The sequence below is a fragment of the Macrosteles quadrilineatus genome, unplaced genomic scaffold, assembly GCF_028750875.1.
Source record: "Macrosteles quadrilineatus isolate MER2022 unplaced genomic scaffold, UCM_ALF_1.0 Scaffold_7__1_contigs__length_78375512, whole genome shotgun sequence".
In the NCBI taxonomy this organism is placed as follows: domain Eukaryota; kingdom Metazoa; phylum Arthropoda; class Insecta; order Hemiptera; family Cicadellidae; genus Macrosteles; species Macrosteles quadrilineatus.
The window spans coordinates 41,581,126-41,809,971 of NW_026542600.1; the positions used below are offsets into that span (position 1 = coordinate 41,581,126).

Consider the following 228,846-nt stretch of genomic DNA (forward strand, 5'->3'; position numbering starts at 1 on the left):
AGTTCGTTCGCTACGCTCACTCACCTTTAGGTTAGAGCTCAACCAAAATTAGCTGTAGTCATAAATTAAGAAAAAAATAATAGTGCTGCACCCTGTTGGTAAACCTATTAGCTTTGTAATGCTATTGAACATCACAGAATCAAATTGTTTAATTGAATTAGCTGTTAAGATTCTTTAATTCCATTTAAATATGAGTACTCATAAGGTTAACATGGGGAACTCCAGAGCCACTGGGGCGGAGCCCTTTTGGATCTGCATCAAACTTCACACAAACCATGATTTTACATACCATAACAGACATCTGTGCAAAGAATTAGCTTTATACCTCGCATTTCCGGGTAAAAACCTGAATTGACTGGGCTATCAGTAGAATTTTCAATATCAGTAATTGAATTACCGAAGTTTTAAGATTGATATCATCAGCATATATGCTTAATATACTGGCTGACTCAGTCAATACATTTGGGAGGTTTTTAATGTAGCATATAAATAAAATAGGTCCTAAAATAGAACCCTGAGGGACCCCTAGATGCATTTGTAGTAAATCTGATTTTGTCTTCTGTATCCAATTGGTTTTTAGCAAATTTCCCATATAGGGAATAAGCTATTACCATAGGTTTAATGGTAAGACCTAGACCCGGGACCGGTTTACTTTTTCGTTTTGAGGTCCCCAGAGACCAAAAACACCATCGTTCAAATTCATATATATATATATATGTGTCCGTTAGCGCGACAACTTGAGCAAAATGATCCGATTTTGATGAAATTTGGTACAAACGTGTAAACCTACGTTTATTCGAACAAGTTCGCGAACCAGCATAATCGGACCATGGGAACAGTGGTTTATGGGGGGTTTTATGGGGTAAAAATGGGGTTTTCCCATTTTTGACCCTAAAAACAAAAAATTTTGCAATTTCTTTCTCAACCATTTTGTAGAGCTTAAAAAAAAGAAATAATTTATTATATTGAAGCGCTGTTGTATGCCTAACGGTCACGGAGAAAATAAAAAAAACTGTAATTTAAAATTCCCATGTTATTCTTGTGGAGAAAATGAAAACTGTTGTAGTTTACTTGTTTATGGATATATATTGATAAAATTTGGCAAATTTATTTATTTCATCCTATACTATTGACATATGGTCAAAAAACGCTTTTTACCTTCCCCGTAGCAGCAAACCTAAGCACTTGTTAAATCTAATGTTATTTAAATTGGGAATAAATATGTCTTATTTATGGAAATATTTTAGTAAAAATGTAATCAGACAAGTTAAGTTGAAATTCGCTTAGTCTGCAGGTTTGCTGCGACGGGGGTATTGATAAATAAGAGAGTTCTACAAATTGATAGCGATTCTCCAAATATGAAATAAACCATTTATGTGCAACACCCTTAATGCCCATTATCTTAAGCTTGTTTAGCAATACCATATGATCTATGATGTAACCGTCTTATGATAAAACATATAACTTAATTAATTTTTAAACTGATAAGAAATATGCTAGGCTAGTTTGAGAATGTTTTGAAGGGTTATTTGGGATAATGTGTCACACTCATTAAGTTATGTTTCAAATTGTAAATGTTCACTGTAATGTTAAATGGATATTTTATAAGTTAGTGTGTAAAATCCATACAATTTTCTTTACTTTTATGGGTTTATAAATATTGTTCAATAACTTAAATTCTTGATTCAAACAGTTTATTCTACTAATAAATTATTTACACATTAAACGGCCATTTAAATAAAAAAAATTATATAACTATGACTTTATTTGTTGTAAATGATTTATCTACTTCTTTCAATTGCTGTATAGTAACCGTTACCTAAAGTAAGTGTCCATTTCCATTTTTTATGTTTGCACCACCAGTGTTGGGAAGTAGCGTGCTACAAGTAGCGACGCTACAGTAGCGCGCTACTTTTTTTGTAGCGTTAGCTGTAGCTATGCTACTTTTAAGATTTTGTAGCTTTAGCTGTAGCTAGCTACATTTTTAAAGTAGTTGTAGCGGAGTTTTAGCTACTTTTCTCGCTACATTAACATTGTTTGAGATAGTGATTTTTATCATAACCTCAACCTTACGTGGACGTGAAACCTTTCAAACTGAGATTTTCAAAAAAATTAGACTGGCTTCATACACAGCTGGTTGCAGCCGTTTCATTCCCTATACAACGTTGTGTGGACATGGAGGCCATTAAATGAGCGTTATCCACATTTTTGCCTCTCATTTCCTTAATTTACTACTCTATGATTACTGTCAGATAAAATAAAATCGCTAGATGCAGACGACTTTTAAACGTTACCGGTGACAAGAGAAGCTATTGAATGCTTGCAAGTGATTGTCAGGGAAATTAGTAATCAATTTAGTTTCTTTATTATATCGATAGTGTTTCAACTTGGGTTTTAATGGAAACCAACACTAAACCTTAAAATAATGAGAAAGCTGGTCTATCAACCTTTGCTTCAGCTGTTGATTGTGGTTCATCACCACAAGCCCTTCATTGGTTAGATTACGAAGATTTTTCAAAGGTTTACTAAATTTACAAAGAGGAGATTACCTGATGTGATTTAAGATATGCCTAGACTAAATGATAATTGTAACGAAAAAATCTCCATATAACATGAAACTTACATTGAACAAATAGCATAATTTGCTCCTACTAACAGCTCTTGTATAGGACCATTGACTATACACCTATAGTCAATGATAGGACTATTCCTAGGCTATGCTATGGTTTAAGACAAATACCAAGTTCCAAGTTCAATTATTAGGAATATATCTGTTTAGTCCTTGCAAGAACAAGCCTACCATAGCCAGCTTGTTACATAGCCAAGTAGGCCTACATGTTATTTTTACTTGACAAATTTCAACATGTTTAAATTAAAAGCCGATTTCAGGATAAGTTGCTGAATACTGTTTTCTGTACCAACTATAGGTTGAAGCACAATTTTCCCTATGCATAATGACAATAAAGGACGATTTCTTGACATTGAAAAGTGTTATTCATAGAACAAGTAACTTATCACAATGGTTAAAAGTTATAGCAAAGTCGTTTTTAACATTAAAAGTAAAGAAAGGCAATATACTCCAATTTCAGTAGGTTAGGCTCTGTAACACAAACAAATTTTTAAATAATCGTTTTACAGTTTTATTGGTCTTAATTGTTTATATAAGACATCTATAAATGAATCTATATTAGAGAAATAAAATGAGGTTTTAAAATATAGTTTGGTTGTATGTCCTTTGAACTTAATGAAATTTACATATAAGATGCTTTAAAATAATGCAATATTTAAAAATAAGTACTAAATATGTTGGGAAACACAACTATTTGGTTTTGTTGTTGTAATGTTAGGTATATAATGCCAACAAATTAAATACAATCTAGGAATAATTTGTTTTCCAAGTAATGTTAGATACAATCATTGACTATACCTGTAGGTATATATAGTCAATGATACAATACTGACATTTTTTGTTTAAATGTTTGTTCAATAAAAATGAAGTTGCAATTAATTTTACATTTACCTAATATGCATGAAAAAAAGTAACGTCTTTGGAAAAGTAGCTAAAATTGAAGCTGTAGCTACATTTCATTGTAGCGTAGTTGTAGCTAGCTACTTTTTCGGATCTGTAGCTGTAGCTAAGCTACTTTTTTGGAAATGTAGCAGTAGTTGTAGCTAGCTACATTTTTAAAGTAGCTTTCCCAACACTGTGCACCACCTTACATGAGTAGAGAGTAAATGTGTAATTAAATAAGTTGGGATTTAAGGGGAAAAAACAGAAAACAGAAAAAAAAACTGAGTCGATAAAATCTACTAAGTTAGTTGGGCACTTCAATCAATCAATAATTTAGAATATACAGGGTGAACGATATAAGTGTACCAGCTGTTTTATCCGAAAACTATAAGAGATATCAAAAAAAGTGAAATGGTAAGTGCCTTGGATTTTTTATTTTAAAAATTGTAGTCAAGTCGAAAAAAAATTCTAGCCGCCATTTTTCCAATATGGCCGCCAACTTGGATTTTTCTTATGGAACACCCTGTATTTTATGATGTATTCCGGTAGAAAATGTAATTTTAAGACAATTTTACTGCTGTGTGTTTTTCATAAACCTAACCGTTTCAAAGATAATAGTGGTTAGTTTTTAAATTTCGGCACGAGAAAGAGTATCAATAAAGGCCTAAGCAAGCATGCCAGCTGTTTTATTCAAAAACTATTCGAAATTTCACAACTTTAACCATTATTATCTTTGCAACGGTTAGGTTTATGAAAAAAAAACACAAGAGTAAAACTGTCTTAAAATAACATTTTCTACCGGAATACATCATAAAATACAGGGTGTTCCATAAGAAAAATCCAAGTTGGCAGTCATATTAGAAAAATGGTGGCTAAAATATTTTTTTCGACTAGACTACAATTTTTAAAATAAAAAAGCCAAGGCACTTACCATTTAACTTTTTTTGATATCTCTTATAGTTTTCGGATAAAACAGCTGGCACACTTATTAATGCACATAATAAACTGGCTATTAGGCATAGTAGGATCTAAAGGAGAAACAATAAAAAAAACACAAAGTTTATTACAACAAATTATAATATTTGAAACCTGACATTGTGGTACAACCAAACAAGTAGGAACTATGAAACAACTTTATTAATGAAAAAAAAAAAAAAAAATCAAGCAACTAGAGTTCCTCAAACAACTTAACAAGTAGGAACTATGAAACAACTTCATTAATGAAAAAAATTGAGCAACTAGAGTTCTTAAAACAAACAATTCATTAATAAGTCTTTTTCCATTTCATCTATTTTGTCAGTAAGGTAAGCCTGCTGTTTTTTTATGAACCCTGCCCTAAAGCCACCTTTACAAAGACATAACATTTCAATAAATTTCTTTGGTTTAACTTACACCACATATAATGAGATCAATTGTTTGTACTGTAGTTAAATATAATTATAGCTAAATAACTATTAAGTCTCGTAGAAGTCACATACAATGTGTTTTTAAAGCATACAGAACACAATCTCATAAAGAGATTCAAGGCAATGTTTATATTCCTAATATACTCCACGGTCCTCTGTCAATCTGGAATATTCTTGAAGCTAGAAGTTGTCTTCTAAAACAATAACAAAAACATTAAAATAATATTTTCTTGCCACCCTGTCAAATTGAACAAATAACCAGCAGTGAAATATTCAAGTAGTAAACTTATGCAAATTTGGTGAAATACTCAAGAAGTAGACTTATGCAACTTATGCAAATTTAGTTACAAACTCAAGTAGTTAACTTATGCAAATTTGGTGAAATACTCAAGCCGTAAACTTATGCAAATTTAGTGAAATACTCAAGCAGTAAACTTATGCAAATTTTGTGAAATGCTCAAGTAGTAAACTTATGCAAATTTAGTGAAATACTCAAGTAGTACACTTATGCAAATTAGGTAGGTCCTAAGTATGTAACATAATAACATGGGAATCTACATATCATTTTGATAGTTCAAATATTGATCATTAATATATGACAACTAGGATTAAGCAAGAGCAATTAACTGAAAGCAGTATTGAGATAAACCAAAAATATCTTACACCAAATTACCCAGTTAAGGTCTTCGTCTTTTACTCCTTAATCCCTCACAACCTAAGGCCATCGATATATAAACACAATGGATCGCGCGCTGAGTAGCAGCTGTGCGGTCCGGCTACAGACAGCTCCCCCCACCACTTTCCGGGCATACCTGCAGCGCCATCATTTAATGCAATGTTATTTTACACTTGAATAACACCTACATCACATGTGATTGCATCGTTTAGCATTCGTTATCTATATTTTACAGTATTAACTAGTGATGGGCGGATCCAAGAAAATGTCGGTACCGGATCCGGATCCAGATATACACTGTCATAAGGGCGGGTAAAAAAAATGTAATTAACAGGAATGCCAATTTAAATCATACTATTTAAAATTAAATTGGTAATGTTTAAAGATTAATACATCTTATATACAGAGTAATCTCCAGTTGAGCTCATAATCCCTCATTATTCAAAATCATAAAATAAAACTTTGTCCTAAGTTTGCACGACCACCAAAAGGGTATCTGTGTATATTTACTATAGTTCGATCTTGAGTATGCTATATCGTGGTTTTTGCATGCAGCATCCAATTTATTTATGCGTGAATCACCTCTTGTTAATCTCTTCCTTAAATTTGTTCCAGGTCCACAGTACTGATTGATGGGTATGTGAAGTTCTACAGGTAAAATACCCTGTGTCTGTGTACAAGAAGACTGTATTGTGTTATAGCTTAGAAAAATATTAGATGGGGGAGTCTTGACTTTTTTATTCACCCTGTATGGACACAGATAATCTTCTTGTACACAGACAAAGGGTATTTTACCTGTAGAGTTTCACATACATGGATATCAGTACTGTGGACCTGGAACGAATAACATAGATGTATAAGCAAGGGGTGATCCAGGCATACAAGACCGATGTTTTCCCGATTTTATTACTAACACAAAGCTGTCTGTATCTATGTACAAGACCGATTAACCGGATAACACAATGGTAAACATGATTACCAGTGTAAACATTATTACCGGTTATTAATACCGGTTTGGTAAACATTATTACCGGTGGAAGTGCATTGCCCAGCTATCATTACAGTACCCCTGGAACAAAATTCGGTGGTAAAAATTATTACCGGTGGAAGAAGCATATGCCCGCCTATCATTACTGTGGTCCAGGAACAAAATTCGGCGGTTAAAAATATTACTGGTGGAAGTGCATATGCCCAGCTATCATTACTGTGGACTTGGAACTAAATTCGGTGGTAAAAATGATTACTGGTTGAAGTGCATATGCCCGGCTATCATAACTGTGGACCTAGACCTAAATTCGGCAGTAAACATTATCACCGGTTGAAATGCATATGCCCGGTTATCATTACTGTGGACCTGGAACTAAATTCGGCGGTTAAAATTATTACCGGTTGAAGTGCATATGCCCTGTTATCATTACTGTGGACCTGGTACTAAATTCGGCGGTAAAAATTATTACCGGTTGAAGTGCATCTGCCCGGTTATCATTACTGTGGACCTGGAACTAAATTCGGCGGTAAAAATTATTACCGGTTGAAGTGCATATGCCCGGTTATCATTACTGTGGACCTGGAACTAAATTCGGCGGTAAAAGTTATTACCGGTGGAAGTGCATATGCCCGGTTATTTATTACTGTGGACCTGGAACAAAATTAAAAAAACCGCTATATACAGTACTGTGTATTTGCTCGACTCTCGATGGTCCGGATTTTTCGTAATCCGGACCGGACGCCCGCCACTTTAGTCCGGATGAGCGTACATGGATACAGACAGCTTTGTGTTGGTAAAAAATCGGGGAAAACTGGTCTTGTACATGGATACAGACAGCTTTATGTTAGCAAAAAAATCGGGGAAAAATCGGAAAAAATCGGATCCATCAAAACCGGATCCAGCCCAAGATCCGGAATTTTTTGGATCCGATCCGGTGCCGGTTCCAGCTCGGATCCGGCGGATCCGGTTGTCCGATATCCGGATCCGACCATCACTAGTATTAACTGTTTATTGTGTAAGTTTAATTGATTTTGTTTGTTGAAAAATAATAAATATATTTTGATAAGAACTCCAATATTGAAAAACAGTTTTGGAACAGTTTTGCTTACTAAATTATAAGAACAGAGGAAATAGGAACAATTAAAGACAAGAGTAGGCCTATATATTTATAATTTAATTTGTACACTCAATTTATGAAAATACATTTCTTAATAAAACAATATCATAAAGAAACAACACAACTACATAAGGACACGCGTTCAAAACATCATACGTTGCTAAACAAAGGATGTTTTGTTAATTTCTGCCTATAATGCCAATCTTTGCATTTACATATGCTAAGGTTTATTTGTTTGCTTTGCTAGAACAAATTTAATTTGCACATAAATTCGAGAAAATATCTTGCTTAACAAAACGATATCATATACACAGTAAGTAAACAGCCAATCTCCGGGAATTGGTTCTATGGGTCAAAATAAAGAGAAAATCAAGAATAAAATTTTTTTTCAAATCACTTCGTTAACCAGATATCCACCATTTTGTATTTTGTACATAAACATTTTTATTTATGAAATTTTCAACCGATCTTTATAAAACTTGGTATGTAGGTTAAGATAGAAAAGACCAATACTAGGAAAAAATCATCTTGATTAAACTTAAAATTTCAAAATGGCGGCCATTTTAATTGTTTGAACTTAAATTGCTCAAAAACGGCTGTTATGAAAAGAAATGTCAAGAACACTTCTATTTTGCATTTTTTATTCCGTATCAAACAATACAAAGTTCAAAAAGATCGAATAAGAAATAGCTGAAATATTACGAAAGGTATTTAGTTGTAAAATGGGACCTGGTTAACGAAGCGATTTTGGAAAAAATGTTATTCTTGATTTTCTTTTTATTTTGACCCATAGAACTATTTCCCGGAGTTTGGCTGTTTACTTGCGGGACAACCTGTATATACACCAAAACTACAAAATCACTCACCTACAAAACATCAAACGTTGCTAAACAAAACAAGTTTTGTTAACTTTTGCCTAATCTCTACCTTTGCATTTACAGCTGCTAAGGTTGCTTCTTTTGCTTTGCTAAAACGAAGTATCTTAAAAAACAAGTTTCCTATGGATTTTGCCCATTTAATTTCGTGGTTATCCTCCCCAAACTCCACGTTAGATATGTGGAAAACAACAGCTCCAAAAAAATGGTTTTGAGAAAACTTATAGCCTATGTTAAGATGTAGCCTACTAAAAAATTTAAGTCATCTAATAATCTGCTGGTTATAATTCTTATGGAACATATATTAGTCATAAACCCTAGAGCAAAGGGTTATCTAGGATGCTGGAAAATTGAAACATTTTCAATTTTCAAAGTCTGTAAGTATTCTATGCACTCGTTCAACATTTCTCAATCACGTATGAGATTTTCTTTCGTACGAAATTGAACTATTCTTACTTCTTCTGCTTGTGTAATTGAATGCAGAACACGATTCTAGCATGATCAAAGTACATCACGTCGAAGAAATACTACTACGAAAAAATAAAACCACGCACTTCCGCTGTACAACTATACTGACAGTAGTGGCAGTGCACGTGGTTGCCCGGACTGTGGTGGGGGGTGTCTGACAGCGCCGGACCGCGTTTCGGCTCAAGCAACACATGCAGCGCGCGATCCATGTTTGTTATATATCGATGCCTAAGGCTTCAGTCATAATTGGCTACCTTGTTGCCGGAACGAAGAAATATGTAACAATCAATTAAATGAATGGCCACACTATGCTACCCGCGGTCAGTAGCTACTGGTGGTAGAAAAACAAATGCATCCGGGAGCGTTTTTGGTCGCGGCAACAAATACCATGTCATGTTACAGCACCGGCCACACTCGTCGATAAGTCACTTCTTAACATACTCAGTTCCTGCACTATTTTCATTTATATATTTTTCAGTTTGGGTCTGGCAGTTGTAAAATATCTCTTAAGGATTAATTATATTTTCTTCTAGTCTTCTGATGCAATAAGAATCCAAAAAGCTTGTTTATTTTTCAAAATGTCACATGTTTTCAAAGTAATTAGCTTACATAAGCTATACTCATCTGAAAATACTATATACAATTTACAATTTGAAAATAAATTATCCCTTAGCAAAATAGTTTAGGTGTGATAAAAACAATTTTTCAGGGAATTCACTCTATACCAGCGGATCATTTTCCTTTTAGATATTCAATAAATAGCAACAGAAAGAACTAGACTGTGATTAGACGATTTAGACATCTACAACTGGTTGATTTGACCATACTACAAATATTTTGATTACACCCCACAAATTCATAGAAAAAATCTAGCCCATCATGAAGATCATTTATGTTAGGAATATGTATGCCATGCCTACATTCTAGTCTGAAAATATAATATTTTTTGGTTCACTGGGTTCGTCATTCCAAACAAATGGACTCTCAAGGGAAAGGTCTAGATGTATCCCCTCAATACTTGCTCTTTTATCTCCCTTACATTATCAGTAGGTCTAACATTAGGTACTTCTGCATTATAATTATCCACTTGATGAGTGGTGAAATCTACTTCCATATACCAGTCATCTAGATCAGCTGAACTAGGCCTATGGGTAGCAGTGTCTTTCATTTGAAGTTAGATGGCCATTGGACTCTGTTTCAAAAACAAATTAATCTTTTACAAATTAATCCCCCCGAACTTACTCTTTCTATAGTTTCATTGATAGTATCTGTATTAGGAGAAATAACATCACTAAATTCATGACTGTGAATGTTAAACAACTATGCGGTAGGCCTTGGTAACACCCTGTTTGAGTATTGAATTTCACAGTCAGGATCGGATTTTTGGTCTTTCCGAAACTGTTCAAGTGTCACAAGGTCCACAAATTCACGATTATCAATAAATCTATCAATTTCACCCGACCGCAAGCCATAACTTCGCGACATCACGATGTAAGCAAAACCTCAAAACTTGCACTAGTTTGCTTGCGTTTGATTTATTTTCTAAATATCAGGGTTCCCAAAAGATAGAACGAAGTTGTAGTGTACCTAATGCAGTTTATCGTAGCAACATTAAGTGACCCAATACGTGCTGCTATCTATCGGAAAAAGCCGAAACTGCTAGCACTGTCGCGTGTAAGAGTAGAGTTGACAAAGTATTGTGTAGCATCCGTGCGGCCGGACGAGAACGACTCGTTGAAGTAGGCCAATGGATTACGTATGGAGGTTAGGGCATATATGGGTAAAAACTTGAAAACAGGACAATTGCTGTCCCCAGCTATTTATACCTCTCCCGCCATCCACTCCTGCTCCAAATAGTTTTAAAATGATTTAAACCTTCCTTTGAATAAAAATGTTTGTTTCCCGATTTTAATACTATGTAGTAAAATAAAGTTTGTTTGAAAAGTTCCAAAATAGGTATATTTATCGCAAAAACGCTGTCCCCTAGGTTAGAAGTTGGATACATAAGCTTATATTTTCAGTAATATTAAGGCGCACATTGTAAATATTTGGTTTGAATTAATTTATATTGTTAAAATATTTACAAAAATTACCAAACAGGCTTTTTAATGAAATTATACTGACAATAATGTTGAATGTAATGCTGGGTTCGGGGGGCGGAACCAGTTCTCGCCAGGTCTTTCAACCCTATCGACTCCGGGCGGATCGATATTTCGGCCTCTCTCAGTTCGTTGTTGACTGTGGGTGAAGTAGGTTAGACATGATGTGATTGCCAGGCTTTTCAGTTTACACGTAAAGTCTTTATTTAAAATCTGTTTTGTAAGCGTTAAGTTTTTGCGTAATGATCGGTACAGATAATAACTGTTACAATAAGGTAAATAACTTATAAGGTAAATAACTTCTTTAAAACCAAGAAAATATAAGTCAAAAGCATACTAAAGCAAACTTATGGCCATCAAAGGGAACCATGGCATCTATGTTCCATTTTAGTAAATGACGAGTCACAAAATCTGAGGATCTGATGTGTGACCTAGATTACTTTTGGTAAATTGTGTGACCCAAATTACTTCTCTTATGAGTTTTCAATGTCGAGAATTAATTTTCCGGTAACCCACTATATATTTGAAAATTACTTCTGTTTACTTTCTTTACTTTACCTATTCTGATGATGGGCAAATTATATACAACAAAAATTATATACAACAATGTGGGCGGTGAGAATTTTTGGCTCCGAGATTTGAGAGAAAATTACGAACCTCGCCTAGTGTAATGTGACCGGTTATTAGCAGACGATAATTTAACGAAAAGGTGGCATTTATAATAAAGGATAACACAAGTTTAGTTTAATACATAGAAGTTCCCCATTTATGCGTTTGAGTCACTGTGTAATGTCAGTCACGTTACCTGCATTACGTGTAATGTCAGTCACGTGATCTACATTACTTGTAATTTGGTTCTTTATTGAAATGGTGTGTCACATGGTGTTTGTTGGCATAAAAATAAAATCACTAACTTTAAAGGTAATTTTTAAGTTAAAAATTATACTTTTCAGTATATTGTTTGAAGAAAAAAATATTGCAGCCCATAATTTTGTGAGTTAGATCAAGAATACTTAAAGATCCTGAAATCAATACACCAATTTTTTAAAGTTTTTTTTTGTTTTTTAATATCTTGTATATTTATAGCAATCACATTTCTCACACTTTTGTATTATTGGGTATCTAAAAAGCTATTGAAATCATAATTTGCATAATTCATTGTAGATATCCTTGTCAAAACTTAGGATTGTTTGTGTGACCCAGATTACACAAAAACCAGAGGTCGAATTTCTCTTCTAGCAATAATGTTATTAATTAATTTTAGAGCCAATAAGATCAGTTTTATGAACTACAAAGGCTGAACATTAGAAAAAAATTGACTTAATTACTATTGGTGAGTATTAATTTTCTCAGATATAGGGGAAAGCAATTGTTTCAAGTTTTTACCCATATTATAACCTAATATTTCTTTGCACAACTTAAGCGCACTTTGAAGCACAACTTACAGTTTCAAAAACGTGTACTATCTATGCTTATTTGGTAGAAATTTTTTATTAAAAAAAGAAATAAGTGAATTAAGGGGGAAACCCCAAAATCAAATAAGCGAGACCAAAAATAAATTTCAAAAATCTGAACCGACAAAATCAGCAAGAGACTTTTAGCAACGAGGTCACAAGTCACAAGAAAAAGTTGCAGCGACTAGGTCACGGGGATAAAGTCACAGCGACTAGTTCACGGGGATAAAGTTGCTAAGTGTGGCCCTAGCCTTAACGTTTGCTACATTGTTTTGCCACTAGCCTCCTTCTACTGTATATTAAAACCTTTGTTTTAAATAGTGCTTTCCTTCAGGTCATGATGTGTCAAGTGAGCAATGTTGTCAAGCATATTGTTGACACTGATAAAGATTAAGCTTTGTTAAAGTACTTAGAGATTACCCTACACTCTTATTTAAAAAGCATCAAGGAAGCTGTAGAGACTACTGTAGCATCTGCAACAAGTCTTACTAAGCTACATACTAAGAAGAAATTGGTAGGAAAATAAAATGCTAACCTTAATTCAGTCTCTGCTTTGGGATTCGATGAAATGCAGAGATAAAATCAGCGATTTCTCTTCTATCGACTAAGTGTTCAAAAGCAGTTCTTACAGAGTCGTAGCTGTAACAAAATTTAAAAATAGTTAAGATTGTTTTATTGCACTAGAAATACACAGATTTAGCAACAAAACAAGAGCAGAAATCTTATTATAATTTACTATAGTCAAATGTTCGTTTTCAAATAAAATCCAACACAAGGGCATCTAACTGAAAGCAAACTTAAAAATGTAATGTAGAAAATAGTTATTTTCCTACAGTTACCTAACAATGTACATGTTCTCTCACTGATTTGAGAAAGCAAAGTGGCCAATTCGCTCATCAGTGAGACAATGTTAACATTGTCTCACTCTAATTACTTTGTCTCACTCCAGATTTGCAACGTGAAGGCACGAAATAGTGAGCGCGTAACATGCAGGCAACGTCGTATGCGCGCGAAATACGTTGGCAGCACTGGCTCTAAATCAGCTGGTCAGCTGTTGTACTGTTGTATTTGTCACTTCACATTAAATGTTATATTAAAAGTTCACTTCTGTGTAAAAATAGGTTATGTTTCTTCACAAATTTATTTGTTTTATGGTAACTGTAGGAAAAGTATAATGTGCAACTCGAGTTCAAAGTACAATTGCCTCACTCGAGTAACCATTCCTCACTCGCCTACGGCTCGTGAGTAAGGATTTCTCTCGAGTGAGTCAATTGCTCACTTTTCTCACTAGTTGCACAAATAACTATTGTGCAACTAGTGAGCAAAGTGAGCAATTGACTCACTCGAGAGAAATATTTACTCACGAACCGTAGGCGAGTGAGGAATGGTTTTTCCAGTGAGGAAATTGCACTTTGCACTCGAGTTGCACATTATATTTTCCCTACAGTTACCATAAAACAAATAAATTGGTAAAGAAACGTAACATATTTTTACACAGAAGTGAACTTTAAATATGACATTTTAATGATACAACAGTACAACAGCTAACCAGCTGAGTGTTTGAGTTTACAGCCAGTGCTGCCAACGTATTTCGCGCGCATACGACCTTGTCTGCATGTTACACGCTCACTATTTTGTGCCTTCACGTTGCAAATCTGGAGTGAGACAAAGTAATTAGAGTGAGACAATGTTAAAATTGTCTCACTGATGAGCGAATTAGCCACTTTGCTTTCTCAAATCAGTGAGAGAACATGTACATTGTTAGGTAACTGTAGGAAAATTAATTCAAAACAAATTATTGATTTGTAAGAAACTATTTATTACTTACATTTTGACATACAAAAACATAAAACCAAAATAGTTAATAGTGTAATCTGAATGTTTAGCCTTATGAAAGAACCTTTTGACAATGTTTGCATAAATTTAAGTTCTCACAAACCGCCACCAAAAAATGATTAAATTTTTTTTTAAGTCAACATATTTGAGTGTAACATGTTAGAATCCATTACGAATAGTTTTTGATTTGGGTTATTTACTTATCAAGTGTACAAAGCCTGTGTATATAGGACAATACTTCAGCTTTTTACTCAAATTATCTTTAGTACTTCACGATACAATAATTTTAACACCATCTTGTGCGTGCATTTGCCCACACTCAGGGGTTGCCACGGACTGTGGGGCCTTACACACGTCCCCATTGCTAAACCTTCAGATTTTCATGTTTCAGAAGGAGAGGATAATTTTTTATTGAACAATTTGGGACCTCATAATTTGGTGTCGTGCATGTTGTACTTGAGGGGCCCTAGCTTGTTGCCCATACGCTAGCGCTCGGCTGAATCTAGTGGCGTCCATGGGAACTATTGGCCCAGCCAAAAATATTCCGCCACGCTGAACGTGGGATCGGGATTTTAGAGTTCGTGCGTTTCTTCGTGAAGCCTGGGTGTGTGGGGCTGTAGTGGCAAGTGGGGAGCCAAGCGCGAAAGGGGAAGTTGACGTTGTCTTCTTGTTCTGCTACTAGTCTGACTAAAGACATTTTCTCGGTACTTTTTGGAGTTCGGACCACGGTGCAGAGGCGGTTCAGGTTGCTCGCGCGAGTTGTGTGATCATATTAATGTAGGCTAATTAAGGTAACAAATTTTCAATAAATATCTAATTTTTTACCTCATTAAGAGTAATATGAAAATGTTTAAGAACAGAGAATAGCATATTTTAATTTTATACAATTCTCTATATTAAAATTTAGAGTTGGCTTTTTTTAATACTCCAAAAATTACTCTTGAATGAGCCAGAGATTTTTCGTGTACAAAAACAAGTACAAATAATCCATTACTATTATACGAAACTATGGCTTACATACCTAGTCATAGTCAAGTATAATAAACTTGTATTTTGTCCTAAACAAATTGTATTTTCCCACCACTGTATACTTAAAAATAAACAAATTAAGTTTTAAGATAATCAAACTGACATCCAAAATTTTTTTGAAAAAGAGTGTATCCGCCCGCGATGTTGCTCGGACAGGGTGAGAGCGCAGACTGATTTTCGGTGTACCCCCACCCCTACAAAACCGGTTAAGAGCCACTCTAACCACCTACCCTCAGGCTTCACCAGGAATCAATACTACCGGAAGTCCACTTCCCGTCTTCTTTTTATTTTCTACCAACTACACTTAACGTTATTATTGAATTATTTCTGATGCTAAAATATATCTAGCTGTCTCGCAAAGCCTTCATGGATTCATGGTTCAATTTTCTGTTAGTCAACGTACATAATCAGTTTGTTTAATCGCAAACTAGGTTTGCGAAAATAAATTCAAGCGTGTTAACGGGGCTTTGGGGAACAACGTGAGCACGGGTTTTTGGTCCCTGAGGTCCGCGGTGTAAATCCCTGTAATCACGGTTAATTATTTTTAGCTTGTTAATGCCTAAAACACTTTCGAGGTGGATACAATGTCCTAATATGTAAATGTAGGACAAAAAAATTTAAAATAGAAAAATAATAATATGCTATTATTTATCTAATATTACCAATTCGTAATACAGGTAACTGTCCTTGATTGTGGTGTAAAATTGTTAATTTTGTATAACTAATAATAATGGATCTAACAAGTGGGAGCGAGCTGGTTTAGTTGTAGAACTCAAGGCTTCGATCCCGAGTATTTAGGTTCAAATCCCAGCAATCACCAATTGAGTTTATTACCTAGGTGATAAAACAATATGCTTAATGTTACTTATCTAGTTTTATTAATTCAAGATGAACTAGGGTAAATTAATTGTCACTAAAAGCGTATTCAATAACTTTTGTTGTATTATAACTAATGTTAACACGTTCGCTGCGGGCCATCAAATGGCAGGCGTAGCCTCAACGCGGCGCAGCCCGCAGCGTCGAACAAACCCGATTGCCGGGTGTTTGGCTCTCATATTTCGGTATGAGGAATAGCAAATAACGTGCGGTGATGTCCTGTTTTATAACAAGAGTCGACGTAGTTCGCTAAACACTCACATATAGCAGCACTGCTTGGAACGTAGCCGGTCCGATCGTATTGCCAATTGGAGGGAAAAAGACGGGACAACAAGTTGAGTTTTAAGTTTACCAGACGGGGATTTAATGGGGAAATTTTACTACCAACCTACAACACAACAAAAAGCAAGTCACCCACTACACGCTAACGTGAATTTGGTCTGCCTTCGACCGACGCTAGAGCAAAAACGATGATATACGAAAGGCATTGCGGAGCGTTTCCGATCGGTTACGGCAGCGTCTGAACAGCGCTCGGCCCGTATCCGATCGGATACGCCCGCAGTGAACGTGTTAATGGATTTAACAAATGGGAGCGTATTGGTCTAGTCCTAGGAGTAGATTGTGGGGCGGTATCGATGTTTTGGGTTTAAATCCCCCCAATTACTTACTAACCGACCCTATCCAATTTGTAAAAGTATTAAAAACTCATTAAGCTAAAATTACAAATCTGTGATTAAGTCCTTGTGACTAGTGGTAACATAAAATGGTTGATTTTATTAGAACTAAAATAAACATATTTAACAAGTGGGAGTGGGACCAAGCTGGTTTAGTTGTAGATAGTAAGGTCTCGGTCACGAGGTTTTGGGTTCAAATTCCGCCAATCACCACTGTTCTTTATCTAGGTGATATGAATACTATAGGTTAAGTTATTCTTCTAATACTACCAATTCGTGAAAAATTATAATACTGCAACTGCCACTATTAGGGCTGTAAATAATTGTTTGTTTTATTATAACTAATTTTTATGGTTTTAACAAATATAAGCGAGTTGGTCTATAACTAGAGGTAGAGCGCGAGGCCTCTCGGTGTGTTGGGTTCAAATCCAGCTAATCATTAGTACACTTTAGGCCTATTCAATACATAAAAATATTTAAGTTTTTAAGCAAATACATTATTACTAATTTGTGATGAAGTAGAACAGTGCTCTTATCATAACGGTATATGTTATGGATTTTATAATAACTAATTTTAATAAAAATAAAGAAAGGAGATAATGTGGTATAGCAGTAGAGTGAGGGACTTCGGTCCCGGAGGTCAAAGGCTCAAATCCTGCCAAACACTAATGCACTTTTTAGTGATAATGCCCCAATTCTCTAGGCCTAGGATGAGATGTAATGTGTTAACAGTTCTGAGTAATAGAGCCTGTCGTTCTAGGGAATGATAAACAATAAAAAGAACTAACATAAATATGTCATTCAGAAGTGGATAATACAGCGTTATTTGTAATGCCAGACGCTGGAAGTGAAGTAACATGGTTCAATCCTACCAGACCTTGATAACAATGTGTCTGATACCTACCCACTTTTAACTTTGCGTCAGCGTTTGGAACCCACTTTTGGTTATAGAAAGTGGGTATTAATTTAAAGTGGTTCGATAATTGTCTACAATGGATAACATTGGCACAGTTGACAGATCTTTCCAATGAGACTCATGCCAGGGATTTTATTTTACATCGATCACTTCAGACTAGTGTTTTTTGAAATAGCATAATTTGTCATCGTTTTCCGGAAAAATGGCGCTTTTCCAGCCGTATCTCCATTAATATCCATCGGATCTTGAAAATTCTTGCATATTATTTTTCAGCTCACTCTACCAATTAATTTGAGTACCCTCATGACCCATTTCCGCAAAAATATAGTTTTTCCAGGGAAATTGTGCTTTTCCGACGAAAATGACAATAATTTTTTAATTCACGACGTTATTTAGCATAAGAATAGTGAACAAAATATAAATTTAGCGAGACGTCTGTGATTGATATAAGTACCGTCAATTTTAGTTGGTGAGGAAACTTTAACTTCGGAATCACATGACGTCGTTTGGGTCACTGACCCAATAGTGCCGTGCTTTGTGTTATGTGTAGGGGTCTGCGGTGCACCGAAAAAGTCGGTACGGTACGGTACAAGCTTAATTACCATCATCGGTTCGGTACAGCATTTTACACGGTACAAATTCGGTTCAATAAATTACTTTCAGTTTACTATCGTAGTCAACGGCAGTTGGTTCCGAGCACATAAAAGTCTTATCAGATGTTTGTTTACAATCTTCATAGTTTATTACTAGCGTGATGATGCAATAAAAAACCCATTAGCAGTCCCAAATCCATTAACATTTTATCACGACAATAATTGTTGTATTGAAGTACTTCCAAGAACTGTTGAGTTTTATCACTTTTATTTCTTTACGACTTTCCCCAATTCTGTTTTATCATAAAAATAATAGTTTTATGATGACTGTTAAATGTTATCTCTAACTTAATCAGTATTTTCACTACTGCCATAAAACTGTTTATGGCTACATATTAAACTTGTAACAAATCTACAATCTTATTTTATAAATTAAATATTTGTTATGGATATTTTATCTTAACATAAAAATACAATATTGCACAATCGTGATATTTTAGGCCATTGACCTTTATTATGCATCCGGTATTGCTGTTTCAGAAGAGAAGCACGTTGATAAATTATAAATTGATATTCCTGTAGTTAAAAAGAATTATTTTATAAACCTATAAAACAAAATCATAAAATCTTACATAAAGATAACAATAACGGAAATTGTAAAAAGGGTATAAAGATAACAACGTCATTCTTTCTCTTTGTTCTTCTATTTCTTGGGTTTCCCTTCATCACGCATTCAACAAGTTGCCATGGTTACTAATCACCCATGTCGTTATCAGCTTTTGTGATGTAGCGCACAGCAGGGGGTAAAAGCTTTGGGTTCCCCACTGAGTGCAGCCGAGCGGCACTAATGAGGGTCGGACCTTCTTGGGGGTGAACAATAGACGGCTTATCAGACCCTCCCCTCCCCCGTGGTCTGGAGAAAGCATGTAAACAAACTATTGCACAAGCGTGCTGACTTGACATTGAGCTGCTTCAACTATAATTTTGTCAAATGAACTGTGATGTTTCAAAATCAAAAACAATAATTTGGGACCATACTGCTTAACAATAATGGACTGCAATTATTGTTGAACATACAATCCATTTTTAACAAACTAAGATTATACGATTCAAATACAATTATAAAAATTATCTTGGTATTTTACTTGGGGTAATGAAGTTATGTAGGCTAGTGTAATTCTCGATTCATCAAGGTTCTACTGAATTATGTTTGGCAGTGAATAAGTGTAGAATGCAATTTATAAATTCAGGGATACACACCTTTTACACAGTTATAAAGTCTAATTGCCCAACATCAAATCTTACTCTGTGATAATCCAAATTTTAGTTTCAGAAAAAAACTTTGCAAGAATTGTATCCATCTTATAACTTAACTAGTTTTGAAGCTGATAAAAAAAATGGTCTTTGCCATTACTTCATCATAACCTCCAGTTTTTCATTGTCATCTGCTGTGAACAGCTGGCAAAACTACACTGTCTTCTACTGAATGCTTTTATATGTTAAAAAAAAAAAAAAAAACAACTAGACATTGTGTTGGTTGGAAATAATTTATCAGTTTTGTGAAATTATCTTGTCAATAAATGTTTCAAACATGTTAATTCATAAAAACTCTCATCCTATTTTTAAACTACTTTATCATGGCTATTCAAAGTATCTCAGAGTAAAATAGGTAAAGCCTTTATCTCAACTGTGATTTTTCTTGACACAATCCTCGTAGTAGTAAAAGGTTTTGTTTTAATAATATGTGGTACAGTAATTGTTGTTAGAAAACCATGAATGTAGGATACTATCCATTTTCATAGTAATGTCTATGTATTAAAGTTAAAAATAATGGTTTGGATACAGTTCTGAGAAGAAAACCGCAAAAATACGGGTAGCCGCGTACCGTACCGATTTTGTACCGAGAACCGAGGTACAAAATATTGTACCGTACCGACCTTAAATTTTCTGTACCGCAGACCCCTAGTTATGTGTTACTGCGTCCAGAAGTTCAATTCTGACTTTGTCCGTTGTTTTTGTTAAGTTACTATCTTAATGTGGACAAGGAGATTTTCAGTATTCCATTTTGATACCGATAATTATTTTTCAAACAAGTCTAGTACAAAATTACGTTTTTCTAGATTTTTGGCAATATTTACAGCCGATGCGGGACCGAACGTACAATACTATTATTTAAAAATCAAATCCTTAGTGTCTTGCAGATGGCATTTTCAACTATTAGCCTACATATTAAAAATCTAGTGTCAAAATAATAAAAAAATTGTAATTTGAGTTTTTCATTTTTGTTCAAACTTTAGAGCACATGCGCGACTGGAAGATGAAGACTATTTTATATTTTTACCCTGTTTCGGTCTTACAATCTAGCAACTTTTCCAAGGTATTACAATTAAAAAAAATTATTGATTTTATTCAACAAGTTGCCATGGTTCAACAAGCATTATTTATCAGCCTAGCTTTTGTGTCAAAGCACTCAGCAGGAGCAGAAGATTGCTAGCGCAAGCGTGACGTCAACTTGGGCTATCGATTGATATTTATCTTTTTTTGCTTCCATTTTAATTTCGTAAAAAAAAAACTATGATATTTCAAAAACAATAATTTGGGAGCCTACTGCATATCAATTATGGACTGAAATAGTTGAACGTACAATTCCATGCCAAACTAGGATTACAAGTTAAATATAACTAAACAAATTTACTTGGTAGCTATTTCACGTGGGATAGTGAGGTTAATTTAATTTTCGGTACATCAAGTTCTACTGAATTATGTTTGGTGCTTCTACTTACACTGCTTGTACATCTCTAGGTGACAGTGACTTGAGGAAGGGTTTCAGCATCTTGAAGATAAAATAGTGAGTCTCGCTTCGAATTCGCGACAGCCCGTGGGAGATGAATACAAAGACAATGCTTTGTACGCATCTTGGAGGCTTTCCTTTTGAAATCACTTGGATGACTCCTTTGGCCAATGACTGTAAAAAAAAATTAATAAAAACCTCCGGTTTTCAATTCAGTAACATAATTTGGCTCATAAAAGTAGTCTGAGACTATTTTTAATGACAACGCTTAGTCCTATAATCATAGAAGAGGTTTTCAAGCTAAGGGGTGGAGATTAAACATTAAACATGTTTTTTTTTATATATTAGTTAAGACAGATGGAGGCTTAACAACAAATAACAAAACATATATGGAATGGAGTTAAAAAAAATTTAAAAACGTCAGTTTTAGATGTTTTTAATTTGAAGTGAATTTGTAACTTATAGTGGAATTGATTTTGTTTAGTGGAAGTTTAATAGAAAGTAAAATAAACATATTTATTCAGTTTGTGATTTTGATTGTCCAATTTTCAATCTAGTGGCAGAAACATGACGACTACAGTTTGAAGTTGATTTTATAAAATAACCTAGAAAGTGGTAAGTTTAGTAAAGGCCAATAGGCTACACCCGGCTAAAGTGAAATCTGTTTTAATTTGAAATAAAATGAATAAATTAATAAATTAGTTAATGTATTTAATTTAAAATTTAAGAGTTTAATGTGGGATTTTATTTTAAGACAATAGGCCTAGGCCTACTACATTTTTGTTTGATATTTTTTGTCTGTCAGGTACGGACGAGTGACTTATATCATTCTTATAAAAAAAATTAATGAGTGAAGAGGATAGCCATAGTACGCATAATCTTCAAACTTAAGGCAGCACACCATTCCAAGTGATTATTTTTAAGTACATTATTGCATATTTATGGTTTTAACTTAAGATACACATAGTTACATTAAGTTATCTGTTTTGTAAATAAATTTCTTTTTACAAATTATGTTTCTTTACTGAATTGAAATTATTCTTAAAATAATTAGTTACCTAAGTTGAGTATCATGTTTGGTTGGAGTCAAGTGTGTAGCATAAAATATACCCCCGCCGCAGCAAACCTGCAGACTAAGCGAATTTCCATTTGCCTGATTGGATTTACACTCAAATGTCTCCTTAAAAATATCACGTTCATTCCTTATTTAAATATAGTGAGTTTAACGAGTACTTAGGTTTTCTGCAACAGGGAGGGTAAAAGTCTTTTTTTCGTCACCTATGTAAAATGTTAATAGTTTAATGAGAAATAAATGCATTTTCCGAATTTGATCAAAATATGTTCATAAACAAGCAAACTACAACAGTTGCTTATCCTCCATAACAATAACATTGGAATTTTAATTTTAGAGTTTTTTGGAAATTTCTCCTTAACTATTGGGCATAGGCCTACAACAACGCTTCAATATACAAAATTATTTATTTGTTTAAAGCTCTACAAAATAGTTTGGAGGGAAATTATAAAATTTTGTGTTTTTAGGGTAAAAAATGGGAAAAATCTATTTTTATCCCATAAACCCTCATTACCATAGTCAATATACCTTTACGCTTAGTGTAAACGCATTTACGCACACAGGTAGCCAGCCTGTAGTGTGAGACTCCTGAATTTATCAGACTACTCACTAAAAAAACCCCTCTGTTATGCTGGACACAGACCTGGAATTGTTTGTCACATTACTTCTTCAAGTCAGACCAACGTGTGACCTAAGCCCACATGGCTCGCACCGTTTCTGGCATTATTTATTTTTTTTTTACCTACACCGCATCCCGGTCGAGGTCGAGCTTCTTTACGCGGAGAACACCCTGGATGTAAAGTGACACACAGGTCCAATTGTCCTCACCCTCCATCATCATCGGTATGACCGTGTCCACCGACAGCAGTCCTACGAACTGTTGAGCCTCCAGGCGGGGCCTTTCGCAATGCTGACAGTGGAAGAAAGTGTGTTCCACGTCATCGGGAATGCCTGGGCAGTATATGCAATTGGGTGACACGGCTTTGCCCATCCTGAACAAGTACGACCGGAAAAAGCCGTGACCTGTCAGAAATTGGGTGAGGTAGAAGTTCACCTCTCCGCACCGCCGATTAACCCAAGGTTGGATCTGTTGTATCAGTCGCCTGGTCCAGAGCCCCCTTGTCTCCTTTTCCCAGCTCTCCTGCCAAAGCTGGAAGGTCCGGGTGCGTTCCTCAATTCATGCCTGGTCCTCCCCACGGCGCTGATAAATTGCCTTCCTCTCCGCCGCCAAAAGTTTGACGGGGATGACTCCAGCAACCACCAGGACGGCGGGTTCAGACACTGTTCGATAGGCAGATGCTACCCTTAGTGCTGCCTGACGCTGCACTCGGGTGAGCCGCATCCTATATATCTCCTTATTGAGAGCGTCTGCCCAGACTTCCGCACCGTACAGGAGCACGGACTGGACCGCAGACATCAACAGCATTCTGCGACTGGACTGCGGACCTCTGACATTGGCCATTAACCGACTAAGGGAAGAAACCATTTTAGCAGCCTTGTCCGCCATACGGGTGATCTGGTCTCGCCAGCTGAGCTTTCTGCCCACCATGACCCCAAGGTACTTTGCGGCACAAGTCGTTTGGTCTTCAACGTTCCCCACCAAGGTGGGGAGATTTATGAGAAACGCACTGGGCGGTGTCATTACTGTCCCCGTACCCAGTGCGTTGCTCATCATGAACGTTGGTGGGGCCATCTTAAAATGCCCTTACCTACCTGTGTACCATTCCGTCACTCATAATGTTCTTGCCATACATTTCACTAATCCAGTCGGCGGTAGTCTCAATTGGCGGCACCATTTTGAATGCTCAAAACCGGATGTAAACACGGCCGATTTTTCTCCAATTTCCGGCTAGGTCTTACCAATAGATGCCCATACACAGTGCAAATGTCGAAAATACCAATCGCAGTGCTGGAACGGAGAAATTTAAAAACGGTACTTACTTAAATAACATACCTCGTATTAAAATACAAGTTTCATTACAAACACATTAATTACTACAGGACTCGTAAGGATCCATTTAATACCACAGTGACTTTTTAGTTTGCCATTTATTATTAAAATGGTAAATTATAATGAATCTAAAGTGAATGAAAACTGTTTACCTCGTGGCTGGTTAAGAGAAGAACAAATTCGAAAAAATGGACTCAGTAAAGGGAAAACTGATATCTACATTAGGTCCCCTGGAGGTAAAGTTTTTCGCTCAAAAGAAGAATTAAAAAACTATATCACAGAAAAGAAACAAACTAAAAATACTAAGTGAAAAAAACCAGTATTCTTGTGTACGATCCCGACAAGATATGATAAGAGCCTACACCCCAAAGAAAACCAAGAAATAAAAATAGCAAATAGCTATATAAGAGAACTTGTTTTAAGAGTCAAAAAAGTAGTTTTAATTAACCTTAACCATCTGAAGAGGATTCGTTATACTACTCACGGATTACATCTAAACACTCTTGGTACAACTGAAATAGCCCAAATATTTCTGAAAGCCATTACTAGGTGGAAAACCCAAGATATGGAATACCAGTACAAATCATTTCAACCCCCTATCAGAATAATTGAAACAAATATGAAGAATGAAATCAATAATTGTAAAAATCAAGAAAAAACTGTGTTTGCTCATTGCATATCAGGTGATTTTGAAGCTGATAGGCAAATGACCGCGGGAGTAGCAGTGACTTTTAAGCAGCAGTTTGGGAAACCCCTTCCATCTGACCAAGTTACAAACCACCTTGCATACCAACAAGTCCCAGATGAAGCCGGAGTCTATGCACTTATCACCAAGGATAAATACAACAGCAAACCTTCAGTTCCTGACTACAACACAGCATTCCAGGACTTGATCAGCGACTTCAAGCAAAGAGGTTTTGAAAAATTGATTTGCTATGTCATGGGGTGTGTTCGTGATAAAATATCCATAGAAGTCTTTACATCTAACATTATTAACTTTTGCCATCTTACTGGAGCCTCTGTGGATATTGTAACTTATCACCAAAAGTCATCTCGTTCTCTTTGGAATGGTCTTGAGTATGATGAGTTAAATGCTAACTTGAAGCTCAGCATTTTATCTAAATATCTAAAAGACCAAGCAGCACTTGAACCTCTATGTTCCGATCAACCTCTGACCAGCTCGTCTCAGCCTATGCCAACACCACAGACCACTCAGGATGTACAGGAGGTCACCAATCCACTCACCGACAACCAGCAGATGTCGAGCAGAAGGGAGGAAGTACATGTGTCTAGTGAAAGTGTGAAAAATCATGGGCATTATAGTGAAGTTTGCACCCCAACCTTAACATTAAGTTTAAACTAAGTAATTGTGACAACGAAAATGTTTCAGCATGTAAAAATAACTTTGCAGATATTAATGTAAATGTTACACATCAAGTCCTTGATAATCAAGATTATTCTTTTGCAAATCATAATCTTAAGCAGCTTGCTAAATATAACAATCATGTTTCTACAAACAAAACTAACCATAATAATTATAAATCAGATATTGCAAAGAAAAAACCTGCATTGAATCTCGACCTCTGAAAATTCTGCATCAAAATGTTCAACACCTCTCATCTCGCCTTAATATATTAAAGATAAATTTGGAAGAAATTCAGCCAGATTTAGTAGCACTATCAGAACATAAAATGGTTGAATCAGAAATCTTATCTCTTAACATTGTAAACTATAACAAATGCTCTTACTTTTCAAGAAAAAATTCAATGGGAGGAGGGGTGCTAATATTAGTAAGCAAAGCTATGAAAAGTAAAAGTATAAAAATAAAAGCAATCCAGGATCTTATAGAGGAAAAAGAATTTGAGTGTTGTTTATCTTTAATCACTGAAAATCAATTTTCTTTTATTTTAGTATGTTTATATAGATCTCCAATTCACTGTCTAACTGAAATATTTTTAGAAAAATTTGATTTGATGTGTAGCATATTGAGTAGTAAATTTAAAAATATTGTCATAGCTGGAGACTTTAATATTAATGTTCTAAACAAAGATAAAACATATAATTTATTTAAGAATATCTTAAAATCACATAAAGTAGACTTTCCCACAAGAATAACATCCGAATCAGAAACTGCTATAGATCATTTCATTACTAATATTGAATGCAAAAAAAACCATAGCATATGGTATTTTAAAATGTATTTCTGACCATGATGGCCAATTGTTCGAGGTATATGGAATAAAAAGTAAAATTAAGAGTATAAATAAAGTGTTTAGGAGGAGCTTTTCTGAGACTAATATAAATTCATTTTTAACACTATTAGCTAAAGAAGATTGGTCTGAAGTATATCAAGCCACTGTAGAAACTAAGTATGATGTTTTTCTTTCGATCTTTGTACATGCCTTTGAAACTAGTTTCCCTAAAATGTTCCAAGTAGAAAAAACTACTACTTCTAATTCATGGATTTCCAATGACATTAAAATGAAGAAAGAAAATTTAGTGAACTTAGAAAAACAATATAGAACACTAAAGTCTGAGCCTCTAAAAAATAAAATCAAACAATTAAAAAAAGAATTAAAAATTCAGCTGTTAGACAATAAAAAACAATACTTCAATGACAAAATAACAAAATCCACAAATAAATCCAAATCAATTTGGAAAATTATTAATTCTGAAGTAAATAGTAAGACTAAGCCTGGTAAAAATTTGAAAATTTTGTTCAACGACAAAATCGAATCAAACCCAACTTATATATATATATATCCTTAACAACTTTTTTATTAATGTGGTTGATGACCTTGTTCTTCCAAACATTAATAAAAATACTACAAGTATTGAATCTAACCTTAGAAAACCACCCCAACCAACCTGCAGCTTCAAATTTAGAGAAGTTGATGAAAGGCTAATAGAAAATATAGTTAAGTCTTTAGGGAATGTTTGTTTGGTGATTAATATGTAATGTCAAGTGTCAAAACATTGTCTTCACTTCAGTCGATGTTCATTATCTGACCGTGACAGGTGTTAATTTTTTGTACGTTTCTTAGTTGTCTTGTCGTTATATATATTTTAGTGATAGTTAAATATTTTAAATACATAAGTTATTAAGGTGAACAGTTTTAATTAAGTAGGAGTAGATTAATAATATTTGTTTGCAATGGCGGGCGAGTGTGACAAGTGACCATTTTAACAAGTTGAAAAAATGAAAAGGGTGGAAAGGCGTTAAAATGTTTATTGTGTTTTACCCAAAACAAAAATAATTAAAGCATCTGTCACAAGTGCTTCGAGATAAGTGGAGAAAAAGGATGATGGTCTCGTTTTTAACTTGAAGTGGAATAGGCCTATATATTTTTTAATGAATATAATTTTTATTTTTTAGTACAGTTATAGTGTATTTCTCAATGTGTTTCCCATGCTCTTTTAAACTTTATCTTGCCACAAATAGGTTACTTTTACTTATGTTTGTGTATCGAAAGTAATGTTTATGTCAGGAAAGGTGAGATGATCACTATTTGTTTTTGTCTTTTGAACTGTTGAAAACAGAGCGATGAAAAGTTTTTGTATCACCTTTGTCGGGGAAATAAATATGTGCACCTCTGCATTTACATAGAGGTAGCAATCCCTTGTAAATGACCCTATGCTTCTGGAAAGGCCTAGAAACAAGCAGAGTGTCAGCAAATTCGAGACACAGGTACACATAGTCTCAAGTTTCTGCCTGTAGTCATTTAACCAGTTAAGTAAAGTCATAACATACAGGACCGAAAGGTTTAGGAACTGCTGCATTATAGAATTGTATTTATCACCTTCTATATACTGATACTCACCTCTGGATTAAGATCGTGGTGGATGATATTCCAGATCAAACCATCAATTACAAACTTGGAGAACGATTTCTCCTTATCATGCATCGTCCAGAAGAATGTCTGCAATATTTCATTGTAATTTTGTTTCTGAAATAGATTGAGTGAATTAGTATTTAACGTAGCATTTTTTAATGATTTATAAGCTATTGTACTAAACATAACCAGCTGTCTTTGTCTACACCCGAAAAGATCCTCAAAGAACAAAATATACTCAGTTTTTTTGTGTCTTCTGTGTCATCTATGGCCTATCGTTACTTCTTCTAAGATAAGCTAGCTGCAGCACTGACCAAACTGCCGAACCTCATCACTATAATTATAACTACCCCTAACAATATCTTTACTGTTGCAATCAACTTCCCAACATACTCCAAAACCTTCTGATAAACTGGGTATTGCTAGTCATTACACCTCATATCACATGCAACCAATAAAAAATGTGACAGCGACAGGGTTAAGAAGGGTGAAGATGGAAAATTCATCTTGTGAGACATGTCAGATTTCACACATGCAAAAGAAATTGTTCTGCTAAAGAACCTATGCTATATTTAGATTTAATCCATAAATCTTGCGTTTTTTTTTTTTTTATATTGAAGAGTTTAAAATATAAAAAAATTAAGTAAAAACTTACACAATTGAAGTAAACAAAGAAGACCAGAATTGTCAATGAGTACTTGTAGTCGATCATCTGCGACATGACAACTGAGCAGAACAGTTCCAAGCATTGTTTTGTGTCCTGCAACTCGTTGTCGTCTGGACAAAAAGGACAAAACATTTAGATCCATTATACAACCCATTGATTAATTAGTCTATGGTAATAAATTATGCAAACCATTTTAAAATCAAATAAGTTATTATTTAATCCTTTATGATATGTTTTTTATATATACATTGTTATAATACTTAAATTGTTACATTGTCAGTATTAATAGGGATGGACGGGTCCCAAAATTTCGGGGAAAAAATTTTCCCGATTTTCGGGACGGGATTACATTTGATTCGGGAATTTTTCGGAACGGGATTTAATCCTACCTTCGGTGATTTTGCCGCTTTGCGGGTGACAATGACGCTGCTATCGCGAAAGATGTTCATGATAGTTCGGCAAAAGTAGGAGGCGAAGTCATTTCGACGATCGCGCCGTGACCACAAGTCAGTCATACCGACGATCACGCAGTCACTGCGAGTGATACTGACAATCATACTGTGACTGCGAGTAATACTGACGATGATGACATGACCGCGAGTCATACAGACGATCATGTCCTGACTGCGAGTCATACCGACGATCATGCCGTGACCGCGAGTCATACCGATGATCACGCCATGACCGAAAGTCATTTCGACCTGTAAATGTTTACCCATTTGTTTGTTTTTATAGATCAGTGCCACAAATGGTAAAAATTGATTTTGTTTGTATTTTTTGGCTACTGCAATACTCAAGACCTTCTTTTTATGCACAGGAAAAAACCCTGTCCCGCTCCGTCCCGAAAATCAGGAAGGAAATAAAAATTCCGTCCTGTCCCGTCCCGAACTAAAAATTCAATCCCGTCCATCCCTATTAAATATCTATATGCACATTTATTCAATTTTTCAAATCCATATTGTTTTCCAAAATAAACTTATCACACACTTTTTAAATAAGTTCTATATTTCGGCATAAGCCTTCTTCAGGAACTAACAAACAATAACAAATATAAGTGTTTACCACTCTGAATCAGATGGTTTTAGCAAAAATCCAAAATACATATAATTTATAAAGAAGTAAAAAAGAAAATGTTGATAGAAAGAAAGAAAGAAAATATGTTTTATATACTATCTCAAATTTAGACCGGAAGGTGTTTCAGATTTAAGTATTAATTGATGAGCTTGCACAAGCTGTCTTAATTTTAAGTCTGATGCCTCTTTTGCCAATTTTCTTATTCCTTTCAATGAATAACATTGTTGAAAATTTTGAGAATGCTCTCTCGCATGAATAGCCACAGGTTTTTGTTTATCAGGATGGTTTACATCATATCTGTGGCCATTCATACAAACTCTAAGAGCATTTGTGGTTTTGCCAATGTAGTCTTTAGGACAAATTTGCAGGAAATTTGGTAAACTACATTAGTAGAATCACAAGTGATGTCACAAGTGATGAACTATTGAAGGTGTAGGACGGGATAAACTTGAATGAGTTTGTGAACCAGCATGATCGGACCATGGGAACAGGGAGTTTTATGGGGTAAGTTATTAAATTATTGACGGTATTTATGTTGTAAGATCTTTTAGTTTGGCTGCTAGTGGAAGATTTTGATGGTAAGGTTAATTTGCAAGTGGCACATCGTGGTTTGTTGCATGGATTACAGCTTGAACGTTTTGCTGATGGTTGGGAAGTGGGAGGTAGTTTGGGTTTTGAAAGAATGTCTTTCAAGTTAGGAGCTTTTTTGTATATTAGTCTTGGGGGTTTGGAAAACAAATTATGGGTTTAAGAGGTGAATTTGAAAGAATATTATGTGCCACTCTTAAAACATTATTAACTTTGTTATTTATTAACTTTGTGCAACAAATTATCATTTCTTTCAAAACCCAAACTACCTCCCACTTCCCAACCATCAGCAAAACGTTCGGGGCAAAGCATGTAATATTTATTGCCATCGCGGCAACATTCGTTACACAATAGTTTTCAACGATCACAATTTTCAACTAGGGATGCAAAACAAAAAAATCAGCGATTTTGGGCAGATTTTACGTCAATTAATTAATCATTTAATTATCTCAGTTTTCAACAAAATTCACAAATTCGTTCCCTGTCATCAAAATTCACGTAAAATTCCCGGTTTCAAGGTCGTATGGACACCTTGTCACACCTTCAAACGCCGTACTATAGTAAACGCCGTAACTTGTAGTATAGTGTATTGGACCAAAATGACTCACCTAGTTTTACCATAGACCTATTTACTGTATAGTGGAAATAATGGTGGAGCCACTCTGCTGTCAATAAATCCAATGGTGGAAGGTGAATCTCGGGAAAAGCGGCTACAAACTTGTTGTATGGAGATAGCAGAGTCACTAGTCTGCATATGATAGAGTAGGCCTGGAACAAGGGTAAATTTCAAGTTCAACATGTGAATTTTAATGTTTGTACAAAACATTGTAAATATAAACATTACATTTTCTCTAACACAAATAGTAAGTAAATATGGAACGTACTTAGTAAGGAATATTCATAATTTCACTTTTTTTCTTGGTACTTAGAACTACCATGAACTACCAACTGTGTAAATAAGTCATAAGTATTGTTGTAAATAAAGACAAGAGTAACCAAAATGTGACTTTTATTCATAATAAAAATCAGCCATACTCGGAGGCAGTTCAAAAGGGGGGGGGGGGAAACAGGGGCTAAAGCCCACCCCTATTGGACCCTGGAAGAATAAATTTAAACAAACATAAATTTTGTCCTTAAAACACACAATGTTCATACAACACACAAATCATACATACAGTTTTTAATAAAGTAATTAAGCGATGGCAGGATTAGTTCCACATAGATACACTTTGTGTGGCAAAAGTGAATCCCGTTTCAATGAGGTGTTGTAGAGTTTTTAGGTTCAGCTGAACCTAAAAACGTGTTGTATAGTGTTTGAAAGACTAATTATTTATATGCTTTATAGTGACTGTAGGAAAAATATAATGTGTAACACGAGTGAAAAAGGCCTTTGCTGCACTCGAGATCATTCCGCACTCGCCTGCGGCTTGTGCGTAAACATTGCTCTCGTGTGCAGCAAAGTGCCACTTTGCCCACTAGTTACACAAATAACTATTGAAGGTGTAGGACGGGATAAACTTGAATGAGTTTGTGAACCAGCATGATCGGACCATGGGAACAGGGAGTTTTATGGGGTAAAAATTGGTTTATCTAATTTTTTGACCCTCTTAACACAAAATATTCCAATATCTCTCCAGGCCTTTTTAAAGAGTAAAAAAAACAAACAAATAATTTAGTATATCAAAGTGTTTTTAGCGAATTTCCCATGGAATAAGCTATTACCGTAGTACTCATGGTAAGACCTGGACCCGAGACCAATTTATTTTTTCGTTTTGAGGTCACTAGAGGCCAAAAACACCATCCGTTCAGATTCATATATATATATATAAACACTTTAACACTTATATATATATATATATATGTGTGTGTGTCCGTTAGCACGATAACTCAAGCAAAAATTATCCGATTTTGATTAAATTTGGTACAAACGTGTAATCCTACATTTATTCGAACGAGTTCGCAAACCAGCATTATCGGACTATGGGATCGGGGGTTTATGTGGTGTAAAAATAGGATTTTCCCATTTTTGACCACAAAAAAAACACAAAATTTTACAATTTCTTTCCAAACCATTTTGTAGAGCTTAAGTACTCGTTAAACTAATTCTATTTAAATAGGGAATAAATATGATATTTTTAAGGAGTTTTAAAGTGTAAATTCTATCAGGCTAATGGAAATTTGCTTAGTCTGCAGGTTTGCTACGGCAGGGGTATTGTACAATTATTGGTTACGGAGAAAATAAAAAAAATGTGTTATTTTAAAATTCCCATGTTATTCTTATGGAGAATATTGTAAAATGTTGTAGTTCGCTTTTTTATGGATATATTTTGATCAAACTTGGTAAATTTATTTATTTTATACTAAGTTATTAATATTTTACTAAAAACACACTTTTTTACCCTCCCTGTAGCAGCAAGCCCAGGTACTCATAAAACCTAATGGTAATTAAATACATTGAATTAAAAATCAATTCAGGCAAATGGAAATTCACTTAGTCGGCAGGTTTGTTACGGCGGGGGTATTTAATTTAAGCCATACCTAAAATATACAGCAAAAAGAGTTATTAAATTAGTTGGTTTGAATTTATAATTTTAAATTTAGAAAGCCCAGGTAATTAATTTTGCTTATCCACTTAAACCAAACCCTTTTTTGGTGAATTTCTTCATAGGTACAAAGCTATTACTGTAGGTCTTATGATAAGACTGTAGATTAAATTTACAAGTAGATTTGTCTTTTTTATGGATCAGCTTAAGACAATGTCAATGCTAGTACTAACTGGTTTTGTAACGACCCAAAACCCGTCAAGGGGTAAAAACCCGATTTTTAAAAGTTTCATCTTAAATATTATAATTTTCTACGTTCGGGGTAAGCCGCGCCCGCGTTGTCAGCGGCATCGTAGGGGCAAGGGTCCTACGTCATCGTAGAGGGGATAGTTAGTTACCTACCCCGCCGCCAGGGGCGATGGCGAAGAATGACCAGAAGAGCAGACCTTATGGTCAGTAGGTCAGTTCTCAGTTGTCCACCCGCTACCGAACCGTCAGTACGCCAGCTGTTTGGAGATAAATCCAACAGTCCTAACTTACGAAATTCTGGTCAATTAAAGATTTCCCCCGTTCCTGGTAGAATTCTAAGGCATCAGGTTAGTGTGCTACCGAATTTATTTTGTTTAATCTCATTTTAGAGAAGTTTTATTATTTTTACTTTATTGTGCCGCAGTCGCACGCACCCCGCACGCTTTTTCACGTACGAGCACACTACCTTTTGTCTTAAACCAGCTTCGGAAATCATTTAAGTTGCCAAAACGGTTTACGTACGACTTATTCTGTTACCCCGAACCGTCTTACTTAAATTTGATTTATGAAACCCCGTATCGACTCTGGTGTTCGACCGAGTCTAATTTTCCCGACACGTTTACTTTGGTGATTACCAAGTATATCGACCGAATCACGTTTTAGTTAAGTTTCTAATTAATTAGGTCATCCGCATTCTCCATCATTTATTCAAAATTCTAAATTTAGCTTCACATATTTTTCGAGTGGCTATGATGAGCACTAGTTAAAGGTAAGCTTAACATTGTAAGCATTATTGTTGTAATTAATATTCTGAGCCAATAAACTCGAAACGATTATTAATTAACGAACACGTTAGAGCCCTGGACTATCTCATTGTAGGCTAAGCTATCTGGACAAATTTAAGGTGTGACAGAATTTCAGGTGAGACGACAATTACGTACTTTAAAAATCTAATTTTGTCTCTCAACCCGAAATTTCGTCATAGTTTATGTAGGAGCGTGTTTTTTTTTTTTTTTTATTTGATTCTTCTTATTTTAATTAACAATTAATTTTTCAGATGGCTAAACCAAACAATAGTAATAACTTAAAAAAAAAACCAACAGTTAAGAATTTTTTTAAACCTTGTTAACCTGAACTTTCAGACTTTTCATTAACATTCATGGTCAGATTAGACATACTGATGTCAGCTGTGGGCAAGACAATGTTTAGGCAGAGCAGTATGGGAAATAATATCATCAAATTTTACTAGTTGTTATAGCATAGTATTTTATTATTTTATTTCAGTGTACAGGATATTCATTAGTTAATTTTTTAGTGGTGACCTCATTGGTTTAAACTTTGTACCAAGTGGTACCTTAAGAACCCATTAGCACACAAGAATATTATTTTAGAACTGTCCTTGATATGTATTACAACTTTTTTTACAGCCCTATTGTTTATATTCAGCTTGTATTACCCATTCCCTTTAAAAACATGAAACACCAACAAATGTTTTAAAATCCATATTTAAAAATGAATTATACTTTAACCCTTGAGGTCAAATTTTTTCCCCATTCTTCGCTAAGTATAGTTTGCCATTAGAGCAGTCGGGAAAATGGCGGGCGGCGTCCTATACTCGCCATTCGACCGCAAAGGGTTAAGACAGCATAACTTAAACACATTCGCCTTAATTCAAACAAGTAGAATAGATTCTGCAGATTTCAAGAGCTCTAAGCCAGGATTTTTGATAAAGAGGCTTACCTTTATTACAGTCGATGGAGCTTAACTTACTCAATAGACAGAACAACACGGGAAGATAACTTAAATGAAAATTCTTCCTTTCAAAACCTCTACTAATACCAACCATATGAGCTAGTTAACATTACAAAAAGAGAATAGTAGGCTAATAAAAAAATCCAAGAGTGCTTACAGTTGCCTTCAATGTCTGCTTTGTGTCATGGAGGAGGTCCTTCATGATTTTTAACAGCATCACAGATTGTTTCTTGATTAGATCAAGTACCCTTTCCTTGGAATCTGTGTTTTTTTCCTCAATCAAACTTTTCACCTCCCACTGTATTGTATACAAACATATTGTTGCTGTAGGTGTAATAATGGCCTGTAATCATTTGAAATTATATGTATGTAAGCTAAGATTAAATGTCAGATTGAGAAAATATGACCAATGAATTTAAAAGTAATGCTAATCTTCCAACCTTATATGGGTTTTAAAGCTTTGATTAAACAATAGATAAAAAATGCCAAAATAAAATCTAATTAAAGTTTCTGAGTAGTGAGGAATAGTGTTTAGATGAGTTGGTGGCTCAGTCACACTTTGGCTACGAAGCAGCCATATCATGGGTTTGGATGCTAGTGCCTTAAAATGTATAAATAAAACCAAAAACAGTTTACAGCAGTAGGTAGCCAAGTTGTACATTTGCAAGTTGCAATTTCTAATAAAATTTTTTTAACTACATTAAAAAAAAACAATCTTTTTCAAGTTAAAGAAATATTGATTTATTAAAATATAATGTAATATAATCAAATTATTCAGGATTTCTGCTCACAATAAACAGGCTTTTCAGACAGCAAACTACAAAAAATATGTTATCTTACAAATAAATTAATACATAAAAAATAAAGTTTTATAAGTTTGACTTCTGTAAAATATTGTCAAATCAAACAATTATCACTAGTCACGGGCGCAGCTCAGTCGAAACAAAGGGGCGCCACGCAACAATAGCCAGACGCCGTCTCGAAGGGTTGTTTGTGACCACGCTTCACTATTAGGATTACCCGAACACACCAGTAACAGACAATAGACCCATGTCAACGGACTACTCAATAGAATCTTTGACATCCACCAGAAGCTTCCACGGCGATCTGTAAACAGCTTTGTCTGGGGTACTAGGATTCTCCAGAAGGTTCGTCACCAAATCTATATAAGGGACCGTCTTTCGGCTCACGCCAGTCTGAGTCTAGTCAGAGATCAGTGCAGTGACCGCACGCCGGTGTGAGTGACCAGTGTTGGTGACAGTAACAGTGACAGTAAAGGTGTAGTGACAGAAATAGTGATAGCTCCTGTAGAGGTTAGCTGTAAGGAGAGCATTGTAAATTAGAATAATCTCGTAATTAGCTAGGCTTAGGTAGGGTTAGTTAGGTGTTAGGGGATTGTAATTACTATACATAAAGAATATTAGTGTTAGTAAATAGCTATTATAAAATCACCAAGTTTTTATTGTAACAAACCTGTAAGCCGGCCACAAATATCACCTTGGTTAAACAATTGCACTTTAAGTTAAACACAATAATATTAACTAAAAATCTACATCATGGTGTCTACTAAACATGGTTTGAAAAATTCAAGGAGTTTTCCAAGAGAATTCAAGACAAATTCCTGAATTTTAAGAGCTATAATCGGAACCTGCTTAACTAATCGCAACCCGCTTATTATCAATGATTATTATTATTTAAAACAAAACTTTTCCAAAGAATGATATTTTATACAACATAATAAAACAGTATAACTGGTAGGTAAGGCGACACCAGTTATCATCTCCCGCGATCGTGGGAATACCGGTGAGCATATCTTGCAGTCTCGTCAACAACGGCAACCGATCGCGACATAACAGGTTCGCATATTTTATGATTTCAGCGACACCAATAATCGTTTCCCGTAGATATGTGCGAGTACTCGAGATTTCGAGTTCGAGTTAAGTACAACCTTGAAACTCAAGCTTATCTTTGAACTCGGCGGTTTCGAGCCGAGTCTGGTTTAATTTTGTAAAAAATCAATATTTGTTAAAATGTAACTTGTGTTTACATAAAATGATGGATGATTTTATTAACAGACTTATAATTATATAAGTTATAATTTATTATAACTTATTTCCCATAAACAACACAGACAATATTTATTTATTTAGAAAACCTTATTTATGACCTTATTTATTTAGATTCTGCAGTAATACAAATATTTCTACCGTGTAGAAATAAGCAAGAGGTAGTTGTCCTAACATATTTTTATAGCTGTCACTACAGAATAGGTCAACTCAAAGCAGTCGCTGGTGACTGACTGGCAATGGCATAATGACTTGACACAGAATGACATGATCAGTAGTGATTTTGTTTTAAAGTACTGTTTCACGATATAAAATTCCACCACTGAACTGTTACGTAAGCAATAAATTTATGTTTAAAAAAGTCAGAATAGAAACACTATAAGGGTCGCCATAGATCTTGACCGATGAATCGGCACTACTAGCCATCCTAAAAGTTTTCAACAAGCTATCGTCGGACCAGTGGGAAGGGTCGGGTCATAAACCCGCCTATTGTCCACCACTAGGGCGGCTCGACACTCATTAGTGCCGCTCGGTCGCACTCAGTAAGGAATCTGATACCATAAAATAATTCTCTTAAGGAATAAAAATAGTTGAGAATAATTGTGATATTGAGACACCTTGAAATTTCCAGTCTTTTTATGTAAAATTTGGAGTAAATCGGCCAATTATCACTTATTAATTTTTTCCAAAAGGGGTGTTGCCGAGTTAAGTCAAAATTTACAACAAATGAATTTAAAGACGATAAAACTATTATTTTCAATTGTTTTTAATCCTCGATTGAATTTTTATTCCTTGATTCGATTGACTAAGACGTCGTGCTGACTACGGCTCAGAGAAGCGTGAAGCATATACGATTGTAAGGTTTTATAACGATTAAAATTATTTATCATGAATAAATTTATATTAATTATGCCATTTTTATGTTTATATATTTATCGGATTTGGATGTTATAAAGTGATCACTGCCCCAAAGCTAACATAAATTGTTTGAAATTGGTATTGTAATATATCCAAATATTATACAGAAAAATCGGTTTAAATGTTATTTTTGGAATTTATATAGGTGTGTTCGAGCCCGATTTAGTGCAACTCAATTACTAGTACGTACAGTAATATCTCATTATGAAAAACGGTTATGGCGTGAAAAAATTAACAAGTACAATAACAATGTTCATAACATCAATATGGTCATTACTTACAACAATTTCCGGACTTCAAATTTACAAAGTCCGGACTGTTAAGTTAAAGTGTATAAACCCAGAGGTTGGGGCACATTCCCAAAATAGTACAGGTAAAATAATACAAAAACACTCCATATAAACAACAAAATTTGTACATTCATGAAATTTCACATGTGAGTTACTAATAATATGAGAAAAAATTAAAATCCGATGAGTCCCCAAAATTTTGGGCGTCCTAAGGCCCTTTTTGGGGCCTATTTGTTCCGAAGGGCCCTTGTTCCCGAATAATTTTGTTTTTACGTTTAAGGTCGAGTGAAGGGTGGTTTTCGATGGTTGTAGTTATTTTAAATCGATTGGGACTAGTTTTAAGTGTATTAAGCCACTCCATACAGGGTGTTTCGAAATATTATTACTTTTTACGATATTTAAACATTTATTCATAAAGTGATAAAATTAGTTACCTCCATGCTATATATAAAAGGGGATTATTGAAAATAACTGTAATTCTTTACTATATAAGAGGGAAGGATCACAAGATGTAAGAGAAAATATTAAACACCCCCGTCACAGCAAACCTGCAGACTAAGCGAATTTTCATTTGCCCGATTTTCAATTAAATCTAAAATAGCATTGAGTTTAATGAATACTTAGGTTTGCTGCTACAAGGAGGCTAATTAAGCGTGTTTATAGTAAAATATTAATAGCCTAGTATAAAACAAATAAATTTGACAAGTTTTATAAAGGCATACCTATAAACAAACAAACAAAATCATTTTACACTATTCTCCTTAAAAATGACATGGAATTTTAAATTTACAATTTTTGAATTTTATTCGTAACCAATACACTTACAAAACACGTTAATATACTTAATTATTTGTTTTCTTTAAGATCTTTAAAATGCTCTAGAGAAAAATTGGGAAACTTTGTCTTTTGAGGGTCAAAGATTACAAATTTTTACCACATAAAACCCTGTACCATGGACCGATTATGCCAGTTTCGTTAAAATTGAACCAAAATTACTCGAGTTATCATGTTTACGGACACGTATATAACATGGTATATATGTATATAAACACATACATAATATATTGAGTGGATGGTGCTTCAGGCTTCTGGGGGCATCGAAATGAAAACGTAAATCGGTTTCGGGTCTATGTTTTACCATAAGACCTTCGGTAATAGCTTATCTCCTATATGGGATGTTCGCTAAAAGGGAATGGATTAAGTTTTACACTATAACATAATAACATAGGTTACTAAGCAAAAATTTCAACTTTTAAGGTGGTGTGAATAATCTTTCAACGTGTTTTTATGCAAATCTATTAAGACCAATTTCAAATTGATATGTATTTTTCTTAGGTAGTTATTTAGGTAATATTTTTACATAAAAAAAAAAATTAAAACAATTGTATTTGTATAAAACCTTACATTACAATGAAGTACTTAAACTAAAGCTATTTTCTACAATTTCCGTAGTATCTTTCTTTACAATTCCATCATCACAATAATTATTCTCAGACGACTCATTTACAATTTTATTATTCTTAGCAACTTGTCCCTCTTTATTGATTTTGTCCAAGTTGGTGTTCAAGCAGAATTCCCCTTTACAAATCTAAAACCTTGCATATTGCAGGCAACAGGCAGCACCAATCTTAAAGCACGAACAATGTGGTGCAAAAACACCTTTCATACATACTGACGTTTGCAGATTGTATCTTAAGTTCCTCAAACTTGGTTAGGACGACCAGGACAGCACTAAGACATCAGAGCAGCATTGCCGGTACAAGCATTTTTGTTCTGAACAATGGGAACGAGGTTTATGGGGTAAAAATTGGGTTTTCTTATTAACTTTACCCTCAAAACACAAAGTTTCCCAATTTTTCTCTAGAACATTTTAAATAGCTTAAAAACAAATAATTTAGTATATTAACGTGTTTTTGTATGGTTATTAGTTACGGATAAAAATACTAAAATTGTAAATTTAAAATTCCCATGTTATTCTTATGTAGAATAGTGTAAAATGATTTTGTTTTTTTGCTAATAGATATATTTTGATCAAACTTGTCAAATTTATTTGTTTTATACTAGGCTATTAATATTTTACTATAAACACACTTTATTAGCCTCCTTGTAGCAGCAAACCTAAGTATTCATTAAATGCAATGCTATTTTAGATTTAATTGAAAATCGGGCAAATGAAAATTTGCTTAGTCTGCAGGTTTGCTGTGACGGGGGTATTTAATATTTTCTCTTACTCCTTGTGATCCTTGCCTCTTATATAATAAAGAATTACAGTTATTTTCAATAATCCCCTTTTATATAGAACATGGAGGTAACTAATTTTATTACTTTATGAATAAATGCTTTAATATCGTAAAAAGTAATAATATTTCAAAACACCCTGTATGGTGTGGTTTAATACACTTAAAACTACTCCCAATCGATTTAAAATAACTAAAACCATCGAAAACCACACTTCACTCGACCTTAGACGTAAAAACAAAATTATTCAGGAACAAGGACCCTTCGGAACAAAAAGGGCCCCAAGAAGGGTCTTAGGACGCCCAAAATTTTGGGGACTCATCGGATTTTAATTTTTTCTAATATTATTAGTAACTCACAGGCGAAATTTCATGAATGTACAAATTTTGTTGTTTATAAAACCCTATTTTATCTGTACTAAAAAGGTGACATGAGTCATAAACAAGCATCTGGCAACAAACACATTTCTTGGTAAATGAAAGAGAAAGTAAGCCTTCTGCAATGTGTTTCCCTCTTACAAGCCCCAAAGCGCGACAATAAAAAGGTTTTACAAAAATATAAGTTCATTTCAAATCACTAAACTAATAATTCGTTTTTCTTTAGACACCATGTTTCTAGTTCATACAATCGATTGATAGTCCAATTTATTTTAAGCGGGAGTTTTCATCACAAGATAACAAAGTTAAAAAGGTTTACACAATTTACGAGAAAATATATCATAACAACGTTATATTTCTGAAACTTGACAAAACAAAAATTGTTGTAAATCACCTCAATATTCTTTGATTTATATGTATGTATATATATTGTAGTAATCGTATGGTTTTTAAATAACTCAAAAATTTTTAAACCACAGATTTTAAAAATTTTTTTTGGGATATAAATTTAACAAACTGTGTAAAAATTTGAAACTTTGAAATATAACATTTGATAATACTTTCTTAAATTTGATAGGGTTCTCGTCAAAATTAAACAAGCCGAAGGTATGGGTGTGATACTGTACCGTAAACTTGAGTCTGCACTATTTTTGCACGGGCAGTAGTTGTAGGAAACCAATGTTTTCAGGAAAGTATCCGCACTCCTCCCCGCGCCCATCCCAACGTTCGCCAATCCATCTGTCAAGATCTGTGGCGACCCTTATAGAAGAAAGAAAGGCAAAACAATAGAAGGGAGGGAGGGGTTGTGCAATGACCTCGAAATGAGCAGCATGACAACAGTGAGTGGAGTAGAGGGTTGGGGGGGAAGGGTGAGACCTTTGAGCTATATTTAGACTAGACTTTCACCACTTCCCAAATGGCTGGGTAGGGAGGGGGATTACAATAGCAGGTTTTTTCCTTGCCTGGTTTGACTTTTGTCTTTTTGCTTAGGAGATTTGAATCATCAAAAATGTAATTTGAATTGACCACAATTAATTAGCATTGATAATACAATCTGCATGGGACCAGGATAAATATTATTTGAATTAGAGTTAATGCCATGTTTTGCATTTTTACATCAAAATACAACATTGCACAATCATGATGTTTTAGGTTATTGACCTTAAAAAAGCATGATAATTATAAATTTATCGTCGCCAATAGCTTACAAACAAGGTTTAAACTCATTGACGGCGCTTCAATGGCGGTTGTGTAAAGTGTAAAGTAAAAAATCACAACTGTAGTGGGTGGTAGTAGCAAAGGTTTACAGTTGATGGACGATGCTAAACTCGCTTTTCCAATGTGTCACTTTCTGTTCCTACTCACCGTGTGATGCAATGGCTGGACCATACAGCCAACAGGGCCATAGCCTATCTCTTGAGTACTTACGCTTACCCAATTATTCATAACAACCTTTTCGACGACAATCCTTGATACCGGTACTTTTCCCTAGAATACAAGGCCTCCCTACTGAAAGAAATAAAATTACAAACGTCCAAAGACCTAGCATTGTGGGATTTTTGTCACATTTCCCTCTAATGTTAATAGATATACCAATCATTGTTTAGAGAATACATAATTTATTAAATAACAAAAAGTTGTTTGTATAAGGTAGTTTTTTTTTCAAACTGACACCAATAAGTTTATATTAAATGTTGTTTACGAATAAAACGTATCAACACATCACTGTAATTTACAAATTAGTGTTATCATTGGTGTTGCACCTTATTTATACAGTCGTATTCAATTTAATTGATGTCTTAACTGTATAAGTTTTGCTTTTTCTGTCTGAATTCCAAAATGTTAGTTAAAGCTAAGTAAATGATAACTCATTTAAGTAAAACATTTGTTCAGCAAAACATCATGAATTGTTTACGATTTACGATGTTTATGTATCAATAGTTAGTGGCCTATTTTGGTAATTTTTTGTTATGATAAAATTTGATGATATTGACAAAGATTTTAAATACTAATTTTATATGTACTTTGTTATGCTTAAAACGTAGCAAATTCCCTAATTAAGTTCTGTATTTTTGTGTGAATGTCTGTAGGTAACGCACTAATGTCCTTATTTCTCAGTGTCACGAAAAGGACAAGAACTTGATAATGAAAATGTCAACCCGAATAAATTGTTAAATGGTGAGGTTGAGGTAGTACTTTAAATACTTTTAACCATTGTGGAAAGTAACTTTCAACTATAGGCCTACCTTAGGGCTATGCCTCATAGATCTAGGCCTATAAAGCTTTTTTTTAGTTTAATCATTGGATTTAACATATGGATCAACACGATCCGGGTGACATTTAATTGCGAAGCATTTGTTTTAGCTTGAAACTGTCAGATACTGTATTTGCGAAGGTTTATATATAATAGTTTTGCCAGCATATCTGAAAATATGCAAACCAACTGCTGTTCTCAATATAAGAAGGTTTCAACTGACTACTATAAGATCCCCGTGCGTAGAACGGGCACACAGCTAGTCATACATAAAGATGATAATAGCACTCCTAAAAAGGATATAAAGATAACAACATAAAAACATCATTATACTTTCTCTTCATTCTTCCATCCACCACGCATTCAACAAGTTGCCATGGTTACTATAATCACCCCATTCCCATTAGAGACTTCTACGCATTACTCATAATCAGCTGAGCTATTATCATCAGTTATTGATAACAACAGATTTTTTTCTTATTGTAGTTATTAGAGAGTTAACAACATAGACTAAGCAAAGTAATTTTATCTATGGTAATAAACAACAAATGTTTCTGTTACTAAAGCTTACAAATATTTCAAAATAATTAAGTGCTAGCACTTCGCCTTCTATAAATTTGATTACAAATTCTTTAGCTTACAATAAGTAGGCTTATCAGTTTGGCTTGGCCTAAATCTAGGTTACATTATAGTTTGTTTTCCTTCTTGACAACTTACATTAATGTGGTTAATGTGCATGGAATACAATTGATGATAGTGAATTAGGCCTAAGTCTAGGTTTCATTAGATTTCTTTTCTATAACTACTATTGTATGGGCCTATTACATTATTCAGTTACAATGTTCAATCTACAATTGTTTTATTTAACAGTAAGGTAGGCTACTTGTAGGCCTTTTTAAGTACTTTATTTTGAACATACATTTTCAGTATTTTGACAGAACGTTTGTTTATTAAACGTTATACCTGCATTGTAATTGCGACCTTAATAACTAATAGATACAAGTATTAAGCAATTTTTTAGCCAAGTATTATGCAATATTACTTAACAATAGGGATTAATGTAATTAATCTTTGGATGAATAAATATGTGCTCACCTACGTATTTTTCACAGAAGTATATGTTCATTTATGAGCTCTTTTCAAATTCAAATAATTTATTGTTGTTTTAAAATTATTTTCTTTGTTACTGCACAAGTATTAATAATTAATTTTTTTATAATCGTACTTCAGCTTGTAACAAGGTTGTTTTACAAGTTACATGCTCTAGGCCTAAGGAGTTACTTAAACATACACATCCTTAGATTTTTTTGTTTTAAACTCGACTCGAACTCAACTCGACCTGAAAAACCTGTGCTCGCACATCTCTAGTTTCCCGCGATCGCGGCAACACCCGTGTGCATATTTTGTGGTTGTAGCGACACCAATAATTGTTTTTTGCGATCGCGGCAACACCCGTGTGCATATTTTGTGGTTTTAGCGACACCGATAATCATCTCCCGCGATCGCGGCAACACCTGTGAGGATATCTTGCGGTTTCGGCGACACCGATAATTGTCTCTCGCGATCGCGGCAAAACCCGTGACCATATCTTGCGGTTTCGGCGACACCGACAACCGTCTCCCGCGATCGCGGCAATACCCGTGAGAATATCTTGCGGTTTCGGCGACACTGATAATCGTTTCCTGCGATCGCGGCAACAAAAGCGGTAGTGTTTCGGTTAGCTGACGATTCCGATGACCGGGCCCCGGATGTTTGGGTGGATTCCTGGAGTTTTCCAGGACATTTCAAGGTACGATTAAATTCCCGGAGGTTTTCCGGTTTTCCTGGAGAATAGACACCATGTACATCAATGGTTAAAACTAGGGATGGACGAGATTGGATTTTTAATTCGAGACGAGACGAGACGAGATTTTTTATTTCTCATAAAATTTCGAGACGAGATCGAGACGGGATTTCCCTTCTCATACACAACGGGAAATGCACGTTCAAAATTTTTACCTGATTTTGTAACATTGTTAGATGACTGTTTAAATACAAAAATAATGATAATAGGCAAGAATATTTACAATATTTTACTAAAAAACATCAGCATAACATTTTTTTATTAATCACGCCTAACTTATTAAAAATGCCTAGACGATTAGGAAACATAGTGATATCAGTTAGGATAGAGTTCAACTTATCCTAAAATAAAATAAATCATAAAATAAAAGCAATATTAATTTTTATAAAATAGTTACTTGTTTTGACTTTTTATAGTAATAAAACATTCCTCACACTGCTTACACTTAACAAAACTTCTCAAATGTTATTAAAGTAATATTATTAAAATAATTAAAGTAATATTTACATTAAAAGAATTTATTAAATAAAAACGCCTTCGCAAAGGAAACGCAACTACAACACGCTCCTGTATTGCGGGTATTGCATTGACTTTCTGCAGGCGTTTTTAATTTTTTTTTTTTTTTATTCTCGTCTCGACAAAATTCTCGGCCAAAAAGAAATCTCGTCTCGTGTAACGAGAATTAAAATTTCCCGAAATTTCGAGACTTGACCATCCCTAGTTAAAACCAAAACATCCGTGGAAAAGATTCAGCGCGATAAGGTGAGTGTGTTCACTCCCATAAGCTGCAATGGCCCGTGACTAAGATAAGATAAGGTAAGACATAACCAAATAAACAGTAAATCATTACTACAAAACAATCCTAACAATCCTACCAAAACTGACTTTTTATATGATTTCTCGGTTTAAACTCGACAAACCAACCCATCCCTAATAAAAAGTTAATATTCATGATAATTTTCAATGTTTGATTTTTTAAACATATTCTCACCTCTGTGTGATTTTCCATACCAAGCTTTAAGGCGCTGAACGCATGGTAAACAAGTACAGTGTCACTGACATCGAAAAACTTGGCAAGGTAGACATTTGTTTTGATTACTTTTGTCTGTTTCAGCTGCATAGTTTCTAGTAGGTACTGAAACATTTGAGGTGACCATAAAACCATTGTTCTTAACACCTAAATTTGCTGTGGAAATCTACTTTTTTTTCAATGAGGTAACTTTTAATATTTTTTCTGGTTTTAATTGGATCCCTGTTTGATAATGAATAATAACAAAACAGTTACAACAAATATCCATCAACCATCTAAAATTATTTTAAGCGATCGGTGGAAAAGTTTTTAGGCTGCACATTCTTGCAGTGGCGGATTCAGAGAGGGGCTATAGTCCTCCCCCCCTTGGGTATCCAATTTACACTTAGATAAAATGGGTAATCTTCACTGAGAAGAATAAAAACTTATCTCAGGTCATCCATGACAGAAGACTGATTGAACGGGATTGCCCTGGCTCATATTCATAAGGAAAGGGAAATCGATGTAGATAAAGTCTTAGACTACATAATTTTAGTCAGTCAAAAACAAGACAAAAGTGTTTGTCAAATTGGGATAACTCAAAAACCGTTGGGTTTAGAGAAAGATGATAAATACAAAAAATGTGTATTTTTAGATGACCTACATTTTGTATATTTAGCTTTTTCCTGTATCTCTAATAATAAAGTCACTATAGCGAAAAATACAGAAATATGCCGCCATTTTCCAACATGGCGGCCGTAGCACAGCTTCAATTTTAGGGGACTTTTAGTATGTTCAAAAGGAAGGTACACCCAACATCTGTACCAAATTCCCCGGTTGTGCTAATTTTTTTTGGGTCAAAACATATTTTTATTGTACTATTAATTTGGGGAATGATGATGACCAATGATTTACTGAATAAATGATAAAATCCTATGGTCTGAGCCCAGCCAATTAATAAATTAAACTGAACCCTGAACACACCTGACTGGTAGCAGATCCGAGGCTTATAAGGTGTAGTTTTACCCCCCCCCCCCTCGGAAATAACACCTTACAGCACAATAACATGGGATTATATCAAAAGCTTTGTACTAATATTGTGGTTGTGATCAACATTGATTACTTGTTTTCAATTGTTTACAGAGTCTATTGTTTGTAACTTACCTCCTCTATTAATTCTCTACACGAGTCCCTCAATTTGTAGGTGGCATCAAACAAAGCCAATTTCATCCCAGGAATCTCATTTTCAAATTCTTCTGTCTTCAAGATGTAATTGTAAAGACATAAAAGAGTTTTGTGAACAGCTGCCTGTGCGGGGGAACTGTGTAGATTATGTCTTATGTTTAGCAGGACACAAAACCATGATTTGACTGCCTGAAAATATGAGAACCAACTAGAATGAGCTGATTATTCTAAATATAACCTTTATACTAAATTCAATTATCAGCCAGTGGTAAGAGTCATAATGTACATTATTTAATATTTTGTAAATTAACCACTGTTATAAACTTCACACGAGAACATGTGAATTGGCCTATATTCCAAAATTAATTAAACATTCAAAATTAATTACAGTTCTGATTATAGTAGACCCTCAGTAATCCGGCAGATATAGGATACTGCCGGATTAGTGAAAATGTAGGATTACTGGAATGTCCTCAATAACAACATGTCTGCGAAGATCGTGCGATCGGAAACCACACTACCATAGTTCAATCATGCTGATTTGTGAACTTTTTACCGAATTTTTATCAAAATCAGATGATTTTCACTTGAGTTATTGTGCTGACAGATATACAGGATGACTTTTAAATGAGTTCCCCCCTACTTCTTTCTACATTTCTTAAGATATCAACTCCGGACCATGTCAGATCAATGTAGAATAGTAAGTACTTAATTTTGACTGAGTATACATTTTTGGCCACCATCTTGGATCCGCCATTTTGGATAGAAAAATTTATTTTCAAATTTAAAGGTGGGGTTGTGACCCAACGTTTCAAACTAGATTTTTACGCTGAATACAATGTTCCAATCAGTTTTTCAAAATCTTAATCCGTTAAAAAGTTATAACTTTAAAACGACAAGCGATATCACAACACAAGCAAAGTTGGCATACATTACTGGTAAGAGTAAGCTAGATTTTTGTGTACATGGAGATCGGATGTTACCTATGGGGGATGGAACGCTAGGAGTCGGGATAAAATCTTAAATCTAAGCATAGGTTGATATGCACATCAAATTAAAGGGCTTTGATAGTAAAATACAATGCTACAAATCCAAACTCAAACGAACAACCGAGTCAAAAATGACAGCTGTTTGATGATTCATTTAATTATCAATTCTATTAGCTGTTCAATGATTAATTTAATTTGCAATGCTATTATACACTAACTCCTTAGGGGGTGCCTGCTAGAAAACGGAAGAAAATCTTAAAAGAAAGCGAAGGTCAATATGCATATCAAATTAAAGGTCTTTTTTAGTAGAAGGCATTGTAGCCGCAAATTTGAGCTCAAAAATACATGAGTAAAAAATGGCAGCCATTTAAAAAAGATTCAAAATGTCAAATTCAAGAAATATTTGAACGGCTGTAATTTTTTACTCGGTTGTCTGTTTGAGATGCGGTTTGCAGCATTGTTTTTAGTTCAACAGGAACTTTAATTTGATTTACATGTCAACCTACGTTTACCTTTAAGATTCAATTTAAATGAATAAAATTATATGTTTACCATGACAGTTCCTTTTATCCAAGTTAAGTTCCAATTGAAGTACTGAGGGATTGTGACTAGTTTTAAGAGAGCTATGGGTTCATCTTTATACTTGTCCCATAGCTGAATCAAGGAGGGTCCTATGGCTTCCCTTAGATAATCTAGTTCTTTTGGAGATTCAGGATCTCTCTTTGGAGTCTCGACCTAGCAAAAAAAAAAATAAATACATTTACAAAAAAAGAATACACAGTATTATATTGGACCACAAATTGTTAAGGTGAAGTGTTGTAATCATTTTCAACGAGTGGACAGCCATCCTAGAGTTAAAAATTTAGCATAATGAATTACAATAATATGTGCTATTATTATTTTATAATATTTAATGGACACATTCAACGGATTAAACTTAACCTCTTTACCTCCACGGACCAATCAAATTAGTTCTGCAATATTTTGTAAAGACCGCCAAAATTCAATCTCATCGGTCTCTAGCTGTTATGTGAAGTTCGCTCAGGCCAATGTGAAAACGGCACATGCCGATATGATCGGCTCTGCCGAATTTTCAATTGCGCTGTTGTTTTTGCGTACAGTAACTACATATTGATATTAAGGTTAAGAACCATGCATTTAATGAAAAAAGTTAGTTAAATGCAACTTACATCACACATTACGAATACGTTACATTTACACTATTTACAACGTAATATCTTTATTATAGTACTTCATCGTCAAAACGATTACGTAAGCTGTGGCAGCAGTCGCTGACATGTTGTCAGACGCGCTAAAAATGACACAAATAGGCTAAGTATATTCTCTACAAATGTACATCTTGCAGTGAGCACAGAAGATTTTCCAAAATGTTAATTTAGGAAGTTTTCACAAAATTCCACAACGACCTACAATGTTTGGTGCTGGTCGTCTGGACACTGGTGGTGCCTCTTTCAACAGGGCTTACCCTCTCACTTGAAGGATTTTCTTGATGGCTTGATGGTCTCTTTACAGTATTTTGGTACCTGTTGAATCACTGTTCTTAAATTAAGATAGTCAACCCAGAGAGCAAAAGCTAAAAAAACTCTCTTCGGAACAATCTTCTCTATCATCAGGTTCCCATCGAAGAAGTATCTCGTGATCTGGGACTCCAAACTCTTGCAGATCGCAGATTCTCCGCTGACGTTGTACTGCTGTCAAAGATCCTTAACGGCATGATCGACTGTCCCAATATGCTGAGCCGGATCCTGTTCAGGACCCCTTCAGCCACTCTCTCCAGAGACCTGTTCGCTAGGCAGCAAAATCGTACCAACTATGCAGCAAACGACACGATGTACCGGCTTCAGAGATCTGGCAATAGCGTCGCTGACGTCGTTGACTTTTTTGTGGACAGTATACCAGTGCTCAAGAGGAAGATCGCAAGTCTGCATGAGTTAGCTGTCTAGGAGTTGCTACTGTGGAGGGAAGACACTTCGCTCTGCATACTTACCTGTCAAGCTGTTTTAATTGTAAATATTTGTATACAACATTTAATGTATCTATCTCTATGCCAACATCATTCTAAACTGCATGTAGCCCATAGGGACCATTGTAATCCCCTTATCTGCCCTTTAATAAATATTGCTATATAAAAAAAATATATATTAAAAAAGCTAAAGAAAATGGTAGAAGGGGACCCCACAATTCACAAGCACAAAATCAATCATCAACTTCACGCAAAAAAATCATTTGTCATTTTTGTAATTGCCATCAATAGGTACCTCACGTTTTTATTGTGGTTCGTACATCACGCATGTTCATCATTGTCTTGAATTAATTCATATTTTGTTCAAAACTGTAAAAATGGAGTGTTCCGTTGAAATGTAAAATAAAATATAATAAATCCTTCCTCGTTATTGAGATAATTCAAGATAACATTGGCGTCTATTGGCCCAATATTTAGTAAGGAAAACACATGGTTGGGGCGCATAATTGACTGATTCTTGAATCAGGCTTGAATTCCCCAGTCTCATTAGAGTTAATGGTGAAAAATGTAAAAATACACCAACACAATTAGGCACATCGGTGTTAGCGACCGATTTAATATTGACACACGTTTGGGCGCTTCGCTGGTAATGACTAACCTTCCACTGTTTTTGTTACTGTGACGGGTAGATTGAAACTAACCCCTCCCCACCACTGCCATTTAATAGCTCAACCCTATCCTGAGTAGTATCTGGGAGGGGGTGTCCCAGTCCGCTTCCATTTCCCAGTAATATCCAAAATAATACGTTTCGGTCTTTTCCACCGACGTGCGCCCTCTGGAGGGTTAAAAACACCAACATCTTCTCCAACTCATTCATGACCTAATCTGTTTACTTTGGATACTGGGTCTAAAATTATTTTCATATCATTTCATATAATTATAAATGCAACAAAAGATTAGTCAACAGGAGCCAATCAAAGTAAAAAAGTAGGGATGGACGAGATTGGATTTTTAGTTCGAGACGAGACGAGACGAGATTTTTTATTTCTCATAAAATTTCGAGACGAGATCGAGACGGGATTTCCCTTCTCATACACAACGGGAAATGCACGTTCAAAATTTTTACCTGATTTTGTAACATTGTTAGGATGACTGTTTAAATACAAAAATAATGATAATAGGCAAGAATATTTACAATCTTTTATTAAAAAACATCAGCATAACATTTTTTTATTAATCACGCCTAACTTATTAAAAATGCCTACGATTAGAAAACATGATATCAGTTAGGATAGAGTTCAACTTATCCTAAAATAAAATAAATCATAAAATAAAAGCAATATTAATTTTTATAAAATAGTTACTTGTTTTGACTTTTTATAGTACAGTCATAAAACATTCCTCACACTGCTTACACTTAACAAAACTTCGCAAATGTTATTAAAGTAATATTATTATAATAATTAAAGTAATATTTACATTTAAAGAATTAATTAAATAAGAACGCCTTCGCAAAGGAAACGCAACTACAACACGCTCCTGTATTGCGGGTATTGCATTGACTTTCTGCAGGCGTTTTTAATTTTTTTTTTTTTTTTTTTTTTTTTTATTCTCGTCTCAATAAAAATCTCGGCCAAAAAGAAATCTCGTCTCGTGTAACGAGATTTAAAATTTCCCGAAAATTTCCCGAAATTTCGAGACTTGACCATCCCTATAAAAAAGTCAATAGAAGTAGCCTACCGGTAGATAAATTATTTTAATACAAATCAAGTCATATAGCCATATAGTGATAGGGTAGTTTATTTTGTGGATAATTTATTAGTAGAATAAACTTTTTGAATCAGCAAGTAAAATTACTTTGTTAGGAAACCCATGAAATAAAAACAAATGTAGGCCTATATATTTTACTCGCCAACTTATGATAAATTAAATTAAAGCCAACATATAAAATTTGAAATATATCATAATGAGGATGACACAATAGCCCAAATACCCCCTCAACACATTCCTGAATTAGCCTAGCATATTTCTCATCAGTTCCAAAATTAATCATGTGTTTATTGTAGGCGAGAGTTAAGAAGTCCTCTGAGCCCTGGCCTATTGTAAAAATGCAGGCGCTTGCTACTCGACGTCTAGGCGCGCCAGCGGGTTAACTCGTGTTCCACGCGGCAGTCAGGGCTTACATCCACTGCGTTAAAACCAAAAGAGCACCTGCAAATACCGCGCGGCAACATACAAACATTGCTGCACATCACTCTGGCTCAGAGGACTTCTTAACTCTCGCCTACAGTATTATAAGATGAATACACCTATAACAAAGCTTTCTCTAAAAATAAAGGACGATCAAAATGAAAAATATGATTTGGAATAAGATTAAGATTATTGTCTTTTCAGTTTAAAAATCAACATTATATAAGCCATTAGTTTATCTTAGGGTTCAATTAAATTGTCTTAGTGTATTTTACAGCTCTTCCAAAGAATCAAAAGACCCAGACCTGGACCTGATTATTTAGAATGCCTGTGTAAATAAAACCTGAGTAAAAACAATGAGGTTCGTCACTATCATCATTCTGGTTCATTAGTCTTGGATAAGTAAAACACTATCAAAAACATATTTAAACCAAAACAATCAGCAATATAAGACAAAGGTACAGAAAATGTACTGACATGATTTAGGCTAAGCCTACTAGCTTGGTATAGTATAAAAGCCTGCATAACAATAAAAATTCAAAAAAAACCATGCTTGGGTATAGTCAAGGCAGTAGGCAATGTCCAGCAGTACAAAATACTGTGTGAGTCATCATAGTCCAGGATATATAGATTTTGACTAGGGAAAAATTAAAGTCCCGATTTTTTTCATGGGTGGCTTTACTTTAGTCTAATGAACAAAAATGAAGAGTTCCTCAATTATTGTGTGTGCGCGAATTTCACAATCTTCGTAAAATGTTCTAACGGCATAGAGCAAATTTCTCCTACAGGAAATAAGCTATTACTCACTTAAAAATGGTATAATTCTGATGAAATTTAGTACGAACCATTAATGTAGCATGTCAGACTTAAAGTTTGAAAACGAGCCAGATCGCTTAATCCGAAGGGGTGTTTTGGAGGGATTTTGTACCCCAAAAATGGGCGTTTCGAGAAGTTTAACATTAAAGTTTGACATTAATTAACATTTAAAGTTTGAAAGATTCAAATTTTAGTTTTTACTATTGAATACAGCTTTAAAAAACACACAAATTGGTATTTTGATCATTTCTTTACGCAAATTGGTTACCGAGATACGGTATTGTAAGTGCTAAAGACAGTACATTGTCTAATGTTATTCTTATGGTGGAATATAAAAGTTGTACACCTCGCTTATTTGTGAACGTATACTGATGGAACTTGGTATACGGCTTCTTCTCGTTGTGGTCTATTGATATTTTCTCTAACAACATTTTTTCTCCAAACTTGGTCCTGTGGCAGCAAACCTGCGTACTCAGCCCCTATGTTATTCTTATGGAGAATAATTAAAGGCTATGTCTCCCTTTGTGAATATAAATTAATACAACTCTTTATATTGTTTCACCTAGTTGAGTTCTATTAATTTAATATTTGCATAAAAACTCATATTTTGTATTCCTTGTTGCGGCAAACCTTTGTACTCAGTTCCCATGTTTTGTTTATTGAGAATAATTCATATGCTATACAGTACACATTATGTATATTATATGTACATATATTTCTTGTTTATGAATGCGTTTTTAAGAAACTTGATAGGTTGCTTTATGTGCTAATGTCAGGTGTTTCACGGGAACCCTGACAGGAAATGGTTCCTTGGATCAAAACTAGAAAAAAAACTTCCTATATGTCCTTAACTCACTCGTTTACTATTCATACGTAAAAATAGGTTTTTTTAGGTTTTTAGTGTATCTGTTTTATTTTGACCTCTAGGCTATATTGAAAAATTAACAAGATATTTAGATAAAACTTGCATTGATAGAGAGAAAATTAAATTTCAAAGGGATTTCATTACTATTTTGGGCAAACATGTTGGTTGTGACTATTAAGAATAATATATTTTTAAACAAATCTTGATTTAAAACTATTTTTGGTTTTTGACAGCTCTTCATGTAGTAACCATTCAAGCTTTTGGCTTGCAACCTTACCAAAAGTTGTAGAATTTAACAGAGAACAAGGAAATGTGAATTTATCTATTTCAGGTACCTTTTATTGGGATATTTTTTTTCAAAATCTAAAATATTCTAAAATATAAAAAACTAATTTAATAAAGCGAAATAAACGAAATTGCATATTTAGCTTATTTTTTTACACACCTATATAAAGGTTGGTATATGGGTTCTCCTAGTTGAAAAGTATTGCACAATGGCCTAAAACTTTCTTCTTTTTCATTTTATGATTGAAAACAAGCATACCGACTTTCCTATGTTAACCTTAAGGAGAGGATGGGAGTAAGCAGGCTTTTTGCAATAGAAATGTAAAACTAGAGATTTTAGGCCATAATCATGTAGTATTCAACTAAAAGAAGGGATATACTAAGTTTTAATAAGATGTGTTCAGAAATAAATGAGCTATTGTATTTTATTTTTTCTCCATAAGGTTCACATAGGAAAGTGGGTACTGGTATGCCTTTTTTTTTTTAAATTAAAAATGAAAAAGCAGGAAATTTTAGGCCATTATGCAATACTTCTCAACTAGGAGAACCCATATAACAACTTTTATTAGGATGTGTTAAAAAATAAGCCAAATATTCAATTTTTTTTATTTAGTATAATTAAATTAATTTTTGATATTTTAAAATATTTTAGATTTTTACAAAACTATCCCAATAAAAGGTATACTTCAATTCTCCGTTTAACTCTACAGCTTTTGGTAAAGTTGCAATCCAAAAGCTTGAATGGTTACCACATGAAGAGCTGTCAAAAACGAAAAAGAATTTTTAATCAAGATTTTAGTAAAAATATTTTATTTTTAAACTTATTTTTATCAGTCACAACCAACATGATTGCACAAAGTAATGAAATCTCTTTGAAATGTAATATTCTATCTATCAACGCAAGTTTTATCAAAATATCTTGTCAATTTTTTAATCTAGAGGGTAAAATGTTCTACAGATAGACTAAAAACCTAAAAAAACCAATTTTTACGTATACAGTAGACTTCCTCTTATCCGGACTCCTCGGGACCGAGGCCAGTCCGGATAACGGGTTTTCCGGTTAAACCGACGTCCCCAAAAACTCATTAAAACGGACTGTTTACTGTGATATTCGACTTAAATTTAGGAGAGCATTGTATTTAGACACGTGATCACTGGTCTCAAATCTTTCCCACGAGAACAGTCGTTTCAGTACTGCCTACTTCCTGCCGATCTAGTCTGGTTAAACCAATGTGCTGATAAAAATTGACCGGTTAAACAGATGTCATTTCCGCCGAGTGTAGTCCGGTTAATCCGATGTCCGGTTAAAAGGTATCCGGATAAGAGAGAGTCTACTGTAACTAGAAAACTAGTGAGCTTAGGACAAATGCTTATAGGACATATTTTTCAGTTTTGACCCCAGGAACCATTTCCTGAAGTTTGTCAGGGTTCTGGTGAAACAATCTGTATAATGAAATGAACTATGAGGCCTCCTGCAAAAAAAACCTAAAATTAGGAATTAAGTAAAAAACTAGCCTACATTGTGAACTATGCACATTCTGTGTGTGCTATGTTAGGTTTACATACTGTATTACATGTATTCATGCAATAATTTATGATTAACTATTTTATAGGGGTGGGCGAGTAGTGATTTTTCAATTCGAGTCGAGTCGAGTCGAGTATTTGAGTAAAAACTCGAGTATCGAGTCGAGTCGAGTAGTTGCGCGTTAAGTAGGCCTAGGCCCAGGGTTTAAGCTGCGGTAGTATTTTTAGCATCTTGCTTTTCACAACTTAAAAATGCTAAGTTTAACTTACATTGTTTTGCAGGCTAGGTCTATGGCAAATTTTCTACAAATAAAATTTAAATATGTAACGTTCAAACAAATGTAATATTAGCCTACTGGAATTTTTTGTTTTAAATGCCTAAGTTATTGAATAATATTTTTTCTACAGTTAAGTTAGCCTAACTTAGTTTTTGTCTTTGCAGAGAGTTTGCAGCATTTTGCTGAAACAAATTTCATCCTAGCCTAAACCCTGCCTAGGCCTAAATAGGTAGTTTAAGTACTTAAACCAAATTTTCTAAGTTATATGGTTACTAATTATTAGCACCTCCTACCTTAGGCCTAATACAAAATTTGGCCTAGACTACTTGTTGGTTGCAGCATTAAATTATTTAAGCCTACACATCACTTGTTCTTGTGTGTTTTATTTTTCCTTGCCTTTAATTCCTCCTCACTAACATGATAATCAACCTAAATAACTAACTTAATAAGGTAACTTTAAGAATTAATTTCTATTCAAATAAGAAACAGAATTTATAAAAATGAATTTATTTATAAAACAGAAAACTAATATCAAACTACATATTGTATCACAAGTTAAAAACATCAATATGCAATTAGGTATTTAAAAATAATCACTATTGGATAAGCACTTCATCTCTCTTAAGTTTGAAGGTTATGGGTACTAGGGCTATCCTCTTCACTCAGTATACATTTATAAAAATGATCAAGTCACTGTCTCTGACAGACTGAAAATATCAAACAAAAACATAGTAGGCCTATTATCTCGAAATAAAATCCCACATTAAACACTTAATTTAAAATAAAACACATTTCACTGTAGCCCGGTATAGCCTATTTGGCCTTTCTTTATAATATAAACTCACATTTTCTAGGTTAAGTTACAATTCAAACTGTCGTTGTCATGTTTCTGCCACCAGATTGAAAATTGCACAATCAAAATCACAAACAGAATATGTTTATTTTACTTTCTATTAAACTTGCACTAACAAAATCCATTTTATTTTAAGTTACAAATTCACTTGAAAGTAAAAACATTCAAAACTGACAATTGACATAACTTCAATCACTCCAATCCATTGTTTTGTTGTTACGCCAGCCCAGCTGTCACCATATCTGCTCTCTCTCTCTCTGCTCTCTCTCCTCTCTAGTCAGTCTGCTCATTCTGCTTCTGCTTTGTTTTCCCATCAAACAGCTGTTTTGCAGGGCTGACGTTGCCATATTTATCATTACACCATTATGGTGAATGTCGGTAAAATTATCACAAAATTGCTAGCTATAGCTTTTATTTCGTAAAAAAATTTATAGTTTGACTAATTTTAATCATGTTTATGTAAACTGATTAGAAAATAAATTATACTTATAGTTTGTTTACGCCAATACCACAGTTGTAAAAGTACAACAATTATCGTCCATCTGGCAACACTGAGTTTAAAGTGGAACTGATCTTTTCTTTCTTTCTGCCAAGACCCAATGAGATTGCGTCATTCAGATGCATCGATGTTCCTTGTAGTAACTTATCGGTTTGTAAAACTAAACACCAATACCGATTAATGTGAAAAAATATTATGCTACAACAGGTTATTTTTATTTGTTGTATTTCTATATTTTGGTATAAAATATTTTGTTATTTCTATATTTTGGTTTAAAATATTTTTATGGCAGTTCAAACTAAATCTGATACTGTACTTTATAATATCTTCAAGAATCGTCTGCCATTGTTATACTAGTCTCGAGAATCCCTTGTTGACTATCGACTATTGCAATTCGATAGATTCATTCAATGCTTTATTTCAACTTACTGTATCGTTATCGAGACGTATTGTTGACTGTTGTAGGATAGTGAAAGTCTGTTTCTGTTAGTAGTCCTCTTGCTAGCTCTGCTGAATGACGATGGGTGTTTGTTGAACATTTGGTTTACGCTGGTCTAACCTATATGAGGTTAGATAGTTGTTTTTGTAGGAATGGGGATTAAATAAAGCATCAACACAAAACAAAATATAATTTATTAAATATGGGTGTAGAAAATCGTGAAGTGGCAATATTTATAACTACTCGACTCGACTTTTCGAGTAGTAATTACTACTCGACTCGATGTCGAGTATTTGAAAAAACTCGAGTAATTACTCGAAGGTCGAGTACTCGCCCACCCCTACTATTTTATGACTTTTCTATTGAATTAGTCTACTAGTAAGAAAGAATAAAAATTTCTTATCCAGATTTTTGAAATCATTTTATAATTATTTTAATTTAACCAGCAGATTGGCAAATCCGCACACACCATCAATGGGGAACTTTCTGTACTTGCTTTTATACCTAATAAAATGTAGTAATGGAATAAAAAATCTGGCTTTAATTATTTCCTAATTTGATGATATTTTTAGCTTTATTTCCTGGACTATCAGAAGATATTTAATAACCATCATAAAACTATTATTTATATTATAAAACCAGTTTGGAATTCATAATTACACTAGTAATAAATAATGGAAGTCGTAAAGGAATAGAAGAATGAGTAACAATTCAAGGGATAAAAACTTGTATTGAGCTTAACTATTGACTATGGATTCTTGGAAGTACTTGACTTGATAAAATTATTATTGTTGTGATATGTAGGTTTGGGACTGCTAATGAGGTTTTTATTGCACCATTAGCCGTAAACAAACATTAGATAAACCTTTTATGCCCACCTAAACCCTTTTTATGTAAAATCTGTTTTTTTTCTAAAACCAGTAAAACTGACAAACGACCCAACCCTAATAATAAATAATTTATTTTATAACTCACCGTTTCATTAGTTTTGATGGTTTCTTCGTTGGTTTTGGTCGTTGGTGCTGGTGGGTACTCCTCCAGAGCATTGTGGTTGCCAGCTAAGAAGTTGACGTAGTCCATTACCTCTACAAATATGATGCTAGGTGTGGCCCCATATTTTTCCGTTGTCCTATCATCTTCCAGTATGACCTTCTTCCAAGATGACCAGGAGGTGAGAATTTTTTGACTGGGGTTATACATACGTCTGACTATAACTTGTATGGTCTTCAATTTATTGACATCGGCCATATTACTCCTCTCCATCTGCCTCTGATATAATTGGGAAAAAAAAATTAATAGGGGTCAGCATAATAAAGAGATGAGGTAAACTAACGAGCACAAGTAGTCCTCACTACACGGATATACTCAAATTCAATTCATGGTAACTGCAAAACTTAGCAGGTCATATTATCTAAATAACATGAATAAAAAGCTAAAATTCTGTCACCAGCGGGATTAGTTTGTAAATAGTCCTTCCCAGTTTCAATGCAACTATCCCAGTTGAATTGATCATACAAGGTGGAAAAAAAGACCCGGGACGGTTGAATATTTCAAAAAGTAATAAAGATAGAGCTCCAAAACTTGGTACACAGTTACTGGGCATTAACAGAATTTTAACACATTATTTAGTTATGCGCTACCTCCTCAGGGGAGCGGCCCGCTAAGAGTCAGAAGAAAATCTTAAATGTAAGCACAGGTTGATATGCACATCAAATTAAAGGTCTTTATTATTATAATACAATGCTGCAAACCAGAACTCAAACGAACAACCAAGTCTAAAATGACAACTATTTAAAGATTCATTAAATTTGCATTGCTATTATACGCTACCTCCTCAGGGGGGCTAGGAGTCTGAAGAAAATCATAAATGTATGCATAGGTCGATATGCACATCAAATTAAAGATCTTAATTATTACAATACAATGCCAAAAATTTAAGCTGAAAAGAACAACTAAGAAAAAATGGCAGCCGTTAAAATATTCAAAATTGCAGATTCAAGATACAGTACTCTCGCTCATCCAGATCAGCCTTGTCCGGACTCCCCCACTAGTCCGGATCGGCAATCGTGATTTTTTTTTAGCGGCACAGTACAGTATAAGTCCGATTATCCGAGCTAAACAGGACCGAGACTACATCGGATGATGACAAACTCGGATAACACAGCGGTAAAAATTATCACCCGTGGAACTGCATTTGCACGGCTATCAATATTGTGGACCTCAATATTCTTATCAGATAGAATAATATCGTTGCCAATGTTTCCAGCACCCACTTTAGTACCTCCTTTGCGTTACACAATAACTTGAGATGAATAAAATTAAGAGATTAGGTACTTGAGATTATTACCCTTGATCATGACAAAAAAAAAATCCATAGTAAAAACTTGTAGAAATCTTGGCCAAGAAAACATCAATTTGTTTAGATTAAAACTGAAAGATGAGAATTGTATGGAAATTTACATGTCTCCTATTGTATATAAGTACTCTAAGTCCCATCAGAATTTTTTTTATTATTTTAATGAGTAAAACACTTAATGGGACTTATTTTAATGGGTAACACTTATTACTGTTAGAACAGGATCCAAAAAGAATTGCTGGATGAATACTAGGTTAAGAGAAGAGAAAGAAACTATTGTTAGGCTAAGTAAGTGTGCAAGAAATCAAGATAAAGAGTGCAAAGAGCTTAAAATCCGCCAAAGAAAATTTAAATTTGATCTTTTCAAAACAAAAAAAGAATATTATAACAAAATTAAACGTTCATCAAACATTTCAAAAACAACATTGTAAATTATTAACAAGGAAGTCTTTAACGGCAAAAAACAAAAAGAACAGGAAAATATGTCATTAAAAGTTAACAATAAGATAGTTAACAATCCAAAAGAAATAACAAATCATTTAAACTTATTTTTTACAAAATTCTCAACGTTACATACAAAGTTTTGTAATACTACATCAGACACCTCTTCAAAAAATATATGGCATACAAAATTGTATTTCAAACCAGTAACTGATACCGAAATAATAACTATTATACAATCTTTAAAAAATAAAACAACATCTGGCTATGACGATTTATCAGTAAAAATGTTAAAAGAGGTGAAAGAGGGGAAGATTAAATTCATTTTAATGCACCTAATTAACTCATCATTTTGTAACAGGAATTTTTCCAAATGAGCTTAAAATTGCTAGAGTGGTACCCGTTTATAAGAAAAACTCTAAGAAAGATATTTCAAACTACAGGCCAGTGTCAATTCTCCCGGCAATATCAAAGGTATATGAGAAGGCAGTGTACAACAGGTTGAACAGTTTCTTGAACCAGTATGATCTAATTGATAATGAACAACATGGTTTCCGTGCTGGTAGATCGACAGTTACATCAGCGGTTAGTTTCATTGAAGCCGTGATAAATTCACTAGATAAGGGTTTAAATTCAGCTGGCATCTTCATGGACATGTCCCAGGCATTTGATAATGTAGACCACCATCAATTAATAGCTAAACCTCTTTTATCAAAAAAGCTAAACCTCTTTTAGCTAGTCCTCTTTTATTAATATTTACCTTAAAAATCTTCCAAATTCTCTAAAAGACCCAGGTAGTAAGATAAGTATATATGCAGATGATATTAATCTTAACACAACTGGGAAATCCCGAACTGATTTAGAAATGTCTGCTAAATCAGAATTAAAAAGTCTGAATTAGTTTTTAAAAGACCATAATTTAGTACTTAGTCATAGTCAAGAATCTTTATTCATAGTACAGTCTAACCTTGATATAACGAACCTCGATATAACGAATTCCTTGATATAACGAATTTCTTTTAATCCCCTAGAACTCTCCATAAGACACAATGTATATTTTACCTCTATATAACGAACAAACCATAACAACGACCTTGATTTAACAAATTTTTCGTGTTTTCGGCTAAAATAAGACACCTCAATACAACGAATTTATCGTTGTCAGAACCTCTACATTGCTAATTTAACCTCTGCATAACGAATTGTCTACGTCTTTCCCTCGATATAACAAATCCCCCACCCAATTATTGTTTTGGGAAAATCTGTTTCTTTATCAAATGAAATGGAAAGGTCACGTCATCGCTTGCGCTAACATTCGTCTGCTCCGTTTTACATCTTTGTCTGATGTCGCTGCGCGCGCTATGTTGCAACTGAGAACTGATTTCATTCACTGAGGACTGATGACGACGTAATGTGTAGTAAGCTGTGATTGGGCGATATGGGAAAACGATGGTGAATTGTACAATTTTTGGATAAAGAAAAAACCTAAGAAAGAATATAAAAACTGAAACCAAAGAGAAAGAATATTTATTTTAACATTAATATTTATTTTTAACAGTTATTTTAACATTCCTTTTACAGGTGTTTTTATTATCCTTAAGTTGGCTATGATTATACACTTTTATAATGACTTATCTAATAATTTATTGTTTTCAATACGATTTGTTTTGTTTCAACTAGCAACACCAATGCTATAGTTAATGATTACTGTATTATTGAATTTCCTCTGTTGTGATAAATCAGTACTGTACTGTAAGTAGCCTACCGGCCATCGCGAGCAGTAGCTTACAAAACTTTTTACTGTTTTGTTTTGTTCTTTACATGGTTTATGACTACACAATACAGTGTTTGGCTAGGTTTTAGGAGGGTTAGAACAAGCTGTGATTTTAAACTTATAAGTTTTTAACCTGTACCAAGGTCAATGCCATTGTCATGATTGCGCAATATTCAAGATCCCTCCCCTTTATTATGCCGGACAATTTAGGTTCTACTGTACAATGTAAACACTGTACTGTAAAGTATTGTAGCCTATGCTACCTTAATTGTATTTTAATGAGGTCAAATCCCGACCTATATTGACCGACGCTGGTCCTGAACCTCGACTTAGCGAAATTCCTGCAAACCTAACCTCTATATAACGAACCTCGTTTTAACGAAATCCTTGATATAACGAATATTCAATTCGGTCCCTTCAGATTCGTTATACTGAGGTTGGACTGTATACATAGTTATACATGAATAGTGTCAAATAAGTTCAAACAAATGCTTAAAACTATGATAACGCCATTTTCAATTCGTCTAAAGAGTACAAGGACAGGTCCATTAAATATTCCTTGAGACGTTTTTTAGAAATGTTGGGTTTTTGTTCTGTTTTAATTTTCAAAGGAATAAATTTTAAAAATTCATGTCCTGCATTGACAGTCTTTTTTTTAAGAGCTCTAATTTGCGTTTTCCAATTACAAAATTATTTTTGTTACGTGTAATGTAGTTATGATTATTTTCTTTAATTGGTGGATTAAAATTTTTGTTTTGACAAACATAATACATTCAAGAACATACAAACCATAAACAGTGAGGATCCTTAAACGTTTAAAGTGTTCTTTTGCAGAATCATCTTTGTTCATTTTTAACATAGCTCTGATTGATTGCTTCTGTATTGTCAAAATTTTGTCTAGATTCGAATTTGAGGTGGCTCCATATACACATATGCCATAAGATTTATTGGATTGAATATGGGAAAAATAAATCATTTTTAAAACTTCAATACTGCATAGTTTTGACATTTTTCTAATCGCACAAAGACCAGAATTTATTTTATTGATAACAAGTTTACAATGTTTGTCCCAAGACAAGTTGCTGTCCAATGTCAGGCTAAGGAACCTTATGGCTTCTGTTATTTCAATTGGTTGGTTATTTACTTCAATATTAGGATTGGAATTGTTTTTGTTTTGTTTTGTTTTGAATGTGACACATTTGGTTTTACTTTCATTTAATTTTAAATTGTGATTATTCAAAAAATCCTCAATACAAGCTATTTCTATTGTGGATAGCAACTCTTATAACACTTAAAACATATATTTACGCTTATACTGTTACTCACAAGACGGTTTTGAAGCGGTTAACGAAGTTAACTTCGTTAACCGCTTCAAAAACCACATATCTGCATGGAGGAACAACAAACCGGAAAGATCAAATGTCGCACAACACCTGTTACAAAATGGGCACTCACTAGGAAAAATGGAGGATAGTCTAGATATTTTAAAGAATTGTAAGAAAGGATATGTAATGAATGCTTGGGAAGAATTGTATACTTATAAGGAAAAATGTAAAGATAGAAATAAGTTGATTAATGAACAAATACATTTTGATTCCAGTTGTACTTATAAAAATGTATTGGCCGGTGCTTCCGGTAGCCAATAGGGTATAAGTAGGGACGCCATTCAAGATTCTTGTCATTCGCCTATTGGGTCTGATGATGATTGGAGTGTCCAATCGAAATCGATCACCACTTACCACCTTTTTTGTATATTTACCATCTTGTGAGTAACAGTATAAGCGTAAATATATGTTTTAAGTGTTATAAGACGTTTCTTTTATTTACTTTCCGTAAATTTAATAACACGTACAATGCTGATCAAGAAGTTAGATAGCAACTCAACATCTTCTGCAGTTTTCCCAGATACTTTAAGATTAGAGTCATCTGCATAAAGATACAAACCTGTACACGGGGCAAAATTTAGACACTTTTTAAAAGTTTTTTAAGTAACAAATGAAAAGTAAAGGTCCCAGGACCGATCCTTGAGGTACACTAGATCTTATTGTGCCCATATTTGAACTGGATTTTGATTTATAATTGTCTAAGTGATGTGAGTTATTTCAACAAACTGTTGTCTATTTGATAAGTATGATTTAAACCAATTAAGAGAGCTATACCTGATTCCAATTTTTTCTAATTTAAAAAGTAATAGTTCATGATTAACGCTATCAAACACCTTCGATAAATCCATGAACACTCCCAACACGTGCTCACCCTTGTCAATTGACTCAATGACTGATTCGACAAAGCTAACAATCGCTGTAATAGTGGACTTATCTTTCCTAAATCCGTGTTGGATGTCTTCTAGGATTGAATTTTCTTCTAAGAACGCAGTTAATTGATTAGAAACAATTTTCTCGTAAATTTTAAATATTGGTGATAGCAAAGATATTGGTCGGTAATTACCAATATCTGTAGCCTCATTAGATTTAGGAATTGGTATTACTTTAGCAATTTTTAAATTGTCTGGAAAGATGCCACTAACAAAAGAGGAGTTGATTAAATGAGAGAGAATTTTACTTAGCTGCTTTCTTACAAATTTTATGACTGACATTGGAATCCCGTCGTGGCTGGTGGATAGTTTGATTTTAAAAGAATTTATAATTTTTTCAATTTCATCTTTATTAGTGTCACGAAAATAGAATTGATTTTGAATATTGACACAGGTTGAGCCGGTCGGAGATAGTTGTTCACGGATATCTCTGGAAGTCTGTTGGCTACAAGAAGGGGACACATTAATAGGCCTGTCCTTCACAACATTGATAAAATAAGAATTGAATAAATAGTCAGGTGGCTTAGTGTATTTACCGTTACCTGGCGGATAAAAGCATCAAATTTGGTATGAAGGTACCTTAGGATACGAATAAATTTTAGCCTAGGAGCCCTTTTGAAATTTTACATATTTCCATACACGGCACCAAAATCCAAAATGGCCGACAAATACGACAAAAAATTCCTTTTAAACAATCCTTTTCACTGTTAACTCTAAATTATAACTTTAATACAACCAAGACTACACAAAACAAACCGAAGATATACTAAATTATATGTATCTTATGTGTGTGTGGGTGCGCGCGTGTGTGAGTATTTTATGTAACAAAACCTGTACTGGACATTGCGCAAAAATGGTAAATAAAAACCAATTGACTGTAAATTTGGTGTGGACTTAGTTAGTATCATACGTCAACGTTTAGATCTATTTGCATCTATTTTTAACTATATATTTTTACATTTATATTTTAATTATTTTTATATTCTTTATCTATTTTTTATATTTTAAATATATTTTCTGAAATTCCTGTAGGTCACTTTATTGGTCTTCCAATTTCCAATGTAATTCTTATGTAATAAAGTTTTATTTTGAAAACACATTTACTAAATGACATTTTTATTTTGGTATTTACTTAATCATACGTTTATGATCACACATCACATATCACACATCGGTCCCATTTAACATCAATGTTTAGTTATCCTGGAAAAAATCGAGTAATTTAGTCTATGATAAACACTACACCCTTGACATGGGAATTCACTTTGATTACGAAGGATTTTTGCAGTCATATTTTTTCTATTGTATACCTATTAGTTAATATTACATTTTGGAATCTGATTAAGAAAAAGCTTGATATTTGATCCTATTCTTTAATACCAGCTATGTATGTCTGATGTAAGCTTGATGAAATTTCATGGGAGGTTGGGGTATGTGCAATTCAACCCCAAGAAAAGAGCCCGGTTCAACATCAAGTTTTAGAGTCAAGCAGTGGATACTGCTCAAAATTTAAAATATACACAGGGGCTGAAGTCAAACAAGATGAAACAGTGGAAGAAGGGGGTGGAGACACTGCCAAGGAGGATAAACTTTTGGTGAGCGAGGCCATAGTCATTGAAATGGTCAAGGAATGTTCTGGTAATGGTCATACTCTGACAATTGACAACTGGTATTCCTCACCTCTCCTCAACTATACATTGAAACGGATTGGTTTTAATGTGATTTGGACGGTGAGCTCGTGGAGGACAAATAAATATAGCTGAAAGTTTCAGAAGTATAAAACTTGATGTCGATAATTAGGAAGTTGCGTTTAGCCATGACATGATGGCGCTTAGATGGCAGGACAAGAAAGAAGTGTGTCTCTTGTCCACTTTCCACAATAAAGGGGACAAGAAAACAACTGGACAGAGTCAGCGGAGACGTGATAACAAAGCCTGAACCTGTCTTCTATTACAATAGCTCGATGGACGGTATCGTCCGAGACCAACAGCTCGCTTCTTTTTCTACCATGAGGAGATATGCCAAAAGGTTTGAGAAGATTTTTTTTTATATATTGGACATTGCTCTCTTCAACTCTTATGATGTTTTTAAAAAACTCACTAAGAAGAAGATAGGATTTGCTGAGTTAAAAATAAATTTACAGAGCAAGTGTTCCAGACTAGACAACTACCAGCCTACAAACGAATAGGGCGGCCATCAACGTCTGAATCCCCTCTATGGCTTCAAGCAGCTTGGGGTATTCTCCCAAGACAAATCCCACCTAATGAAGAGAAGCAAACCCATCAAGACGGTGTAAAGTTTGTAGTGCACAAGGGAAGCGTAGTGACAGTCGGTGGGAGTGCGAAATTTGCCTTGTTGCGCTTCACCTACCCGAATGTTTCAAGACATATCCTACTAAGTTGAACTTTGACTGATATCTTGGTGAGTCTATGACATGTCAATCAGTATTTTAAGGTAGAAAAGTAGAATTAACCTTTTATAGTAAAAAAATTAAAAAAAGGCAAAAAAATTATTTTTTAATTTTTGTTTTGTTTTGTTTTAGGTGATGTTAAAAAATAAAAATACTTTTAACCAATAAAACGTGTTTTTAAAAATCTACATTCAATTCTGATTAGGAAAATAAGATAATGTCGATATTGTAGCACAACGGATTGAGTTATCAAATGATTATTAAATGACGTAATTAATAATAACATTAATGACGTAATTATTAAATTAAATGACGTAAGTTATTTAATTATTAGAAAAATAACAGCATTTGATATAAAAATACAAAATTCTGTGTGGAGATAAAAATATTGTAAATTGTGTAAAAATACACAGAAATAATTCATTTTTTTGGCCCAGTTAGGTGTAAAAATAAGTTTAAGCGAAGGGGTTAATCTTTAGGCCTTCAATGTTGCATATTAAGAAAATAATATAGTGATGGGCGGATCCAAGAAAATGTCGGTACCGGATCCGGATCTTGAAAAATTCGGATCCGGATCTTCGGATCTTCGGATCCGGATCCAGATACACACTGACATAAGGGCGAGTAAAACAAAAACGTAATTAACACCAACCAATTTAATCCCAATTTAAATCATACTTTTATTATTTTTTATCACGAAGCATCGGGTGAGATTAAAATACTAACGGGATATTTTTGAGACGAAATTATAGGCCGTTAGCTTATCACCCAGGTACAAAATTAAAAACTAGAGGTGTGAAGATATCCGAAAAATCGGGTCGGATTCAGTTCGGAAAGATACATGCCATTGCCATATATGTTGTTTATTTGTATCAAGAGACTAACACTGAAACATGGCCTTGCCATATAAGTTATTTGCACCAAGAGACAAACACTAAGACATGACCTTGCCATATAAGTTATTTGAATTAAGAGACAAACACTGAGACATGGCCTTGCCATATAAGTTATTTGCATCAAAAGACAAACACTGAGTCATAACCTTGACATATAAGTTATTTGAATTAAGAGACAAACACTGAGTCATGGCCTTGCCATATAAGTTATTTGCATCAAAAGACAAACACTGAGACATGGCCTTGCCATATAAGTTATTTGCATCAAGAGACAAACGCTGAGACATGGCCTTGCCATATAAGTTATTTGCATCAAGAGGCAAACACTGAAACATGGCCTTGCCATACAAGTTATTTGCATCTAGATACAAACATCGAGACATGGCCTTGCCATATAAGTTGTTTGCATCAAGAGGCAAACACTGAAACATGGCCTTGCCATACAAGTTATTTGCATCTAGATACAAACATCGAGACATGGCCTTGCCATATAAGTTGTTTGCATCAAGAGACAAACATTCGGGGAAAAAACGGTCTTGTACATGGATACAGACAGCTTTGTGTTAGTAAAAGAATCAGGAAAAAATCGGGGTTGTACAGTGATACAGACAGCTTTGTGCTAGTAGAAACATTCGGGGTTGTAGAGTGATACAGACAGCTTTTTGTGTTAGTAAAAAATCGGAGTTGTACAGTGATACAGACAGCTTTGTGTTAGTAAAGAAATCGGTGTTGTACAGTGATACAGACAGCTTTGTGTTTAGTAATCAAATCGGTGTTGTACAGTGATACAGACAGCTTTGTGTTGGTAAAAACTCGGTGTTGCATAGTGATACAGACAGCTTTTTGTCTTAGTAAAAAATCTTTGTTGAACATTAATACAGACAGCCTTGTGTTGGTAAAAATCGGGGTTGTACAGTGATACAGACAGCTTTGTGTTGGTAAAAAAATCGGGGTTGTACAGTGATACAGACAGCTTTGTGTTTAGTAATCAAATCGGGGTTGTACAGTGATACAGACAGCTTTGTGTTGGTAAAAATCGGGGTTGTACAGTGATACAGACAGCTTTGTGTTGGTAAAAAAATCGGGGTTGTACAGTGATACAGACAGCTTTGTGTTTAGTAAACAAATCGGGGTTGTACAGTGATACAGACAGCTTTGTGTTAGTAAAAACATTGGGGGTTGTAGAGTGATACAGACAGCTTTTTGTGTTAGTAAAAAATCGGGGTCGTACATTGATACAGACAGCTTTGTGTTTAGTAATCAAATCGGTTTTGTACAGTGATACAGACAGCTTTGTGTTGGTAAAAATCGGGGTTGTACAGTGATACAGACAGCTTTGTGTTGGTAAAAAAATCGGGGTTGTACAGTGATACAGACAGCTTTGTGTTTAGTAATCAAATCGGTGTTGTACAGTGATACAGACAGCTTTGTGTTGGTAAAAAGTCGGGGTTGCACAATGATACAGACAGCTTTTTGTCTTAGTAAAAAATCGGGGTTGTACAGTGATACAGACAGCTTTGTATTTAGTAATCAAATCGGTTTTGTACAGTGATACAGACAGCTTTTTGTCTTAGTAAAAAATCGGGGTTGTACAGTGATACAGACAGCTTTGTGTTAGTTAAAAAAATCGGTGTTGTACAGTGATACAGACAGCTTTGTGTTTAGTAAACAAATCGGGGTTGTACAGTGATACAGACAGCTTTGTGCTAGTAAAAACATTCGGGGTTGTAGAGAGATACAGACAGCTTTGTGTCAGTAAAAAAATCGGTGTTGTACAGTGATACAGACAGCTTTGTGTTGGTAAAAAAATCGGGGTTGTACAGTGATACAGACAGCTTTGTGTTAGGAAAAAATTTTTAAAAATCGGATCCATCAAAACCGGATCCAGCCCAAGATCCGGGATTTTTTGGATCCGATCCGGTGCCGGTTCTAGCTCGGATCCGGCGGATCCGGTAGTCCGATATCCGGATCCGACCATCACTAAAATAATACTTCAATTACCGATTGCAATGTTATGTTTGCCATATCAATTGCATTGTTGTGTTTAATGTCAAAAGTAAAACACAAATGAACTTGCTGTAATTAGCTTCTAACTAATGTGATAACGTTCATTTACACAGAAAGTAAATCAAAATACTTCTAATACACTTGAAACATACATTAACACTTCATTCACCTATTGAGTTTATTGATAATTAAATTGTCCAATTGAAATAAATCACAGCTTATACCATATTTCTTATATATATTTTTTGTCCTATAAGTAAACAGTTTCAAGAGTTATTAGAGTAATTTGATTTATTTTCCGAAAATTAAAACTACTCAAAATCATAAAAAGATAAATATTAGGGGTGTGCAAAGCAGCAAAAATTTTTCGATTTGAAACAACGATTTGATTCAAAAGATTTTCGATTTGATTCGATGCAACTCGATTTGAAGCAATACGGTATTTTTCTATTCATAATTGTCAATTGAGTGGATTAACAATAATTAAAATTTACCACATTTGTGTAATACAAATTTTTGTTGATGTGGTATTAGGCCTATCCATATTTAACATATGAATTTTAGGTGAAAAATATTTATTTTCAATCATATATCAAAATAACCTGTATTGCTGGAAACGTCAGTGAGCTGCTTTACTTGCCTATTTCATAATTTTTACTTGGAATTGGCTCAACTGCAAGAAAAAAGAAAATAATTTTTTTTACCAAGACATTCATTCTCATTTTAATAACTGTTGAAATAACTAAATAGGTAGCTAAATTACAACAAATTTGAATGGAACTTAATATAAAAAGACCATAAAAAATTCAATTAACAGACCCTCCCCTCCCCTCTTACACCACTGTTGCTTCAATTGCTGACAAAATGCAAGTGACGAAACAAGGAAGGGAGACAAAAAAATATATTTCTTTATTCAATAACACAAAACTGTTACAGATCATTTTCAAAGAAATTAATTCATTGTAATTTGTGAGTTGTAAATATTGTATTGGATCTTAGAAATATCTTTTTTGAAACCCCATTTAACTTGAGAAAACATTCATTTTACTGATGATAACTTTCATAAAATTATAAAACATTTAGGCCTAACCTCTTTGTTGACTTATTTGCTGATGCCGAACCAGACGATCACTAGTGTTGTTACTGAATGACAAAATCTTTAAGAATAATCTTTAATAAGAATAAATCTTTAAGGACAATAAGAAAATAAAAGAACAAGATACAGATCCGTACACTAGATCAGATATTTATTTTGTTTATAATTTTTTTATGTAAACTGCTGAAATATATTTTTAACTAGTTATGGAATAAACAATAGATAATTAAACTGGTACCTCTCGATAAATAGTCTTTTTTTTACTTTGTTTTCTTTGCACTGTTGTGAGAATGATTTTGGAGTAGCCTATCTTGTTTTGGCTAGGTTTACAGTAGTAAAACATGTCTCACACTACTTACATCAAGACAGAAAACAAAACCTCTCATCATTTGCAATGTAAAAACAAAAAAACCACCACTGAATCGAATCACAATTCGATGCATCGAATCAAATCGAAATTTCGATGCATCGCACACCCCTAAATAAATATAATAGGTTTTGCGATCCTATTAATCCTGGGATTAAACGACAGCAATCCTGGGACTTCTAGGTATCGAAAACTGACCGGGCAGGATCCTGGGATTGAGAACTCAAAATGAGATTGATATGTGTAGCTTCCTCTTAACGCAACTAGCCCGCGGGTGATGAAGACTCTTCAGGGATATTATTTGAAAGTACGGTAATTCGCTCTTTTAAGTGTTTAATCTGTTTGGCAACATCTCACAAAAAAAAGGGGAAAAAATACTGAGGTGGACTCTAAAAGGAGTGTGATAATGATACTTTCTAATAAAGGGACTAGACTAAATGTCTGGAAATAAATCCTGAGAATTGTTAAACTACCTCGTAGCAACTTAGTGGTTTAGCAAAAGGAAATTCATTACATGCACTTGAACCTTTTACCAGAAATATTTTTTGACTTTACTCACCAAGGTTTCTTCTATGAACATACAAAAACAATCAAGGTAGTCCTCATTTGACTGAGTTCTGCACATCATTTTTTCATGCACGTACTCAGCTACTCTACGGCTTAGAACTTGATCAGTTGATAGAAGGAGTAAGTAGATGAAGCCTGGAGAGAAGTTAAGACTTTCTAAAAGGATCGGGTCTCTCCTAAAAATTATAAATAAATATCAAAATTATACATTTAATACACAATATTCCTATATAAATAAGATTTATACCTACTTGCATTGAACTGAAATAGTAATTATTGTTTTAATTAGGATGGGCCAATTCCGATTCTCAAAACCTTCAATACAAATGGTAACGAAGAATCACCGATCCTAGATACTTTGCTTCATTGTACTCGATACCAATACTGAAAAAGGAGGTTAATTATGATGCAAAACTTTACTGACTTTGGAGGTTGTAACACATCAATTTGGAATACCTACTCTGAAGTTAGCACATAAAAATAATTTCAAGTTCATTAGCTCACATTCACAATCGTTTTATTATCCAAAATTGTGTGCCTTTAAATTTCACAACAAATGACATGTTCAACTGACAACTAGTAGAACAAAAGCAGAACACTAGTTGATTGACAGGTTATCTTCCTTCAAAATAGCACTTGCCGCCATGTTGTCAGATTGGCCAGATGGTACTAGCATTGAATATATAAATATTATAGGCCTACATACAAATGTTATGTAGTCAATGTTACTACTATTACTCGTGTTTTTATGTAGTCAATGGTACTTTTATAACTCGTGTTTTGTAACTCGTGGTAGGCTTTATATACATTTCATATGCAGCTTGATCACTTGCTGATCATAGTGTATCATTGACTATAAACACACTTCGTGACTATACAGGGTGTCTCACGAGAGGTGTCTCAAATTGATTACGGAAAAACGGCTTAACGTACAAGGATGAAATAAAATTATTTCCCGCTAAATCGACCCCAAGGAATAACGTAAAAATATTTTTAACTTTTTCCCAATACAGGGTGTGCCAAAAACTGAGGGTCACTAGTTCGAATCTCGGAATTTTCGAATGTAAACATATGTCATGACTCATGTTATACATCATTTTAAAGGTATTTGATAGACAAACATTTTGGCGAAAACGGAAATAAGTTTCAAAATGGTGGCAGTTTTTTTTGGAAAAATCTATATTTTTTTAATACTCTGTGTTTCCTATACCAATGCATGTATCCCTTCTCCGGTTGAATTTTCTTACTCGTTATGAAATTAACTTTACTTTGATATGCTACAAGTAACGGTTTTTTGAAATCATAAAAATTCCAAAAAATATTTTTTTCAAAATTTGCAAATGCTCATTTTTCAAAAATTTGAAATAGCAACATATGTCAAGTGGCACATCATTTTATAGGTTTTTCAATTCCTAACAACTTTGTAATTTACACTTACTTCGTATCTCTTTTAGTTTTTGCGTAAATAACAAAAAACCTAATTTTCCTATATCAAATGCATGTAATTTGGGTTTGACGTGGTTTAACACTTCATCAAATTGGGCCTTTAGTGTTAAACCCAAATAACATGCATTTGATATTGGAAAATTAGGTTTTTTGTTATTTACGCAAAAACTAAAAGAGATACAAAGTAAGTGTAAATTACAAAGTTGTTAAGAATTAAAAAACCTATAAAATGATGTGCCACTTGACATATGTTGCTATTGAAAAATGAGCATTTGCAAATTTTCAAAAATAAACTTTTTTAGAATTTTTATGATTTCAAAAAACCATTACTTGTAGCATATCAAAGTAAAGCTTATTTCATAACGAGTAAGAAAATTCAACCGGAGAAGGGATAAATGCATTGGTATAGGAAACACAGAGTATTAAAAAAATATAGATTTTTCCAAAAATAACTGCCGCCATTTTGAAACGGAAAAAGATAACTTATTTCTGTTTTCGCCAAAATGTTTGTCTATCAAATACCTTTAAAATGATGTACAACATGACATATGTTTACATTTGAAAATTCCGAGATTCAAACTAGTGACCCTCAGTTTTTGACACACCCTGCATTGGGAAAAAGTTAAAAATATTTTAACGTTATTCCTTGGGGTGGATTTAGCAGGAAATAATTTTATTTCATCCTTGTACGTTAAAACGTTTTTCCGTAATCAATTTGAGACACCTCTCGTGAGACACCCTGTATAAACTATATAGTCAATGAAAGGGTCATAGACCCTTTAACCCTATAGGTGTTGCCCACCCGATATCGGACGGGTTTTATGGTGTGTACGAGTTTCGTCCGCCCGAAATTGGGCGAGTGTGCAGATGTTTAGATTTGTTTATTATTTTCATAAATGCATGAGCAATACCTTTGCTTACTTATATTAAACTGTTCAGCTAAATCGTTAATTCGTGTTCACTAACAGAGATGGCCGTTTAGCAGTCTACTTTTATTATAATTAGGCCTACTCAAATATAAATATAGGAAAAGCTGGGTGACTAAAGGTATCAAGCACTATTGCCAAAACTGTTCAAGATGTTAATTTTCATTTGTATTACAAAAATTATGAAAAATATTTAAAGCTCTTGAGATAAGGCCAGAAAAATGTTTAATTGTAAAGTTAAAGTTAAGGTAAGGGCAAAGTGGTGTGGAATTTTGTAAAGTTTGAACTTCCTGATTTTCGGATTCAGATAGTTTGAAGTTCAAGTAATTAATAAATGTAATATGTTAAAAAGTTATAATTTGAATTTTGATATACAAAAAACTACTGCGCAATTGTGATATCGTGAGTCATTAATCTTGATTCAGTTATTAAACATGAAGTTTAAATTCACAGCTTACTCAAACTTAAAAAAAACCTTATATCTTGGTGCAAACAAAGTTATATAGCAAGGCAATGTCTCAGTGTATACCTTGTATGTTAATAAAAACAATTTTTATGGCAAAGCATTGTCTCAGTGAAAATGTCATTTGTTGATGCAAGCAATTTATATGGCAAGGCAACTTTTTGACTGTGACTTTGGCAATGTCTCAGTGTACCTTGTATGTTGATGGAAACAATTTACATTAGGGGTCTGCGGGTCAGTCAATTTTTCAGGTCGGGTCAGCGAAAGGCTTGAGAGACCGGGTCAGGTCAGAGATTTGTTCGGGCCAAGATTGGATCGGGCCAAAAAAAAGAAAGAATAATAACTTATTTACAAAGAAACACTCTTGTATTATATAATTATTATTATCAATTAGTTAAGATGGGGACGCCACTATGTGCGTATTTTAACCCAAATATGAGTGAAGGATGAGTGTAGGATGAGTGGCGCGATCTTGTAGTCTTGTTAGTGACTAAGGCCGACATATTCCTTAGACACAGCTGTTAATTAATAGCCCATACAGCTAATGGCAACTAAGGGACCTACAGTTTATAGTGGAATCCGAACCACATTTTTCCTTGTAATTTACAAATTGGTCTAATTATCAGGATAGTACTGCGGATAGTCGTAGTACTCACTAGCGCGGACGTTAATCCACACCAGGGAGCATCGCATCCACAGTGCATCCCTATAAATATCCACAATTCGTGACCTCCTAGTAGCTGGATTACAGGACGACGCCACCCGTCCCAGTCTTATATATCATATAATATATCATATATATATCACTGCAGAGGAATTAAAATGTTCAAATGAAAATTAAATATTAAGTTTGCTCATGACGTTTAAGAATAAAGAAAAGAAATATCTGATATAGTGTACAGATCTGTATGTTGTTCTTTCATTTTCCTATTGTCCTTTTTGTCATTCAGTAATAACGCTACTTCTGATTGTCTGGTTTGGAATCAGCAAGTAAGTCAACAAAGAGGTTAGGCCTAAATATTTTTATAATTTTTGGATAGTTTTAAAACAGTAATATGACTTCTTTCTTAAGTTAGATAGGGGTTTCAAAAAACACATTTCTAAGATCAAATACACTATTTACAAGACATAAACTACCATGAATTAATTTCATTGAAAATAATCTGTAACAGTTTTATGTTTTTGAATATTTAAATATATATTTTTGTCTCTACTTCCTTGTTTCCTTACACAATTTTATCAGCAATTGGAGCCCTGGGTGGTGTAAGAGGGGAGGGGAGGGTCTATGACCTTGAATGCCCAGGGCCTGGCTGGTGAGAGTGATTTATGGTTTTTTGTTTACATCCCACTACCCTTCCTTCCAAGAAAAAGACTCTGTAGTTTCAAAAACATTGACTTGTGTTACGAAATACCTAGGGCACTTGTGTCTCTGCTTATGTTGCCAAGTTGGCATTTAATTTTCCTTTCTCTTGATTTAAATATTATCTTTTATAAGTTAATAAATAGTTCCTTTTTGGGTACTTAATTAATTGTGATATTGTTTGACTTGAGTTAATAGAATTTTAATTCTTTTTATTTTATTAGTTATCAAAATCAGTTGTGTTTCGATTTTAATCTCTTGCAGTATGTCTTATCTATCTATACTACTGTATGACACAATACAGGACAGAATTACAGGCCCGAACTGACCCAAACCCAAAAAGTCTGACCCGCAAACCCCTAACTTATAATCTTATAATCGTGATATAAGTTTAAAATTTCAAAATACATAATCTATCCGGAAAAGTCGGATATGTAACAGATAGTTAGGGATATCAAATTTGAACCAAACCTGACCCTGATTTCTCGGATACCCGCACAAAAATGCTTAATTTCTTATTACAACCTTTCAATACATGTCTTAAACACTAATATTTGTAACAGATAATACAGTACTGACTTCTCGATCATAGCAGTGACAGTCAATGCAGATATTGCCACCTGTGTACTTTCGTCAGTAATTCGTTTAGGTATTGCTTTCAGAATAACCTCTATAAATGGTTGTATGGTTGGACACCTGAAGAAATCATCAATTCCGATCAGTTTTCCACAGCACTGAAAATAAATTATTTTTAGAGTAATTGAAACAGGCCTATAAATAACAGACCATTACTAAAACAAACTATAAATAAAAAGGAAATAAAGCTTTCCTTGTTTAAAGTTCATCTTTAGTAATGGTGAGTTCATTATGGGGTATGGTATTCAAAAAATCAAAACCCCACCATCAACCCCTATTTGCACAAGATGATGAAATTCAAAATCATGTTAAAAAGTGTGTGACATCACCCTGGTCTTGTGTACTGAAGGGTTTTTGAAAATTTACAGCCATGAAAAAAAAAATATGTTATATAAAGTTCCTGTTAAACAGGGTGTCCACCAGGCCAACCAGAAAAACTGCATAAGTAAAATATAATTCCAGCTAAATCAGGTCGTACTTATCATACTAAACGTTTCAACGTGTTTTGCGCCACTCCTGCAATGCTGTTTTAGCGCTAAAACAGCTCGGTTTTTTTAATTATTGGAAAGAAATTTCTCGGTTAAAGAAACAATATTTACGATTACTGTATTATTGCCTGACACAAGCATTCAACTTTTATATGTTACTGATTAAATAAACCGAAAATTCAAAACTGTCTTTATGTACTTTCATATAGTATGTAATTTTGGAGTTATGGGTTGTTTTTCAAGTGGCCTACAGAAATAATTAATGCAGAAATTACAAAAATTTCACTTAGACAATTTAAGTTTTAAACCCTTCTAAACACAATAAATAAATACCACGTTTGAGGTAAATCAAGATATTACAAAAATATAAAAATAAAACTTTCTAGAAGTGTGCCATTTTGAAATTTTTGGTCAAGCCAAACTCTAGGTTATATCGTGATCATTTAACACTGTTGTAGAGACACAATTATTGTTTTCTGCGATAACTGAAAAATCCTGAATATCTCACTCAGTAACAAAAACATCACTACAGTAGACCCCCTCTTAACCGACCTCGTATTAACCGATAATCAGATTATCCGCCTTCGATTGTAAGATAATACAGTTTGTTTCAACCGACCTTGCTTTGAGAGCAGTTCGGTTTAACCGCCGCTTTCTAGGAATCTCGGCATTTCCGCTCCCACGCTGGGTGATGAGAACTGAACCATAGCTTATCTCCACAGGATATGACTAACAATAAGTTATTTTGTATTGATAAAAAAAATATAGCATAGCCTATTGTCAGTTTGTTATCATCGTTCAGCTCGAGCACATCTGATCTGATTTGTTATCTGTGCGGCAAATGTATAGCATCATAAAGTGCATTACGATTTTGAGAACTGATTATCTTATCGCTGGAGTGAACAAACAACGCAACTTATAGGGAGGGAGGGGAAGGGGGTAACAACTCCAAGGTCAAGATAGTTTTTGTGCCTCGAGCCTCCATTGAGAGGCTATAAATAAACATCCTGTCTTGTAACAAAATGGTTGCTTGTATCTTTAATTTTGACTAAAGGTTCTGTACTGTATTACTATGGATTTGGAAAGGATCAATTAATACATACAGTACTAAAGTTATTAAAATAGGAATTTTATTGACTCTTGCCTAGTATTATAATATATTCCACTGAAAGTAGGCCTGTTTGACTTAACGGTGTTTTGTGTTTATTTGTGACTTATATAAATACGAAAAAGGAGATAAGAGTAGTTTATTTTATAAATAATGCAAGTATGACTTAAAAATAATGATTATATAATTCCAAATGAATAGCACTTCATTATGTTATGATTTTAGGGATTGCCCATTTCAAACGACCTTTTGAGTTATCCGACCTAGGTCCAGTCCCATTAGGGTCGGTTAAGAGGGGGTTCACTGTACTGTCTTCCGTGGTTGTGACAAAATCCTGATATTGTTTAGCGGTAACGGAAACATTATAATCGACTCCCGCGATCACATTAAAGTTATTATCATCTTCTTCGATCGTAGCTTAATTCAAATAATTTTCTGCGATCTTCATCCTCAAGCAATATTTTATGGACATCATAATTTTTTTTTTAAGAGGTTGGCGGCCTCTTTTAACCTTGCATTTGCCCGTCCACATATACTAAGCGCCCGTGCGTGGATCGTTTGCAGCAAAGCAAGGAGTGAGCCGGTACAGTACAAAGGTGAACTGTACTGATAAAATGTTATCGGCAGTGACCAGGATCTGAACCCACGACATCGCTGCCTTGGGCCCGAAGTCCGCGACGCTACCGACTGAGCCACCGACTCACTCACGATAATAGTTTACCGCGGTCACAGAAACGTCTTCGTCTGCATGCACGATCGTGGCAAAATCACTAACATATCTGGACTGTTTGGGCATCATCATCGTCTCCCACGGTCACGGAAACGTCATCGTCGTCATGCGCGGTCACGGAAAAGTCATCTTTATGCGCGATCGCGACAAATTGAAAATTCCCAGTAAAATACTTAATTCACACATAATTCCCAGTTCAAACAAATCACGCATAGTTACCGGTTTGCCCGGACACCCTGTTAAATTAACGTCTAAAATATTTAAATTTGGCGTATCAAAGTTGGATTTGCAGCATTAATTTCCTTTTTTAATCTCTTTAAAATGATGTGCTACTTGATAGAGGTTGCCATTTAAAATTTTAAGTTATTCCCAGCAATCCCTATTTGGGGGTGGGGGTGAATTTCAATATACCACCAAAAAGTAATTTACATTACCCTAGTAACTTTGTTACTTTGTTTTTAATCTATGTAAATGATCTGCCAAATATAACAAAAATGAAACTTTTCCAATATGCAGATGACACGATGCTTTTTTATAGGGGACCCACTGTTGACTTCCTGCAGACTAGCATAGACAGAGAATTCTCTGCTCTAGGTAACTGGTTCCGGGCAAATGGTCTGGTCCTAAATGTGGAAAAAACACAAATCATCAACTTTTCGGCTAACTACAGAGAAGATGATTAAAATCACATTATCCTTTCAAATCACAAATTATCTCCACAACAAAATGTAAACTTCCTCGGTTTAATTTTGTGAGTCGGTGGCTCAGTAGGTAGCGTCATGGACTTCGGGCCCAAGGCAGCGATGTCATGGGTTCGGATCCTGGTCACTGCCACTTAAATTTATCAGTACAGGTCACCTTCGTACTGTACCGGCTCACCTCTTGCTTTGCTGGATACGTTCCATGCACAGATCTGTATTCTATGTGAACGTGCAAATGCAAGGTTAAAAGAGGTCGCCAACCTCTTAAAAAAAATTTTTTGAATTAAATTCTTAACTGGGCACCATAAATTGAAAACGTAAGTAAAAAATTAGTACTTTTAGCATTTTTTCAAAAAGAATAACCTCACAGGTAACGAATCTAGAAACCCAGCTAATAATATATCATGCACATTTCTCATCATTAATGACATGTGGTATCTTAATCTGGGGTAACTCTCCTTATTCAAAAAATATTTTAAGATTACAAAAAAAGTAGTACAAATTATTAGCAAAGTTCCCACCAGAACCCCTAGTAAAAAAACTGTTTCAAAACTTTCAAGTTCTAACTTTACAATCACCATATTTTGGAAATAGCATGCTGGGTCTATAGAAACCTCTCCACTTTTAGGGAGACCCAAACTCAACATAATTAAAATAGCAAAAAATACTCCTGCCGCACCAAACCTCCAACTAAGCAAATTTCAATAAACACAGCTGGATTTCTACTAAAATATTCCCTAAAAATTGTCAGATTTATTTCCTAACGCAAATTCGTTTGTGTTTTTACGTCAGTGGCATTTTTTACGTTTTGAGAAGGAACAGTCCAAACCTTGGTTTTGTTACTATCTAACGTCGAAAGTTTAGTGAGTATTTGCCGCTATAAAGAAGATATTGAGGTGTGTTTTTTTATTGAAATGTTGATAGCTTATAATGAAATAAACAAATTTACCAAATTTGAATAAAGTAAATCCATAAACAAGCAAACTACAACAGTTTATTTATTCTCTAAAAGAATAACATGGAAATTTTAAATTTACAATTTTTTTACTATTTCCGTAACCATTGGGCATAGCCAAGGCCGCACTAGATATACAGGCCGTATATCCGGAAAGGGGGGAGGAGAGGCACAGGGGTCTTTTAACGACTAGGAGGGAGCAGCACCGGCCAAGGAGCAGCTAACCTAGACAAGGGGATTGGAGAGGGTCCCACTACCGAGAGAGGAGGGGTAGGAGCGACCCCTCAGACAGGAAACAGGAATGAAGTCCTGAATCATACAGGCCAACCTCCTCCATGCCAAAGGTGCTTCAGCAGTCATGGGCAGGAGGTTTACCACCGAAGGGCTTGACATTGCCCTCCTTCAAGAATCCTGGGTAAGAAGAGGAACGATTCAAGGACTTCCAACCCAGGTGGGTAAGCTGGTATATGATAGGGGATCTGCTAGCCCTAGGGCCTCCAGATGAAGCCTAACAACGTTTGCTTAGCTGTTTCAGAGTTCAACAGCCGTGACTTGGTGACAATACAAGCTGACTTCAACTCCACAGCAGGGAGGCAAAAGGCTTTAATAGCCTCAGCCTACTTCCCCAACCCAGGAGAAACTTGTCCTCCGGGGGCAGTATTGCAGTTGGTGAGTATGCTAGGAGCAAGAGGATGCCCCTAATCCTCCGCTGTGACGCAAATGCTCACCACACCATCTGGGGGAGTTCTGACACCAATGAAAGAGGTAAGGATCTCCTGGAATTTATATTTAAGGTTGACTTACAAATAGAAAATATAGGTAATGTACCAACCTTCAGAAATAGAATAAGAGAGGAAATCTTGGACCTCACTTTGTTGTTAAGCCTTGGTCACCTGGAAACGAAGGGATGGCACGTCTCTGACGAAGCCTCTCTATCTGACCACTGCCACTTTAGGTTTGACTTAATAGCAAGTATCAAAAGAACTTTGACATACAGGGCTCCTAAAACAACTGACTGGGTGGGATCCGAGGGAATCCCTGAAGGATGAAGTTGAAGATAAGGTGACCCAACTCGTGACCATTGACGGCCTTGACATGAAGGCAGAACTGATAAACAGGTCAATGCTAAAAGCCTACGAGGAAAACTGTCCTCTCAAAACCAAAAGGACAACAAGAAACGAGCCCTGGTGGAATGAGAGGCTAGGCAAGATGAGATGTAAACTCCGGAAACTCTTTAACACCACAAAAAGAAAGAGGGATTGGGCTAACTACTCAAGAGCCCTAACAGAGTACAACTCAGAGATAAGGAAAAGCAAAAGGAAGACTTGGAGGCAGTTCTGTGAGGGGATTCAAAAGCTACCAGAATCAGCCAGACTGCAAAAAGCCCTTCAGAGAGATGTGCCTAGTCCTCTTGGCACATTAATACGGGAGGATGGGAGTCACACAATAGGCATGGAGGAGACTCTTAAAAGTCCTCATGAACACTCACTTCCCAGGGAACACCCTGTTAGGCAATTCAACAGGACAGCACTTGATACCCTGGAATAGGAAATCGCTCAGGGAAATTACAATGGCGAGATTTTCATGCAAGCTGTTCAAGCCGGTCGTGAAGTGGGCTATCGAATCTTTTAGCCCTTTCAAGTCCCCAGGGGGGACGGAATATTCCCAGCTCTCATCCAAGAAGGATTAGAGGTCCTTATAAATCATATGATAGCTTTGTTCAGGGGCAGCATTGCCCTAGGATACATCCCAATCTGTTGGAGGAATTCAAGGGTGGCTTTTCTACTGCTGAAAAAAGGTAGAGACCAGGCCCAGCCTAAGTTCTACAGACCAATTTGCCTGTCGTCTTTCATGCTAAAGACTATGGAAAAAGTGATAAACCGCCACATTAGGGATGCATACTTAGTTATCAACCCCCTAAGGGCGAGCCAACATGCGTTCATGAAGGGCAAATCAACAACGACGGCCCTAAGCACCCTAGTGGCAAAGATCGAGGAAACCCTAGAACACCAGGAAATTCTGGCAGGGGTCTTCATGGACATACAGGGTGCCTTTGACAACGTGAGTTACAAATCTATAGAGGCTGCAGTCAGAAGCAGGGGCATCTCCCCCGACGTAGCAGCTTGGATAAACGCCCTGCTCAAGAGCAGAGCTATCATAGCTCGACAGGGATGCCCTCAAGGAGGAGTTATCTCGCCCTTGTTGTGGGCTCTTGTGGTGGACGATCTATTGAGAGAGGCATTCAGGAGAGATATGGACCTCCAAGCCTTTGCAGACGACCTAGTGCTGGCTGTCAGAGGAAAACACGCGACCACAGTAAACAACCTCACCCAAACAGCCGTGAGCTTCATTGAGGGGTGGTGCTCCAAAGAGGGCCTCACAATTAACCCTGACAAAACAGAGATAATCTCTTTCACTAGAAGGAGAACAAATCTAACACACCCCAAAATTCAGGGGAAAAGAGTGAAACTTGTGAAGGAAACAAAATACCTTGGAGTTTACCTGGAGCAGGCATTTTGACTATGTACTTGCAAAAGGCACAGGCGCATTTGGAGCCTGCAGAAGAACTTTTGGCAAGAAATAGGGACTAAGTCCCAAACTTATACATTGGACTTATGAACCTATAGTCAAACCAATGGTTACATACGCAGCCTTAGTGTGGTGGCCTAAGGCAGAGCATCCTTGCGCAGGGCCATGCTAATCTTCTCTGTATAGTTCCAATTTTAGTATATGTACTGCCGAAGCAAGTACCACAAGGGTCATGTGTGACACAGTCACGAACAGTAAAAGGGTGTAAAAACACCCTCAAAAAGTTAGCAGAGCGAAACCAAGTCAAATTGTCTTGGGTTCCTGGACATTCGGGGCATGAGGGGAACGAAAAAGCCGATACATTGGCCAGGAAGGGTGCGGAAGACCAACTGTCAGGACCAGAACCCTACTGTGGTACCCCCATAAGCTCAGGAGTAGCCAACGTCCAAGACTGGGTTAAGGCTCAAAAGGCTCTGGCCTGGATGAACCACCCAGGTATGAGGACGTCTAAATTACTAATTGACCCCACTGATAAAGGCTGGAAAGGCTTGCTGAGCCTTAAGAAAGGGGACATAAGTCTACTAGTAGGAGTGTTAACAGGGCACGGTCCTATTAGGAAACTACATCTCAGGACCATAGGGAGGTCACAGACAGACCTCTGCAGGTTCTGCGAGAACGAGGTAGAAACCTCAGAACACTTATGGCTGGACTGTCGCTGGACTGTCCAGCGTTGGCCCATAGAAGGCTTACATCTCTGGGGAGGTTATTTCTGGAACCAACAGAGATAAGGAAGCTGGGTGTCTTTCAGCTCCTGGGCTACTTGAGAAGTCTAGGGCTGTCAGAATGAATTAAAGGGTGCTACAAAAGCAGGGCCGGACTTACCTATGGGCGAAGGGGGCGAACGGCCCCGATAGGGGCCACCTTTGTACAGTAGTTTTTATCATTAACTTCGAAAATTGATCAGACACTTACTAAATGGCCTTCTTTTGTAACAGCTTTATTTTCATTTTCGCTATCCTATGTTCAAGGCTATTGTTAGGTGCATTTTAAGGCATTACTAGGAATGAAATTCTTGACCCTAAGGGACTTTTTCTCAGAGTTGCACTGGCCCCACGCTTAGGCCTGGTTTACACAAGCATATGTGCTAGGCTGTGACGGACAAGTTTCAGTTTCAATGAAGCCGCTCGCCCGAACGTAGCCTACGGCCGCGGCGAATGAGTTGAAGGGGGTCCCGCGCTTGGGGCAAAAATACAATAAATATGAAAACTCTTGTCCCAACGTAGAACGTAACTTGTAAAATTGTGTTGTTTTAAATGGAGATTCACTGGAGTTCAAATACTTTAAAAAATAAAAAATATTGTTCCGTTTATGTTTTATTAAATGTTTTTCTTTTCTTTTACCTCTAAGTATATACCAATCAGGATTTTAAGGGGTAGAAGTATATTATCCGTTCAATTTAAAGGTTTTGTAAAATAATGATTAATTAAGTTATGCGTCAAAATTTTGATCTCCAATTTAGTCGTTGGAGTCAAAACACAGCCACCTCTAATACAAGGCCGCGGCGAGCGAAAAGTGGCAACGTTGCATCCGTGTCTTGATGCGCGGCCGTCTTACCATTTCAGTGAATGGAGGAGTCGCGTACTCTACGTACATAATCACGTTTCTACTACCCTTAATAATTAGTAATGATATTGAACTTGTTACTACAGCATGCTAAATAGATGTGATGTGCTTGGATGCAAGAATAATTACGAAAGCTCAATTAAAAATGAATAATACATACAGTATTCTAAGATTCTAAGTGATGCGCCGCGTATGAAACAATGGCTTCCTGCTATTCTTCGGTCAAATTAGACATCTTTAAACAATTCTCGTTTTTGTATAAAAAATGTTCACGAATATGAACTTAGATTTGTAAAAAAATGTAAGAATAAGACAATTATTCGTGTAAATATAGACGCGAGAAGCGAGTTGTAGGTATAATATTGCCGTACTATTTCCTTATTTATTTGTCTATTTTATCGATCAAAGTTGTTGTTAAGTGAATAAAATAACTTATATAACTAGCACTTTGAAGAAATAAACCGGCGTTTCTGTTAAGTAGGCCTACTAGTATAAAATATGTACTACACCATCTAACAATAAAAGCATCATAGTCTCCGACTCCAGTCTGAATGTTGATGTGATAAAACAATTCTATTAATATTGAGGAAAGCCATATGGAGGCCTATCTTTTGAAATCATTTACAAAATTAAATACATTTCCTTGGTAATAATTATTAAAAGAAAATAAATTATTTAGTCAGTATGCCTTCAGAATGAATACTTCAAATTTTGTTGTCGCTAACTTATGGTTTCCTCAGGTAGACTAAAAAATAATATTTCTATTGAAAATTGATAATTAATATTATTTGAACAAATTGTTAGATGTTAGTTTCTACAAATCCCAAAGTCTCTACAAATATTGAAGTGGCAATAAGTTAGTCCTTCTGTATTACCATTCTTGGTATAGTAGCTATTTTGTAAAGTTTAAGTCCAGTCTGTCTAGTAGTTTTTACTATGATGAATAACACACATACAGACACCATGAGATTGTTATAAAATATAGTATAGATTATCAAATTAACAAAGGAAATATGTAAAGTCCATCTATTTCCACATTCATCGTACTTACACGATATATGCGACCAAAATCATTTCGTTTGTATATTTTTAGTTTTAGACATATTGTGGTATGTTGCAATTTTTCACAAAATAAAAACCTTGATTCTAATTTGTCTATTTTACCATACCCTAAATCCAATAAAATATAATTTAAATACTTTCATTCATTGATACAGAGCAGCAATACTCTCATTGATGTTTATAACCTAGCACGAGTGCCGGACGCAGGCGGCGCGTGAGTGCGGCGTTGCCAGTTCGAACGTCGCGGCCTTGTATTAGAGGTGGCTGTGGTCAAAATCATATAGCACCAGTAAGATTTTTAAAATCTATGTAGACACTTTAAAACAACTAGAATCATCTGATGTTAACAAAAAATTACATTTATTGGGGTCTGATGTTAACAAAAAATTACATTTATTGGGATTGGGCGAGCGTTGTCGACTGAAATCGTAAATAAGCGAATAAGCAGAAGCAGCTGCAACAATAAATGATAATGAGCTGATAAGGGATCCTGTCTAGTCCTCTCTGTCTCACGCACGCGCATACACAAACATAAAATGCCTTATCGCCTATCCAAAACAATTTAAATCACTTTACTCCCATAGTTTGTCCTTTGAGACTAGAGGTCACGTCAAGTTGGTTGAAATTGTCTTACGTTGATTCAATGCTATGTTTGTGTTGTATTAATCGATATTGGATTCATTTAAACATCTTTCAGTTTCTCATATAAATAGTTAGCTTGTGAGTGTTTATTAGACATTGCAACTAATCCAAATATATTATGGTAGCCTACCATGCTACCATATCAAATATGCCGTCACTGGTACTACAAAGCAATACATTTTTATTTTTGTGTATAAAATTAAAATATGCTGAATATAAAAATATGTTAAAATAGTTATATTTTAAGAACAATTTTTTATATAGAACTTATTGCTTATTTGGCCTTAAATTGCTCTATTTGAAGCCTAAATTTAGAAATTTTCCCCGGGGGGGACCCCCCAATCTCACTGGAGGACAACCCCCCCCACCCCCGAACTGAAATCCTAGGGCCCTATTGGAAAATTTGCCCGGGGCCCCTATAGTCCTAAGTCCGGCCCTGTACAAAAGGTCTCCTGGCCGAAGTAGCTAGGGGTAGGCAATACCCCAACCCCGAAAAAAAAGGCAGAGCAGATGGCAGCTGGCAGGAAACTGCAAAGGCTAGCGTGCTTGGGGATCTGCGGGACCATGAAATCCTGCCCCACAGCTGCAATGGAGGCAATACTCGACATGCTCCCACTAGGGCTGGAAGTCAAGAAATGTGCAGCCATATCTGCCCTAAAAATGAGAAGCAGAGGCGAGCTGAATCTACAGAGGCAGTCTGGTCACCTGTCCATCCTAAGGGGCTTCCCAAGTATGGACATGGAACTAAGCATACCAGACCTCATAACAAAGGAATACGACTTTGAGATTCCTTACCAAGTGGCTATAGGAGGAAGAGATAACTGGCAACAGTGTAACTTCAACTTTGATAGAGCATGCTTGGTTTACTACACCGATGGAAGTCGAAAGGATGAGAGATCAGGGTTGGGAGTGTATAGCAACAAAACCAACATATCCCTGGCCTTAGGCAGAAAAACAGTATTTCAATCAGAGGTCCTGGCGATTGAGTGCTGTGCTAATAACATTCTAGGCAAGAATCTGAGCAAGGGGAAAATCCTTAATCTCTCTGACAGCCAAGCAGCATTGAAGGCGCTGGGGTCATGTGTGATAGAGTCACGAACAGTAAAAGGGTGTAAATACACCCTCAAAATGCTAGCAGAGCGGAACCAAATCAAACTGTCTTGGGTCCCTGGACATTCGGGGCATGAAGGGGACAAAAGAGCTGATGCATTGGCCAGGAAGGGTGCGGAAGACCAACTGTAAGGACCAGACCTACTACAGGGGTACCTACTGTGGTACCCCTATAAGCTTAGAAGTTTAGCTAAAGTCCGAGACTGGGTCAAGGCTCAAAAGGCTTTGGCCTGGAGGAACTACCCGGGAATGAGGATGTCTAAAACACTAATCGACCCCACTATAAAGGGCTGGAAAGGCGTGGAGCCTTAAAGCCCCGTGTACACGTAGCTAGTTTACTAGCAGCTAGTATTCGCTGCTAGCACTAGCTGGGCACACTAGCGCGAAAATTCCCATATACACGTGGCTAGTTATTAGCGCTTATTATTAGTGCTAGTCATGTAGGAGTGAAGTGTTCATTGGTCGCAATAGTCATTTCAGTTTAGCACAAAATGTCTTCTGTTCCCTTAAATCAAAATGTTTTGAGACAAATTTTAAGAATTGGTGTACAAGAATTGTGTGAACATGAACTTAATAAAAAGAGACGATCTGTGTGGGTTCGAAAGTGGATTAGGAGGCGAGAACTTCTTGGTGCGTCCAATACTCTTTTAAGAGAACTGCCATTGGAAGACCCTACAGAGTACTTTAAGTTTTTAAAAATGAATGCTTTAAAGTTTGAAGAACTGTTGGAACTAATCACTCCACTGATTAAGAAAAATGATACTGTTAGCAGAAGTGCAAATGCCCCGCTAGTACCGCGCTAGTTCGCTTGCGCTAGTGGTCACGTGACCACCCCCTCCACTTATTAGCGCTAGTAATATCAAACATGTTCAAAACGACTAGCAGCGAGTAAAATGCTAGCGCGCTAGTATATTTTTACGCTAGTAGACCGTTTACATGGAGCGAATTTACTAGCGCTAATCAACTAGCTGCTAGTACTAGCCTCGTGTACACGGGGCTTAAGAAGGGGGACATTAGTCTACTAGTAGGAGTGTTAACAGGGCACAGTCCTATCAGGAAACATCTCAGGACTATAGGTAGGTCACATACAGACCAATGCAGGTTCTGCGAGAACAGCTAGTGACATTTCGGGGACATTTGGGGCTTTATCTACAAAATTCATTGACGTCGAACTAAGTAAATTTTTGCGAGTTCATTGTTTATTTGCTGTTGAGGTAAAAAATATTAAGTATAGTAAGACAATTTTGTAAGTCACAAACAACTAGGCTTAATATAAATTCAGGATTTTAATGTTATATAACTAATTTTCAAATGCCTAACAACAAACATAATTTACGAGTCCACCATGGGATTTATGATTGAATTCAACCACAGATTAAAACTTAGACATTTAATCCAACACACAACTACACAGTTACTGTTGGAAGGATTTTTAGTATTTAACAAACACAAACTTTCAACGTCTTCTTACTTCTCTCAGAACTAACAGTTGCCTTGCACAAAACGTAGGTAGAACAACTACAACATTCAAACAAAACCTCTACACAGTGTCTTCACACGCAGAAAACAAAAATTCCACTTACAGAGTTGTAAAAATCCCCGTCCATCCCGATTTACTGTCTGTCATGAAAAATCCCGTTTTATCCCTCATGATCTATTACGGTCTGTCCAGGGTGATTGGTTTTATGTAACATGTCTAAATATATCCTAAAACCTGTCAATAATGCTGTGGTAGAATATTTTAAGCAATTGGTGTTAGTTTTTATCTGGAAAGGGGTATAAAAAGAATCTAATTGTAAGAGCCGATAGTCTCGTTTTATCCCGCATCCCGTTTCAATCCCGCTAACTGGTCTAAAAAGTCCTGTTTTGGGGATAAAAATCCCAATGCAAACGTAAATAGCAGCACCGCGCAGCCGTGTACTAGCCAGCAAAATGGCGGCAGTGGGCAGATATTACAACACTGAGACTGAACATATAGAGAAAACAATCTTCTTTAAATTGTGGTAATGTTATTATATCAGTTTCAACTTTCAATACGTTTGAATCCATTAATATATTTTCATAGTCGCTTTTCCTTCGATAAAACGAAGAATCACGCCTAAATAAACTTATATCTTACTGGTTTTCTACCACAAAAATAGGCATGAAAAGTAATTGAGTTAAGCTTTGTTTATCAAAAAATTATAGTTTTACACACGATTACTAGAAAAATACCGGTATGGATCATAAACATAAACAAATGACGTTGTTGGCCCGAATCCTATACTAATAGGGGTGTGCGATGCATTGAAAATGCATTGAAATTTCAATTTGATTCGATGCATCAAATCGCGATTCGATTCAGCATGCATCGAAATCACGATGTATCGAAAAAGACCGATGAATCGATTAAGTCCCGATGCAACGATTACGTCCCGAAGCATATTTAAAACTAATTTAGGACTCCAAAATGAGTTTTAGATAGGGAAGTGTCAATTATCGCTACCACCGATACTCGGACATTGCCGATACTAGGAATATCGGTATCAAGAATCGATTGCCAAACGTCGATTTCGCCCGATTCCGCCAATACCGACACCCGACAGGGATGGATAGATATTTTATTTTAACATTTATTTATTTGATATCTATTAGTTTTGTAATCACGCTAACAACTTTAGTAACCAACTTAGCACACTATTTAGTTCAAAACAGCTAAATTTTAGCTTCAGCTGTTCTCTCTGCAGGCAGATGATATTGCACAACACAATACAATCTATATTTCAAGATGTCAGACAGTCAGAATTCAGTCTCAGACAACCGGTGTGCGAGTCTCCTCAACACGAAGTTATACTAAAAAATGTCTGTATCAATAAGTCAGACCTTTAAATGTATTATTTTTATTTTTAGAACGAAATAAATAAGAATTCATTGTCCTACTTCTGGATATTGCTTTATATTAATTAAATTATTATTGTTACCTTACAATATCCGTTTGGTGTTGGTAGATAGACAACTACATGTCGCCGCCGGCCCGACCAAACGCGTGCACGCACCGTGACTGTACAGAAATAAATGTAATGTGTTTTTCTACGTGTGTTCAGTGTTTTATGTTTTAAATTAATGACGAATCTGAGAAGAGGATAACCTGAGGATGTGGCAGTCGCCACGAAACATGTATTTGTCTATCTACCAACACCAAACGGATATTGTAAGGTAACAATAATAATTTAATTGAAATAAATAACCTAAACTTGTCTAAATGTTCAGTTTCATCCCTGCATTACGAATCATTAGAAAAATTCGATTCAATTACAACATCGTCGAAGTCAGAGGGTTAGGCTTGCACTTGCCTATTGCACCAAAAACTAAAAAGTAGATCCATATTATATCTGTACTATCTACCTAGTTTAAGAGTTTAAGTGAAGTTTTAAGTGCTACTACAACATAAGTATTGATTGAAAAACACCATACGCATAGTCCATGTCGATTTTTTAATATTATAATGAATGGTAAATGTTGACTATCTAAGATAAATCAAAGTATGTAACAAGAGTTCTCATTGGTCGAGAGGCCACGCTGCACTGTCATGTCAGCCAATCGACGTTCGTGTTTCAATGGAGCAAGTGACGATTGCTTTGATGTCGTTATTTGTGTGTGAGTCTATTATTGTGGGAAGGGTTTAGATAAGATACATTGATAAATATCAAGAACCGTTATGTAGGACCTGTTTGTTTATAAAGAGTATAAAATTAGGTTAAAGTTTAAAACTGTGTGATTTTCTTTTGTCTTGCAAAGACCTAGATTTGATGTTCAATTATGTCAGTTAACTAAATCTTGACATATGGCTTAAATATTTTTATTAAACATCAATTTTTCTGATTATATATCAATATGAATATTTTGGCTCAAAACATCAATTGTTCCAATCGATCGTTGTAGCATAGACTAACCAACACAAGGGAGTAGGATATGTTTTATCTATGGTTGTAGTTACGTGTCGTACCTGGCTGGTTCACAGTGAATCCACTCTGCCCAGCCTTATTCTTGGTATCATCAGGAACATAAACACATTTGTTACTATTTAAAACTATGGAATGTTTGTTAAAAGCACACGAAGAAACACATTTTGCTGCACAGTGCACACAATTCTTTTACACTGTAGGCTGTTATTTTTTTTTAGAAAAAATTGTTGCATTGTTGAACATTAACTTATTGAAATTAATTGTATCAAACGTGCAGTCTTTTCTCTTTTATCAAGGAGATTTAAGTCCCAAACAAAACATAACCTTTCTTTTCTTGAAGGCTAAATTAAAAGATATCTTTACATATAAAAGTAAAGAAATAAAAAAAAAACTGACAAATGGCTGATAAAATTCTGATAAGCCCATTTATAAATTAGAGTAAAATTTATCAGATCTATGGTTTAGTCATTGAATTCAAACATTTATTTTAAAATTAACACTCAGAAACTTTTGTTTAGTAGAATTATGCAAGCGACTGAGGGTGAGGGAGGGCATGTGAACCAGACTTTACAAAGGGCAAGTCTGCCATTCTGACAAACTTTCTCTTTTCATACCCCTTGTCCCGTTAGACAGGGGAGGGGGTGCTTCACTTCACACTAAACACCCGCAGTTCGCCATCCCAGTAGAGTTGAGTTGTTGTGGTAGTGACGTAATTCTGTTGTCTGCTCTTCACAGCTCACTCATCAGCTGCTTACGTGAAATTATAATTGATACCTCATTTTTGTTGATAGTCATTAAAAAAATGTTGGTCTCCTCACCCTGTTCAAGGGGAAAAGTTAAGAAATAAAATGTTTGTAAAATGTGGTTTGTTTTATTATTCTGTATTGAAAAGATATCGTAATTTATTAATGTGTTTTCAGCTAGACTTAGTGACTTATTTTCATAGTTTAACAAATGTTAAAGATATAAATAGTGAGAAAATGACATTATATATTATTTAAGTTCTAATTAATAACTATTATCTTTTTGGTAGGCCTCACTTATCTCTTTTAACTTTTTAGTTTACACACACTATTATTAATTTCAATCTTTATTTTTAATTTCAGATCTATTTATTCATAGCATGCAATAATGTATCAAATAGACAGTAATCACTGGTTATCAACATTTTTGGTTCGTGCTGATTTAAGAATGAACCAGAAGTATTGAAAGCCAATAAATATAAATGTGAAAATTAAGTAACAATACTACATCATAAAATAAACTCTATTTTATTTAATACAGGTCAATAATAATAAACTTAACGATTGCTTTATTGATATATAGGCTTATTCTAATTGTTAGTGAAGGGTGAATTTCCTTAGGCCAACCATAAAATTAGCAGTGTCTATTAATGAGGTTAGGTCAGCAACTATCCTCTTGTTCATAATTTTATTTAGTACAATTTTTACTTTAAATTTTTTAAGGTAAAGGATCCATTACAGAAACACATGTTGTATTTAATTTTTAAAGAAAATCATGCCGTGCTGCATCGAATCGAATCGCATTGATTCGAATCGAAATTCTTTGAATCGCATCGAGTCGAAAAAAAATATGCTGCATCGCACACCTCTATATACTAATATCATTGAACTGATGTTTTGGCAGTTCCATTTAAGCAATGTTAAATAATGTTTATGTTCGGGCCAAAAACGTTATTTGTTTATACTAATTTTTTTTTTTTTTTTTTTTTTGTGATGTGTCTGATGATGCCAGCATAGCTGGCGAAAGGCCTCATAAAAATTAAAAATTCAGATATATTGGCGAAGTTATTATTTCAAACTAGTATTAATTCCAATATAAACAGTTCTTCTTGAAGGTTATTTGTTTATGTTTATGATCCATACCGGTATTTTTCTAGTAATCGTGATTTTACAGTTACATAAAACTAATGCACAGATGTAAGTGTTTGTTTTTAAATATAAAAAAAAAATCAAGTGTCTGGAACCGATTTTTTATATGAGTTATTTAACTTGGTTTACGTACATGGAATTGAGGTTACGGCTATGATGGGTACCTAGTAAGTTAGCGTTATTTGCACGATATTTTCGTGCCGGTAAGACGCAGGCTGGTTGCCTGACTAAGAGACATTGCAACAATAATTGTTATGACACTGGTAAGTTACGGCATAGATAAAAGGATTAGACAGCGTCTACTCCTTTTATCTATGGTTACGGTAATACCATTATTGTATGATATTTTCGTGCCGGCAAAATACAGGCCGGTTGCCTGACACCATATGAGACATTGCAAAATTTGTCTTGATACTTGAACTGGCACAATAATTTTGTGTCGGCAAGACTTTGGCCGGTTGCCTGAATAGCTAACTGTATTAATAAAACTTCGAAGTTCGCATTATGCATCACGATCCTACATTTGGCAAGCTTACTCTAGATGAACTGTTGGGTGTGATAATAAATATTTTTAATACATGGCAAGTTTTGTCCAAAGATTGGGTTTCATCCCAAAAATAAATGAAAATGTGTAGGTCAACATTAATTTAGGTGACATTTCAAGCAAATTCCGTGACAATAGGGGACATCGGTGACACATTACTAAAATCCATGACTTTTCCGGGACTACGGTGACATACCACTAAAATCCGTGACTTTTCCGGGACTTCGGTGACATCCGTGACAGGTAGACACCCTGTACAATAGTTGGGAATACGGCCGACTAGAGCATTGAATGGCATCCATCATTAAGGATTTCCAAGACTTTCAATGACCAGATTTTTTTTCCATGACTATCCCTGACTTTCCAGAATGTCGACACCCTGCGAACATCTCCCTCGGTCAAGGAAACGTCATCGTTGTCTTCCGCGATCACGAAAAATATCATGAAAATCTTAGGCGGCTATGTAGACGTCATCATCGTATCCCGGGTTTGTGCAAACGTCATTGTGTATCCATGATCGTGGCAAAATCATGAACATCACTCAACACTGTGTAGATGTCATAATCGTCTTCTGCTATAGCAACAAAGTCATGATCATCTCCTGCAGCAGTGTAGCCATCATCATCAACTCCCACGGTCAATGAAAACGTCATCATAATCTCCCGCAATTGCAACAAAGTCATGAACATCTCTTGCAGCAGTGTAGACATCACCATTGTCTCCCGCGGTCACGGAAACGTCATCGTCGTCTTGCACGATCGGGGCAATATCGGTAATGTTCTGGCCATATCGGTGACGAGTTTCGGTACTAACTTTTCACAATGAATTCTCGGTTCCGGTTCTTTTGCCAAGAACCAGCATTTAGCGTGAGGTACCGACCCATCACTAATGTTAAGTTTATATACCTACCCCTTTTCGTCTTGAAAGACGATTTATTTTGTGAATTCAAGAGTTTTGTTTGAACTATTATTCATGATTTTGAAAATTCAAAGTCCAATGGAACAATTTATACATGATTCACACACTTTTTCAGTCATACAAATTCATGGATATTTCATGCTCTTCATGGGCGTTGACAACCCTGAATATTATTAGTTTAGGATTGTAATGAGAGTTGATAATGATAATAGTAGTGATGGGCGGATCCAAGAAAATGTCGGTACCGGATCCGGATCTTGAAAAAATCGGATCCAAATACAAATACGTCATTTTCTTTTTTCAAGTGTGGGTTTTTTAAGTAAAATAATTCATATGGCTAGGCAATGTCAAAGACTAACTGTGTCCATATAAAAACACTTAATATGTGTCATTATTGAAAACAAAGTCATCACAATTCTACGTTGCGCGATTATTATCTAATTATCGATCGTAATTTTGAGGAGATACGAAAGAGACAAACTACCACCTGGCACCTATCGACACGCATTATGAAATATAAAAACTTTTTATATTAAAAGATTAAGCTGATAAAACCAATCGTCATTACATTATTGTGACATTATTATTGTGTTATTATTTGTGTTGTATGATTATTGTGAACATTATTGTGAATATAATGGAGTCTTTCTAACACAGCTATTCGTATCGTAATCTACAACACAGTGCGAGTGCGTGATTGGCTAGTCGCTATGACGACACACGGTTGCCGTGACAACCTTCAGTGCGCACTGAGTACTGCGCCTTGTGTGGGAGGGAAGATTATACCAACAAACTATTTCAGGAATTCCATTTTGGGACGGATGAAAGATAAGTAAGAAACAAAAAGTGGTCACGTGTAGTGTGTAAAATGTAGGGTGTAAAATGTAGTGGGCAAGACAATAAGGCTATAAACGAGTATTGTCGCGTCGTTGTTCCTTGTTTGTTTACTTTTTCAGATTCCCTATCAAACGCCCCTATCTGCTATCTCTCTCTCTCCCCCCTCTCTCTCTAACGATGTACTGATTAAACAGATTGTGGTTGACGACTTTTCTACTTATAAGTTTCCCTGCGGTTATTTTAGTTCAATCGATCCCACAACCTTTCTATTGCTTATCAAAATAATTCATTAATCTGTTTTGTATTTTATTTCCTTTAAACCAACCCCTATTTACCATCTGTATTTTATAGAATAAAATGTTTGTTTATAAAGTTTGACTGGCCACACAATTTTGTACCTATTTTATTTTGTATAAAGTAACAGTTACTTTGATGATTAATTACATCAATAAGTGCTGCGTGCTGTAATAAATGGTTTTTATTATCAAAATAGTTAATTCTGCAAAAAGAAAAATAGTGAATGCATTCATAACCCTGTTGTCAAAAAAGCAACGCGGGTGTAAGGGTTTATTGTTTCTGAGGCTAGGGTGTTTCAAGGACAAAGTGCTGGGCCTCCCGGCTCAGGGGGGGAGGGGTGGTGGTGAGACTGAGAGAGAAGAGGGGGAGGAAACTGGTTTTGGCTATTTATTGATTAGTTCACTGACCCTTCTAGACAACAAAATTGAGTGACAGTGTTAAATCACTGTTCTGTATTTCATTTCTTGTTTACTTTGTGTGTTATTCTATTAATTTTAGTGTTTTGGTCTATTTCCTCCTAGTCCCTTGCAAATTGTATTATCAATGCTAAATAATTGTGGTAAATTCAAATTATATTTTTGATTTTTCAAATCTCCTACACAAAAAGATAAAAGACAAACCAGGCAAGGAAAAACCAGCTATTGTAATCCCCGTACCCAGCCATTTGGGAAGTGTGAAAGTCGTCTAAATATAGCTCTAAGGCTCACCCTTCCCTTCCCCCCCCTCCCCCCCAACCCCTTACTCAATGTTGCTCGAGGTCATTGCACAACTCCTCCCTTCCCTTCTATTGTTTTGCCTTTATAGTGTTTCTAATCTGACTTTTATAAACATAAATTTATTGCTTACAACAGTTCAGTAGTGGAATTTTCTATTGTGAAACAGTAGCCCTACTTAAAAACAAAATCACTACCGATCATGTCATTCTATTCTGTGTCAAGTCAGTATACCATTGCCAGTCAGTCCCCGGCAACTGCTTTGAGTTGACCTATTCTGTCGTGACAGCACTGACAGCTAAATAGGTTAGGACAACTACCTCTTGCTTATTTCTATATTTGTATTACTGTAGAATCTACAGTAATACAAATTATTCATCATTTTATGTAAACACAAGTTACATTTCAACAAATATTGATTATTTACAATTTTAAACCAAACTGGCGAGTTCAAAGATAAGCCCGAATTTCAAGGCCGTACTCTACTGGAACTCGAAATCTCGAATACTCGTCCGTTTTATGTTAATAGTATAAAAAAAATCGGATCCATTAAAACCGGATCCAGCCCAAGATCCGATTTTTTGTGTATCCGATCGGTAGGGGTGTGCGAATAGTGATTTTCAACCTCGAGCCGAGCCGAGCTTTTTAAAAAATATTCGAGCTCGAGCTTTTTCGAGCCGAGCTTTTCCTAGCGTCACCTTATCTAAATTAACTTTTTGTTTTAAGAAAGTGCATAATAATAATAATGTTCAGTCAATTTTTAAATAAACACAATGTTATTTTAATATGTTTAAAAACATTGAGAATTGTCAAGACATCAAATAGTAGATAATCACGATAAGAACTGAACTGAACTAAATTAAGATGCAAGAAATAAAAGGATATCGATTGAAGGCCTGACGAGATATGCAGTGCAGACGGAGACAATCAGATTGTCTTTCATAACAGAACAGCAACGCGACCTTGAATGACCGACAAAACAACTAGCAAGTCGATTACATATGTATATTGTAACTACTATGAATATTTAATTCTATTTTGATAAATAAATAGAAAATAAATTTAAAAACACGTGATTATTCTTGTTGTTTTCCATGCACAAAATATTTTTGTTTTATGAATCGTATTAATAAAAAAAGAACATAGTTGGTTTGGATCCAAAAAGGTGGAGAGACAAGTAAAAAGTAAACTTATATATTAAAAAAAATATAATTGACATATAGAGGAAATAGACCAAAACACTAAAATTAATAGAATAACACACAAAGTAAACAAGAAATGAAATAAAGAACACGATGATTTAACACTGTCACTCAATTTTGTTATCTAGAAGGGTCGGCGAGCTAATCAATAAATAGCCAAAACCAGTTTCCTCCCCTTCACACAGTCTCAACGCCCCCCTCCTCCCCTTAAGCCGGGAGGCCCAACACTTTGTCCTTGAAACACCCTTGCGTCTGAAACAATAAACCCTTACACCCTCGCTGCTGTTTTGACAACAGGTTTATGAATGTGATCACTATTTTTCATTTTCCAGAATTAACTATAAATTATTATTATTTGCAAGTTACAAATAGGAAACTACATCACATTATGGTATTCCAATGACCCATGTATTATCAAAAATTAATAATTCATTACCTATTTTGATAATAAAAAGCATTCATTACAGCACGCACCACTTATTGATATATATATATAATCATCAAAGTAACTGTTACTTTATACAAAATAAAATAGGTACAAATTTGTGTGGCCAGTCAAACTTTATAAACAAACATTTTATTCTATAAAATACAGATGGTAAATAGGGGTTGGTTTAAAGGAAATAAAATACAAAACAGATTAATTCATTATTTTGATAAACATTAGAAAGGTTATGGGATTGATTGAACTAAAATAACCGCAGGGAAACTTATAAGTAGAAAAGTCGTCAACCACAATCTGTTTAATCAGTACATTGTTAGAGAGGGACAGCAGAGAGAGAGAATGAAAGGGAGATAGCAGATAGGGGCGTTTGATAAGGAATCTGAAAAAGTAAACAAACAAGGAACAATGACACGACGATACAATACACGTTTACAGCCTTATTGTGTCACCCACTACATTTGCACACGTGACCACTTTTTGTTTCTTCCTTATCTTTCATCCGTCCCAAAATAGAATTCCTGAAATAGTTTGTTGGTATAATCTCCCCTCCTACACAAGGCGCAGTGCTCAGTGCACACTGTAGGTTGTCACGGCAACCGTGAACGTCATAGTGACGGGCCAATCACGCACTCGCACTGCGTTGTATATTAGGATACGAATAGCTGTGTTAGAAAGACAACACGATTGTGGTAGTTTGTCTCTTTCCTCAAAATTACGATCGATAATCATTGCGTCTTGACTGAGCCGAGGTTCGTGCTTATCAAACCTCGGAGCATGAACAACGTAGAATTGTGATAACATTGTTTTCAATTACGACCCAAATTAAGTGTTTTTTTTTAGTTTTGACTTAGTATTAAAAGCTCGGCTCGAACTTCAAGCTTTTTCAAAATGCCTCGAGCCGAGCCGAATAATGAAAAGCTCGACCAAAAAGCTCAAAGATTCGAGTACTCGCACACCCCTACCGATCGGGCGTCGGTTCTAGCTCAGATCCGGTGGATCCGGTAGTCCGATATCCGGATCCGACCATCACTAGATAATAGTTATAATAGGTAAATGCATAGTAAAAATAATTTTAACGAATATGATTTAAACTACTAAATACCTCAACTACATATTTCCTGATAAACGGGCTGTGGTCTGCCAAACTCCAAGAAAAAGGACACAGAATTTCAGAATTCTGGAACTTGGGTGCTCCTGTCATTATCAAACGGAAATAAAGTTGACAAGCAGTTTTCCGTATGGTCAAGTTTGAATCTCTGCAAAAAAAAAATATATATATTTAAGGTTTACTTACTTGAGCTGAAAAGTACAAAGAGACTACACTTTATTAACATTATGCTTGCTGTTAGTTTTCTTGAAAATATCAAGAAGATTGCTGAGCGAGGAACTCTTAAACAAAGAATTTACTATAGCCTATCACTACAGAAATTGAGCCATAAACTTATGAATACAAATCATTAGACTTGATAAAGAAATTTTTGGAAGCAAATCTACTTTAGCAGTTTCAATTTAATTAAAAATAATTTAACAATAAAAACAGACTGTTCTTAATATTATAATACCCCTTAAAAATATAAGAAATCTACAAGCTGCTCCTAATTCCTTACAACCTGGTTACAACTGTTATCTTGCTTTTTGTGTGTGTGTTTTTTTTATAGATTGTAGCTAAATTTCAAATCATAATGACACCAATAATTATACTTAAATCAATCAAAAATTGTGCACTGTGAATTTGAATATAAGTTAATGGCCTTGAATTGAATGTTGTGTGTTCAATTATATTCAAAAAACTGTGTGATGGGTTGGTTAAAGATATCAGTTCGGTTTGCTTCTATTTTAAATTGATTGTCAGGTTTTCTTTAATTAGTTATTTAAATAGAATTCTTCTCTCTAATTTTGTAAAAAGGCAGTACACATGCTTAAAATTGTAACTTACATGAGCTTTTTATGGAGTGGAGGTCATTATATTTCAAAACAAGATTTAGTTAAATAATATACACTAGAACCTCAATTTAAAATTCAAGGATACAATCATACTCATACAACACAATATAATACTCACAAATAATAATAATGATATTAGGTGATAATGTTGTTGAAAAACTTAAATATACGATAGGCAGAGTTGGGGAAGCTACTTTTAAAATGTAGCTAGCTACAACTACTGCTACAATGAAATGTAGCTGTAGCTACGGTAGACGTTACTTTTATTCCACGCACATTAGGTTAATGTAAAGTTAGCTGCTACAAACAGCTTAGTACTAACATTCTTGCTCAAATAAGGGTGGCCCCAATGCTCTCTCAGTACCCTTCGCTGTCTTCGGTATTAATTATAGCTAATAACGTCTTCTAAATCTAAGTCTGACGTAGTAAGCGCATTTAAGACCTTAAAACAACGTAAACTGCACTAAATTGACACTCCACTGATTGCACAAAAGACGCAACTGTAGTTGTAAAACAGTCACACCGTGTGCGGACAGAAGCTTTGTTTCAGTTGCAAACTGGTTTCAGATGCAACTGGTTTGCAACAGTTGTTGTAAAACAGTCACACCGTGTGCGCTGGGCCTAAATGTTGATAACGACATTGCTATTTATTTTTAATGTTAAAAACAACATTGCTATAACTTTTAACCATATTGATAAGTTACTAGTTCTGTGAATAACAATTTTCAATGTCAAGAAATTGTCCTTTTTCGTTATGCATAGAGCAAATTGTGCTTCAACAAACATTGTTGCAGAAAACAGTATTCAGCAACTTATCCTGAAATCGGCTTTTTAATTTAAACAAGTTGGTTATAGTAGGCTTGTTCTTACAAGGACTAAACGGATATATGCATATTAATTGAACTTGGTATTTCCATTAATGCAATAGCATAGCCTAGGAATAGTCCTTGACAAGAGCTTTTAGCAGGAGCAAACTATGCTATTTTTTTCAATGCAAGTTTCATGTTATATGGAGATTTTTTTGTCACAATAATTATGTAGTCGAGGCATATATTAAATCAGGTAATTTCCTATTCGTTAATTCAGTAAACCTTAGAGAAATCTTTGTAATCCAACCAAGAAAGGGCTTGTAATGATGAACCAAAATCAACAGCTGAAGCAAAGGTTGATAGACCAGCTTTCTCATTATTTTAAGGTTTTGTGTTGGTTTCCATTAAAACCCAAGTTGAAACTATCGATAAAATAAAGAAACTAAATTGATTACTAATTTCCCTGTCAATTACTTGCAAGCATTGCAATAGATATTGTATATATTGAATGGACCAGTAGTATACAGCCTGGTAACCAAACCAAATTACTATGGTAAACCCTCAATTCAAGAATATGACAGTGCTTTCAGGCAATTGACAGACGATTTTACAAAAAGAGAACTAAAGACATTAGTTTGTTCCCCGATGGGATGCGTGAGGGACTCAATCAAAATAGACCATTTCATCAACAACCTCTTTGAATTCCAACGTGCTACAGATGCCACAATTTATATTGTGTGTTATAATCAAATATCGGCTCGGGTTTTGAGGAATGGACTCTCTCACCCTGACTTTGTTAGTGCTCTGAGAAGAACGGTGAAGGAGTACGATGAAGTGGACTGCTCAACAAATACTACAGAGCTCATGCCTCGAGATTCTTACAACCAACATCTCACAAGTAGTAGTCCTCCTGTAGAAGTCGTTTTGACGACTGACAACGATGCAAGTATTACAGTAGACGCAGGAGGAACTGATATCACTTTTGGGTAGGGGTCTGCGGGTCCCCGATTTTTTCGGGTCGGGTCGGGCCAGCGGAAGGCCCAAGAGACCGGGTCGGGTCAGAGATTTGTTCGGGCCAAGATCGGGTCGGGCCAAAAAAAAATAATTATTAGGCTATTTTTAAAGTTATAATAAGTAATTTTCAAAGAAACACTCTTATATACATTATTACAGAGGAATTAAAATGTTAAAATTAGAATTAAATATTAAGTTTGCTCACGTTTAAGAACAAAGACACAACAGAGCAATTATTGCCTTACTGTCACTAGCCAGAGCCAGTCGTCTACTGACTGACAAAACAAAAGCCGTGACGCAACAGTGCAAAGAAAACGAAGTCAAAAGAATGACTATTTATCCAGAGGTACCAGTTTAATTATTTATTGTTTATTCCATACCTAGTTTAAATTATATTTTAGTATTTTATTTACATAATAAATTATAAACAAAAGAAATATCTGATATAGTGTACAGATCTGTATCTTGTTCTTTTATTTTCCTATTGTCCTTTTTGTCATTCAGTAACAAAACAAAACAACACTTCTGATCGTCTGGTTCGGCATTTTATGGTCACCATTTAATTTTTTTTTTTTAAGTATCAAGTATCAACAAGTCTACAAAGAGGTTAGGCCTAAATATTTTATAATTTTATGAAAGTTTTCATCAGTAAAATTATTTTTTTCTTAAGTTGGATTGAGTTTCAAAAAACATATTTCTAAGATCCAATACAATATTTACAAGACACAAACTACCATGAATTAATTTCTTTGGAAATTATCTGTAACAGTTTTATATTTTTGAATAAAGAAAATATATCTTTTTGTCTCTACTTCCTTGTTTTGTTACTTGTATTTTGTCAGCAATTGGAACAACCGGGTGGCGTAATAGGGGCGGGGGAGGGGGAGGGTCTATGACCTTGAGTGTCCCCGGGGCCTGGCTCGGGTTGTGTAAGATGGGAGGGGAGGGGAGGGGGAGGGTCTGTAACCTTGAGTGTCCCCGGGCCCGGCTGTGAGAGTGATTCATGGTTTTTTGTTTACATTGACATTCTACTACCCTTCCTTCTGAGAAAAAGACCCTACAGTTTCAAAAACATTGACTTACAGTATAAAAACATTGAGTTGTGTTGCTAATTAGGGCACTATAATGTCTCTGCTGTCTGCTTATGTTGCCAAATTAGCATTTAACTTTCTTTTCTCTTGATTTAATATAATTTTCTATATATTAAGAGTTCCTTTTCGGGTACCTAATAATTGTGATATTGTTTGACTTGAGTTTATGGATTTTTAATTCTTTTCATTTATTAGCTAAAATCAGTTGTTTTAGGATTTTAATCTCTTGCAATACCTATAACTGTGCCTATAACTGTGTATCTATAACTGTGTATGACATGATATGCAATTTTTACAGTCTTTACTATAACTATACCATAAACAATGTATGTGTGTTATTTATTGTTTTAGAGTTTTATAGTAAATTAGTTTACACAATATCTTTTCTTCAATGAGTTCTCCACTTGTCATGTTGCTTATTACTATTTTAGGCCCTATAAAAAATAATTCCTATGTAAAGCTGTAGGCATACTAATGCCAATAATAGATAATTCTTTATTTATGATGATGTAACTAATAATGCTATTGTAAGTGTGAGAGGAGGTTAGGAGGCAGGGAATGAATGATTCATATTGCATGGTGGAAACATAGAATTTTTATTTTCTTCTTGCTTGCAGTCTTGAAGCCACAGGCCCTAAACTTGTGATAAGGTTAATTGATTTGTTTATGATCCATTTATATTAAGTTCCATTACAAACTTGTTGTAATATAGCTGTTTAGATATCTCAACAGTTATGAAAATGGGAAAGAATGGCTTGATAAAAAAAAATATTTTCTTCTTTCTTGCAGTTGAGGCAACTCCTAAGCTGTAAATAAGTTATGAACATGAAATAATATACATAAATACAATCTTTTTCCATATGTTATTTTCAAGTAATATTATAAACACAGATAGGAGTTAAAAAAAGAAAAAAAATCCGGTAATTAATAATTTTTGGCCCGACCCGATTTTGGCCCGAAACCCGAGGACCAAAATTATTGGCCCGACCCGACCCGACCCGAACCAAAAAAGTCTGACCCGCAGACCCCTACTTTTGGGTAGCGCAGCCAGCCAGAACATCCTCACCAGACTGATCCACGTATACGCTCATATGGTGCCGAAGTGCAACCTACTGGCAACACAAGTCAGGGGGCACAACATCAATCAGCCACTGTACACAACCAAAACACCAGCAGCCTCCCTTCAACCATGCCAGCATTTTCGTCCCACAGCGGGCTTCAGTGCAGCGAGACAAGCCAGCAGCAGTTTAGTGATTGTGTTGTGGAAAAGCAGAGCATAGTGCAAAGTGAAGTGATCAAGGGAAATGAACTTAATACACAAACAGCAGATGTGAACCCTTTAAGCTCAACTTTAAACTCTCAAAAAATTACATCTCAGAGTCCCGGTTAGATAAAACAACCTAAATCTCGGAAATCTAAAGATTTTTCATCAAAATATTCAAAATTTAATAACTCGAATTGAACAATTGGAAGTATCATTAACAGAGATAGATCCTGATATAATTGTTTTAACAGAACATAACATGAATAACTATGATATGGAAAGATTTAACCTTGATAACTACAAAAAAATAGCTCATTATTCTCGCACCACAACAACTGGAGGAGGTGTTTTAATCTTATCAAAGGAGAGCATAAAGGGGAAACCACTGCTCTTAAAAATGGGAGAAGAGCTTTGCCAAGATAAATTGTTGGAGTTTTGTTGTGTTAAATTTAAAGTAGATAATTTCCACTTTTTGCTGGTAGGAATTTATAGAACCCCACAGTTTGAAAACTCAGAGTTTTTAAACCGACTAAATAAACTAATTAATAATCTAGTAATAAAAGAAAAAAAATTGGATTATAATTGGGGACTTTAATATTGACACTCTTAAAGATTCACCAGAGCTAAAAGAGTTAAAAAGTATTCTCCTGAGATGTGGTATGAATTATATAATAGATTTTCCCACAAGAGTCACAAATACCTCAAAAACTTGCATAGATAATATTTTAACTAACATTAATAAGGATCAAATTAAAACTGAGGATATTGTAACAGCCTTATCAGATCATGACGGTCAACTCATGGAACTACTCACATGTCCTAAAAAGATAGATAATACTACTCTAAATTACTGAGGTAGAAATTTTTCTGTAGACATTATGAAACTGTTCAAATCATTATTGGTAAAAGAAAATTGGTTAACTTTTTTTAATTCAAATATAGAGAGTAAATATGACACGTTCCACAATATTTTTCAAAATATTACTTTAATTTATCTTTTCCAAAGGTCAGGAAAAAAATTTACAATCACCAAAACAGCAAAAATTGGATTACAGAGAACCTAAAAAAGAACAAAAATGATCTCATTGAATTAAACAACCTAGTTAGAGAATCTGGGTCAAAGGTTCTTAAAACTCAATTAAAAAAAAAAAAAACGCAGCAATATAAATTAAATGTCATGAGTGCAAAACGTAATTATTATAGTTATAAAGTTAAAAACTCTGAAAATATAAGTAAAACTGTGTGGGAAATTATTAATAAGGAGACAAGAAAAACTCCAGCCAACTAACAACAAAATCATGTTTTAAAACTAGGTAGACCTAATTGTGAAATCTCAAACCCATTGCATGTTGCCAATAGTTTTAATAACTTTTTTGTCAGTATAATTGAAAATATGTTAGATGATAGATCAAATCAAGCTGTTGGTTCTATGAAGGAAAGTAATAAACAGATCCCAACTTTCAGGTGTCCGGCAATTGACGAAAGTGATATAAATAAAATAATCGACGCTCTAAAAAATAAATGGTCCAGTGGCTTTGACGAAGTTCCAATAAAGATTATTAAATATGCTAAGGAGTCCCTATTAAAACCCTTAAAGCATATAATAAATTCTTCCTTTATTTCAGGCATTTTTCCAAAACAACTTAAAATCTCTAAGGTCATACCGGTGTACAAAAAGGGTTAAGAATCGGATATTCAAAATTATAGACCAATTTCTATTCTTCCATATATATCAAAAATTTTTGAAAAAGCGATGCAATTAAATCTCATAAGACACCTAGAACTATATGATCTTTTTAATCACGAACAACATGGCTTTCGGAAAAATAAATCCACTACCACTGCTTTAATAAGTTTTGTTGAATCAATCATAGAGTCATTAGATAAGCAAGAGAAAGTTACCGGAATTTTTATGGACTTATCCAAAGCTTTTGACAGTATTTCCCACCCAAAAATGATTGACAAACTTAATAGCCTAGGAATCAGGAATTCATATTTAAAATGGTTTGAATCATACCTAACTGATAGAGTACAATATGTAGAAGTATCAAGAACTGAGAAAAATCAAGTTATTAAATTTCAGTCAACATTAGAAAAAGTTAAATATGGAGTACCCCAAGGGTCAATACTTGGACCATTATTATTTATCTGCTAAATAAGTGATATGCCGAATTGCCTAAGTAAATGAAACTCTATCAAAAATCAGCTCTGTTTGTACGCCGATGATTCAAACCTTATAATGTCTGCAAAAACTGGTATAGAATTAGAAATTCACTCCTTTGTGGAGTTAGCAAAAATTAAAGATTTCTTTATCACTCACGATTTAGTTTTGAACACTCAAAAGACTAACTGCATATCATTTTGCACTAAACAAAGACAAATTAAAGAAGAAATAAATATTTACATAGATAATGAGGAAATTATGCAAGTTGAAAATACTAAATTTCTTGGCCTTATCATTGATAGAAATCTGTTGGGATCTGCATGTGGATAGTGTCTTAAAGAAAATTAACTCAGGAATCTATGCCATCAGAAGACTGTATTATCTCTGCGATACGAATGTGTTAAAAAGTGTTTATTTTGCCAATTTCAATCCCATGTTTCTTATGGGATCTGTGTCTACGGTGGAACATCCGCTCAAAATTTGACAAAGATACTAATAGGACAGAAAAGAGCATTAAGGGCCATATTAAACTTTAAGAACAATGAATCTGTCAAAACTTACTTTACTTAATTTGAAATGTTGACTGTTTACAGCTTATACATTTTAGAATGCATAATGTTTGTAAAAATAATATAAATAGTTTTATTACCAATAAAGATATCCACAGCTATAATATTAGGAATAAAAATAAAGTAGTATTACCAAATCATAAATTAGAATTGTTCAAAAGAAAAACTTCATACAACGGTATCAGATTCCTAAATCACATACCAGATCACATAAGAAGCATGCAGGATGATAGAGGTTTCAAAGTGAAATTGAAAGAATTTTTGATACAGAGGGCACTTTATTCATTTGATGACTTTTTTAAGTTTAGAACAGATAATAGATTTTAAAATTCAGAAAACAGCAACCTGGAGTAGTGTGATCAATACTGTCCTAATAATAATTTTGATTGTAGCCTACCTATTCATGTAATTATTTTTGTTAATTGTTTGACACTATTCATGAAAACATGTATTTACAAATATGAATAAAGATCTTTTGATTTGATATTATGAATAAGATATTGATTTTAATGTAAACTGACTCAGTAATGTTACCCCACAAAATCCTAAATAACAAAATATTTTAGTGATACAAGAAATTAAATATTACATTTGACTTATCCTACATCTCTCATGAACATCAAAATTTTGTTTAATGTCAGCTAAAATTGTAAATAAAGTATTTACCTTTGAGAACTCCACAAAAATTTCAAAAATGTGTCAAAGGTCCTTTCAAGTTTTTGATTGGTCACCAGTGGTTCTTCCCATTCGGGAAGTGGATCTCTAGGCAAGTGTAATGTATATTGGTTCAAAAGTAATCCTCCTGAAATATACAACAAATTTGTGATAAATAGTTTTGTAAACAGTAGGTACCTATAAGTTTAAATTAAATTATAATGTTAGTAAAAGTTTCAAATATGTTTGGACTGTGACCACTACCAGGGGGTGCAAGCCTGAGGTAAAATGTTTCACTGGTCGCTGATGCTGTTTTTTCTAAATATATTCCCTTCTCTCTCTCTCTCTCTCTCTCTCTCTCTCTCTCTCTCTCTCTCTCTACTTCCATATACATTCTATCCTTTCTTTCTATATTGCAATGACGTAAGTTCAGTTCTTAATTATCCATTCGTAATTGGTTTTAATAAAATTATAGTTATTAATCTGGACGTTCCAAACCATGATGGTACCAAGTCACACAATTTTTTAATCCAAAGGAATCATTCTATAGTTGTTGACGCAAGTGCTAAATCCCTCATTTTAATGCAATTCGCTAATACAAGAAGGGGTTCCTTTATGTGTGCAGTCTTGAAAATCAAATAACAAAAAAAAATATATTAAAATTGTGGTTCTGGCATTAACCCTCCGAGTGGCCACAGGTAGTTTCCATAGTGGCCAAGCAAAGTTGTCATATTTGAAGACATTTTCGGTATTTGTTTACTTTAGGAGCTTCTAACGAATTTTGAAAAAAATTATTTTATATCATTATTTAGCCTATTTTGAACACTTTCCTTTTCGCACAAACGCCTATTTCACCATGAAAATTGTGTTTGAAAATTGCCAAAAAAGTGCTAAAGATTGGGTTTTTTTTATATATAATTTTAATTTGTTTTTTTATTACTTTAGGATATTTTAAACACTTTTCCCAAATATAATTACAATCTAATCTAATCTAACCTAACCTAACCTTGGTTTAACAAAAATCTGTCATTTTCGGCATATTGCTAACCTAAGCATGGGTTAGGCTAGATTAAGTAAGGTTATGTTAGGTTAGGTAAGATTATCATACTTAAATACAGGACGATGTCGAAGTAGGACAACGTTAAACGTGGACTACGATAAAAACAGACACCGCCTCAATCAGACAACGATGAACCTGGACACTTTCAAATGTGTCCAAGTTTAACGTTGCACGCAAACGACGAACCTGGACACATTTTTAAGTTGTCCAGGGGTGGCGTTTCACGACACGACGAAACTGGGCACATTGAAAAGGTGTCCCAGTTTAACGCTGCGCGCAAACGACGAACCCGGACACCCTTAGTTTTTGAACAGACTGTACACCAGGCTCATCAAATTCTCAGTCTCGCTTGGTAGGTAAACTCTGAATGAGCTTCCTAATACAGAAATGCCGTGAATACACCTTATTGTTAAAAGGCTTCTTTCTAACCCACTGTTACTAATACACTGTGTTGTAGTGACTCATAGTCCGCTTGCACATTATAAATTCAGAAATTTAATTGCATGTTTATTTGGTCGTTGTTAATGTTTGCTGGACATTAATCAAAAATTAAAGCTTATGGGGCCTGGATACACCGTGTCCCAAATGAATGGATCAAATCTACTGCTTAATACATGTGTTGCTAAAGATCTTAGCAAAGGCTCATTTTAAAGCTGTCATATTTAAGTGATTTTAGTGCCCTTCAATAGTAATTAGCTGTCCATCGTTTTTGGCACGTTTGAATGTTCAAAACATACATTTGCAATATGGAGCTGCAGCTGAAAGCAAAATTTGTTAATGGTTTATAGAAACAAAATTAGGTTGTCCATGTTGATCTTCGTCAATGATAATGTAGTCTCCATGTTACTACCTTTGACTTTAGATATAAAGTCAATGGTACTACCCATTGTCGCCAGTACGATTACATGTTTCAGTCATTTTTATAGCGATAAAATTTTGTTTACATTACTTAAGAACTGCCTGATTTTCTGCATTACCTCTCTGTCACAATTTTGTTTCAATTGGCATTAATTTGGTTAGCTTCTGTTATAACGTCAGTTATAATTACCTGAAAAAATGCAGAATTGAAAGGCCTAATATTAGTCCAGGAGCTGAGGGGGGTTGAGCATGCATGAAAGTAGTACGCAATGTTATTGCTGATTATTGTAATATGGACTGTGGTGATCAAAATTACGTATGTCGCCTATTTCAAAAGTGGTCGATAAGGTGGGGGGGCAAACATGGCGGTTTGCGCTATGCGTTAAAACGCTGATATTTCGAAAGCAGTAAAAGATAGAACATCGGTTAAAACGTAATTGTAATTCTAAAAATGTGGACTACAATAATGGTTATTGAGTCCGAGGTCGTATCTCTATAAATAAACAAGTTATTGTATAAAATATGTAAAAATGGACTTTTCGTGTAGTTTTTTTACCGAAAGTAGAATTAATTTGTGAGTGTCGCAAAGAAGTAATATAAAATATCTTTGCTGATAGTTAATATGGACTGTGGTGATAAAAAATACGCATGTCGCCTTCTTTTCAGGTGGTCGAGAACTTGGGGGGAGGGGGGCAAAGATAACGGAACGCGCTATGCACTGAAACGACTGTAGCTCGATAACGGTACGAGATAGGACATCGGTTAAAACGTAGTTTTAATCAAAAAAATATGGCCAATAGAAAAGGTTATTGCGTAAAAAGTTGTATCTTAACTAATAAAAAAGTTATAACAATAATAAGTTTAACAAAATCTACATTATACAGCTATTTTCTTCAAAAATCATATGAATTGTTGATAAAAAATAGTGTAATTACTTAATTACTCGGCTAAATATTAACTAGATGCATTTTCTTATAAGAAAAAAAAATATTATTACGAATACATGTGGTTTAAAATGTAAAAACGCCTTGGGGTTCGTCCGAAAGGTTGCGTCATAATTGCTGTGCAGTACTGCTGATATCGGCACAACTGTTAATCCCCCAAAAGTTAATTGACTTTTAACCCAGTGATATCAGGGTTGTGAAAGTATTTGTACAGTTCAAGACTACTGACATTTATTGTGTTTTATTTATACAAATAACATTCTTTTATAACTTTTAATAGTTATTTAAATATTTTAAATTTCAATACGTTTTATTTTAAGTTGCTTACGTTTTTTTTTTTTTTAATTGTGTGTGGTTGGTTTTTATGTAAGTTTGTTCTTAGTGACTAGTGGATTAGGCAATTTTAAAGTAAAATTTCACCAACTTACAAAAGTTAGGTACCTATTTCAATTCAACAAATAATATGAACAACCAGTGTAATTGTTATGGACAGAATGAAGAGATTTACCGTATTTTTTATTATAAGGTATTTACTTTTGTAGTTATGTTTTTTATTTCATATAACTGTATTTAATAAGAATCTGTTACATATTCATATTGTAATAAACCTATAACATTATAATAAAAATTTGATTTGTAGTGGTAATCTGTATTATGCATTTGATTGCGGCGAAACCCCAAGTATTATACGTACAGTAGAACTCCAATTATCCGAACTCCAATTAACCGAATCTCCAATTATCCAAATCGCTTATTTCAACAATTTTAAAAATGTAAAGCTACAGTGATAAGTTTTGCAAAATATCAAAGAATTTTTATTAAACACATTTAGCCAATTTTGTACTTTGATGGAGCACTATTGACTTAATAAACGTGTATAGAACACTTGTACTATGAGCATTGTAAACTGTAAAAATGTTCTGATTTAAATTATTATTAATTAAAAGTTCACTTAGTACCGAAAATGAGGATTTCTAATAAGAAAATGCCTCTAGTTAATATTTAGCTGAGTAATTAAGTAATTACACTATTTTTTATCAACAATTCATATGATTTTTGAAGAAAATAGCTGTATAATGTAGATTTTGTTAAACTTATTATTGTTATAACTTTTTTATTAGTTAAGATACAACTTTTTACCCAATAACTTTTTCTATTGGCCGTATTTTTTTTATTAAAACTACGTTTTAACCGATGTCCTATCTCGTACCATTATCGAGCTACAGTTGTTTCAATGCATAGCGCGTTCCGCCATCTTTGCCCCCCTCCCACCAAGTTCTCGACCACCTGAAAAGATGGCGACATGCATATTTTTTTATCACCACAGTCCATATTACAACTATCAGCAAAGATATTTGATATTACTTCTTTGATATTTGATATTACTACTACTACTGCGACACTCACAAATTAATTCTACTTTCGGTAAAAAAAACTACACGAAAAGTCCATTTTTACATATTTTATACAATAACTTGTTTATTTATAAAGATACGACCTCGGACTCAATAGCCATTATTGTAGTCACCAACACATTTTTAGAATTACAATTACGTTTTAACCGATGTTCTATCTTTTACCGTTTTCGAAATACCAGCGTTTTAACGCAAAGCGCAAACCGCCATGTTTGCCCCCTCCCCCCCACCTTATCGACCACTTTTGAAATAGGCGACATACGTAATTTTGATCACCACAGTCCATATTACAATAATCAGCAATAACATTGCATATTACTTACATGCATGCTCAACCCCCCTCAGCTCCTGGACTATATTGTTCAGATGGTGTTTTGTTTCCCTTGAATGTGAATAATGTGAATCCTTTAATGACATTTTTATTAAGGTTTCTTGGATGTAGTCAAATTATTTTTAAATCCCTTGACTTTGATGAAAACATATACCGTAGGTCTATTTAATGTCCTTGCCATAACAGTTTAATTCGGCATCAAGAGGGGTTGCCTTTGCCAATCATCATAAACAATATTTTACATCATAAACATGGGTCGCCGGAGCCTCCTTTTCCGGTTGTCTGTCTGTATGTGATTTTCACATATGAATCCATAGCTTTCGAACTCTTTAAGCGATTGACTTGAAACTTGGTACGTAAATAGTGACAGGTAAGGCTAATCTTTGCAAAAAGTATCAAATTTATAAGTTTTACCAATCCGAAATGGTGGCAATTTAAAATTTTCTTTCTTAAATAACTCGAAAACCATTGATTTTACAAAAGAAATTACAAGAATAACTTTTTTAAGGCAATTTAATAACAAATCGATTGACACCTTATTTTTTAAGATTGGACTATTAAATAACTTCTTGATCAGCATTGTACGTGTTATTAAATTTACGGAAAGTAAATAAAAGAAACGTCTTATAACACTTAAAACGTAATATTTACGCTTATAAGTTACTGTTACTCACAAGACGGTAAGTATACAAAAAAGAGATGGTAAGTGGTGATCGATTTTGATTGGACACTCCCAGACCCAATAGGCGAATCTAATAATTCATAAATTCATTCGCCTATTGGGTCTTCATTCACCACTTACCATCTTTTTTGTATATTTACCGTCTTGTGAGTAACAGTATAAGCGTAAATATATGTTTTAAGTGTTATAAGACGTTTCTTTTATTTACTTTCCGTGGACTATTAACTAAGATATGGCAGCTTTAGTGATTGATACGGGACCACTAGAGGTTAGTTGCAGTTTTGCAGTGCATATCGAGGCATGCGGCCAAAGTCTGCCACAACAATGCAACAGTCTCCGTCCGCTTTGCAAGTTATTTTTAAGCGATTTTAGATTATTTCAAACAATAAAAAAATATTACATAACCCCAAAAGTATCTTTTTTATACCAACCTATCTATCATAAATATGGCTTAGAAGTTGCAAACCTTTTTACTATCTTTAAAATTAACACAACAGTCTTTGAAATATATTCAAAGTATGTATTTTGTTCATGCTGTTTATATTACGTTGAATAAACATATTAGTTCATTCACTAATTTATCATACATGAAGGAAATTCTAAAAGATCTAGCATTTGGCATTTACTTGTGTAAATTTATATTCATAAACTCTAACTTTTTCCTAATTGCCTAGTTTCCTATTTATTTCAGTTTAATAAGCCTATATTGATGAATTCACTAAATTCTGTTAGTAGTAGGAACTATTCCATAAACTTGTACACCCATATGTTTTTCCATATAAAGAACTGTTCGGTTTTCTTATCTGCACTGATACTCACCAATAATACAGGCTGCATAGCGAGCCAGTGGCCAAACTGAATACGCAAATAACTCTAGCGCTACATGCATCTTGTATGCTAGATATTTATCCGATAGGGGTCCATATCCCAAGGCAGCTTGTACAAACTCAATGAAATTCTTCATGTATCCATTGTTCAAAATAAAGCGCTTGCTCAAGTGTTCATTAACCTGAAAAAAATAACTCTTTTGAATCAACAAGTTGAATGTACAACACAGACATTTGTCTTGAAACATTAATAAAGCTAAGTTTTGGTGATTGCTGGAGTTATCCCTGTCAAACTCTTGGCAGCGATGGGAAGGAAGGCAATCTACCAGAGACAAGGCTACATCGGAAAGGACGCTGCAAGAACGGAAGATCGCTCCCGCACTTTTTAGATGTGGCAAGAAAGCTGGGAAAGGGAGACTCGAGGACGTTGGGACTGCCAGACTCATCAGACAGGTCCAACCGTGGGTGGAACGGCGGCACGGTGAGGTTGACTATTACCTCACGCAGTTCTTGTCAGGTCACGGCTATTTTCAGTTGTACCTGCACTTGATGGCCAAAACTAATTCACCTGACTGCATTTACTGCCCATGCATTCCCGTGAGACCTTGCTGAAGAGTAAGGACAACTGGGACTGCCACCTGTGTGCATAAATGCATTTTCCTATCTCTCCATAAAAAAAAAAAAAAAAAACTAGGGCTTGTCACGCCCGGCAGTCACCAACTTGCTGTTGCAGAGTGAAATATCCTTGCTTGTCGCAGCCAACGTGCACCATCAACTGAGCTTATGTGATCATTGGCACTATTGAACTAAACTATAAACACAATGAAAATAAAAAATGGCAATACCGTTAAAAAATTGTGTAATTTAATGGTTAAAATATACTAAAATGACAAAGAATGACTTTATTTGTGAATTGTATTGCAAATCAGTATTGAAGAAACCACTGACATGCATTCAAAGTACATTCAAAGTAAAGGCGTGCATTTTTCTGGAGATTAAAAGGAAGGAAGAAAAAGGCCCACAGTTGCTGCTGAATTATACTCAAGCACTTATTTCATCACTTATCACTCACTTGTTTTGAGTATGCATTTTTTTAATTTTCAGATTCTTAATTCAAACTGAGGATTTTCTAAAGAAGGTCTAGGCTGATTACTGTTTCCAAACAATAGGCAAAAAGTAACAACAATAAAAATTAATGGTGATTTGAGTCAACTGTTTTTTTTTTTTTTTTTTTAACATTAGTTAGGCTTACTCACTGAGTCTGCTAATAAAAACGTTAGTTTGAAATACACACTACATATTTATACACCATTACACCAATATTAATTAATCGGAGACTAAGAAAATGTTAGTTAGGCCTACCGAATCATCAAAAGCTTCTTGTAACTCCTTTGTGATGCAAGGTTTGTTGTCAGGATGCTTGCCCTTCTTATCAAATGTCTTCAGATTTTCCAATGTTACGTCAATTGTTGCACCAACAGTATGGATGAAAAGTTCTATCATAGATCTGTAAGCTTCTTGTTTTGAGTTAATGAAGGTCTCACACCACACATCGGCCAAAGTCTGAAATAAAATAATGTTATTAATAGATTGATATCAAATTTACAACTAACAATAGGATCCTCAAGCATACAGAAGTATTGAGTAATTAGATGTACAGTACACACAAACGTGTATGAGATTGGACAGCATTTTAAGCAGCAGTAATGACAAGAAAAACAGTAGAGACAGTTGAGGGATTTCAAACTCAACTTTGCATACTGTAGTTAATTTTATGAAATCAACTTGTAGCTTAGTATTAACAGGCACGGTGACATGTAGAATTTCATCATCACACCATCTGACAAGATAATATTTTTTATTTTAACTGAACGTAAACATTGTGGATTTATTTTTGTTACCATGGATTAAAATCAATTTTTAGCCCCTGAGCCACGGCCTCCTTTAACTACAGGCTGCGGCCAGCGAGAATTGTCAACGTCGCACCGAGCAGTAACTCCCGGCCGTTTCACCATTACGGTAGTACGGAACTAGTGGTCACGGTTGAAATATACTGCATTTTTACACCCTTACAATTGAGGTAAAATTTTGAAATTTGGTACAGCGCTTGGGAATAAACTCTTCATGCCAATGGTATGGCTTTGAAAATTAAAATTTCATTTGGTAGTATATAAAAATATTTTTAAAATTAACACATTAGAAAACGTTTGGAAAAGTATAGTGAAAAAGTTAGTCGCCTACTAAAATTGTTGTTTGTTGGTCAGAGAAGTTTTGTCTGTGAGAAAGCTGTAGATAATTGAATATACTTTACTGTTTGTATTTAACTTTTCTTTCTATCATGCTTAGTTTTGTTATAATTTTGGGTTGAACAGAGCGTCCAAAACTCAGTTTTATGTCGCAGCGCGGCGAGTAGCGCTGCCCGCAAAGTGTATTGTAGTATCACGTATCTATTAATTTATGCCAACTGAATTATTTCAAGCAAGTTGATATGCCTTTTATTTATCCTAAAGAGAATATTACTTTTGTATGAAACATTGCTTTAATATAGGTACATACATTCCCAACCAGTACAGAAGTTATAACTGAAAGCTCTACCTGTGTTCCTTATATTTCCCCGTAATAAGTAATATTATTACAGCCAACAGCACAGCATTGAATGCATTTTGAAGACAGCTTAACTATTTACTACAATCCAACCATTAAGTTTACACGTACAATTATCAATTATCAATTATCAATCATACACGGTGCACACTGCACGACTTAATGTCTTCATAATTAAATACGGTAGCCTAAAACAGAAATGCCATTTTCCTTTTCATTTTAATAATTTTGCAGTAGTTTACTATGAATTTTAATGTAGTATTAGGAGAAATAAAAATATTACTTCATTCATTAATTTATTGCGCTACCTACCATTAATAACTAACCCATTGATAATATTCTTGCAACAGACAATCGGAAGGCGGAGCTAGCGGAACTTTTAGCTTAGCGCTCATCAACCAATAGAGGCGTGGCGACCACCATCTTGATAGAATTAGGTGGAATTAGCAAATAACTAAAATTAGCGACAACATGTATAATTAGCGTGCAGTTGTTCTTCTGTGTTGGCTGGTTTTTACACGAAAGTAAAAAAAGACAAAAATAATAGCCACTGTAACCATAGAAAGATGTCAATCCTCTCTTGAATAAAGAAATGTTATTTATTGCTTTTGTTAATTTTTACTTTGTATAGTAAACACCATCATTCTAATTGATAAAACAATAGCTTACATAGAAGCTGTAACTAAATAACATTGTAAATAGGATTTAAACTTTAGTGTTTAACGAATAATAAATCATAGAGTAAATACGTAGAAAAGACGGAAGAAAACTACAATTAGGCCTAATACTTATACGTTCAATGTACCGTAAAAGGTCTTAATAAATATTGTATTATATTCTTGTATTGCCACGAAAGTCTCGTATAAATCTTTTCTTCTTTTCCTAACATCAGTGTTGTCAGATATAAATCATCTAAATTAATAGATAATTTGCTTGCTTTGTTACAATCCTCCGCGGCGCGAGCGTGGGTGTTCAGTGGTGTAGCGTAGCAGTAGCTACATCCAGCCATCCGATGCTGTGTTGCCACTTCGAACGCCGCGGCCTGTAGTTATAGGAGGCCGTGCCTGAGCTGTGGCTGTGATAGTATTAAATACCCCCGCCGCAGCAAACCTGCATACTAAGCGAATTTCAACTTGTCTGATTACATATTTACTCAAATATTTCCATAAATTAGACATATTTATCCCCAATTTAAATAACATTAGATTTAACGAGTGCTTAGGTTTGCTGCTACGGGGAAGGTAAACAGTGATTTTGACCAAACGTCAATAGTATAGGATGAAAAAAATAAATTTGCCAAATTTGATCAACATATATCCATAAACAAGTAAACTACAACAGTTTTCATTTTCTTCATAAGAATAGCATGGAAATTTTCACTTTTTTGAATTTTCTCCGTAACCATTTAGGCATACAACAATGCTTCAATATACTAAATTATTTCTTTTTTAAGCTCTACAAAATGGATGGGAAAGAAATTCTAAAATTGTATGGTCAAAAATGGAAAAAACTTATTTTTACCCCATAAAACACCCCATATACCCTCGTTCCCATGGTCCGATCTTGCTGGTTCGCGAACTCGTTCAAATAAATGTAGGTTTTTATACAAAATTTCATCAAAATCGGATAATTTTTGTTAGAGTTATTGTGCTAACGGTGTGAGGTGTTTATGTCAGGTAGGGGCACCTATCCTAAACTTACTTCCGATTTGCTCGGATAGCTCGAGTAGTCCAGGGTCTCGCTAACGGTCTTCGTCGCTCGCTCACTGCTCCTCGGTCCTCCTGAATTTACTGTTGCGTCGATCTGCTAGTACACAAGTACACACTGTGTACATCGGCACGCCGACGCACCGAACACGAATTACTATCAATGAATACACAAACTATAGTTACTACTATAACTTGGTATCAGCACAGAGACGCACTGACAAAAACCAAGTCGCAGCTAACTACTAGGGGCCGATAGATAAATAGGCGAAGATTAGGAAATAAAATAGAGAGCCAGCTCCTAGGCTTAACGAGGAATCACTTCTCAAAATAAAACTAAAATAATCTTCTCGTAATCAAAAGAAAACGACGCTAACTCGCGATAAGTAAATAATGAAATAAAATAAAACGTAGAAGGCTTAAATGCCAATTCTTCTTGGCTTTAAGGAAAATAAATAAAAACTCTTGATCTGAAATAAAACAAAACCGCTTAGGATGCCTAAAATAAGGCGTAGGCTACTGCGACACTACACTTGCAGCGTCAGTCGATAAACTACCATAAACGGCCTAGAATAGCCTAATAAATAACGTAATTTCCCTCTCCAAAGTGGATACGAGGAGGGATACAACGTATACGCTAGCTATATACAGTGTACTTACGTAACACAATACTTCCAGATTCGCATCGAGGTTTCGCACGCCTTCGATACTTTATTAGGTTCGCTCGCACAGCCTAAGGAGGGTTGGTGTGCGCGAACCTATCGCTCGCCGCCGACTGCCCCAAGAAATGTCCACTGTCCGGCGGTCTAGGCTCCTCCCCACCACCGCTACGGCAGCGCTTCAAGGTGGCAGCGGCCGAGTCTCAAACTATGTAAGACACTGACCAAGCGGGTCATTGTTGCCGTCGTGACAAATCGCCACGCTCGAATCGTTCGTGTATATTAAATAAAGATTTACCCCTAACACAATTTGACCATTACAACGGACACACAAATATATATATATGATTGAACGGATGGTATTTTGGCCTCTGGGGACCTCAAAATGAAATAGTAAATCGGTCCCGGGTCCAGGTTTTACCATGAGACCTATGGTAATAGCTTATTACCTATATGGGAAATTCGCTAAAATAGGTATTTACCTTCGTCTACTGCTCTAACTGTTGTAACTTGAGTTACGGCCGTTTCGGCATTATAATGCTCTCGTCAAACATTCAGCTGATTGTGTGTCTGTCAACTACACAATCAGAAACGTTTAATTTATTAATTGTCATATTGTTGGTCTTGAACGCTACTTCGATACCATGTTTCTTCAATTCTTTCGTGATTATGTACTGAATGGAATGTGAGTAAAATAAATCCACAATGTGTTCATTATGTTTCCATTCAGTTAAAATAATAAATATTATCTTGTCAGATGGTGTGATGATGAAATTCTACATGTCACTAACAAACCTGTTAATACCAAGCTACAAGTTGATTTCATAAAATTAACTACAGTATGCAAAGTTGACTTTGAAATCCCTCAACTGTCTCTACTGTTTACTAAAATACTACTGCTTAAAATGCTGTCCAATCTCATAGTGATCTTGTATATGGCCTCCCTCATGGAACAAGGCTCATAATTGGACTCATTTCATTTCAATCAACCGCATATATATGCTAACTAGTTTTTCCGAGACTTAGACGGTCATTGATGTATACCATAATAGACCGTCATCCATGCTGCAGTTACCATAGGTTCTGGCGCACACCGCTGGGAGCGCCGTGTAGTTACGGCGTACGCGCTTCCACGGATAAAACATAGTCCCTTAGTAGATTTCCCATCCTTATGGAACAGCTAAAGCCAATTTTATTTTTATTTCTGTCCGGTTTTCTTTAGATGTTGTGTTTTTGTTTCTATTATTTTAGGGTTAGTTTCTTATTATTTGTGTCTCATTGTTTGGTTGTATAGCTAGTGGACGAGTTATTGTTTATTATTAGATAGTTTTATTTGATTAATCTAGGTTTTAAGTTACTGAAATAACAAGAAAAAAAATATAAACAAAACACGACATCTAGATAAAACCGGACAGAAATAACAATAAAATTGGCTTCAGCTGTTCCATAATGATGGAAAATCTACTATGTGTATTGACTATGTTTTATCTTTGGCGCTACGTAACTACATGCACTCCCAGCGGTGTGCACCAGAACCTATGGTAACCGCAGCATGGCTGACAGTATGTATTTAATAATTTTTGTCTATGATACCATCATATAAAAATTATTAGTTCTTAATAGGCCTTTGCAGGGACGGTGGATGAATTCTGTTTGCCTCCTGTGGCTGCCATAAACCATGCTGTGTGTGTGCCATCCTGTGGGCTGTAGGTTGGAAACCTCTGCTCTACACGAAAGTTATAATTAAATTTGGGGATTACCATGCTTCAAGGGTCCAAGGTCTGGGTCTTACCGTGCCACCTAAGGTAACAGGGAAATTCGCTAATGATCCAATTTTTTGGATTTTTTAAAAATCAATATCTGGTAATAACGAGTAAACTTACGATCATTCAAACGGTAAATAACTATTTATTTATCAATAATAATCTTAATTAGACAATTCCTATACAAACTTATCAGGGTGGATAGTGAAATCACGTTGAAAAATTCCCTGACAATTCCATGATTTTTTTTTAACTTTCCCTGATCGACAAATTCAAAATTGTAATTTTAATACTAACTAATTCATCAAAAGGACTAATCTTTATCTGAAGAATATCTTATGAAATATGATTATATGAAAAACATACATAAAATCTATACTATAGATACAGGCTAGCTTATATTCAAACTTTGCAACTTACCTTAACTGAGTTTGATTGGATGATACACAGTTTATAACAAAATTTATTTTGTACAAAAACACAAAATTTATTTGTACAGACATAACATATTTCTTAGTTTTCACCCACACGTCACACATTCTCTCACCAGATCAACCTTTCCTAACAATTATTAAAATTATTTTAAACCTTTTACAATTTTCCCTGACTCATGACAAAATTCCCTGACTTTTCCAGATATTTAATATTCCCTGACATTTCCAGGTTTTCCAGGTCACTAGCCACTCTGTTATATAACAACCAACCAATTTTAAGGGGGCTTTTATGGGGTAAAAATTGCTTTTTCCCATTTTCAACCCCAAAATAAAAAATTTTGCTATTTATCTCAATAACTATTCTGTAGAGCTTTAAAAATAAATAAATTAGTATACTAGATGTTATATGTCTAACAGTTACTGAGGAAATTCCAAAAAACTGCAGGCCTACTGTACATTCAAAATTCGTATTATATTCTTATGGAGAATAAATTCAGTTTTTTAATCGAACTTGGCAAAATTTGTTGTATGCTATTAACATTTCAACAAAAACACATATAATAACATTAGTGCCCTGCAGCAGCAAACCTAATTAACATTCTCATTAAGATTAATATTATTGAATGAACGAAGTGAATTCTCATACTGGTGTGAAATGCATCTTTATGTTGATCGAAATCTCGAGAATGCCTAAAGTTATAAACTTGATGTGTTGCACAAAGATTCTATACCACTTTATCTTGCGACCATTAGTTGTTGAAAAATATTTGTTCCGTAATTATTATAAAATCTTAAAAAAACATTTTTAGTTTTGTCCCATAAGATTAACATTATGAGCTACCTTCTTCTTCTTTTTATTTGTTTACATTTTACGACCTACAATTTTGTCGTTTACTTGAGACAAAGAGAACGACTACTCTTTCATCCATAGAGTAACAGTCAAACCGTATTCACATTATAACTCTACAATTTCTAGGATAATAATGTATTTACGAAAATACTGGTAGGAGTTAATAAATTATCTACTAAAATGTATCGCAATTGATTGGAAAATAAATGTTTACATGTTTATTCTACAAGCTACGTTTCTTCAGTAGGCAATGCTATATAATAAGTACGACGCGACGGTAAACGATGCCGTGGGTGAAAGTCTACTAACTTATTGTTTCCTAACTTGCTAAAAGTTAAGTGTTATCTTTGACTAATTAATATTAGATAAGATTTCACTATCTAATAATCAATGGTTTTAGTTATTTTCGTTCTGGTTGTTCTAAATTAAATTTCAGTAAGGCCTCGCGTCGGTGGCTTTATCTATTCAGTCACAGTCATTCAAATGTTGCCCCAAAATATTTAGATAAGTTACTGTACTTTCATATTACTGTATAATGATATAACAAAAGTACTAAGACTTTTTTTATCAAATAAGGTTTTTTTTCATTTAATATATCTTTTTTTCATCGGTCGTCTGCAGTTCACTCGCTAACTAAGACAGAATCAGAAATGCTGCTTAAATTAAGTTTAGTCTTAGAACATACTCCTCAAGGTTTAGTGCATTCTGCTATTGATAATAAGACGGCAACCTAAGTAGGTTTTAAAAGTTTGTGAATAAAATCCTATCCATTTAAATTACGTAGGTAAGTAATGCAATCAAACTGCATTTTAGATTCAACTCAAACCTCATCCACTAAACTAAGTTAAGGTTAACCTAGAACAAGTAGACTTAAGACTCTGATGAAGAGCGGATGAAACTCAGCCAATGGACACAAGAATAGGCAATAGGAAGGAGCTTTCCCGACTTTGGTCGGAATAAGTGACAAATTTTAAGTGAGTTAAATATTGAACTCTCAGTCGACTATAATGTGTCAACTGAGCTTATGGACCCTTCATCAAGTATTGAACACTAAATACTGTAGGTCAATAAGTGGGAACCTACTGCTTCAAAGAGCTAACTTAGCCCACTTATAATAATGCTGCTAAGGGCCCATAACAAAAGGACTACGCAGATAACCAAGAAGTGAAGATCAAGACGTACGGTACGAGCAGACATAAAATTGGGCTCACAGGTCTTCATCGATTGTACCAAGGCAGTGGAAGAATGGTGAGACAGACAATCAGAATGCTGAGGTAGATAATCTTAACTTCAAAATATAGCCTAAACAGTATAAACTTTTGAAGGAAGGCGGTGAAGCGAGGAAGTGCTGTGTCATGTAAAGTTGTTTTGTGTAAAGTATGTCTGTTACATTAATTGCCTAGACAGCCGTGTTGCCTAGCCTAGGTATGGCCTGTCAAGTGTTTTGTTAAAAATCTGTGTCTAATGATGTCACAGTACTATGTTTATTTGTTCATACAACAATCTGTGTTTAATGTGTTTTTCACTGTCAAAGAATGTAGGCCTACGGTAGAAAGTTTAAACTAAAAAAGGTAGGCCTTAATATAAACCTAACTTACCTAAATAGACCTAAAAAAGTAATGTATCCTATAACTTTCTTTTAGCTACTTATCTGTGTCCTTATTAGGCCTATACTTAGATTAAGTTACCCATCTTCAGGGGAACAGTTTCGCAGAGAACCTAGCCTACGATAATTTATCAGATGAAATATTTTTGTTAAACTTAATATACCCTATGCGATAACTTATCGTAATCGGTTCACTTTTAGGCGATACAACTTACCGTACCTATTTATCATGTAGGCCAAGGCCTATTTCAATATTGAACAATTTATGCCTAAGATCTTTTTTTAAGGAGACTCTTTACACTGTGTAGCCTACTTTTTAGTTTATAATAGGCCTAATAACAAAGGTAACATTTCTAAAAAATCAACATGAATCTTTTGTGTATGATTTGTTAAAGAGAAAAATTTTTAAATACATAAGTTAGGCTACGGTAAGTTAACTTTGATCTTTTTCATGAGTTTATAAAAATTTAGGCTATTTTTCTTACCTATGTTACCTACTGGGTAAGTTACAGTTCCGCAGAGAACCAACAATAACTTAATTATTTTATCAGATGAATAACTACTTATCGGTTTGATTTTAACTTAACTTAATATCGTAGGCCTAGGCCTATTGAATTTAAGTTCATCATACATTTGCCATATGATATAAATAAAAAATAACGTTTAAAAAATCCCACTTCCCAGAGCCATAGGTACACCTACCGAGGTAACCAAACATTAAAGAAGCATTTTATTGTTTTATCCTTGGTTGTTTTGCTATGAGGTAGGCCTAGGCCTATTTGTTTTTTTTCTTTTGGGTACACTTCCATATCTGTTGGCACAAACAACCGAATGAGTAATATCGATCGATATATCGAATTAAACAATCGAATAATTAATATTACTCATTCGGTTGTTTGTGCCAAAGATATGAAACTGTACCCTTTCTTTTTAATAGGCCTAACTTATTATTTATTTTTGGTCAATTGTAAGTTAGTCCTAGACAGTAGTTTAGCCTAATTTCTTAAATAGGTATGAACAAAAACCGTACCAACCATAAATCAATTTGATGTTTAGCGACATACATTGGAAAAAAAGAATTCTTTTTAATCGAAAAATTGAATCGGATAAATATTGATATGCATTGTTAAGACTAAATGTATTTAACTTACTCATCCGATAAAATATTTGGCAATTATTTAGTATGTCTACATTGAGAAATGATGTAATTTTTAGATGTTTCCTTACAGTATTTTTCACGCTGATTCCAAAAATGCAATCCGTTTTTGTCGGAAAGATTCCTAAGTGGATGTAAAACGAAGGCTAAAATTACGAATCTAAGGTTCATTTCGCGGTTCGGATGGTAATATGGCGTGGTCTGGACGGGTTCGAATGTGGGCTGAGGACTGTGTGAGCAAAGCAAACAGCTGTTTATACTTGACTCAATGCGGAATTAAATCAATTTGTTTTGAAACTAAATAATCAGCTCTTAGTTAGGCATGTGGGGAAGGTAGGTTGGGTTTTATGTGAATTTGTGACAGTATTAAGTGTTTTGAAGTTAGGTTCGATTAGGAAGGTAAAGTTTAGGTTATAACGAACCGGCTCATTAATTTATGCTACCTCCAGACTGTCTTTGCACAATTGAAATAGTGATTGAAACACAATGAAATAACAATATAAAAAATGCTTGCAAATAAAACAAATTGAAATATTTATCTTGTTATTTTTACCTTAAATTCAATTTCCATAGGTAGGCCTACAGTACTTTATTTGTTTCTATATACAGGCTTCTATTCTTCTGGTAACATGGTCCTACAGGTTAAAATACCTTAATAATAACATTGTTATGCATTTTAAATAGTAACATTGTTTTGCATCTTTCCTTAAGAAGGAGTTCCAGATTACTTAAAAAAAAAAGATTTTTATAAAATAAAAAAGAATATAAGATGTTTTAACACTAAAACCTAATGAACTATGCATTAAAAATTCAATAAAAATTAAAAAGTTCAAAAATTGTTAGTAAAAGTTTTGAACATGCCCGATCGGGATTTGAACCAGGGACTCTAGCATTGAACTCCGATCACTTAGCCACTACACCACGGCCACTTCTAATCACGTATTGTAACGAAAGCCATTACGAATACGAGAATCTAGGTCTCGTAATTGTAAGATAACATTTCCCAAAAATTGTCTTGCTCGGTAGAACTTTTACCAAACGAAATTCGACTGACTACAACAGTTCCTACAGATTTAATCATTTATTGATCTCATAGGCCTATCTATCAATGAAGTGAAAAATTGGAATATTTTAAAGAAAATGTCAAGAGGGGTTCACCAGTTAATTAATAATAAAAAAAAGTAAGCCATAGATAAGTTAGGCCTACACACAATGTTATCGTAGGCTAACTTAAGTACTTTAATACTTTTTTTTAATGGCCCTTTACTTATGCTAAAACAAATGGTTGGCAACCATATGACACAAAAACAACATTGATTGTGAAAGGCCTACAATAAACAACACTCTACAAACTAAACAAATTAAAACTATTTTTTACTCAAGGGTTATTTTAGTTAAAGTTTTTTCATTTTCTCTGTCAGTGGTTACTATCTTTTTTAGGCTTGGATTTTATGAGAATAAAGTGTGGATAACATAAAATGTTAGTTTGTCTCTTAAAACACAAATTTTACCAATTTCATATTCCATATCTGGTCAGATCTGGATGCCAGATACGATCAGATCTGTGATGCCAGATCTGAACTAATTCCATATCTGGTTAGATATGGGTGCCAGATCTGGAATATGTCCAGATATGTCATCCCAGATCTGGGACCAGTCCACTTTCCCATAAGGGTTACTAACACCATTTTATGGCATCAAACTATTGAATATTATTCATAAGAATTCTGAATTAACCACAGTACTCAAATTGCCATTCGCGATAGACCTAGGGTACTCTTGCATTACTTGTTCTAGCTTTTATAGTTAACATTATTAATTCAATTTATGATAGGGCCAGGGGCCATCACATAAGGTTTAAAATCTTGTAAATTTTATGTTTTTTTTTTTACTTTTATGGTTGATATAGGGGATATAGTCTTACTGTTATTCAGTGCTCGATTTGGGGGGAATGCAGTGGAACGGAGTTCCGGTACCTCTCTTTCAGAAAGATAAAAATATTTGCATAAATAGTTACCTACATAAATAGATATTCATTACATTTAATTTGACTTCAGTTAAAAAAGGTAGCCTTAAAAAAAACTTGAAATGAATGATGAACGGTTTGCTGAATATAAGAAAGAATGGTATAAATATTAATAATTCTCTCAATGCACCGTAACAACGTGGTTACAACGAGGTTTTTACCAAAAAGTTTGCCGAAATCTTAAAAATTTGAATTCAGGGGATTTTGTGGGTAATCAAGACTTGATTCCGGCTAATTCCGGGGATTACCACCGGATTTTGCGGGTAAAATGAGCAAGTTGTGTTGGCAACGCTGGTCATCACTGCCACTGTCGCCGCACAAACTTGCGGCGGGCCGCAGAGGCAGGGTTAAAGGGGCACTAAAGACTAAAGACAGATTATATATGGTAGCCTACATGGAATTGTCTTCGTTCATTCTCATACGCGACTTCGGAGCGTACTCCTAGTTTATATAGAAAAATAAATCTGACAATTTAAGAGAATATTTTAGTGAAAATTCAATCAGGCAAATTGAAATTCGTTTGGTCTGCAGGTTTGCCACAGAGGTTTATTTTTATTATTTTTGCCTTATTTCATTTTGCTACATTATGCTGTGATTTACGTAAAATTCATTTAGGTCGTAGTATGGTTTGTTTAGCAAATATTGTTTTAGTTTTTTCAAGAAAGTTTTATCATTGTGGATTAGTTTTAAATTCTCTGGTAACATATTAAATAACTTTGACCCTATTATTTGAGGATTTTTACTAGTTTTGGTAAGTCTGTGTTGCTGAACATTATAGTTAAGTTTCAAGTTTCTTAAATTAAGTTTGTGGCAATCATTTCTGACTTTTGGGGGGTTGAGTTTTAAAAATTTGATGGTTTCCAGAATGTAGAGGGATGGTAGGGTAAGGATTTCATTGGATATGAAGAATGGTTTGCAAAGTTCGTCATATTGAAGCTGTTCTATTGTTCTTATGGCCCTCTTTTGTATTGTAAGCAGTTTTTGTATGAGATGGTCTGCAGCAGAACCCCATGCTATGATGCCGAATCTTAAATGGCTTTTAAATAATGCAAAATATGTGATTTTTGCAGTTTTTTTGTCTGTTATAGAGCATATTCTTCTTATTGCGAATGTTGCTAACAGCTTATTTTCTAGGTGTTCAATATGCTTTTGCCAGGATTAGTTTTCATCCAAAATGACTCCTTAGAATTTTGTTTCTGATACAGTTGTGATTGATGTTGAGCTTGTAGTCTGAGGGTTAGTCTGTTTTTTTGTTAAGAAGTTTATATTGACTGTTTTAGTTTTATTTATCTTGAGGTTCAGTGAGGAACATACTTCTGAAGCTAGTTGTAAGGTTTCTTCTGTTTCACTATTAGGTATTGTAGATACTGGGTAGAGAATAGTCGTATCATCCGCAAACATAAAGCAAGTTTTATCTGTTGACATATAGTCTGGGAAGTTGTTGATATAGATGATAAAATACAAAGGTCCCAGGACTGAGCCCTGTGGGATTCCTCGTTCGGTGAGTTTTGTAGATGATTTAATTTTTGTTTCGATGTTGTTTTTATAGTGAATTACTTCAACTTGTTGGTTTCGGTCTGCAAAATAGTTTTTGATCCAGTTTAGGGCTTTCCCTGTAATATTTAATTGCTCTAGCTTATTTATTAGAATATTGTGGTCCAAACTGTCAAAAGCTTTTTGCAAATCTAAAAAAATTGCAGAGACATGTTGTTTGGTTTCCCAGAAGGAGGTGATTCGCAAAGTTTGTTGAGGGCGGTGTCGATGGACTTATTCTTCCTGAAGCCGTGTTGTTGTTGTGAGAGTATTTCTAGTTTATTTAAATGTTCCATAATTCGAAAGTAGATAATCTTCTCAAGGTATTTGGATAGTGTTGGTAATACTGATATGGGTCTGTAGTTTTCCATACAAGTGTTGTCGCCTTTCTTGTGTTTAGGGTAGACTGTAGCCAATTTCATTCTGTTCGGTACTATTGCTTGGTCTATTGAAGAGTTGATGATGTGGAGTAGAGGAAAAGCAATTTTTTGTTGACAATGTTTGATGATTTTATTTGAGATTTCATCAAATCCAGAGGATGTTTTTGTGGTAGTTGAAAAAATATTTGTTTTAGTTCATCCATTGTTACTGGTTTGAAGGTTGATAACTCATAGTTTCCTGTGTTTTTGTTTGTTGCCGGTTGATTGAGAGTAGGTTCGTTTTGGTTTTCTAAAGTATTTTTTCCCTGAGAGATAAAGTAGTTATTGAGGGTGTTGCTAATCAAAACTGGATCGTCTGAGAGAGTATTATCTATTTGTAAAGAGAGTGTTCTATGATTTTCATCAGGTTTGCTTGTCGTTTCTCTATTTATTACATTCCATATTTCGTTCATTTGGTTGCCAGAGTTTTTTATTCGATTTGTAGTGTGATTTGATTTTTTCTTTTTTATTTCACTATCGTAAATTTTCTTTAATTTGGTGTATGTGTTTTTATCTTTGTCTAGTCCGGTTAAGTTATTTTTATTTTGAGCTATGTTTAGGCTATCTTTAAGTTTTTTTAGTTTTTCATCCCAGAATCGGTTTGGGCATTTTGTTTTAATACTCCTCAAAGTTTTAGGCATTATTTCATCCATGTTCATTCTGATCGTCTGGATAAAAGCGTTATATTTGTTTTCAACAGAGTCGGTGTTAAATACGTCTTCCCAGGTTTCCTCTCCTAGCTTTTGTTTGAGTAAGTCAAGATTTTGTGTGGTTATAGGCCTGAGCATTCTTTTCAGAGCCCCAGTTTTGAGGGGTGAGAAGTTGTTGATTAACAGGGTTGGTACTAAATTTAGAAAATAAAATTCCCTTACTTTTCCAGGTTTTCCAGACTGATATTATACTTTTTCCAGGTATACCGTTTTAAGTCGATATCGACCAATCAAAACCAAGAAATATTAGAAAAATTTTTAATATTTAACTTATTTCATCACTCCCTAATTCAAAAATTGTTTCAAACTATACCAGGTGTCCAAAAAGTCCCGGGTCGGTTGAATATTTTTAGAAATATTTCAAATAAAGCTACAAAAGTTTCACAGATTTACTGGACATAAAAATCTATTTTATCACATATTCAGTGATCCGCTACTTCCTCAGGCGGACGACCCGCTAGAAGTCAGAAGAAAATCCCTAACGTAAGCATAGGTTGATATGCATACCATATAAAAGGTCTTTAGAGTACAGAACCGCAAACCCGACCTCAAACGGATGACCGATTAAAAAATGACAGCCATTCAAAGATTTCTAGAATCTGCCATTTTGAATCTTTAAAGTGTTGCCATTTTTTACCCAGATGTTATTTTGAGCTCAAATTTGCAGCTAGTGATGTGGGCCTTATTGCAGTGGGAGGGAACTTATAAAATGGAAATATTGCCAGGAATATTTCTTTGGCTCAAAACCGGAAAGATTCCAAAATTTTTGGAATTTATGAAAATTGTATAAATTTGAACGTTTTTAACATTAACTTATTGAAAGTTAAAGAACATTAAAACTATGTCACCTAAGTATATTCATACATTTTAATCTAAGAGTTGTCATTCCATGCATCAATTTCCTGTATACACAAATTAGAATTTTTGAAACTCAATGGATTTTAATTCTTAGAACTATTATAAAAAACTTGAGGTATTTATAAACAAAATATATTTTTTAGAACTCATGTTTAAACAAACATCCTTTGGTCAAACATAATCATAACAATATATATATTAAATACATAGATTTTTAAATTATATTTTTAATTGAATTACATTTTTTTAATTTAAAAAATCCCCTGTTTCAGCTTTAAAATTTAGCATTGTAAAGGAGTTAGGCCCACAACTTTCAACATTGCCAAACTAGAACTAGGCCTAGTACATTAAAGTTTTAACAAACAAAAGGGGAATTAAAGCTAATAATTACTTAATTATTTGAATTTTATAACATTGAAAACCAAAAGATTTTTTTCTAACAAAGAGGTTAAGCAAACAAAAGTTTGCCAGATGAGTAGGCCTAAACATTAAGCTATATTTGATCTGCAACTAAAAATAGGAGTGTTCGAATATAAAAAAAGTATGATAAAAATTGATCATAACCACAGTTTAGTTCTTAAGAGTAATTTAATTGGAATAAGCTGAAATGGGGAAATATGGTTCTTACTAGGTAAGAGGGAATTTTTTCCCTCTAACACTTATATGATATCTTCGCTTTCTGTATAATTATATATTCCGTATTCCGCCTGATAATTTTATCCTCATCCTCTATACCTCCCCAAAGAAACTTACTCTTGAGAATAAGCCTTACGCTTGACTTTCTAAATGCATCTGCTGAGCACAATCACAAACAAAACCTATGGCATCAAGTAGCTCGATAGGGACAAGGAAACTGCCTCTCATATTAGTGTGCAGCATCAATAGTGTGAGATGGATCGATCCAAAAGCAAATTTTTTCTCTCAATGCGGTGATGCAGTTTTTAAGGGTTGAAGGGCCCTTAAAACCTTTTGGTTTTTAATACGTAGTCTTAATTTGATATGTTAAATTAACAGTTTTATTAATTTTTTTTATTTTATCTACTGGGTATTTACTAGGTTATTTTTCTGATTTGAGTATTAAATCAATTATAATATTTTTTGAACATAAGAGTGTTTGAGTTTTGTTTAATCATACAACTACCACAATGACCTATTAATTTCAGCAATTAATTTAGCTTATAAAATGATAAATTAGCAGTTATTTATTTCAATTACAATTTTGAACTAAAATATATTTAAGTTTTTGAGGTTGATTTAACCATATAATCACGGCTTTTACCTCTTAAACAGAGTATAAACCTACCTTGCTAGTTAATCATAAATTGTATTGAGAAGCGCTCAAGAATAAAGGCATTTTGATTTGATTTGATTTGATTCCTGGGAATTAATGAATTTTGGGAATATTGCCGGCAATATTCCCTGGGAATAGTGGGAATGTTTCCTTGATTTTAAATTCCCGAGAATTTTACATCACTATTTGCAGCATTGTATTCTACATATAGCCTAAAGACCTTTAATTTGATGTGAATTGACCTATGCTTACGTTTGATTTTCTTCCGACTTCTAGCGGCCCCTGAGGAGGTAGCATATAATAGCATTGCAAATTAAATGAATCTTTGGACAGATGTCATTTTTGACTCAGGTGTCCGTTTGAGTTTGTGTTTGTAGCATTGTATTTTACTAACAAAGACCTTTAATTTTATGTGAATATCAACCTATGCTTACATTTAAGATTTTCTTCTGACTCCTAGCGGGCCGTACCCCTGAGGAAGTAGCGGATCACTCAACATGAAATAAAACAGATTTTTACGTCCAGTAACTTTGTGCAAAGTTTTAAAGCTCTATTTTAAATAACTTATTTCAAAAATATTTAACCAACCCAGGAATTTTTGGACACCCTATACATATCAATTCCTCCCCCGTACCGATAACTAACTATCGATATAAAAATGTGCATCAGTGCTTATGTCGTTCTTTTTACCATAAGTCATCACCCAGATAAAAACATGTTTAGAGCAAAATGTAGCATAGGCTATCTGTAAAAAGTTAGTTTTTCAGGAGAAATTCCAGAATTCCCTGACTTTTCCAGACCAACCAAATTCCCTGACTTTTCCAGGTTTTCCCTGACCGTACCAACCCTGATTAAGCATGATATTATTTCATGATCGGAGATGGTGTTTTGATGAGTTTTAGCTAACATAAAGTTTGGTTCTATGTTTGCTGCACAGATATCTAAGCGGTTTTGTGAAGTTGGGGTTATTCTTGTATAGGCGGTTTTTATCAAATTTATTTTGTGTGATTTTAGAAGATTTTTAAGTTGTACTACTTCACTATCATTTTCGTTTTGGAGTTTGAAGTTTACATCTCCTAGGATGATTATGTGTTTCCTTTTACTTGAAAAACGTTGTAAAAAGCTGTCGGTAATTTCAAAAAATTCATACGGGTTGTGGTTTGGTGATCTATAGAGACCTATTATTAAAAGGCTTTGTTTTGTCTTTTTAAGTTCTATGGCTGCTATCTCTGCTGTTAATTCTTGGCTAAGTTCAGATGTGGGTATAGGAGTAATTGCTTTTGAGGCTATGTTGTTTTTTACATATGGCTATACCACTCCATAATTAATAACTAGTGGTTGTCCTGTGGTCGAAACTCGACCAAAAATAATTAATGTACTGACTTCTCTATTTTCTCCCCACACTGTAAATAAAACATGCGATTGGAATTTCTTCCATTTGTTTTGATTTTCTGTTTACTTTTTGTTGTTATTTCGTCACCATCATAGCAACCCATATGGTCCATGTTAATTTTTTGAAGTTTTCAAATTAATTTTTTGTGCTTATTTGTTAGCCTATTTTAATTTTTAGAGGCATTCTGCACATCTACAGGTAAATATCTTTCCAACAGTATGCGTAGATTTTCCCTGCGATGCACACGACCTGAGAAAAAAGGTTTCAAAGAAACATGCTTGCCTATTAATATATAGATAGATACCTACAATTATATGGAAAATTTATGATATAACTTACCCGGGTATTACAACCTTCAATTGCCAGCAATTCTTTCAACAACGGCACAATTAATTGTGGATATCGGCTTTCTGAAAATGATTATATAAAAATAAGACAAGGTGATTGCATATTGATAAAATCAATTAAGTAAGTTAATAATCAACAGTTTTTAATAAAGGTGCAAGGCCTAACTATTTGTTTTTCACTGTTTTTTCACCTGTTTTTCACACTAGGCCAAATAGGCCTAATATTTTAAGGTGAATAGAGAGAAAACATTAGGAAATTGGATGATGGAAAGGTGGAATGATGGATGGCTGGACTTAAACTTGTGGCCATTATAGAAGCGGTGCAATGGCAAGAACTTATGACAACTAATCTACAGAAATGTTGACGTCACGGCTGACACCCCTTTCTCTGAATGGTTGCTTCAACTTCGGTAGTCTTGTCTTCTCTGTGTAGAACATATACATTGGTTTGTGATATAGCCCAGTTTCAAGAACAGTTTTAATCAATTACCTTTTTGGTTTTTGTTGCCATGAAGTTCTTCTAGTTTTTTTTATGTCTGATGCGCATTTCGCCACATCCCCCGATTCCCTTACCATCCTGAACAGTACCCAGTCAAAACCACAGCCAAAATACAGGAAAGCTACCAAATCCATGTTACCGAATCTGGACCTGATAGCCTACTTAACATAAAAAAGGACTTCAATAATTCCACAATTTTTAAGACCATGTACGAAATAGAAACTAACTGATTTGGCAACCCCGCAGATATTAGACAATGTCGCAGATACAACAATTCTGGGAAATCCACACCCCAACCCGTCCAGCCCCCAGACACTGTCTCTGTCAGTCTAACAACGTTCCCGGCACAAGCAAACTTCCTGCGCTCGCAACACACGCCCACCGCACCGAGAGTGCAAACGCTACGATGTGAACCGGTACAGTGACTATCGTGTATATATATTAGAATGTAAGTGTAGGATAGTAAACTCTGAAGTGATGCTACAACATGTGGTGAAATGCGCATCAGACATAAAAAAACTACAAGAACTTCATGGCAACAAAAACCAAAAATGTAATATACTTTGGAAAGACCTGAATAATTAGCCTACCTATTAATCCTTGAGCGGGCGGTTGTGGAGTTTTCCACGCGCACTTGTAGTTTTTGTTAAAATAATTATGCAAAATAGGTGTCTTGTCCGGCTCCATACTTCATGCACTTCATCCCGGGAATGACCCTAAGCTATTTTTACCCCCAAATTCCTCCTCATTTTGTTGTTGGTTGCAATTCAGTGACCCGGTGTCAGTTTGTGGAGGTTTTCATTGCAGAGGCCCTATCGCGTAAATCCTTAGCACGGAGTTCATTTCCTCATGCACTCTTCTGTGTTAGTGGTGATGGTTTTAGTTGTGTCTGTTAGTGAAGTAGACTATATAACTATTTGGTGATGCCTTTTTATATTTGACTGATGCCACTATGGATGTATTAGAAAAGGAGAAAATGTGAGTATTGCTTGATAGTGTCAAAAGGGAAGAAAGAATAGAAGAAATACAACCAAAACGAGATTTTGATCAGGGTATTACTCATTTAAATTTTATGTAGCCTACTCATTTGTGTACTGTACTTTAATTTATATTACATATATTTTTTGTTAAAACCCTTTAGAGACCGACCATATGACTGGCTGCGTAGGAAGAAATAGAAAAAATGATAACTTTTGAATAGCAGCCCTTGTTAACATTTCTGGCATGCTGTTGTTAATTTTTTTCCTTTTTGGATTTTTAATTTTTTTTAGATAGGTAACTGTTGATTTAAACTGCTGGTATATCGGAAGTTTGTATTTTTAGCAAAAAAAAAAACCAACTTCTGAAAAATCGGAAGTGGACTCCTAAGGGTTAATACAGGGTGAGGCGATGAGAACGCTACAATTTGTTTTACCTGTCACATGTTAATTGTTGCAACAATGAATGATCAGCTGTGCTTAAAACATCAATTAAACTATGCCATTTTAGTAAATATTATGCCTGAGGCTATTAACACTGAGATTTTGATGTGGAAACCTATTTATAAAATAGTGGTTCTTGTGCAAAAACTCACGAGATTGTTTGGACCGTATTCCATCCTTGGTCAACATGGCACTGTTCCAGATTGGAAAACAATGTTGAACTGGGTAAAATTATTTAGGATAATCGCTTAAACAAAAAAAAATATTCGGTGGGTGCCGCAAAATTTTTTGCAAATGTTAAAATAATATGAGGCCCAGTAACTCAAAGTCCGAAGAGAATTGCCAGGAAGCTTTTGTTGTTGAAAGCTTTACGTTGGCTAATTTTTTTGGGAGGGGGGGGGGGGGGGGGGGTTGTTCTAATAAGCTACTTGACGTTTTAGGTTTTTCAAAGTCACCCCACAGATTTGTTTGAACCGAATCTAAGGATAGTCCAAAAACTATAGTGATTCCTGAAGAAGTGCTGGAGGAGTATTTGATGGAGTTTCAAGTGGCTAAAAAGGAATGTCAAGTAGGACAATGAAGTCACTTGTAGGATTTTGTTCTCAAGAAATGGAAAAATGACTTTGTTAAGTTAAAATGGCAAAAGATAAGCTGTGTTTTGGTGTGCTATTTATATCCATAGGGTGAATATTATTGAGTTTGTACTGTTTATAAATTGGGGCATTTTCATTGCCCCACCCTGTATATAGTATTAATTAATTCAATTGTTTAGTACACATAACCGAACTTCACAATTGATGTTTTATTATTTATATTTGTTTATATCATATTATTATGTTGTTTATTAAATATACATGTAAAATTTGTCAAACTGTGTGTATATTATATACATACGAAAATATAAACATGTTTAAATGTATTATTTTATTTATAATTAATATCAAATATATTTTGTTTGCATGTATTTAATTGTATTACTAGAAAACCTAACTCCACAAGCGCCCTCTCTCAGAACACCGACAGTGATACCTTAGCCTATTTGAAATAATGTTATTAACAATGAAATTAGGTTCCTGATCATGTTATCAAAATTTACATACAATATTGTGTTATAAAAACAAGTAAAATGGGTAAAATTTGTTCTATTCAGTGTTGCGGAATTAAACTCTGCATGCGCCCGATCTTGTTATACTGGTGAAGCGCCTGCTTAAGGGTTAAGAGTAGACGTCCTAACGGGACCGCGTCTCGTTGTCCCGCCGTCTAGTTGTACCTACGTCTACTTGTACCTCGAGGCCTAGGGACAACTAGTCGTAGGTACAACTAGACGTAGGTACAAGTAGACGGTGGCACACCCGACTAGTTGTACCTGCAGATTTTTAGGAGGTACAACTAGACATAGGTACAAGTAGACGTAGGTACAACTAGACGTGTATCCCACCGACAAGTAGTATCACCTAGCTTGTACGGATGCGACCAGTTGTCCCTACGACTAGTGGTCCCTACGACTAGTGGTCCCTACGTCTAGTTTTACCTACGTCTAGTTGTACCTACGACTAGTTGTACCTACGCGTATTTTGCGTCCTTATATAGTCTAGTTGTATCTATCCTTCAATTCATTACCCTGTTTAATTGATTACTGCACGAGTACTTTTTAATAAAATACCCTTAATTAAATCAGAAACTGCAGTGTTCCGAGTCAATTGAGTATGATGGGGCGATGTCTACTTGTACCGGCGTCTAGTTGTACCTGCTGCATTTTGGTGACAGGCGTCTAGTTGTACCTCGTCCAAAGCTGTAGGTACAACTTGACGATGGTGCGGACGTCTAGTTGTACCTACGTCTAGTTGTCTTTACGTCTAGTTGTACCTCTTAAAAATCTACAGGTACAACTAGTCGGGTACGCCACCGTCTACTTGTACCTCATACGTCTGCGTCTACTTGTACCTACGACTACTTGTACCTACGACTACTTGTACCTACGACTAGTTGTACCTACGCCTACTTGTACCTACGTCTAGTTGTACCTACGGCTAGTTGTATCTCCCCTTCAACTTGTCACCAGTTTAAGGGATTTATTTTATTTCTTTAAAAATCGTACAATCTTACAACAATTTTTTATAAACAACTTGCTACAAAAGCCAGGAAAATTTGGCTTGTCTGCAGCTCATTGAGAAACCCCTGTTCTTGATAACAATGTACTTGTGTCCCTTATCCATATTACACTTTGGTTTTCCTTATTTCTTGTCAAGATCTGCTATCATTGTTTTTTCCACTTAAACTCTACCTTTCTATAGAAAACTAACATTAACTAGCTTAAACAACAACTTTAAACAATTATCTTAAATAAATAAATTCAGAGTTTACACAAACAAGTAATTGAGTATAATGAAGTGTTTTTGTATGGTATTAGTCACGGAGAATATTACAACAAGTTCAAATTAAAAATTTATATGTTATTCTTATGGATATTACGTAAACTGGCGTAGTTTGGTTGTTGATGCATATACTTTGACAAATTAGTTTATTTCACACTTAACTACTAACTTTTCTCAAAAACACATCTTAATTACCTTCTACGTTGTTTTAGTCAAAGCTTCTACGCAAACGTAAATAAAGCTCAGTATTGAAATACCATTGAAATGCCAGGATTGATAACTATAATAGTGGTAGTTAATTGTGTTACAAGACTATGACAAATTGCTAATTATTGAGTCAACTCGGTCCCCACGCACAGGCTTCGCATATGTGGGCCCTGTCGATTTTCAGAAATTACGTTAATTCTGTATCTATTATTCTTTTGTAATGAATTGCTTTTGATTTTATTTATTTGGTTAAATTTTACTATGGTATTTTGCCGGACAAACTTCATTAAGCATATAGCACGGGTCGAGGTTAATTTAACTACTTGTAATTAACCTAATTCATTCAACGATAGTTTGCCGGAAAACTATTTTACTAATCTATAATATTAAAAGGAAATAGGATTTTTTTATTTCACGATTCTGAATTAACCACTTGACGGATTTTTATGATGTTTGTGTTGAAAGAAAGATCATTTTGAGAACTAGGGAATGTCGAAGCCATAATTTTAATTTAGGGTTTCAGTTTTTTAGAAATTAAGTTTTAATTTTTTTAAAGTCTAGCAGCCGACGCTAGCAATTTAAAGTATTTTCAATGATGGTTTAACTAACAGCTGGTTTATAACTGTCATTGAAATGTTTATGTTACGAGTTGTTTGGGGTCCGCGGAATTGGCTAACTCTGGAACTCGCTAACCCCATGTTAAACGCCCTATCTTCAAATTTGGTTGATGAGAGGAACTCGCTAACTTGTTCGGTTTCGGAATTGGCTAACTCCGGAACCCGCTAACCCGCTCTAGAGCCGGGTTAGCGAATTCCGTCCACGTACGGAAGTCGCTAACTCGGTCCCTCGGCGGAACTCGCTATCTCCCAATCAGAAGCCTCGCGGGCCGTCCAATGGGAGCCAAGCACGAAGATTTTTGGTCAGTGTTGCCGAAAGTGTAGTACCTATATCGTATCGGTACCATAATGTCGTATCCTACGAATAATTAGGAGTAAGAGCAACGTTGTCGATAAAATAAATATATTTAGAAGTATGTTTAATATTATTCTTATGATTATTAGGGTGGAAAATGCATTATAGTCTTACCATAAACTAACCAACACGAGTAAAATTTACATCCCATTGTAAACTTTGAAGCTAGTTTTTCGTGTCTAGTTCATGTCCGGTGACAATGATCGCTAGTGTCGACGAAATTGTGTTTCTATTATTTTATAGTTAACTTCATTATTTTTCTTTACTGTTCGTTTATATAACTAGTGGACGTGTTTTTAATTGTGATTAAAACGTTTCATTTGGTTAAACGAGGTTTTAAAGGGCTGAAAACAATAAACAATTGTAAACAAAACACGACCTCTAAAGACAGTGCACCGGACAGAACTAACAATACAACTGTCTTCAGCTGATCCATAAGGATGAGAAATGTACTAATATAAGGGAGTATGTTTTATTTGTTGTTTTCTTACTTAAATAGTAGTTTATTGGGATGCAAAAATATAATACTGTAGGCCTACATGTAATTTGGATCTTTTACATGTTATGAAATATCTATTTTCGTAGTCCGCCAAATCGCCATTTGTTTCTTTTATTCACATAAATACCATTTTGTGAATTTCTGCTAAAAAAATTATTAAGTTAGTATTTTATATACTGGGCTTGTAACCTTGAATCATAAAATTGAATCATAAATCATGATAAAATTTACATGTTAAACACCATTACAGAAATACATTGTAGTGGTAATGTATTTTTAAATAGAGCTATTGAATTTAAATAAATATTGATCAATGCATTATAAAGTGGTAGGCCTAATGTATTAATAGATTGCAATAAAAATTAGTCTATGCATACATACTACTTGTAAATTTCTGTTATCGTAGGCTATTAGTGTATAACCCGGGTCATCCTCTTAATTTTGTTTAATTAATATTAATTTTACGTCTTTCAGTAGGCCTACTTTTTAAACAAAATCCTACTTTTTTTAAGTCTTGAGTGTTTACGGTTCTAAATGGACCGAGGCGTTCTTGTTTGTTACCATTTTTATGAATGGTGGCAATAGCTAAAATTACCTGATCTTATTCAAAAACAAAGCTATTGTCTATTGAGCAGTTTAGTACCGGGGAACGGAGAACCGAGCAATGGCTTGGTATAGTTTATTTCGATTGTAAAAGCAATATAATGAAACCCCACACTCAAATCAGGAAAATCCGTCAAGTCGTTGATTAAGAATCGTGAATTAAAATAACCCTGTCACGTTTTATTATATGAATATTATATCTTCTCCTATTATTTACTAGTAATGCTTAGGTGTACAACCTAAAAACTGTTTTAAAACATGTAACATTATTACTAAAAATTCAACACATTTTATAATTAGGCAACTATTTACTATTAGGCCTACAATGCTTTGGTTTAAACTATTAGGCCTAGATTTAGGCCTACAGCTATTCTATAAATTGATATGAAACTTAGTCTATGTCATATTTGTACACGTAAGTTGGAAGATTCAACGACGAAAATTTAATTTTAAATCTATGAATTAGGTTTGAAAGTTACGGTGGTTGATGACTGTATTAAATAATGGTTTTGGTTTATTACGACATTACGATTAAATTTGTTTTCCGTGTTTGAGAACTTTCGTGTATTTTAGCTGAATTTCGTAGAGGTTTAATTATTTAGTACCAATTAAACTGAATTTTTAATATTTTTCATATTCTATTATTTTCTTTTATAAGTATGGCATTTATATTAAAGATCGAAACCATAAACATTTAATTGGCCATTGTACAGTTGAATAAAAAAAAAACACTTTTTCATGATTTTGTTATTGTCTTTGAATTACTTTGGGCTAGTTATCTGTTAAAAGTAGAATTGATAACAAAAAACCATAACATTTACTGTAACTTCATTGTCACTGACATTTTGAAATACGGCAGTCTACGATTATTTCGTTGTACAAGGTTGGCAATGCTCCGTGCAGTGGGCGCGGCCGGGTTAGCGACTTCCAGAGTTAGCGAATTCCGCCGCGAGACAAAATCGAGTTAGCGGGTTCCGGAGTTAGCGAATTCCTGACTGAGACGGTTAGCCAGTTCCAGAGTTAGCCAGTTCCGACACACGACCGAGTTAGCGAGTTCCAGAGTTAGCCAATTCCTACGTCTCGTTGTTTGTTTACAAAAATATTGTTCGTTGGTGTTTGCCTATATACTATTTCACTTTAACACGTTAGCTGCCGAGGCCTATTTCCAAATTTACGGCGTAATGCCAACTTTTACTGTTATTTATATTTCGATATTTCTACTTGAATTGTGTTTATATTACACTAATACAACAAGATATACTTTAGAACTGTTAAAATAAATGTAAAAAAAAATGTGACCGATCGGGTCGGCAGTGATTTTTTTCAACGAATATTTATTGAAAAAAATGGCTGCCGGCCCGATCGGTCCCACGTTTATACCGGCGTATATTTCGTTTAGAGGTTGGCAGCGCGTCAGCTGTTCCCGCGCAAAGGCTCTTGGTCCATTTTTTCGCTGATCTGCAATGTTCCCGCCATCAGTTTCGCGCCTTTATGTCAGTCTGCTGAGTCTAGGCCTACCTCGAGCTGTCTTCCTAAGGTAATGAGCAGAAACCGTTTCCAATTGCTTTTGAGATTCTGGCATTTTAACGACAATTTGAACATGGAGCGAGATGGCCGACTAGGTAAAATATCTCCTCTGATCAAAATCCTGAACAAATCCTTCAAGACTAACAAAACTCCTGGCGAAGATGTGGTTATCGATGAGAGTATGATCCCTTTCAGAGGAAGACTTCTATTTCGCCAATACCTTCCAAATAAAACCCACAAGTACGGCATTAAGGTATTTAAAATATGCGACACTGCTGGCTACACGTACAAGATGAAAGTTTACATGGGTGCTGGGACAGGAACTGAAGATAACCTGACATTAGCAGCATCAGTTGTAATGGACCTCATGAGAGATTATTTGGACCGAGGGCATACACTGTATGTTGATAATTTTTACACCTCCGTTGATCTTGCCCACATGCTTCTAGCAAGGAATACTCACCTTGTTGGAAGTGTTATCAGCAACAGGGCCTGGTTCCCTCATAAAAAAAACCATTGGCACCAATTCCGATGACCCCTTGAAGAAGGGTGAAATGAGATGTCTTGAGTACCCAAGTGGTATCGTTTACACCAAATGGTTTGATAAGAGGGAAGTGAGAATGATGTCAACCAAACATCCTCCTGACTATGTTGATACAGGGAAAAAAACCAGGCAGGGCGAACCCATTCTCAAACCTCTTGTCATCGTCGAGTACAACAAGGCGAAGATGGGGATTGATGTCAGTGATCAGATGTCGTCGTACAGCACAGCCATTAGAAAATCTATGCGATGGTACCATAAGGTCGCAGAAGAGTTCCTACTGGGTACAGCGGTCGTCAATGCGTGGCTCGCCTACAAGGATGCAGCCGGGGTCAACTCTCAGAGTAAGAATAAGCATCTCTACTCCATTACGACCTTCAGGGAAAAGATTGTGTACGCACTACTAGAGTTGCATGATGGACAAATCGAGCCAGTGAAACATGTTGGACATCACCACTTGTCTGAAACAGTGATATTTGTAGGCGAGGGTAAGAACAAAAGGAGAGCCCGGAAGAATTGTAAAGTGTGCTATGCAAGAGCTTCACGAACTGGAGACCGAAAAATAACAAAGAACCTCAAGAAGATCACTACATTTTGTGAATCGTGTCCTGGGAAACCATTTCTTTGTAAAGATTGTTTCAAAAACTTACATAAATAGGCAAGGTCCTTGTGAACTCTGGTAGTTATTCTGTACGATTGTATTTTTCACATTTAGTGCTTTGTTTTCTCCCATGTACGTGACTTGAAATGTTATTTGAAATGTAAATGTTAGCTGTCATTTCAACAAAAATTACGTAATTTCTTTCATTTCAAATATGTAGTTTTAGCATAACCATATAACGTGTTGTGAAATTAAAAACTATCTTGTCAATATACGGTTTAATCTCTATTACATTCCTAACAAGTTTATTACCATTAGATTCAAGTTTTATTAATATTTCAGCACTAACAATAATGTTAAAGTTTTAAAAAAAATGTGCCGACCCGATCGGTCGGCAAAATATAGCCTATTGGTAGTCGATGTATAAGTAAAATAAAAAAATGTTGTGACAACAATTAACATTCTATAACATTATTAGTATTGTTTTCTCAGATTAGAACTATTTAAAAAGTTCCCCACAACCACTGATGAAAGTCACGGATCAATTTACTTAAGTCATGTAAAATCCCGCTGCCGACCCGATTGGGTCGGCTGATGTTTCTACCAAGATGAGCTACGCCGACCCGATCGGGTCGGCGTGGCAGCTAACGTGTTAAAATGTAGGTAGTTTTCCGTGAAGGATCTGCGTTATCAGGAAATGTGTTCTTTTGAACTAAACATCTCAAACACTTGCGTTTAATCAAGTTTTGTCGTAAATGCATTCTGTGCAAGTATTTAGTTTATGCATTGCAAATTTCAACTGATATTTGGGAAATATTTTTTCAGCAGTTTATCGCTTAATTGTTTAAGATATAAGTGGTTTACGTGTTGATACTTCTTTTTCTGTATGTTTGAATGTGAGTAAGTCGGCATACTAAAATTTTTGTTAGTAATGAAAGCGTCAATCGGTGTAGTAGGTCTCTATAAAACTGCCAAATAAACTGCAGCAGAAACCAAAGTCGACTCATACCATACCAACCATCCCCGTAGTACTGAAGATTCAGAAACTTTGGGCACTGACCAAAGAACCGAAAAACCTTAATGCTGGGTTAGATAATAAAGTGCAGAGAAAATATGCAGACCAGTTCAAGATAACGGCCCGGAGGTCGAAATAAAAAAGAACAGAGAGCTAAGAGAAATGTGTTAACACCCAAATATAGGGATGCTTTCCAGAAGTAGGTAAAGTTTGGATGGACAGGCTCTGCATAAACTTTTAAAAAGTATATTCCAAGGAGTACCACACGATAGACGGGAAATATCAAGTTATGAAATGCATTCTCAGACTGGGATCTAAATTTTGAAGAGGCAGGTAATAGAAGAGAATCCTCATAAAAGTTTCAGTGGTCACGGAAGTAAGATAAGGTACGGTAAGTACATAAGTAGTACAGTATGCAATTAGAGGTGGCATGTAGCTACTCTACTCAAAACCAGTGTGAATCGGTCGCCAATCTCACATCAAGATTTTTCAAATCGACACAAATGCTGTTTTATGGTAAAATTATCGGATTTGAAATGCATATCGCCATATTTTAGGTCTATATTCGAATGGAATAAATAGACGGTTACGTTACATTTGTTTATAAGGTGATCTTCCCCATTAAAACTGCCAGAATTTGTGTCTATGCGTGTAAACTAGATGTTCTGAATTATTCCGTTTTAGTTGACAACCCGATTCCCGTACGTAGGACGGGCCACCAGCTCGTATTTGTTTAAAGTTTTTTACAGAATACACTTACATTTATTTATACATGATATAGGTACTGTTGTATTTAGTATGTTCTTTTAGTCATATGATTTATTTGTGTTTAAATATCTTTTGTTGACAGATGATTTTTGTAAACATGTTTTGGTAAACATTAGTTTAGTTGGAAATAGAGTTTGTTGAAACAAGATGTGTGTTTAATATTCTTGTATTAGAAATAGAACATGGTGGCAGCTTAGTGGATTTTTATCGAACTGAAAGTCTAAAACCACGCATAATGTCAAGTAAGGGCAGAAAAAAACGAAATACTCGGAGGCAAAGGTATGAGGATAACGGTGAGGACAACACCCAAAGTGAACTCAACTACGTTTCAGAAAGGGACTCTAGAAAGACTAAAGAAGAGTCACGAGGTTTTGCATTGGGACATACGAACCGAGAAAATGATGCAGCTATGTATACTCCTACTCCGATGGTCAATATCATGTTACCAACTCCAGAAACGTTCTCTTTTACTCTGAATGAGTGGCATTCCTGGAGGAATCGCTTTCAAAGGTACAGACGGGGTTGCGGTCTGGATAGCACTTCCGACGCTCGGCAAATCGATGTACTTTTGTTTGTAATGGGTAGTAGAAGTGAAGATATTTTCGATTCGTTTTCACCAAAACCTAATACTTATGACGAGGCTCTTAGGGCCTTTGATGAATACTTTGTGCCAAGACGGAATATAATTTATGAGAGATCAAAATTTTTGAGACACAAGCAAGGGAGTGATCCATCTGAAAAATTTATAACAGATTTGCATGGCCTTGCGAAAACGTGTGCATGGGGTGAACTAAATGATGAGATGATGCTTCTCGTCCTCATTATTGGTATGCAAGATGAGGGTCTGAGTGATAGACTCCAGCTGGAATCTCAATTGACTCTGGAGAAAGCAATTAATACCTTGCGCCAACATGAGGAGCTAGAACGCCAAAAACGTGAACTTGCCAATACTAATGTTTTTTTGGTAAATAAAACGTCAGTTCAAAACGGTAAACCGAATCGGACAGAAGGAGTTTGTGACCAGAAATACATCGAGGATGCAGAAAATACAAAGAAGTGCAGGAAATGTGGTTATGATTGGCACGGATCACTGGACGAATGTCCTGCTAGGAAAGCCAAATGTGACAAATGTTCCGAGATTGGACATTTTTTTCGATGCTGTCCCTACCGCGAAAAGTGGATGAGAAAAAACAAAAACGTTGTTAAAGAAATCGAACAGCAAGTTTCAGACTGTGGAGATCTACAGGTTCCTGGGATTTTCATCGGGAATATAGAAAACAATGACAGAGCCTGGGCCCAGGAGGTAAAAGCAAGCTGTGGAAACCAAGTGTTAGGGCTTATAAAATTTAAACTTGACACAGCCGCTGATGTAACCATGATTCCAGTATGAGTTCTTGGTGATTTTATTAAGACTCTGCCTCTAGGAAAGTGCAAATCCCCTGTGTACAGTGCAAAGAAGAAAGAACGAATCAATATTTTGGGAACTTTAAGGCTGAAGCTTGAACATAAGGGTGTATCAATTTATGATCATGCGTATATTTCTGAGGAGATCACTGTTCCACTTCTTAGCAGACGTTCCTGTGAAGAGCTGAACCTGGTGAAGAGGATCTTTTCTGTAGATTCATCAGATATTGACTGGGTTACTGAGTACCCTAATTTATTTCAAGGATTGGGAAATATGAAAGGAGAGTACAAGATAGAAATGAAGGAGAATGCAGTTCCTTATGCTATATCTACCCCCAGGGTTGTACCAATACCTTTAAAAAGCAAGGTGAAAGAGCAGTTAGAGAATATGCTTGAAAAAGGAGTGATTGTCCCAGTTGAACACGCGACTGATTGGTGCGCACCAATGGTAGTTTGCGCAAAAAAGAGAGGTGGGGTTACGATCTGCGTGGACCTATCCAAACTCAACAACAGTGTGAAACGTCGGTTTTATCCTATTCCAAAGATTGAACTTTCATTGTCCCAGATCGCGGGAGCCAAGTACTTCAGCAAGATCGATGCGAATTCCGGTTTCTGGCAACTGAACCTTGCAGAGGAGTCTCAAGATTACACAACATTTATCACCCCTTTTGGGAGGTATAAATTCTGTAAGGTACCTTTTGGAATTACATCTGCTCATGAAGAGTTTCAGCGCCGTATGTCAAAAGCTTTAGAAGGGGCAAAGAACTGTTTAGTGCACATTGATGACTGTTTGATATGGGGAAGAACGAAAGAGGAACACGACGAGTGTCTTAGAGCCGTTCTAGAGAGAGTGCAAGCTAATGGAATCACTTTGAATAAGCAGAAGTCTGAGTTCTGCAAGAAGACTGTGACATTTTTGGGGTTTGTGCTGTCTAAGGAAGGAATCAAGCCTGATCCAAGCAAGGTACAAGCAGTTGTGGACTTACCAGCCCCAAGTAATGCTAATGAAGTCCAGAGATTCATGGGCATGATCACTTTTCTGGCTAAATTTATTCCGAACTGCAGTGAGATTTTAGAGCCAATTACGAGCTTCTTAAAGACTAAAAACGATTTCTTTTGGGGACCAACTCAGGAAAAAGCTTTTGTCACAGTGAAACAGATTTTATCATCAGAGCCATGTTTAACTGTTTACGATCCGGAAAAGCCCTCGATTCTTTCTTGTGATGCTTCAAAAAAAGGTTTTGGAGCGGTTTTACTACAAGTTGAAGGAGAAAACAAGAAACCTGTGGCATATATATCTCGGACTCTAATGCCTGTTGAAGAAAACTACAGTAACATTGAGAGAGAAGCGCTTGCGTGCACTTGGGCAAGTGACCGTTTAAAATGTTTCCTGATGGGTAAAATGTACACAATTGAGAGCGACCACAAACTGCTTGTCTCAATTTTCAAAAGACAAAATTTGGACGAGCTCTCACCGAGGCTACAGCGATTCCGAATGCGTATGATGAGATACGATTATCGCATGACCTGGACCCCAAGAAAAGACCTTGCCATAGCAGATCTGCTATCGAGATGTCCTATTCCGGCTAATGAAGATGGCGAATTGACAGAAGAAGTTAAGATGCAATTTGATAAACGACATGGAACGAGGGGTTTAAGTGAATTAGAAGAGGGAAGCATGGTATGGATCACAGATCTACGTAGACATGGTAAAGTAGTCAGGAAATTGAACGAACCACGTTCCTGCCTTGTGGACATTGACAAGAAAACCATTCGACGAAACCAGAAGTTCTTAGTTCCTGCACCATACTACGGAGAAGATTGCATTCTTTCAAACTGTTCATCTACGGTCCTTAATTGTCCATCTAACTCACTACGGAAGGTCCATCAAGATACCGAGGCGGTACCGAGCTTCATGAAGATGTAGACATCTTGAGGCGGGATGTTGTATTAAGTATGTTCTTTTAGTCATATGATTTATTTGTGTTTAAATATCTTTTGTTGACAGATGATTTTTGTAAACATGTTTTGGTAAACATTAGTTTAGTTGGAAATAGAGTTTGTTGAAACAAGATGTGTGTTTAATATTCTTGTATTAGAAATAGAACAGGTACTTACAACAAAACTTGTAAGATAGTAGGACAACAACGTAAACTTAAAGATAGGAGCGAGTGTATGCAATTCCAAGATAGAGTTTAGTATTCACCGATCCTATGATAATTTAAGAGTACCTAGGGCCGAAAATGACTTTTTTGTCAGCTCGGGATCATTTTTAAGTTCAAGACGAAGATGAAATCGGCCCGTGGTACGATTGCTATTTTTCACCAAACTATACAAAACTGAGAAAATATATCAATAATATAGGCAAGCATGCTTCTTTACAACCTTTTTATCGGCTCGTGAACATCAAAGAGAAAATATCCACATATCGGTGGAAATGTATTTTCCTGTCGATCTACAGAATGCCTTTATAAATTAAAATAGGCTAAAAAGACATAAAAAATAATTACAAATTTTTAAAAACTAACATGGGTTTAACGGGTTGCTATGCTGGTGACGAAATAACAGCTAATTATGAAAATAAAATCAAAACAAATGGAAAATATTCCAATCACATGTATTATTTACAGCGTATGTTAAATAGAGAAGTATGTACATTGCATAGTTTTTGTCGAGTTTTCAACCGCTGGACCTCAACTTCATTGTACACTTCATTCTTCATTGTTCAATGGGAAATCCATTGTAAACTATAAGAGATGCACACTAATCAATGCAATACTTTAAGGTTATGTGAAAAAGTATTTAAAGGAATCAGCAAAAATAGTAATACATAATTGCTAGACAGCGGTCTATTGCGATTCATTAAGGATATATACTGCTTGTATATTTGTTTTAATTAAATAAGCGATTTTCTGTACTAGGGCTGGAATAGTTATTTGTGTAACTAGTGGTGAAAGTGGCACTTTGCTGCACACGAGAGCAATGTTTACGCACGAGCCGCAGGCGAGTGCGGAATGATCTCGAGTGCAGCAAAGGCCTTTTTCACTCGTGTTACACATTATATTTTTCCTACAGTCACTATAAAGTATATAAATAATTAGTCTTTCAAACACCATACAACACGTTTTTAGGTTCAGCTGGCAACACAAATGGTGCCCTAGAGAAAGTAGTACCCGCGGTCCGTATCACTCCGCTATTTTTCCTCGGCAAGAAATGTGCTCCGTGTTTTGAGAATATAGTTCCGTATGTTTTTGTAATTTGAAGTGGTTTCCGCGCCTAAAATAAATGCTTTAAAGGTATTTTCTTGTTTATTAAGATCGTAGGAATGTTTTAAAAACGTTTAAAAGAAAAGTCCAGAAAGTTCAGAAATACCGAAACTATAAACACGAAATGACAGGTTAAATCGTAGTTATAATAGTCAATCAGCTGCTCATAGTATTATTATCTTTAAGTGTTGCCAACCTATTTCCAAGCGTACACGGATTATGTGCATAATAGAACCACGCTGTTTTGTGTTGTTTCGTTGGAATCCTGATGTGCGGCAAAGTATAAACCGTACGGCAAAGTATAAACCGTACGGCAAAGTATAAATATGCAGCAATTAGCAGCTTTCTGTACTATAAACAGTACAAGGAAGCCAACTTTGTCGGGTGACTGTAGGAAAAATTTTAATTACAACTATAGCTGCCATTTCGACCCTGGACAACAATGCGTAGCTTTCAGCCTCCAATTAACGTCTGTAAAACTACTAAAACATCATAGTGCGGTAAAAAATATTTGCTAATCATACTCAAATAACTCGGAACACTGCAGTTCCTGATTTAATTAAGGGTATTATTAAAAAGTACTCGTGCAGTAATATGGTAACGAATTGATGGACAGATACAACTAGACTATAAGGAAGCAAAATACGCGTAGGTACAACTAGTCGTAGGTACAACTAGTCGTAGGTACAACTAGACGTAGGGACTACTAGACGGAGGGACCACTAGTTGTAGGGACTACTAGTCTTAGGGACAACTGGTCGCATCCGTACAAGCTAGGTGATACTACTTGTCGGTGGGATACACGTCTAGTTGTACCTACGTCTACTTGTACCTATGTCTAGTTGTACCTCCTAAAAATCTGCAGGTACAACTAGTCGGGTGTGCCACCGTCTACTTGTACCTACGTCTAGTTGTACCTACGACTAGTTGTCCCTAGGCCTCGAGGTACAAGTAGACGTAGGTACAACTAGACGGCGGGACAACGAGACGCGGTCCCAGTATGATTGGCAAATATTTTTCCCCGCACTACGATGTTTTAGTAGTTTTACAGACGTTAATTGGAGGCTGAAAGCTACGCATTGCTGTCCAGGGTCAAAATGGTAGCTATAGTTGTAATTAAATTTTTCCAGCCCTAGTACCAAAAACCGCTTATTTACTTAAAACATTTATATATATTATTAAATATACAAGCAGTATATCCTTAATGAATTGCAATAGACCGCTGCCTAGCAATTATGTATTACTATTTTTGCTGATACCTTTATAAATATTTTTTCACATAACCTTAAAGCATTTGCATTGATTAGTGTGCATTTCTTATACAGGGTGAGGCAATGAGAACGCTACAATTTGTTTTACCTGTCACATGTTAATTGTTGCAACAATGAATGATCAGCTGTGCTTAAAACATCAATTAAACTATGCCATTTTAGTAAATATTATGCCTGAGGCTATTAACACTGAGATTTTGATGTGGAAACCTATTTATAAAATAGGGTGAAGTGGGGTAAGTGTACGCACGGGGCAAGTGGACGCGTTGACTATAAATAAGCCATAACTGGGAAAAAAAATTTTTAATTCATCTTTTTATATGATTTGAAATGTGGTCTTTCAGATTCTGAAGTCAGAAATCAGCATTTATAATTATTTATAGGCCTACATGAAAATTAAGTTTTAAAACACCTTTGCATTTCTACTTACTACAAAAGTACCGCCTTCAAATTTTGAAAAATCATATAAAATCAAAAAATAGAAATAGAAATTTTAAAATTGGTACACTGATACAGTTTTGTAAGAGGAATCCAAAAATGTGGTTTATGTACCTCTAAAATGTATTGTTAAAAAAAAATAGGGGGGCGTACACTTTCCCCGGGCCGAACAGTGGTTGGGGTAAGTGTACTTTCAGCCCCGGGGTAAGTGTACATAGCCCTAAATGCAATGACAAAAAATGCATTCGATGACATCGGGCCTGTCGTTAGGTTTATAAGAAAAAAAGGTGACAACATGTTTTACTGGCCTGAAAAAGAAGACTGTTCAGTCATTCCTGAAGAGGATGTGCTCAAAATGGTACCAGAACCTACACCAGGCAGAAGGGGGAGTTAATATTTGACGCTTCTCTCTTTTCTGTCAACGTTCAATAAAAAAAATTAAAAAAAAAACTAGCTGTAAATATGTAAATAATAAGTATTTTCAAAGCAAGTGAACAGTTCCTTAAATATAGTGTTAGTGAAATAGTCATGTGGCCTAATATGAACTGCTTAAGAATTATTTGGCGGAATAAAAAAAAAGTCATTTACAGTGCAGAATTCACCTCCAGGAAAGAATTATATACGCATATTTAAAATTGTGTTTTTTAGATTCTAACTAGCCTACCATTATTTGTGAGATATTAAATAAGTTTTTTACAGCATTTAATTCATTTAAAATAATTTATTAACACACTAATAATAATAATTGTAAATGTACCAATTAGCCGTTTCACGAAAATTGTATGCGGAGTTTCACAAAAAAGTTCATAACTCCTGAACAGTTGGAGCTAATTTAACAAATAAAAAACCATTTTAATCAGCAGATTCTAAGCTATGCTCCACTTGCCCCAGATTCCACCTAATGTGAGTTAATAAAAGTATAAGGGGGGTGCGTACACTTACCCCAATTTCAGGGGCAAGTGTACGCACAGGACATCAGTTTATAAAAAAAATTATATAAAAAAAAGTTTAATAATTTAAAATTAAAAAAAAATACCACATACACAAAACATTCCAAGCTTTCTGCTCACCAAGTTTCATTAGGATATCTGAAATACAATTGAAGTTATTGTAAGTTAAAGTGCAACTAGTCGTTTTGGTGTGTACACTTACCCCACTTCACCATAGTGGTTCTTGTGAAAAAACCCAGAGATTGTTTGGACCGTATTACATCCTTGGTCAACATGACGCTGTTCCAGATTGGAAAACAATGTTGAACTGGGTAAAATTATTTAGGATAATCGCTTAAACAAAAAAAAATAATCGGTGGGTGCCGCAAAACTCTTTGTACACCAGCAAATGTTAGAAGAATATGAGTAACTCAAAGTAATTTAAAGTCCGAAGAGATTTGCCAGGAAGCTTTTGTTGTTGAAAGCTTTACGTTGGCTATTTTTTTTGGGAGGGGGGAAGGTTGTTCTAATAAGCTACTTGACGTCCTAGGTTTTTCAAAGTCACCCCACAGATTTGCTTGAACCTAAGCTAAGGATAGTCCAAAAACTAAAGTGATTCCTGAAGAAGTGCTGGAGGAGTATTTGATGGAGTTTCAAGTGGCTAAAAAGGAATGTCAAGTAGGACAATGAAGTCACTTGTAGGATTTTGTTCTCAAGAAATGGAAAAATGACTTTGTTAAGTTAAAATGGCAAAAGATAAGCTGTGTTTTGGTGTGCTATTTATATCCATAGGGTGAATATTATTGATTTTGTACTGTTTATAAATTGGGGCGCTTTCATTGCCCCACCCTGTAGTTTACAATGGATTTCCCAGTGAGCAATGAAGTGTACAATGAAGTTGAGGTCTAGTGGTTGAAAACTCGACCAAAAATATGCAATGTACAGACTTCTCTATTTAACATAAACTGTAAATAATACATGTGATGGGAATTTCTTCCATTTGTTTTGATTTTATTTTCATAATTAGTTGTTATTTCGTCACCAGCATAGCAACCCGTTAAACCCATGTTAGTTTTAAACAAATTGTAATTCTTTTTTATGTATTTTTTTAGCCTATTTTAATTTATGAAGGCATTCTGTAGATCGACAGGAAAAATACATTTCTACCGATATGCGGATATTTTCTCTGTGATGTTCACGAGCTGAGAAAAAGGTTGTAAAGAAACATGCTTGCCTATTAATAATAGCTAATAATTATAATAAAAATAATAATAATTAAAAAGTCATATCAGGGTTATTTTTTCAATGGTATTTCAATACAGAGCATTAATTACGTTTGCGTAGAAGGTAATTAAGATGTGTTTTTGAGAAAAGTTAGTAGTTAAGTCTGAAATAAACTAATTTGTCAAAGTATATGCATCAACAACCAAACTACGCCAGTTTACGTAATATCCATAAGAATAACATATACATTTTTAATTTGAACTTGTTGTAATATTCTCCGTGACTAATACCATACAAAAACACTTCATTATACTCAATTACTTGTTTTTGTAAACTCTGAATTTATTTATTTAAGATAATTGTTTAAAGTTGTTGTTAAAGCTAGTTAATGTTATTTTTCTATAGAAAGGTAGAGTTTTAAGTGGAAAAAACAATGATAGCAGATCTTGACAAGAAATAAGGAAAACCAAAGTGTAATATGGATAAGGACTGACCAAGGGACACAGTACATTGTTATCAAGAACAGGGGTTTCTCAATGAGCTGCGGACAAGCTAAATTTTCCTGGCTTTTGTAGCAAGTTGTTTATAAAAAATTGTTGTAAGATTGTATGATTTTTAAAGAAATAAGATAAATCCCTTAAACTGGTGAAAAGTTGAAGGGGAGATACAACTAGCCGTAGGTACAACTAGACGTAGGTACAACTAGACGTAGGTACAAGTAGGCGTAGGTACAACTAGTCGTAGGTACAAGTAGTCGTAGGTACAAGTAGTCATAGGTACAAGTAGTAGTAGGTACAAGTAGACGCAGACGTATGAGGTCCAAGTAGACGGTGGCGTACCCGACTAGTTGTACCTGCAGATTTTTAAGAGGTACAACTAGACGTAGAGACAACTAGACGTAGGTACAACTAGACGTCCGCACCATCGTCAAGTTGTACCTACAGTTTTAGACGAGGTACAACTAGACGCCTGTCACCAAAATGCAGCAGGTACAACTAGACGCCGGTACAAGTAGACATCGACCCGTCCTAACTCCCTGAAATCTCTAAGACAAATTTATTTTAAAAATATAGCTTTAAAAAGGATTAAAACTTAAAACTTACGAGATTTGTGCATAAATAGGGTCATCATTAAGTTATATCTTTCTCGGGACTCTGGAGGAATACTTTCTTCATCGTCCAACACTTCACCACTCAAGTGTCTTTTCTCCCACTCCTCTAACGGGATAGCGAGGTTGATAATAATTTGATCCTCTTCCTCCACCGTGAGCCAGGATGATGAAGAAGATGATTTGTCATTGTTTATTTCTTCTATTGAATCATCTGATTCTTCGGTTGAGCTTTCATCAAAATTGAGTTTTCTTGGAATCGGAAACATTTTTCTTCTATTTTTTTAACACTGAAAAAAGTAGGCCTACGGTATGAGCAAATTATATAGAACATCAAATAGCATAGGCCTAATTATGTTCAATATGACTTAATATATAATCTTACTAATATTATAAATGTGAAAGTTTGTGTGTTTGTTTGAAGTTCAATCACACAATAACTACTGGACGGATTGGGCTGAAATTTGGCATGATGATCTCTCAAATTCCCGATTTACATATAGGCCTGTTCTTATCTCAAAATTCCTTTCAGACTCCGCCCCAGTGGCTCTGCAGTTCCCCATGTTAACCTTATGAGTATTCATATTTAAAAGGAATTAAAGAATTTAGTCAGCTAAGTTGGTTCTATAATATGAATATATGCAATAGCATTAACAAGTTTTAAAGTTTTCCAACAGAGTGCAGCACTATTATTATTTTCATTTTTAAGAGTTGTTAGCCTCCGGATTACGTTTGAATATTTATAATGGTTTAAATACCTGCATTCAGTAATCCATTATGCTTAAGAGCTTTTATTACTGTAGCTCGAAATTGTGTTCGAGCTACAACTTCCACCCGGTCGCGTCACCTGTCTCGTGTTCCCGAGTACTCGGTATTTTTAATGTTAAATGTTCGTGTCAATGTATGTTTTCGTGTGTTCGTGTTTTATGTACTTATGACGACCTTCATATATGGAAGTGAATAACGACGCCTTGTACGGCCTGAAGATGGTTCCCTGTGAACCGAAACTATAGTTGCCACAAGCAGCATAATGGATTACTGAATGCAGGTATTTAAACCATTATAAATATTATTATTTTGTTTTTGCATACCTAGCAACAAAAATCTGTGATACATAATGAGAACTGTCTTTAAGTAGGATTGTTAACAGTTATGTTCATGTTTTTAATTTAATGAATAACATGTGATACTGTGCGAATGTCCTTATTTGTTGTAATTGAAATGATTGCTAATATTTCCTGATTTGATTTTCAGCGTTTGAAGTAAATAATAAAAATATATATTACCAGAAATTGTGTTTTTTTCAACCAATATTAAATATTTTGAAACTGCCTAATACCGGATTTGAATTTCCTAATACTGAATTTGTACCGCCTAATACCGGACGGCAATCCCGCGGGTGCTGAGGACGCCCAAAAACGTATTGAAGCAAATTTTATTCTCATTTAATTTTGAATTTTGTCTCATACAAGATTTAGCATATTAACCCTTCCCCAGGGTGTCCACCAGGCCAACCAGAAAAAATTCATGAGTAATTCATGAGTAAAAAAAAATTCCAGGTAGGCCTAGTTCAGGTCGTACTTTTCATACTCAAATTTCCAACGTGTTTAGCGCCAACTACCGCAATGCTGTTTTAGCGCTAACACAGCTCGCTATTTTAATTATCGGAAAGAGCATTTGCGGGTGTGTACCATGGCCTAATTATGGCGGGTGTGTTGTGCGTTGATTACGCGACGCTTAACACTCGGAGGGTTAAGTTGATGTTGATCAGATAAAACATAGGCTAAGTTATACTTGTTATTTGAGACGAAACCCGGCGCGTCCGGTATTTGGTGGGTGTTCGGTATTAGGTATGTTTACCTTTAACTTAGGCCAACTGTAAACTTAGTTCGACCGAGATTTGATAGGCTACGCCTAACCCATTGTTATAGCCTAGGCCTAGTAAATTAAATAGCAAGTCCAGCCTAAATGAGCGAAGTTTAAGTTGACTTCATAAGTTGGCTCATGGATTCACTGTGAGTTAGAATAGTGTAACTAGGCCTAGGCTACGTCCTTCCAGGACTGATTACGCCTAAAATAGGTCTTAAATTAAAACCTTAATATGTTAATCTCAATTCAAACGGGGGGTAGCCTACGATGAACAAGTAATTTAAGTCCTCGCCACCCTAACTTGTGGCAGCCCAAGGCTGTACGCCGTATATCCAGTGTGGCCTTGGGCTGCCTCAAGTTAGTGTGACGAGGACTATAGATGGCATTCAGGCCTTGTTATTACTCTATCTTGTATTAGTGTTCATCGTCCTACACTGATTGCAGGTGTCCTGATGTTCCAATTAAAAGTGGGCTACGATAATAATGGAGTCTAGTTCATGTCCCAGGATAGAATAACAACCCCAAGACTTAAGACACCGGTATCCAATAATCAAGGATTAACTTGTTGAGCATGAGCCACTATAAGTTAGTTACGGTTTTTGCCCTAAGAAATAGTTCATAGCTTAAGCCTTTTAATGAAAAATTACTTAGATTTGAAAAACAGAAATTATACTTACTTCAGACGAATTGTTCAAGAAATTGCCATGAAAGGTAATATTTTTAAAGTTACCCAATCAAATAATTTTTCATTGTTTTTTAAAGTAAATGAGGTGACGGTGACGAGATTCGAAAAGAAGGACATTAACTTATTACATTTCACATTAATTCTTCAATTCTCAATTCAGATTCAGGTCAAAAGAGAGTTCCCTTAAAATTAAAACAAAACTAAACTTTAAAACTTTAATGAAAAATGAATGTACAAAATGGCGACTGGCGAGTGTAGAAAATAGAGGCATATTTGGCGCCAAATTCACAACGACCTTTGGACATTAATTAATTACTGAATACTATATTTAGTGTGAGGAATATAGTACTAGGAATATAGAAACTTCAAACTACACAACAATGTTTGATATATTACTTACGTAAAACGTAAATTGGGAAGACAATTATTCTGGGATTTCTACAATCTTGCAAAGTTTTGTAATGTTAAATTCCTAATGCTATTTCATCGGATTTATATTAGGTCCCGTAGCTCATAATCCCATAAAGTCTTAAAGCCAAGTCCCATAACTTCATTGTTCAATGTGGATTTTAATTGTACATTAAAAACCAACAGTTACACAACGTATTAACCTTTAATCTTTGTAACTCCTGTCATTTATTTATTAAAAAAAAAATCTTGTACTATTAATTGTTCTAAAAGTTGTATCAAAGTTTTCATACTTTGTCTGGCATTTGTAAATTATATGTAAAATAGTTTGCATTACAAATAACACGATTTGATATATGATTCCCAATAAAGCCGAAAAACTACAAAATTCACAGCTTTCTCTGGTCAGTTCAAACAACCGCGGCCACCTTTAACTACAGGCCGTGGCCTGGTAGAATTGGCCGTGGGGTCCCAAATGGCAACGTCTTGTCGCAAGGGGTCGCTGTCAATGCGCCACCACGTCAAACCGCCACCGGCGCCACCTCGGTGTTTTGGTCAGAGGCGTCAACCCGCCACCACAAAAAAACCGAGGTGGTGGGTTGACGTGTACGTACAGGTCAACCCGCCACCTCGACAACAGGCCACCACGACAACCCACCACCACACAATTTTCCGAGGTGGCGGGTTGTCGTACACACTCAAGTCAATGAGCCACCACGACAACATGCCACCACGACAACCCGCCAACACCAGTTTTTATCAGAGGTGGCGGGTTGTCGTGAAGCTCCATGTTTGATGTCGGCAACCCACCACCTCGCACGTAGGTGACAACGTGCCACCACGTCAACCCGCCACCACTCTTTTACGAGGTGGCGGGTTGACGTGTACGCTCAGTGTTTGGTGCCGTCAACGTGCCACCTCGCTCATAGGCGACAACGTGCCACCTCGACAACCCGCCACCATGCATTCTTGTCGTAAATCGGTTGGATTTATATTCTGTAGCATGAAATATATTGTACTTTGATTCAGTTAATTTAGAGAAAGTTAATGTACTTAACTCTTAAATATCATTTCTGGAAATTTTAGTTTATTTTCGGAAGAAAGATTGATAGATAATACAATTATTAACATGGTGAAAACCCAACATTTGAAAAGGTCTCACGCCAATAAGGGTAGGAACTTTTCATTCTAAAACCTTAGTGCAAAACTACGAATTGGTCCAAAACCTTAAACACCTCAAACGTTGAAATTTGTCCACAAATAAGGGAGGAGTAGTATTCACAAAACACAGCTCTCGCGTATTAAAATGAGATGATAAAAACGTATATCAAAAACAAAAATAGAATATTTATTTTACTTAATTGCCAGTGAATAAACAATTTTTGTTCATTAGGCGTATAAATATATATATATATATATATAAATGATGTTTTTAAAAAATAGTACAACACAATTATGGTCCAAAAGTTATTTCAGCTTTTGTGATTTTGAACTATATACTATCACCGCTTTCCCATGATATAGGATGTTAACAAGCTTATGGGAGAAAGTATGTTTCAGAATGCTGATGCCGTTTATTTTTACATTTATTTTGTCATTTATAATGTTTGATATCAAGTAATCGTCTGTGATATGAAATAAATCGAATGACGTATATTGACGCTTTCAATTGGCTGAAGGCCACTGGGGCAGAGCCCTGATGGAATTTCAAATGTGTTTTGTTTTGGCAAATTTACATGTCACGACCTATCCAACGACACCTTAAACTTGATGATCGGATGCATGGATAGGATGTGTAGCAGTTTCAAAACAATAATCACAACATTCGTGTTGGCCAATTAAATATTTAAATAATGATGATGTTTATGTGTAAATGTATCCTCGACTAAACAATTTTCACAATGTGCAGTATATCGTATCTACATACTACATAGGTTAAAATAATATTACTGATTCATTTGAACATTAATTATCGGTACGCACCAAGCAGTTTCATTATACAATTAGATACAAATTTGACTTAGGATTATAACCTGAAAAAAGTCAAAGCCAAAGTCCTTTATTTTAGCGAATTTCCCTATAGGGAAGTAGCTATTACCGTAGGTGGCACGGTAAGACCTAGACCCGGGACCGATTTACTTTTTCATTTTGATGTCCCCAGAGGCCAAAAACACCATTCGTTCAAATTTTTATATATGTATATATATATATATATATATATATATATATATATAGACTTATATATATATATATATATACGTCCGTGAACGCGATAACTTGAGTAATTTTTGTCCGATTTTGATGAAATTTGGTTTTAAGGTGTAAAGCGGGATAAACTTGAATGAGTTCGCGAACCAGCACGATCGGACCATGGGAACGGGGCTTTACGGGGGGTTTTATGGGGTAAAAATTGGTTTTTCTCCCTTTTGACCCTCAAAACACAAAATTTCCCGATTTCTCTTTAGACCTTTTTAAAGAGCTTAAAAAAACAAATTATTTAGTATATAAAAGTATTTTTGTTCGATTATTAGTAACGGAGAAAATTAAAAAAATTGTAAATTTAAAATTCCCATGTTATTCTCATGGAGAATATTGTAAAATGTTGTAGTTTGCTTGTTTATGGATATATTTTGATCAAACTTGGCAAATTTATTTATTTTGTACTAAGCTATCAATATTTTACTCAAAAACACACTTTATTAGTTTCCTTGTAGCAGCAAACCTAGGTACTCGTTAAACCTAATGTTATTAAAATATATTTAACTGAAAATCAATTCAGACAAATGGAAATTCGCTTAGTCGGCAGGTTTGCTGCGGCGGGGGTATTTTTGTTAACCTGATTTTTTTTAAAAAGGGGGTTTGGCAAGATAATGACTTTTGGTACCATTTGCCTCCGTTTAATAACTGATCAGCGCTGTTTGGCGAAATAATATTACATTTGGATGGTAAAAATGTAAGTGGCCTAAGCGTTTATTTCAAGCTACGGCCTGATTCATACGTTGAAGTACAGTGCTACTATACTAATATTACAAATAAAAGTTTGTGTGTTTGTTTAGGGTTCGATCACTCAATAACAATTCATTGGGCACATCGGGATTAGGCTGAAATTTGACATGATGATAACATTTTCCTGATTAAAATATAGGCTTGTTATTACCTCGACACTTTTTTCTTTCTTTTTGCCTTTTTGAATATCTCTCGTTTGTATTTAGAACAATAGCACACAATAATATGCCTCATTATTAAAAAATCAGGAACGAACCACGAATTATTACTGGGAAAGGTGAACGAAATGCATGTTGTAAAATGTAGACGTGGACACCTGGTGCAAAGTATTTGGCCGATTGTTTAATATAAACAAACCCATAACAGTCAGTACTTAGAACTTTAAAGGAAATATTAGGGAACAGAATACAGGGGTGTCCCGTTAATCCCCTCGCACGTTTCTACGAATGGACTTAATCTGAAATTTCTTAGATTTTTCTTTCACATCAACAGGCCATTCCAGTTATGAGGTGTCGGGTCGCTCAGGTCAGTTCACTTTCCCGTAGTTGCGAGATCGCGATTGTCCTTTAATTTCCAACCTAAATATTGTTTTAATTTCACTTAGTAATCACAAAAGAGAACCAAACTAATATTCTGCTGTTGATAAAACTATTCTATTTCTTGTTTTAATTTATTTTATTTAGTCGTCGGATTATACTTTTTGAAAGATTTTAGACAAAACAATCCAAATGTTTTGAATGATATTGGACACGTTTCTTTAAAATTGTACTAAAACGTCACTTGCCAAATACCATAATGTGACGAGATAATACGTTATCTGAAAACAATTGGCGACCTGTTTAGTGTAATCATCTTCCTACCAACTGTCAATTATATCTTTACGTTATAATTTATTTACAATTAGTGAATAAACGGAACTAGCTGCTGTGCCCGTGATTCGAAACGGGAAGATGTACCAAAAGTCCATACTGCCTAATCCAAACACTTGTTAAGTAGTTTGAATTTTTAAACAAATAGCAATCAAATTTTTACAAAAATGTATGCCCTACATTGTAATTAACCTACTGTTTACATTAAAAATATATCACAACATAATTTTTATAACTTATGGTTATAGAATTTTTCTTCATTTCAATAATCAATTGCATAAATAAACCTACCACATAGTTGTGTAAATTACATAATGTTAACAATTAATATATGTTCTTCTTCTTATTTTTAATCTCTGACAACAGCTGGAATTACATAACAATGTCTGTTTCCCATGAATCTTATGGAGAAATGTGAACCTGTAAAGGGTCCCAGGGCCTCACCCTAATTATTTCCCTAAAAAGAGAGTTTCCTGGACAACTTCACGTTACGCTCTTTCCAAATGACACCAAAAACATGCCAATCGGTTTAGTAATTTCGGAGGAAGAAATGTCACAGAAAAACCTGCTTGCGTATTAAATAAGTTAAAAATCCCTCACCTCACAATTTTGAAAGCCCGTGGAGCAGATACTAGTTCAATATCGAAGGTGGGGGGTAGTTCTAATCCTCGGAGCGGTAGCTTGATTTTTGTCCAATTTGAGTCCAATCGGTTCAGTAGCTTATAGCATTGATGAATCTATGCTTATAGTTTATCTCATACAAACACACAAACACCACCTCTTCTTTATAATAGTATAGATAGATTTAGTAGATGATAGATGGATAGATAGATGTCATTATTATTGTGTGATTATTGTTATTGTTTATATTTGATTTGTTTACAAGTTTTACGCAGATTTAGTTTAGTTAGTAAAGATACTTTTAAATATGAATCAATTATTTCATACAATTTTCAACAGTACATTAGTGGAATGCCCTGAACCCATTGTGCCAAGAGTAAAAGTACGGTAATAATGCTACTTTGATATTATCCGGAGGCCACCCTTATACAGTGTGCTGCGGCGGTTATGTTAGGTTGGGTTATCATAAATATGTTTGTAGAACTTTCTTAGTTTCGCTATGGATGGAATGATACCAGATGAGTCATATCATCGCCAAATCCCCTCCAAGTAGGCCAAGGTCAGGTCGTTGACCAATGGCCGGAGCGCGCGCATCACCTGTCACCGCCTGTATCTCAGGTATCGTCACTCATGTTGTATTGTTAGATTCATAATAAAACGAGGAAACCCAACCTAACGCAGTATTTACTCAGTATCTACTCGGCGGAGTTTGTGTGGCAGCTAGAGGCGGTGACGCATTCAACTCAATCTTGCCTTCTGGGAGGCAGAACTCAAAAACCGCTAATTGCAATTGCAATCATTTCATATTTGGACAGTTTTCTAATTATGTGTTTTTTTGTCTTAGGTTAAAAAAATTTCTCTAGAAAACAAGTGGCCTCCGAATAATACCAAAGTAACGGTACGGTATTTCCTGAAGCATAAAATCGAATTTCAAGCAGAGCATGATAAATTCAATAGAAATTTTGGTTTAAGATATCTCCTACCTAATGAGATTTTTGGAATATATCTGTCTGGTATGAACTTCTCTGGGCAATACCCTTGACTCAAGAGGTCAAAGTACGTTACCGGTTGGGTCGAGTCTAGTTCTGTATCCTTTCTCAAATTCTTCTAAATAGAAAAACAGGTGCGCGCTAGTCCACACAAAGTACATTTTAGTCTGTTGTACTCTGTATCAACGATGTACCTATATTTTGTTTTATGCTTTTGGTTGAATGTATTATTATTTTCACCACAATAAGGTTTTAAGAGAAATTATAACCGAACAATACATTTTCATGATTTTTGTTTAGACCATACACACGTGAATTACAATTAATTGATGAAGTTGTTAGGTAACTTATTTTGTAATTCATTGTCATAATGCTGAAAAAGAAAATAAGTATGGGTATTATACCAGGTATACACCTACAAAAAATCCTAAGAAACTAATAACTTATTTTTCAAAATTATTAAAGTTTCATGTTTTTGTCTTCAATAAAAATATGCGAAAACATAACAAATATTGTTATTTTAATTCTAGAATGACCCTAAATCGTTAATTTGTAGTGAGTTTATCTTACAAACATTTTTTTAAACAATAACCGTTAATTAAAAGGAAAATTGACTTGCGTGGATGCGCGTGTAATTTATTTCTATGGCAGATCTTTTTAGGAAAACGATTCTAAAATTAATGAATTCACAATAACTAATGTCTAGTTAACTTACAGCTTACTACTTAACTTACTACTTAAGAGCAAATGTAGGTCCAAACAAAAATTTAATTGGTATTCAGACGATCTAAGAAAATCTAGAGATCTAATGCTAGGTTATCATAATATGTATAAGTGCTTTGAAAGAGATCACTCGGTCCAACTGATGCGGCTTTACAGAGCTTACTTGTTTTTTAAGAAACAATACAAGGATAATATTAAAATGGCTATAAGAAGTAGGCGTATGAACATTATATTGAAAACTCAAGTAATAAAGTGTAAAGCAGTGTAATGGTCAAATTTTGTTAGGGGTAATTTTTTATTATATACACGAACGATTAATCGCGGCGGTTCGTCACGACGGCAACAATGTCAAACATGTCCACTGCAGGTCTCCTAGTTCGACACTCGGCCGCTGTCACCTTGAAGCGCTGCCGTAGACGTGGTGGGGAGAAGCCGAGACCAGCGGACAGTGGACAGTCACAGTTCTTGAGGCAGTCTATATAATTATTAAGGTGTGTTTTATTGAAATGTTGATAGCTTAGTATGAAATAAACAAAATTGCCAAATTTGATTGAAATCTATCTCTAAACAAGCAAACTACAACAGTTTATTAATATCCATATTAATAACATGGACATTTAAAATTTTAAGTTTTTTTTAAATTATCTCCGTAACTGTTAGGCATAAAACAATGCTTCAACATATAAGCAATATATGGCGAGCGCTTGTTCGCCGAACACCCTCCTAAGATCGTGCAGCGGACCTGCCACCATAGGTCGTGGATGTCGACTCGCAACGAGCGAGACAAAATACATAAAAGCGACAAAATAATAGATCGATAGAAGTATCGTCAGACGTAAGTACAGCGGTCTATCATTACGTTAATAATAATCTTATTTTCCCGTTTTACTTTGGCGGGTAAAAGTTAACCTTATTTACTATCATCTTAGTTGTAAGTGATTAGCCTATTGTATTTCTCGGGCCGGCACTGCGAGTGTGGTGCCGCAGTAGCCTACACTTTTTAGTTTATTGATCGAAAGTGGTTTTATTTTATTTTATCTAAAAGTATTTTTATTTAGTTATATTTCGAAGCCAAGAAGTTCACTGGCATATTAGCGCTGACTCATTTCATTTCGTTATTTTATTATTGCGTGTGACGACATTTGATTTCACTGCGAGAGTTTTATTTTTAGTTTTTATTCGAGAAGCGATACCTTTTGTTAGGCCTAGAAGCTGGTCACGTATTTTCGTTCTCCTAGAAGCATCGTATTTAGTGCCGATATATTCCTGGTCAGTGCGTCGTTGTGCTGACATACAACCATAGTATCGTGTGCGTGTAGGACGACGAAGAAAACGTATACGAAGATCGAGAAGCGATTAGCAAGCGACGGAGACTCAGCTAGAACCCTGGACTACTCCTGAGCTGTCCGAGCAAATCGGAGGTAAGTTTAGGATAGGTGCCCTACCCGACATAAACACCTCACAGCAGCGTGGGAGGTGATTTCTTTAGAAACACAATCACACACAAACAAAACTAAAATAACAATTGATCCAAACCAGTTTAACCATTTTTTCATTAATTCAGTTTCAGATGTACAGAAAAATATAATAAGCAACAACACACAGGCACATAACCTCACACGGAACTCGAAACAAAAGTCAATTGCTTTCAATTGGTCTCACGTCTCCATGGATCAGGTAATGAAAACAGTGACAAATCTTTCCAACTCAAAAGCAACAGATTTTTACTGGATATCTAATTTTCTTCTAAGAAAAACCATAATGTATTAGTGAGCCTCTTGCATTCATCTTTAACCAGTGTTTGACTCAGGGCTATTTTTCTGATTTAGGCTACTAAAAGTCTCTAAGGTGATTCCTGTCTATAAAAAAGGGGATAAAGCTCTGGTACAGAATTATCGACCAATTTCAATTGTTCCCATCTTCTCTAAGGTATTTGAGTCACTCCTACATGTTCAGCTTAATCATCACTTTCACATAAACCATCTATTTAGTCCCTACCAGTTTGGGTTTCGATCAAAGAAATAATCAACAACCACTGCTGTGTCTGCTCTGGTTGACAACTATCTTACTGCTTTTGAAAATAACGAATCAGTGTCTCTAAAGCTCTGCGATCTGAGTAAAGCTTTTGATTGTGTTGAACATGTATTCTCCTTGATAAACTTTCTTACTACGGCATCTCACGCCATTCTCTGAATTTATTGAAATCCTATCTGTCTAATCGTAAACAATATGTTTCTTTTAATTCTAGCCAATCAACAACATTACTGTAACAACAGGTGTTCCCCAGGGCTCTGTTCTTGGACCATTTCTTTTTATAGTTTTCATTAACGACCTACCTTGCAACATACCCTCTCAGACAGTCATTTATGCTGATGATACAACGTTACTTTAATCACATTCCAATCTGAAAACTCTTGAGGAGAACATAAATCATGCTTACAACTCTGCACAAATATGGTTTGCATCAAATAAGTTGCTTTGTAATAATGATAAAACTCAAGATTTATTGCTAAGCATTGCAGTTTAGAAGTAACTATAAATCAGTAAAGCTTCTTGGTTTTCATTTGGATTCTAGACTTGATTGGAATGATCATATAGATGGTATTTGTAAGAAAATGTCCAGAGTGTCTTTTTTAATGTTGAAACTTAGAGATTGTGTGAGGGATGAGTATTTGAGGATATCCTATTTCTCTTTTGTCCAATCACATATTTGTTATGGAATAGTTTTGTGGGGTCACTCTAGTGCTGTACACGACATTCTCATTATTCAAAAGAAAATCTTGAGAACTAAGTGTAGAGTGGATGAAGTGGAACACTGTAAACCATTGTTTATCAGACTAAATATTATGACAGTAATAAACCTTTACATCTACCAAGTACTTATCCACACTAAACTACACCTTTCAGATTTCACCACCAGAGACCACTTTCATGCACATAATAAATAAATAAATAAAAATGTCTTTATTCAGCGTTTCTCTGGTACACCAGCTTTTCAGAACAACTTTCGTCACTATGCTAAACATCTTACTCAACAATCAATTATACATAACAATTTGAAATTTTTTACAAAACAATTCAACATATCAATGTGGTCGTTATACACTTAGACAATAACTACAATTTTTTTAAAAAGATATCTTTAAGTTTTTCTTTAAATGTTTTGCTAGATGCAACAACCTTCAGGCCGCCGGGTAGACCATTGTACAACGAGGGACCAAAATATGATAAGCTCTTCCTCCCAAGCTCTAGAGAAACTCTTGGGAGGTGAAGCCTCCCACCATGACGTGTCCTTCGCTGGGAAACCTCATCGCGAAGAGAAAGCCTCTCGCGTAAATAGTCGGGCTCACAAAGTGACAACACTCAATTCAGTTGCAGAGGTGGGTCATGCAGCACGTCAACAACCTGCACATGGCTTCAACGGGAAGCAGACTAGCTACTTCTCGAAAGGGAGAGACATGATCAAATTTGTTCAAACAGAAAATGAACCGGATTGTGGAGTTTTGCAGACGTTGCAAACGATACATGTCTTCCCGAGAAATGCTATTGCCATATGCAGGGAAGCAGTAGTAAAATACTGACAGTATTAGTGACTGCACGAGCTGAAGTTTTGCAGCCTCAGGCAACAAGCCTCTGAACCTATACAAACCTCTTAGTCTCCCTAAGGCTCGCTGGGAAACAAAGGTGACATGATCGGAGAAATTCAGGCATCTGTCAATCACGACGCCAAGAGTCTTTGCCTTCTCACACACTACCAGACTCCGGCCGTCGAGACAGACAGACATTCCATCATCTCTCAAGGTCTGCACTTGGTCCAGAGGCGCTGTATGTAAGACAGTGCACTTATCGGGGTTCAGTTTGAGCCCATTGGCAAATGACCACTTGGAGATACTCTTCAGGTCAGCGTTGAGTTTGTCAATTGCTTCTTTCATGAAAACAGGCTCAAAAGACAAGTGCAACTGAGAATCGTCTGCATACAAATGTGCCGTAGAGTTTTTTACACAGCTAGGGAAGTCAGCTGTGTAAAGTGTGTAGAGAACAGGGCCCAAGCAGCTGCCTTGAGGAACACCCCGTTGTTTGACGAGGGGTTCTGATGTCTCGTTTCCAAGTCTAGTAACCTGCAGTCGGTCGATGAGATACGATCGAATCCAGGTAGTGATTTCATAGCTAAATCCAAAATAGTGCATTTTAGCAATCAGCATGTCATGATCCATTGAGTCGAATGCCTTAGAGTAGTCAAGCATAACCAGTGAACTGTATCTACCTTTATCTTTAGCATCAATCATATCACTAAAGAGATTTGTCAACGCAGTACAGGTGCTATGGTTCTTTCTGAACCCTGACTGCAATTTAGGTAATATATGATTCTCATTAATAAAATCCGTTAGCTGATTTGTAACTATCTTCTCCAAGATTTTTGATATTGCCGGGACTAGAGATATTGGCCTCAGGTCTTCCATTCTAGCTACAGACACCGTTTTAGGAACTGGTCTGACGATGCTTTTTTCCACGCTTGAGGGAATACTCCATTAATTAATGACTCATTCACTAGATATGTTATTGCTTCAATGGCAAACGGACTCACAGCTCTAACCATATCAATAGAGATTTCATCACAAGCTACTGCTTTAGACTTAATATTATTCATTACTGCTTTGACAGTTTCTTCAGTAACAGCACTAAATCTGAATTCTTGTATTGTGTCGTCTTGCCTATTAAGCGTAAAAAATCTCTTTGTCTCCTCATCCACCTGAGTCCCAGAACCCATATCTGTAAAATATTTATTTACTTCGTTAACATTAAAACCATCAGTGACATCTACCCTATTGTTTCCATGTATATCACACTGCTTAATACATTTCCAAAAATTCTTACTGTTGTTTGTTGTTGAAAGCTTATTTGTAAAGAATTCTTTTTTTGCTCGCCAGACCATTAAGTTTAATCTGTTTCTCAGCTCTTTGTAATTACTCCAATCAGATTCATTTCTCGATTTCCAATATCTGTTTCTAAGTTGATTTTTTTCCTTCGTCAGTTTCTTTATTTCATAATTTATCCAAGGGGCCATTTTCTTTGTTACCCTTTTACATACTATCGGCGCTGTTTTATCATATATTTTCTTAATATGACTGGTTAAGGCTGACTCAATGTTATTTACTCCTGTTATTTCTTTAATCTCCTTCCAGTCAATCTCAGACATTTCTTTTACTGCTTTGTCAACGTTAAAATTAGAAAAATCTCTATATCTAACCATCTTTGGCTTTTTCCTCTTATTAGATAAAAACAAGTCACAGTATATTAGCTTGTGGTCCGTAATTGACTTCCTTCTGTGATCTTTAATGGAAGGTGCATCGATAATGCCGGTCCTCTTGACTTCAGCTGACCTGTCCACTATGATGTGGTCTATCAAGGTGGCTGAAGTTGCTGTCACCCTTGTTGGCTCTTTTATCAATTGTACTGCATTATTTTCACACAAGAGTCGGCTTAAATATTTGGAATCACTACTCATTTTTGTCATTAAGTCAACGTTAGTGTCACCAACACAGATCACAGAGTCGACTACAACCGCAAGGTCAACAAACAAGGAGTGAAACATCGAAGCAAGGCAGGTGTACCTAATATTATGACACGACAATAAACATGACACGAGAGGCAAGGCTAAAGCTAGATTTACCCCAACAGAGGTTGGCCAAAACAGGTCCATCCTTTAAAGCCAACTATGTGTTAGGTTTTTTAATAGGCTCCCCCAAACTGCAAAGCTCATCTCATTTAATCTCTTTAAAACAACTATAAAAAATTGGCTAGTTGAAAACCCTTTTTATTCGTTGGATGAATTTGAAATGTCAGAGTTTAATGTATAAGTTTTAACCTGTTGTACATAGTTTTTAGTTAATTTTAATTTAATGTTTTAGCATTTAGTAAGAATATTTGACTGTTCCTATTTCTGTATTGTTATAGATCAATGGAATAAATACTCTTGACTCTTGACTCTATACTATAACCTACTACTATATTACTATAAGGTTATAGTAGAATGTTTTCTGTGCTTCCGTGTAGCAGCAAACCTAGGTACTCATTAAAATTAATGTTATTTAAACAGGTAATAAATCTGACCATTTTCAGGGAATATTTTAGTAGAAAAATCGGGAACGCGCCAAGGCACCACCACGTCAACCCGCCACCAAAGAGAAGAAGAAGTTTGAGGTGGCGGGTTGACGTAGTGGCTCGTTGTCGGGGTGGAACGTTGACTTGTGCGTACACGACAACCCGCCACCTCTTTAGTGTGGAGGTTGGTTGACGTGGTGGCTGGTTGACGTCTACGTGCGAGGTGGCGGGTTGACGGCACCGAATATGAGCGTACACCTCAGCCCGCCACCTCGTAATAGAGTGGTGACGGGTTGATGGGGTGGCACATTGTCGCATACGTGCGAGGTGGTGGGTTGCCGTAATCGAACATGGAGCTTCAAGCCAACCCGCCACCTATGATAAAAACTGGTGGTGGTGGGTTGTCGTGGTGGCTCATTGTCGTGAGTATGCACGACAACCCACCACCTCAGATAAATGTGTGGTGGCGGGTTGTCGTGATGGCACGTGTAGTGGTGGTGAGTAGACGTGTATGTACACGTCAACCCGCCACCTCTGTTTTTTTGTGGTGGCGCTTTGACGCCTCTGACCAAAGCACCGAGGTGGCGGATTTACGTGGTGGTGCCTTGACAGCGACCCGTTATATTACCTTATCACAAATAAAATGGCGTTGACCATTGATTAAACAGATTAAATACAATTTGTATATAGAAATTTTAAAACCATTGATATTTTTGAAAAAATATACATTGTGAGATTCATACCACATGCCACGAGGCCGATACGAAGTCCCCCTCCTTTATTCGAAGTCAAAATCGGTATCCATGTACTAAAACTACACGATTAATATATAGCCTGCTTGATTATAACTGAAGAAAAAATTTAGAACATTTTGAAAATTTCTCTCCAATTCCGAAATTTGGTTAAGTGATTTTATTTTTATTTCGATTGGATTTGGATGGATATGAGATTTGAGTGTGAGAGTTTGAGTTGAGGTTGAGGTTGAATTAGAATGAGTCTTGGCTTGACTTGGAGTGGATCAGAGTTTAGTTTTAGTAGTAAATAGTAAAGTTAACCAACATTTTTTTTCTTTAGCCGTAGTTTGTTGTATATTTTTAATAATAACTTGAATCTTGAATTATATGAAATAATTGTTCTTGTGTGTGTGTCCGGGTTTTCGTACTATGTCAATTTAGTATTGATAGGTTAAGGTGAGTCAAATCATTTCTTAACAACTTAGGCTATCTTTAAATTTTCAATTCATTGGTCATGTTTCATATTGCATTGGCCATAGGCTTAAGGCATAGGCTAGGCCTAACCATGAACCTAGGGCCTAAACTTATTGTAGGTATATTTGTTAAATTCCATGTTGTTGGCCCCTGGATTACTAAAAATAACTAGGCCTATAATATTATATCAGGCCTATAATTACCTCGTCAAGTAATCCAAATTTTTTAGGCCTAGGTGTGAGAAACCTAGCACACGTTTCATCGTTATTACGGCATCGTCAGGGTACACGTAACATAGGCTAAATGACATTACTGTCACACACACCAAATAAATTGGCCTAAATAACATTCGCAAACATTTAGATAGGCCTATCACACAACACGGACGGTCCCAGCATAGGTAGTAGACTGCCAAATTTAGGACACCTGACAGCAGGCTTGGAGACCGTGGGTTAGGCTGACAGGGCCGTATTTAGAATCTAATGAGGCCCCCAGCGGCTCTCACCAGAGACGCCCCTCTATAGGCTATTCAGATTCTTCGAACGTTGGAAGGGTTTATGAATACACGCGTTAAGTATTGCTTTAACTCGATGAATTGACCGTTTTCTTTCCAACAATCTGATCGGCAAAAAGACGTAGGAGACTAGTTAAAGAAATAAGAAGTCTTATTTTTTTTAATAATAATATTTGGGGTCTTAGGTTGGGGCCAGACGTTTTTCATTTCTTCTGGGTTGAGTTAAAAATGCTGAACTTCGTGAATCGGATCAAAATTGGGTGGTTTTGAAAATTATGAATTAAAAATATAATTGGTAGCCTACTATAATAGGTTTATACAAAATTTGTAAGTTTTAATTGTAAGCGTCTTCTACGGTCACAGTAAAATCATTGACATCTGCCGCAGATGTGGAGGAATCGTGAATATCTTCTACGTTCACGGCAAAATATTGAACATACTTAATTTGCGATGGCTGAGACATCTTCGTCTACTGCGATCACAGAGAAATAATTAGGCTAATGTCTCATGTGGTCGCGGAGAAATAGTGAACATCTGGCACGATCGTGGAAACGTCTTTATGTTCTGCGATCACGGTGAAATCATTAGACATTAGACGTTATTTGTAATGCACATGACATTCTTTTACATGTGACAACCCTATAGAACAGTTGCATTGTCAAAATTGAGCCTTGACTAGAAAAATTCAAAGTACAAAGTACCTAACAGAAAAACAAAACGTAGCCAATTAATGTTTAACAGTTTAAGAAAATGAAAAACAAAAAGTTAACTTTGGGGATGGTTATAAAATTCTTTTAGCCTATTTTATAAAACGCACGTTCAAGAAGTTTATTTTTTTATGTTTCTTAAAACTGGTTTGAACTCATTTTTTATAATAGACCGGTAGTTTATTATACATTTTTAAACCTACGTGCAAAGAACCTTTTTCTAGAATCAAGAATCAAGAATTTATTACAACAAATTACAAAAAAACATTTTGTATAGTTGAGGTCAATATGAAATGTCCAGTGGTTAGCATTAGGGCCTATAACATTCAATAACTAGGCTACTTTAAATAATTTAAACAACAAAGTAAGTTACACAGATTTAAGGCCTACATCAGTCAGAAACTAAAAACTAATATCAATGTCAGACATGAAAAATTCACTTAAACTATAAAAAGGGTGATTTAATAACCAGCAAAAAAGTTTACTTTTAAATAACTTTAGATCAACACAGTGTGCCTCAGCTGGCAAACGATTAAACATCTTTAACCCTATATAAGAAAAAGATTCTTGTGACTTTGTTAGCCTGACTAAAGGTAACTCTAAATTATTCCTATGTCTAGTAAAATAACTATGTGAATGTGATCTCAAGGCTACAGCATTAATATTAACTTTTACATAAACAAGACACACATAAATAAATAAATTAAAAACAGTGAGTATTTTTTCCTGAATAAACAAGGGTTTGCAATGGGCTCTGTACTTAGAAAAAGTAATGATTCTTAAAGCCTTCTTTTGTAGGAGCAAGATTCTGCTAACATCATGACCACAGCCCCACAGCAAAATACCGTAGCTTAAAATACTATTAAAGAAGGCAAAGTAGGCCATCCGTAGGTAGTGTCTAGGGATTAATTTTTTAAGCTTGCGGAGTAAGTAAATAACTCTTGAGAGCCTACTACAAACATGGTCAATGTGCACACTCCAGCCTAATTTAGAATCCAGGTATATACCCAATAATTTAACATTATCACAGAGTTGAGGAAAGTTTAAATCATGGTTACTTAAACTAAATAAAATAGATTGAGTCTTACTATTATTCAATAGAAAACCGCTACTTTTGAACCAATCGTTACATTCAATGAGACCAGCATAGACTAAGCAACACGGGACTGCGTCTCGTTGTCCCGCCGTCTAGTTGAACCTACGTCTACTTGTACCTCGAGGCCTAGGTACAACTAGACGTAGGTACAAGTAGACGGTGGCACACCCGACTATTTGTGCCTGCTGCAGATTTTTAGGAGGTACAACTAGACGTAGGTACAAGTAGACGTGTACAACTAGACGTGTATCCCACGGACAAGTAGTATCTCTTGGAGCGTGTACAGATGCGACCAGTTGTCCCTACGACTAGTGGTCCCTACGACTAGTGATCCCTACGACTAGTGGTCCCTATGTCTAGTTGTACCTATGTCTAGTTGTACCTACGACTAGTTGTACCTACACATATTTTGCGTCCTTATAGTTTAGTTGTATCTATGCTTCAATTCGTTACCCTGTTTAATTGATTACTGCACGAGTACTTTTAAATAATACCCTTAATTTAATCAGAAACTGCAGTGTTCCGAGTCGATTGAGTATAATTGGCAAATATTTTTCACCGCACTACGATGTTTTAGTAGTTTTACAGACGTTAATTGGAGGCTGAAAGCTACGCATTGCTGTCCAGGGTGGACATGGCAGCTATAGTTGTAATTAAATTTTTCCAGCCCTAGTACCAAAAATCGCTCATTTACTTAAAACATTTATACATATATTATTAAATATACAAGCAGTATATCCTTAATGAATTGCAAAGGACCGCTGCCTAGCAATTATGTATTATATTTTTTGATGATTCCTTTAAATATTTTTTCACATAACCTTAGGGCCTAAAGCATTTGCATTGATTAGTATGTATTTCTTATAGTTTACAATGGATTTCCCAGTGAACAATGAACAATGAAGTGTACAATGAAGTTGAGGTCCAGTGGTTGAAACTCGACCAAAAATATGCAATGTACAGACTTCTCTATTTAACATACACTGTAAATAATAGGCTACATGTGATTGGAATTTTTTCCATTTGTTTTTATTTTTTTTTCATAATTAGTTGTTATTTCGTCACCAGCATAGCAACCCGTTAAACCTAAGTTAGTTTAAAAAAATTTTAATTCTTTTTTATGTCTTTTTAGCCTATTTTAATTTATAAAGGCATTCTGTAGATCGACAGGAAAATAAATTTCCACCGATATGCGGATATTTTCTCTGTGATGTTCACGAGCTGAGAAAAAGGTTGTAAAGAAACATGCTTACCCATTAATATTGATATTTTCTCAGTTTGGTGAAAAATAGCAATCGTACCACGGGCCGATTTCATCTTCGTCTCGAACTCAAAAATGGTCCCGAGCTGACAAAAAAACTCATTTTGGCCCTAGGTACGAAATATACTCTTAAATTATCATAGGATCGGTGGATACTAAACTCTATCTTGGAATTGCATACACTCGCTCCTATCTTTAAGTTTACGTTGTTGTCCTACTATCTTACAAGTTTTGTTGTAAGTACCTATATCATGTATAAATAAATGTAAGTGTATTCTGTGAAAATTTAAACAAATATTAGTAAAATAGTTTTCTGGCAAACTATTGTTGAATGAATTAGTTTTAAGTTGTTAAATTAACCTCGACCCGTGATATATGTTTAATGTAGTTTGTCCGGCAAAATACCATAGTAAAATTAAATCAAATAAATAAAATCAAAAGCAATCCATAAAAAAGAATAATAGATACAGAATGAACAAAATTTCTGAAAATCGACAGGGCCCACATATGCGAAGCCTGTGCGTGGGGACCGAGTTGATTCAATAAATTGGCAATTTGTCATAGTCTTGTAACATAATTAACTACCACTATTATAATTATCAATACATTTTCTAAGGAGAAACAAACGTCCGATTATTTCTAGGCAGCCACAACAGATAACTTTAGAAAACTACGTTATAAGAATTAGGACAACTCAAAAATTAAAATGTTAACATGATTTGTTTAGCCTAACGATGAAAATCATGAAAACCAAATTTAACTCCCATAAGGAAAACATGGAGAGCAAATTTCGTTTAGGCCTACGTATAAGCCGAGTGAGATAATAGAAAAATATACGCCGATGCTTGATGGCAAATCTGTGCATGCATACCTTCAATTTGAGACCTCAATCATGAAAATGGTCGGGTAGCAGAGCCAAATGAAAAACCCATTTTTTAAAAATATATAAGATTATTTAATTATTTATATATTAATTATTTATTTATTAATTATTTATTTATTTTACTTGACTCTTAATACCAAAGCAAAAGCTTCAACTTCGTGTAGATATTATGCGTCCAGATTACGAATAAACATAAAACAATTTTACACAAATTTACTTATAAGTTTAATAAACCAAAATTGCACATACTCCGGACAGATTTCTTATAAAGAGTTGCTATGACAATATGTTCAAATCTCTAGTTATCACGAATACTAGAAAAATACCGGCATGGATCATAAACATAAACAAATAACGTTCTTTGGCCCGAATCCTATACTAATAGCATTGCACTGAACATATGCTTTAGCAGTTCTATTTAAGGAATGTTAAATAATGTTTATTTTCGGGCCAAAAATGTCATTTGTTTATGTTTATGATCCATACCGGTATTTTTCTAGCATTCGTATTATCGTTTAGGTTGTGTGTTGATTAGTCAGGACATTGATTGAATGAATAAATATTTAAACAGTATAGGCTATATATATACTAAAACATAGTTGTACGGTACATAAATAGCCTAATTGTTACAATAAATAAACAATGATCATTTGTTACATTAATCAGTTCAATGTTATTTATATAATACGACCATAAAGATAGGCGAATGTCTCGTGTTTATTAGGACAATAACACAATATACCTTATTGTTGATTCAGGAACACGCCTTGAACAGCTATTTCTGAGAAAGGTGAACGAAATACCTGTTGTAAAATGCAGCTAAAGACATCTGCTTCAAAGTATTTGACTTATTGTTTAATATAAGCAAAACCATATAGATTCAGTAATTGGAAAGGCAAAGGAAATATTTTGTAAACAGCGTACAGAATGTCCCGTTAATCCCCGCACGTTACTCAGAATGGACTTCATTTGCAAATTCTTATAGAGTTTCCTTTCCTTTCACAACAATCCATTCCAGTTATTGGGGTGTTGGGTCAGCCCCCTATCGCGTAGAGTTGCGAGAAAGTGATTGACCCCCAATCAACCTAAATATTGTTTTGATTTTACGTTGTACTGTGGTAGTTGCTAAAAAAAATCTTTCAAAGAATTAAACATTTTCAATAAATGTTGACTATATCAAACTGTTATGAACAGTGTGATTTTTTTATTAATAACATAAGCTTTTAGTTGAGTCTTTTAAACTCCTTGGATGACAAAAGTTGTAATGTAAAACAGATCTATGATCTGATGTAGGCCTACGCTGCCCAACAAAGACGTTATTTATTTATTAGTTTTGAAATAATTCCTGGTAATACACGTAACTTAAAAATTAGACGATTTCGAGAAACAAGTACACTACATTTTAAATGCTAACAAAACGTAAATAACACTTAGATATTCAATCCATTACTGATTTTAAACGAAAGATCCTTAGTCTAACTCTACACAGGCAACGTAACTTATGAAATACTCTTAGTTTATGAAGGCTTGGTATAAAAAGTCTTGTAAAGTTGCCATTCTTGTGTGTTCTTTGGTTAGGAAACTAGCCTTAATATTTAGTTGTTTACGATATAAGCGATCTGATTCCTACCTACAGTTTATTCAGGTTTTGGACTAGCTAGGCCTATGTACAAATATGCATGAGTGTTCGATGTCATCATGAGCATTGGAATGTTTACCTAAAAAAAATATCAAAGCTGTTCCCTGGTCTATCGGCCGGTGCCTCGAGGGGTAATGACCGACGGACTAGGGATAGAGCTGATGACTCATCCGGTCATGTGGACACCATCGATATATAACTAATACCATTTAATAGTAATACTGTCAAAGTTCAATGAATATAGGTTTCTAGTTAAAAACACTTATACTTAGCCCAATAGTACAGTATACCTAAAGTCCCTTAAAATTGAAGCTGTGCTACTGCCGCCATGTTGAAAAATGGCGGCACATTTCTATAATTTTGGCTAAGTGGCTTTACTATTAGAAATAGTTAGTGGCTTTTTATACGAAATGTAGTCCATCTAAAATCCACATTTTTGCTCTAATCATTTTTCCCAACCGTTTTGAGTTATTTGTTTTGTTATTTAGTTATCTTTTAGCGAATTTCTCATATAGGGAATAAGCTATTACCGTAGGTCTCATGGTAAGACCTAGACCCGGGACCGATTTACTTTTTCCTTTTGAGGTCCCTAGAGGCCAAATACACCATCCGTTCAAATTCATAGGCCTATATATAAGTAAGTATGTGTGTGTGTGTGTCCGTTAGCACGATAATTCGAACAAAAATGATCCGATTTTGATGAAATTTGGCATAAACGTGTAAACCTACATTAATTCTAATGAGTTCGCGAACCAGCATGAACGGACCATGGGATCGGGGGTTTATGGGGTAAAAATGGGTTTTCCCATTTTGACCCTAAAAACATAAAATTTTGGAATATCTTTCCCAACCATTTTGTAGAGCTTAAAAAAGAAGTAATTTGGTACATTGAAGCATTGTCAAATGCCTAATGGTTACGGAAAAAATTCAAAAAAATGTAAATTTAAAATTCCCATGTTATTCTTATGGAGAAAATGAAACTGTTGTAGTTTACTTGTTTATGGATATATGTTGATCAAATTTGGCAAATTTGTCTATTTTATAGTATAGGCTACTTTTGACGTTTGGTAAAAGAACACTTTTTACCTTCCCCATAGCAGCAAACCTAAGCACTCGTTAAATCTAATGCTATTTAAATTGGGAATAAATATGTCTTATTTATGGAAATATTTTAGTAAAAATTTTATCAGACAAGTAGAAATTCGCTTAGTCTGCAGGTATGCTGCGGCGGGGGTATTTTTTTAGTGTATTTAGTTTTTAGCGAATTTCCCTATAGGGAAGTAGCTATTACCGTAGGTGGCACGGTAAGACCTAGACCCGGGACCGATTTACTTTTTCATTTTGATGTCCCCAGAGGCCAAAAACACTATTCGTTCAAATTTTTATATATGTATATATATATATATATATATAGACATATATATATATATATATATATACGTCCGTGAACGCAATAACTTGAGTAATTTTTGTCCGATTTTGATGAAATTTGGTTTAAAGGTGTAAAGCGGGATAAACTTGAATGAGTTCGCGAACCAGCACGATCGGACCATGGGAACGGGGCTTTACGGGTTTTATGGGGTAAAAATTGGTTTTTCTCACTTTTGACCCTCAAAACACAAAATTTCCCATTTTCTCTTTAGACCTTTTTAAAGAGCTTAAAAAAACAAATAATTTAGTATATAAAAGTATTTTTGTTCGATTATTAGTAACGGAGAAAATTAAAAAAATTGTAAATTTAAAATTCCCATGTTATTCTTATGGAGAATATTGTCAAATGTTGTAGTTTGCTTGTTTATGAATATATTTTGATCAAACTTGGCAAATTTATTTATTTTGTACTAAGCTATCAATATTTTACTCAAAAACACACTTTATTAGTTTCGGGTGAGGTTCATAATGTCCAAATTTCACAAACTCCAACGTCTAAAATATTAAATAAACAGTGCGTTTCATAACCTCCAAACTTCATAAACTCCAAAACTATAACTTTCAAATAAGCACAGTTTCACAATGTCCAAATTTCACAAACTCCAACGTTAATATATATTAAATAAACAGTGCGTTTCATAACCTCCAAATTTCATAAACTCCAAAACTATAATTTTCAAATAATCACCGATTCACAATGTCCAAATTTCACAAACTCCAACTTTTAAATATCAAATAAACAGAGCGGTTCATAACCTCCAAGTTTCATAAGCTCCAACGGTACAGTCTCTGCCAGAAGACGCTGCAGAGGTTGCCGTGGTTCGGTATGTAGGCGCTACACGTTCTACTGTTGTAGCGGCGCGACACGAAGCATCATTGTTGCTCCGTAATTGCTTTCTTAATATTTATATGTTTTAAAATTTTTCATCGGTAAAAAAATCTCTTACGATATTTGTAATGGCTTTTTAATTGAGAGACGGAACAGTTAAGAAACTCAGCTGAAAGCTTGAATTAAAGCTATTAAAAATATTGATTTGTGTGCTAACACATATTTGAGTCACACAGCTGAGTGTTCTTCAATCATTAAAATGCACGTATAATCAGTAGTTGAGCGCTGGCGAACAGTGCCTGCTATCTGACTGTGGCAACCACTGTAGAGACTTCTGGCTCAGACTGTACCGTTGGAGGTTATGAAATTTGGACATTATGAACCGCACTGTTTATTTGGTATCTTAACGTTGGAGTTTGTGAAATTTGGACATTGTGAAACAGTGATTATTTGAATGTTATAGATTTGGAGCTTATGAAATTTGGAAGTTATGAACCGTTCTGTTTATTTAATATTTAAACGTTGGAGTTTGTGAAACTTGGACATTGTGAAACAGTGATTATTTGAATGTTATAGATTTGGAGCTTATGAAATTTGGAGGTTATGAACCGCTCTGTTCATTTAATATTTTAAGCGTTGGAGTTTGTGAAATTTGGAGTTTATGAAACGCTCCCTTAGTTTCCTTGTAGCAGCAAACCTAGGTACTAAACCTAATGTTATTAAAACCTAATGGGTATGTTAAACCTAATGTTATTAAAATATATTTAACTGAAAATCAATTCAGACAAATGGAAATTCGCTTAGTCAGCAGGTTTGCTGCGGCGGGGGTATTTTATTCATCGATAGACGATAATACTTGTATACTTGTATACTTGTTGTCTTAATCTTTGACCGAAGTATATCGGATAGATTGCGTCGTTATACTAATATTTACAAAATTATTTTATACAAAACTTGTTTTACAAAGTAGCCTATCATTAAACTTAAAAACTTAAAACTTGAAACTTAGGCTGTGGTAAGCATGTCTGTTTCTCAACCTGACATCAAAGGATCATTTGACAACTCGTCAAGACTATACAGGGGCCTATTTGTGAGCAAGTTCTTCAGCTCGGACTTAAACGCTATCCAGTCAAGGTTCCTTAAGTGGTTTGGAAGGGAGTTGTAGATTTTGATAGCCGATCGGGGGTATCTCCTTAAGGTATGGCTCAAGCGGTAGCGAGGCATATCCAGGTCATGGGCCCTTCTTATTCCATACTCATGCCTCTCACCTCGGGTCACAAAATCACTTAGGTTTTCCTTTAGCAAGACCAGACTATTAAGTACGTACTGGCTCACCACTGTGAGGATTCCCAATTCTTTGAAGATGGGTTGGCAATGTTCTCTTGGGCCTTTAGATGTTATCACCCTCACAGCTTTTTTTTGTAGCAGAAGTATTTCATGGCATGCAGGGGAGTGTCCCCAGAGCACTATTCTGTACATCAAATGGCTATGAAATAAGGCATGGTATATGGTTATCAGATAGGTCTTAGTGATTTCATCTCGGAGTTTCCTTAGCAGATAGAGAACTCTGGATAACCTAACGCATACCTTATCAATGGGGTTAGACCAGTTTAGCCTAGAGTCCAGCCAAAACCCAAGCAACTTCACAGCTTCCTCATGATCAGTCCTCGACTTGAGGGTGCACATCAATGATTGAGTCTTTTCTTCATTTATTTTGAAGCGAATAGCAACAAACCAGGACTTAGCCTCAACAAGCAACTCGTCCGCTGTATCCCTCAACAGGTTAATGTCTTTCCCTCTAGTCACCAGGGTGGTGTCGTCTGCAAAGAGGAGGGTGCAGCCGTTTAGCCAAAGGTCGTTTATCATGATGCTAAACAGTAGAGGGCCTAACACCGAACCTTGAGGAACGCCATGGGGAACAACCTGGACATTCGAGGACACTCCGTTCACTGATACAAATTGCCTACGATTTTCTAAATAATTCTGCAGAGAGCACAACACTGTACCACCAATACCATATTTTTTCAGTTTCCCTAGAAGGATGTTGTGGGAAACAACATCGAACGCCTTACTCAGATCGCATAACCTCAGCATGACTGAGTCATTGCACTCGAAGGCATCTGAGATTAGGTCAGTCAGATTCATTAGGGCTGTAGTAGTTGAGCTCCCACTTCGGAAGCCGTGCTGGGCATCCGAAAGCAAGTTGTTACCTTCAAAATATTTAATTAGCTGCCTCTTCATCACAGTCTCAAGTACCTTAGAGAACACCGGCAAGATAGATATGGGGCGGTAGTTAGATGGATCTGAGGGATCTCCCTTTTTAAAGATTGGAATGGTCCTAGCAACTTTTAGGACATCTGGAAAGGACCCTTTTAATAAGCACAAGTTAACTAGCTTAGTTAGCGGTGTACATATCAGATGTATAATACCTTTTAGTATAGAACAGGAGATACCATTTACATCTTGGCTGTCAGAGTTTTTGAAGCCCTTCACTAAACTTATAATATAACGTTCACTCACCTCAGTCCAACTTGTTAGTGTGTGGTTAGTGGCATAATCAGTGACTGCAGCAACCGGATCTTCATGCTGCAACAAGGAGAGGTTGTTGATGATATCATCAGCTATCCTGACAAAATAGTCATTAAAAACATCAGGGGATGCAGTTATCTTAGGGCTAGGGCTGGACCTCCTGTGCTCATTTACGACATCCCACGCAGCCTTACAAGTATTGGACGCCTTCAATATTTTGTTTACATTGCTGACTTTCTTTGCTTCCTTAACTTTAGCACTGTAGTCTTTCTTTAGTTTAGAATATAGAGCAAAGAATTTAACTTTTTGATTTAGGTCAACAGCAAGTTTGTAATGATCGTGCACTAAGATCACTAAGGAACGCAATTTCCTAAGGTCTGAGGAGTACCAGGATTTATCAATGGCTGTACATTTAGTTTTTTTACTACCAAGTTTATAGATTTTCACCGGATACACTACATCAAACTTATCCTGGATCAAGTCGAGAAATAACCTGAATGCAGTATTAGGCTCTGTAGTGAGTTGTAGGCATAAACAGTTCCAGTCCACGATATTTAATTCGTCTATGAGCAAAGGCAGGTTATCCTTATCAATAAATCTCTTAGTGGCTCATCAGCCTTTATCTTCAAGAGAACTGCTCCATCATGGTCGGCAACCACAGAACTCACCACCTTTACCTCGTAGTCCCAGGAGTCTATGTTAGTGGCTGTTGCATCCAAACAAGCCAGTCCACGGGTTGGAAGTCTCGAAGTTACATAGAGGCCGTAGCTTCGCAATAAGTTGACAAAAGTAGCTTCCTCCCTAGATTGACGCTCAAGGTGAACATTAAAGTCCCCACAGATAACAAGTTTCCTCGGACAGAGTCTGCTAAGATAGTCGAGGCAGAGTTTGAGCTGGTAGATAAAAGATTCAAAAGCTCCGTCAGGAGACCTATATACACATATTAGGATGGTGGAAATATCCACTATCTCAATAGCCGTCAGTTCGAGAACTAGCTCAACACAAAATTTGGTCAGATCGATATTCTTATAGGTGAAAGCAGCAGCCGCAAAAATTGCCACTCCCCCATTTTTGTGATCTGTACGGCAGTAGGCACTTACTAATTGAAGTTTATCAAGGCAATTGTAGAAGTCACATTCAACTCTATCTAACCAATGTTCAGTTATGCACAAAAAATCGCAATCCACTTCATTGAGAAATAAGGAAACTAGGGCAGACTTAGTCCTAAGACACTGGACATTCAGATTTGCAATGGTCACAGAATGTTGGTGTAGGTTAGAGTCAATATTGTCTGTGTGTGGACCTAGGCTTACACTAGAATTTTCATTAGGTTGCTTAATGCCTAAGCCTAGACCTCTCTGGCTTGGACTTATGTTGTCACTGTTCGGTGAAATGTTCGTCCTAAAAAAGGATAATTCCTAGTTACTCGTTCCCCCCTAGGCTCCCGACTCGATGGCAGAAATGCTCTCACCAACACTCCCCTAGGCCAAAAGCTAGGGTCCAATATCTCACCAGCTACATCTAAAGGAACTCCCACTTTGAACGGGCAATAGGAGTTGTGGTGAGTTTTTAATTGGATGCACTCACTGTCTGAAACATAGGTGAAACACATCGAAATCGAGGGTTACTTTCAAGGTTACGACAGTTTTTCACACCTAATTAAATAGAGTGTTGCTATGGAAAAACATACTCCCTTGTCCCTTAGTAGATTTCTGATTCTTATGGATCAGCAAGTGACTATTTTATCATAGACTAAGCAACACAAGTAGACTCCTCATCCCATTGTAAATTTTGAAGCTTGTTTTTTGAGTCTAGTTCATGTACGTCCACACTGATCGCTAGTGTAGACAACATTTTGTTTCTATTATTTTAGGATTATTTTCATGATTTGTGCTTTACTATTTGGTTATATAACTAGGAGACCAGTTATTGTTTATGATTATATCGTTTTATTAGGTTAAACGAGGTTTTAAATGACTGCAATAACAAGAAACAAATTGTAAACAAAACATAACCTCTATAGTTGGACGTACAGAACTAACAATAAAATTGGCTTCAGCTGTTCCATTAGGATGACTAATCTACTAAGGGAGTATGTTTTATCTATGATTTTATTTAAAGTTGTGTCCGGTGCATGGTAGAGGTCGTATTTTGTTTATAATTTGTGTCTTGTTATTTCAATCATTTAAAACTTCGTTAAATCAAATAAAACGATCTAGTCGTAAACAATAAACTGTCCCCTAGTTATATAACCAAACAGTACGGTAAAGCATAAATCATGAAACTACCCCTAAAATAATAGAAACAAAATTTTGTCATCGCTAGCGATCAGTGTCACCAACATGAATTAGACACGAAAATTTACAGTTGGATGTTAATCTATATATTAATTTGAAACTGTTGCGTAGAAGGTAATTAAGATGTGTTTTTGAGAAAAGTTAGTAGTTAAGTGTGAAATAAACTAATTTATCAAAGTATATGCATCAACAACCAAACTACGCCAGTTTACGCAATATCCATAAGAATAACATATACATTTTTTATTTGAACTTGTTGTAATATTCTCCGTGACTAATACCATACAAAAACACTTCATTATACTCAATTACTTGTTTTTGTAATCTCTGAATTTATTTATTTAAGATAATTGTTTTAAGTTGTTGTTAGTTTTCTATAGAAAGGTAGAGTTTAAGTGGAAAAAAACAATAATAGCAGATCTTGACAAGAAATAAGGAAAATAAAAGTGTAATATGGATAAGGACTGACCAAGGGACACAGTACATTGATATCAAGAACAGGGGTTTCTCAATGAGCTGCAGACAAGCCAAATGTTCCTGGCTTTTGTAGCAAGTTTATACAAAATTGTTGCAAGATTGTATGATTCTTAAAAAAATAAAAAAGACCCTTAAACTGGTGACAAGTTGAAGGGGAGATACAACTGGCCGTAGGTACAACTAGACGTAGGTACAACTAGACTTAGGTACAAGTAGTCGTAGGTACAAGTAGACGCAGACGTATGAGGTACAAATAGTCGGGGGCGTACCCGACTAGTTGCACCTGCAGATTTTTAAGAGGTATAACAAGACGTAGCAGACAACTAGACGTAGCAGACAACTAGACTTAAGTACAACTAGACGTCCGCACCATCGTCAAGTTGTACCTACAGTTTTGGACGAGGTACAACTAGACGCCTGTCACCAAAATGCAGCAGGTACAACTAGACGCCGGTACAAGTAGACATCGACCCAGCAACACAAGTAGACTCCTCATCTCATTGTAAATATTGAAGCTTGTTTTTCGTGTCTAGTTCATGTACGTCCACACCGATCGCTGAGGTAGACAACATTTTGTTTCTATTATTTTAGGGTTAATTTCTTGATTTGTGCTTTACTGTTTGGTTATATAACTAGGAGACCAGTTATTGTTTATGATTAAATCGTTTTATTTGGTTAAATGAGGTTTTAAATTACTGAAATAACAAGAAACAAATTGTAAACAATACATAACCTCTACAGTTGGACGTACAGAACTAACAATAAAATTGGCCTCAGCTGTTCCATAAGGATGACAAATCTACCAAGGGAGTATGATTTATCTATGGTAATAGTCCTTTGAGTGTTTGGATTTTTAAATTTTGAAAAAGTTATTTACAAGAACTTCTGGGGGGGGGGATTACTCATAATTCGGAGGGTTCTTTTCTGAAGTCTGAAAATAATTTTAGTATCAGTTGCCAGTCCTCACAAAATCACACCATATCTCAAGATGGGTTCTACATAGATGTGATAAACCATTACTTTCTTCAATGGGTGACACAACTCTCAAGTAGACAAAGATAGATGATTTGGATCTATTTTTTTTCTATATTTAACATCTAGATGCACCTTCCAGTTAATATGTTGATCTAGGCCTAAATGAATATCTAGGAATTTATTTGAATGAACTTAATTGGAAAAACTTTTTAATTCTCTTTAATTTCTGGCTGAAAATTTGATAATTTGGGTTTTATCAATGGCTATTTAGGCTATTTTCAACCAATTTTCCATTTCTTTCATAGCTTCTGTGAAGGATGTAAAAAGCTCTTCTGTACTATTTTTTTATGATTATCGTCTGCAAACAGTAGCCTATCAGATCTCTATTAATAGCTTTAGGGAGCTATGGCTACGGAGAAATAGTTGAAATCTTGCACGAGTGCGGGGAAGTCATTTTCGCATCCTTCGATCATGACAAAATCGTGAAGATCTTCTGAGTTTGTGGGTCCTGCGGTTGCGATAAAATCCTGGACAACTTACTCGATGGCGGATGATTAGTGACTCCTACGTTAACGGAAAAATAGTGTCCTAGATATTTTGCTGCCGTCGTGCAGATTGCACTAAAGTCACCCACAATTGCGGCAAAACAGATTATCGGTGAAATAAATTTATCAAGAAAAAGATTTGAGGCCCCTTCCAAGGCCGAGGCTCCCAGCAATTCCGTGTTCGCTGTTAGGGAATGTGATGCATAGCGGCACGCTATATATTTTTTATAGTGTGAGCATTCGCGAAGCCGGGCTATAAGACCAGTTTGTAACCTACCGCGACTGTACTAACGCTCTACCTCACCTCTCCTACCTACTCTCCTTCACCGGCTAGGGATTGAAGAGGCTACACCGAAATTAAGAACTCCTGCTCGAGATATGACATAAGTTATAATTAAGTATTGTTTAGTAATTAGATTAATTAATATGTCTGGCTAAGTCAGGAAGTAAGCGGAAGCAAGCTCGTCATTTGAAATGTAGGTATTTTTGTAGGAGCCTTTTCAAACATGAAAATGTTTATCATATGTCCTTAGATTGTTCCATACCATTTCTCAATTAAATTCATTGATATTTCACCCTCAGCAATTTATCTACAGTTAATTTCATTCAATCAGTATAAGCCTCCAATTCACCATATTCAGTTATTAGTGTTTGGCAGGATATATTTAAATACTTAATTAAATGAGTGTAAATCAAAGTTGCCTAGGTAGGTGTTCTGATCTGGGTAAAAGGTCTCTGTCCCTCTGGTCCCCAGCAATCTACCAAAAAAATATTGATAGGGGTCAAAATCCCCAAATGAGACATTTCACAGTCTCACATAAAATTCTGATAATATAAGTATTAAATGTAGTTCAATTTGTTGTGTTTCCCTTACCTATTTCCTTGCACGAAAAACAGAGTTTTCGTTTGTATTAAATAGTTCAATAATAATTATGAAGATCCTAACTAGTTTGTTTACCATTCCGGTCACGGTCGTCTACACAGGAGTCTGCTATTTGGGATATAAATGTAAACAAACAGAATGACGTATGTTCCATGAAAATAAATGAAATTAATTGGGTTTGGGAGCTAAATAATAGAAGACAGTTGATTGGCAAAGAAAAACGGCAGAAGTTTTTTTTTATCATGAAGCCATGTCGTCAAAGACCAGTAGGATCGAGTACTGGAATGAAAAAACACCACCCATTTCCTAGGTTTGGTGCGAAAAGCGTGCGAAGATGGCATACTGTGTTGTGAACTAGGTGTGTTACACGTTTTTAGATACTTTCAGTGAAAAAAGAAAAGAAATTGCTTCAATTTTACAGCAAAACAAGGTAAGAAGTTGATAGTTTGTTAATTTATTTCTTTCTGGTCACATTTATGTACCACTATTAAAATTAATTCAATCATAATTATGAAACATTCTCTGGACGACACATCGTAGACTGGCCCTAACCTCAAAATTTGGTGTCGGTATTTGTTGAACAAGGTATATGGCCCTAATAAATATCTCGGAATTACTTTCCGGTCACACTCTGTCCGGTAACGTGACCGGGAAGGAATATGTGTGACCAGAAAAAATTAACATGACCGGGATGGAAATTATATGCTTATTTAACTAGTTTTAACCTAGTATTTTCAAATAAACCTAAGGGGTTTTTGTTATTGTTATTTCACGTAATTCTATAAATTTTTCACTTTATATACTTGATTAAATATTTGATTTTTTCCAAGTTATTCACACCAGTAGGCCTAAAACTATTATGGCCTTTGTATTTGCAACTGGATTTTATTAATAATAAAAATAAGACGTGTTTGGAAATATATTAATTTGAAAAGTTAATATATGTTTTATATATTTTTCTCTATCCCTAATCTTAACACAAAAACATTTAAGTTTGGCTCTGGTTCATGTATCCCTATATTACATGGGCAATATGTGAACAAAACCACATTTTCACTGTCTTTAACTACATCCATTCATAATGGCCAGTATAGATTTTACAAAATATAGTAATCACCTTCCTTTTTTTTAGGAAGACCATTATTGTGTTATGGCTCCAGCCAAAAAGTCAGGCCAATCGGCAAAAGAAAAATTAGAACGGCAGGGAGAAAAGGCCAGAGAGAGGCAAAGAAAGAGACGAGCCAAATTGACCGAAGATGAACTGGAAAAAAAGAAACAATATGACAGAGACAGATATAAAAAAGAAAAAGAGGAAAAGAAGAAGAAGTCAGTGAAAGATATGTCAGCAAGAGAGCAAAGGAAGATTCGAAAGATGTGGAGAGAACAATATAAAAAGAAGAAAGAAAAAAATGCTGCACTGGCCCAAGCCTTGAACAACACGCCACCAGATTCGCCAGGCATAGATGAACCAGCTGAGATTCAGGCAAATGAATCCAGCCAAAAGAAAAGGGGAAGGAAGGCTGTAACGAAAGACATAAGTGCTGCTTATAGAGAAATAAAAAAACAGCAGAAGAAAATAGAAGATCTTGAGCGAAGACTGAAAAATTATAAAAAAACTACTAGAAAGACAAAAATAGAAGTCAGTAACACAAACTTCATCTCCATCACCAAGAAAAAAGGTTGCAAACCTTGTTGGAAAGACATTTGTCTCGCCTGAGATTAATAAGCAGCTATTTGTAGGATATGCGTTACAAAAGCAAATAGAGGGAAAATTTAAAGAGATTAAGGGGCAGAAGAAGAAGGTCCAGCACTTAAGAAAAGAAGTGGGATGCGATGTAATCAAAAAGTATAGAGTACAAACGCATCTAAAAAAATAATACCTTACAAATGTGCTAAGGGAAAGAAGAAATGCTTAGTGAGGAGTTCTTTGGCCAAAGAATTGATAACTTTCTTCGAAAATGATTCTGTCAGCAAAATTTGCCCTGGGAAGAGGGATGTCATAAACGTAACAAAATCACGAAACAGAGGCGTGTTTTGCTGGATACACTAAAAAATCTCCATGTAAGGTTTCAGGAAGAAACAAAGAAAAATATTTCATTAACATCCTTCACTAGATCTAGACCATTTTGGGTCACATTCCCAAAAAGATGCGATAGAGAGACCTGTGGTTGTATCAAACACGAAAGCTTTGGTCTGATAATTCAATCATTGAGAGCAATGAGAGTTATAGAAGAAAAAAACACCACAGAAGTAATTAGATCACTTGTTTGCTCGGTAAAAAGCAAAACATGTATGCTTGGCGAATTCCAAAAATGCAAAAACAAAGAGTTGGCCTTTTTTTATAATAGTGACTTCAGCATAAAGTATTACCAATGGACGAATGTCAAGGAAGAAAGGATGATAAAAAACAACAAGAAGTTTGTGAAAAGAACTGCGAAAGTGAAAAAAATCACACGAGTAACCCAATTGATCAAACTTATCAAAAAAGAAGTGGCCGGATTTAAAAAACACCTGTATTATTCCTTTCACCAAAACAGCAAATTGAATGAAAAGTTAAAAAACCTAAAACCTAAAGAGCTTCTTTTCAGGATTGATTTTGCTGAAAATTATGTTGCAAAATATGCCAAAGAGGTACAGTCGGTTCACTTTGGAGCCTCCAAAAGGCAATTGTCCCTACACACTGGTGTTAGATATTCTAACTATGAAGGCCAGCCGCAAACAGCATGTTTCACTACAGTAAGTAATAATCTTGATCATTAGTCACATGCTATTTGGGCCCATCTTGAACCCATTCTAAAACGATCTGCAATCCAATACCCTAATGTTCAAGTTATCCATTTTTTTTTTCCGATTCACCGTCCAGTCAATATAGAAACCGCAATAAAATATATCTATTTAAAACCTCATTCCAACTATTTTCCCTAAGTTGAAGGCTATGACATGGAATTTTACGGAGTCCGGCCATGGTAAAGGATCAATGGATGGCGTGGGCGGGACCCTAAAAAGAGAAGCTGACCGTGCTGTGTTACAAGGCAAAGACATTACTGATGCAGGTAGCTTCATAAAGGCCCTGTCAGGTGTGGACATCCATTTGATTGAGATAGGCTCAAAGAACATCGCAGATCAGAAAAAAAAATTAAATTGGAAAGTTATTCCACCAATTGAGGGTATAACTAAATGCCATCAAATAACTTTTGTAAAAGGAGGGAAAATGTATGGAAACATGCTGTCATGTTTCACATGTCCCATGGCCAAAAAAACGCCATTTTCTGTGGTGCAAGCACTACAGACTTTTTGAGGTTTTTCCTGAACTATTAAAACGCAAGCTGAAGGTTGAAAACGTCTGGTCTTCTGACAGTGATGACTGCTACATGCCTGAAGTTGAAGAAACGTCCTTCGACGATATGAAGAACATGGACGTTCCTGAAGATGGGGTTGACGTTTTTGATAATGGCGTTGACTTTCTTGAAGATGACAATGGCGTTCTTAAAGATGACGTTGACGTTCTTGAACCAGTGAATCCAAGTAATTAAATAACTCATTTATTAAGCCAAAGTAAATATACATATACACATTTTCGTTTACAATAATAATAAAAAAGCTAAAATCATAAGTTCTTTACAATTTATTTCATTGTTCACAGAGAAGATTAATACTAGCCATCAGTCAGGAAGTCGTGGACGCTGAATTCATGTAATAGAAATGATTTAAAATACCTTTTGAATTTTAGATGGTTTGACTATGTTTTTCAGTCAGATGGTTTTACTTTCAGGTGAAGAAAACGTCGACTTACCACATGCAATGGGGATCACAGTAGGAACTTTTCTCATAATCAGGATCAGCCATGCGGGACCAAGCACTTCGAGAGGCCAGGACTATGTGGCAATTGACCAAACTGAAGTTATAAATGAAGAATTTGAAGTCATGTTTATGAAGTCATGTGAGAAATACGCCGCTGTTGACTTTCTCCCAATGAAAGTGATGTTTCTTTTGTGAGCTCTAGCCAAGTTGTCAAAGTGCTGCCAATGCCAACAATGATATCACGAGGGAATCGTATTATTTATAAGTTTTCTGAGGCTCCTTTGGACAGTGTGTAAAAATGACAATGTATTAAAGTGTTTATGCCTTTTAACTAAAATTGTTAACTTTTTTGGAATAAATAAATGTTTTGTACTGTAATTGACAGGCCTACATTGAACTTAGTACAAATGTTTTGTGTATTTTGAGGACGACTATGTTTTCAACAAAGTTTAAGAAATAAAAACTTTCATTGTTTCATGTATTCTTTCTCAGTCATCATCCCCAATTATATAATATTGATTGTCTTAAAAAAATATTGAATTGAAGTGAAAATAAATCAACGCTGCTGGCCACTTCAGTCCGATCACGGCCATTTCAGTCCGGTCACGGCCATTTCAGTCCGGTCACGGTAATTTCACTCTTATATTTCCAAAGTGTATACCTACCATTTTGATTTTAGATTATCAACTTAAGTTGTTGGTTGCTGTTTTTGTGAATTTTTATTACAATTATTTATTTTTACTAACCTTTTCACAACTTGTTGTTGTATTGATTACACAAATTTCAAAATAAAACATTTCTTTTTAAGGTCATTTACGTCAATTGTACAGTTTAAGGATATAATACTTTTAAACATTGACAATATGTCTAATAAATACAACCATGGCTTTATTTTTACAATTGCTCATCAAAATTTGTAGTTTTTGTAACTTTAAAAGGTGTGACCGGGTGGTAAAATTTCAATTGCATCACCCATTAAAAACACCTGTAAAATGAAAAATACAAAAAAGTTAGCTCTGCTGCTAACTTGGATGCATATATCATGATACTATTTATTGTATTTTACTAAAAATATAATTTTTTTAATTAGTAAAAAATAAAAAATAAATGTTTCTTAAAATTATCCCATTTCCCGATTTTGACCCATAGCAGATTCAGCACAATTAACTAAAGTTTGGTCCAGACACAGCTATTCCTAACCCTTTGGCATTACCCTGGTTATTTGCTCTGCAATTCCCGAATCCCCACCAATTTCCCAAACATTCCATCTCAAGTACCCATTAGCAATCATTCTGTCATTCCCTCCTCCATCTTTATTCTACCCCCCACCGCTATAGGAACTACGGCCCTGTAGGCAGAAGCAACTCTCAAAGCCCCTTGAAGCTGAACACGAGGAAGCCGGTCACAGAAGACACGTGTCCCTAGCACACCCAGACCTCAGCACCGTACAAGAGCACTGATTGGACAGTGCAGGAGGGAGAACTGTCGACGTTACTACAGGCTGCGACTCCCTTAGCGGCTTTGTCAACGGTACGCTTGATCTGCTCGTCGAAAGTTGGGCATAGCCCACTGACTTGCACAGGAGGGACGGTGGGCATTCTCTTCTCGGATAGTACCACGATCTCGCACTTGTTGATATGTAGCATCACTACTCCTAGTTCAAATTAGCTCTGCCCCTTGGACGGTTCTGTCTGCAACCAGACGGCGAAATCATCAGCATAGACAATGAGGCAGGTTCTATTTGGCATTTCAAGTCTTAGCATACTGTGGTAAGACTTGTCCAGAGATCAGGTCTAGGATCGATTCCCTGTACAGCCATAGAAGTGAAGGATGTCTGTAGCTGACCTTTGGTGAAAATTACTTTTCTTTAACCTATAAAATCACTAACTTAATATCTAAAATAGATCAACTGCCAGCAGCTCTCCTTAAATGTTAACCATTGTTCTTTTCTATTTTAGATGGTTTTTCCGTATCTCTACCAAATTCTCAGGGCTTATGCACCTGCTATCACACTACCCGTTGCAATCGTGGTGGGAGCCATTGGATACACCCTGGAAAATAAGTTCCGAAACGATAAAACCCCTTCATTTGACAGGTATGTGTCAATAGTATATGCATTATAACTAATTATATAACTCATAAACAATGCTTGTTCAATATTGTAAATTCTTAATTTTGGTTAAAATTTGTGCAGTATGCTTGTTAATTGTTGTTCTTTTTTTGTCATTATGATATTGTGTATTCTAATATATAGTAGAATTCTTCGTTGCGGGTTGGTGCATAGGTTTATTTTTTGCAATGCTTCTGTCAAAACATCTGTTTGCTGTAAATGCATTGGGGGCTCTGAGGTTTTAGATTTTAGATATGCAGGTAACTTCAGTAAGTTTGTTTTTAAGGTTAACACAAGTTTAGTTTATTAATAGCTACCGTTACCTCAAACGTTGGTTTCTTAGGTTGGTAATGACGTATTTAGGCTTGTATGTATAAATCATCTGGTGTTTTTACACAAGCAAAATAAAAATCCTGATCACCGGGTTAAGATAATTAATTTATTCCAGAAAAATTACATTACAAATCCCAATCCTATTATATTTTTAAGTATCACATTAAAAAAAAAAAAAAAAAACTTGTTAATAGTGCACAATTTTAATTTACATTTCTCAAGCTTTTTTTGTTAATTAGGTTGGTTGAACAAATATTGATCTCAATTACGCTGAAAATTTTTATACAGAATGACAGAATCCAATTTAATTTTTTCAATAACATTTAAATACAATGCTAAACTATTTAAATACACAGTACACTCCCGATTAACCGAGGTCGTTACGACCAAGTCTACCCCTCTGCTACTGAGAATCTCAGATAGCGTGGAGGTCGCTTAGATTTTTTAGGTTAGAGATTACAGTACCACCTTTGACTATTAATACAACTAGATATTCCACCCCCATGTTAAATTTGTGGCCAGTTTTTTTACCAAATCGTCGTAGTTGATGTGAGTCACTGACAGGTTGTGCTCGTCTAAATTACTGATTTCTGTTGAAAACACAATCTTTTTTACCAATTCAAACTTATGGAAAGACTTATTAAGAGCTATAGCAACTGTTATGACCTATCAACTTGGCCAGCAACAAACAATAAGGTAGGAAATAGAGTTTAAGTCAATAGCACATTCTGTGACTGGCTCACAACTACGTTCTTTTTTTTTAATTGGCTACATATGGTCCTTAAATAAATAAATCTTTATTGTCACGTAAGGTTTACATAATATAGCAATGTATAAAACAGATGACATTGTCAAAATGAAAATACAAATACCTTAAGACTAAGGAGTTATAAAAGACTAAAATAAACTAAACCTATAAAAATAAAAGTGGTAAACAAAAATGTATCAGTTAAAAAAATGTAGTTAAAACAAATTTATTTTTACACAACCTGATCATTTTAAGAACTCACCTTCACTGTAATAGGTTTTTCTTAAAATAAAATTAGCAAGGCTGCTTTTGAAATGCTTGGACTGTATTTTGTTCTTTAATTCTTGAGACAGTTTATTAAATAGTTTTTTGCCCATGTATGTCGGGGTTTTTTCTACTAATGAAAGACGATGCCGCGGATATTGTAAGTTAGTTTTAAACCTAGTGTCATACCTATGCTCAACGTTTTCACTACATAATTTTTCAAAATTTCCTTCTACCATCAAAAGTGTTGTAAAAATTGTAAAACTCGGAACAGTCATTACTCCCAATTCTTAAAAAATTGGCTTACATGGTGTTCTCCATGGTGCAAATGTCATTATTCTTAAAAAAAATTTCTGAAACTTAAAAATTAAATCAATGTTTGATGCAAAGCCCCAGAATTCAATTCCATATTGAAGAATTGAATAGAAGTATGCATACCGGTAGTATAACATCAAACGAGTTTTAAGTCAATTGTGTTTCTTAAACATATCATTTGATAACAAGCTGAATTCAGTCTACTAATTAAATGTCCAATGCTTTTGTTCCAATTTAATTTTGAATCTACGTACAAATCGAGAAATTTTGCATCATTGTGAACGGCTAAGTTTTGGTCTTTAAACTCTTTTGCCTGAGCAGTATTCATTTTTAGACCATTAATGTTTAACCACTGTTCCAGTTCCGATAGGGCTTGTTTATCTTTAAGCGATAATTCTGAATCATTTTTACATTTGACAACTGCAGTTGTATCGTTGGTATATAAGATAAGGTTGTTAGAAACATTTTTAGGTAAGTCATTAATATAATATTCTATGAACTACAAAGTTAACGGAACCGCACATAAGAAATATGACACGACTAACGTGTAGATAACGTAGAACTGAGGCCGGTTCAGAGACACCAGACGTGACGTCATTGCGCTGGCAGTGCAGCCACACACACAAACTAAATAGCACTACTTACTGCTAGTGCATATAACTTTAAAATATATCACACTCGCCACAACTAAAATTTGGTGATTCTTCACTTGACCAAATAAAAATTAAAAACTTGGTAGGCCAACTCAACAGTACTTTAATAAAACTTGGCCTAATAATTATTGGCAACTCAAAAATCAATAACTTCATAAAAAATAACTAAAAATTCTTCTGCGCCTTATTTCTGCTAAGGCCTACAAATCAAGCCGTGCAGGCTTCTTCACAGTCCTGTCAGAACGTCTTAGTTGTGGCGGACTGCACTGCACAACGGGAGGCTGAAGTTCTGCCACTGGTGGTTCGTCTGACGTGGACTTCTTCTGTGGCGATTGTTTCTCCGGAGAGGCTGGTTTTTCATTTACATTCCTCTTATTGGGTGTTGCTGGTGTGAAGCAACTCCGGATGGGTGGAACAGTAGGCTCCTCTTCTTGAAGGGAATATTCCCGGGCTCGTAGATGGTCAGCATGACAAACCCGTGTGCGCCCCAGTGATGACACAATGTAGGTTACTGGGCTACGCTTTTGTAAAATCTTCCCTGGCACCCAAGATACCTTCTCATTCCTTACTGTTCGAACCAATACCAATTCTCCTTCCTCAAAACTTCGGAACTTTCCTCTACTCCTATCCGCATACTTCTTCTGTCGATCCATCTGTCGATGTATCGTCTCTTGCAAGTTAGGCTTGAGTAAGGTTAACTTCGTCCTAGGCTTCCAATTCAGGAACATCTCAGCTGGTGTGAGCCCCGTTACAGAGCAAGGGGTGTTACGATACGAAATCAAGAAATTGTCCAACTTGTGCTGTAAGGTAATGGAACATGTGGCACTCTCTCCCAAAACTTGTCGAAGTAGATTTTTCTTGACAATTTGAACACTGCGCTCAGCAGAACCATTGGAAGCAGGATGGTAGGGTGGTGTTAACGTAAATTTAACTCCATTCTTAGCCAAAAACTCTCTAAATTCTGAACTAGTAAAGGTAGCTTGGTTATCAGAAACTAGCTCTTCAGGTAACCCATAAGAAGCAAACAGGGTTCGAAGACGGGAAACTGTACTGGAAGTGGTAGTAGAATTCATCAAAAATACCTCGATCCACCGAGAATAAGTATCTACTAGTACAAGCATTTGTTGTCTAGAAGTAGGCTCCTCAGCAAAATCAATATGTACACGCTGCCACCTCCTTGTGGACTTAGGCCACTGCTGCAATGGAACCTTCACAGACGAGTTCCGAGAACTCTGACAGATATGACATGATCTAACCATACTCTCAATCGCTGGTTCAAGACCAGGCCACCAAACGTAGCTTCTTGCGAGCATTTTCATTCTTACAATACCAGGATGTTGGTCATGTAACAACCGAAGCACATTGTCTCTAAGTTTATCAGGAATTACAACTTGAGAACCCCATAATACACAATTAGCCTCAATGGACAACTCATCCTTCCTCTTTAAATAAGGAGTCAACTTAGGGTCTTTTACATCTCTCCAGCCATGCCACAAAAAATCACGGACTCTAGATAAAAGTGGATCTCTGCCAGTAAATCTCGCTACATCTACAGAAGTAAGTGGATTTTCACTCACCAATTGGCAGTTGAATACCTCCAAGCATTCCTCCACATGGGCGACACAGTTAGCTTCCAATTCCAGGGATTCATCCATGGGTAGGGGTAATCTTGACAATGCATCCGCATGTGATACCTCAGATCCTTTTCGATACCGAACTTCAAAGTTGTAGGTCGATAATATCAATGCCCATCGTTGCAACCGTGCTGCGGCAAGACTAGGTATTCCTTTCTTAGAACTTAGAACCAAATATGGCTGTTAATGGTTGATGGTCTGTCTGCAAAATAACATTCATCCTGCCATAAATATATTTGTGGAACTTTTTTGCACCAAAACCAATGCCAGAGCTTCTCGGTGTAATTGAGAATAATTTTTCTCACTAGAACTCAAAGACTTGGAGGCAAAGGCAATAGGCCTTTCCTCACCATCGATAATATGAGACAAAACAGCCCCAACTCCTCTAGGGCTTGCGTCACAAGTTAGCACTAACGGCTTATTAACATCATAGTGAACCAGTATGTGCGAATCACATACCCAAGTTTTACTCAACTGAAAAACATCAGAACATTGTTTAGTCCATTTCCAGGACACATCTTTCTTAATCAAATCATAAAAGCAACTCAACTTGGCAGACAGATTAGGTATGAAACGGCCATAATAATTTATTAGGCCTATGTAGGCACGCAGCTCATCTTTGTTAGTAGGCTCCGGTGCATTCCGGATGGTATCAAGAATACCCACTTGCAGGCTAATTCCTTCCGCTGACAGGCGGTAACCCAAATACTCTACCTGGGACTGTAAAAAATTACATTTGGATTCATTAACTTTGACCCCATAGTCACTTAGACGCTGTAGTACCAGTTCCAGACGAGAGTACGCTTCTTGGCGTGAAGAACCTCCTACGATGACATCGTCCAGGTATGCTACCGTACCGCTTAAACCTGACAAAATCTTGTCCATGGCAGCCTGAAACAAAGCGGGGGCCGAAGACAGTCCAAATGGCAAACGCCGGAGTCGAAACAACCCTTTGTGAGTTGTTAGCGTCAATAACTCTTGAGACGATTCCGCAACAGGCATCTGTAGGTACGCAGACTGCAAGTCCAACACTGAAAATAACTGACATCCCGACAGTGCCGCAAATATATCATCAGGTTGAGGCAAAGGGTAATGCTCATGTTGAATTACCTGATTCAAGGTAACCTTGAAATCACCACATAACCTAACTCCCTGCTGTTTAGGTATGACTACCAATGGGGTGCCCCACTCCGAACTAGTCACAGGATAGGCTACACCGTCATCCACCATCTTCTGTAACTCTTCTTCAACCTTATGGCGTAACAAAAAAGGCACTGGCCTAAATTTACAAAATTTCGGAGTCGACCCCTCTCTCAATACTATGTGAGCTTTCACATTTTTAATTTCACCTATTTTACCTTTAAATACAGACAAATATTTATTTTTCAAGAGATCAACATCTTTAGGCACTTGGACCTTGGTTAGGCTAGGTTGTGCCAAAACATCATGGCCTCGAGAACTAGGCCTAGACTGTGTACAGAGCTTATGAGTCTGGACTGCATTAGGCTTACTTGAAAAAATAGAGTTCCAGTTCAAAACTATTTTTTGCAACCAATTTCCACCTAAAAGCAACGGTGCGTTTGCTTTATCTACATCCACTACTGTCATGGGCAACATGTAGCTTGTCTGTTCATAAACCACATTAACATCTACTTGGCCTACTACTTAAACTTCATCACCAGAATAGGCACGTAATTTTACATTACTGCGAGTCAATTGTAATTGAGAAAAATGTTTTTCATACACTTCAAATGGACATACTGTGATAGCAGATCCTGTATCAATCTCCATGTCTAAGTCTATATTTTCTATGGCTACTCTTACCTTGTAACAAGAGTTAGGGTCAGTTAGGCCTAGCCCAATATTGTACAAATTTAGCTCTTCACATTCCTCACTAGGGCTTTCAGACATCTGATGCACTTTATATTTACCTCCAGTAGCTTTACTACCTCTATCCTTGGCCTTGCATGCCTTTCCTAGGTGACCCACTTTTGAACATATATGACATTTATATTTATCATATGGGCAATTGTTAGCCTTATGGTCGGTCTTCAAGCACCTGAAACACTTAAAAAATTTCGTGGCACCTTCACTTTCTTTAATTTTACTACCCCTAGGCCACGTGGTTTTCCTAACACGAAACTTGTTCACATCCTGAAAGTTTTCATGTTTGCTGAGAAACATGTTTGTGTGCTTGTCTGCCTGTTCTAACGTGAGCGCCAACGCTAAAGTTTTATCAAAATCTTTTTCCTCCGACAATAACTTTTGCCGAATTTGTTCATTGGAAATTCCCGAGATTAGCCTATCTCTTAAAGCGTCCTTTAGGAATGTTCCAAATTGACAAGAAGCCGAAAGATGTTTTATCGCAACCACAAAATCTGAGATGCTTTCACCCGACCTCTGCGAGCGGGAATTGAACAAATAACGCTCTACCACTATTAAACGTTTGGGTGAAAAATGTTGTTCCAGTACTTTAACGAGTTTATCAAAATCTAATTCGTCCACTTTTTCAGGGGAAACTACATCCCGTAACACTGCGAGCACTTTAGGACCTAACACGGTGATTAGAACAGAAACCTTGCTCGTGGCCTTGACATCATTCGCAATAAAATAATGTTTCAAACGCAACAAATATGACGAAATATCTTCTTCACTGGGATTAAATTCTCCCATTCGTCCCACACTCGACATTTTCACCTACTGCGCCAGTATAATATTCTATGAACTACAAAGTTAACGGAACCGCACATAAGAAATATGACACGACTAACCTGTAGATAACGTAGAACTGAGGCCGGTTCAGAGACACCAGCCGTGACGTCATTGCGCTGGCAGTGCAGCCACACACACAAACTAAATAGCACTACTTACTGCTAGTGCATATAACTTTAAAATATATCACAATTAATATACAAAATAAAGAGTAAAGGTCCAAGAACCGAGCCTTGAGGAACACCAACTGTAATCAACCAACTGTAACATATAGATGGGACGTCTACTTCAGTATCCAATAGTCAATTGTACCACATTATAAAGTCAATTATCAATAAAATATATGTTGTAATACATAGGTAGCAAATAAAATGATCTAATGGAACGTTCGTGCAAAGAAACTCAGATTAACCTTAAACCTTCATGCATTGAAAATTAGGTTAAATAAAGAAAACATTAACACAAACATGCTCAACACTTCTTAAATTGTCTCGACAAACTTTAAATACAGTATTGTTAAAATTATATGGGACTTTGGTACCTATAAAAAAAAACTCTTGTAATGATTACTTCAAGTAGTCCTATCAATTTTAAAACATGGCAAATAATCACTATTTGTAGCTTACGTACTATGTTATGACGCAATTATTGTTTTCCAACTGAAATAAAACAAATATATACATATTTAGGCCTATAACGACTTTGGATTACCCGAGAGCTCGCATATCCTAAGGGCTTGGATAAACGGAGCTGATAATCGATAGTGTACTGCATTGGTAGGACTATTTAGTTTTTATTTGAAAAGCAGTAAATCCTCATTTGTTGATGTTATTGATCAATATTTCAATACAAAACAGCGAGTATTCACAGATCTACTGATTTCTTACTTAATTAGTCTTAGTTAATCTTGCCAGTTATTCTTGAGAGTTGGGTAGACAGCTAACTCTCCTTTTGGTCAACCTTATCCTTATTATTATTTGGGTCGCCATCGAGTTGTCTCGGTGACTAGTTGTATCTCCTGCGTTTTGGCGAGGCAGTTGTACCTGTACCAAAATCTTAAGATACAACTGGACGGGTACGTTAGCGTCAAGTTGTATATCATACGTCTGCGTCACTTATATTCCGGTACGTCACGTTGGACCTACGGCTCTTTGTATCTTTAAAAAATCTGCAGGAATCACTTGAGGGGTAGCCACCATTAAGTTGTATCCACGTTCCGTTGTATCTACGCCTAGCTGTCTCTCGGTCGATGAGATACAACTTGATGGCAATACATCAAGTTACGGTCTCCATAAACTTGGATCCAGGTGATTGGAATCTGGATTAACTATCTAGATCTATTGCAGAGGATGTATCTTAATGGAGTTTTTAATTTCAGTATTGAAGAAAAAAGAAGGAAACGCCAGGAAGAACTGGGAAAGGTCCTGATTTCCCCAGATCCAATCCCAGACCCAAGTAAAATAGTACCAAAGACTATTTTAGACAAAAATTTACCACCGTCATTGCAACCAATGGCTGGGAATCAATCTTAGAATTTTTATCTTGTAAATAGTTTTGCAAGATATGTTACTTTTACAAAGTAAAAGTCTGTAGAGTTTGTTTTTCAGCAGATGTTATATCTGTGAATTTGTTCAAAACATTAATATTTAAACAGTTTGATAGTTATATTTTTGTATGTTGCATACAACTACCCTTTTGTTCACACTTAGCACTGCAGATAAATTAGATTTTTATAAATCTTTACCAGTTAAAAGTTAAAAATGCAAGTACAAAGATTGTGTAAAGCACTACAATATTCATCAGTGTAAAAGTCATTAGATTGCATTCAGATTTTCATTCTGTGAATTTTGAAAAATGTATGTTACTTGCTTTACAGTTTGTTTTAGCGAGTTTTATGTGTTACTAGTTTATGTTTTTCAAATTCTTGCTAAGACTTTTCTCATTGAAATATGTAACATAAATAAAAGTTAGTTGTTTGGTGATTGTGTAAGTTTGTGTCGAAAGTGCATTGTATGTACTATTAAAAGTCTAGTAAATTGTTTTGGAAAATGCTGCAAATTATTGGGTCATACACCACTTAAGTCACTGATTTTTTGGGTTAATTACCCTTATAAGTTAAACTGTTATTGTTAGCTAAATGTAGATTTTATAAATAAATAGTTTTATCAACTTGTTATCTTGGTGTATTTCTCCTTCTGTTAAAAGAAATGCACAAACACAATTTATTATCAATGCAGAATGTTCTAAAATTACGGTAGTGGTATTAATCCTGTATCGCTTACTAGGCACGGTTGCCGAGTACTGTAGACTCCTCCAAATGTTCTCTTCTATGAATCTAAAGATAATTTGTAAAGTTTGCAACAGTCAGGATAGTTATATTTACAGTATTTGTATACCATTTTTAACTTATTTGTGGTTATGAACACAGATATAAATTGCAGTTAAAAAATATTACTGCTAATGCCTCACAGCTGTGTAAAATTGAATATGCAACTAAAACTAAAATGATTTTATGCTAGGACAGCTAAATCATGATTTGTGAAACATTTGAGGGACTCTATAGTAAAGAATAGACATTCAAAGGAAACTAACTCTGTGGGATTTGTGCTTGTAGATGACATTGGCATTTTATAAAATTATAAGGTCCTTATACTTTAAGGCAGATTTTTTCTAGTCATAAAACAAGTTTGGTTAAGCATTTTAAATATATTTCTGTCAGTTACAAAAATTCAATGTTGTTACAGGTTTTTATTGAAATAACAACTGCTTCAAATATATATAAAGCTAAATTCATCATCCCTGTATCTGGTATCTGTGTAATTTTTTTTTACTTCCACTGTACATTTGTAAAATGTTATAGATCTGTACTTAAAATTTTCTTTTCCTAGAACCATCCTTGTTATTTTTATTCAAACAACATTAGAAAACAATTTCATTGTTGATGTGTAACTATTGACATATATGAGACTAATGAGACTGATGTTTAAAGGCTGATTTATTAAGTAGGCTAACCACACTTGCAATGGATCTTCTGCATATTTTATTGTAACTTACAACTACTCTGTTTGTTTTTATTTAAGTGTTGCTTGTTGTAAACACCTCTTTAATAGAGGTACAATTAAAACCAGATTGTTATTTTTTTAATCTTGTAGTTTATACCTCCATTCTTGCAGTAGTTCTAAACTTGAAAATTGAAAAGTAACAATTCCAAAAATGCCGATCCGGTACAAACAATTCCAAAATCCGGTACAAAGAACTAGTTTGAAAAAGTATTGAGTGAGCGCAGGAAATGACCAAGTACTCTTGTGCTCTGACGGTGTACAGGAGAATACAATTCCAAAGTATATATAGTAGTTGCAACGATTGCGTAAAGAGCAACATATTCATCCTTATGAGGTTAACGACACGAGTAGAAAATTTAAGGTACGAGCCTTAAAAACTTCTACGAGTGTTGTTAAGAAGATTTACGCGAGTTGCATAAACTACTTTACCTACGACAGTGTTTTAATTACTAAAGTCACTACTCATAACTTCTAAGAGAGGTTATGTTTTCTTTTATAACCTCTCATTGCCACTGACATTGATGCAACGAAACATCATCACAAACACCAATAATTGCACCAAACACTTATTGCACCACTCAACAATTAAATTGGCTTGAACAGCTGATCAGTTGAAGTTTGAATCATTACAATTTTACTTCTTCTCTCTCAATCCTTGAACCTCATTTTGGTCCGTTACCCGTGTTTTTAAGTAAAACTATGCTGTTATGTTAGTAAACAATGCTGTTATGTGAAACTTTTCAATTCTAAGAACTCAACTGAAGCGGCTAGTTTACAAAACGGTCGTAGGTAAAACACTTTTCAATTTTTTAGATAATTCTTAAATACACTATTGATCTTTACGGTTAGTCATGGTCCTATGTTCTTTATTTAAAAGTACAACATGATGTACATGAATTGTGTCATACAACTAATTTAAATTACTAAATATATCTAAAATAACTTTAATCAAAATAAACACTACCAACTATCAAATTCACTTAGGCTCTCTGTTTTTTTAATAGGTCACAAAACTTTATCCCTGCGTATTACGTATCTTTAAAAAACTGCAGGTTATTATTCTTAATTTTAATTTGGTCATAAATTTTGTGAATTATTTTTTCTGAGTTAAATTGATTCAAATACACTTTACGCAGGAATAGGAATAATAACCAGCCTTGAAAATTGTACTTGACTAATCTTTTCCAATTCCACACAATAAACAATGAGTGTTTGGAGTGATGGCGATATTTCTATATTTTCTTCAGAGCTAAAGTAATTTTCTCCAGATGTGTACATAATTATTACAAGTATCAGTTGTAGGAGTGGTTAAAATCCAAATACTTGTCATTAAATGTTTCTGAATGTCAATTTTAATATTTTTCTCAGAGAAAACACTTGTGATGAAATTTTAGGACACTAACAAACGATCAATTTGATGGTTTCCGTTAACATGTTTTACCAATACGAGTCCAAAGAATTTCACTTTTTTACTTCAGTACCGTAAACCGGGGTGAAGATGAACAAAACTCGGAAAATGCTTATTATATATTTTTTTTATACGAAATAAAAAAAAAAAATGAAATAAATAAAAAACATGTTATGAATCAGCATCTTTATGTCTACATAAAACACATACTATAACAATCATAACCCAATTGGTGTGTTAAAAAAAAATATTTTAAGCGACCGTGTTTCTTTGTAAAAAAATTATATGAAAAAAATTTTTTAACCTTGAAATAACTTTAATATGTTCAGTTTTATGTGCTCTTTTCAGATGTGGGGTGAAAATGAACACTAGAGCAAAAACACATTGAGTGTAATGCAAAATGTATAGGGTGTTCATCTTGACCCCAAACCCGGGGTGAACATGAACAGGTATAATTTATTTTTTTAAGTTGGATTTTTTGTATTTAAGTTAGATTTATTGTATTTAGATTTTTTTTAAACTTAAGTTATTATATTACGATAAGTCTTTATAAAACAACAAATACAATATATTGATATTTTATTTAACAAGAAAGTTATTCAAGAAAAACCAGAAAAAGTGTTCATCTTAGCACCCCGGTTTACGGTAGTTTTCTTTTATTAAAATGTTATTTTGAGAGTTTTAATATTTTATTTTACTGAGAAAGATATGTGTTTGGTCTTTTAATTTTACCAATAGTAAATATGTTAAAATAATATAATTCAATATAATAATAAATGAACAGGTTGGGGAGAGGGGGGGATTACCCAACCCTCCCATCAAAAAAATTGTACTACAAAATGAGCAGTACTTTTATGATATACTGATGTTCAATTTACTAAGCATTCAATAGACTGGGTTTGTTTTTGTTGTTCAAAGGTTTATTGCGGACATTTTCCATTACGATTGTAAAAAACAATACACAACGTTTCGGGATCTGGAATCTGATCCCGTCCTCAGGTGAAAAAACTTAACCAACACATTACAACTAACAATACACAAACATCCAACCTAAGTTGGAATAAACTACAGAGAGTAGCAGTCAAAAAATATGCACTGTATAGCAGTCAAGTCATGATACAACATTCAAATAATAACTAACCACAAAACACTATAATCTATTATAAAAGGTGTAACATAAAAAGCTCACACAATGGAACACTAATAGCACCGTTCGCAATGACTCCACCAATGAGACTGAAGCAACATGGCCGACCAATTGGAAACACGGAGACAACAGAAATGGCTTCCGGTCCCTGGAAAGTAAAACCAACAAAATGGCGGAGCGATGTACGATGCCGCAATATGGGTGTTAATTCAGTTTATTCCTATCACGAGTTTTACTACGAGTTAACATAACGTGCAAATTTTGAGGAGAACTTGTTATTTCCCTATTTATTGAACAATTAAGTTCCCTATCCTTTAGTTCCTTGTTCAAAATGGGTAGCCAAAGTGGCCTGATTTCAACCGATGACTGATTGATTGGTTGGTCTGCTAATTTAATGTATGAGGTTTCAATGACTTTACGTTTGAAAAAATGAGGTTCCTTATGGACAATTTTTGCCTCTTCAAAATTCATACGATGATTTTCGGACCAAACAGAATTAACACCCATCTTGCGGCATCATACATCGCTCCGCCATTTTGTTGGTTTTACTTTTCCATCACCAACAATGAACTTCAAACAAAGAATTGGGTTTGTTTTGTTTCCATAACATTTAACCACGTCTTATAGACTATACCATTAAAGTGTGGAGGAACATTCAGATTTATTACGCTTCTCCTCGCCTCGATCTTAATACTAAGCAAAGGAAGTCGCCTATTAGTTTGCAATAATTCTTTATTGAAAATATATTGCTCAGCAAGAGAAAAACTACCAAGACATAAATAAAAATAAAACGTTTCTAGATTAATTCTGTAAATCCTTAAGTTTGGTAACCTTTGGGTTGAGAAATTAATTTAAATTTTATACATTAGATGATTTGAAATTGCAATATAGTTTTGAATGTTTTCTTCCTACTTTCTAATAGTCTTTCAAAGTATGTGTAATAAAGTAATAAAGCTGGTGTATTGGTTAGACCATGGAACTTTGGTACTGTAGGCCCACCAATCACCAATGGATTTGAGCTGTATGGTAATACCACTTTGTGGTTTAGATCCCCCTTGTACTGTAGGTACACATCAAAACTATTTTGTACTTAACTGTTTTCTGCTAGAACACATTTAATAGGCAGGTCTCTAATTTTGAACATTTTCTGTATCACATAACTTATTTCCCAAAAAAACTATATGATAACTCTTAAGATTACAATCAACTAACTCATCAAATTCAGTTGGGAGGGTTATAATTTATTTGTTAATCAATAAATGATAGTGACCCAACGCCATTGGACCAATTGGAACTGATGGTATCTTGTCTTTCAGATGTGATAATTCCACTCCGTTTTAAAATCCCTCGAAACAGTCAACACAAGGTAAAAAAACTCAAAATGTTTATTTAAATTGTCTATCTTTGTTTAACAAACAGATTCAATTTAGAAACTATGAAATATCAAATAAATTAATTTTGAACTTTAAACAACCTCAGACTACACTAAGAACAAAATGCATGTTATAAACATCGCAATAATGATAGACAAAGAATTAGTCCCAAACAGAGAACTTGCCGACAGGTACACGAAGACAAAGACTGCTACTTTAGCTGCATTGTCAATCCACCAACTCCTGAAAACATATTCGAGTTTCTAACTGAAAAATATAATTTTTGTACTTCCAATACAATAGAGTTAACTATTTATTTAGTACATACTAAACTAGTTCTATAATATATTTTTCAACCCTAAAATAAATGTTGCAATGGAATTTATTAGAGAAAAAATAAGGAATAGGGAACAGAAAAAATAGGAATAGGGAAAATACGGAAATCAACAAATTCAAAGAAAATATTGACCTTAAAATACACTATACTTTTTTCATGTCAAATTAAAAATTATCCTAGTATCAAAGGCATATCTCTGTATAGTATATTAAAAGGGTCATCACAATCTTCATTCAGAAACATCTTTAAACAAAGAACTTCCAATCCAAAATTTCATTTACATATTTGAATCATAATTGACTTTTGACTTTAAGTTTGGTCAAACATTAATTGAACAAAAGGTTTACAAAGCCAGGTAGGGTATGAGCCCAGATTTGTTTAGATCACCTGTTGACTATCTTCTGACCTACTGTAACAAACAATTTTAGGTCTGTTGAATTTTTGTAAGGATAGCAGGCATATATCTCTGACTGGGAAATAATTCTCTCCGACACAAGGAACACAAAATACTTTTCACCAAACACAAAAGTTACAATATTTGACTGTCACTGACATCTTTATCAGTCAAGGAAAGCTTGAGTTGGGAAGATAAACTTTCAGTTCAGTTCTGTGTTTAACAGAGAAAACGAGGTTTTTATTGAGTATTTTGCTTAGCTAGAGTCTCACACTACATTGGCAAATTTTAACCTTTGTGCATAAAATCACTTTTTTCTTCTCTCTCTCTAAAACACAGTTTAGATGTTGTTTTTGACACTTTTACCGGTATTGAAGTGGATTTACCTTGTCATATGTCTGGCTCCGGTTTGGTCAACATTTGGACCCTCTTTGTGCAAGAAGCGTTTCACTCCAAGACTACATTTCTCCAGGTATTGAGGCCAAGATATTCGGGTCACATCAAAGTTGTATGTGTCTTGGTCTGATTTGCTTAGAGAGTTGGCAAGACCCTCAGTGTTTGTGGTATCAAACTTCCACTCATTCACAGTGAAATAGTTTGAGAGTAACATTCCTCGGACGTACTTGTTTTGTATACCCAACAATCTGAAAAAATTAGAAGCGTTTTAAAAACGGTTTTGAGTTAAAACCATGTATGTATTAGCGAATTTCCCATATAGGAAATAAACTACTACTGCAGGCCTCAAGGTAAGACCTAGATCTGGGACCAATTTATTATTTCATTCTATTCTTTACTATTTAATTGGTGTTATCCTCAGAGCCTAAAAACACCATCTGTTCAAATTCTCATATGTATATTACTCACACACACACACACACCTATATATATATATACCCGTTAGCACGATAACTGGATTTGAAATTATCCGATTTGGATGAAATTGGCACAAGCGTGTAAACCTTAGTTAATTCTAACGAGTTCCCGATCCAGCATGGAAAAAAATACAAATTCACAACATACAAAAATACAAAAGTAAAAATGTAAAAATGTGTAAAAAATGTAAATGTGTGTTTATGTAAAAATACAAATTCATTATTGTGTTTTTTTAGTTTGAGGTTTGAGGTTGAGGCGTTCATCAGAACGGGGTTTAATGGGGGTAAAATTGCTTTTTCCTATTTTTACCCCTAAAATAAGAACTTTTACATTTTCTTTCCAAACCATTGTATTTAGAGCTTTAAAATGCAACTAATTGAGTACATTGAAGCGTTGTTGTACATTTAAAATTCCTGTGATATTCTTGTATGGAGAATAAGTAAATTGTAGTTTGCTTATTGTCAAATTTGGGTAATTTATTCATTTCATACGGTATTAGGTTTCCTATAGCAGCAAACAAAGTTTTAAATTTTATTTTAAATAAGGTATAGTATAGTTTTATTTTAAACGTTATTTAAATTACGAATAAGTTATCAAGGAAATATTTAAATGCTGAAAGTCAAATAAAGCTTTTAGAAATTTGATTAGTCCGTAGGTTTGTTGTAGAGGGGGTATTTATGTTAAGGCTGTCTTACAGTCCTACTGTCATGTAATAATACTTTCAATAATTTTTGAGCCCACAGACTCATTGTCAGTTTTACTTCAGGACAACACAATTTGTGTTTAGCCTTTTAACTGGTATTCACACTCCCTGGGGATGTCACAATCCGCATGGAAATTTATCAGACTAGATTAAGATATTCTGCACGAACAAAAGGCCACCACAAAAACCAGGGAACTTTAAAATACATATTTCAAGTTGTTGCCACTGGGAAAACAAGTAAAATCAAATGTTCTCTGCACTATTCAAGAGATTACTTAGTAGGATCAACTAACTGGATATTAGTAAAGCCTTTGATAGTGTCTGCCATTCAACATTAATTTCAATTTTAAAAAATTTTGGTTTTGCTAACAATGCTTTAAATTGGTTTCAATCTTACCTTGAAAACAGATTACAATATGTGGAAATTAATCATATAAATAATTTCAACCAATTAAGAAATGTAAAATCCTCTTTGAGGTGTATCAAATATGGTGTACCTCAAGGTTCGATTCTTGGTCCCATTTTATTTCTTTGTTATATTAAAGGTCTGCCAACAGCATTAACAGATAATATGGCAAAATTGTGTCTATATGCTGATGATGCAAATTTGTTGGTTTCTGGTAAATGTTTTAATAAAATACAAGAGTCGGCCCAAAACAATCTGTTATCTATAAAAAACTACTTAAACTTCAATAAATTATTTCTCAATTTTAATAAAACCAATTTTATGTCATTCAGTACAGCACAAAAGAAAAATCCAGAATTCTGTATTAAAGTAAATGATCTCCAAATTACTCAGGTAAAGGTAACAAAATTTTTGGGTTTATTGCTTGATGAAAATTTATCATGGTCACTCCATACGGATAAATTGTTACATAAAATTTCCTCGGGTTTATTTGCCTTAAGAAATCTGTCAAAATTTTGTTCCCTTGAGATATTGCTTAAGGTTTACCATGCACATATCAACTCACACATTACATTTGGTATTGAGTTATATGGAGCTACAAGTAATCAAAATTTACAAAGTATTCTAATCCTTCAAAAAAGGGCAATAAGAATCATGTTAAATCTGGATGATGAAGAATCGGCCAAAAAATATTTTCCTAAATTAAAAATTCTAACCGTTTACAGCTCATATATATTGCACACTATTATGCATGTGAGGGCTTCTGAAGACAAGGTGCCACTGCTGGGGGATAATCATAGGTATAATACTAGGCATAAAAATTATCCATCCGTAACACAACACAAACTGGAGTTTTATAACAAGAAACCAACAGCTGCAGGTATTAGGTTTTTGTACCATCTACCAAAAGAAATATTTGATATAAAAAACATTAGGTCTTTTAAAAAAAAACTTAAATTGTTACTAATTGATAGAGCATTTTACTCATTTGAAGAGTTTTACAACATGTAATTACATTAATTAAATTTTCCTGTTTTATTTAGTTTAACAAAGTATTTTTAATTAGTAATAAGCTGTTTTGACGCCATTCTGTATTTATGCATATATTTCATGTAGGTATATAATGTATAAATCTTGAATAAAGCTTTTCTGATTCTGATTCTGATTCTGATTCTAACTAACACACATTTCTACATTACTTATATTATTGTAGCCAAACATTACCCTCCTGCCAAAATATGATTGGAAATCCAATCTACTGTATACCCAGCTTTTGTTAATTTACTCACAGCATAAGAAAATATATTATCCTTACATGTGCTCTTTTCCTCGCATTTTGCTGAGGGCGTACAGCAGCAGGGCTGGGGCGTACTGGGAGACGGCCATTTTGAAAGCCGCCCAAGGCATGTAGGTGCGACATTTAGCCCCTGGGTACCAGACGGGAGAAAGGCAAGGATTGTTTCGCACCCCTGCGATGGTGTATGATGCATATTCATCCCACAGTAAGGGGTTCTTGGTACCTGAAGTCATGTGGAACACCTTCATCCCTGCGTCACTAGGGCAAAACACATACATCTTGAATGTTATGTCAGAATAGAGTTCTATTTAAAGTTAAATATATGTTACAACCTTTGAGGTTGATAGTCGGTAACAGTGAGTTGGTATTTTATAAATTATTGTAGGCATGATGGAAAATATCCACAATAATTGCTAAACACCCTTATATGATTTTCTTAACCTAAAATACGATAGAGGTGTGTTGCTGCTACCCCAGTGGTCAGCGTGTCATACATTGATGTAAGGGGAATGGGTGGGATCCTTTGCTTAAAAATTTGAGGTTTGGATAACTCCTCTTATAAGTGTTTGACATTATTTTTCACAAAATACTCCAGTTGTGGACCCAGACATCAGTAGTCTTTTGTTGTATACCGTATTGATATTATAGCTTTTATATTGTTATTCTGGTGTCTGCTGTCTGCAGCACATTCATATATCACTCAGCGTGTTCGTAAGCTGGCTACACCTAGGACATGGGTCGCTGGAATTTTATCCCCCTGGAATTTTACCTCTGGGCAAAGTAATCTGAGCGCTCAAAAGTTTGTTCGCGGGCGGAATTTTACCCCCGCGGATTTGGAAGTCTAATGAAAATAGACAGAGCATGATTAATAAAATTAGCAATAAAAACCGTAATTTTACCCCCTGTCCATATAACTAGCGTTTAGACAGCTTAAGATGTACGGGACGGATTTTTACCCCCAGAATTTTACCCCCTGGCCGGATATAGAAATTATTAAGAATGATTGATTTTCCTATTTCTGTTTTTATTTAATTGTAAGCATTTTTTTATTAAGTAGCTTTTTTTTTAATCTCTTCTAAGTAAACAGAATTCACTGTTTAATTTTGATGTTCGGGATTTGCGTTTGGGGCCAACTGTTGGTTAATAAGTATTTGAAATAAACTGAGTGCTTATTTAAATTATAATTGGGTGAACATTTCTTTGTAAAGAAACAATAAGGCATATTTTGTTATTGTTACAATACAAACCAAAAAACATTATTTACTACGGTTGTATAATAAATCGTTAAAGAAATCTTCGAATCAATTACGATTCCGATGTTTGTTTATACATCATATTAACCAACAGTTAGCTTCAAAGATCGAATCCTGATATTTGAATCTCAAAATAAAAATAAAAACCTGTTCGATTAGTTGATGTTATAAATAAATTAAGATAGGCTACTTAATAATAAAATGTTTACTATTATTAAATTAAAACTGAATGAAGATAATTAAGCCTTCTCACTATTTTATATATCTGGCCAGGGGGTAAAATTCCGGGGTAAAAATCTGGGGGGTAAAATTCCGGGGGTAGAAATCCGGGCCGTAAATTTTGAGCTGACCTCATGAGGGGGTAAAAGTCCGGGGGTAAAATACTGCCCCGTACACTCTAGGTTTTTATAATTTGATGTGTTCTGATTAAATTCACAACTGTGAAAAGATACGTTTAATTCCGCGTTTAATCTATCGAACTGATATAGCGAAACTCAAAAGGTCACTGCCGGAATTTTACCCCCTAGTTTGTGACGTAACGTTCGCCCAGAGGGATAAAAATCCGCTACCCCCTATTCATTGTGCATGTACTTAAGAGGGGATTTTTTTTAAGTAGATTTAGCTTGTATCTTTTGGTTGGAAAATAAAATTTGTGATTTTTAGATGGCTATAACTGACTAAATATCCATTCTAAAAGATTATTGTATCACTTCAATAAGTGATATGAATATTTTATCTTTTTTCTACATAACCCCCAAACAACACCATCTGTAATAATACATTGTAGGTAATTTAATACATTGTAGGCAGGGAATAATTTTCTTGATACAAGTATTTAAGCCATCAGGAGATGACTGCATTGTTGAGCTTTTCGCAATATTTTCCAACATTTCAAGTGTTTTCTGCAATCCATCTTCAAAGTAAATACACTTAACTGAAAAGCTTTAATGCAGCTGAAACATTGGAAAGTTTTGGTACAATAAGTTTATTTTCTGAATTCAAAGACATCACAACTTTTACTCTGACTGTGGAAGCTTACCAAATTGAATAATTAAGTGGTATAAATCATAAAACTACCTGTATGCAATATGAGGGGCTGAAGCGATTATGAGGTTTACCACCAAGTCACATGGTACCATGTCTGCTACCAAGGATCCGTCAGCTAGAATCGTACGAAAAACTCCCTTCCCAGCGCCTGCGATGAAGGCGAACCCTCCATTATTTATGTTGTCCACCCATCCCTCAATTGGCTCTTTCAACGTCCCGAGAACTAGAATAAAAAATTAGAAGAAACAATTTTAAAAATTACCTCTTTCTTATTTCACTTATAATAAAGTTACTTAGTGTGACGACTGAAACCAAAGTATTTAGAAATTTACCTACAGAAGAAAATATTACAGCTGGTATTAAATTTATTCTGGAATCAGAGCTGTATACAGTATTAATATTCAAATATTGTTAAAACAACTACAACGTTTAGTACATCTAGCTAGCTACTCTTTTATTTAGATACATTACCAATAGATGGACGAATAATTGCTACTGGTACAGCCCCTCTCTCTTTCAGTATGACATTTTCTGCTAACAGCTTGGTAAATGAATAGGTATTGGGATGCCCACTCAAAATTCTGAAAACATTACACTTAGCGTGAAGTCAATGGAAATAATATATATTTATATTGTTAAAAATACTACCACAATACAGTAACTTATACATACTAGATATGAGCTCTCCAATATGGCTTATTCTATTTGCCTGTGATACCTTTCCTTTTTGTTTTTAGAATATTTCATAATACTTAAAATCCTTTTTCACGAATTTTTTCAACTTAATAACATGATTATCCTAAATTGCTATGATGTATTTTTCCACTAAATAAAACAAATTATTTTAATAATCAGTACTAATTTGTCATAATATTCCAAAAACACATGAAGTGCCATCTTGAAATAAGCATCCAGAGAAACATTCAAGTGTGTTGGCTCAGCATATTAGATATATACTTACGAGGGTGTAACATCCTGTACTTCCCCAGGAGACAGTTGTGCTAATTTTGCTAGTAGATCATCAGTGTTGTGAGTGGTCGGGTAGACTTGTTCAGCTACCACGGATCTCTGCGTGCAGTTGCAGTAAGCTGTTGATACGTACACTAGAGCCTGTTGCCAACAAACATCTACTGTATTATCACTGTTTTAAGTTTGATTATTTGTGGGAATGTCTTGGTGTCAGAGTTTTTTAAAATCCAAAAGTGCCTCTATTGGGTGTTGCCCATAAATGTACATGCTCTCCCCTTGGATGGAGGGGTACAGAATAAAGTATCCAAATAGATTTTCACTAAACCAGGAGTTTAGGTTGGAGTAAATGATTACTTGTTAATAATTATCACTTGCTTATACTGTTAGTATAGTGGGCCGTGCAACATGTAACCTGGGGGTGTGGACATTACGATTACAATTATCATAAAACCCCAAAGATTATTAAAAATATCAGAATAATAAACCCTCCTTCATGTGTAGGAAGCACCATCCTCCATTAGAAGGGGCTCACCTTTGTATGACGCCTTTCCTTGTTAGTAGTCACTGGTAAACATACAAACTTGCTGAACTGAAAGGCTTTAAATAAAAATATTTAGGGTACCAGCCGACCTGGAAACTGGGAATTGTGGGTGAATCATGTTGGAAGGGAATAGTGAAACGTTGCCTATGTCTACCTGACTACCACACACACGTTGAACAGCACCGCTACTGCACAAATATCCTCTCTTTGACTCCACATAAACGCTTCACCACCCTTAATAATGAAAATAATAATAACTAATAATAATAAATAATAATAACTAACTCTGGTAGTTAGAAGGTTTTTTGAATTTCTTATACTTACTGTGGAAGATGACAATGAAAACCACACAAGACTTACCTTGATGTGTTTCATGAGTTGGCAGAGATTTATGATCCGACGAGTGCCGAGTACATTGGTGTTCAAGGCGTTAGGCAAGGGAGAGCTGAAGTTGAGGCTCGCTGCCACATGGAACACCACCGACACTTGGTCTCTGAGTGTTTGACAATCCGAGGGGCTCAGTCCGAGACCCACAGCTGACATGTCTGCGCCTACTACCACTACCTTCTCTAGGGAGGCCTTCTTAGTCTGACTGAACACCTGCAGACAGTTAGATCAGTTCTGTAGATTAAAAAGAATATAAGAGAAAGAATTGGCTTGGGATATACTATTGAATCTCCATGATCCATATCTATCTTATTTTGCATTGACTTTAAATACTTGTAGACATTCCACCTAAATGAACCAGCTGCAGCTGGTTGTTTAATCAAAGAGAATTATACCTGAAGGAGCTTCTCATAGTGTGCTATCATTAAATTTTTTATTTGATCTTTCAGTTATTGGTTATCAAATATAAATGAGTAGTTGTTTGCTGAATTATTTTGAAAATCCCCTTTTCAGTTGGTCACAATTAAAAAGTTAAGCAGCAAACTCTCCACATATCGAATTAAGTTATGTTAATATTCTAAGACTGTCAACAACTTTAACATGGGGAATGTCTACTTCGCACTAGTTCATCTTTAGTGAAAGGTTATGGTCCCTACCTAGATACATTTTATAGTAATAGAAATAACCTACCGGTGAAGCCAAAACTTTCTTGAGACGAGTTTCTGCATCTTGTCCTGTCTTTTTGTTTGCCCTAATCAAGACATAGACGGTGTCAATATCGGGACAAGATCGGAGAAGTTTTTCCAAAAGCAGTTTTCCCAAAAATCCAGTCACCCCAGTGATGAGAACCTTCTGGTTGCTGAAGAACTTGGACACTGGTGGCGTATTTACATCAATCTCCTTTTGAATGAAAGGTGTTGTTTTGGAGGACCGAACTCTGTCTTGTAGGAATTCATTGACTACATCATCCACTTCGGTAGCCATAGTTGACTGGTACCTGAAAATCATGTAAAGATTAAAAATACGAGCTTAAATTCTGTATCAACTTATGATCTCATACTCAATGAAAATTATGTTCCACTAAATTAAATCTTTAAGCAAAGGGCTTTGTTTAAATCTTTCATCAAAAGCACAAGAAAATCTTATGCGCATTTATAAAATGGAAGAAGACCACAACATTCACGTTATTAAATGGATTATTGCGAACATTTTCCATCAGAGTAGTAAAATACAAAATGACAATTACTAATCGTGGTGGAAAAACTGTGTATAGGTACATCTCTTAAAATAACTTAAACCCAGCATCACTTTTCAGATTTCTTATAAATTTAATTTCAAGTCTAATAGCGAATGTTAACATAATAAATTATATTTTCAAGTCATAATAGCTGTCGTACACTAGGCATTGTTCATTATTAGTTTAAAACTCCAATATTCTACTTTAAACTTTTGCTGAGAGACTCTTGCTTTTATTTATTGCAAAAAGACTGTTTTTGTTTCCAGAATTTATTTAAATTTGCAGTCATGTCTATGGATTGTTTCCACATTTAGTTCACGTCAGTTTGTTGTTTTGATTTGTTAAGGAGCTCATTTCTTGTTTTTAAATAAATCTAAGTTTCTGTCATTGAGGTATTCTAATCATTTCGACATCATATGATGTGGGATTGTCCCTGAACTGGTTAACAACTAATATAATGGTTTTAAATACCTTCCATTACCAGTTCAAATTAAGTCGGCTGTTGCCCAGAGGCCAAAAACACTATCCATTCAAATTCATATATATGTGTCCGTTATCGCAATAACTCGAGCAAAAATGATCTGATTTTGATGAAAATTGGTACAAACTTGTAAACTTAGGTTTATTCGAACGAGTTCGCAAACCAGCATAATCGTAATATGGTAACAGGAGTTTATGGGGGGGTTTATGAGGTAAAAATGATTTTTCCCATTTTTGGCCCTAAAACACAAATTTCATAATTTCTCTCCAAACCATTTTGTAGAGCTTGAAAAAAGAAATAATTTTGTGAAATGAAGCAATGTTGTATGGCCAACGGTTACGGAGATAATAAAAAAAATTGTTAATTTAAAATGCCCATGTTATTATTATGGAGAATAAATAAACTGTTGTAGTTTGCTTGTTATGGATATATTTTAACCAAATTTGGAAATATTGTTTATTTCATTTACTAAGCTATCAACTCAACATTGCAATAAAAAACACACCTCAATATCTTCCCTGTAGCAGAAAACCTAAGTACCCGCTAAAATTAATGTTATTTAAATAGGAAATAAATCTGACAATTTTTAGGGAATATTTTACTAGAAATCCAGCCAGGTAAATGAAAATTCGCTTAGTCTGCAGGTTTGCTGCGGTGGGGGTATTATTTATAATTGCTAGCCTAGTGGTTAGCGTATCGGACTTCGGTGCGGGAGGGACATGTTCGATTCCCCAGCACATCCATAAAATATATGGGGTTTGGACCGTTTGCCCTAAAAGCGTTTGTGTACCGTACAATACCTACTTTGAAAATACCACAGACGCAGACATTTTTTTTATATTTTTATTTGCAGACCCATTATTTAACTACTAGGTCACCATATAATTAATTATACAGGGTGGTAATAAAGTCCGAAAATCTTAAATGGAAGCATAGTTCAATATGCACATCAAATGAAAGGTATTTTTTAGTAGAATACAATGCCGCAAACCGCACTTTAAAGGTTGATCCTGCGCAAAATGGCAGCCGTTCAAAAATTTCTTGAATCTGCCATTTTGTAGCTTTGAAAGACTGCCACTTTTTACTCAGGCGTTCTTTCGAGCTTGAATTTACGGCATTGTAATCTACTAGTGAAGACCTTTAATTTGATGTGCACATCGACCTATGCTTACGTTAACAATTTTCTTCCGATTCCTAGGGGGCACGAGGAGTAAGCGTATAATAGCAATGCAAATTGAATTAATCTTTGAACAACTGTCATTCTTGGCTCGGTTGTCCGTTTGAGTTCAAATTTGCGGCAGTATATTCTGCTAGTAAAGACCTTTAATTTGATGTACATATCAACCTCTGCTTCTATTTAAGATTTCCTCCTGACTCCTTGCGGGACGTCCCCATGATATGACAGAAAATTTATATTTCCTAAAAAAAGGTAGATTTTTAGGTGTTGTGTTGACGTACCAAATCTTATTGATTTATCTGTTATCGTTTCGAAAATATTTAACTGTCTTCGGACTTTATTACCACCCTGTATAATTATCTAATTACACTATAATATTGTTTAAAATAGACAAGCTTTATACACACATTGATTAAGTTTTGACACTTGTGTCTACAAAAAGGTTCGTAAAACGCTAATGTCTCGACATAATCAGAATTCTAGGATAATGGAAATTGGAAATCGTTGTTTGATAAGGACTATGGGATTCGGCAGAGACTGCAAACATCTGATTACGAAAGTACTACCGGAAGTGATAATCCGTCTCAAAATTCCATTCCAGCTCGAGTCGTCCAGGCGACAGATGTATGGATTACAACCAGTGAGATGTATAACCAACTACACAGTTCCCTTGATTGAATGGTTGCGCATAACCTACACCAGGAGTTCAGCAGTATTTGTATTACAGTCGTCTCCCTCTCCCTTCCCCGCCACCAAAGAATGACAAAACCTCAATGTTTGTTTAGGTACGGCACTTATTACAACACGACAATGTAGTACGGTACTCAACAACATAAACAAACAACAAATATTTGCGTAACATAAGCTATTATACACAATGTGGGGCTATATTTGGATTTATCATTGAAGCAGTTGTTTGTTCGGGTGGGCATTAGGCCTAATTGCGCCAACTACTCCAAGTAGCCTGCAGATAACGTTAAGTGGCGGCCGTCATTGACGGTATAATTGGGTAGGTTAAGTTAGGAAATGAATACAAAAGGGTTTTTATCATTGGATTAGGTTAGGTAAGGATGACACGTAACCAAGGACATTCCTTCTGCCGGCAACTCCGCGGCAACTCACCCCTACCTGGTTTGGGCTTAGCGCAACTAAGGAACGTATTTTGGGAACCTTTAAGGCCTTGGCGCACTTAAGAAACTCTTTGGCACAATTAATGCATGACCGTTTGTTTTTGCTGTTATTTAAAGCCATTTATTTTATTACAATAAAAATAAATACCGATCTTCACATGAGAAATTAATTTTGAACATTAAAAATAAGGATAGGCTACTGTACCTAGTTAAAGTTAAAGTTAAAGTAGCCGTTGTCATTATAAAAATTTCGAGACCAAAACAATGCAGTAACTAACACTACATACTATTAAGTATCCTTTATTGTTTTCCTGCTCTCCGCAACGGGACAAGGATACAGAAAGTAAATGTGGTTCTTTTGTACTGTAAAAACTAATACCTTCATTGGAATTTTTACGTGGAAAATTAATTAAATCCCTAAATAAACTGTTAACTCCGGAAAAAAACAAACAAGCATAAATGAAAGAAAAACAGCTGACACATATTTAATATTTAAAATTTTATAAAATACGGCCCATTATGGTTCATTAAATTTCATTTAAATATGTAGTTAAGGGTGTATGGGGTGTAGGTTTAGGTATGTAGTTAGGTTATATGTAGGTAGTGGTGTAGGTGTGGTTAAGGTATATATATGGTTAGGGTGTGATTACGGGTTTCTCAGAAGTTCGTGATCCTTATAGCTTCGGGATTAGCTTTAGACGAGCTGCTATGCAATGCTCAAGGGGCCGAGGACGCGAACGAAAATAATGTAGATCTTCAGACCTAACATGAAATATGACAAATCAATAATTTATTTTATGAAAAAACTTAATTTTACTAATAACCGTAAAAAAAATATTTTCTTTAAATTCAGGAAAGGAGTTTAATTTTCCAAGGCAACCTAGTGATCGTTGCCTATAGTACGGAGTAATTTTCTACCTTGCTTGTTTAAAAATACTGTAACTATGGTTTAATATGAAAATATAAATTAGGCCTACTTGGTATTGATGTTTCATAAGATAACAAATATTATGTAAATAGAAAGTTGAATATGATTTTAAAGCCATAAATTAATTATTTTTTGATAAAAACATTCTGAAGTAATATTTAAATGTTATAATAAATTATGGATTTAGTTTTCATAGAGTTTGGGTTAATCTAAATACCAGAAAAAAGTTATTTTCAACAGGCTGCTGACCTTTTAAAATCGTTGTTTGTAATAAGTTGTGATAGATTGTATAGCAAATCAAAAACATCCTGGCATTAGTTATGATACGCATTTGATATAATAAAGTTATTATTCACTTGCAAAACTTATTAGTTTGAGTGAAAATTGTAAAAACATACCATATATACATACCATATTGGGCAATAAGTAATATTGTAAACAGAATTTTTTATATTATAACTTTTTTAGATTTGGATTTTTTAAGTGCCAAAATGGATAAAAATAATCACGCAAACTCGGAAATAGGTAAACTTCTACGTGGTGACCTATCTGATATAGAGGGTTGTAGAAATTCAGAACTATTGTTATTATCGTCTTAATTAAGTTAACATTTTACATAATTTTTTGTACACACAGTAATTTTATACTGTACCAATATAATAGGCCTAAGTTCTAAATATTGTAATTGCCAATGAAGCATATTTGCATCATGGTTGTTATTATTATTATAATGTTTAATTATAAGAAATAAATTTCAGTATATTTTTGGTATTTGACCCCTATTTGACAAAACAATTACCAACAATTTGTTCACCCAACCATACATTTTTGGGCTGGAAAGGGTTAAACAGGCCTACTGAAAAAGGCAGTTTCGTTGATGAGTGTATGACTTTACATTTAGCAAAATTAACTTTGTAAATTTTTTTTTATAGTTTAAAACCAATAGACAGTATTTCGCAATATAATTGTTGACGTTTTAACAGTAATTGATTCCCTGAAATGTAACTAGTTTAGGACATATTCGGAGAAGAGGAATGAAATCGGCTATATACTATACAAAGTGCATTGTGGTACTTGTACTACTTTGCACCCTGCGGTCGTAGCAATTGTTTGAATAATATTAATTAATCTTACCATCGATTTTAGGTAGTTAGCTAATTTTATAGTGCTGATATGGCTAATGGGATCAATGTAGAAAATCTAAAATCAATGCTTTTGTTGAGATTAACTTTAACTCGGTACTGAATCCGTTTCATAAAATTACATCTGGCATTTTATAAAAATGCGTCGATTACGTTCATACGTTTTCGGATTTACGCACCTTTATGGGATAAAATTGGTTTAATATACTTATCAATATTTTTTTTCGAAATAAAAAAAATATCTTTGAATCTCGATCTTATAATGTAGAAAAGTTTATAATTTAAAGTAGGCCTACTACTGATCTTAAAATTTGTGGTAGGTCACTGGGGCTGAAGCTTGGAGTTTGTAATTAATTGTTACTCACCTCGGCAGTGTGCAGGCGCACTACGACTGTGGCACTGCGGGTCTACGAGGGATGCATCCGGCACGACGGGTCACTTTCACCTTCCGCCCCTTAGGGTGAATCGCGACTTCAATTTACCTCACCCCCAGTGAAAGTGTGGGTTTCCTCTGAGGCTATTTCGGATAACACCCTCATGATCTTATCTATTATAAATAAAATCTAGTTATATCTCTGTTACTGAGAATAATAAATAGGCAGGCGACAAACAGGATGCGCATTTTAACACTGTTCTCTTAGGCTATGATTTTATGACATGTTTAACATAGATGTAAAAATGTCGATCTAAAGTCAGCTTTCACGGCAGCATTCCTGAAAATTCCTTCTTTATTTGTTTATTTAAGAGTAAAGTTTCATTCTAGTCAGCTCAGACAACAGAGTACTTGCGGTTCAGAGATTTTTTGGGAGAATTTTGCTTTACTTATTGTCATTGCCGATTGTATAAACTAATAAATAAGTAGCACAAACTTGTTAACTTTGTACATTATTTACACTTGCAACCAAATGTTGGATATTCACAATAAAAATTAGTTTGTCGTAATAACACGATTAGGCTTTCAAGATCGTGGGAGATTTTGTTGCGATTTCGTCTCCGCGATCGCAGGGGATGTTCAAGATATTGCCGCGGCAGCGGGAGTTGAACACGATAGTACCGCGGCAGCGGGAGTTGAACACGATAGTACCGCGGCAGCGGGAGTTGAACACGATATTACCGCGGCAGCGGGAGTTGAACACGATAGTACCGCGGCAGCGGGAGTTGAACACGATAGTACCGCGGCAGCGGGAGTTGAACACGATAGTACCGCGATCACGGACTATAGTCATGATAACATTACGATAAATTAACACTACACCATATTTATTATCAAATCATATCATAATTATTTATAAACGGCTTTACAAAAATGACTGTTATAAAATACAATAAAAGTAATTGGAGAAGCATTACTGGGCCTAGTCATTCATAAAATAAAACTATCTTAACAACCTGGAAATCCTTAATAAATAAACAAGTATTGATTCTGTGAACAAGTTATGGAAAAGAGCCTACAAGGGACTCAATGGTCTGTGCGTGCAAGGTTTTTAAAATTGAAGGTGTTGTTAAAAAAATTTTGAGACAGTTTATTTTGGAAAAAAAAACTTTTGTTATGAGCTATTGGTAACTTGTTTATTTGAAAAACTTAAAACATGATCAAAAACATTTGATTTTTTAAAATCATAATAGTGGATGTCAAACTGGGAAATAAAAGTGAATGTGTAAATAGTGGATGTGAAAAAGAGTGATGGTTTTGGGGAGTATGCAAGTAATCTTTCACACCCGCCAGTTCAGTGCTGTCAGTCAGTGACAGATTCCTTATTATCACTGAGATAAGGGCCTCCTTCCTCATCGATGATAACCAATAACCACTATTGACAGATTTAAATAGCCTGCAGCACTTCATGTTACAAAATTCAATATTTGAGTTTCTTAACAGTAATTAAAGGAATAGTTTCAGAGCAATACAAGAATCGTTGGTTTTTCAAATTTGTGATTTATTAATAGTGAATATTTCAATTTTATCTGCACATATTTTACTATGAGAGTGAGGGGTCCCCAGGATTTCACCCCCAGAGCAAAACTGACACTGACGGGAATTTACTCATTTTGATATGAGAGTCTAATGAAAATAGACAGAGCGTGATGGATTAGATTAGCAAAAAGAACCTTTTACCTGTTGATAAGATATAGAATTTGCTGAGTATTGTTACTTTTGTTCATAGTATGATTCTTTAAACCGTTACAAGTTTAAATTCAATTATTAACTAGTTTCCGTGGTTTATTTTAATGTCAAATCCTCATCTATTTTTATAAGATAATTATGTTGAAATTATAAAATCCGAAATTATAAAAAAATACAAAAATTATGCTTCCAGTATAGTCCATATTTTATTAAATTTAAATTATTCGGTTACTTGTGAACATGTTGAAATAACATAATAAATAAAGACTTTTATATTTATTTAGAGTAACGCAAACCATTTGTCACAAGATCAACCATATCAGTAGGTACAGTTTCGAGATGTTATATTCCATTTTCAAAATTGTGTTATGGATTACGGAAAATACTCTATGACAGGTATTACGTGTTTTGATTAGCCTTAGAATACTTAGAAGTGTTTGCTCTTAATTTGCTGCATTATTATACAATTTAAGTGAATCTTTTACAAATCATATCATACAATTACAGTATATTCATATGTGCATCAGCGCCTCTTATATTTCGTACTTGGTTACGTAGTGGTTTTAACCACTGAATTAAAAGAAAAAACTTTTATCAAATCATGTGATTCAGTTAAATTTTGTTTCTAAAATCAATATTTAGACCTGTACCTATCGTTTAACAATTTTACACTAATATAAACAGCTGAAAATAATAGTTAACTGTTTAAAGTTCTTTCTCTAAAAGAAGCCCATTATGTAAAAAATTAATTATTCTCACCAATCTCTCTTTATATCTAGTCAGGGAGTAAGTTTACAGAGTTGTAAAATTTCGACTATAGCTACTATGACGACTATATTAGTTACTATGATATTTTTACGTGCGGGGTAAAATTTCTGGGCAAAATTCCTAGCCATACATTTTGAGCTGAACTCATAATGAGGATATAATATTCAGTCCTGTACACTCTACTTTTTATAATTTAATTTGTTTTGATTAAATTCATAACTGTGAAAAGATACGTTTAGTTCCACCTTTAAGCTATTCATGTCTTGTTGCCCGACTCAAAAGTCTGCTGGCAGAATTTTACCCCCATGTCTGTGAAGTTAGTTTTGCTCTGGGGGCAAAATTCCACTACCCCAGAGTGGGCTATGCTGTTATGAAGTTTTTAAATATGATAATTATAAATTCTTTAACAAAACATTTGTTATAGAAAATTTCAATTTCTTGGAATAATAAATCTGATGAGTATCTTTTACACTGAATGAAGCAGCTTTTATGATATACTTTTGAACTAGAATCGGACCCAGAAGGTAAGAACTCTACTCCCCTCCACAAGCTAATATTCTGCATAACAAATCAGACTGTACATAATGCTAAGTATGTTGATTTAATTTCATTTGAAAATATCACTCAATTATCTAATTTGAGATATATAGCTTTTTATAGTTTTATTTTGCAACAAATATACTCTGTCCATTTCATGCGTGAGTCAAAAGTTAAAAATAAGTATTATGAAGTTACTTTCTCTAAAGTCTTGTAATTGTTATTGAGGTGGTTGTGACAGTTTTGGAAAATCAACTTGTTTAAGTTATAGTCAGCTGTTGTTGCAAGAGAAATGGGCATGAATTTTGTTTTGGAAACATTGAAGGAAAACACATTTTGATTGAGCAAAAATTTAACCATTTTGAAATAAGTCTTTTGACAATCTTAAGAAGTACCTACTACATGCAAACTCAGTAGAATAACATTGCTTTGTCAATAATGTGTGTGACAGCTGTGCAAAAGTTTTAGTCAGCTGTTGTTGCAAGAGAAATGGGCATGCATTTTGTTTTGGAAACATTAAAGGAAATAGTTATTTGTGCAACTAGTGAGTAAAGGGAGCAATTGACTCACTTGAGAGAAATACTTACTCACAAGCCGTAGGCGAGGTTTCTCGAGTGAGGCTATCACCCAACTACACTTAGCACTATATTGCACTTTGCACTCGAGTTGCACATTATATTTTTCCTACAGTTACCATAAAACAAATAAATTGGTAAAGAAACGTGACATATTTTTACACAGAAGTGAACTTTTAATATGACATTTAATCATACAACAGTACAACAGCTGACCAGCTGATTTACAGCCAGTTCTGCCAACGTATTTCGCACGCATACAACCTTGTCTGCGAGTGAAAATTTAAAAACGTACGTTTTCATGTCCCTGGCCTTTTACTTCGCAGATACTGGATTTGTAGTTTATTATTATGTATTTTAATATTTTTTGGGACGGGGGCAACATGTTACACACATTTATTTGGTTTTAAATAGGTTCTAGGTATTTTTTTTGTATTTTTAAAGTCTCGAAATTCACGACCATGACGTGTCCCTAGGGTACATTTTCCAACTTTCACGCTGTTTTTAGACTAATTATTTATGCCGAAATATATCAAGCCATATTTTTATGTCATCAATAGTTATTAAACTTACAAAAAAGGAGCATATTATAATTTTAGTGTCATTGCAAACTGACTACCATGACAAAATAAGTCTGTCCCTCGATTTGGCGTCACGACCATTTGGGAAAAATTTTCAACTTTGGAGCACGACAGTGGCAAGCCTGGCGTCGATTGTGTCAGTTCGTTTTAGAGACTAGTTCGGGGTGTACGTCAAGTTTGTTGTGCCGGTTGTTTTGTGTTGAAAGAAGTAGTTACAAGATTAATAAAGGTAATTTTGTGTTTTTTGTAATTTTGGTGTGTCCATGACCATACATAGTCATTTGATGAAGTAGACGTGGGGTTAATTTTTGTTGATATGATATTTATATTGCTACATTAACCTAGAAGTCCACTTTGTATCCTCGAACATGAGGTGCAGGGCTACCGCCAGAACAGAGCCAAGTAACACGTAATGTCCCGACCAAAGTTTCACGACCATCGCGGGTTTTTTCACGACCAATCCAGCCTTATGGATTATACCGTGTTTGGTCGTGACAATAACTTAAATATCATTGTAAATTGAACAGTTTAGTTCAATTGAAACACATATTTTTACTATAACTAACAGTATAGTTGACGGATTGTTTACAAAGATTTAATTTTTTTCAGACCATTCACGACCGTACCGCTTGTCCCTGACCATCACGTTGATGATTTCTATCAAAAAAATTTCAAAAATTAAAATATCATCATATTTCAATGTTTTATACACAAAATAAGTACACCTCAATAAAAACGTAACGATTTTTCGGGTCTCAGGTAAGTTTTTTCGGAGTTATACAAACTTAAAAAGATTTTATTGGCTTTTTTTCAACTTTTTGAGTTTTTTTTTTTGTTCTAGAAAGACCATATATACCAAAAGCTTAGTGAGCTGTTTATTGTATGATGGTCATAAAAGTAAATGAATTAATAGCAAAACATAGTTACAAAAATAATATTAACTATTTTTAATATTCAGTTTGATGTCCGTGATGGTCGTGACATAATTTCGTGTTTTTCCATCAAAGATGCTCTATTAATAAAAAATCACCAAAGATATTGCGTTACCATGGATATTTTATGAAACTTCAAATGTCAATGAAATTAAAAAAATAAAAAAAGTTTCAAAAAACGGAACAAGAAATTTTAAAAGTGCTTTTCCTGAAAACGTACGTTTTTAAATTTTCACTCCTGCATGTTACGCGCTCACTATTTCGTGCCTTCACGTTGCAAATCTGGAGTGAGACAAAGTAATTAGCTCACTGATGAGCGAATTGGCCACTTTGCTTTCTCAAATCAGTGAGAGAACATGTACATTGTTAGGTAACTGTAGGAAAACACATTTTGATTGAGCAAAAATTTAACCATTTTGAAATAAATAAGTACCTACTACATGCAAACTCAGTTGAATAACATTGCTTTGTCAATAACGTATATATGTACAGTAGAACCTCTTTAATCCGAACTAATTGGGACCAGGGGTAGTTCGGACTATTGAATAGTTCGGATTACAGAACATGTTATTGTTTTTACATAACAATAGCTAAAACATGGCTAAAATTGATCTAAATTATTTTGGGAAAAGTGAAAAAAATGTTTTATAAATTAAAATTCAGTGTTTATTTAATACAGTAGTAAACATGATGAATAAACAGTACTGTACATTAAATACAGTATATAATAAAGAACTGCTGTACTGTGTATAGACTACAGCAATGGGGGGTTCGGATTAGTGGATGTTCGGATTACGGGGGTTCGGATTAAAGAGGTTCCACTGTATATATGTGTTTTTTATAGAAACTTAGGAATCAACATACAGCCGATTAATATCAATCTAGTATGCAAACATCACAACAAATATTTACTAAAATAAAATTGAACTAGGTCCTACTATAAAACTGAAAATGTCATCAAAGATAATAATTAATTTTATAAGACTGCTTGCACTGAGTTTGTACAGTATACTTTTTAAATTAAAATTCCTTGAAAGATTTTCCAAAAACTTAGTATTATAATATATTTTTTAATCAAGAAGTTCTGTACCCTGAGCCTTCCATCCTGGAGCCCCTCACAAACATACAAACATAGAATACTATACAAATTACAACTGTTCTCTCCCCCTCTGTCTCTAGTGTACTGTCACTACATCAAATTATCTTTAGTATGTTGACTAATCTTATTAATTAAGCTTTCTTGATGAAATATTACAATAATTTTATTTAAAATGTCAATATTTCAAGAAACCAAATATTAAAAAAAATAATTAAAAACGTATTGCGGAATTGAGTTCAGCATAAAAAAATAGTTCAAAATTATGGGTCACAACACCACCTTCATATTTTAAATAATTTTACATATTAAAATGGCAGATCCAAGATGGCGGCCGGAAATATAGATCCGTCATAACCAAGTGAAGATAGGTCGACAACTAATGGTGTATACTTATCTTTACCTAGCACTATTTTGAAATTATGGTCTTCTTTTGTAAAAGCACAATGTTAAAATGGGCTAAAAATAAAGTTATATAGAGGTCTCATAACTTTAGAATGGATCAAGATTTTTTTAAACGGATTGCAGCATCGTATTCAGTGTAAAAGTCTAGTTTGAAACGATGGGTCAAAACCCTACCTTTACATTTGGAAAAAACTTTTTTTCCAATATGGCGGATCCAAGATGGTGGCCAAAAATGTATACCCAGTCAAAATGAAGTAGGTGTAGCCGGCAAAAGATGAGTCATGACTGGGCCGGCTACACCACGCACGCTACCGTACCAGTATTATAATTGGCCAATTTTTGTTTAATGTTCAGTGTTTTCGTGTTTGTGTCTTGTGTGTTATAACGACTCTTCACAGTAATGAAGAGGATAGTGTGTTTGGAATGCGTTTTCAACTTGCTATCAGCTTGAAAATGAACCTTTAGGTTCGAAACCTGGGTCGCTGACCTAAATTCCAGGATCACTGACAAGTACTACAGGTATTTAACCTTTTTATTAGTAAATCACGTGATCCAGAGGCTAAACATGTTTGTTTATTTGTACTTTAACATTAATAATAACCCTTTGATTACACAATATATGGTTATACAATGTACTAAATATTAACAATAAAGCTGGGAAGATGGGTGGTTAAAGTGCTCGCCTGGTGATCAAAGTCGCTATAGTTCGATCCTGAGAAAAGTGTATAGCTTTTTGATGGTTCGAAACTGGACGCAGCTGTTTCATCATTAGGCTTTTAATTAATGGTCCTGGCTAATGAAACAGCTGGTCTGAGTCAGTAATAATGCTACACATGGTATCTCACTCCATTTTTCACTCATATTTCTGTTAAAATAGTAAATACGCATTTATTTCGGCGTCCCCATTTCAGTTGGTAATTTAATATGCTCGTAATACATTAATGGTAATTTTTAGGTTGGGTGTAATTCGTTAAGAAATGTAGTAACTGATTCAGCCTGTTATTTATTTATTTATCAAAAATAGAGGAAACAGA

At 35.0% G+C, this 228,846-nt stretch overlaps 2 protein-coding genes and 1 pseudogene across 3 annotated transcripts; 1 reads left to right on the top strand and 2 right to left on the bottom strand.

Annotated features, from left to right (window-relative positions):
- Window positions 1-4,570: 4,570 nt before the first annotated feature.
- LOC128999176 (uncharacterized) lies at window positions 4,571-157,174 on the bottom strand. 2 transcript variants are annotated; one of them, XM_054425575.1, is made up of 20 exons: window positions 156,935-157,174; window positions 154,384-154,678; window positions 133,713-133,783; window positions 115,728-115,928; window positions 114,358-114,547; window positions 108,261-108,396; window positions 99,842-99,995; window positions 76,943-77,097; window positions 72,161-72,344; window positions 58,916-59,209; window positions 48,760-48,942; window positions 47,198-47,407; window positions 46,016-46,159; window positions 35,196-35,381; window positions 31,103-31,262; window positions 28,821-28,942; window positions 28,154-28,279; window positions 21,302-21,483; window positions 13,130-13,233; window positions 4,571-5,111 (listed from the first exon to the last, which is right to left on the bottom strand). In XM_054425575.1, the coding sequence occupies exons 2-19, from the start codon at window positions 154,655-154,657 to the stop codon at window positions 13,131-13,133; spliced, it is 3,075 nt and encodes a 1,024-aa protein (XP_054281550.1). In that variant the 5' UTR covers window positions 154,658-154,678; window positions 156,935-157,174; the 3' UTR covers window positions 4,571-5,111; window position 13,130. The 2 variants fall into 2 exon arrangements, with proteins under 2 accessions (XP_054281550.1, XP_054281551.1); XM_054425576.1 differs by lacking the exon at window positions 48,760-48,942.
- LOC128999184 (U6 spliceosomal RNA) lies at window positions 83,659-83,732 on the bottom strand (annotated as a pseudogene).
- A 30,910-nt stretch (window positions 157,175-188,084) lies between the features above and the next one.
- Window positions 188,085-188,651, top strand: LOC128998933 (uncharacterized). Its single transcript, XM_054425290.1, has one exon. The coding sequence runs from the start codon at window positions 188,085-188,087 to the stop codon at window positions 188,649-188,651; it is 567 nt and encodes a 188-aa protein (XP_054281265.1).
- Window positions 188,652-228,846: the final 40,195 nt, after the last annotated feature.

Excerpts from the sequence above, each read along its gene's own strand:
- LOC128999176 (XM_054425575.1), bottom strand. The coding sequence starts at position 154,657 with ATGTTTCCGATTCCAAGAAAACTCAATTTTGATGAAAGCTCAACCGAA. Across the intron at positions 21,484-28,153 it reads ACCACGATCTTAATCCAGAG|TCATTGGCCAAAGGAGTCAT; the intron begins GTGAGTATCAGT and ends TTTTTTTTACAG. Across the intron at positions 13,234-21,301 it reads CCTAGAGATGTACAAGCAGT|CTACGACTCTGTAAGAACTG; the intron begins GTAAGTAGAAGC and ends ATTTTGTTACAG.
- LOC128998933 (XM_054425290.1), top strand. The coding sequence starts at position 188,085 with ATGGCTCCAGCCAAAAAGTCAGGCCAATCGGCAAAAGAAAAATTAGAA.